The sequence below is a fragment of the Gopherus evgoodei genome, chromosome 2 (genome assembly GCF_007399415.2).
Source record: "Gopherus evgoodei ecotype Sinaloan lineage chromosome 2, rGopEvg1_v1.p, whole genome shotgun sequence".
In the NCBI taxonomy this organism is placed as follows: domain Eukaryota; kingdom Metazoa; phylum Chordata; order Testudines; family Testudinidae; genus Gopherus; species Gopherus evgoodei.
In genome coordinates, this window is record NC_044323.1 from 201923044 (window position 1) to 202211401 (window position 288358).

Consider the following 288358-nt stretch of genomic DNA (forward strand, 5'->3'; position numbering starts at 1 on the left):
ACTACACATATAGAAAACAAAGATGGTTTTGTCAATCTAGAAAACCTCATACAGTGGTGCTTTGCTGAAGGCCAAATTAAAATAATGTCCACTGTGGACAAAAATCCACTCATTAGGCAGTATAAAAGGATTTGGCCGAAGTGCAATCTTTCATCATTCTGTCACTATGAAATTGTTGCAGGTCCACAGCAGTCCAGAGACCACTGCTAAGTGAAAGGAGAGGGCAGGTGACAATTACAAAAAATGTCACTTCTTCTAGTACTGTTGTTACTAGTAATTTTGTTAGGAGAGAGCTGCCCACTCTCAACCTATGTTTCCATTTAAATAAAAAAAAAAAAAGAAAACTCCAAATGAAAACATCTTCCTTAATCTTTTACTGAGTGTCTCCTGACATTGAGCAAAACGAGAAATATGCTTTGGAAATCAGCCTTCTGCAAAAAGCCCCCAAGGAAATTGTAAGAGATAGAATGAGAGTGTTATCTTGGGGTATACATTTTACTCAGACTGAACAGTCTATGCAAATATCTGCTAGGAAAGCATAAGTAATGTCATCTTTTGTTTGCAATACTTTAAAGTCTACATTCAGTTAAGTATGTAGTACAACACATTCATAAATTTCATATTAATTGAGAATGGTTCTTTAGGTACATTGAATAATGTATAAACCCCAGTACTACAAGCACAGAGGTAACATGTCATAATTATATTGTCAGCTGTTAACACTATTAAGGTTGGTTGAAGTCACTATTCATCCTAAATATTAATTTCTTTCAGACTTTGTTTCCACATAACATCTACAGATTACATTTTGGCAGTGTGACCAGGATATTAAGTTGACACATAAGTAGTAAGGTATGTTCGTGGTCCATTTGTTCTGCTTTTCTGTCATGCATTCTAAATGCACTTTATGAGTAGACTGTGACATTATACTCCATATTCTTTATGAAAATGTGCTTGTGGTAGGAATATGACATAACTAAGATATGCTTCATACAAGAGAACTGTTGTAAGGTATCATTGGAAAGGTTATAAATTACTGAATAGATTAGCCTATTTGAATGCAAGTATCATTTCTGTATCTGAAGTTAGAAATATTGACTATGTATCTATATTTCAACTATGTTACTTTGGATGATGCCCCCTGCTAACACTTCAGGTACAACAATGAAAAAGCCCGACAGTGCTTATGGCCCATCAGCAAGAAAAATAGACTGTAAAAGAGCTTAGTCTTCCTGTGAGTGTTTGGGTCAGCCTGTGAAGAACGGTTACACGGGCCCTACGGAGGCATGTGACCATGTCACCTCATACTGGAACCCATCTTGAATTCTGTACTTTTCCACAAGAAGCTGAGGGGGGCCAAACTAGGAAAAAAAGGACTCCCGCCTTATGCAAATCCTATTTAAGGGTGGGGAGTGAAGTAATCCAGATCATCAGTTCTCCCCTGCTACTCCACACAAGATGACTGCTGGAAACAACTAAGACAGAACTGGGGGAAAGAACTAGGCCCAGTGAAGATGATTAGAACCATATTTAGGGTGAGAACGTACATGTAACCAGTTTCTTTAATGTATTAAGCTTAGTTTGCGTGCTCTATTTTATTTTCTTAGTAATCTGCCTTGTTCTGTTTGCTACCTCCTCAACTACTTAAAATACGCCTGTAATAGTTAATACATTTATTTCTGGTTTACAATATAACCCAGTTTATGTGATTTCTAACTGGGGGGAGGGGAGAGAGAGAAGTTGTGCACACCCTCCTCCATATTGAGGGAAGAGGTGAATTTCATATAATTTTGGGGTTGTACTCCAAGGAGGGTGAACATCTGGGTGTTGTGTCAAGTCCCCTTAAGCTGAGCCTTCCCAGAGCAGATCTCTGTCTCTTTGTGCAGCTGGGTGTGCCCCTGCCTGTGTGCTTGGCTGGAAAAGGCTGGGGAGCCTAGCCCAGCAAGACCAGGTAAAAGGGGGCCCAGGCTGGCAGAATAGTCTGACTCGGTGGTGTCCCAGCACACCAGGTGACATCCCAGGGATCCAGCCCATCACATACACAAATAGTTTTTAAAAAAGATTATTTTGCATTATCTCTTCAGTATACAAATGATATAACTATCAGTATCACCCTCTTCAGCACTGAGGACTCTGTTAATCTAATCAGATTCTATGTCTGCTGATAATCTTCAGAACTTCCCCTGTGGTCCCATAAAGCATGATTATTCCCCCCTCTCAACTTTCTTAAGCCACTTTACACTTCCCAGGCCAAAACAAAACAAACAAACAATAAAATAAGAATACTAACCCCTACATGGATTCAAGGGAATAACTCTTCTTCCTATTAGATAATCAGGAAAAGACCAACAAAATCAGGGAGCCCCACTATTTTGTTCTATTCACCTTTTTATACAGTGCCATGCTATCTAAATGCCCTCCACAGATAAACTAAAGAAAGTGACTAACATGTGTCATCTGTGGTTCCCTCTTCACGTCCCTCCATGAAGGGAATTTGCATGAATTCTTTCCATGAACTTCAGTGGGCTCAGGATCAGGCTCTTGGATTGGAAATTGTTGAGGTTTGTGATGCTTCTCAGTTCCGTCAAGAACAACTTCCATTAGTTATGCTTGGAACCCATGTTTTATCTTTTCATATTGAGGAGCCCTGTACTGTTGTCCGACAATGTGGGATAAAATACAATCTGGACTCATCTGCATGGGCTTCTCTCTCTCCCACTTCTCCTTTGGCAACTTTGTTTCTGTACATAGCTTATGAAAATTTAAATTAAATAAATCAAAAGCTTCTGGATAGCCAGCTGATTGTATTATCATTGTTTATGAAATGGGTATAGAAGGCAAACACAAACTTCAGAATTATTTTATGGTATAAGGAACAGAAGCATGTACCTATTAGAAACATATACAAAAGAGATTCATAAATCTGAAGGCCAGAAGGAATCACTACAATCATGTAGCCCTCCCAGGTAATGCAGGAAAGGTGGGAGGGGAAATAAAGGACTTTTTAGCCCTTATCCAGTGAATTTGATTTAAAATTTGGATGACACCACCAAATTACCACTTGTGGCTATAATCAAAATTTTTTAGCCAAGTCTCCAGAAATGAAAGGTTAATGGACTTGCTAACTTAACACACCATCTTGCTCCTTGTAAGGAGCAAATTTTAAATGAACCATTTGCAAGCTGTCTTAGAGTTTCAGTATATTCTAGACACCTGTGATACACAAAAGATCAGTCCAATGTCACTTTTAAAGATTAGCATTCTTCAGGGGCTTGAATTTTCATCAGTAAATACAGTATGAGATCAGCCTTCCTTAATGTCATACTTCTTCCCATGATAATAAGTGACATACACCAGGACACAGTGGTAGAAGAAAAAAATATATAAAATGGCTGTGCGCTTCCTATTCAAAGTGCCCTGGGAGTTTCAGTCTGTTTAGTTTGTGCTGCATTAAGATAATACTACTGTATAATGAGAACAATAGGGCATGACAGCACAGCACTGCTGTTGCCTGGTCCATCTGATGGTAGATCACCATCCTGTGCTTGTATGATAACAAATTGTAATGCATCACTGAATGAATCAGACAGCATAAGAGGGTGGATTACAGAGGGAGAAAACTCCAGTTTATACACAAATATCTCGATAATAAGTAGGGAGGAAAAGGTATATGGCAGTTTAATGGGATTTTGATAACACTGTATTTTCCTAAAGTTTACTTGTCAGTACTAGTGCGCATTATTCCAATTGGCTCCAATAGTTTTCAGTTTTGGAGTGAGTTTAGCAAAGCTCTGAGCAGGGAGGCTGGGTGACACAAAGTAATGAATGAATACTGCATACATGTTCCCCCAATTATTATTATATACTAGGTCAGTGGTTCCCAACCTCTAGAGGTCCGCAGACTATGTCTAAGATTTCCAACAGGGTCCTCACCTCCATTCCAAATTTTATAAGGGTCCACAAACTAAAAAAGGTTGAGAACCACTGCACTAGGTCATGGTTACCTCAAAGACCCAATGAGGATTGTTAGCCGCATCAAGCTGGGTGTTGTACAAACACAGATGGAAAAGGACCCTGCTTCAGAGAGTCTCATTAATGTTTGTAACATAAAGCTTTGGCTGTATTTACTCTGCTTGTGTGTTCACTATCCACAAGGGAGAAACAGTTACTGAATTTGAATGCTGAAGAATATTTACAGAAAGTGAACTTTGAACTTGTATAGCCGTACAGGGCAGGGACTGGGTTGTCTTTATATTATTTATATTGTACTATTTCAAAGAGTCCCAATTGAGATCAGGGCCTCATTGTGCTACGCACTGAACCAAGACGTAGGAAGAGACAGTCCTAGCCTCACAGAGGTCACAATCAAATGATCTTCTGTATTTGGAAAGCACCTAGCACACACCGGGTGCTACTCCATTATAAATGCAAATGATAAATAAATTAAAAACATTTGCCTGAGAGATTTGCTTCCAGGAGTTATGCAAACCCAATCAGGGAACAAAAACCGTCCAGGTGACTTTTGTGACTGATCAAAACAGCTCAGATATTAAATATAATGAACAACCTACGGATCAAGATTTATTACCTGAATATTTATTTAGCATAGAGTTTCAAGTGGCAAACACTTCTGAGGGTATGTCTACACTACAGGATTATTCCGATTTTACATAAACTGTTTTTTTAAAACAGATTGTATAAAGTGGAGTGCATGTGGCCACACTAAGCACATTATTTCGGTGATTTGCATCCATGTACCAAGACTAGTGTTGATTTCTGGAGCGTTGCACTGTGGGTAGCTATCCCGTAGCTATTCCATAGTTCCTGCAGTCTCCCCCGCCCATTGGAATTCTGGGTTGAGATCCCAATGCAAAAACAGTGTCGCAGGTGATTCTGGGTAAATGTCGTCACTCAACCTTTCCTCCATGAAAGCAATGGCAGACAAGCATTTTGCACCCTTTTTCTCTGGATTGCCCTGACAGATGCCATAGCATGGCAACCATGCAGCCTGTTTAACCTTTTGTCACTGTCAACGTATGTGTACTGGATGCTGCTGACAGATGCAGTTCTGCAGTGCTACACAGCAGCATTCATTTGCCTTTGCAAGGTAGCAGAGACGGTTATCAGCCCTATATCACTGTCTACAATTGGAAATTGGTGATGACGTTTATCAGTTATTTTGCATTGTTTGCAAATGGAAATTGGCAATGACAGTTATCAGTCCTTTTGTACTGTCTTATGCTGTCATGGGTGCTCCTGGCTGGCCTCACTGAGGTTGGCCGGGGGCGCAAGCACAAAAATGGGAATGACTCCCCAGGTCATTCCCTTCTTTATGTTTTGTCTAAAAATAGAGTCAGTCCTGCCTAGAATATAGGGCAAGTGTACTAGAGAACCAGAGAGCACAGCTGCTCCGGATCAGAGCCCCAGAGATCCTGCAGAAATGATGATGCCATTCTAGGGGGTGCCCCTGCAACAACCCCACCTGTTGCTTCCCTCCTCCCCACTGCTACCATGGCAGTGTCCCCCCATTTGTGTGATGAAGTAATAAAGAATGCAGGAATAAGAAACACTGACTTTTTAGTGAGATAAAATGAGGGGGAGGCAGCCTCCCACTGCTATGATAGTCCAGGCAGTACAGAATCTTCATTAGACATGAAACGGGGTGGGGGGCTGATGGAGCTCAGCCTCCAGCAGCTATGATGAGGACGGTTACCAAGCCTTTTGTACCGTCTGCCGGGAATGACTGGGAGTCATTCCCACTTTTGCCCAGGCGCCCCCGGCCAACCTCACCGAGGCCAGCCAAGAGCACTCATGGGATGATGATGATGACGATGGATATCAGTCATTTTGCACAGTCTGCCACCGGGGAGGGGAGGGGATGCTGCTGTTCAGCGCTGCAGCACCTCGTCTACCAGCAGCATGCAGTAGACATAGGGTGACATTAAAAAAGGCGAGAAACGATTTTTTCCCCTTTTCTTTCAGGGAGGGGAAGGGGGTAAATTGACGACATATGCCCTGAACCACTCGGGAAAATGTTTTTGACCGTTCAGGCACTGGGAGCTCAGCCAAGAATGTAAATGCTTTTCGGAGACTGCAGGGACTGTAGGATAGCTGGAGTCCTTAGTACCCCCTCCCTCCCTCCATGAGCATCCATTTGATTCTTTGGCTTTCCGTTACGCTTGTCACGCAGCACTGTGCTGAGTCCCTGCTGTGGCCTCTGTCTATCATAGCCTGGAGATTTTTTCAAATGCTTTGGCATTTTGTCTTCTGTAACGGAGCTCTGATAGAACAGATTTGTCTCCCCATACAGCAATCAGATCTGGTATCTCTCATATGGTCCATGCTGGAGCTCTTTTTGGATTTGGGACTGCATCGCCACCCATGCTGATCAGAGCTCCACGCTAGGCAAACAGAAAATGAAATTCAAAAGTTCTTGGGGCTTTTCCTGTCTACCTGGCCAGTGCATCCGAGTTCAGATTGCTTTCCAGAGTGGTCACAATGGTGCACTGTGGGATACCCCGGAGGCCAACACCGTTGAATTTGCGGCCACACTAATCCTAATCCAACATGGCAATATCGATTTCAGCACTACTCCCCTCATCGGGGAGGAGTACAGAAATCGGTTTAAAGAGCCCTTTATATTGCTATAAAGGGCTTCGTTGGGTGGACGGGTGCAGGGTTAAATCGGTTTAAAGCTGCTAAATTCGGTATAAACGCGTAGTGGAGACCAGGCCTGAGAAAATCATAATCCTTTTGTGGCTAATATATACACAGGAAAAGTTAACTTATGGAGAAAGGCAAATTTGAGAAAACATGGGTGATGCAGGGTCTTTTCTTTTAAAACTAGTATTAGTCATTTGCTAACACATTTAGACCCTGATTCAGAAACGCACTTAAGCACATTCTTAGTTATCAGCATGTGTTGAATTCACATTTGAAGTCTATGGGACTTAAGCAAGCACTTAACTGATGTGATGAATCAGGGCCTTGATCCCGTGACTACATTAAACTTTTATAAATACAAAATAATCATTGCATAGTTTTTGGATGCACCTTATTCTCAGGATGCCAAAGGTCATATTGTTAACTCTAAGTATTTAAAAGTCATAAATCAGGCACCAAAATGATAAAATTGGCTTAAAAATAATGAGATTTTTTTAATTTGGCATTATTTTATTTTCTTCAGGTAGGAGCACTTACAGTTCATATTTTCACTCTTTGCTCCACATCCATAAAGGTCAGAAACTTACTTTTTTAAAATAAATGAAAGCCAAGATTCTCAGCTAATAACCTAATTCCATCAGATGGGGCTTTAAGAAAAGCACCAGCTGTTGTGAGATAAAGATCACAAGAGTTGGCAACATTGTATACCACCAATACGGTTGAAATTTTACAGTTGCTATAGCACTGATTATTATAGGCTTTGACCTTTTGCAAGAATGAGGTTGTTTCTCTCTTGGAATTTCATAACCCATGGGAAAGGGCAAAGGAAACTATGAAGCTCTGATGAACCATTATTCACAGCCCTGATGATGTCACAAAGAGTTTCATGACTCTCCAGCCCTCTCCTAACAAGCTTGGATGTATGCATTGTGGAATGAGATTGAATTATTCCATCTTCCTTTTTAAAGTCTAAGTACATGTTAGCAAAATACAGTGGCTCTTCCTTCTGATGCAGAATAAAACATGGCATTTTAAGGGAATTACAAAAACAGTCTGGTTTCTAGGACACTGATAGCTGAAGTCAGAGAAAAGATGTGGTGGGTCTGTCACTCCCTGCGCTCTGCACAGCATCAGAGCATCTGTGCTGTCCTGATCAGTATTGCAGAGAAAGAGTCTCTAAATGTTGAAATTTGGGCCTTCTCAGTTGAATGGTGTTTAAGAAACTTTGTTGCTCCAGGTTATTTTCAATTCATGTTTCCTTGGATATGAGCTTCACATGGCATTTAATAGACTCGGTTCTAAATACAGAAGTCAGGTTACAGTTCAGCACCACATAGCCACTCTCTTGGAGGGATAGTTGCTGGAGAAGGACAGTGATCCCTATAGCACCAGAGGATGAAATGGAACTTCATTCTGTCCCTAATGCTGTTGTTTCAGTCAGAGCATTCAGAGTCTCGTACTAGGTTTATGTTCTCTGTGGCTGGAGGTCTTTTCATGCTATAAACTCCACATGACTGAAACCATTGTTCATTGATGCAATCATGAAGAAAAAAAGTCAAGTATAAACACCACAGAACATTGTTTCCAGCTCAGTGGATCAACATTGGTTAACTGAATATAACTTGACAAGTCACGTTTTCAACTCTCAAGCTAAAGGCTCCTACAGAAAATACAGTCAAGCACAAAGCACTCAAAAAGTGTGTGTGTGTGTCTCTCTCTCTGATACAGAATTTCCATCACCACCAAAACTGAGTATGCACATATTCAACATTGATAATAATTGGGGATGGCAAGCTTTGGTCAGTTCCTTATTGTCAAAAATCCTCCTTCCCTCTCCATGGAGAATATATCTGTATTTTTTCAGTTATATTATGATTCTGAAAAATACAAATGTCATGAGAAAGTTATGCTTCAGTGCAAAATCAGGTGTGCTGATAATCACTGCTGTTCACTTCACAAGTGTCTCCTAGAGTAATGCTATGGAGTACCATTGACACTAAGAGGACAGGTGTCTCAGATGTCTTTGCAGACTCAGGTGGAAAGTTATGTTTATGGCCTTGTAGTAGGGATTTAAAGATCTGAATGAAGAGAGAGTATTCCTCAGAATAAAAGGATGGGAAAACCTTTCAGCATATTGCTTAGATGACATTTCTAGTCAATTCCAGATGTGTTATTGGAGAACTCACATTGGTATGACATGAGGAAAAGGGACAAATAGTAAGAACAAAGAGAAATTCAGATTAATCATAGTTTTGTAATGTTCAAGTACTATATAGGCTTAGTCAAGCAACTATGTGGTTAAAAAAACCCTCTTTCTTTAGTTAATAGTCCAGTTAAAGCCCTAAGGGATACATGCATGGTTCCTGTCATTCATATGATTCTAAGACCCTGATGTAAGCCTGAAAGGGATCCATTTGGCAGTACATGGAGCTTCCAGTGGCACCAAAGGAGTTATTTAATGTTGATTTGCACTGAAAATCCTAGAGAGATCCTTATCACCTGTATACCAAAACCAGATTCATTCATCTCCCAATGGTATTATAATAAATAATGCACTGGAATAAATAAGGAATGCCCATAGTGTACATGATAGTATACTACTTTATTTTAATTGAATTAATTGGATAGTTTGTCATATTTCATTGTAAATCCATAAGGACATTAAGTATTTATGATTTCATGTATCTCCAAATGATACTAATTATCATTCTCCCCAAATAATTCAGCTGAGATTTTTTTATATTCATTGTAGCATGCACTAAATAATTTATTAAATTTCCAACCTCTCTGTCCATTTGCATGCATCTCCCATTAATGTTAGTGGAATTTTATGGATAGTAGGGTACCAGCATCAGACACTTAATATGTTATTAAACAATGTGAGATAACACTGTGAATTCTTTTGCTATACTGAATAATAACTACATATTGATAAGAGAAATAAACCGAGTTGTTAATCCATTCACACTAGTTCTTTTTTGCATGTCCACTGCCAAATCCTGTAAACTACTTAGGTAAAGTGATGAGATGGTCTTCGATGCTTAGACCATTTTTCTTTAAAATGCATGACACGCAAACTGCATAGTCAGAGAGTAACAAACTTATACAAATAAAAACAATGAGGAGCCCTTGTGGCACCTTAGAGACTAAGAAATGTGTTTGGGCATAAGCTTTCGTGGGCTAAAATGCACTTCATTAGTATGGAGAAATTAGTTTTTGTAATGACCCATCCACTCCCAGTCTTTATTCAGGCCTAATTTGATGCTGTCCAGTTCGCAAATTAATTCCAGCACATCTAGCAATGTGATATATGCCATCACATGCCAGCAATGCTCCTCTGCCGTGTACATTGGCCAAACCACACAGTCTCTATGCAAGAGAATAAATGGACACAAATCTGACCTCAGGAATTATAACATTCAAAAACCAGTAGGAGAGCACTTAAATCTCCTTGGTCACTCAATAACAGACTTAAAAGTGGCAATTCTTCAACAATAAAACTTCAAAACCAAACTCCAACAAGGAACTGCAGAACTGGAATTAATTTGCAAACTGGACACCATCAAATTAGGCCTGAATAAAGACTGGGAGTGAATGGGTCACAATAAAAACTAATTTCGCCTAAGTTACTCACACCTTCTTGTCAACTGTTTGAAATGGGCCACCCTCATTACAACTACAAAAGTGATTTTTCCTCCCTTGGTATTTTACTGTTGAGAATAGCCTAGTTTAATTGAATTGCCTCGTTAGCACTGACCCCCACTTGGTAAGGCAACTCCCATCTTTTCATGTACTGAAGCTGCTACTTGTGGTGCGGCTCGGCCACGGTTTGTCCCTCAGTGGGGCTGTGGGGTGTCCCGCTGCCTCGCTACAAATAGTCTTAAACCCGGCCCTAGATCAGGGCAGGCAACAAACGCTGAGTTAGTATGCTCAGGCCCTCAGGCCGGGTTGAGCAGCAATAGTCTTAACCCCAGCCCTAGTCAGGGTGGGGCAACAAACACTGAGTCTGTATGCTCAGGCCCTTAGGCAGGGCTGAGCAGCAATCGCAGGTTTTGGCCTTCTCAGGCGAGGGAAAGAGGGAGACTGCCACCCGTGAGTGGGGTGACAGGGGGGATGCAGGCCCACCCACTCCACTGCGTCCCAGCCCGGGGCCCTAGCAGCGGCAGAAACTCGCTGCTGTCAGTGGAGATCCTGACCACAACACACTGACATTGGTTTTGGCAGGGCTACAGCCAGACTGGGGTCGGCTGCTCCCGGGCTACTTCCACTCTCCCCCTCATCAGGTACCTGAGTTGTCGAGGCGTCACCAGCGGTCTCAAACACCATCGACTCCTCTGGGTAAGTGTTCAAGGGTGGGTTCAGTGGCTCCTCGGGGTGGCTCACAAGAGGCCAGCTAGGATTTTCCTCGGGGTAGCTGGCGCAGGGCAGGTTCGGCCTGTCCTCTTCAGGTTAACGAGCTAGGGGTAGGCTCGGCCAGGCCTCCCCGGGGTAGTGAGCGAGGAGTAGACTTGGCTGGCCTGGTGCGACATCAGGCCGGCTGTGGTCTTCTGCTGTCTCCCGAGAGGGAGCTCAGTCGCAGACATCCGGCCTCTCTGGTGGCTGGGTCTTAACTGAGCTCTGCTGGTGAGCTTTTATACTTCTGGGTCTGCGCCATGACCTCTGAGAGGCGGGCGCAGGACCCAGTGACTCTGCCCCATGCTGGTGTTAGGGGAGGTTTGTCCCTCAGCGGGGCTGTGGGGTGTCCCACTGCCTCGCTACACTACTGTGTTTTCTACTCCATGCATCTGATGAAGTGGGTTTTAGCCCATGAAAGCTTATGCCCAAATAAATTTGTTAGCCTCTAAGATGCTACGAAGACTCCTTGTTGTTTTTGCTGATACAAACTAACACAGCTACCATGCTGAAACCCTTTACAAATAAAACAAACATAGATATGGGAAACTGATATCACAGCTAAAATCCTAAAATTAATACTTGGGGCCATATAATCAACTGATGTAGGTACATTGAAGTCAATGGAGCCAAACCTACCAGACAACATCTGAGAATCTGTCCCATAGTTTGTTAGCAGCAGTCTCCTGAATGCCATTACTGCGGACTTATAGACTTAGGCTATGGCTGCACCGATGCAGCTGCATCACTGTAAGATCACTAGTGTAGCTGCTCTTAGCTCCAAGAGCTCTGCTGTTGACTTAATTAATCCACCCCAAACGAGTGGCTGTAGCTATGTCACCAGGAGAAGCTCTCCCGCCGTTACAGTGCTATCCACACAGGGTGCTTAGGTTGGTCTGATTTATGTCATCCAAAGAGGTGGCTTATTCACGCCCCTGAGTGACATGGCAACCATTAACTGTCCTGGACTATTTCAAGGAGACTAAGCTTATGTTTATACTACCACTTAAGTCACTATAACTTATAAGACTTTGTCTCAAGCAATGGCCCAGGTTGGTGATAGAAATAAATAAATTAATTAAAAATTAAGCCCTAAGCAGAAGCAGTAAGGTTATAAGATCCTTTCTTGCTGGCTATGAAAAACACATACAGTTTTATAATGGTTTATGCTTTTAATAATTGTTAAAGGACCTAAAGCAAGGAAATAAGTACTTTTTATAGACGATATATACATTCAAATAAATAATTATGTATTTAAATTAATCTCTAAAATCCAGATTCTACTATCCATACCCATGGGACAACTTGTGGAGTGACAAACTATTCACTGGGATAAAAGTGACAAAAATATGACCCTATATACACGTGCACAGAATAAGTTTTCCCAAAGAGTTAGCTTTATTAAGAGTTCATAAGATATTTTAGTTCAAAGTTTTTTCAGAATATAAAATGATTTCTTGATTATAGGACTGGATCCCGTTATGAAAGAAGAGTTAACCAAACACAATGATACACAGAGAACTATGGCAAGACAGGAGATTAGCATGTACTTTGAAAAGGGCAGCTCTGACTCTCAGGATAATGCGAAGAGATAAGTTGCCGACTTCCTATTGTCTGAAATGAGATTTCTGCAATTCTAGTGTTGCAACAACCAAGATAACTGGTTTCAAGGAAAATTTGCAATATTTATTCCAAATCATCAATACATTCTTTCCATCTCTAGTCACTAACAAGTAACTAGAAATGAAATGCAGGTTAGAAATTATACCTTCAGACTGGCTAGTTGAAAGTTTTGGAACTGCAGTTAGAATATGTCATAAGAATGCCAATGGTTAGGAGTTTAAAGCATCATAAAATTGATAGATATTGATGTGGCAGTAAGCTTAAACGTAAAAGGCTCTGCTCAATTAGGAGGCAGGTGTATATTTATTTTTATGTGATTTCTCTGTAGTGCCAGATGGGTGAATTGCTTGCACAGTATTCATTAAAAAGCAATGCAAAAATATAGGGCAGCAAACCAGTATCAGAACAGGAGGGTTCGACCACCTGTTTACTTATTTGTGGATTTCAGATGCAGAAGGAAATGCACGATCTTACTGCACAAGTATTACAATTAGCAATGGAAAAATCAGTTAGGATAAAATGGATTACATGTGTGAAATATTCATCATAAAAAGCAAAACTATTCAAACTTCTTGTTTTTTTCACATTTGATAATATCATTTTCCTGAAATTTTTCTATAAGGTTTACATTAAAAAAAAATTGAACATGGCCACATTCAAGTGAAAATTTGATTGAAAATTGAGAAAACTTAGCTTTACACTAAAAGGATGCAGAAATGCATGTTTTTAGATGTGAAAATATCACTACACTGAAATTTTGCATCTAGGGAACTTTGAGGGAAATGAAATCATGTAAAATAAAATAGCAAAATGTGTAACAGAAAAGGGCACAAAATTTTGCATTTTGCAGTCTAATAATAAGCATTTCCAGTCACTGACCACAATATAAGTAGGAGTGAAAGCAAACCATAATAGGGTTCAAGCTATATGATTAATTTTTCAAAGTTCTGGGGCTCAGTGCTGCAAGGGGCTCTGCACTATGGCCTGACGCAGCAAAACAGCTACACAGCTGCCTAACTTTAAGATGAGTAGTTTCTTTAAAGTCGTTAGAGAGAAAAAGAGGCACAAGGCTTGATCCTGCACCATTTAAGTCAATGGGAGTTTTGCCATTGAAGTGAATGGGAGTAGAATCAGACACACAGATAGCTGAAGTGACTTGGCCAAGTTCATACAATAGGTGTGTCCAATCCACCTGGCCATGCTGTTAAAACTGCTTATAAACAAGCTTTGGACTTTGAATCATTCACAGTAACTATACGGTGACAGGGAAAAAGTTCAGGAAAATTGCCATCTGTGTGTAGAAAATTCATCACCCTAAAAAGACAATGTTCAAATACATTATTCACTGACGGTTATCCACACAGTTCTAATCTGAATCCTGGAAAGGGGAGGTGGAGGGGAAATCAAGGCTAAGGGAAAAACCAGACACTGAGTCCAAGCAGCACTTTCTCAACAACAGAGACAGAACACAAGGCAGTAGTGAATGAGACAGATGATGCCATACTGGACATTTGTTACTTATCTTCTGGGGAGGGGAAGGGGAAGCCACATATTGGGACACTAAGGTATTAATTCTGTTTTCTAAAAAGGCAACTGGATAAAATATCTGTCCATTCACTGAAACATTACAGATACCATCACTTTCTTGTTTCAGATGAACTGGAGGAAAGTTTGAATGATATTTATGCTTTTAGATAAATTATATTAAAGGGCACTGCTGAATAAAATAATAGAATTGTAGACAGGAATGTACCTCAAGAGATCATCTGGTCCAGTCCCCTGCACTCCTGGCAGGACTAAGTATTATCTAGACCATCCCTGACAGGTGTTTATCCAACCTGCTCTTAAAAATCTCCATTGATGGAGATTCTACAACCTGCCTAGGCAATTTATTCCAGTGCTTAACCACCCTGACAGTTAGGAAGTTTTCCCTAATGTCCAACCTAAACTGCTCTTGCTCTAATTTAAGCCTATTGCTTATTGTCCTCTCCTAGGATGTTAAGGAGAATTTTTTTTCTCCCTCTTCCTTGTAACAACATTTTATGTACTTGAAAACTGTTATCATGTCCCCTCTCAGTCTTCTCCAGACTAAACAAATGCATTTTTTTTTAAAATCTTCCCTCATTGGTCATGTTTTCTAGACCTTTACTCATTTTTGTTGTTCTTCACTGGACTTTCTCCAATTTGTCCACATCTTTCCCAAAATATGATGTCCAGAACTGGACACAACACTCTAACTGAGGCCTAATCAGTGCAAAGTACAGCAGAATAATTACTTCTTGTGTCTTGCTTACAACACTCCTAATACATCGCAGAATGAGGTGGTTTTTTTTTTTCTGTTTTGTTTTTTTTTTGCAGGTGTTACACTGTTGACTCATATTTAGCTTGTGATCCACTATGACCCCAGATCCCTTTCTACACTACTCTTTCCTTGGCAGTCATTTTCTCTGTGTGAAACAGATTACTCCAATTAGGAAGGATCAGTTTGCATTTATCTTTATTGAATTTCATCCCATGAACTTCAGACCATTTCTCCAGTTTGTCCAGAGCATTTTGAATTTTAATCCTGTCCTCCAAAGTACTTACAATCCCTCCGAGCTTGGTATGGTCTGCAAACTTTGTAAGTGTACTCTCTATGCCCTAATCATTGATGAAAATATAGAACAGAACCAGACCCAGAACTGATCTCTGCGGGACCCCACTTGATATGCCCTTCCACCTTGACTGTGAACCACTAATAACTACTCTGAAGGAAAGGTTTTCCAATCAGCCATGCACACAGTTATAGGAGCTCCATCTAAGTTGCATTTCCCTCGTCTGTTTATGAGACGGTCATATGAGACAGTATCAGAAGCCTTATGGAAGTTAAGATATACCATGTCTACCGCTTCCCCCGCCATCCATGAGGCTTGTTACCCTGTTAAGGAAAACTATTAAGTTGCTTTGACATGATTTGTTTTTGACAAATCCATGCTGACTGTTACTTATCACCTTATTCTCTTCTAGGTGCTTGCAAATTGATTGCTTAATTATTTGTTCCATTATCTTTATGGTTACTGAAGTTAAGCTGGTTGGTCTATAATTCCCTAGGTTGTTCTTATTTTCCTTTTTATAGTTGGGCACTATATTTGCCCTTTTTCCAGTCTTCTGAAATCTCTCCCATCTTCCATGTCTTTTAAAAGATAATCACTAATGGCTCAGATAGCTCTTCAGTGAGCTCCTTGAGTATTTCATCAGAACCTAGTGACTTGACATCTAACTTGTCTAAGTAATTTTTAACTTTTTTTTTCCCAAATAGTTGAGGCTCCAACTATGACCCAAATGTAACATTTAAAATATTTTTGAATAAAGGCCACCATTACTGTGAAGCACATCCAAATAAGATCAAATTCTGCTCTAATGAATTGTCCCTACGTAACTCAGATGAGGTCAGAGCAGTTATGTAAAGCAAAACCAAACCCTAAACCCTGCAGAATTTGTAACGGATAGAATGTAATCTTAGGCTATGTCCTCACTATGAGCTAGGGGTATGACCTCACTGCTCATGTACAGACTTGAGCCAGCTCTCATCAAGCTAGTGAAAGTCTAGAAAGCAAGCAACTGTGATAGTGGAGGCATGACTCAGCCATGAGGCATGACTCAGCCATGTCTTTGCTGCCACTATTTGTGCTACTGGTATTTATATTTGCATTAGCTTGATGAAAGCTAGCACAAGCACACATACACGAACAGTGGGATCACACCCGTAGCTCGTAGCGAGGACATAGCTTAGTGGAAGGCTGATCAACAGTGAAATTTTGCAAGCTTGCATGATATGACCTTTTAGCTGTGTGTTGCATGACTCCAGGGTGGTACAATCGATGAATTCCAAAAAGATCTGAAAATGATATCACTGTAATAGAAATTTAGGACAAAATCCTGTTTGCTCTGCTCACACGAGTAGTCCCGCTGACTTTAGCAGAACTACTTGCATGAGTAAGGTTTACAGAATTTCTCCCTTTATGTGACTAAAGTGTAATTTGGGATATAGTTTTTTGCTTTGGATCCAGGTGTTGTAGCTATAGTAGGACCCTGCTCTTTGCTAAGGGTATGTCTACAGAGCCTGCTGGGCTGGGGGTGAGGGTGGGGGGAACTACTCTTGTCTCTCCTTTTTTCTGTAATGAAACATTACCTTTACGGAGTCTCCAGATTTTATATTAAGGAAATTAGGATGGCAAATGATTCAATGATATTTTCCATTTTGCATTGTCATGTTACTTTATAATTGTTTTTGGCTTCAGTTCAGATAGTATTTGAAAAAATCAATACATTTTATCAGTTTTTAGGGTTTAAAATATGATACATCAGTGGCTTTGCTCATTTGGATAAGATTTTATTATTTCCTTCCCCTTACCCCCATCTCAGTTATATCTTAGGACATTCCTAGCGATGTGACAGTTTATTAAATAAAACTCATCTACTTGGAAATCAGAGCCTAGACTTTTAAAACGATGCTTGCAAAAGTGCACGTGCATTTGCACCCAAACCCAAGCCTACCAAATACCCATATCCCACCATGAGTTGCTGTCATAGTATCTTTCCCCAATCTGAACCTTAGAGTCCAAAAGTTGGGGTACCGGCATGAATTCCTCTAAGCTCAATTACCAGCTTAGAACCTGTAGCGCTGCCACCAATCAGGAATTTCAGTACCTGATACACTCTGGTCCCCCCAAAACCTTTTCTGGGGACCCCCAAGACCCAGACCTCCTGGATCTTAATACAAGGAAAGTAAACTCTTTCCTTCACCAGTGCCTTTCCTAGGCTTCCCTCCCTGGGTTACCCTGGAAGATTAGTGTGATTCAAACCCCTTGAATCTTAAAACAGGGAGGAATGTTCTTTCCCCCCTCCCCTTCTCCCTCACCCAGAGGCAATACAGATTCAAGCTCGTGAACCTAAAACAAAGGGATATCACCCTTCTCCCCTCCCTTCCCTTTCTTCCTTGTTAAGTACAAACTCAATTCCCTTGAGCCTCAACAAGGGGAAAAAATCAGACAGGTCTTAAAAAGCAAAACTTTTAATAAAAAGAAAGAAAAAAAGTAGAAGTTGTCCCTATACTTTAGATGGTAAAAGTTACAGGGTCTGTCAGCTTTTAGACACTAGAAAGAAGCCTCCCCCCAGCAAAATACAATTTAAAATACTTCCAGCAAACTACACATTTGCAAATACAGAAACAATCAAAAGACTATAATCACCTTTCTTACTAAAATACTCACTATTCTGAATATATAAGAGACTGTAGCAGGGAGATTGGCAAGAAAACTGGTTGCCCATCTAGTCCCTTCCAGGACCCAGAGAGAACAACCCAAACCCAAAAAACACAAACAAAGGCTTCCCTCCACCGAGATTTGAAAGTATCTTGTCTCCTGATTGGTCCCCTGGTCAGGTGTTTGGTTCCCTGTTTGTTAACCCTTTACAGGTAAAAGAGACATTAACCCGTAACTGTCTGTTTATGACACGCCCCCCAAATTGCAGAGAGTGGGGAACCTCACTGGCGGTGATTTTTTCCTAGAACTTTAGAATAATTAATACAACACATGCACCTTTACATATACTACTAAGTATGTAAACTACAAGACTTTTTACATTTTAAGGACAAATTTTAACCAGTGGATTTTGGGAAATTTTCATGAGAGAGTGCATTAGCTACTTTGTTAGAAGCTTTTGAAATGTGTTGAATTTCAAAATCAAAATTTTGGAGAGCTAAACTTTATTGAAGCAGTTTTTTGCTGTTCCCCTTGGCAGTATGAAGCTACTTTAGCGCAGCATGGTCGGTTTGTAGCTGGAACCGCCGTCCCAAACGTATGGGCGTAGCTTTTTCAGGGCGTACACAATGACGTAGCATTCCTTTTCACTGACTGACCAGTGACTTTCCCTTTCAGACAGTTTTTTGCTGAGAAACACGACAGGATGGAAGTTGTGATCCGGTCCTTCCTTCATGAGAGCTGCTCCTATACCATGCTCAGGTGCATCTGTGGTTACTAGGAATGATTTGTCAATATCCGGGGCCCTTAGCACAGGGTCAGACATGAGCATCGCCTTGAGCTGTGTAAAGGCCTTTTGACACTCATTAGTTCACTTAACTGCATTCGGCTGGGTCTTTTCGGTCAGGTCGGTCAGTGGGGCAGTGATTTGGCTGTAGTGTGGTACAAATCGCCTGTAATACCCGGCCAAGCCTAAGAAGGATTGGACCTGTTTCTTGGACTTTGGGATAGGCCACTTTTGGATAGCATCCACCTTGGCCTGTAGGGGGTTTATGGTTCCTGGATCCACCTGGTGTCCCAGGTAAGTCACCCTGTTTTGGCCTATTTGACACTTTTTGGCCTTAACAGTTAGTCCTGCCTGCCTGATGTGCTCAAAGACTTTTTCCAGGTGTTTTAGGTGTTTGGGCCAGGAGTCAGAAAAAATGGCCACATCATCGAGGTAGGCAACTGCATATTCTCCCAATCCTGCTAGTAGACCATCTACCAGCCTTTGGAAGGTGGCGGGTGCATTTTGCAGCCCAAAAGGAAGCACATTAAATTCATACACTCCCGCATGGGTGACGAATGCTCACCTCTCCTTGGCAGGTTCATCTAGCGGTACTTGCCAGTACCTGTTTGTTAAGTTTATTGTAGATATGAATTGGGCACGTCCGAACTTCTCCAACAGCTCATCGGTGCGTGGCATTGGATAGTTGTCTGGATGAGTTACCACATTTAGCTTATGGTAGTCCACGCAAAAGCGTATTTCCCCATCTGGTTTGGGTACCAGAACCATTGGAGATGCCCATGCGCTGGTAGATGAGCGTATTATACCCATCTGTAGCATGTTCTGGATCTTCCTTTCTATAGCAGCTTGGGCGTGAGGAGACACTCGGTAGGGTGGGGTTCTAACTGGGTGAGCATTACCTGTGTCAATGGAGTGGTATGTCCATTCAGTCCGTCCTGGGATGTCTGAGAACCATGGGGCGAAGCTAGTGCACAGCTCCTTGATTTGTTGCCACTGCAGACGTTTCAGGGTGGTGGAGAGGTTCGCCTCTTCCACGCCACCATTACTTTTTTCTTCGTAGTAGACACCTTCAGGCCACTAAGCATCATCTCCTCCCTGGGCTGTAAACTGGCAAACCTGTCAGTCTCTGGAATAAAAGGGCTTGAGAGAATTAACATGGTAAACTCTGGGCTTTAGGGAGGAACTGGAAAATGCTATGAGGTAGTTAACAGCTCCCAGGCACTCTTGGACCGGAACTGGCCCTTCCCATGATGCTTCCATCTTATGGGCCTGTTGCGCCTTTAAGACCATAACCTGGTCTTCTACCTTGAAGGAACGCTCTCTGTTATGTCTATCATACCAGGTCTTTTGTTTTTTTTTTAGCATCCTTTAGGTTGTTTTTAGCAAGGGCTAAAGAGTGTCGGAGAGTGTTTTGTAGGTTGCTTACAAAGTCCAGAATGTTAGTTCCTGGAAAGGGTGTAAACCCCTCCCATTGCTGCTTCACCAACTGTAATGGCCCCTTAACCTCCTGGCCATACACAAGTTCAAATGGTGAAAGGTACAGCCTTTTAGGCAAAAGCAACTGTTGCAACACTAGGTCCCAGTCATTGGAGTGTTCATTGATGAATTTATGTATCATAGCCCCCAAAGTTCCATTAAACCTTTCTACCAGACCATTGTTTGATGGTGGTAAGGGGTGGCAACCAAGTGATTCACCCCATTAGTTTCCCACGGTTCTTTCATGGTTCCTGCCAGGAAATTAGATTCTGAATCTGTAAGGATGTCGGAGGGCCAAACTACCCTGGCAAAAATGTCTGTTAGGGCCTGGCACACAGCTTTAGCCCTGGTATTGCCTAGAGCTACTGCTTCCGGCCATCGGGTAGCGAAGTCCACGAAAGTCAATATGTACTGCTTTCCTCTGGGTGTCTTTTTTGGAAAAGGACCCAGAATAGCCACAGCTACTCACTGAAATGGGACCTCAGTTATGGGGAGTGGCTGGAGAGGGGCCTTGACCTGGTCTTGGGGCTTCCCCACTCTTTGGCACACCTCACAAGACCGGACATACTTGGCAACGTCCTTGCCCATCCCCTCCCAGTGGAAGGATTTCCCCCAACAGGTCTTTGGTTCTGTTCACCCCAGCATGGCCACTGGGATGATCATGGGCTAAGCTTAAGAGCTTTTCCCGGTACTTAGTTGGAACCACCAACTGTTTGTGCGGATGCCAGTCTTCCTGGTGTCCACCAGAAAGAGTCTCCTTGTATAAAAGTCCTTGTTCTACAACAAACCGGGATCGATTAGAAGAGCTGAGAGGCGGTGGGGTGCTTTGTGCCGCCGCCCAAGCTTTCTGAAGGCTGTCATCTGCTTCCTGATCAGTATGGAACTGTTCCCTTGAAGCTGGAGACACCAGTTCTTCCTTAGACTGTGGACTTGGGCTTGGTCCCTCTGGAAACGATGTAGGTGATGGAGTTGTTTTTGTTGCTGGTGAATCGCTCTCCGCTGGTGCACCAGGTGGTATTCCAGGCTCTGGCTGAGCCTCTTGGGTATGGTTGTCTGCTGCTTCTGCCAGTTCAGGCTCGTTGGCGCCCTCTGGCGTTGGGGTTGAAGATGGGTTTGCAAGCGCTGGCGTCAGTGCTGGCAACGGTTCTGGTGCTGGTTGCTTTTCCAGTTCCTGATCGGGGACTGGAGGCACTGTGGCTGTTTCAGTCGTTGGTAGGGGATCCGGGGCCACTACCTCTGTCTGGGTCTCTGGTAACACAGACAGGGCCTCTGTGGATGGCTCAGGAACAGGAATGAGTAGGGAAGCTTGCCTGGTTTGGCTGCATGTAACCATTCCCACTCTCTTGGCCCGCTTCACCTGGTTAGCCAAGTCTTCCCCCAGCAGCATGGGGATGGGATAATTGTCATAGACTGCAAAAGTCCACATTCCTGACCAGCCTTTGTACTGGACAGGTAGTTTAGCTGTAGGCAAGTCTACAGCTTGTGACATGAAGGGGTAAATTGTCACTTGGGCCTTTGGGTTGATGAATTTGGGATCCATGAAGGATTGGTGGATAGCTGACACTTGTGCCCCCGTGTCTCTCCACACAGTAACCTTCTTTCCGCCCACTCTCAAAATTTCCCTTTTCGCCAAGGGTATTTGAGAGGCATCTGGGCCTGGGGATCTTTGGTGTGATGGTGGTGTAACGAACTGCACTTGGTTGGGGTTCTTTGGGCAGTTGGCCTTTATATGTCCCAGTTCATTACATTTAAAGCATCGCCCAGCTGACTGGTCACTGGGCTGAGGTGGGTTACTGGAGACTGGTGAGGTGGGAGAATAGGGCGTCTGTGGCTTCCCTTGGGTTGTAGGTGGGGTCTTGGCTGCCCTCAGTTATAGGGTTTAATGTCGGTGTGCCCCCTGGGGTATTCGCTCCCCTTGACAGTAGCTTTTTTCTTTCTTGCCACTTCCATCCATTTGGCTCCACTCTTCCCCGCCTCGGTTACCATTTTGGGTTTCCCATCTAGGATGTACCTCTCTATTTCCTCAGGAACACCATCTAAGAACTGCTCCATTTGTATCAGGAGGTGCAGCTCGTCCATATTGTTAACCTTTGTTTATGATATCCAGGCCTCATAATTCTTTGCAATGTGGTAGGCGTGTTGGGGGAATGACACATCTGGTTTCGATTTTAGGGCTCTGAACCACCGATGGGCATGCTCAGGTGTTATCCCCATTCTGTATCTGGCCTTGGTTTGAAAAAATTTATAATCGTTCATGTTCTCCTTAGGCATTTCAGCCGCTACCTCTGCTAAGGGTCCACTGAGCTGTGGCCTCAGCTCTATCATGTACTGGTTTTCAGAGATGTTGTACCCAAGGCAGGCTCTTTCAAAATTTTCTAAGAAGGCTTCAGTGTCATCACCTGCCTTGTAGGTGGTAAATTTTTTGGGATGTGGAACAATAACTGGTGAAGGGTTGGTAGGATTGGCTGTGTGATTCTGTTTCGTTTTTGCTAATTCCAGGGCCTGCTGGTGGGCCTCCCTTTGGAGTTCCATCTGTCTTCGGTGGTCTGCATCTTTGGCTGCTTGTTCCTTTTTGTAGGCTTCCTCTCTGATTTTTTCTTCTCTTTCTCTCAGCTCCACCTCTTTTTCTTTTTGTTTTCTTTCCATGTCTCGCTTGTGGTCGGCGTCTCTGAGGTGTTCTTCTGCAACCAGTCTTGCCAGTTCCTGTTTCAGGTCCTTGGTAGTCATGGTTCCTGCTTTCTTGTGTTGGGGTGCCCTCTGGTGTTTACTGCCTGAACTGCTGCTTATTTGTTGCCTTCCTAGGGTTGCTTAGCAACAGTGCCTTTCTCGGTAAAGTAAAAAGAAATAAAACTCTTTCATCTGCAGATGTGCTTTGCTGGAGTCTGTTGCTGACCACTTAAGCCTGCTTTGTTTAACAAAAGACCCTTGTTAAACCTTAATGTATCTGCCTCGATTCAATCTCTGCACAACCAGAAAGGAGCAAGGAAAAAAAAATTTTCTGGCTGTAGTCTAAAAACCCTCTCTCCTGCTTGCAACCAGCTAGCAGAGAGAAAAGAAAAATAATAATCTTACTGGCTTTTGGATTCTCATCCCACCTCTACCACCATGTCATAGTATCTTTCCCCAATCTGAACCTTAGAGTCCAAAAGTTGGGGTACCAGCACGAATTCCTCTAAGTTCAATTACCAGCTTAGAACTTGTAGCGCTGCCACCAATCAGGAATTTCAGTGCCTGATACACTCTGGTTCCCCCAAAACGTTTCCTGGGGACCCCCAAGACCCAGACCCCCTGGATCTTAACACAAGGAAAGTAAACTCTTTCCTTCACCAGTGCCTTTCCTAGGCTTCCCTCCCTGGGTTACCCTGGAAGATTACTGTGATTCAAACCCCTTGAATCTTAAAACAGGGAGGAATGTTCCTTCCCCCCTCCCCTTCTCCCTCACCCAGAAGCAGTACAGATTCAAGCTCCGTGAACCTAAACCAAAGGGATTCCACCCCTCTCCCCTCCCTTCCCTTTCTTCCTTGTTAAGTACAAACTCAATTCCCTTGAGCCTCAACAAGGGGAAAAAATCAGACAGGTCTTAAAAAGCAAAACTTTTAATAAAAAGAAAGAAAAAAAGTAAAAGGTGTCTCTATACTTTAGATGGTAAAAGTTACAGGGTCTGTCAGCTTATAGACACTAGAAAGAAGCCTCCCCCAAGCAAAATACAATTTAAAATACTTCCAGCAAACTACACATTTGCAAATACAGAAACAATCAAAAGACTATAATCACCTTTCTTACTAAAATACTCACTATTCTGAATATATAAGAGACTGTAGCAGGGAGATTGCCAAGAAACCTGGCTGCAGGTCTAGTCCCTTCCAGGACCCAGAGAAAACAAAGCCAAACTCAAAAAACACAAACAAAGGCTTCCCTCCACCGAGATTTGAAAGTATCTTGTCTCCTGATTGGTCCCCTGGTCAGGTGTTTGGTTCCCTGTTTGTTAACCCTTTACAGGTAAAAGAGACATTAACCCTTAACTGTCTGTTTATGACAGTTGCACTCTAACGTTAGACATTTTGCATGTACAGTTTGAATATATGCAAATATCCACACACGTTGAAATTGCCATACTGGATCAGACTCATCTTCTTATTTTAATTTCATCTAGATCTTTCATGTCTGGAGAACAGAAAATGTTTTAGTTGGATTTTTATTTGATAAACAAACCAAAGGATTATCTCAGTGACGCATTGTTTAACAAGGGGTAATGTCACATGACTAATATACTTGGATAGCACTTTACAGGGCAGTGGATGGAACATGGTGAACTGAGATCTCGATTCTCTCACTCACTGTGTTGTAATTCCAGAATACCTCCACTGAAGTCTGTGGAAGTAATTGATGCAAAACTGGTGTAACTGAAAGGAGATTAAGCCATGGTCTACACTATGAGTTTAGGTTGAATTTAGCAGCATTACATCGATTTAACCCTGAACCCATCCGCCTGACAAAGCCTTTTTTTTTTACTTAAAGGGCTCTTAAAATCGATTTCTGTGCTCCTCTCTCAATAAGGGGATTAGTGCTGCAGTAGCATGGCTGCAATTCGATGGTGTTGGCCTCCGGGAGCTATCCCAGAGTGCTCCATTGTGACCGCTCTGGACAGCGCTCTCAACTCAGACGCACTGGCCAGGTAGACAGGAAAAGGCACACAAACTTTTGAATGTCATTTCTTGTTTGGCCAGCATGGCAATCTGTAGGTAAGTGCAGATCTCATCAGCAGAGATGACCATGTTGGAGACCCAGAATCGCAAAAGAGCGCCAGTATGGACCAAACAGGAGGTACGGAATCTGATCGCTGTATGGGGATATGAATCCATGCTATCAGAAGTCTGTTCCAAAAGATGAAATGCCTAAACATTTGAAAAAATCTCCAAGGACATGAAGGACAGAGGCTATAACAGGGACCCGTGGCAGTGCCGCATGAAACTTAAGGAGCTGAGGCAAGCCTACCAGAGAGGCAAATGGCTGCTCCAGGTCAGATCCCCAGACAGGCTGCTTCTATGATGAGCCACATGTCATTCTAAGAGATGGAGCCACCACTACCCCAACCCTATGCTTTGACTCCATCAATGGAGTAGCACACAACAGGGATGTGGGTTTTGGAGATGAAGAAGATGATGAGGAGGAGGTTGAAGATAGCTCACAGCAAGAAAGCAGAGATACCATTTTCCCTGACAGCCAGGAACTGTTTCTCACCCTGGACCTGGAACCAGTACCCCCCAAACCTACCCAAGGCTTCCTCTGGACCTGCCTCTGGTGAGTGTGCCTTTGTAAATATTATACATGGTTTAAAAGCAAGTGTGTTTAATGATTAATTTTCCCTGGCATTTGCAGCCAGTACAGCTACTGGAAAAGTCTGTTAACATGTCTAGGGATAGAGTGGAAATCCTCCAGGGACATCTCCATAAAGTTCTCCTGGATGTACTCCCAAAGCCTTTGCAAAAGGTTTCTGGGGAGAGCAACCTTATTCCATCCTCCATGGTAGGACACTTTATCAGGCCAGTAGCATATAGCCTGGAATCATTGCATAACACAGCTTATGGTCCCAGTGTTTGCTGGCATTCAAACAACATCCATTCTTTATCTCTCTGTGTTATCCTCAGGAAAGTGATATAATTCAGGGTCACGTGGCTGAAATACGTTGATTTTATTAAGGGGACATTCAGAGGTGCCCATTCCTGCTGGGCTGTTTGCCTGTGACTGAACAGAAATATTCCCCACTCTTAGCCATGTGGTGGGGGGAGGGGTGAAGCGATCATCTCAGAGAATTGGGGGCGTGGGGGGGGGTTAGTTGGGTTTGTGTTGCACGTTAACCTGAAAACCTCAGCCCCTCCTTTTAAATTGCCAACCCATTTTAAATGGCCAACCCAACGACTGTGTGGTATGGGAAATGAGGGCGCTGCTGTTTGAAACCATTCCCACATGTTATGAAGGTTAAAGAAGCCAAAAGACTGCGTCTTACCATGGCTGCCTGAAAGCCGAATTCTGTTGCCCAGCCCAGCCCTGCGTGAGTGATCTCTCACACCAAACCTGCATACCCTCAATAAGAGGCAAAATGCGACCTTGTACTGAAAGCACATATCTATGTAATGTTAACAGCAAGGTTTACCATGAAAGAGTCTACCCATTGTTCTCTAAAATGTGTCTTTTTAACTACCACTCTCTCTTTGTTTCCATCCACCGGCTGCAAATGTTTCAATGCTCACATTAACTTCTCATTCCTAGAGGCTAGCGAAGATTAGAAGGTGAAAAAAATGCATTCACGATTAAATGTTTCTGAGCTCATGCAGTCCTCCTACACTGAAAGAGCCCAGCAGAATATGTGGAGGCAGACAATGTCAGAGTCCAGGAAAGCACAAAATGAACACGAGGACAGGGGTGAAGATGATAGGTGGTGTCAGCTTGCTGACAGAAGGCAAGAGGCAAGGGTGAGGCTACTGGAGGAACAAACTGATATGCTCTGGCGTATGGTTGAGGTTCAGGAAAAGCAGCATGAGCATAGCCTGCCACTACAGCCCCTGTGTAGCCAACCGCCCTCCTCCCCAAGTTCCATAACCTCCTCATTCAGATGCCTAAGAACACGGTGGGAGGGCCTCGGGGCACCCAACCACTCCACCTCAGAGCACTGCCCAAGCAACAGAAAGCTGGCATTCAATAAGTTTTAAAGAGCAGTGTGGCCTTGTCCTTCCCTCGTCCCCCACCCGACCCGGTGCTGTCCTCCTCCATCACGCCTCCTGGGCTACCTTGGCAGTTATCCCCCTATTTGTGTGTCTATTGCCCCACCACAGTTAGGGAATCCCACTGTAGCAAAGCCATCCATTATGACCTGCACATTTTCCAGAGTCACTACCCTTGATATCAGCAGCTCTTTGATTGCACTGGCTACTTGCATCACAGGAGCCCCTACAGTAGGTTTGCCCACTCCAAATTGATGCCTGACTGACCGGTAGCTGTCTGGTGCTGCAAGCTTTCACAGGGCTATCACCACTCACTTGTGAACTGTAAGGGCTACTCTCATCTTGGTATTCTTGCACTTCAGGGCAGGGGAAAGCAAGTCACAAAGTTCCATGAAAGTGCCCTTACACATGAAAAAGTTTTGCAGCCACTGGGAATCGTCCCAGACATGCAACACTATGCAGTCCCACCAGCCTGTGCTTGTTTCCCGGGCCCAGAATCAGCATTCTACGGCATTAGCACCATGATGTTCACATTGCCAGGCCCTGTACTTTGAGAGAAGTCTGTGTCCATGTCTATATCCTCATCACTCTCGTCACTGCGCTGCTGTTGCCTCGTCGCCTGGTTTTGCTTTTGCAGGTTCTGGTTCTGCATATACTGCAGGACAATGCGCGTGGTGTTGTCAGTGCTCATAATTGCTACGGTGATCTCAATGGGCTCCATGCTTGCCATGCTATGGTGTTTGCGCTGAAAAAATGGCACGAAACAATTATCTGCTGTTGCTCTGACGGAGGGAGGGGTGACTGATGACATGGCTTACAGGGAATTAAAATTAACAAAGGGGGTAGGTTTGCATCAAGGAGAAACACACATATACACCGCACAGAATAGCCCCCTTCAAGGATTGAACTCAAAACCCTGGGTTTAGCAGGCCAATGCTCAAACCACTGAGCTAGCCTTCCCCCTACTATTCATGGAGGGAGGGAGGGAGAGTGGGGGAGCAAATGAATACAAAACAAATCTGGTCTCTTTCTTGTTTTGCTCCACTCCATCTCTCTTATACATCATAGGCTGGCAGCAGACGGTGCAGTACGACTGCTAGCCATTGTCATCTCCTGGCTGTTTGCCAGGAGATGGCACAGTACGACTGCAGGCAGGACTGAATCTCCATGAGATGAAACTTAAAAAGAGAACGACCTGGAGTCACTCCTATTTATGTCCAGACGCCCCGACAGACCTTAAGTCTGCCAGGAGCACCCATATCTGCCCAGGTGCCCCGACCGACCTCACCAAGGTTGGCTAAAAGAGCACCCAGGAGACGATGATGGCGGTTACCAACCATAATGCACCGTCTGCTGCCAAAAGGCAATGAGCTGCTGCTATGTAGCAATGCAGTACCACGTCTGCCAGCACCCAGGAGACGTATGGTGATGGTCAGCTGTGCAGGCCACATGCTTGCCGTGGTATGGTGTCTGCACAGGCAACCCAGGAAAGAAGGCTCAAAACGATTGTCTGCCATTGCTTTCATGGAGGGGGGAAGAAAGAGGGGAGCCTGATGACGTGTACTCAGAGCCACCCGCAACAATGTTTTTGCCCCATCAGACACTGGGATCTCAATCCAGAATGCCAGTGGGTGGCGGAGACTGCGGGAACTGTGGGATAGCTACCCACAGTGCAGTGCTCCGGAAGTCAATGCTAGCCTCAGTACTGTGGACGCATTCTGCTGAGTTAATAGTCTTAATGGTCTTAAGTGGGGACACACACAATTGACTGTATCAAATCGATTTCTAAAAAATCGACTTCTATAAATTTGACCTAATTTCATAGTGTAGGCATGCCCTAAGGAATGTGTCTATCAAAAACACCATGTCCACACAGGGCTAGATTAAGGGATAGGAATTATAAGTCTTTGCTTATGACCCCAGGTCCTGGAGCATAGGACTTTGCATGCTATGTAACCAGGAGCCCATCTGCCACTCTGAGTCAGCATCCAGTGCTCCTTGTGGGGTGGAGGAGCTCTGTGTTGCCCCCAATACAGGAATGCAGCATAAGTACCATAATCTAGCCCTTAACCTTTGCTTAACTTCCATTTCTGTAAAAAGTGAATTAAAAAAAGAAAAAAAACCTTACTTACCTCACAAGGGTCTTGTGAGGATTCAATATTTGTAAAGCACTTTGAAGATGAAAGAACTATATAAGTGCTAAGTAGGCTTCTAATTCCATTCTCTTCATGTTATCTACAAGGGATTTTTCTTTCAGGTTTATTTTCCTTTTTTCTTCTCTTAATTTTATTTCTCTTCTCTACATCTATTTTCCTCTTAGCTTCATTTATAGCCTTTAAAAAGTCTTTAATATTCTTTGAGTCAAACTTTTGAGCATGTTTATTGATGTTTGGTAGATCATTTTTTATTACTGATTCAGTTTTATGAGCTGCCCCACTTCTTTTGTTTCCCTGTTAAAGAGCTCCTCACACACAGCTGTGACATCAGTCGGAGAAAGGAGTACAGCAAAAGAGTGGGCTATAACATGCCATTGAAGTCCAAAAAGAATTTCTGCTTAAAAACAGACAGCATGCTATTGCCAGTTGTTTTGTTCCATGCTATTACTAAAGTAGTTTCTCCCAAAATACATCCTAACTCATTATGGTCCATGGAGTTAAGCAGTGCTTCTGAAACATTAAGAAACAGAATTAGAGAGGGAAGTTAGGCTAATTAAATTGGCCAGACCAGTTTAGGAAGGCATTTTGGGCCAATTTAATTGGCAGTGGCTGAGATAAGGTAATTCAGGAACAATTCTGTGAAATACTGTTTTAATTATATCTAAGGAGAAATGTTGCCCTTATTTTCAAATTTCTTAATTAGGAAAATGAAGAAACAGTATTAATAGCCTTTGTAGTCCACAGATATGATAATGTTGGATGAAGTTTGTTTCATCCACGTCTTGTGTTAATCAGTGAGCAGGAATGCCTGCATAAATGATTGTATACATTTCCCTTCCATGGAACTACATACCAACAGAGAAAGTGGTGTTAGGCAAAACAAGAAAGATAAGCATAAGAGGAAGAGATGCGTGAGCCAAATATTCCAAGAAACAAAAGTAGTGAGCGGATTTGGGATGAGATTGGCTTATAGTCTTCTATTTCTCTTTGTCATCCAAGTGACGAGTGTGTGTGTGTTTACACAACAAAAGATCAGATCATCAGCTAGTGTCAAATGATGCCGCTTCATTGGTGCTGTTATTTATACTTACTGACAAACTGGCCCATTATGGATGGATTTTTACAAGAGTGGGCTAAATTTTCACAGTTTATCACACTCACCATCCAAGATGGTCAAATAACAGAAAACTTATAAGACTGGAAGAAAACTAGAACAATTCTATACTGCAGGTTTCATGTACTATCAGCTCTGTCTGTACTACCCATGTCACACCAAACACTAACATAATGAAACTGTTACATTACAGAGAGTCAAAGGCTTAGTCTTTTGAGATTGCATTGCATCCATGCTGGCAAACAACCTATTGCTGACGTGTATCCATAACTGGTAAGCTGAACCAAATCTGAATATAGTTTACTTACAAGTGTAATCAAGGACAAAATACATTCAGCACAGTTTCTAAAACCATGTGGTTTTTAACATCTTTAATGATTATACTCAGTGGCTTCAAATGAATACTCAGGAAACTTACTTTGAAAGAATATCAGTGATATGGCAGAGAGCAAAGATAGAAGAATGTTATAGTTACTGAGAGAGCAAAAGAGGTCATATGTTCCCCCCAAAAGCTAAGGAAAACATGCAACATTATGTGACTGCTGTAATTAAGGGACACTACATTGTGGAAAAGGGCATTACGGATCATTCATTCTCTCACTTTTAACAAACAAAAATACATCCAGTTTATTCTAACAGAAAATTAGTCTATATAGACTCAAATGTGCACCATCAGCGCCAAATTCAAAACAGGGGCAGCTAACCAGTAGCTCACAAACCAGACTATATATGTCACATGACCACAGGCAATAATTTGAGTTGAACTTTTCAGTTAACCTAAATATTCATAAAATGCTATTCTTGTACAATACTGGTCAGATTTATTTAAACAAATCAGCTGCTTTGTTTCATAACTTTGTATAAAGCTAGACAAAGGAATGAATATGGAAGACTTGATTGTTAATGCAGTTACAAAACTTCATACTGTTGAATTCCACAAAGCACTCCTCATTTTTAAGGCCTGTTCCTCTGAAGTACTGAGTGGGTGTCATGGAGGAATGAGGCCATATTTCTGGAATGGCTTTGTATGTAGGGTACATATATCCAAGAAGTAAGTCTAAAACAATGGTAAAATGAGTGTTCTGTTAATGGGCGAAGTTAAAATGGGGGGTTAATTCCAAACTGCAGTATTGAGGGCACTTCATTGTTACCTCCACCTGACAGACCACCACCACCAGAGTATGGGAGTGTGTTAGTGGATGGAGACAATGAAATAACTGTACTGGAGGACTGAAACAAGACAGAGTGTGATAAGTGATTGTAAGAGGAGACAAGGAGGCCCTGGAAGGCGACTAAGGTCTTATGTTTTGCTAAATTGTATGTTAGTCAGAGACCCCCCATTAAAGAAGTTCAGTCTGAGTTGAGAGGTTAGTAACACAGAGCCATTCTCTGGCAAGTTGGAGAAAGAAATCACTCCCCCTCTATTCAGCACAGGAGTATTACATCCAGTTTTAGGGCCTCCACTACAGAAAGGATGTGGACAAATTGGAGAGAGTCCAGATGAGGGCAATAACAATTATTAGGGGGCTGGAGCACATGGCTTATGAGGAGAGGCTGATGGAACTGGGAGTTAAATTGGAGAGGCTGGGGATTAATGTGAGAACTGAAAGGTGGATAAGGTACTGGTTGAAAGGGAGACTACAATGGGTCATATTGACAGGTGAACTGTCAGGCTAGAGAGAGGTTTCTAGTAGAGTTCTTCAGTGATCAGTCTTGGGACCAATCTTCTTTAACATATTTATTACTGGCCTTGGCACAAAGAGTGGAAATGTGTTAATAAAATTTTCAGATGACACAAAGTTGGAAGGTATTGCCAATACAGAGGAGGACAAGAATATCATACAAGAAGATCTGGATGACCTTATATACTGGAGTAATAGAAATGGGATGATATTTAATAGTGCAAAGTCCAAAGTCATGCATTTAGGGATTAACAAAAAGAATTTTTGCTATATGCTGGGGACTTATCAGTTGGAAGTGACAGAGAAGAAGAAAGACCTGGGTGTATTTGTTGATCATAGGATGACTGTGAGCCATCAATGTGACATGGTCATGAAAAAGACTCACATGGTCCTGGAGTGCATCGGGTGAGGTATTTCCAGTAGACATAGGGAAGTGTTAGTACCATTATACAAGGCACTGGTGAGACCTCATTTGGAATACTGTGTGCAATTCTGGTCTCCCATGTTTAAGAAAGATGAATTCAAAGTAGAACAGGTGCAGAGAAAGGCTACTAGGATGATCAGAGGAATGGAAAATCTGCCTTATGAGAGGAGACTCAAAGAGCTTGGCTTGTTTAGCCTAACCAAAAGAAGGGTGAAGGGAGATATGATTGTTTTCTATAAATACATCAGAGGGATAAATACCAGGGAGGAAGAGGAGTTTTTTAAGTTAAGCACCAACATGGACCCCAGAACAAATTGATAGTCAAACTATGCCTATGAGTAGAGACCTTGAGGGAAGATAGGTGGTGGCAATCCACGTTGGCTAGAACAAGAAAGTGTCAATTAACCTTTCTGAGCAAATGCTGATGAATTTGGCCTGCAGATTGATGTGATCTATGGTCTATGTATATTTTGTGCATGTTACCAGATAGAATATTGCCTTTTATTTCTGTCCACTTCAAAAACTCACCTGAGAGAGAGAGATTAACTGAAGAAAAGCAATTGTCTGTCACCAGAATGTCAACCTAACAGCAGGAGGCCAGAGCCTGAATACAGTCTGATGTGTCCAGAATATAGTCTGATGTGTCCAAATTAATGTTTGTGCAAAAGAAACCAGTCTGGGCAAGGAAGTAGAGAAATGGAGAGAGAGATGAGGTTATTGTGACACTGACTCACCTGTACAATGCTTATACTTAAATCCATCAATATAGACCCTAGCAGATTACGCCCAAGATGGAAAATCTACAAGGGCAGGTAGATACAGCAGTAAACAATAGCTACAATCTTACTACACGGAGGGTTTATAGAGCAATTGTGCGGCCCAAATAAGTGGGCTGGACACAGGCATGGGATTTGAAATCCTAGATAATAAGGTAATGGGTCAAATCCCAAGATAAATATCCCCTGGCTGATCTGACAGCTGTTCCCTATGTCCCCAGCAGAAAAATCCGAGTGGGTCAGGCTGAAGGTGAAGTTTGGAGTTTAGCTGCAGCGTGTGGCAAACTAGATTACTAGTCCCATAGAACAAAGGTTGTGTCTGTGAAGCGTGGTAACAGGATAGGTTGACTGAATGGGGAAGTATTCTCTGTCTTCTGAACTCGGAGCATGAATTCTCAGAGCACTGGGTCCTAGCCTTCCTCCCTCAACTGCCATAGTTCTCCTCTCTCCATCCTACCCCCATTCTGGGGAGTATTCTTAGAGCACTGGGTTGATGCTGGGACCATGATAATGTTGAAACATTCCACTCAGCCAAATAACACATACAATGTTTGGGTTTAGCTCAGCAATCCCAAATGAGAACTGGTTCATATTTTTTTCTGCAGTGTTGGCTCAGCCCTGTGGATTATACACAGAACTATGGGTCCAACTCTTCAGTTTTCCCTTATTCTTAGTTGCTGCTGTTTATTTGGTTATAAATTATCCTGAGATTTACTTTGAAAATTTACTAAAGATTTATTGTTCCTTGAGAGGACTGGGCTAGGATCAGGGAGCTTAGTGCAAATATAGCAAACCACATAGAAACAAAACTAAAAGTAAGAAAATTAGCATAATTTTAAGGAGCTTATTTTCACTGCTGTCTATTTCACAGACACATTGGGAAGTTTTCAGATATGACTTATAGAGGCCAAATAACTGAAAGTTGTATGTCCGATGTATTGCAGTTTAAATTTGATAGTCTTAGGTAATGCTGGACTTAAATTACATACGGAGACCAAAATTTTAAAAAATGATTCAAGCCTTTGGGTGCATTTGTTTTTAAGTACTCAGTTTGAGACAACTTAAAAGGGCTTCATTTCTAGAAATGCTGAGCATGTGTCCTATTTAATTTTCTAGTTATATCTTTTAAGTAAAAGAAGAGAAAAGATAGGGAGAGGAGAACCTTAAATATTGAAGGGCATGTCTGTAGTTTTAAGGACTTAATGGAACCTTTTACCCAGAAACTACCTAATTAAAGTCTTCCTTAAATGCTTATGTGTGTTCTTAGTGGTAAAGTGGCTAAAGCAGATTAATGCAAAAGGCAGCCCATGGACTGAGCTGCCTAAAGACAGATCAGCATTTAAGGCCCTAAGCAGTTAAGGATGCTAAAGAGATTCACTGTTTGCCCAACATTCTAAAGCACTTTAAAGTCTCTGATGGAGGAGGGAGGAAAAAAGTTAATATTTTAATGCAAATGCAGAAATATTTCACTAATAAATATCACAAACCTGAAAACTTCTGAACTAATTTTCTGCAAATCTGGATATTTTCAATGAGGACCGTAAAGTAATCTAAACTTGGTATTTTCTGAGCTATGCGAGTATAAAATTTCAGTTAGAAGATATTGTATGTCCCCCAAAATGTATTTTCCACCAATTTAATTAATGCATGGATTCAGCTCATATTCCCCTTTAAAAAAAATCCTTTTGGACGGAGACAAATCGTGGAGAAATCTTCCCAAAAAGAATTTGAGAATGGTATAAGCAACTGAGATAGTCAGGGGGTTGGAATGAAAACTGAAAATCAGTCTTTAATATAGTATTGCTGTTCAATGCTGCTGTAACATTTATCCAGTTATCCTTCTCTCTCTCTATCAAACAAACCAAGCAACCCCACCTCTGATATTATATCTTGACTATATCATTGCATCTTTCATATAATGTAACCACTTTTGATTAGAGATAGCTATCATCTGCTGCACTTGTCATTACTTAGTTACCATATAATTCATTTCTTATTGTAATACAACTAGGGCTGTCAAGCGATTTAAAAAACTAATCGTGATTGATGACATGATTAATTGCACAGTTAATAATAGAATACCATTTATTTAAATATTTGTGAATGTTTTCTACATTTTCAAATATATTGATATCAGTTACAACACAGAATACAAATTGTACAGTGCTCACTCTATTTTTATTTTTGATTACAAGTATTTTCACTGTAAAAACCCAAAATAAATAGTATTTTTAAGTGAAATCTCTTTATCATGAAAATTAAACTTATAAATGTAGAATTATGTAGAAAAAAAATTGCATTAAAAAATAAAACAATGTAAAATTGTAGAGCCTGCAAGTCCGCTCAGTCCTACTTCTTCTTCAGCCAAACGCTCAGACAAACAAGTTTGTTTACATTTGCAGGAGATAATGCTGCCAGCTTCTTGTTTACAATGCCACCTGAAAGTGAGAACAGGCATTCGCATGGCACTGTTGTAGCCGGCGTCGCAAGATATTTATGTGCTAGATGCACTAAAGATTTGTATGTTCCTTCATGCCTTACCCACCATTCCAGAGTACATGTGTTCATGCTGATGACGGATTCTGCTCAATAACAATCCAAAGCAGTGCAGACCGATGTGTGTTCATTTTAATTAGCTAAGTCAAATGCCATAAGCAGAAGGTTGATTTTCTTTTTTGGTGGTTCAGGTTCTGTAGTTTCCACATTAGAGCGTTGCTCTTTTAAGACTTCTAAAAGCATACTCCACACCTTGTCCCTCTCAGATTTTGGAAGGTACTTCAGATTCTTAAACCTTGGGTCGAGTGCTGTAGCTATCTTTAGAAATCTCACATTGGTACCTTCTTTGTGTTTTGAGAAATCTGCAGTGAAAGTTTTCTTAAAGTGAATGTCATGTGCTAGGTCATCATCCGAGACTGATATAACATGAAATATATGGCAGAATGCTGGTGTCATGGCATAATTCCCCACTCTGAACCTTAGCGTCCAAGAGATGGGGTACCAGCATGAATTCCTCTACGCTCAATTACCACCTTAGAACCTGTAGCGCTGCCACCAACCAGGAATTTCAGTGTCTGGTACACTCTGGTCCCCCCAAAACCTTGCCCGGGGACCCCCAAGACCCAGACCCTCTGGATCTTAACATAAGGAAAGTAAACCCTTTCCCTCACCGTTGCCTCTCCCAGGCTTCCCCTCCCTGGGTTACCCTGGAAGATCACTGTGTGATTCAAACTCCTTGAATCACAAAACAGAGAGGACAATTCACCTTCCTCCCTCCTTCTCTTTCCCCCTCCGAGACTCTTCCTGAGAGAAAGTAATCCTGGCAGGGAGAGAAATCAGCCTCTCTCTCCCTCTTCCCTCCTTTCTCCCCACCAATTCCCTGGTGAATCCAGACCCAGTTCCCTGGGGTCTCACCAGAATAAAAAAACAATTAGGTTCTTAAACAAGAAAAGCTTTTAATTAAAGAGAAAAAAACAGTAAAAATTATCTTTGTAAATTTAAAATAGAATAAGTACAGGGTCTTTCAGCTATAGACACTGGGAATATTCTCCCAGCCTAAGTATTCAAGTACAAATTAAAATCCTTTCAGCAAAAATACAAATTTGAACTCCTTCCAGCCAAATACACAATTAACTCCTTCCAGCCAAATGCACAATTAAAACTCCTTCCAGCCAAATGCACATTTGCAAATAAAGAAAACAAACATAAGCCTAACTTGCTTTATCTATCTAGTACTCACTATTTGGAATCTATAAGAACCTGTATCAAGGAGATTGGAGAGAAACCTGGTTGCACATCTGGTCCCTCTGAGCCCCCAGAGTGAACAACAACCAAAACTAACAGCACAGCACAAAAACTTCCCTCCCTCAAGATTTGAAAGTATCCTGTCCTCTGATTGGTCCTCTGGTCAGGTGACAGCTAGGCTTACTGAACTTGTTAACCCTTTACAGTCAAAGAGATATAAAGTACTTCTGTGCTATTAACTTTTCTTATCTGTTTATGACAGCTGGTAAAACAGTAATGGACATACAGTTCTCCCCCAAGGAGTTCAGTCACAAATTTAATTAACACATTATTTTTTTAACAAGCGTCATCAGCATGGAAGCATGTCCCCTGGAATGGTGGCCAAAGCATGAAGGGGCATACCAACGTTTAGCATATCTGGCACATAAATACCTTGCAATGCCAGCTACAAAAGTGCCATGCAAATGTCTGTTCTCACTTTCTGGTGACATTGTAAATAAGAAGAGGGCGGTATTATCTTTTGTAAAAGTTAACAATCTTGTTTGTCTTAACAACTGGCTGAACAAGAAGTAGGACTGAGTGAACTTGTAGGCTCTGAAGTTTTGCATTTTTTTTTAATGCAGTTATGTAACAGAAAAAATCTACATTTGTAAGTTTCACTTTCATGGTAAAGAGATTGCACTTATATGAGGTGAGATGAAAAATGTACTTATATGAGGTGAGTTGAAAAATACTGTTTCTTTTGTTTATCATTTTTAAAGTGCAAATATTTGTAATAAAAATAATAATATAAAGTGAGCAATGCACACTTTGCATCGTGTGTTATAATTGAAATCAATATATTTGAAAATGTAGAAAAAAATCCAGAAATATTTAATAAATTTCAAATGGCATTCTATTGTTTAACAATGAAATTAAAACAGCAATTAATTGTGATTAAGTTTTTTAATCACGATTAATTTTGTTGAGTTAATCACATGAGTTAACTGTGATTAATTGACAGCCCTAATATTAAATGATTATTATATGGTATTTATTGAGGTTTAAGCATCACAATTACCAATGTATACTACAGAGAAAGATGCTTTTGTCCCAGCACTGAGAATATCAAGCTAGTATTGGTACCTGCTAGAATAACTTAGCTGTATACTAGTAATAAACACAGCATTCATCAACACTTTAATGTGTATTTCTACTCCAGTAGTGGTAAACCTGTGCCTCTCTACTTATACACTTATAATATGTAGTTATAGAATGATTTTGTCTTTACACCAGAATATGTCTGCTTCCTGGCAGGGGTCCTCTTTAAAAATTCGGAGAGATTTTCCCATCTGCACTTCAGAATGAAGTACTTGAAAACTATAAGACTTTGTTCTTTTTTCTGTATACTACTTTATTCCTACTGATAAGCTATCTAAAAGCAACTCAATTATTTCATACTTGCAGACTACTATAAATTTCCAAACAATATGTAAAACTTCAAGGTGATGTGCTTGTAATATATATGCTTATAAATCTCCCCATCCATAAGCATACATAACTCCCACTGACACTAATGGATACTCTATATGTACATTAGGAGGAGAACAAAGTCCTAAGTGCGATATTGAACCCTAACAAATGGTGATGTCTTGGGTCTTACACTAGGCTCAATATGCAAATCATATTCTTAGCAAATGGACATATTGAAACTGATTCTCATTTACACTAAAGCCATTTTGCACCATTCTGGCTCTGTAAAAATGTCTTAAAGTGAGATTAGGTTATATTTATATCCACTTTCAGTTTTCTAGAGCGATGTTAAATGGCGTTAGTGTAAATGCCTACAGTTTTATATGGCTATAGATCTGCATTCATGTATGTGTAATCAGCTCCCATTGAATTTGACCCACAGAGTATCGGGAATCAGTGACTTCAGAGAGTTGTGCTGAAATCAAGAGAATCATGGTGAAATGGCTGTTAGATACCACAAGTGAAATTAGCAAACAAGTAGCAAACAAGTAGCTATTTGGAAAATACGATATTCCACATACCACATTTAGTGGTCACCCTTAAAGAGCTGACATTTATCAACAGACTGCAACAGTTGTATTTGAGACATGGTAGCTGTTTCTTATTCTAAATATACATGTATCCTATTCTAAGCATGGTAATTGTGGTATTTTGCTATACTTGGAATAGTGGCTATCGTACAATGGACCCATCCCGAGATAGAATGATAATGGGTATGGTAGAAGAATCTGGATAGATGGAAGTATACTTGTATCAAAACTTGGACCTTTAACTTTCCTTTCATGGAAAACAATATAAATGTCAGTAGCTGGCTGTCATAAACAGATAATTAAGGGTTAATGTCTCTTTTACCTGTAAAGGGTTAAGAAGCTTAGTAAACCTGGCTGACACCCAACCAGAGGACCAATAGGGGGACAAGATTCTTTCAAATCTTGGTGGAGGGAAGTCTTTTGTTTGTGCTCTTTGTGTTGTTGTTCATTCGCTCTTGGGACTAAGAGGGACCAGATGTCCATCCAGGCTCTCCAAATCTTTCTGAATCAGTCTCTCATGTTTCAAACTTGTAAGTAATTAGCCAGACAAGGCGTGTTAGTCTTATTTTTCTTTCCTCAACTTGTAAATGTTTCTTTTTGCTGGAAGGATTTTACCTCTGTTTGCTGTAACTTTGAACCTAAAGCTAGGGGGTGCCCCTCTGGTCTATAGGAATCTGATTACCCTATAAAGCATTTTCCATCCTGATTTTACAGAGATAATTTTTACCTTTTCTTTCTTTAATTAAAAGCTTTCTTTTTAAGAATCTGATTAATTTTTCCTTGTTTTAAGATCCAAGGGGATTGGATCTGGACTCACCAGGGATTGGTGGGGGGAAAGGAGGGGGATGGTAAATTTCCCCTTGTTTTCAGATCCAAGGGATTTCTATCTGTGTTCACCAGGGAATTGGTGAAGTCCCTCAAGGCAACCCAGGGAGGGGACGAAGTTTTAGGGGAACAGAGAGTGCCCCAGACACTGGAATTCTGGTTGGTGGCAGCATACCAGAGCTAAGCTAGTAATTAGGCTTAGAAGTGTCCATGCAGGTCCTCACATCTGTACCCTAAAGTTCAGAGTGGGGAAAGAAACCTTGACACTGGCACAATCTGCATTGTCTGGCTGATATCAGGATTTGTCAGTTGAGACTCCCTGCCCCGAATGCTGTGAACTTCTTCAGATGGATCAAGCTGGACCCATAACCTGGACATTTAAAAAAAAAGAAACCTAATTAATTGGTTTACACAAGAAAAGAGATATTCTGTCTAATGGAATTTAATGGAACTCACTTGAGAGAGACTCACTTCTCTCAAAGAAAATAGCTTTCCTATATGAACATGTATAACTTTTGCAATTCTTAAAAAAAATCTATATAAATTCAATAAATTTGCTCTCAGATCCTGGTAATTTAAAAAAACACTTGTCTCCTAGGATTTAAAATCTTTCTAAAACTTCCTTCTGGAATCACATATGGATGACGCTGTACATTTTACATAAGAATGGCCATGTTTGGTCCATCTAGCCCAGTATCCTGTCTTCTGAAAGTTGTCAGTGTCAGAAGTTTCAGAGGGAATGAACAAAACAGAGCTATTTCAAGTGATCTATCTCTGTCATCCACTCCTAGCATCTGGCAGTCAGAGGTTTATGGACTCCTGGAGCATGGGGTTGCATCCCTGACCAGATTGGCCAATGGCCACTGTTGGACCTAACCTTCATGAAATTATCGAATTCTTTTTTGAACCTAGTTAGACTTTTGGGCTTTGCAACTTCTCATGGCAAGAAGTTCCACATGTTGACTGAGCGTTGTGTGAAGAAGTACTTTCTTTTGTTTGTTTTAAACCTGCTGCCTATTAATTCCATTGGGTGACCCTGATTCTTGTGTTATGTGAAGGGCTAAATAATACTTCCCTATTCTCTTTCTCTACACCATTCATGATTTGATAGACTTTTATCATATCCTCTCTTAATTATCTCCTCTTTTTTAAAAGATGAACAGTCCCAGTCTTGTTAATCTCTCCTCATATGGAAGCTGTTCCATACCCTTTTAATCATTTTTGTTGCCCTTCTCTGCACCTATTCAATTTTAATATATCTTTTCTGAGAGGGGGCAACTGTATGTAATATTCAAGGTGTGGGCATGCCATGAATTTATAGTAGCATTATGATATTTTTAGTCTTCTTTTCTATCCCTTTCTTAATGGTTCCTAATGTTCTGCTAGCTTTTTTAAGTGCCATTGCACATTGAGTGGATGTTTTCAGAGAACTATCCACAATAACCCCAAGACCTCTTTCTTGAGTGGTACCAGCTAATTTTGACCTCATCATTTTGTCTGTGTAGTTGGTATTATGTTTTCCAATTATTTTGACCAAGAAGGGAAACTTTTTTTATTAAAAATAAATAAATTAAAAACATGACTGGTACATTTTTCATTAGAAAAGTCCCTGCCCCTAAAATAATTGGTTTTGGTTCTCTAATTAAACACACACACACGTATATAGATATAGATATGTAACAGATCAAAAATTTAAAATGTTTCTAGAGACCAGATTATGGTTGGGCTTTTTGCAGATGCAAAATGGTGGAGGATGTTGCAAGGACTATACTCTTTGTGTGGATCAGGAAGAATAGCGTCTTCTGCATCCTAGAAATGCACTCTACTTCCCTATTGGTGCATAGTGCAAAGGGAACAGGAAGAGGACAGGCCATGACTGTGACGCACTCACTCTCATATACCAGCCACTCACCTTCATGCACCAGCCAACTTTACCCCACAATGTGGTGCAGAAGCAATCATGCACACCAAGCAACTCTAGCAGGGTTTCTGCCCCTTCCACATACAGTAGCTCATACTGCTCTCTTTGGGATGATGCAACTCCACATCACCATTTACTAAATGGCACAGCCTAATCCCAGATTAGGCATCATGACTATTTAATAGTCACAAATAAAACATACAAGCACAGTTTTTGCTGCACACAAAATCATTAGTTTTTTATGAACAATTTAACTGCACATTATATTCTTGCTGTGGAGAGAAGGCCTTTCAGGCTAAAAATTGCCCTTACTCTATTTTAAAAACCTATAATTTTTCAAAACCTATAAACTGTTCCCTAGTTGTTAAGTGTCACAGACCTAGGTGTTTGCACCATAACACAAATCCTGAGGGCAAGAGAGTGAGGCTGCAGTTGGCAATATGATATTCAACTGATATTGCCTTCTCTCAAAAGAAATTACATTTTTTTTGACTGGCTGAACTATGAACATTTTCACACAGAAAGGACAACTCTTCAGAACTGCTTATTCATAACTTGATTATATTTATGCTGCTTCACCACTCTTGCTCTTTTTTCTTTGTTCTTAGGGTTTCCTCCCTCTGCCCTTTTGCCAAAAATTTGTACTTTTAATGATAGTTAAAACATTTTGCACTATTGCATCTTTGTTTATTCACATTTATTATAAATAGAATAGTCCCTTCATCCCCAAATCACTGTCATTTTCTTATCTAACTGAAAGCCAAATTAAAAAAACTCTTGATCAAAAAATGTGTCCATTTACGTGAATATATATATCTATAAATCAGAAAAGTCTGGATATATTTCCCCCTGTTTTTCTCCATTTCTTTGTATCTCTGTATTTTTTAGTTCTGGCTGTCTTTTTAAAGTTTGCATTAGAGCTGGATCCAGGTTCAAGTTTTCCCAAGTGTCATAAACGGATGGTTAAGGGTTAATGCCTCTTTTACCTGTAAAGGGTTAAAAAGTTCACCTAGCCAAGCTAACACCTGACCAGAGGGACTAAGCCCAAGTCCATAGTCTAAGGAGGAACTGATGTCTCCAGCCTCAAGGGAACAGTTCCAAGCTGAGCAGGAAGCAGATGACAGCCTTCAGAAAGCTTGCGTGGTGGCACGGAGCACCCAACTACTTCTCAGCTCTTCTAACCGATCCCGGTTTGTTATAGAACAAGGACTTTTATACCAGGATACTCTTTCTGGTGGACACAAGGAAGATTGACATTCTCAAAGACAGTTGGTAGTTCCAACTAAGTACCGGGTAAAGCTCTTGAGCTTATCCCATGATCATTCCACTGGTCATTCCACGGTGAACAGAACCAAGAACCGGTTGGGGAAGTATTTCCACTGGGAGGGAATGGGCAAGGACGTTGCTAATTATATCCGGTCTTGTGAGGTGTGCCAATGAGTGGGAAAGCCCCAAGACCAGGTCAAAGCCCCTCTCCAGCCACTCCCCATAATTGAGGTCCCATTTCAGCGAGTAGCTGTGGATATTCTGGGTCCTTTCCCAAAAAAGACACCCAGAGGAAAGCAGTACATACTGACTTCCATGGATTTTGCTACCCGATTGTCGGAAGCAGTAGCTCTAAGCAACACCAGGGCTAAAACTGTGTGCCAGGCCTTAGCAGACTTTTTTGCCAGGGTAGGTTGGCCCTCCGACATCCTTACAGATTCAGGAACTAACTTCCTGGCAGGGCCCATGAAAAATCTGTGGGAAGCTCATGGGGTGAATCACTTGGTTGCCACCCCTTACCACCATCAAACCATGGCCTGGTGGAAAGGTTTAATGGAACTTTGGGGGCCATGATACGTAAATTCATCAATGAACACTCCAATGATTGGGACCATAGTGTTGCAGCAGTTGCTTTTTGCCTACAGAGCTGTACCACATCCCAGTTTAGGGTTTTCACCATTCGAACTTGTGTATGGCCATGAGGTTAAGGGGCCATTACAGTTGATGAAGTAGCAATGGGAGGGGTTTACGCCTTCTCCAGGAACTAACATTCTAGACTTTGTAAGCAACCTACAAAGCACCCTCCGACACTCTTTAGCCCTTGCTAAAGAAAACCTAAAGGATGCTCAGGAAGAGCAAAAGGCCTGGTATGATAAACATATCAGAAAGCGTTCCTTCGAAGTAGGAGACCAGGTTATGGTCTTGAAGGAGCAACAGGCCCATAAGATGGAAGCGTCATGGGAAGGGCCATTCACAGTCCAAGAGTGCCTGGGAGCTGTTAACTATCTCATAGCATTCCCCACCTCCACCCTAAAGCCTAAAGTGTACCATGTTAATTCTCACAAGCCCTTTTATTCCAGAGAATTAAAGGTTTGTCAGTTTACAGCCCAGGGAGGAGATGATGCTGAGTGGCCTGAAGGTGTCTACTATGAAGGAAAAAGTAATGGTGGCGTGGAAGCGGTGAACCTCTCCACAACCCTAGAATGTCTGCAGCGGCAACAGATCAAGGAGCTGTGCACTAGCTTCGCCCCAATGTTCTCAGCCACCCCAGGACAGACTGAACAGGCATATCACTCCATTGACACAGGTAATGTTCACCCAGTTAGAACCCCACCCTACCGGGTGTCTCCTCATGCCCAAGCTGCTATAGAATGGGAGATCCAAAGCATGCTACAGATGGGTATAATCCGCCCTTCTAACTGTGCATGGGCATCTCCCGTGGTTCTAGTTCCCAAACCAGATGGGGAAATATGCTTTTGCGTGGACTACCATAAGCTAAATGCTGTAACTCATCCTGACAACTATCCAATGCCACACACCGATGTGCTATTGGAGAAATTGGGACGTGCCCAATTCATCTCTACATTAGACTTAACCAAGGGTTACTGGCAAGTATCGCTAGATGAACCTGCCAAGGAAAGGTCAGCCTTCATCACCCATGCAGGGGTGTATGAATTTAATGTGCTTCCCTTTGGGCTGCGAAAGACTGGTAGATGGTCTCCTAGCAGTATTAGGAGAATCTACAGTTGCCTACCTCAATGATGTGGCCATTTTTTCTGATTCATGGGCAGAACACCTGGAGCACCTGGAAAATGTCTTCGAGTGCATCAGGCAGGCAGGACTAACTGTTAAGGCCAAAAAGTGTCAAATAGGCCAAAACAGAATGACTTACTGTCATAAACAGATATTTAAGGGTTAATGTCTCTTTTACCTGTAAAGGGTTAACAAGCTCAGTAAACTTGGCTGACACCTGACCAAAGGACCAATCGGGAGACAAGATACTTTCAAATCTTGGTGGAGGGAACTCTTTGTTTTGTGCTGTTTGCTCTGTTCTTTGTTCTCTCTTGGGATTAAGAGAAGCCAGACATGCAACCAGATTTCACCAATCTTACTGAAACCGTCTCTCAGGTTCAGGATAGTAAGTAATAGATAGAAAGCGGATTAGATTTATGTTTGTTTTCTTAATTTGCAAATATGTATTTTTCTGGAAGGATATTTCACCTCTGTCTGCTGTAACTTATACTTAGGCTGGGAGGGGGAGTCCCTCTGGTCTAGGTACAGCTGAGACCCTGTAAACATTTTTCCATCTTGATTTTACAGAGATAATTTTTACTTTTTTCTTTCTTTAATTAAAAGCTTTTCTTTTTAAGAACCTGATTGATTTTGTCCTTGAGTAAGACCCAAGGGGACTGGGTCTGAACTCACCAGGGATTGGTGGGGGAAAGGAGAGAAGGGGGAGGAAAAGCTTAATTCCTCTCTGTTTTAGGATCCAAGGAGTTTGGATCAATATACTTCTCAGGAAAAGTCTGGGAGGGGGTAGGGGGAGGGAAAGGTTAATTTCTGTCTGTTTTAGGATCCAAGGAGTTTGGATCAGTGTACTTCTCAGGAAAAGTCTGGGAGGGGGAAGGGGGGTAAAAAGTTATTTCCTCTCTGTTTTAGAATCCAAGGAGTTTGGATCAGGGTATATCTCAGGGTTCCCCAGGGAAGGTTTTTGGGGGACAGAAAGTGTATCAAACACTATATTTTGGTTGGTGGCAGCATTATCAGATCTAAGCTAGGAATTAAGCTTAGAAGGGACAGGCAGGTCCCCACTTTCTGGACGCTAAAGTTCAAAGTGGGAAAGAGACCCTGACACTTACTTTGGACACCAGGTGGGTCAAGGAATGATAAATCCCCTACAGGCCAAGGTGGATGCTATCCAAAAGTCAAAGAAACAGGTCCAATCCTTCTTAGTCTTGGCCAGATATTACAGGCGATTTGTACCACACTACAGTCAAATCGCTGCCCCACTAACAGACCTGACCAGAAAGACACAGCCAAATGCAGTTAAGTGGACTGATGAGTTCCAGAAAGCCTTTAACCAGCTTAAGGCAACACTCATGTCTGACCTGTGCTAAGGGCCCCAGACTTTGACAAACCATTCCTAGTAACCACAGATGCATCTGAGCGTGGTGTAGGAGCAGTTTTAATGCAGGAAGGACCGGATCAAGAATTTCATCCTGTCGTGTTTCTCAGCAAGAAACTGTCTGAGAGGGAAAGCCACTGGTCAATCAGTGAAAAAGAATGCTACGCCATTGTGTATGCCCTGGAAAAGCTATGCCCATACGTTTGGGGACGGCGTTTCCAGCTACAAACCAACCATGCTGCTCTAAAGTGGCTTCATACTGCCAAAGGAAGCAACAAAAAACTTCTTCGATGGAGTTTAGCTCTCCAAGATTTTGATTTTGAAATTCAACACATTTCAGGAGCTTCTAACAAAGTAGCTGATGCACTCGCCCATGAAAGTTTCCCAGAGTTAACTGGTTAAATTGTCCTTGGAATGTGAAAAATCTTGTAGTTTTACATAAGTAGTAGTATGTGTAAAGGTGCATGTGTTTTATTAATCTGTTTATTCTAGGAAGAAGTTCTAGGAAGAAATCACCGCCAGTGTGGTTCCTCACTGTCTGAGATTTGGGGGGCATGTCATAAACAGATGGTTAAGGGTTAATGCCTCTTTTACCTGTAACAGGTTAAAAAGTTCACCTAGCCTAGCTAACACCTGACCAGAGGGACCAATGGGGGAACAAGATGTTTCAAAAAGAAGGAGGGAAGTTTTTCCTTTGTTGGAGAGTTTCAGTTTCAGCCGGAGTGAAAAAGATCAAGGAACCAGCCTCTTATCAGAGTAGTAAATTTTAGAAAGGAATAAATAGATTTATGTTTATTTTCTTTGTAACTTGTTTTGGTACCATTAGGGAATTATCAAAATTGGGTATTTGGGTATTTTTTTTGTGTAACTAAATTTGTGCCCAAAGGAACATCCTCTGTGTTTTGAATCTGTTGTCTGTGAGAGTAGCTGGTATGTTAATCTCTCCCAGAAGGTTTTCTTTTACCTTTCTTTTCTTTACTTAGAAGCCTTTTTTCTTAGTACCTGATTGATTTTTCCTTGTTTTTAGATCCAAGGGGATTGGATCTGGACTCACCAGGGATTGGTGGGAGAAAGGAGGGGGGATGGTTAATTTCTCCTTGTTTTAAGATCCAAGGTATTGGATCTGGACTCACCAGGGAATGGGTGAAGGAGTCTCTCAAGGCTACCCAGGGAGGGGAAGGTTTTGGGGGGACAGGGAGTGATCCAGACACTGAAATTCTGGATGGTGGCAGTGGCACCAGATCTAAGCTAGTAATTAAGCTTAGAAGTGTTCATGCAGGTCCCCACATCTGTACCCTAAAGTTCAGAGTGGGGAAGGAACCTTGACACCAAGGTTAGGGGCTATATTGATCCTAGATTTTGCATAGAAATCATCTGTTAGAAATGTGCCTCATATTATACCCAGGGAGTGGGGAAAAATGAATAATATGTCAGTGTTCATCAAAGGGATGATTGATTGGTTCACTGATTAGGAAAAATATTAAGATCTTATTTTATATAATATTATCTTCATCCGAGCAATTTTATTTTCTTCTCTGTAACAAACCTGCTGTAGCTACTTCCTCAGAGTAGTATTTGCAACATCTTTAGCTGGTACTGCCTGTAGTGCTGTACTAGCAGGAGACCCTCACAGTTTCTAGATATCTTTCACACTGTTAATGTGTTAAATAGTCCCCTTCCTTTTTCCATATAGTTAATTACAAAGAGACACCACTTAGTGACCCAGCAAGAACAGACATATTTTGCCAGCCAGATCGCTGGAAACAAAAAAGATTAGAGTGGAATTTTTTTAAAAAAATGAAGATGCTACAGAAAGAAAATATTGCTCCTTTTTAGGAGCGGGTAGCTGCAGCTAATTACACATATTTTACTACTCCCTCTGAGTAGACACAGGAAGTGAATCAAAGATAGTGTAATCACTTGGGCTTGATTCTGCAACCCTTACTCAAACAGAGTATGTGTTAGGTGCAAGCATACAGATATGCAACACTCAGACTCTATTCTTTCCTCCACATAGACTCTACTTTCAGGAAGTGTCTGATGAGAGAGAAGAGTTCTCAACACTCCTATACCTAATCATAGTACGTAGAGCAGTTCTCAGGAAACCCAGGACTATGAGTGCCTCCAGCTTGCGGAAGACTCACTTGTGCTTATCTGTGTTTCAGCTCCTTGACACCAGCAGCGTTTCAGCCACCCAAGCACTCTTCTCTGAGTTATGACAGCCCAGTCTTCACTTTGTAGATTAACAATAGGTGCTCCCCAGTCATTATGTCCCTTTGAATTGTTCCCCTGTGACATCCAGCCTCTGACACCGGCTGCTCACAAAAAATCCAGACCCCTTTTGTATCCAAAGCTGCAATGCCCCCCAATTTACCAGTAAACCACACAGGACTTATGAGCACTTATTATAAGTCTTATTAGCCTTATAATAAAACAAAAGTAGCTTTATTTAAGAAAGAATAAATATTTAATCAGTAAGAGAGTGAAGTGAGAGAAAATGGTGAAAACAATTGGTTGCAACACAAAATAAAATCATAAAATGCAAACCTGGGTGTACACTTATCAATAGTTACCTTTCCTATCTAATAAAGTTCAGTCCATTGCAGAGCGCTCCTCTCTCCTCTGTGTTATACTGAAAACTACCTTTGGTTTCTATTCACAGAGAGGGCAAACTCCTGTCTTGTGATAAAGTTTCATTTTTACCTTTAAGTAGGTTAGATAGTTTCTCATTGCCTCTGATGGTTTCCCATTCAAAGTCTTAGTATTGCACAAGGTTCCTTGGATTGCATCACCAGCCAAACAGGGCAAGTCAACTCCTTCTTGCCCAGATGAGCCCCCACCAGCACACATATTATCTCCTGGTGACTCCAAGTCCATAAAGCATACTTGCAATATAAATACACTATTCCTTAAATATTACCCATACATGCATCTCGCGATGATTATGAATTTTGATAAGTTATGAACTTTCTGTAGATACCTCATATGTTACTCTTTGAGTATAAATATCCTGTAAGATGTGTTTGGTCTAATTTTTGTCAGGTCTGAGGAGAGCGTTGTCTGTAAAGAACAAGGGCCCCTTTGCCGAGAGGTTTCTGTGTCACTACTTAGCCCCATCAGAGTGGGACCTTACAATGGGACTATTCATTGAATAAGCTACTCCTCAGCATGAATAAGGGTGTCAGCCCAAAGCCATGTAAAAATTCTCCAAAGTCTGCCATAGACTCCATAAAGCCTAAGTAATGAGAGACATAGAAAAAACATGTTCAGTCACAAGCTCAGTTGCACCCCTATACAAAGAAGCAAAGTGGGGAGGGGAGTAAGAAGCTTCACTTGTGAGGCTGTTTTCCCCCTGAATAAAAATTGGAGAAGTACCTGAGGGTATGTCTACATCTACAATTTTGCAGCGCTGGTTGTTACAGCTGTATTAGTACAGCTGTATAGGGCCAGCGCTGCAGAGTGGCCACACTTACAGCAACCAGCGCTACAAGTGGTGTTAGATGTGGCCACACTGCAGCGCTGTTGGGCGGCTTAAAGGGGTTTCGGGGAACGCGAGAGCAAACCGCGGGGAAGCAGGTCTCCTTCCCCGGTTTGCTCCAGTGTTCCCCGAACCCCCCTGCAAGTAGATCTCCTTCCCCGCGGTTTGCTCCCGTGTTCCCCGAACCCCCTCCGTGCAAGCAGGTCTCCTTCCCCGCTGTGTGCTCTCACGTTCCCCGAACCCCCGAGCAAGCAGGTCTCCTTCCCCGCGGTTTGCTCTCGCGTTCCCCGAACCCCCCTGCAAACTGCGGGGAAGGAGACCTGCTTGCTCGGGGGTTCGGGGAACGCGAGAGCACACCGTGGGGAAGGAGACCTGCTTGCTCGGGGGTTCGGGGAACGCGAGAGCAAACCGCGGGGAAGGAGACCTACTTGATTACCAGAGAGGCTTCCTCAGGTATGCTGGGATACCTGCTTGTTCCACGGAAGTCAAGAAAAACGCTGGTAAGTGTCTACACTTGATTACCAGTGCTGGATCACCAGCGCTGGATCCTCTACACCCGAGACAAAACGGGAGTACGGCCAGCGCTGCAAACAGGGAGTTGCAGCGCTGGTGATGCCTGCAGATGTGTACACCTCCTAAGTTGCAGCGCTGTAACCCCCTCACCAGCGCTGCAACTTTGTGATGTAGACAAGCCCTGAGAAATTTAGCCAAACATCAAGGTGTTTTCCTGCTATTAACCCTAATGTTTCTTTTTCAGTTTAATTGTACTAAGCCCAGTTATACGTACTCTGAGCACTGTGTCCTTTCTTGAGGGTGACACCATTCAAATATTTGTAAACTAATATACTCTGCCTTCATTATATCTGAAATAACTGCACAGGCCAAAAAGTCTACAAGTGTACATAGCTCCATTGACTTCTGTTGAATCTATACCAAATTACAGAAGCAGAGAATTTGGCTTATATTTAGCTTTTAGTCTTTCCTTATAAATCAGTCCTTCTAGATCATCGTTAGTTTTGTGCTACTAAACACTGAGGCTTTGTCTATGCTTCAGACTTTACAGCATCTCAGTTGTATCACTGCAGTAGCACCACTGTAAGGTCTCCCATGTAGCCACTCTATGCCAGCAGGAGAGAGCTCTCCTGTTGGCATAATTAAACCATTCTTACTGAGCGGTGATAGGTATGTCAGCAGGAGACCATCTTCTGCCGACATAGCACTGTCTACAATGGCAGTTTTCTCAGTGATATTTTTGTCAGTTGGGGGTTGTGTGTGTTTTTCACTCCTCTGACCAACAAAAGTTTTACTGACAAAGTGCTAACAGAGACAAAGGCTGAATATCCTTTAATTTGTCAATATTTCTCAGTGATTCCTCCAGTACAGAATATTCCAAATTAATAGCACAGAATCTTTTACAGGAGCTCTTATCTCTTTGATCCATGACTTAATTCCTGTGCAGGAGGGAGGGATAGCTCAGAGTTTTGAACATTGGCCTGCTAAACCCAGGGTTGTGAGTTCAATCCTTGAGGGAGCCACTTAGGGATTGGAGCAAAATCAGTACTTGATCCAGCTAGTGAAGGCAGGGGACTGGACTCAATGACCTTTTGGGGTCCCTTCCAGTTCTATGCAATAGGTATATGTCCATATATTATATATTATGTGAAGCCCAAAGTTATATTGCCCTTTTATTGCAACCATATCACATTGCAGCCAATATCTAATTTGTTGATAAGCCCTTTCTATTATATCTCATCTTCATTGGTGTTGGTGACTTTTCCTAATTTAGTATCATTTGTGAATTTCATTAACATGCTGTTTACCTTTTCTTCCAGATTGCTAATGAAGATGTTAAATAGGAACAATCTTAAAACTGCACCCTTCATTACCCTACTAGGTATCTCTCTCCTAGTCACTATCATATTCCTTTGTTTATGGTCTTTTAGATGGTTTTAAAACCATATGTTCCTATAAAAACCTATTTGAATTCATTTTTCACGTATGATTACATGAGAGACTGTGTCTAAAATTTCACTAACATCCAAATACAACCTTGGTCATTTGAATGGCATAAGTCATTGAATAAGCTCAGGTAATTGAGGGTATCTTCGATGTAACAAACAGATGTCAAGGGACAGAACTTTTTTGGGATACGAGGTGGTTGTAGAAACCTGCCATTCAAGATTAGAATGCTTATTGCTCTTTCTGCCTTCACCTCTTTCACTCTTACTGTATTTCTTCAACTATGCAATCAAACAAGAAGCAATTACTACTTTCTTTTCCAATTATTGTGCTGTGAAATTTGCCTTCAGTACCTTAGATTTTTCTGTGTGTATTTGTATAATATAAAAAATATCTTCCCGTCACAAAAATTCAACCCATTGATTTCCTCACTCAGCTATATGGCTGTGAGGCTCAATGCACAAGAACTAACAGTGGAAGCCCAACCCAAATAACACCCCCAAAAAGTTCTTTTAACATTTGTGTGTAGTTCCACTCAATGAAAAGTGGAGGGGTAATTTTAACATGGAAGTGTCTGTCTATTGACCTGTGGTACATGACACTGGAAATAATAAAAATAAAAATCTTTGCTCAGCTCAATTCTTTTTTATAAACACACAGACGCATTGGCTTCCTCTGTTAGTTCTGATGCTTTGAGCCTTGCAGCCATGCAGCTGGGTGAGGCATATGGATGTACTGGGTTCTGAATTTTTGTGAAGGGAGGATTTTCACACTGACCTTCATTCACATCCCAGAATGAAGCAAACTTCACTCTGCCTACAAGTCCAGATTATCCCCTTGCTTAAACTGGTACAACTTCATTGATTTCAATGCCATGACACCAACATAGCAGAAAGGGGATTTGGATAACAAAGGACAAGTGTAGCATGTCTGGATGTGCACAGATCTTGAAAATACAGTCACTCATATTTATAAAACATGCAGTTATGACTTCTAAAAGATATATTTTTTTTGGTACAGTCCTTTTTGGTTATGCATGATTGCTTTTGTACCATTAGCAGTCAGTCTATTTGAATAAAAATAAAAAGTACCACTTAGAAATGCTCTTTGGCTCTTCAAAAGGCCATATATTAGAGAACTAATTGGTACAGCTTTTACAACTTTCCCATTGATTTTTTTCTCATTGATTTTTTCTTTCTTTCTGAATATAACAGAGTCCCCTCTATTTTCTTCCTGCCGCTGCCTTTATGATTTCAGCTCTTCAGATCATATGGAAACAATATTCCATACAAGACTGGGACTTGTGATTGAATGCAAGTTCCCTGAGGACTCTTATTATTCCTTTTAAGTAGCTTATCTTTGTGAAATGAGTGTGGTGTTTTTATTGTTGCTGTTTTCATAGAACTTGGAGTGTTAACTAAGAATTAGAAGAATGATAGTTTTGTGTTTAAAGCATTAGACTGGTGCTCAGGAGATCTGAGGTTAATTCCTAGTCATGCCACAGACTTCATTTGCGATCTCAGGCAAGTGACTTAATCTGTCCATGCTTTAGGTCTCCAATCCTGACCTCAGCGATGTCAAATAAGAGTCCTTCCTTTTGATTTTAAATGGGTTTTGGACTTGAACTTAATTCCTTTTTTGTGAAGTGAGGATAATACTACATACTTTTTCACGCCTCCTATCTGTCTTGTCTACCTAGACTGTAAGCTCTTTGAGGCAGGGACTGTGTCTTACAATGTGTCTATAACAGCAGTTCTCAAATTATGGGGCAGGCCTCCCAAGAGAGGTATGGGAATGTGTCAAGCTATGTGGGTTTTTTTTTTAATCACTCTGTCTGTCAGCCCCGGTGGCTGGGGCTTGTGCAGAAGGGCTGGGCACATGCAGGAGGTGGAGATAAAGGGGACAGACAGAGCCCCGCTTCACCAGAAATGACAGCTGGAGCCCCGCCACCTTCACCAGGAGGCAGCCCAGGCTCAGGCTCTCCTCCCTCCCTTTCATTTCCCACCTGTAGGCAGTGGGGCTCTGGCTGTCAGCCCCGGGGTGGCAGCAGCAGCAGAGCAGAAGTAAGAGACTCTAAGTAGTAAGTAAGCAGCAATGGGGCTCTAAGTCTGCTGTGAAAAGTGATATTGTCAAATATCACTTTTCACATTGCCACCTTCCTTCTGTGCTGCTGGTGGTGTGACTCTGCCTTCAGATCTGGGCGCCCAGCCTGCAGCTGCTGGTCTCCGCTCTGCCTTCAAAGCTGGGTGGTGGTATGTGTACTTGTGGGGGGGGGGGAGGGGAGGGGAGGGGCGGCATAAGCCACTACAGACACAAAGAAGGGGGCCCAATCAAATAGATTTGAGAACCACTGGTCTCTATTGTATTTTGCAAAATAGGGGCTTTGTTCTGGGTTGGGGCCTCTAAGTGCTACTATAATACAAATAATAGTAATATATCCATTACCCTCAGTATGCAGGGTTACGTGTAACATTTTCTCATTTCATCTGAGTTCATAATGTTTGAGTTTCCTTTTGTGTTTCAGCCCATAACCCCACACAGTACTACCCCTCATTGCAGGAGTAAAGGGTAAGAGAACCAGCCAGCTGTCGTAGACAACTCAGCAGGAGATGGGTTGTTCTGTGGATGTGGCCCATCTCCATTCTAGACCAGCTGCCTGGTGCCAGTGCTGGTGGAAGTGCACACTATAACAATCTTGGGGTTCATCACATAACCAAGCAATGAATAAGAAAGGAATAAAAGTTTAATAAAACAAACTGGAGAGCATCTCTCGTGAACTGATGCACACAGCCATGCAGCGTTCCCTTCCCCTGTCTCTACAATACATGACTGAATTTCCACACTCAGAACACAGTTCCTTATGAGGGAGAGTCTCCAAATCACAATCTTTCATAAATGTATCTCTACACACACTGCAGCCTTTCATTAGGTATAGAAATTGCCAACCTTGCATATGTTATATGCAGTGTAGTTTTAGCCATATCAGACTGAGGGTATTAGAGAGACAAGGTGGGTGAGATAATATATTTTATTAGACCAACTTCTGTTGATGAGAGAGACAAGCTTTTGAGCCACACAGAACTCCTCTTTAGGTCCGGGAAAGGTACTCCTGGCATCAAAGCGAAATGCAAGGCGGAACAGATTGTTTAGCATAAGTAGTAAGGGACCATTCAGGTTAGAATGGCCCATTAATACCTCTGTGGTGATAGGACAAAAGGAGAGGTAGTGGATTACACATTGTTGTAATAAGCCCTATGTCCAGTGTCTCTGCACAGTCCATGATTTTTAGGCCAGCTCTACACTGCAGGCTTATACCGATATAACTACATCACTCTTGGTGTGAAAAATCCACACCCCTGAGTGATGTAGTTATGCTAACTTAACCCCTGGTGTAGACAGTGCTATGTAAGCTGGAGAGCTTCTCCCGTCAACATAGCTACTGCCTAATCACAGAGGTGGATTAACTATACTGATAGAAGAAGCTGTCCTGATGGCATAGGAGCATCTTCAGTTAAGCACTACAGAAGTGCAGCTTCCTCAGTGCATCTGCACTGATACAACATTTTAAGTGCAGACCTTCCCTTAGTGTCTAGCAGAGCAATGAAGTTAAGTTTCCAGACTCATCTTTTGAAAGTGTTGTGCAGGTTTCCGATAGGTCAGATATAGAATGATCACTTTGTGAAGAGTGTTCACCCACAGTTGACAGAGTTTTTTTTCTGTTTTTTCATTTTTCTGTGTGAGTTCATTTGAGAGCTTATTGATTGTCTGGTTTCACTCACATAGTTGTTATTGGGACAGTTAGTGCACCGGATGGGCTATACCACATGTTGTGATAGGCATGGTGTCAATAAAGGAGGTTTGGAGCAAACTGATAAATTAAACAGTAATAAGTCACCACAACCAGATGGTATTCACCCAAGCGTTCTGAAGGAACTCAATTATGAAATCACAGAACTATTAACAGTCGTATGTAACCTGTCACTCTACCAGATGACTGGAGGATAGCTAATGTGACACCAATTTTTAAAAAAGGCTCCACAGGTAATCCTAGCAATTACAAGTCAGTAAGCCTAACTTCAGTACCAGGCAAATTGGTTGAAACTATAGTAAAGAATAAAGTTATCAGACACATAGATGAACTTGCTGTTGAAGAGTCAACAGAGCTTTTGTAAAAGGAAATCATGCTCACCAATCTATTAGAATTCTTTGAGGGAGTCAACAAACATATTGACAAGGATGATTCAGTGGATATAGCATACTTGGATTTTCAGTAAGTTTTTACAAGGTCCCTCACTAAAGACTCTTAAGCAAATGAAGCCATCATAGGATAAGAGGAAAGGTCCTTTGATTAAGGTGTTTTTTAAGTGTGGTAAGATGTATATCCGAGAGTTTCTCCTCAGAGAATATTCTGTGGTGTCTGAGTACATAGCTGTAGATAACAGATGTTTCTTAGACCTGAAGAGCAATGTGTGGCTTGAAAGCTTGTCTTTCACCAAGTGCAGACAGATTGCCTCTGGGAGTTGCCAGCGATGTAAGTCCCTTCTGCACCATCTCTTCTAATGTATCAGGGACTTTTAAAGCCCTAAGTGCAGAAAGAAATAAGGAGCTACATCAGGGGGAAATAGTAACTACAAGTCTCTGCTATGATTTCTCACCCTCTTTACCAAAAAAACCAAGTTTTTGGTTTTTTTAAAATATGCCCTGATATGAAGCTCAATTTATATGTAAGTGGTGCAACCTTGTAATAGACCTAGTAAAATATTGGGATATTATTAATTCTCAAGATATTATCCAGTTATAATGTGCCAGTATTTAATGAAGGTTTTAAAATAAATTATATCTGCAACACCTATTTAAATTCTTGGAAAATTGCAATATTTGAAACAAAACACAGGTTCAGTAATTTACAAGCAAGGCACCCACAAGAGCTACACCAGTAATCTTCAAGAAAATCAATTTTTTCCCACCTCCAGGGGAGGTGGCACAGGCCACTTCTCATTCCAGCCTTTCCCAGTTCCTCAATCATCTTCTCACCATCTTCCTTGCACGCAACATGTGACTCCACACAGCATTTATTCTCACACTACAGTGTCTTTCTCAGAAATACCCTGCCCTGCAAATGTTATTTGCAGCAATGGTGGCCATGCAGGCTGGTTAAGTGAGAGAGCTAACACCAGCTGGACCAGGAAAGGCCTTACACTGGAGGCAGGTAGTAATAAGGTGACTAAGTCCTGAGAAGTATTATAGGTAATAAAATGTAGCAGCATCACTTCCTCTGAATGAGATGAGTATGGGATATCTGAATTTTCACGTGGGTACTGTGATGGGGTGGATAAACACCATGTGAGGGAAATGGGATACAGGAATCGCTCTGGGCCCAAGAAGCCCCAGTGAGCTTGTTGGGCATGCTTCAGTTGGAGGAGGGGCTTAAAAGGGGGACACTTCAGCACAGCTAGGTGGTAGCTGGTGGAAGGAGGCAAATCTGGACTCATTGCTACAGAGGGACTACACCAAGAGGGTATACCTCTAGGAGGAGGACTGCTGCACGAAGCAGGGACTCCCTAGCTTACAGAAGCCTGTGGTTGGATTGCAAGGGACAACCACAAGCTGCGACACTCAGGTGGGACAGAGCTGCAGGGAGAGACCCAGAGAGGGTGTTAGCCAGACCACAGGTCACAAATACGATCCTTACAGTGTGCAATAATGCCTTGTGATTGGAACCTGGTGGAGTGGGAGGGCCCACATTCCCTTGCTCCTAACCACTGGGTGGAGATGCCACTGCAGACTGTAACCACTGGGCAGGGAGTTACCCGTTCACAACAACAGCTACATCATTTCTAGTGACAGGATTGGTAAGCAATTTCATCCTGGCTGAGCTTCGTGGAGAATCTATCTAGTATTTGTTATATATCCCTAGGCCAGAAGGCACCATTGTGATAATCTCTTATGTCCCTATGTTATAGGGGTCAGAGAACTTCCCCAAAATAACTCCTGTTTGAATTAGATCATCTTTTTAAAAAACATGCAACCTTGATTTAGAAATGGCCAGTGATGGAGAATCCACCATGACCTTAGATTCACTTTGTCTTGTGTGTTACTTAAGTACCATCCACATTCAAATAACTTCATTTATTGCCTCACCACAAATTTTACTCCATTACCACTAACTGTGCCTTGAGGGTTCCACATATAAATGCACAAAATATAAATATGCAAAGTTCCACATATAAATCCAAGATCATATGAAAGTATTTGCAGAATAATGCAGGCAGCAATGCTTCTGGTTGCTATTACATCCACTGCAAATAATATCAGCTTATCATTATGCCCCAGTGTATGCTGTCATATGTGGACAGAACTTTTAATATGTTGTTGCCTCTGTACTAAACAGCTTGAAAATTACCCTCCTGGAATGCTATCCAGAGAAATACCATCTTGGCTGCCTTCAATTAATTTCCCATCACCAGTTAGTAAAAGACTGTAGTTTGAAGGCAACAAATAACTTCTTTTAAAACCTGCCTCTTTAAAATTTCAGTGCCTATATTTTCCTTTGAAGGAAGAGGGCAAATGTACCAAAATACAACACAATCATCAGGGAAGGAAAAAACTTAAAATATGCAGCATGAAAACCAGAAGCTTCTTCCAGCAGAGCTAAAGGAAAGTTCGCTGAGCTGTGAGATATTAGAAGCCTGTATTGTTGCTGAGGCCAGTCACTAGTGCATAATGTGTAGAGCTATGCACATAACTGATTTTCAGTTTGTTAATAGTTCCGGGGGCTGGGGGGAATTAATTTCAGGTTGAACAAAACATTTAGTTCAACCTGAAACAAACACCTCGTTTCAGTTTCAAGCATTTTTGTAAAAAATATTTATTTATTTTTTAATAAAACTGAACATTTCAAAATGAAGAAAAAAAGAATAAGAAAAATGTTTCATTCTGAAAATGTTAAAGCAAAACATTATGATTTTTTAAAAATTTCTTCTTTTGATGCAATCTCTGACAGAAATTCACAAAATATTTTGTCAGTAAATCTGTGTTCTTTTTTCCACAGAAAAAAGATTTGTCCAAAAAATTTCACCCAGCTCTAGAGGCATGATGATATACGCTAGGCTAGAGGGTATTACAAAAGCATGCAAACATCAGTGCAGCTGTTGGCCTGTTTGCATCATGATCTTTAACTCACTGGATAATACAGATAATGTCTCTTAGGAAAATCTCTTATGTAGGGTTCCAATCTGCCTTTTTGCTAAGGAACATTCAAAGTATCCTGTGGGTGGTGCGTGTTTGTTTGCTACATAGTTCATAAATAAGGCATACAAATGGACTTTTGTGCCTATCGCCTTCACTGTTTCTGTAGTCGAAAAGAGATCTGGCATCTATCTGAAATTCTTACTCCAACCTTTCCATGAAAAACCAAATGATACTCTAAAAGGCCACACTCAAAATACAAGCTCCTCACTAGGGGTGGAGGGGGAAGGAACCCTTGCCATAGTTTTCTAACAATTATATCTGCACAGTTATAAACTTACTGTGTGTTTCGCTTTGGTCACTTCTCACTGAGCTGGGAAGACAAGTTTGCTTTGTGTGTTCATGCAAGATTAAAGGTGTGCAAGGAACTGAGATTAAAGAGAACTTCAACGATCGGTTTATCTCCTGATTTCTTTTGGAAAGCTCCAATTTGATTCCACTTGAGCTCAGGCAGTGGTCTAGGACTCCTGGTGGACAGTCATCCTATACTTCAGAAAGAGTCTAACATTTGTTCATATGATGCTTTTTATATTTACATTGTCAGAAACAAAGCCACAGACATTTCCTGCAGGCTACAATCACCCTGAATTGGAGCCATTTCTAATTTAGAATTAAAAGTATGTGCTGCAGTTTCTAGAAGATAAAAATGTGTAATATTTTTCTTCTTTGGTGGAAAAGTGTATTTCTCCCTCTGTTGTTGTTGTGTTTTAGAACAATGCTCCCTTTTTGCTGATATGCTTTAAATTGTGCAATGGATTTCAGATATTCTGAATCGGAGGTAAACTGAGTGATTTTTACATTTTACTATATAATAAGACATTTGCCTAGTAGGAAATGCAATGACTGATTGCTCTGTCTCCATTTATCCCACAATAATTGGATTTTACTAAATAAAATCCAGTTGAATATGTAATTTATCCATTTCCATCATAATTAAATGAAATTGAAACCAACCTCTACCTTAATTAGTTCAAACTAGTCTGTAACATAATTACTATCTGAGAAGGGAAAAACTCTGAAGTACAAAAAGAGTTTTGAGGAGTATTTATGGCACTTTAGATACTAACAAATTTATTTGGGCATAAGTTTTTGTGGTCTAAAACCCACTTCATCGGATGCATGCAGTGGAAAATACACGAGGAAGTGTGTGTGTATATATATACACACAGAACATGAAAAAATGGGTGTTGCCATACCAACTATAATGAGACTAATTAATTAAGGTGGGCTATTATCAGCAGGAGGAAAAACTTTTGTAGTGATAATCAGGATGGCCCATTTCCAACAGTTGATAAGAAGGTGTGAGCAACAATAGGGTAAAAAAAAAATAGCATGGTGAAATAGTTTTTTGTTTTTGTTTTCTTTTTTTGTAAATGTGCAGGATTTAGGTACATTGGGAATTGTATCTGGGCTAGCCATTATGACTAGTAAGTCATACTGTATTCCAATGATATGATCTAATAACTAGATGAACAATGTCTTAACAGGAACAGTTTCATTTCTGTTGCTCTTTGTAAAAGTATATAGGGCAACGGTTTGCAAGTTGAGTGCCTAAAGATAAGCAACTACACCAGAATTTTAGACTTTAACAAGACACTTGTGGGAGAAGTGCGTGCCCAGAATTTCTGAATGTCATGTCACTTTTATGTAGATATCTAAATCTAGATTTAGATAACTAACTTTAGGAACCCACTGTCAGAAACCATAAGAAGAATAGTCAGGCCTAATGGAGTCCAGAGCAGGGTTGGAACAAGGCCAGAGCAAGGCTGTAGCAGGACGAGGAACAGGCCAGACCCAAGACTGTGGCTGGAGCAGCTATGGCATGCTTTACGCTACAAAATTAACATGGCTTATGTCGACCTAAGTAAATTTAATAATGTACTTGTCTACACTACTGAGCCCAGTCCACTGACCTAAGTGGCCTATAAAGTACACTTCTGTACTCTACCTCTGCAAGAGGTATAGTGCTTGATTCGACATCCACGGGTCAACATGGGGATATTGTAGACACTGCGTTGCGTAAATTGAATGAATTGGCCTCCACAGTGCTCTACTGTGGCCACTCTTGAGAGCACTTTCAACTCCACTGCACTCAGCCAGGTACACAGGAAACAGCTGCTTCTCTGTGAAAACCCTGGGAACTTTTGAATTTTTTTTTCCTGTTTGCTCAGCATGGAGCACTTGGCAGCACAGCTGATCAAGGACACTTAAGGCTGCAAACGTGCTCCAGCATGTAGTACACAGGAGGTGGTGGATCTTCTTGCTGTGTGGGGAGAAGAGTTTGTGCAGACAGAGCTCTGATCAGTGGAAGAATGCTAACATCTAGCCAGAATAACACAGGACATGGGGGTGAAAGGCTGCACCAGGGACACACAGCAATGTCGTTTAAAAATAAAGGCGTTTCAGCAAGTGTACCAGAAGACAAGGGAGGCAAACAGTTGTTCTGGTTCTGCCCCACAAACATGCTGCTTTTATAAGGAGCTGCATGAAATTCTTGTCAGTGACCCCACCACTACCCCCAAAACTCTCCATGGAGACCTCCCAGGTGACCTCGAGCAACAATGAGGAGAATATTGTTGACAAGGAGGAGGTGGAGGAGAAAGTGAGGCAGGCAAGTGGAGGATCCATCCTCCACAACAGCCAAGAACTGTTTTTAACTTGAAGCCCTTCCCCTCACAGGACCAGTGGGTGCCGGAGCATGATCCAGAGTAAGGCACCTCTGGTGAGTTCACAAAGCCAATCAAACTGTAGGGGTTACATGCTATTTATTTTTTATATTTAATCTGAACAAAAATGTAGGTGTAGTGGGTATTGGTGGCCACTCCAGCTACTCAGAGGATGCTCTCCAAAAAAGACTATTTATGTGCATGGGAGTGGCCTGGGAATCCTCCATGGAGATCTCTAAGAATCTTTCATGGAAGTATTCTGTAATCCTTTGCAGAAGGTCTCTGGGAAGGGCTGCCTTATTTCACCCACCATGGTAGGACACTTTCCTGTCCCACTCCACTATTAACTCTGCTGGCAGCATTGCAGCACACAGCATTGTAGCATAAGGACCATGTCTGTACCTGGTCTTGCAGTATCTTGCTCCCTTGCCACCTCTGTTACCCTCAGGAGAGTGATATCACATATGGTCACCTAGGGGAAGATTTAGGAAGACATGTCAGTCTTGGAGGCACATATTAACTCATTGAACAAGATGGAGCTCAGAGCATGGAGGTTTACATTGTCTGAGAACCTGCACATGGACAGGAGAACATTCAGGGAACATGAGCGTGCCATACAGGAAGAATGCTGCGCATCATGAAGGAGCAATCAGACATGTTGAGGCATCTGGCTGAGGTTCAAGAAAGGCAGCTGGATGCTACAATCCCTCTCTGAACAATCATCCTATGAGGTGGCAGCAGGAGGGCAGTCTGGCATCACTTGCACTCAACACCTGAGGAGGGTACAAGGACCAGAAGGCACCCATTCCCACACCTTTGATTGTTGTTGCAGTGCATCTGTAAGCAAGTTGTCCTTATTTCTCCCCCCGCAGTGTTAATCTGCTATCTTACTTTTCTTTGCTGCCTCTGTATTTCTGTGCATAATACTTAACCAGCTGAGGCGAAAAGACTCTTTATTCATTCAACACACGATGGTTAGTGGGAATGGAGTTTACAAGGGAGAAAATGCAATGAAAGGGACCCTTTGGTAAGGAACAACATGGGTAAGTATCATATTACTATGGTTGAACTGGTTCTTACTGCTGACCAGGCTGCCTGTGTACAGCTTCATGAGCCATGGGTGCAAGGGGTAGGCTGGGTCTCCCAGGATCACAATTGGCATTTCAACATCACCAGTGGTTATTTTGCAGTCTGGAAAGAAAGTCCCTGCTTGCAGCTTTCTGAGCAGACCAGAATTCCTAAAGATAGGCGCGTCACGCACCTTTCCCAACCATCCCAGCTTGATGTTGGTGAAACGGCACGTGTGATCCACAGCACTTGCCACAACACTAAGAAGTACCCCTTTTGGTTTATGTACTCTTTGGCAAGGTGTTCTGGTACCAAGATAGAGATATGCATTCCATCTATAACCCCTCCACAGTTATGGAACCCCATTGTGGCAAAACCATCCATTATGTCCTGCACATTGCCCAGAGTCGCTACTAAATCTGACTGCCCTGCTAACTTGGATCGCAACAGATCCCACAGTAGATTTACCCCTCTGAATTGATTCTCCACTGACTAGTAGCCGTCTGGCATTGCAAACTTCCACAGAGCTATCGCCACCCACTTCTGCACTGTCAGAGCAGCTCTCATTTTAGTATTACTGCACTTCAAGGCTGGGGAAAGTTCTTCACACAGTTCCTGGAAAGTGGCCTTATGCATTCAAAAGTTCTGCAGCCACTGTTCATCATCCCATAGCTGCATAACGATGTAGTCCCACTAGTCAGTACTTGTTTCCCAGTCCCAGAAGCAGTGCTCAACCTTGTCAAGGTGATGTGTGACTGTCACTAGCAACTGCGAATTGCTCTGCTCTGTCTTCCAGGAGCGCTCCTTGCATGGCATCACATTGTTCCACACAGCAGCTCCTGTATTGGCTGTGTAAATATTGCGGATAAGGCACGAGGTGTTTGTAATGCTCACAACAACAGTGTACAGCTGAGCAGGGTCCATGCTTATCGTACTATGGCATCTGCATGGGTAACCCAGGCTTAAGAAAAAAGGCTTGGTTTGTTTACTGTTGATTTCAGTGAGGGAGTGATGTAAGTGAATCATGGGAGGCCATATTCCCATATTCCCATAATCACCTGTGCAAATGTTTTGATCCCAGAAGGCATTGCAAGCCCAACTCAAAATTCCACTCTGCTACATGCACTGTGGGATACCTGCAGTGCTCCATGCATCAATGCAAGCCCTGATAGTGAGGATGCACTCTGCTGACACAATGACAATAGTGGGGACGCACAAGATTGACTTGCTTAAATTGGAGGCTTGATGTTGACTTGACTTAATTTTGTAGTGTAGACATGGTCTCAGGCTTGTGGAGTCTGTTACTGTTAAGAGGCAGGGGAGAGTTCCAAGCCAGGAAGTGACATTGAGCACATGAAGCTGCTGTTTCTCCTGGGAGGCTTATATACCTTCTCTGAGAGTCACTGAATGAGCCTCTGGCTTGTGGATTGGCTGAAGTCTAACGCAAGAATGACTGATTAATGCATGTGGCTTAATCAGGCTCCAGGTCAGGGATTACTCCTTTTACACTTAAATGTGAATCAAATCGCCCTTTTGAATGTGGCCTTCAATCTTCTGTGTGGAGATGGTTAAATAAGCTGGGATAAAATAATAACACACCCAATCTTCACACACAACTCAAACTAAAGACACTTTTCCTAATCTTCATTAAAAAAAAATTTGGAAAACTCTTTTCCTATTATTCCTAAAATTCCCTCTTTACACTACCTTGCTCCTGCCATGACAATGGAATTAATTAAATACCATAAGAAGACTGTTGTTGCCAAGCTGAAATAAGAAATCCAATGCTTATTATGTTTACAGTCTAGTTCTGCGGGTTCTGAGTTTAAATAAGCATCCAGACTTCGGTGTGCTTAACGCAGCCTCCAGACCTCTTTCAGTTTGCTACTAGAACTTCCAGTATTTAAGCAGTACAGACATTACATCCAATATAGGACATTTATAGCCCACCCAGGACTTTACAATGTGTTGAAAAGTTTAGGACCGACAGACATAAGTCTGCAGAGTAGCAGTATTCCGCACCAAATAAAGAATAATTTTGGGAAACTGAAAATATGATTCTGAAATATCAGCTGAGTCATAAATAACACCTACATTCCTTAACCAGGAAGGTGTCTGTTATTTAGTCTGTCTATGGCATACCACATGTTTCTGAGGCAAGGCTGGATGTGAATAACTGAATGAAACAGACTTAACACAAGACATTAATCGTTTTTCAGACTTGTGTTATAAGTTAAGGATAGGATTTTCAAAGTGCTGAGTGTTGACCTAACTCTTTTCCCTGTGAAAGCAAAGGGAATTTTACCACCAACTTCAGCGGAAGCAGAATATTAGCTCCTAATATATGAAGTAGCTGGATATGGGTTATACGTGCCCCCTAAAAAGCAGACAACACTCCCTTCAGAATGTGGCATATAGGTTGGCACATTAAATAGTTCTCGCTCCCTGTGTTCTTTTCAGTGCTATGAAGAGATCCATGCCCCTCTGTGGTGGGATAAAGGGTTCCCCAACTCATTTCACTCTGTTGCTCAGAAGATGGAAACATTTTGTGATATATAGACTAGTATTTATTCATTCTGCTAAGAGTTAATTTGGCTGTCAGAGTGGAAAATGCCAGCATCCCAATTAAAAACAAATGGAACCTGGAAGAACACACAGCATCAGAGAAGAAAAAATTACCTGAATCATAATTTAGAAGTTTTATGGTCATGGTCAATAGCATCAAACAGGGCAGACTGCCGATGTATCTTTATTAATTTTACTGGATCAGAGTCCATCAAAAGGAGAAGATTTCAGCCTGCTGTGTGACAGAAGCTGTTTTAGTGCTAGGACAATGTGTGTACTCAGAATGGAATTTCTCACGGAGAAAAGTGAAAATGGTATTCATGCAATATAACAGTAATGGATTAATAAATATCCCCTCAGCTCTGCATTTCTTTAATTAGCTCAGAAATAAATGTTACACTTTATAGTATTTGAGTATCTCACAGGTAGCACTCAAAAATGTAGACCCTTCAAATTTGAGGGTATCTGTGTCCTAAAAGATAGTCCATATTGGCGTGTATCCACATCTTCAATTTTCTGTGAGCAACTAGACCACTTCTAGGAGAATGATTAGAAATTATAATTTAAATGTTGATTCACCAGTGTTTAAGGTAAAGGAATTGTCCATTCCTGGCCTGATACCATTCAAGACAAGTTATGATCGAGTGTACAAAGGAGAGGGTTTTGTTCCTGACTGTTTTTGCTGGTTATGGTGCTGACTGACTCTGTGAACTTAGGTAAGGTCAGCTAACTTCTTTGTGGCTCCATTTCCCATTTGTAACACGAGTCTAATAATTTTTTTTTATTCACAGCGTTGAAAGGCTTAATTAAAAATTGTAAAGTATTCTGTGATCCTCAGACCTAAACTGTCATATAATAGCAGGTGAGGAATGATAATGAGAGTAAATATCATATCAAATACCGGTGAATAAGTAAGTTAGACAGCTGTAGGCTGTTATTTTATATACTCAGTACCTATCTCCGCTACATATCTTTAAGGAACCTAAGACAGAAGTCTTGGTTATGATTCTTTTATTGTATCTCTATATTTCTCCAAAGTACAGACAGGCCGTTGTTTTAGTAGGGTAAGTGCATGTAATCATACATTTAAGGAATATGCTAGTCTTTAACTCCATCATCACTTGGATTGACATTCATGCCTAGTTCAGCATGTACTCTTTTCTGTTTAACTCACAAATCGTTTAATTTTATTAGATCTTTTTATGTTATGTAAAGTAATTCACTTCGCTGCTAAATACCATATGAGAGACTTTCACTGAGGCTAGATGTACTAAGAATGTATTAGCAGCACCTGTTAATTTGAATACCATTCCTTATTCTCACAGCTGTCAGAACACATGCATGTCCTAACAGCAGCATCAAAAGGTGCTACAATTTAATTGAATTAGAGTAAACTGGTTGAGATTCTACCCAAATTGGACTGAGATAATGCAGATAGAGACTGGAGGAAGAAGTGGTGACGGTTGTGGACCTGATTCTCTGCTAGTTTATTCTTCAATGGGTCTTTCACATTTTGTCAAAGAGGGTATAAAACACTGTTCTGATTTGGGCTCCATCTCACACAGTAAGACTACCCAAGGTGTCAGGCAGTAGGGAGTTGGGCCGTATATCTGCCTGTTGGACTGAGGGAGATTGTCCACCACTTGTTGTTCACTGTCTTATTAGTTGCCAGAGTGCTTCTTACTGTCCAAAAGACCGATTTTTAATCTGCTCCTGACTAGACAGCTGCAGGCTTCTCTTTCATATAGAGAACTTGCCAACAAGGTCTATGTTCAACCCAAGAATAGACTATTCTGAAGCATATAATAGCTGATTACCATTTTGAAACTCTGGCTACCCTCATGTTAAGTAATGATTCTCACTAGGAGCATGTCTGTGGCTCCATCAAGTGACTGACTTTCAGTTAGTTTTTGAGTAGGCTTTAACATGTTTTTTTGTTTGTTTATTTTTTTTGCACTCCAAAGTATTTTAGATAATGGCACCTTTAGAAACCTCATATCTCCTTGTGTTCAAACAGCAGCAGCATACACATAAGTATCTGGCTTAAATGGGAGAAACCCTTTAGAATCCTAATCCCTGCCTGTGAAACCCTACCCTTTTAAAGCCTGATCCTCGCCCAAGAAACCCTAACCCTAGCAGCCGTGCCCTTTAAAGCCCTAATCCTTGCCCAGAGAACTTAAACCTTTATGACCCTAACCCTCACCTGAAGAGCCCTATCCATTTAAAGTCTGACCCTTGCCTGAGGAGCCCTACCCTTTATGACCCTAACCCTTTCTGGAAGAGCCCTACCTATAGAAAGCCTAATACGAGCTGTGGTAGCCATGCCCATGGCTCTTCCTTTCTGGGCCGGGGATTCCAGCTAGTCATCATTGCTACAGCTCGAGGAGTGTGTGGCTGCTCTGCTGCTGCTGCTGCTGCAGGAGGAGACTACTGGAGCTCTTGGTAGTGTGACTGAGATTTTGCTGCTGTTACTGCTGCTGAGGAGGGAGAGAGTGGTGCAGAGCCCTCCCCCCAATCCACCCACTCCTGAAGACCACTTGTGGACTGCCTCCATTTGCTCGCAAGCTTGACTACATCCACCTTTTAGACTACAGCAAAGATTTCACCTCCCCCTGCTTGCCCACCAGCTCTCACCCCTTCCAGTTTGCCACCTTCCCTTTGTTGCCTGCCCTGCCCAGCCCCCTTGCAAGTTTGTTTGTATTCTGAGGGCAGAGGTAGTAGAGGAACAATAATCTGAGGTCAGGGACATTTATGCATAGGAACCTTAAACATAGCCCTAAGAACAGTATTGTTAGGACCCCTAACTCAACGAGGGTGAAGACCCTATACTTATGCTGGGGAGGCTTACACACAGGAATCTTAACCCTAGCCTCAAGATCCCTGTCCTTAGCAACCCTATCCCTAGAACAGAGACCCTTGCACATAGAAAACCTAAGAATAGGATGGTAATACTGAGCCATGGGAAACATAACCTAAGCCAGGGAACATTTAGGACCTTCACCCTACCGCAAAGAGCCATAATATTAGGAAAACTAACCCTACCACAATGAACCCTTGTCATAAACAGATAGTTAAGGGTTAATGTCTCTTTTACCTGTAAAAGGTTAACAAACAGTGAACCAGACGCCTGACCAGAGGACCAATCAGGAAACAAAATGCTTTCAAATCTCGGTGGAGGGAAGCCTTTCTTTGTGTTTTTTGGGTTTGGCTTTGTTCTCGCTCGGTCCTGGAAGGGACTAGACGTGAAACCAGTTTTCTTGCCAATCTCCCTGCTACAGTCTCTTATATATTCAGAATAGTGAGTATTTAGTAGAAAAGGTGGTTATAGTCTTTTGATTGTTTTCTGTATTTGCAAATGTGTAGTTTGCTGGAAGTATTTTAAATTGTATTTTTGCTGGGGGGAGGCTTCTTTCTAGTGTCTATAAGCTGAAAGACCCTGTAATTTTTACCATCTAAATTACAGAGACACCTTTTATTTTTTTCTTTCTTTTTATTAAAAGTTTTGCTGTTAAGACCTGTCTGATTTTTTCCCCTTGTTGAGGCTCAAGGGAATTGAGTCTGTACTTAACAGGGAAGGAGAAGGGAGGGGAGAAGGGTGGAATCCCTTTGTTTTAGATTCATGGAGCTAGAATCTGTCTATCTCTCCAGGAGCCCAGGGAGGGAACAACTTGAAGGGTCAGAGAAGGCGGGGGGGGGGGGGGAACAAACCTGATTTCTCTGTGCTGTGATTCAAGGAGTTTGAATCACTGTGATCTTTCAGGGTAACCCAGGGAGGGAAAGCCTAGGAGAGGCACTGGTGAGGGAAAGAGTTTACTTTCCTTCTTTCCTTGTGTTAAGATCCAGGGGGTCTGGGTCTTGGGGGTCCCCAGGGAAGGTTTTGGGGGGACCAGAGTGTATCAGGCACTCCAAGTCCTGATTGGTGGCAGCTATCAGATCTAAGCAGGTAATTAAGCTTAGTGGAATTCATGCTGGTACCCCAACTTTTGGACTCTAAGTTTCAGATTGGGGAAAGATACCATGACAACCCTACCATTACAAACACTCCCCGTATGAGGGACTATTTCCAATAGAAACTCTAATGCTATGGCAGGGTCCCATTCCCATAGTTAACCCTGAACCCAGCACTAAGAACTATACTTAGGAAGCCACACTCTAGAGTGTGGTATCCTAGAGTGGGGTACCCCATAGGAACTCTAACCCTAGCCTCAACTCCCCTACCCACAGAAAGTCCCCTATCTATAGGAGCCCTAACTCCAGCCTCAACTCCCCTACCCATATGAACCCTAACCCTAGGATGGACACCTATAAAAACCCTAACCCTAGCCTCAAGTCTCCTACCCATAGGAATCCTGAGCCTAAAATGGGGATGCTAAGCCTAGGCGGGGCCCCTAGCCATAGAAAACCTTACCCTACCCTCAAGTACCCTTACCCAGAGGAATCTTAATCATAGGAGGGTATCCCTACTCACAGCAACCCTAACCCTAGCCTCCGCTCCCCTACCCATGGGAACTGTAACCCTATCCTCAAGTACCCTACTCAGAGGAACCCTAACCCTAGGGCAGGGACTCCTATTCAGGTGAAACTTAACCCTAGGGCAGAGACCCCTTCTAATACGAACCCTAACCCTAGCCTCAAGTTCACTACCCATAGGAACCCTAACCCTAGCCTCAAGTCTCCTACCCATAGCAACCTTAACCCTAGGGCAGGAACCCCTACCCATACGAACCCTAACATAGGACGATGACGCAAAACCATAGGAATGCGAACCTGAGGGCAGTGACCCCTAAATATAGGAGCCCTACCCTACCCTCAAGTCCCCTACTCTTAGGAACCCTAACCCAAGGACAGTGATCCCAACCTGTAGGAACCCTACCCCTAATCAGGGGACTTCTAACCCTAGGACCCCTAATGCTAGCCCCAACTCTCCCACATATAGGAACCCTAACCTAGGGCAGGGACCCCTACCCATAAGAATCCTAAGTCTAGGGTAGGGACATGTAACTATAGGAACCCTAATTCTACAGCAGGGACCCCTACCTATAGGAACTCTAACAGCCTTCAGTTCCGTACCCAAAGGAACCCTACATTTAAGGTGGGGCCCCTACACATAGGAATTCTAACCCTATACTCAAGTCCCCTTCCCATAGGATCCCTAACCCCAGCACTGGGATCACTACCCATAGGAGCCCTAACATTAAGGCAGAGACCCCTACCCAAAGGGCTCTAACCTTAGGGTGGGGACCTCAGCCATAGGAACCCTAACCCTAGCCTCAAGTCCCCTACACATAGGAACCCTAACCATCCCCACAAGTCCCCTACCAATAGGAACCTGAACCCTAGTGTGGGGACCCCTACTCATAGGAACCTTTACTCTAGGGTGGGGTCCCCTACCTATAGCAACTCTAGCCCTAAGTACATGGAAGTCAGTGATGCATCTGTGCCATCTTGCGTTCCAGGGCCAGTACAAGAAGGAGCACATGTTGCAGCTGTTTAATGGGTGTAGCAGTTGTTGCTCTTGCATGCCCTCCCTCATTGTCCACGATTGTCCCTATCCACAGTCCCACAAAGTTACAGGACCTTCTCATAAACCCCCTTCTGGCACTAGCCATGATGGCCATCCACCGTAGCAGGAGGAGGAAGCTGGAGAGGGGATGGTGATCTGCAGCTGTGGGGCCTATTTCTGTTCCCTTTTGACATCACACCTCCAAGCACAGTTCCTCTGGGTGGCATTCTCTGGCTCCTGGACTCCTTTGAGGAGCAGTGAATGCTGTCCAGGGGTCTCCTCCTCTGGAATCTTGCTTATAAACCATTGCCATTCACTCCCATTCCTGTTTTTTTTTCTTCCTTTGCTCCCAGAATAAGTTGATCCCTGTGCTTTTCCTAGTCCTTCCCCAAGGCCCTTTTTAGTTTACTATGTGGATCCCCTTGGGGGATCTATCATGTACATAGGGACCAAATAGGCCTACCTATATAACCCTAACCCTTGCCCAAGGAGTTGTACCCTTTATGAATGCAATCTTCACCCAAGGCGTCTTACCCTTTAGAATCCTAACCTTCACCTGAGGAACCCTGAACATTATTACACTTACCCTCACCAGAGGAGTCTTGTCCTTTGAAACTCTTGCACTTGCCCAAGGAGCCCTATCCTTTATAACCCTAACCTCACCTGCAGAGTCTTACCCTTTATAGCCCTAGCTTTGTCTGAGGAGACCTACCCTTTATTTCTCTAGCCCTTACCCAAGTAGCCTGGGCCTTAGTGGCCCAAAGCCTTGCCTAGGAGACCTACCCTGTATAACCCTAACCCTCTCTCGAGGATCCTTTCCTTTGTAACCATAGACCTAGCCCAAGGAGACCTTCCCTTTAATACCTTAACCCTCCCCCAATGAGCCCTGTCTTTTGAACTCCGAACCATAACCCAGGGCACCTACCCTTTATAACCCTAACCCTTGACCTAGGAATCCTACCCCTTATCACCCTTACCCTCATACAAAGAGACATAAGTGTTATAATCCCAACTCTCACCCAAGGATTTCTACACTTTAGAGCCCTAACCCTCGCCCAAAGAGTCCTCCACCTTATGACTCTAACCCTCACCCTAGTAGCAGGGCATTTTCAGTGAAGAATCCTGCACTCCGAATTTACCGAATTTACTTTGTCTAACCTATCTGGGCTTCCTGACCCTCAGAGCATGCTGGAAACTTCCATGATAGTTGGATGGGAAAGCTGATTAGTCACAATAGGATATGGAGTGTGTCATTATGATTATTTAATACATGTAGTGCAGTAGCAACTAGATACTGACCACAAATTGGCCCCATTATGCTAGACACTGTTCAAACATTATATATCTGAATGTATATATATATATATATAAAAACCCCCTCTCACCCCTATGGGTGGTATGTGTCTTCCTCAAACTCGGGTCCTCTACCAGAGGCCTGGGAGTTTGAGGGTTCTGCGCAGTATCTTAGCTGTTCCTAGCACTGCACTCTTCTGGACAGAGAGCTCTGATGTTGTTCCTGGGATCTGTTGGAGCCACTCACCCAGCTTAGGAGTCACAGCCCTGAGTGCTCCTACCACCACTGGGACCACTTTGGCCTTCACTTTCCACATCCTCTCTAGTTCCTCTTTCAGGCCCTGGTACTTCTGCAGCTTCTCATACTCCTTCTTCCTGATGTTGCTGTCACTTGGCATTGCTATATCTATCACCATCGCTGTCTTCTGGTCCTTATCTATTACCACAATGTCTGGTTGATTGGCCAGTACCTGCTTGTCCGTCTGGATCTGGAAGTCCCACAGAATCTTAGCCCTGCTATTCTCCACAACCTTCTGTGGAATCTCCCATCTGGTCTTGGGAGGATCTAGCCCATACGCTGTGCAGATGTTCCTGTACACAATGCCAGCCACTTGGTTGTGCCGTTCAGTGTATGCTGTTCCTGCCTGCATCTTACATCCTGCCACTATGTGTTGGACTGTCTCTGAGGCCTCTCTGCACAGTCTGCACCTTGGGTCCTCTCTTATATGGTAGACCCCTGCTTCAATGGATCTGGTGCTCAGTGCCTGTTCATGTGCTGCTATGATCAGTGCCTCAGTGCTGTCTTTTAGTCCAGCCCTTTCCAGCCACTGGTAGGCTTTCCCAATGTCAGCCACCTCAGCTATCTGTCGATGGTACATCCCATGCAGGATCTTGTCTTGCCATGGCACTTCTTCTGCTTGGTCTTCCTCCCATGTCTGCTGCTGCCTCAGGCATTCTCTCAGCAGCTCATCTTTGGGGGCCATCTTACTGATGTACTCCTGGATGCTTCGGGTTTCGTCCAGGACAGTGGCTTTGACGCTCACCAAGCCCCGCCAGCCTTCTTTCCTGCTGGTATACAGTCTCTGGGTGTTGGACTTGGGGTGGAAACCTCCATGCATTGTGAGGAGCTTCCGGGTCTTCACATCGGCAGCCTCCATGTCCTCCTTTGGCCAGCTCACTATATTGGCAGTGTATCTGATAACCGGCAGGGCGTATCTGTTAATGGCGTGGATCTTGTTTTTCCCACTGAGCTGGCTCTTCAGGACCTGTCTTATCCTTTGATGATACTTGGATGTTGCTATCTTCCTTGCCTCCTCATCGTGGTTTCCATGTGACTGTGGGACGCCAAGGTACTTGTAGCTGGTCTGTATATCTGCTATGTGGCCCGCTGGTAGTTCCACCCCATCAGTCTTGACTACCTTCCCTCTCTTCACTACCATCCGGCCACACTTCTCCAGTCCGAATGACATCCCGATATCCTCACTATAAATCCACGTCAGATGGATTAGTGAGTTGATGTCTCGTTCATTCTTACCATACAGCTTGATGTCATCCATGTAGAGGAGGTGGCTGATGGTAGTTCCACTCCTAAACCCATACCCCTATCCAGTCCTTGTAATTATCTGGCTGAGGGGGTTTAGGCCTATGCAGAACAGCAGTGGAGACAGTGCATCACCTTGGTATATGCCGCACTTGATGGCCACTTGTGCAAGCTGCCTTGAGTTGATTTCCAGTGTCGTCTTCCATAGTCCCCTTGAGTAAGGTCCTTAGTATCCTATTGACTTTGTATAGCAGCAGACATTCACAGATCCACGTGTGCGGCATTGAGTTGTAGGCTTTCCTGTAGTCAATCCAGGCTGTGCTCAGATTGGTCTGTCTAGACCTTGAGTCACTGCTCTATCTGTGAGCAACTGGTGTTTTGAGCCTCTGGTGTTGTTCCCAATGCCCTTCTGAGCTGTGCTCATGTACTGGCCCATATGGTCCTGTAGCTTGGCAGCGATAATACCTGATAGGATTTTCCATGTTGTTGGCCGGTTCTATTCCCTTGCAGGGGTCCTTTCATGATCAGCACTGTCCTTCCTTGTGTTAAGCCAGTTTGGGTGAGAGCCTGCTGCCAGCAGCTGGTTCATCTGTGCTGCTAGGCGTTCATGCGCTGCTGTTAGTTTCTTTAGCCAGTAGGTGTGGATCATGTCTGGTCCAGGTCTTCATGTTCTTGACCCGCTGCTAGATGTCTTCTACTGTGATGGTAACTGATTTCTGTGCTCAGGTCCTGCAGGCACTTTGCACTGGTGTTATGAGTCTTCTCTTTCTCTCATATGTTCTGCCAGTACTGTTCAGTTTCTGCTGCTGGTGGCTCTGCTGTTATTGTACTGTAATTGGGAGTACACCTTCGATGGTTCTTTAGAGAACAGGGCATTTACTTTTTTGGCCTCTGCTTCTCTAGTATATCTCCTTAACCTGGTAGCCAGTGCTGTGAGCCTTTGTTTAGCAGTCTCTAGGGCTTCAGCTGGAGTCAGGCCCTTGTATTTTTTCAGTAGCCGACTCTTATCCTTAATCTCTACACCCTTCTGTAGTTCCACCAGCTGACTAACTTCTCTCCAAGTCGCCTTGGTCTTATCCTCCAACCTCATTTTCCAGGGTGGGTATGTACTGTTGTTCTTCTTGATCATACAGCCAAGCATCTCCAGGATTACAGAGGCTGTAGCGTATACCAGTTCATTGGTTTGAGTTATGGTGGTAGTAGGGATTGTCATGAGGGCCCTATTGGCATCTTCTAACATACTATCTGATGGTACTTCTCCACTGAGCCTTGGTAATTGGTCTCGAGGATTGACTGTAGCTAGTTTCTCCATGATCTTATGCCTCATATCAGCTGCTGTGCTCTGCAATGGAGGGGGTGGCAGTGAAGTTTCAGCTTCAGGAGTGGGCTGCACATCCACTTGTTCTTCTAGGCCTTCTTGAGTCTGGGATGTAATGTAGAGTTGGTCTTATCTCAAGCTGTGAGAGCAGCTTCCTCTTTACTATGTTGAAGCATTGGGTAACTAGCTGTTTCTCAGTAAGTGTGGATGTAGGTCTTTTGTCTATCCATAGCCCCCTCATACATTTCATATATCCCCTCTCCTTAGGTCTACTGTTATAGTGGCATTCCATCAGTTCCTCAACATCTGGCACAGACCTTGTTAATCCAGGCAACGTCCAAGCTGGTATGGCTCTCCTAGTTCATGTTGCTCTCATATTTGAGGTAGGCAGGTCACGCGTTAGGGGTACCAACCAGGATTTGAACCCCAGTCTCCTGTATCAAAGGGCAGCACTCTTAACCACTACACTATGTCACCTGCACATATATAAAACAAATAAGTGCAACAAACAAGTGCATTGAGGGTGAGGACTTTGAGCCACATCCCCAGCTAATATAACAGTGTAGATCCATTGAAATCAATAGAGCTATGCTGATTGATACCAGCTGGACATCTGGCCGTGGATTTGTGTGTTTCATTTAGAGCTCTGTTTAATATTGATCTAGTAGAAGTTATGTATTTTTACAATGACTGATGGACCTAGAATTTAAGATGAGCCCTTAAGATAAATCATAATACATGACATAAATGAATATTCTTCTTTAACAATAAGGGGATCTGTCTTGGCCTCAAGACAAAGCTCTACAAAAGGGAGTTTTCACTTTATTTGTAACTTGTAGACTGTACCATAATTTCCTGCAAACAGCAATCTGACACTATATAAGTCTACTCTGGTGATGGAATTCCTCCTGTGTTAAGTCACCAGGTAGCTTTGTCAATAACAGTTCAGCACAAATACTGTTTCCTGACTGAGAAGCTGGACTCAGATAAAATAGAAAGTCTGAAAGAACCCTTTAGATCCCTTTCATAGGGAACACCAAGCGGTAAGTATTTTGCAGAATGGAGAGTTTTCAGCTGGAAAAGTACCTACCAGACCAAAATTGCCTTTATGTTAAAAATAAAAATCAGCCACTTCTCAGCAAACTGTTCGTTATTGCACTACACAGGGCAGCTTGGATTTCCCATTTGCAGGGTGTACATTGCTTCTCAAAGTGCATGGATTCATGTGAATAACTCCTATTAACACTAATGGCAACTAAACTCACCAATCCTAGAACTTTACTATTAAAATACACCTCCTCATTTGTACCATATATATGGTTAGTAATTTTATGTGTCAATAATCATTGGTCACTTTCTCTTAAATATAATTCTTGGGAAATATAGAGTTTTAATTACACAGCAAGGGTTATAAAACAGAGCTAGCCCTGAAGATGCCAGAGCTCTTCAAAACATGAGGTACTATCACTCTGATAACTAGATACATTAGTATCCCCATCAGGATACTCAAAAGCCTGCTTAAGCTGGTTAGGCATCCACCTTCAGACAATATGGTATTGTAGGAAAATATAATGTCTCCTCATGACTATTAATAATGGGTGAGTCTTCTAAAAACAGGAATGAGCCACTAGGGTGCAAAGTTTGCATCTGGATCCAAATCTACCCAAAGTTTGTGAGTGTTCTAATCCCAAGTTTTGGTGTGGACTCTTTTCAGCCCACAAGGAGATTCCGCTGAAATAAGCATCTAAAAATTCAGATGCTTATCTGAAGGCCATCCAAATTTATATGCAATTTGATCAAGTACCAAGGCTAGAAATCTTGTGAAAAAGGTTTTGTCATGAAATATCCAGTACTGCTAAAATAGTCTTTTATTTTTCTTTGTTACTTACATACCCACCACATTTACTCGTTTGTCTATCCACCTGTTCTGTCATTTAGATCATCAGCTTTTGAGGTCATGGGCTGTAATTTGTTATATTTGGTATTGTGTCTAGCACAATGGGGCCTTGATTATGTTGAGTTTTCTACCCACTACTAGTTAACTACTGCTACTATTACCACTAGTAGTAATAAAATAATAATAATAAATCTAATATTAAAAATAATTACTTCTTGGATTCAGCTGTGTATCAAATACCATAACAACTTTTTTTGAAGAATGTTAATATTTCTTTTTCTGTCCACAGCCAGAACGTAGATGTGACTATATTTTAAAATAATCCAAAATATTAAAGGATGAGGCTTACTGAAAGTTTCTGATCAAAGACTTGGGCTGGTTCTGTGGCTCAAATAGTGATATAACAATCTAAGAAACGTTAGCTATCACATAAGCAGAATTTTAAAATATTGAATTAAGAATCTTTATAAAAAAATGAACAATTTGGGTCTGGTTCTTCTTTCACATCAGTTGTATACTGGTGTAATTGCATTGGGGTATAATTCAATTGTCTTTAGTGATTTCAATGAAGTTACTACTGATTTAGACAAATGTAAGTGAGAATCAGACCCTTCGTCTCTAAAACTGAACCTGAACTAAATAGTATGTAGGCATAACATATTAGCTCCCATTTGCTTAGTTTACCTTTAATCATTGAGTTTACCTCATGGGTTAAAACAATAGGCAGGAAAATATATAAAGAATGAGAGTGAGTAAATGCTCTTTGTTTACGAGATCACACTTTGGCTTCTCTGACATGGGAGTGCTTTGGGGCACAGGATATCGAAAGGCTTTTCCCTCAGCTATGTCCATCTGTGCAGAGGACAGTAAGGAACCCACACTTCATGCTTCCTAAACACTGGGTGGCAGAACAGAAGAAATGTATTAGTGTTGCCAGTGATACATACACCATAAAGGTACACGGAGGGCAGTGATGCATCTGAGCCATCTTGCATTCCAGGGCCAGTGCAAGAAGGAGCACGTGCTGCATCTGTTTAATGGGTGTAGCAGTTGTTGCTCTTGCATGCCCTCCCTCATTGTCCATGATGGACTGCTTCCTGACCTTATTCTTAGCCAGCAGAATGTCTCCAAGCACGTCTGTCAGTGTCTATCCTCTCCACAACCACACAGCCCATAAATAAAGGAGGAGCTTGCACAGCCACAGTATCATTTCCAGCAGCGGCTTGCGCTCTTTACTTAGCCCGTCTCCATGCAATGATGTATGCACCTGCCACACAAAATGACAGCAAAAATTGATAAACCTTTCACATTAATTATTAGCTAAATAGCTGTTTGAGGTTGCACATTTATAAATTAGTATTATTTTGCTACCTAATTGCATCATGCTATGAAAAATACACATTGGCAAACTTCGACTTCCTTTATCAGGCTAAAGAAGCCTTAAAACTAATGCTCATGTGACTTTGCTTTGTCGAAGGGTTATTTTTCTCGTAAGTTATCTTCAGTTCCAGTGTGCAAGTCTCCTGCTTCTTTACAAAGTGAAGTGTGTACTTGCATCAGCCTCACAGTGATATTGTAAAGCACATTTTCCAAAAAGGAAACAGAAATAGAAAAACAGGCTTTTTTTCTTTTTTTAATAAAAAGTATTAGGAGCTGGTAGGGAAAACATTCTGTTTTTTTAAGTCCTAGCCCAGAGACAAATTGAATTATTCTATCTGAGTGCTCTCTCTTTTTCCTTCTCTTTCTTCCTCCTCCTCTCAACTTTCTGCAATCACCAATAAAATCATTAAAAATACATGTTAATGTGACACTGCACCCTATGTTCTTCATAGTGATATTTGTATGATATACTTATATCATAATTATGATGAATTTTAGGAAAGATAACGCATGTGAGGTGTCATTGGAAAGGTTATGACATGCTGAATATGATTATCCTATTGCATGCATTTATCCTTTTTGTATCCAAAGTTATGAATATTGACTACGTATCTATTTCACATGTAGCTATTCCTGGGTAATGCCCACTAAGCAAAATGCTCTCAGTCCCCGGTGGCTGACTAGGAAGGGCTGGTTCAGATTAATGAGCCATTAGGAAGAAACAATAGACATTAGGAAAAGGTTATCTTCCACCTGGTGAGCCTTTCCGTGAATGCTCCAAACAGCCCATGGGGGGATGGCTGCTGTGATTCTACAGGAACACGTGACTAGGTCACCTGGTGTTGGACTTTCTTGGGAAGTCAGTATTTTTCCACTGACTAGCGTGGGAACCAAGCTTTGAAACAAAGGGTTCCTGCCATGTGCAAAAGCTATATAAGGCAGAGGAGTGATATTATGTTGGTTCTTCACTGATTCCCCACCCAGGAAGACTCCTGTGTTGTGGAAAATCGACCACACAGTTGATTTTAGATCAGACATCCTGGGGCACCTTTATTTCATACAAGCATATATGCAGGGAGAGACAGCATAGACCCCACGCAAGAGGCTGGCTACTCTCTATATTACAAATTTTTCCAAGCTTATAAAGGTTAAAACCGCAAAACATCACACAGCGATACATCCTTATTTGGTAAATACATTGCTAACACTGCAAACATAATTGATAATTTTCCTTATATGGCATATATATTGCAACTTTAGCAGCATTCTGTCACAATCATCCTGTTACTGTACTGACTGTTCTGTTTTTCCTACTTGCAGTTAATTTAGGCAAGCAACTTATTGCTATACTATAACCACACGGAGCTGCAGTGGCACCCAGGGCCCCCCTTGTCCCAAGACCAGTTCCCTATTTCGGACAGTAAGTCTTCGTAAACAAGTTTTAGGGAAGTTAAAGTAGTTCATCTAAGGGCTTGGGCCTGCAAAACCCTGATGACAGAAGAGCCCCGATATATGGAGGGGATTTTATTTTCCCTAACACCTGGAAACATCTGAGGAACAGACTGACCTGGGGGAAGTGCTGGACTCAGGTTAAAGGGATTTTTAGCGTGTGAATGGAACACCTGGGGATTCCAAGCTGTAAGCAAGTGCAGCTTGCCCCTTAAGAATCTGAAGGTTGCTTGTATCATCACTTAGGATGAGAATCTGCTATACATATCCAATCTACTTAGTATACTAAGCTTAGTTTGTGTTTTTTGTTTATTTGCTAGACAATCTGCTTTGATCTGCTTGCTATCACTTATAATCATTTCAAATCTATCTTTTGTAGCTAATAAACTTATTTTTGCTCTATCTAAAACAGTGTGTGGGAATCATAACTTAGGGCAAAAGGCTGTTGCATATTCCTCTCCACATTGAGAGAGGGAGTGGATTTTATGAGCTTATGCTGCACAGTTCCCTGTGCAACGCAAGACGGTATAATTTTGGGTTTATACTCCAGAGGGGATGCATGCCTGACAAGCCAGGAAATGCCCTAGCTGAAGCCTTCCTGGTCAAAGAGCGTGCCTGCATGTAACTGCAGCTGGGTGTGTCCCTTCTTGTATGTATGCTGGTGAAAGTGCAGGCTGAAGCCTGGAGGGCTTGGCAGCTTGTTACAGCAGTACAGTATAAGAGAGAGCCCAAGCTGGCAGGTCAGGGGGCTCAGTGGTACCCCAGTTCCAGGTGGCACCCTGGGGGCAACTTGTCACAATAGGAATCTTAAAAAAAAATAGTTGGGTAAAGCTACAAGAAGGTTTAATCAAAATGTTACTGCTTTTTCTTCCTTTTTTTTTACCTTCCAGAAAGGGATGCACATTCAGTAACAGAATTTGGGAACAGACTACAAAACCTATCCAAACAGAAGGGAAAGTAATGATGTAGAGTCCAATGTTTATGATGCCCCTCAGTTAGAGAGCAAAGGAAATGCTAATTCTATAGCAGAGAGAATTACATGGCAGGAAACTATCAGATAGTGATAGACCTGCAGCAGAATGTGATATATGCATTCCCTTGCTGGCAATAAATATTTAAAGATTTTATTTAAAAGAAAAGCAATAAGAAGCAGAGTCTAAGTTACCACCATTTATTTTTAAGAAGCTTAAATTATGAATGGTTAATTTGAAAACAAAAGCATTGAAGGATTTTTTGTCCATTTGTTTTTTAAGTTTTACTATCTGACAATATCCCTTAGTCCTCCAGGTTTCTGTAAACTAAGATATATATATCCCAATTGCTATTGAGAAAATATCCAAATCCAAGTTGAGAGCAACAGATAAGAGTCAATGCATTGTGTAAATCAGTGTATCTTTATTGACTTCCACAGAAATATATGAGCTTACACCTACTGTGAATCTCGCCCTATCATTTTAAGAATATGAGGTTCAGAGCACAACTATGAACTATGAAAAGCTTAATTTGTATTGGGATGCAGCCTCCCTAACAATCACCACCATTACAAATGGAAATTAACCCTCCAAACAATAATGTTTGTTTATACACTACAGGTGGGTAGAACCCATCCATCTTAAGAGGAAGAATGGTCCAGTGGTAAGGCCATTAACCTAGTGCTTGCACGGCCTGGGCTCAAGTCCCTGCTTTGCTACAGACTTCCTGGGTGACTTTGGGCAAGTTGCTCAGTCTCTCTGTGCCTCAGTTTCCTATTTTTAAAAGAAGGATAATATTATTCCCCTGTTTTGCAGGGATAGTTAAGATAAATACATTAAAGATCATGAAATGGTCAGATACTACAGTGATGTAGCCCATGATGTACCCAAGATAGATAAAACCAAAGCCATGGCTTTGAAGAATATCAAGTTTGGGAAGGCTGAGACAGAGAGAGGTAAAGTGGTTTGCCCAAAAATTAAGCAACAAGACAGTCAGAGCTGAACAAGAATGCCACTCTCTTCAGTACTAATCGTAACCACTGGCTCATTCGGCCTGAAGATATTAAATCTAGCCTCACCTGATATCTCCCATATCACATACAAGTTCTGATCCTATTTATTTAAAGGGTGTTTTAGACTCTGTATACAAAGAATAATCATGAGACTCAATGCTACCTATTGCCAGTATGATTCTTTTGACCATTCTTTGCATTGTCATCCACTGCTATTACCTGTTTAAAAACTTCACATTTTTGCACACATATTTTAAATGAGCCTTAATCAGCCTAAGTGACAAGATTGAGAAGCTTTTGATCAAACATTCAGTGTTTGAGTTGCAAAGATGACAGTAGAGTCCTTTCTTCAAAGCCTTCCTCTGATATATAAACAGTTACCACACAGAAATAAGCAATTAAAATGAAGGCGGATACTTTGAATAGTGGGAGGAGGAAAATCAAACCACCACCTGAATTTTACTGTTGTCTTGTACAATGAATACGAAGAGGCTGCTGGTTTGCTTACCTGGTTTTTTTGATGTGAAGTGTCTTTTTTATTAAAGAGACAGTATGTTATCCTCATCTTTGTCCAGATAGCTAAGTACTCCACTAAAAACCCACTTTACTTTTCTTATGTGCAGTGATGATTATATGAATAAATCTAGTTGTGAGGTTAATAAGCATTGGCAGGGAAAAAGCTAAAAGGAAACTGAGCGATGGAGCAAGGGGAAAAAAATACCCAAATTAATTTACAAAGTCTTCAGTAGCATCTGAATCTGGAAAAGGAAAGTTTGTGAGTTAATTTCACAAGGAAGTAACTTTCCCTTAGGGTAAACAGCTACAGATGGGACATGACAAAAAACATACTGGGCAATCAACAGAACATTTTAGGTGTTTTATCAAAACTCTAATAAGATGACTTTTCATTTTAGCTGAAGCGTGTAACCCAGCTTTGCTTGATTTAGTCAAAGTAAGTCAGATCATTCAGGAATAGATACCATGGAACTGTGATTATCAGAGCAGTCGGAACCAACATGTCCATCCCTAATTATTATTTTAGGTGGATGTTAGTAAGAGGAAGACTTGACCTATTCATAATACCCTTATTTCTAGAATATTAATATTCAGCTCCCAACTGAATATCGCTTTGTTGCAACTAAAGACTGAAAAAGTCACTGCATTTAATAAGTGCATGGCAATGACACGTAATTCTCAGAGAAGAAATAATACCCAGAAAAAGCTCTTTGAGAGTACACCATGGTTATAATACATTTTTATATATATAGATTAATCTTATTTATTGTTTCCTGGTTGGATTTATAATAAGGAGATATTACTGAAGGAAAATTACATGGTGTTACTGACAGTCTGCAATTAGACGCAATCATATTTACAGGAGTTTGGAAATAGAAACTATAATTTACCAATAGCAATTTTGAGGGCTCTTTGCATGGAAATGTTTCTCCTGGCCACTGTACACAATCTTTGTCAAGTGAGACCTGGATGAAAAATACATATTCAGTTAGAGAAATAAATAAAATAAATGGCATATTCTGTGTGTCCACAGCCCATTTGATATGTAATGGGACTTGGTTTTGAATCCTGTGCTTGCAACAGTCTCCTTGAACTTCGTTGTCATGTTTTTCATTTTGAACTTTTGAGAGTGGGAAAACCATTAACTTTCTAAAAGGCTTCTAAGTAGAGACAATTGATATTCATAATGACCTGAGATTTGATTTCGAGAAATATCCTAAAGTTTTCAAAATCTGTCAGATTTTAGATTTATTCTGACATCTGGAAATTGGGCTGTAATTTTGTTATGATTTTCTAACACAATTTCCAGTATTTTCTTCTCTCAGTTATTATCATTGTATCTGAACATCTTCTGGATTTTGATATTTTTATCCTCACAACATAGCTGTAAGGTAGGGAAGCACTATTACCCTTTCTGTACAGATAGGAAACCATGGAATAGAGACTTCATGACTTGCCCAAGGTCACACAGGAAGTCCACAGTGCAGTTGGGAAATGAACCTGGTTTTCCTTATTCAACAGCTAGCAGCCATACTTCCTTCTTCAAAGTAAGCCCCCTGCATTGTGGCAAGATTAGGAGGTAGAAGACTTTTCTCTTGCCCCTCCCCCAGAACACAGGGGGACACAGCTCTATGGAAGAGGATCCTAGACCATCTGCAAGTCTTTGGCGCATGAACATGAGAATTTTCCCCAATATATAATTCGAAAATGCTCACAGCTTTAACCTGTGCCCTTTACAATCTGCATGCTCATCTGTTTTAAACTTTAATCATATACGCTTTTTAAGCTCATGTCTCTTTCTCCATTCCTCCTATGGTTCTGATGCTCTGGAAGAGAATTCAATGAGGTGAAGTAAGGGCTGGATTTGGCAAAGCCAACCAATATTTTGTCATGTACCAGGCAGATATTTGACTGATACTTTGGTGGAACTCATGGATACAGTGTATTTTGTTTTCCTAATTGCAATAATTTTCACAAGTAAAATATGTAACTTCTCTATCCTAGTCAACAAATCACATTGCCAACAATAAAAAATGACATTAGTATATTGGCCTAATCAATGTCCAATGCAGGATACAAGCAAGAATTCTTTTTACAAGCACACATGCACACTCAGAAAACATAATTCTTTGCTCCTTCCAAATCTATTATATCTTGTGAGGTCTAATTTCCATTTACACTGAAATCACTTTGCACTGTTCTGGCAGGGTGAAGTGGCCTTAAAGTAGTTGTAAATCACATACAGCATAAGGCGCCTTTGTGTAAATCAGAATAAAGTCCATGTTGTGCTACTAGAACTTTATTGTTAGTGGTCAAAATGAGCATTGTAAATATATTTTACTAAAAGAACATTTATGTAAACTAATATTTATTGTAAAATTGTTTAAAATATTACTTAGATGGAGATTTTTTTCATGATGGTTAGGACCCCATATTCTCCTTACAAAACATAATATAGATACAGACCTAAGAAGTAATGAGCCCCTAGTGAAATCAATGGGGCTTCTGATACCTTACGGACGTTGACCCCAAGTATCATGTCTGATATGCATGTTCTTATACCCCTGGCTTCCTTATAATCATACATCATGCTCTTGTTCTTATATTTAACAGTTCATATACACCTCTGCTGAACAATTCATAAGTGATCAATACAGGAATCCAAATTTTATGCTTTCATTTACACCATGCACCTAATTTCAATGGGGCAGCGGGGTGTAAATGATAACAGAGTTTTACCTGGGACTTTAACGTACCAGTGGATTACACAGTTCTCTGTAATGCTGTTCCTATTATGTTTGCTATGCACACACAATAAAAAGACAGAGAAGGCTGCTAGTGTTTGGAATCTTTGTCCCGAACAGAATAACAACAAAATCATCATGTTACAGTCTTCTGACTCTCAGACACTCATTTGATCCAAATCTGAGGTTCTGCCATGTGCTTGCAAAAACACTGTTTGTTGTATTACTAGCTGTCATTTTATATTGGCAAAACCAAGTAACAAGAATTTCCTATCAATATGATAAAATGGAAAAATCACAAAATTATAAAAGAATTCATATATCATAATCTGATGTAGATTCTGTCCCTGACTTTTTGTCTGACCTTCACCTCCCCATGCCTCAGTTACTTAATGCATGAATATGAGGATGATATTGCTTACCTTCCTTTCCCCTTTAAGATCTATAGAGGAAAAGTTTTGTATATGTGCGAAGTCTGGTTGTCATGTGAAAATACTAAAATGCATCCCCATTTATTTTTGTCATTTTTCATCCTGAAAAAACATCAAATACTTGACATCCTGCATGTTACTTTAAAAAATACCTTCTGTGCTTCCACAACTGAAGCTATAAACCCTGATAGATTCCTGGTCCCTATCACTTCAGGTCGAATGGGTGTTGTAAACAATAAGACTGTATTGTAACAGCAATCAATATAGTTTGAGGCAGAACTTTATAACCAATCCCACTGGCTGATGGTATACATTCATGAGTAACAAATACTTTCTCTCCACTGTATGCTAATAGGTATACTTTCTCTCAAAGTGGCAAAAAATAAGTGATACACAGACTTTTATATCAAAAAGGTTGGCATTCTGGTTGGCTAAGAGCGCTTATATAGCATCTGTATGAGACGCAAAATGCTTCTTGTAGCTCACTTAGCTTGTTTATTATTCTGCATACAAACTGACAGTGGTTTTGCAAGTTTCTGTAAAAACAACAATGAAACAAAGTCTGAGTGTGAGCTGTGCCACCCTTAAAAAATAAACCAGTTTGAAAATAAAATACATTAGGCTTACTGCAGAGTATGATAAGTATACTGAAGCAACAAGACTAGGCTTAAAGAATTACTCTATGACATGAAAAACCTGAATTGCGGTTTAAAGAATCTGGTAAATATAATTATAAGATGTTAATCTTTTAAATCTATTTTAGCATGACCTTTTTCCCACGGACAAGCAAAATTGTGTTTGCATTAATTGAGTCTCAATCAGGCATGACGTTCTTCCTGTTTAAAAGGTCTAAACTGTACCATCTAAAGCATAGTTATTAGTTTTGAAACAAGACAACGTCGAAGAAATTCGGCTCACCTCCATAAAATGAGAAATAGAGTTAAAAGATCAGAAATGTAATGGTAAGCCTTTCAAAGGATGCAGATGCCAGGCTGTATATACTGGTAGCTTACTAGAAGCTCTATTTCCCCTCCTTTCCTCAGTCTCTCTTTGATCTCAAGCTAAACATCAGAACCCAGTTTTTAAAAAGACTTGAAGTGCCTTTCATTTTCCTTCAGCTGCCTCAGGAGCAACAAACGCCCCCATCTTACATGAAAGAATGTATTTCTCCCTAAAAATAAAGTTTCAAATGCCTCCTGCAAAGCGGTTGAAATAATTCATCCACAGTTCTGTGAAGACAAAAGAAGGTAATTGCCTGGGTAAGCCATTACCTACAACAGGGAAAAAAGGCAGAGGAGTCATTATTGATCTAGCAGAGGCAATAATAGGGTATTTCCTGCTTGTTACTTTTCAGGAAAAGAGTTCAGTTTATATGTGGTACCCTTTGGGCAACTCACACGTGGATTATTAACACTAGCCACACTGGCTAACTTTTTTCTGGATCAAGTATCAGAGAGGTAGCCGTGTTAGTCTGGATCTGTAAAAGCAGCAAAGAATCCTGTGGCACCTTATAGACTAACAAACAGACATTTTGGAGCATGAGCTTTCGTGGGTAAATACCCACTTCGTCAGATGCATGTAGTGGAAATTTCCAGGGGCAGGTATATATATGCAGGCAAGCTAGAGATAATGAGCTAGTTCAATCAGGGACGATGAGGCCCTGTTCTAACAGTTGAGATGTGAAAACTAAGGGAGGAGAAACTGGTTTTGTAATTGGCAAACCATTCACAGTCTTTGTTTAATCCTGAGCTGATGGTGTCAAATTTGCAGATGAACTGAAGCTCAGCAGTTTCTCTTTGAAATCTGGTCCTGAAGTTCTTTTGCAGCAGGATGGCCACCTTAAGGTCTGCTATAATGTGACCAGGGAGGTTGAAGTGTTCTCCTTCAGGTTTTTGTATATTGCCATTCCTAATATCTGATTTGTGTCCATTTATCCTTTTTCGTAGCAACTGTCCAGTTTGGCCAATGTACATAGCAGAGGGGCATTGCTGACATATGATGGCGTATATTACATTGGTGAATGAACCGGTGATGGTGTGGCTGATCTGGTTAGGTCCTGTGATGGTGTCGCTGGTGTAGATATGTGGGCAGAGTTGGCATCGAGGTTTGTTGCATGGATTCGTTCCTGAACTAAAGTTACTATGGTGCGGTGTGCAGTTACTGGTGAGAATATGTTTCAGGTTGGCAGGTTGCCTGTGGGCAAGGACTGGCCTGCCACCCAAGGTCTGTGAAAGTGTGGGATCATTGTTCAGGACGGGTTGTAGATCCCTGATGATGCGTTGGAGAGGTTTTAGCTGGGGACTGTATGAGATGGCCAGTGGAGTCCTGATGGTTTCTTTCTTGGGTTTGTCTTGCAGTAGGAGGCTTCTGGGTACACGTCTGGCTCTGTTGATCTGTTTCCTTATTTCCTCGTGCGGGTATTGTAGTTTTGAGAATGTGTGGTGGAGATTTTGTAGGTGTTGGTCTCTGTCTGAGGGGTTAGAGCAGATGCGGTTGTACCTCAGTGCTTGGCTGTAGACAATGGATCTTGTGATGTGCCCGGGATGGAAGCTGGAGGCATGAAGGTAGGCATAGCGGTCGGTAGGTTTTCAGTATAGGGTGGTGTTAATGTTACCATCACTTATTTGCACCGTGGTGTCTAGGAAGTGGACCTCCCGTGTAGATTGGTCCAGGCTGAGGTTGATGGTGGGGTGGAAGCTGTTGAAATCGTGGTGGAAATCTTCCTTTCCAAATGCAAATGGATGGACATCATACCAAATGGACTAAAGGTAAAAAATCCACTGCTATCTACATACTACACAGACCACAGTGAGAGATTATGCCATACTCTATCAAAGAAACTGAGGAATCACCTGATCAGCATCCTATACAGCAAACAGGAAAACATCAAAAAAGAGCTCTCCATCCTGAAGACTCTCATTAATAACCAAACTTCCATACAAACGGACTTCACTAAAATAAGACAGATCTACATTACTCACTTCACCTCTCTACAAAGGAAAAAGGAATGTAAGCTGTCTAAACTCCTACCTGCCTCATGGGGCCACAATCGTGGTACCTCCAACCCACCCAGCAATATCGTCAATCTATCCAACTACACACTCAGCCCAGAAGAAAAGTCTGTCCTATCTCAGGGACTCTCTTTCTGCCCTGCCGCCTCCACCAACAGGATACAGTTCTGCAGCAATCTGGAAGCCTACTTTTGCCGTCTCCAACTCAAAGAACACTTTCAGGACAACATTGAACAGCACACTGATAAACAGGTACCCTCCCACCAACAGCACAAGAAGAACTCCACATGGACTCCTCCTGAGGGTTGAAATGACAGTCTGGACACCTACATTGAATGCTTCCGCCGAAATGCACAGGCAGAAATTGTGGAAAAACAACATTGCTTGCCTCATAACCTAAGTCGTGCAGAACGCAATGCCATCCACAGCCTCAGAAACCACCCAGACATTATCTTCAAAGAGGCTGATAAAGGAGGTGCTGTTGTCATCATGAACAGGTCTGACTACCAAAAGGAGGCTGCCAGACAACTCTCCAACACCAAATTCTACAGGCCACTTCCCTCAGATCCCACTGAGGAATACACCTAGAAACTGCAACATCTACTCAGGACACTTCCTATACTAACACCGGAACAAATCAACATACCCTTAGAGCCCCGACCAGGGTTATTCTATCTACTACCCAACATCCACAAACCCGGAAATCCTGGACCCCCCATCATCTTGGGCATCGGCACTCTCACTGAAGGACTATCTGGATATGTGGACTCTCTACTCAGACCCTATGCCACTAGCACTCCCAGCTATCTCTGTGACACCACTGATTTCCTGAGGAAACTACAATGCATTGGTGACCTTCCAGAAAACACCATCCTAGCCACCATAGATGTAGAGGCTCTCTACACGAACATCCCACACACAGATGGAATACAAGCTGTCAGGAACAGTATCCCTGATGATGGCACAGCACAACTGGCTGCTGAGCTCTGTGCCTTTATCCTCACACACAACTATTTCAAATTTGATGACAATATATATCTCCAGATCAGTGGCATCGCTATGGGCACCTGCATGGCCCCACAGTATGCCAATATTTTTATGGCCAACCTGGAACAACGCTTCCTCAGCTCTCGTCTACTCATGCCCCTTCTCTACCTACGCTACATTGATGACATCTTCATCATCTGGACCGATGGGAAGGAGACTCTGGAAAAATTCCACCACGATTTCAACAGCTTCCACCCCACCATCAACCTCAGCCTGGACCAATCTACACGGGAGGTCCACTTCCTAAGACACCACGGTGCAAATAAGTGATGGTCGCATTAACACCACCCTATACCAAAAACCCACCAACTGCTATGCCTACCTTCATTCCTCCAGCTTCCATCCCGGGCACATCACAAGATCCATTGTCTACAGCCAAGCTCTAACCCCTCAGACAGAGACCAACACCTACAAAATCTCCACCACACATTCTCAAAACTACAATACCCGCACGAGGAAATAAGGAAACAGATCAACAGAGCCAGACGTGTACCCAGAAGCCTCCTACTGCAAGAGAAACCCAAGAAAGAAACCATCAGGACTCCACTGGCCATCTCATACAGTCCCCAGCTAAAACCTCTCCAACGCATCATCAGGGATCTACAACCCGTCCTGGACAATGATCCCACACTTTCACAGACCTTGGGTGGCAGGCCAGTCCTCGCCCACAGGCAACCTGCCAACCTGAAACATATTCTCACCAGTAACTGCACACCACACCATAGTAACTCTAGCTCAGGAACCAATCCATGCAACAAACCTCGATGCCAACTCTGCCCACATATCTACACCAGCGACACCATCACAGGACCTAACCAGATCAGCCACCGGTTCATTCACCAATGTAATATACGCCATCATATGCCAGCAATGCCCCTCTGCTATGTACATTGGCCAAACTGGACAGTTGCTACGGAAAAGGATAAACGGACACAAATCAGATATTAGGAATGGCAATATACAAAAACCTGTAGGAGAACATTTCAACCTCCCTGGCCACACTATAGCAGACTTTAAGGTGGCCATCCTGCAGCAAAAAAACTTCAGGACCAGACTTCAAGGAGAAACTGCTGAGCTTCAATTCATCTGCAAATTTGACACCATCAGCTCAGGATTAAACAAAGACTGTGAATGGCTTGCCAATTACAAAGCTAGTTTCTCCTCCCTTGGTTTTCACACCTCAACAGCTAGAATAGGGCCTCATCCTCCCTGATTGATCTACCTCATTATCTCTAGCTTGCCTGCATATATATACCTGCCCCTGGAAATTTCTACTACATGCATCTGATGAAGTGGGTATTTACCCACAAAAGCTCATGCTCCAAAACATCTGTTAGTCTATAAGGTGCCACAGGATTCTTTGCTGGTTTTACTGGATATTTTCTAGCGATTCTCATCTCTGAGATAATTTTCTTCTTCCTTTCTGTAAATGCTGGGAGCGCTAGCAGACTTTTCTCATCTGAACAATTAATTTTCTTTGCTCCTCAGCTAATATCACACTTTGTCAACGTCCTGTGCACAATGTAGAAGGGAAGCTTCTGCTTTCAATATGGTTAATTTCAGTAAAAGGCACACTTCTGGAGACTGGGACATATTGCCACTGCACACAGAGACACTCTCTCACTTTCAAAACTGTACTGGTAACTAGTAACTAATAAATAGTGATGAAAAAACTTCATTATTGAAGTGCAGTTAAATAAAATATCCATGGACTGATATAAATTAGAATAGCTTCATTGATGACAAGGATGGAGGATCTGATAGATGTTTTTATAAGACTTTTAAGAATCTCATCAGAATAGGCTTTCTCATAAGAGCTTCCACTTCTGGCTAGATAAACCAAGAGGACTTCCTCTCATGATATTTAAATTTTACATGCTATAGAGGTGGCTTGAGTTGTATTAACAGCAGAGTTGCTGCCCTATAAAAAAAATGTGCTCCACAGAACAATGGAGCTTTAAATTATAGTGTTCATTGTCTCATAATTGAACTATGAGTAATATCATTTTGCTCAATTTAAAGCCACCAAGTTACAAAGAACTACTCAGGTGAGTAAAGCTATTCTCAGATGTTGAAATGGTTGCATGATCAGACCCTTAGACTTCTTGTTTGTTAGCAGTGTAGCAGCTGGGTAGGACTATTAATTATGCATATGAAATATTTTCAATTATGTGATATGCCCAGGTATTGTGGTGATGGATGCTACGAATATGAACAAGGACAAAATATTGTGATGCGTCTAACTCTAGGTCCAGTAACACATAGCGCAAACTTTCTCTCAGGTAAGTATTTTGTCACTTATGCATCTATTCCTAGCCAGAAACAAGATGTACCATTCTGAGGATTTTAGCATTTCTAAAAAAGTTTGTTTCAAGTTGTTTCTGAAGAGAGTCAAGATATTTGTAGGAGAGGGATTCTAAAGACAATTTGGGCTAGATTCACAAAAGGAACATAGACTCAGTGTTGCAATGCTTTAGGCATCCTGCTGTTGGACCAATCTGGAGGAACATCCCGCTACCCACATCTGTCATTGGGGTTTGTTGTTAGCCCCTTAAAAATGGTAAACCAAAAAGGATGTGTGGGTGTAAACAACCAAGATATTTATTAAACCATCAACAGTTCTAAAAATGGTAAACCAGGGGTAAACCAAATGAATAGGCACACAGGTAAAGCAAGGACTCCCACAACAGGTGATATAAAGGTAAGTTAAGGACCACTAATATACTGACTGTAACTGAGGATAAGTTCCCTCCCCTAGGACGGGACCTAGGTAAGAGGATGGAGGATCAATGGACCACTACCATGTCTTGCAATCTGAGGACCCTTGCAATGACAGGACAGCTCCGGACTCTGTCCAGGTAGGTAGAACCCACAGGTAATGAGTGGACCTCAGGATCAGGCGATGACAGTTCTTCCTCAGAGATGACTTGGCTTGTACCCCCATACACATGCCTCACAACGTCATGGGTATGTGTTTGTCTTCAGTGAAAGAGTGGCAGTTGGTGACACACTGTCTGTATGCAAGTGAGAATTACCCTCCCACAACCAGATGAATGAGCGTGGTGTTCAGCATACTCCTCTGAGGCAATTTAGAGAGCTGAGGTATCTGCTGTGCTTTCCAACAGTTGCAGCAGCAGCACCTCCAGACTCTGCCACTCAGAAGGGCAGCCACTTCCTTCTGATGTGCTAGCCCTTATATACTTTGCTCTTACTGGGCAGATTACAGATCTTCGTTTCCCGCCTTTCGGTAAAAAGGGTGGGAAACTACACCCGAGGAAGGGGAAGAAGGGCAGCCAAGATGGATTCCTAGTTGTTGTTTGGGCATTTCAAGATGGCACACCTATGATGTTAAGCACCAAAGTTTTTCCACTATATTGCTGTCTAATGGAATCCTTAGCCACAAGTTAAATGCCCAGGCTCCTGATACAAAGCATGGGGAGAGTTAGGTACCAACAATGAAATTCACAAAAGCCAGCAAGCTGAGCGGGAAGCCACCCAAGCTAGCTACCTAAGCTAGCCAATGGGAAATGCTGAGAATGGGGGTGTGGCCTAAACTGGAGTCTCCCACATCCAAGGGAAGTGCCCAAACCACTGGACTAAGTATAGAGTGACTGTCATTCTTTCTTTTGCCCAATGACTATTTAATTATGTATACAAAATGGAACTCTTTCAATAGCAAAGATTGAGAGAACTCCATCCCAGACTAGGGGATATTTGAACTAGGGTCTCCCATAGCCTGAGTGAGTCTGGAAAACCACATGGATGCAGGGTTCTGCACCCATTGAGTTCATTGCTGAACCAAGGCCTTAACTGCTATTTGTTTCAATGTTTCCTTTTTGTAAAATTGAGATAATTATATTAAGTTGAGTGTTTTGAAAGCCTTGGATCACAGGTGATAAATAAATGCTAACTGATATCATTATTCTGTGTTATACAAAGATTTTCCTAGTTTTCTTTGCAACACTATATATAGAGGATATAGAGGAAACTAATATACAAATATAATTCAGCATAACTAGGTTATTATTAACACATATAACTTCCACCTACAACAAAATTTAATACCATTCTCACTTATTTTTGCATTTATGATGAGAAATTTTGGTCATGCAGTTCTAAAAATACCAGCTCCGCATCATGAAAAGGTATAATTTTTGTATATTTCAAATTTACAGAGAGCTACTCTAAAATAAGTATTTCCAAAGCACATTTGTTACAATCATTGTATTTATTTCTCTAATTCTCTCTCTCAGTATCTGACCATTAAAAACCAGTTATTCTTAAACACAAGCATTCTTTCATACATTGCAATTATTCCAAAATCATATTCCAGCAGAGATTATGAAGTATCTTCATTCATTATATATGATATGTTGGGCATCTTTATGAGGAGTGTGACCTGTTATGGACATGTTTACTGTGGCAAATCTTCCTGATAAAGACAATGCTTTAATGATCACTTTGTAAATATTAATAAACTCATTAGTGTGCTTCAGCAATATATATTTTTTCACATCTTAACCCACTTCCCCTTCTCCCTTCCCCCTTCCTGCTTTTATATATAAAAAAGAAGATATTTGAAATGTCAGTCTAGATGTATTAATGCATCACCCACTAATGCTCACAAAGAAATTCTTCGTCCAGGAGAGTCCTAGGGACAGATTGGGGCCCGGGCAAAAGCCAGCATACTATTATTCTGGTCAAATGAGTTGTGCTGATTTACATCAGAAGTGAATTTGTCCCTTCAAGTCCCATTTTCTGGATTTTCAAGAAGAAAGAACTGCTCATGCAAAATAATTCTTCAATTCAGGCCAAATCTTGGTACTGTGAAAAATCCATTTCCTCAGACTGTGTGCTGGGGTTCTCTGTGAGGGGTAAAAAAGAGGGGAAGAAATCCTTCCCACCATAGGCCTCAGAATGGAGGGGAAAAAAATGTTGCTTTGCAGCTTCTAATCTGGATTTAAGGATGCAAGAGCCTCAGCACATAGCATGCTCTACTGCTTCTGGGTAGACTGGCAGGTTGATGTGTATATTCACAGACTGTTTGTCTGCTCCCACATCAATATGCTTGAGTGCTGGACTGGTCTTTTCAAAAGGATCCTACAGCCCCTGCGCTGGGTCGCCAGCCCCGTTCACCTTTCAGCAGAACTGCCCTTGAAGGCTAATAGAATCTGGTAATTTCTAGCGTATTCTGGGAAAGAATATTGTTCCCCAGCACAATCTGATATTGATGGTTTGGAAGGACTGGATAACGATGGCTTGTCTTCAACACTTGGTATGTGACCATTAGGCACCCTCTCCTCCAACTTTTCCTCACAGGTCACCATGATGTATGGATGATTTGTGACAATAAGACCGTTAAATCACCAGTGGCAGTAGTCAAATCAGAATGATTGCATCATAAATAGTTTTTATAATCTTATGCCCTGTCTACTTACATGGAAGCTTTTTTGCCTCCAGGATAGCATCCATTAAGTTTCAGAAAGTGGCTTTGCTCTGAGTAATGGGCAAGTTGGTTAGTTCTGTCTTTGCTTAGTGGCTAATAAAGGAAATTTCATGTTACTTTGCAGAGGAGAGGAACTGGACTCTGTCTGGAGTGTCAGTTTCTGTGGGTACAGAGCAGCTTCTTAAAGGTGCAAGGGCTGAGTCTTTTCTGGTTAAGATCAGTCAGGCCAATAACATTTGTTGCACAACTAGAGAGACAGGGAATTGCTCGTGCCACAACCTGACTGGTGAACAATTAGGGTTTTTTTTTTTTTTTTTGTTTTTGTTGGAAGAGATTGTCAACCAATGCCTTTTGTGCAGGGGAAGCAGGGCCTTTAATGGTGTTCAAGTCCCCTGTGCCTGGCTACCCTCTAGATCAAAGGTGTGTCAGGGTGGTATGGCTCTGCAAGGGAGGTGCCCCCACCTGAGATTAATCAGCTGCCTCCCAGCTGGTGAGATAAAAGGCCAACAAGGCTGACAGTTGCTGCAGACTAGGGAGGTTTTTGTAGGTGATCCTCTGTTAGGGGAAAAAGGCTTATTGTAAGAGCTAGTTAAAATACCTGGCTGGGGATACCTGCTATGTAGGCAGCAGCAGAGACCATCTGAAGCAGAGGGCACTGAAAAGGGGAAGATGGAAGGACCTTGTTTGCCTGTTTTGGTTGATATTTAACTGGGTTGGTGTTTGAACTATATATGTATCCCTGAGGAAAGGAAGGACAGACTGATACAGATGGAAGCTTCATACAGATGGCTGGTGAATTGGCCTTCTGGGTTATGAGTGGAGAAACTGAGGCAGAGGTTTGAGAAAACCCTGTTACAGTGGGATTGCCACAAGGTCTGCTGGGAAAGGAAGCAGCAATAAATGCCAAGCTACTTTTTTCAATATAAATGCATAACTAAAGATAGTACCAACTTGTTGGTGGGCTTGAGTGACAAGATAAAAAAGTTAGAGGCAGTGCCTCAGTTGGTGGAAATGGATGGGAAAGCAGTACAAGTAGGGCAGGAAGCAGCTGTGGGACTATGGAAGAAAAGTGAATCAGACTGGTGAAAACAGAGTGGCTAACTTTTCCACTGTATAGGCCTGCAGTTGGAGACACATACAGGTGATGAGCAGAGATCCCTGCAAAATGACTGATTGGAGCCTTGCAATAAGGGGTGATATGGCTTGTTTTTGCTTCTTTAAGCTGTTTCATATTGGCAGGGGAAGACTTATTGTGACTGGGGGCCCAAATGCAACATAATACAAACTTGCTAAGCAACTGATTACCTGGAATGTGGAGAGACTGAGGCGGTGGCTGTACCCGATGAGAGACTTGGGTAAGTGGACTAGCCAAAGCCTTCCTTGGGGAGGGCAGGAGGAAGGGTTTACAAAGGAAGCTGTGGTACAGCCATTTCTCAGAAATGTTGTTTGCTGACAGTCTAACCAGCTATTGTCTTACTGTCGGTGTTCTTATTGAGAAGGCTATGGCAAGGCAACTCTCACAGAATTTTACATGCATAAGAAAATAGTTGCTGGGTAATGATGCGGTGAGGTTAGTTACTGTTTTTCTCTGGTGTTTCAGCGTTATTTCCATTGATCTGGAGTAACGGAGGGTCTGCTTATTAATTAGTTTCTAAAAGCTTGTCCAGGGTGCCCAGAGATTTGAGGTGTGCTCTTACTGTAGAATATTCAATCCCAATATCTAAATTAAAATAGATGCTTCTGAACATTTTGACCCTTGTCAGAATGGGATACTGCACAGACTGCAGTAATAGCTTTGACAGATGTTTGCCTGGTAATGGATAAAGATCAGATGTCAATGTGGATAGCATTATAGCTGCTGCCTTTAATCATGAGATGGTAGTAACTCACCAGAGAATACTAATGGAAGTAGCTATGGCTCCTGTTCAGTGGGTTTCATTCCTATTTTTTTGAGAGTCCCCAGCTGACAGCTTTCAGAAATTGCTCTTCTTTTTCCATGGTTCTATCATGTGGATTTCTGCCGTACTCTGTCTTGTTCCTCCTCTTGATCAATGTGTTGCAGACCATCAGAGTTGGTAAAGAAGCATGGATTGTGGCCTAGTCAGTACGCTGTCCAGATCTCTTTTTCAACAGATTCAGACAGTGCTATTAAATACTAGTGTGGTATCGGGGCCGACTGAAGTATAGGGAGGCCCAGTCCTCATAAGATAGAGCTGATGCTGGTAGCAACTAGAGAACATGGTAAGAATATCTGCTATCCTAAGTGAGGATGTATGACCACTCCTTGTCTCATTATCTGGGGGTATTCTCACATCCCAAATTTGCTGTTAGTCATATAGTAGTATAGACTAAGACAGCTTTCCCCTACTCTCTCTGTTTGTCCAGGATGTCCAGCTGTCTACTTTGGATGATGAGGTAGCTACCATGCCTCAGAATGACAGCAATGCACTCTGCATGGAACTACACCTTAAATCATCCCAAAACAGGAGCTAGTGCAGACCACAGCAACAACATTAAGTGGAGTTTCTCACCAATCTGATCTGTACTGCTTGACTGTTAGCTACTGGGTGGAGTTTTAAGGTGACTGATCTTTAAACAGCCTTAAATTGGTTTGGAAGTTCTGTATCTGAAAGAGATGCACCCATCCCTCCCTTATTATAATATTGTTGTTCTGATCAGCAGAACCCCCTCTGTTTAGGAGAGGCTGCTACCAGCAGTGCATTCTATATCAGAGACCTCAAATGTTGGCATTCACTGCCCATCCTTTTCCCCCCAGTCCAAATAGTTCTAATTGGTTTACCTTCAGAGCTCATTGCAAAACCTCCCTCTTTCCTCTGGTGTTTGGGGAAGGAATGGAACAGTGAGGATAAGATTTGTTCATGGCAGGCTTCATTTGTAGCTGGAGTGTGTTTTCTTTTCCTGTTCTTGAGGATACTGCCTGTCTGTAGAACCCATCTGCTTTTTAAAAATATTAATGGAAAAATGGGAAGCAACTCAAATGTCCATATTTTTTTTCTCCCACCCCTAACCAATTCATCATGTCTGCTAGTTCAATTATATTATAATAGCTGGCAAAGGTCCTAGATCCTTGGATAAGGCACTATTCTACTTCTGTAAATACTATCCAGCATATGGTATAATATCAATAGACTGTGGCATTACAAACTTACATTTTTTAGCTATCCAAATGTTACGTTGTATATGTATAAATGTGTGTGATAGAAAAGTGCATATGTGAAACTGACCATTGTGAAAGATACAGTGGCTTCAGAAGTAGCATTGTATGACATTAAGACAATTGGTAACTGAAATTTAGTCCATCTCTGTAATTTTGGAGTTAACTGATTTAGATCACTTTCTTTATTTAATTCCAGTCACTGGTTTGTGATGATAATGACAAGTGCGTATGTAAACTCACAAACTAGTCAGACATCCTAGTGCAAATCCCATGAAAGATATGTCATTTAAAAAAGAGAAAAGAGATGAGATGAATTACTAGGAGAAATGTGAAGACAGACAGAACAAAGTGGTATCTAGTCACTCTTCAGACAACTCCCACTAGAAATACCTCTCAACTTCTGCATTCAGGGCTATATCTATGTTTTAAGATGCAGTATGAAGTATTTAGTACATATACTCATAAGTAACCAATATTTGGTCTCAATTGAACTTTACATTCTATGGCTATATTAAAATAATTATCTCCTATACCTATGTCCATGCATCTGAAGAAGTGGGTTTTTTACTCACGAAAGCTTATGCCCAAATAAATCTGTTAGTCTTTAAGGTGCCACCGGACTCCTCGTTGTTTTTGTGGATACAGACTAACACGGTTACCCCTTAATACTATCTCCTATACTTTTCCTTTAGATACAGTGAGTAAATGTGAGTTCATTTGGTGGTTTCTGACTTCAAAAAAACTATTTTTGGCTACCCTGCTTTACTATAAAGTGGATTATCAAAACCTAACACATACACCAGTGACCACTATTCCTGTTATATAGGGTAACCTAGCTAGCATGAGGGCTTAAGCATCTAGGAATCTGAGTTTAACTGACACTTTCAAAACAATCTTGTTTCTCCTTACTTTGTCCAGACTGTTCCCTGACTAACAAGCCTGAACAGATGACAAGTCAGATCTCAATGTCCTTCATAAGGTCAATATTGAGCAATATAACACTGTCACATTTCCTTGACTCGCACCTACAACGTTCAGAACCACCTTCTTGAATACCACCTTATCCTTGGGATCAAGGACCTTTATAAGACTTAAACCTACATCTCCCACTTAGTAGCACAGAACTATACAACTAGGGTCTTCGAACTGGATGACTGACATTTACAAGTGTTTAAGAAATGCTATTGCAATTTTTGTAAATATACTCTTAACATTTAGATGCTTTGATGGTCAAATTAGAGGTAAACTTTTGTAGTTGCACAGAAGGAAGAAATAGCATTCCCCCGAATGCCTTTGTCCTACTCTCATTCTTTTTACTTCATAGTTATATGTGCAACACTCAAACTAGATCAAGACCTTCATGTGTATCTAACTACTTGAATTCAAGAGAATTGTGCTAATTGTTTTCACAGCTCATGGCATTTGTGACTGATATTTCTTGATCTGTACAGTGGGAGATCCATAGAACATGATCCTTCCAAACAGTATCAGAGTATGGCTCTTTGATCACCCAATGAATTGCAAAAGGTTCATTCACACTATAGCTTACAGTAACTTCTATGAATTCTTACTGACGAATAATGAAATGCATATTTCACATCACAACATAAAATGTGTAGGCTCCTATTGAAATAGTAGTCTGAACTGGCTCTTTCACACCTTAGCATAAATCCCAGACACTTTTACTGGCATCTCAACATATCTCCTACGGGCTTCTATTGACACCATAAAGTAAATGGCCTGTCACATCATACTCTTCAGACTTCTCTGCATATGCAGTGGCTGATGTCAGGTTAATCATTGCAATTAATTCCACTTCAGCTTTTTATTTAAAAATGAGAAGATGGCTACCCTTCAAACCTATCTGGCATACTTCATTCATCTGATGTATGTCACTTTCTTAAGTGGGCTTCCAATTTAAAGCCTTTCTAGGTTTTGCACTCTTGAAAAAAATCTTTCATTATGGAAACTGTCCAAGAGCACAAGCCTAAATACAAATTGCAAGCAGGTCTACATGCAATCTTGAAAATAAATATGCACTTCAAGGATTGGGGGTGAAGGGGCAGAATCTCTGTACTAGAATGACACTACCACTGCCACTCCCAGTTCCTAAATCAACACACACCTGAACTTTGAGAGTTCATGTATGAACTCTTTGGTTCAGACTCCTTCCTTGCAGAAATGAACAGGGTGATGTATTGGAAAATATTCAATACATTACCCAGTGGAAATTTCCAAACTATGTTTAGTAGGCAAGTGAGATTTAAAATTTTTATTGAAGTAAATGTTTGAAATGAAATATACACAGGTTGAGAGGGAAGGTACTGTACATCTGGGGCCAGGCTTGGGTTATAGGGGGTTACAGATACCGTTTGCAAGGATGAAAAGATACATACATATCGCATAACCGGCATAGACCCAGATTGGGGTGCAAGGGTTTTTTAAGTGTCAGTAAATAAGTGGGCTCAGGTTCGCTACCCATGGAATGAATAAGGAGTCCAAGTCAGTATCAGTGGAGCAGATAGGTACATGGGTGGGGTGTGTCCCATGGTCACTCAGGGAAGGCAATGGGTTATTTCCCTAGTCGGCTGTCTCAATTACTCAGTATGGTATTGGTGGTGTCCAGTGATGTGTTCGGTATAAATGTCTCTGAATCACCTGATGGTGTCGGACACCATGAGCTGTCTCATGAGCGGGGCGTAGCATCGACCGACCCCACATGTTCTCAGAACCGGCTCATTGCAGCGGTCCCATGAGCCCAGGGCTCCCAGGATCTGGGCGTGTACCTGGACTTCATAGCCCTGGGCTCTCAGGGTCTCAGCCAGTGAGGCATACTTCGACTCCTTCCGTGCTCGGGCCTTGTGGAAAGCAGGTGACTGGATTTCGAAAGGCACCTTTACGTCTACCTGGAGGACCTTCTTCTTTTCTGCATCCGTCACGACGATGTCGGGTCGCAGTTGCCTGTCTGTCTCAGGGATGGCGGAGTCGATGGTGATCTTCCCCAGGGACGGTGGGATGGCTTTCATTAGTCTGTTCTGGATGGCATTGTGGCGGTGCCGCCAGGCTCCGGAGTGCTGCTTGCATCCACAAAGGACGTGTGGCAGGGTCTCGTTCATGCAGCCGCACTTCCTGCAGCACTTGTCCTGGCTGCCATGGCGGATGGCTCCGTTGAGGGGAAAGCAGTTGAGTTGGGCCCTGTGGATGAACCGCCAGTCGGCCAACCAGGTGAAGCTGCCCCGGGGAGGAAGTGGTTACTGGCGTCCCACTTGCTGGACACCTCGAACACCTTTCCCTGGTCCGGTTTCTGCTTGAGGTTCTCTGCTTAGTGGTAGAGGATGGCGTCTTTCAGGGACCTTTCTAGCATGGCTCTGGTGGTCGGGGTGACGATGGTGTAGTCTGAGGTCTTTACGCATGGCACTAGTATTCCCAGCTCCTGGCGTTCCTCGCACCACTTCCAACAGCAGCTGATCCTCTTTCCCAGGTGTTTTGAGGTGTTGTGGGCATGGGACCAGAGAGAGGATAGGTCTCCCTCCTCTCTCCCGAACTCAGCCTCCAGGGAGCTGCTGAGGTAAGTGGCAATGTCCCGCTCGGAGGGGGCCCTGGTGGTGCATTTCCTGACCAAGCTTCCTCCTCCCAAAACTATTCCAAGGTATAGTTTGTTTTCCAAAAAACTGTGTGACAAACATTTTGGTCTTTTTAAAAGTACCCATTTGAAGTCATATCACTATTGTAAAATGGTAGGCATGGCACTTGAAATCAGAGTGTGCAGTGGGAGGAACCTTAGCGTACTGAGTTTTTGCTTTTGGATGAGTATCCAAAAGCTGTTCTTGTTGGAGCTATCTAATCCTTTGGAATGTGCAAAATTGGGTTGGAAATATAATCAGAACAGGTTTTTTATACCGTTCTTGGGCTTCTTGGAAACAGAAAGAGCTATAAGAATGGCCTCTGTTGCAATATATTGCAAGTTTCTGCTTGTGGTCCTGCCCAAAATCCACCTCCATAATAATAATAATAATAAACAAAAAAAGATATTCAGGTATTAACTCTATTCTTAGACTCTTAAATGAGGAGCAATTCCCCAAGCATAGGGGAAGAAATTTGTCATATCAACTTCAAGAGAGCTTGAGAAGTGTTTCTAATGTAAATTTTCAAGAGAAACGACAATGCATCTTGTAAATATTTCTCTAGTGTGTTTGTGTAACTCCTACTTACACAAGCTTTCACATTGGTCCAGGAGAGTGCATTATTACTAAACAAAAAAATCTGTAGAAATTATGATACTTCACAAAATAAGGAGAGGTGTTGGGGTAAGCTACTGACTATGCTACAATGAATACAATAGCAGCCTGTTTATATTTATTTACCTATGTAGAGATCATTGTTGGGTGACAGCTTTGCTAATAGGGCATTTCTAGGTAGAGGCATGGTCCTCTAACGGAGCTATTATGAAAACAAATGATTCTCTTTATCCCCTTTCCACTGAAATAAGGGTTATAAAGGTGCATTATGTGATAGTCTTCAATGGTACATACAGCCCCCTTCTTGATTTGTCTTGAAGACAAACCACTATGAAAATTTCCATTTTAAAAATAATGAAGATCATGCTCAGCTTATATCTAGGATAGGCTATGTTAACCATTTTCATGAGAAAGGCAATAACCAATAATAAGAAAAGCTCTTTTCATTTATTATGATTGAGCAGATTAAGGTGGACTAATCTTTCTTAAAAAAAAGTTCGAGCTCCTCAAGGTTCTCTGAGTCTTAGAAACTTTTTCCTTCTCCCCTGATATAGGAGCTACAGAAGCTAATATCTCAAAGCTAAGAGCCAAGCTCCATCATCACCAGATTTAGTTCTGGTAATATTTATTTACAATTTTCACTAATGCTGCACTTTTAATGAAAACTTTCCAATTAGAGCTGCAATCAGAAAAAGCAAAGGTTTACTACTCCAGTGCCCACATAGATTTTCCACACTCTGAAAGGCATATAGTCAGAGGGTTTGACTACACTTGCAAGTGTGCAGCACTGGGAGTTACAGCTGTCTTCGTACAGCTGTGTAGTGAAAGCGCTGCAGTGTGGCCACACTGACAGCTACCAGCGCTGGAGTGTGGCCACATCCGCAGCATTTGCAGTGGTGTTGGGAGTGGTGCATTGTGGGCAGCTATCCCAGCGTTCAAGTGGCTGCAACATGCTTTTCAAAAGAGGCAGGTGGGGTGGAGTGTGACAGGGAGCGTGGCGGAGACAGAGTGGATTTTTAGAGCTGACACTGTGTCAGCTCCCTGCCTTGCAAGTTCTAAGGACTTGAAGATACACAGCACCAATCTTCAATCATTTTAAAAGTTTCGACCTCTTCCCCCACCCCTCTCTCATTCACTAAATGCAAATAGCCTCCAGACCAGATAAGCAGCTGCTCCAAAACGGACCTCCCCGCCTTTCCCCTCCCGGGCGGCTTCTCTCCTCAAGCAAACACTAGCTGTGGACATTCATTCCCCTGTCTGCCTCATTCACAGCAAACAGTAGCTGTGTTTGTTTTTTAGATAAGCAGCTCCGGGAGGCCCGAGTTCACAACAAAACAAAGAGGCATCACTACAAAACAAAGAGTGTTCTCTTTACTTAAAAAGAATTATGGGAAGGTTCCGGAGGTCAGTTACAGCGTAGTAAGATTAATCACTGTTTACACTGGCAGCACTGTTCTCTTTATTCCTCTCGTCGAGGTGGAGTACAGCCAGCACTGTAGCCAGGGAGATACAGTGCTGTATGTGCCTTGCAAGTGTGGACAGGGAGTAAGTTACAGCACTGAAAAGCCACCACCAGCGCTGTAACTCTCAAGTGTAGCCAAGCCCAGAGGAGAAATCTGGTCAGACTAGCCAGAGACAAATGACTTGCCTACAACAGATGGCAAGACTAGGCTTTCTGTAAAGATCCCTCAATGATTACCACAACATTGGCTAGGCAGTGCCAGCATTCAAAACTTTTAGGGTATGGCTACACTTGAAATTTCAAAGCGCTGCCGCTGCAGCGCTTTGAAGTGTGAGTGTGGTCGGAGCACCAGCGCTAGGAGAGAGCTCTCCCAGCGCTGCACGTAAACCACATCCCTTATGGGTGTAGCTTGCAGCGCTGGGAGCCGAGCTCCCAGCACTGCGGCACTGATTACACTGAGGCTTTACAGTGCTATATCTTGCAGCCCTCAGGGGGGTGTTTTTTCACACCCCTGAGCGCGAAAGTTGCAGCGCTGTAAAGTGCCAGTGTAGCCAAGCCCTTAGTACTGTCCTTAAGACATCCTTGGGTGGGGATGTTGCTGCAAATGTCTCCCTAGGTTATCAAATACGCATTTCTCCTCTTTCATCACAAGAGGAACGCAAAGAGAGAAAGTTGAATCCTTCTGCATTTTACCAATTCGTCTCCTGAGGACTACGGAGGCCACCTGTTTGGCCCCATATTTGCACCTGGCTAATGTCAGTTAATACTTCCCCTTTTTGCCTTAACTTAAATGCAAGATGTTCTTGTGCCAAAAGTAGAATGTAATTAATACATTTATTGCAGGATGTGACATGGGCTCAAAGAAGTGTAAATAACACTGCAGCTACACCCACCCCAGTACTAAGTTATTTTGTTGGAATATTCTGTTTCCTTGCCATATGAAAAGGACCATGCCTATAGAACTATACATATGTGAGTGTGGTTTTTGTAATCTGATGGATCTCAAATAAATCTACTCCAACTAGATTTAAGCTTGGAGTGGACATCTGACAGAAGGGATTAGCTCAGTGTGTCACCTTTAACACAAGAGATTTTTAACGTGCCTTAAAAGGAAAAACAAAATCTCACGCACCAGTTCTGGAACCAGTCTCTTGGGACAAGCAGCAGGGAGAAATCTCTACATGTTCAAATGCAGCCGCTTTTGCTTGAGCTGTGAACAGAGAGCTACAGCTGTGAATCTTTTTCTGCTTTTTCTATCAGTCCTTGTTCAAGGGACAAGATCAGTGGTTTGAGCATTGGCTTGCTAAACCCAGGGTTGTGAGTTCAATCCTTGAGGGGGCCATTTAGGAATCTGAGCAAAATTGGGGGGATTGGTCCTGCTTTGAGCAGGGGGTTGGACTAGATGACCTTCTCAGGTACCTTCCAACCCTGATATTCTAGGATTCTGAATAAAATAGACTAACAATACAAAATTGTATTAATGGAAATACTAATTTATGTCCCACTAGAGAAATAACCGATGCCTACAGCTCACTTGGAAACTATGGCTATGCCTTTTGGGGGGGGCCCAGTAGACAGCCCTCTAAAACAATAATAGCTCTAAAGAAAGCCTATTCAGTTATTCAATATTAAGAGCTCTTTAAGGGTTTATAGGTGCCCCCTTTAGAGTTAGCAAAAACTCCTTCTTCATTCTTTCTTAGGGCCAGATTAGCTACCTAACTACTGATAGCTGGAACCACTATTTATAAAGAGGGCAAAATATGGAATTTTGGGAGGGGCGAGGCATCAAAATGGAGCTCAGTTGGAGCCTACCTGAAAATTGTACCATTAAAAGGTCTGTCTTAAAACATCTTGGCCCATTGAAGAAAATGCCATTGAAAATAATTGTAGGAGAAATTAACATGCAATATAGTTTTGCAAAAGCTTTATTTGTAACAGATGAGAAGGAAAAATGGAGAGGATATGGTCATAGACTATTGAGCTTTTTATCACTTCCCACCTCTTTAAACACAGCCCCCTGTACTGTAGGTCAGCAGTAACTGGCTGCTCAGGCGCTTTTGTGTAATGAGATAGTAGTTTCTATCCAGCTTCTTAAAGACAAGTTTTAGTATCACCAGAAAACATCAGCAATTAGCACAGGCTTGTCAATTTGGCGACTAATCAACTGAAGAAGACAGTGATTGAAGGAGCATGGAAACGGAACTATCCCTTTGCAAACTAATAGCCATGACCATTATTTCATTGTTCTTGCTGCTGGGTTGGAAGCCAGAGTTTACCTCAATGAGCCAAAATGTCAAAACTGCATCCTGCATTGCTATGCTAGGATTTTAACATGACAGCTAGGAAGCATTAAAAACACCTTCTTAAAGAGTGAAGGCAGAGACAATATCTGTGAACCACATTTCTTGCTCAGATGTGAAGATAGGTCTTCTATTGAATTCTGTGGGAGTGTAGCTGTATGAAAAGGCAAAAATTGACCCCATTCTTAAGTTGTCATATTGATTCACAGAGAATAATGCACACGTGTTCTCTTGAACGGGATTTGCTGTAATAATCTATTTAATACATTCATTATCAGTGGGGTGACCATATTTCCCTATGCTGAATACAGGACACCTGGTAAAATTAGTTGTATTCAAGTGAGTTCAATGGCAATCAATGCAGTACAAACATTCAAATTAATATCAAGTTGACTGAGCCCCTGTTAAAAAGAAATACTGTGTAGTGGGATTTTTTTTTACTTACCTTCTTAGCTTTAGGAGTCCCACAGGGAGGGGTGACACACACACCTCTAGCCCCCCCACCCCACCCACACACACGGGAGAGGTGACACACATGCACTCCTGTATTCTGGTCTCGGATGGGGAGGTCTGTGACTGACCACCCCTGACCCTCCCATCTCAGTGCTATCTGCCCTCCATGCCAGGCTGGGCTCCCAGGATGGACGTGCCTCTCCTGGTACCTGGCGTCGTGTCTTCCCAGATCAGCACAGGGGAGCATACAGGATCACATGCCTCCCCTCCCCAGATTTCTGCCAGGGTTCACACCAGAATGTGGCCTGCAGCAGCCTTTTGGCACTTTGCAGGAGCGAAGGGATAGGAGCTGCTTCCAGCTGCAGTGGGGGAGAGATGACCTGGCCCATGTCTTTGCAGAGTTCATCTCTTCTCATTTCCCCATGCCCCTACCCCATGTGGCTGGAAACAGCTTGTCCCTTCCTGCCCACACAGTGTGGAAAGGCAGCTAACACCTCCAGGCCGCTGCTGGCCACCAACATAACCCAAGTATTAGAGGGGTAGCTGTGTTAGTCTGGATCTGTAAAAGCAGCAAAGAATCCTGTGGCACCTTATAGACTAACAGAGGTTTTGGAGCATGAGCTCTCGTGGGTAAATACCCACTTCGTCAGATGCATGTAGTGGAAATTTCCAGGGGCAGGTATATATATGCAAGCAAGCTAGAGATAATGAGGTTAGTTCAATCAGGGAGGATGAGGCTCTGTTCTAGCAGTTCAGGTGTGAAAACCAAGGGAGGACAAACTGGTTTTGTAGTTGGCAAGCCATTCACAGTCTTGTTTATCCTGAGCTGATGGTGTCAAATTTGCAGATGAACTGAAGCTCAGCAGTTTCTCTTTGAAGTCTGGTCCTGAAGTCTTTTTGCTGCAGGATGGCCACCTTAAGGTATGCTATAGTGTGGCCAGGGAGGCTGAAGTGTTCTCCTACAGGTTTTTGTACATTACCATTCCTAATATCTGATTTGTGTCCATTTATCCTTTTCTGTAGAGACCGTCCAGTTTGGCCGATGTACATAGCAGAGGGGCATTGCTGGCATATGATGGCGTATATTACATTGGTGGACTTGCAGGTGAATGAACTGGTATGGTGTGGCTGATCTGGTTAGGTCCTGTGATGGTGTTGCTGGTGTAGATATGTGGGCAGAGTTGGCATCGAGGTTTGTTGCATGGATTGGTTCCTGAGTTAGAGTTACTATGGTGCAGTGTGCAGTTACTGGTGAGAATATGTTTCAGGTTGTCTGAGCTCTGTGCCTTTATCCTCACACACAACTATTTCAAATTTGATAACAATATATATCTCCAGATCAGTGGCACCACTATGGGCACCCGCATGGTCCCACAATATTTCTATTGCCTTGTTTCCATCCTCATTCTTAGTAAAACAGTTGAGAAAGTTGTGACAATGAACCACATGTGTCATCTGCTAATATTCTGGATGTTTCACAATCAGGCTTCAGACCTAGTCTTCATAGCACTAAAAGACAATATCCTTATAACAATAGATAGAAGCCACACCTCAATACAGACAGTTCCCAACCACTCTGCAGCTCTTGACCCAATCAACAAGTGTCTTCCTAACCCTACCTACACAAAATGTAGTTTGAGGATTACAGGGCACACTGCTAGATGAAGTACAGTACTACAGTGGCTTCAATATTTCTTCTTCAGCAGGAACCAGGAAATAAGTAATAGGTCCTATTTATTCCTTAGAAGCCCTCTCCTCAAAGAGGGAGGGACCTTTCTCTTTCACTTCAATGCCTATGAGACCATTTGGAGAGGTGATGCATCACAGGATCTGACGTCTAGCTGTACATTATCTTCACAGATGCAAAGCACTGTGCCTAAATAAAGGCTAGTGGTTTGTATCAAACCATCTGAATCATCTACTGAATAGCTAAATATATGAAGTATCTGTATTTGGTGATTAGATATGGGGGCAATTTGCTAAGTTCTGGTCTGAATCTAAATTTATCCAAAGTTCAGAGGTGTTCAAATTAGTGGTTCTAGTTTGGTCCCTTATAAATATAGGCTCAAGGCACAAATCTGTTTCCAAATGTACCTGCAGTTTCAGGGGATTAGCTCTAATTCATATAACAGAAGTCTTAACAAGGAACACGAGCTGAATGTTGTGAGATGCTGAGAATATTCATATATGGATCCACATCAGAGTGGGCAAAGTGTCCTCTTTACTGTGTAGTGTATAGATAGCAGTGAGCACTATCTCCATTTGCACAGCCAAAAACTAATAGACAAGTAAATTCATTAGAAAAAGAACATAGAACAGAAATTAAAAATGCACAGAAATACCTCTTTAATTTAAAATACTAATCAACCTAAACCATTTCAGTGCTGAACATAAATGGTGAAATCGGTTCAGAATCACAGAGAACTCAATCAGTGTTTATTTGCAGATTTATCATATTAGTATAACTCTCTGAATTACAGCCACAATACATACAGCTTGGAGAAATGTAGATTAATTCATATGGGGGCCATTTCTGTGTTTTTTTTTTAAGCTTATTGTGTTTGTAGAATCTAAGGGGTGAGGGAAACTCCCAATACTGATGCACATTTAAAATGTCCTTAGTTGATAAAATCTAATGCTCTGGGCTATAAACACTGGCTTCAGGATAATAAAGAAGATTAGCTATTGAAATGCGAGAAGGTGTAGAAATTTTTCCTCATAGTAAACTGCATTTTACTGAAATGACTGTATTGGTAGGATTTTTGATATTGAAGGAAAACCGCATAATTACAGTAAGTTATTTATGTGTTTTCAGATGACAAACCTAACTGAAAAGTTGAATGCTCTTCTTTTATCAAGTCTTTATTTCCTCCTCTTATCCCACCCCCATTTAAAATATAACTTCATTCTAGGACTATGGACAAAATAAACAGATTTAATATAATGTTAAAGAAAATAATGGTTTGTTGGCCTGAGGGTAGGATGGAATGAATTCTAAATAATAAAAAGAAACTTTTTTCTGTTTTTTTTTTTATTATTATTATTACTATTTTCCTTGCCATATATCACTATAACAATAAAAACATTATGTGCTGTAGTTCCCAGTTCTGCGGGGCTGAAATTCAGAATGGAAGCTGTTTTAACCTTTTAGAAAGGTTCTCCACTGGAAAAAAAAAAATCTTAACTTTTGATCTGCGTTATTCAAGACCATCAACTGTAGTAGCAGCCCAGCAAAATCCTTGCTTCTGATTTGCAAAATTTCCTTTTCCACTTCAGCATGGCAAGACTATCAACATCAATCAAATTGTAGAATAGAGTTTAGAAAAAGCAGGTTTCATTTGCTCAAGTTAAAATATCCGTTTAACTTGAAATCAATGAATCAAGGTAATTCAAGAATATCATGAATAAAATAATGAAAGAAATCAAACAGCCATGTCACGAAATGTAAATATGTCATCAGTTCAAATACTGTTCTTATAATATTTCATAACAAAGCATACTTGGTTATTTTCCATTACAAGGAACTGTTGCTGCTGATAAGCCTCTGTCTAATTTAAATATAATAGTTGCTTTGGCTTCATAACATTTAACTTATTCAAAACATACGAAGTTAATGTCCTACTGTATTTATCCAAGTTGTGTTATCACAAGCAGTGAAGCTTTACAGATTTTAACACTAGGATGGTTAATACAATTGGAACCAGGTGTTAGATGGGAGAATTTGGGACTCCCTTTACAGGTGGCTTATTTGTAGGAGGGGAAATGAGATCCTTATATTGCATCAGCAATGAAGGACTGGTACACTATTCTGATGTGGTTGATGATAGAATATTCATGCATAATTCCTAAAGGGTATGGCTTTAGGTATTTAGGCACCTATCTCCTCTTGGGATCAATGAGAGTTAAGCACTTCTGAGGCTCTGTGCCTTAACGTTTTGTGCCATCTGCTATAAAATCTACCTAACAGGACTGTTATGCAAATTACTATTTGTGGAGCATCTTGAGATGTTATGAGAGATATGTTATCACAACACCTAAAATGGGGGAATAATACTTTAAAAATAATGTAATAGTAGATGAAGTTGACTGTGCTTCTAGGAGACGTAAAAGCAGCCCAAACCAGGAAGTGAAACTGGTAGATTAAATTTTGGACATGTTTGCAGTATGAGCTGTGAGATCTGTGATAAAATTTGTCTATTGCATCCTCCTGTTTTTTTCCCCCTCTGTGCTTGCTGCCTCTGTGTTTAGATAGAGCTGGTCAAAACATGCTAAAAACAAGGTCCCCTCCTCCTATTTCACAGGGTTCAAACACAGAACATACTCATTTAATCAAACGCTTCTTGTGATTTTTTTTTTGCTTGTTGCCACTGAGTGCAATAAGATGAATTATGTGCAATTTTTTTTATTATTTTGCTATTCTTCAAAATGTAGACATATTTAGCCCAGTTGGTGGCAATAGGAAAAATAAGAAAACTGTAATGTGCGTATAAAACCCCTAGACTTCATTAAACTATTTTTATTCAACGAGAGAAAAAAACCCTGAAATTTTAAAAAAGGTAACCTAAAATTTTAGGTTTCAGTGAAAAAACAGAAGTTCAAAAGCTTTTCACAAGTTGTTGTTGTTTGTTTCAATAAAAGGCAACATCACTATAGTAAAAAGGATACTGATGCTTGTTTATCTGAGCTTACAAGCACTTTAAGATCTGAAGATGAAAGATTAAGGACTAAGTATTCAGTGACACTGTGTTAGGGGGTGATACTTTCAAAAGCATGTAGTTAGGTACTTAAATCATTAAGCATCCTTGAAACCCATACCCATTGTTTTTTATAAAAGGTAAATAATATCATTGGCCTATTTCTCAAGTCCTTATTAAGGTAAATCTTCCTTTAGTTTTAATTAGCTTTTTGTAAGGCTTGAAGATTGGACTCTGCGACAGCACTTAAAATAAGCTTTAATTCCACCACTGTCCTAATCCTGTTTTCATCCCAGAACAGAGATGTGTTATGAAGCAAGAACACTGTAATATATCAGAAGTTTCTTTCCCTCAGTGCCGGAGAGACTTAGAAGGCAGCAAAACCTGATGCGTGTGCATCTCTAATTGGTAAAGGAGCAGTTGTCCTTGGTCTCCAGTCCAAAGGCCTAGGAAAGAGCCAGGCATGAGCCAAAAGAAAAGCCAGATAGCTGGGTAGAGGAGGTGGTGTTACTTTGGTTATAAAGAGAGATGTAGCCAAGTCCTGAGAGGGAAGCTGAGATTGTTGTCAAGTGAACAAAACAAGGCTGGGAACAGACAGGCAAAGAGAGTTTAGTCTAGTCTGGTACCTTCTTCAGTATCTAGGGCTTAATGCAGTTGCTCTCAGAAGAGGGAGGGCTTTGAGGAACTTTAGCCAGGGTGATGCTGTTAGAGGACTCACACACTCCTTCAAACGGACTTGTGACCTAGGGGAAGAGAAACTGGGTGATGAATAGTTTGACTTCTATTGTTTTGACCTTTCATTTCCTGTGAAGGGAGGAGATTTGGCAATTAAACTGGAGAGCTAAGCAAATTTATCAAGGAAAATGAGAAAATGGCCACATTGCCATGACAACAAGGTAAGGCCCAGCAATAGTCCCACAGATTGAAATTAACCCTTGTGTGCAAGGCTCTCTGAAATTGCTGTTAATCAGCCTCTGGCAGTGGGGTGAATGTTACATAGCAATTTAAAGAGGAAACTCCAACTTCTAGGAATAGCTATGAAGAGGCATGGGAGACAGGCAGCAGTGATCAAAAGACTTTGAGTGAAAACTCTGAACATACTGTAGGTTTGGTTGTTTTTTTGGGGAGTGGGAGGGTGGGTTAAATGCAACTATAAGCAGAAAATAACATTTTCTCACTCTGTAAAGTAACACCTCTTCGTCAATGGACTAGTTGATGATCAGTGAAAATAAAACAACATATAAATTGAGCTTTCCATCTGGCCACTGTGACACACAGTAATTCAAGCCAAATAACTTGTTTTTGTTGAAGAAATCTTTCTATCAAGCATAAGCATACACCAAAACTTCTCTTTTCACTCTAGCTCAGTTTAAAACACAAGCCAATGAGAAGTTTCATGGAACAAAGCTTAAAATGACCTCTTGCCATCATTAGATATCCTCAATGAAGGCAATGCTAATAGGGTTCTCCTGACCTGTTGAAGTTGTCTCTGAAGGCACACTAAACAAAAAGCCAAGGAGGTAACACCGTGACCTCATGTTCGGCAATTATCTTTGTCATCCATTATTATTATTAATTTTTATAGCCTATTCAGCAGCATTTTGCATTCCCTCCTTTCTCCTTTTGTAAGAAACTACAGTTTCACAGAATTTGGCAAATTCCACGTGACCTTTGCTGTACATGTAAGTGTCATTCTTACCTCAAAAGTCGGTGAAATTTTTCTTTAAGCATATTTTGATGGACAAGGAAATCCATTTTGTTGTCTAGCCCTTATATCAAAGTGACAGAAGATTCAGTAGTTTAACACCTAAAGACATTTTCATTACTTGTATGAGATTTAGATAACTCTTCTATTAACAATACTTAATATCAGTACTTCCAAACATACTTCTAAAATGAAGCTTATTTCAGATTTCATTTTTTAAACAAAAATAATAAACATTCAAATGGCACATTTTATTCTTCTGAAACAAAAGATCACTTTTTTTGAAAACAGCACTTCAGGTATATAAACAAAGCAGTTAATGATGCAGCAATAATTATTTTCAGCAATGCCTATTAAACTGGACATATTACTTTCTTTGTTAATAAAGTGGCTTTACATCTGAGCAAGAAACGCTTTGAGGGTAAAATCTCTGTTTAGTGCTGAAATAAGTATATTGTTGTCTTTTAATGCAGAAATAGTTTTTATTAGGTGAAACTGCAGAAATGGTCTGTTTAATGCTTTCTATCTCACACAGTGAGCGATTAGGGACATATTGCAACTAAAAAAAAATTGAACAGAATTTAAAGTAGAATATATTTTATGGAAAAGTCATAGAAAAATTAATAGGGATGAAACCACTAGGGCACACTAGAAATGGATACTGGAGCAATGACCTAGTATACACAATTTAATAAGAGAATGTTATCCTTTTTATAGAAGTCTGAAAATTCTATAGGGCTCATTCTGTTCTTATTCACCATCATCAATCCATCATAACTTTATTAACTTCCAGGGGCTTGCTCTGGTGTAACTGAAAGCAGCGGTAGGTCTACACAGTAACCTTCCTCTACTATGTTCTGTAAAAGTCTTGAATAAGGGTTGTGTATACAAAACCAAGCCCTGCGGTAAAGAGCAATAGTGACCATGATAATGGGAAATAAATTACTGTAGTTGCATAGAAGAATGACTTCAATTCATGAAGAGTAAATATAAAAGAGGTGTAACTTTACAACCGACTTTACACAATTAGGAACAGCAGCCAGGGTGTCGTGGAATAGCCAGCAAGACCGTAGGGTAATAATCCTACATTCTATTAAGCTAAAGAAGCCAATTTTTTGCTACATTTTTTCTTTAAGAAAAATAACAAATATGTTTGGACATTATCGACTTTATTATATCTGTTCTATTCTTCATAAAAGCCCCCTGAAACAGAGTTGCCAAACTTACAGGGTTGGGGCTAGGGGAACTTATACAGTTACCACAGGTGCTGGTGTACTTGTCATTTTTGGCAAGATTTATTTATACCCAGGGTAAATACTGCATCAGGTATGGAACTGATGCAAATCAGTGTAGATCTGATACAATCATTGTTTAGAATGTGAAATAATTAGGTGCTCCACTGTTCCCTGTGAACAAGTGTCCAAATGACAAGACCACCCTCACAGTTGGTATTAATAGTCACTCTGGGTTTCGGTCTCAGCAAAAGGATGAATTAGATAGGACATGAAAACTAAACTACTGTCTCCCCTAGAATTCAGAGGAGAAGCTTATTGATACACCTGGGAGGCTGGTATAATAGACCAGAGAAGGCTAAGTCTCCCCAAATGCTTGCTGACTGCTGCCTTTGAGATGCCTGGGCTGTGGCCCCTGTGACAGGTTTAATCACAGAAACCCCGTTGGGACTGTCACCTGATGTGCTGAGACTACCTCTGAGCCCATTTTCTCTGCCAGTTTGGGCCTCCAGAACCCTATCTTGTTGAGCCAGACATGCCAGTCTGCTCCAACACAGACCCAGGGTCTGAACCACATGCCCCAAAGCTTCAGACTTAATTGAAAACAGCTTAAGACGTGCTCCTGTCTCCAGCATCCAGCTCCCAATGGGATCCAAACCTCAAATTAATCTGTTTTATACAGGGTAAACTCATAAATTGTCCACCTTCTATAAAACTGATAGAGAGATATGCACAGCTGTTTGCTCCCCTAGGTATTAATTACTTACTCTGGGTTAATTAATAAGCAAAAGTGATTTTATTAAGTATAAAAAGTAGGATTTAAGTGGTTCCAAGTAATAACAGACAGAACAAAGTGAGTTACCAAGTAAAATAAAACAAAATATGCAAGTCTAAGCCTAATACATTAAGAATCTGATTACAGATAAAATCTCACCCTCACAGATGTTTCAATAAGCTTCTTTAACAGACTGGACTGCTTCTTGGTCTGGGCTCAATCCTTTTCCCTGGTATAGTTCTTGTTAGCTCCAGCTCAGGTGGTAACTAGGGGATATCTCATGACTGGAACCTCCTTGTTCTGTTCCACCCCTTTATATAGCTTTGGCACAAGGTAGGAATTTTTTGTCTCTCTTGCTCCCCATTCCTCTAAATGGAAACGCAACAGGTTTAAGATGGATTCCAGTACCAGGTGACATGGTCACATGTCCTGTGAGACCCCAAGCCTTCATTCTTCCTGGCCTGACTCACAGGAAGGTTTGCAAGTAAACAAAGCCATTTACAACCAGTTCTCTTAGTTGATGGGAGCCATCAAGATTCCAAACCACCATTAATGGCCCACATTTTGCATAATTACAATAGGATCTCAGAGTTATATTTCACATTTCTAGTTTCAGATACAAGAGTGATACATTTATACAAATAGGATGATCACACTCAGTAGATTATAAGTTTTGTAATGATACCTTACAAGAGACCTTTTGTATTAAGCATATTCCAGTTACATTATATTCACACTTATTAGCATATTTTTATAAAATCATATGGAGTGCAACATCATAGCCCCACCTGTGCTCCACCCCAAGGCCCCACTCCCGCTCTTTCCCAGTGACCCCAGCCACGCAGCTCATCTTCCTGCCTCTGCACCACCTCTTCCTCCCCGACCCACTGCATGGCTCCTCTCCTCCAACCTCCCCTCCCACAAGACCCCCACCACCTGCCACCCACCTCTGTGGTGGAGGTCAGAAGCAAGCGGAGGGCAGGGGGAGGGCCAAGGGGGAGTGGGACCTGGGGTGGAGCAGGAGGCATGGCCGTAGTCTGGGCACCAGGGGAGATTCTGGCACTCATGCCAGAGTCCCCAAATGATGGAGGATGTGCGTATGGGGTTGCCAAGTCCCCCCCATCCCTCCCCCCATCTCCCAGAGGCTCCTGAAGATTGGTCACTAAAAGTCCAGCAGTGCAGCTGGGCTAAGGCAGGGTCCCTGCCTGCCTTGGCCCCAGGCTTCTTCCAAAACCAGCCAGCATGTCCCTCCCTGTGGCCCCGAGGAGGGGAGGGGTAGGGAGTCTCCACCCACTGCCCCCCGCCCTGTTCAATGACTCCCGCTGGCCAATGGGAACTGTGGGGGTAGTGCTTTCAGGCAGAGGCTGTGTGCGGAGCCATCTGGCCTCTCATCTAGGGGCTGCAGGGGTGGGATGGCTGTTTCCAATAATGGCCATGGAGCCAGGGCAGGGAGGGAGCTTCCCAAGATGAGCGCCGCCTGGCCAAAGCCTGCATGCCAACTATGTCTGGCACCCCAACTCCCTACATCAGCCCTGAGCTGCACCCAAACTCCGTCTGAGTCCATATACTTCAGCCCAAACCCCTGCCGCAGCCCTGAGCCCCCTCCCACATTCAGCTCCCTGCCCCAGCCCTGAGCCCCCTCCTGCACCCAAACTCCCTCCCAGAGCCTACATCTCCTCCTTCATCTCTGCCTCTCCCAGATTCTGCACCTCCACCCCCTCCTGCACCCCCTGCCCCTGCCTCAGCCCTGAACCCCCTGCCACACCCAAACTCCCTCCCAAGGCCCATACCCCCTCCTGCACTCTAACCTCCTGCTCCAGGCTTAGTCCAGAGCCCCCTCCACACTCCAAACCATTTGGCCCCAGCCCAGAGCCTGCACCCCCTCACACCCCAACCTTCTGCTCTATCCTGGTGAAAGTGAGTGAGGGTGGAGGAGAGTAAGCGATGGAGGGAGAGGGGATAGAGTGAGTGGAAGTGGGGCCTCGGAGAAGGGGTGGTGAAGGGGCAAGGTGGAGAGAGGGACAAGGGTGTTTGTTTTGTGTGATTAGATAGTTGGCAACCCTATGGACCACCCATGTTGATAGGATGGTGTTGGCAATCTTGCACTGCCTTTCCCTGGGCAGTACTTGCTTTGTGCAAAGAAGGCTTCATTTTTGAGAAATATGAATCCAATGGCTCAACATTTGTTCTGAATATTTATCTTTGAAACAAAAACTGGATACAGAAAGATGCATCATGAGTTGCTGTCGGAGATCTATGAGATTTCATTTTATGATGGAAATGGATGGTAAAGTCGCGAGCTCTCTCTCCTAACTGAAGGCAAACTCTGTGTTATTACAGGAACTCAGGAAGCGTTTAAAATAAAACATGGACTAGAGATTGGAATTAACTCATTTTGCTAATTATGGTGGTGCTGTGAATTATTCTTTGAGCTATCAAAGCACATTGCAGGTAACATATATGTGGACAGTTAGGAATATTTCAGTAGAGGTATCACCTACTTACACAGAAATGGTAGGTTCTATTCAAGGGCACCTCCCCACTGACATTTTATAAAATGAATTAACAGTGTTTTTCAAGATTAAGAATTCCTTTTCTTTAAAAAAAAAAGCACACTTTCCTACAATGGATAATTATGAGGTACAACGCAAAAACAGACAGTCACCTTTTAATTTTTTAGTAGTTTATTGGCTTACAACTAAGTAGGTTATGTATTACAACGTAGAAAGAAACTAATGTGTCCTTGGAATCCTTTGAGCATTTTGTTGTAGAAGTGCAAGATAAAATAATACCGCTGTGAAGCCCCAAGCACGCTATATCACAAGTCTGACATCGCTTAAATAATGTATTACACAAACATAGTTTTGGACTACGAGGATCAATGGGGGCATTTTATTAAGTGAGAAAAGAAGAGTTATAGCTGAATCACTAGGAAAAGAAGAGTTACAGTGAATCATATATTTTCTAACTTAAGAGTTATCCCAAACAATATTTTTTCTTAGGTTTGTCAACATCTGTAATCAATTTATTTTGTTAGACTACTTACACACTAGATCATCAAAAATCACTCTATAAATTCAGTTGGATACCTTTGGCCAAAATCAGAAAATTTCTGGAGTAAGTAGAAGCACTACCAGGTAGTATTTTTGTTTTATGTTCCACTATGGATATACAAGTAATGCTTCTGTAAGAACCAAGGATCTGAGCACTCAGAAATCTGTGGTGAGCATGATATAAATTGTGATTGCAGGACAAGTCACTTAGTCATCATAGTAAAGGGCAAGTTTCAAACCTTTGAGATGCAGTGTGATTTGGTGTCAGATTCAGACTGCAACACCATGTCTAATACTGTGCCCATGGGCTTACCCAAATTATACAAACCACTTGAGGCTGTAACCAGTAATGGAAATCTCATGAGAAAACACTATCTTCATGAGCCTTCTGGAATTTTGTCTGCCTGTTGTGTTGGAAATACTCCAGAACCAGCTTCTCCCATGGTATTTTGTTACCTCCGCTTCAGACATCAGCTAGATCCTGGAAGTGCATAAATATGTGAAAATGAAAAACATTCTTTGAGGAAAAGCTAACACAATGCAATATCTACACTGCTGGATAGGTTGTTAGTAGCAGGGATCAAACCTGAGACCTCTTGATTTTAATGCATGAGCTGCTACTGCCTGATCTAAAAGGCATGTTGCTAGTAACCAACAAGCTCGTCAATTTGCAGCAGGTCTAGCAACCATTAGAGAGGACAGAGTACCACAAGAAATACAAAAACTTTCTCGAACATCTAACATTTGGTTGGGGTTCTTCTAAAATTTTGCTTTGATTGTTACTTTATTTGACCTACTCTGCCCACCTCTACCTGCAGCCAGACTGACCATAGATATCAAAAACCCATCATTCTTCTGCTAAAACTGGCTGTGACTTAAAAGAGGACAACATAAATCACCACTTCTACTCAGATCACAACGCTCAAAGAGTATTTTTCTCAGCTTTGGCCCTCTTGAGTGAAATATCAATTCCTTTATTCTTGCTAGCCCTCTCAAGATTCAGTCCTCTGTGGTTACACTGGCCCCTACTTATTCATTCTTTCACTATAATATGGCTTGAAAGTAGCCAGAAGCTTTATAATTCCCTTATTAATCCATCTACCCTCTCAGCTGAAAGATAATATCCTATATCCTAACGTAGTTCTAATATGTTTTCCTGAAGTCTTCAACAAACAAACTCTGTTCTAAGGTTGTCTAAGCTGCTACATGTTAAGAGCCTACTCCTGTAAAAATGTATTCCCAGAATAACTTTAATCATGTGAATAGTCCCACTGGAGTTAGAAGCACAAAACATTTTTTCCCTTTATGTATTTCCTACACCATTTTGACTTCTAACAGAAATTATGGATTTTTTTATTTTCGACAATTTAGTGAAAATCCAATATTAATATACTCTTAAAGTTTGGAAGAAGTTGGATTTCTTCCCTTCCTGTAGATGCCATAGTTTTTTTCAAACGCATTTTTAGAGAGAGAAAATAATTAATATGATAAGAGTCAGACTCTGTTAATGGAATGGGGAAGGGGTATATTAAAAAAAAACAACCTTTAAAATGGCTTTGGTTAGATTACTACATGCTTTTGCTGTGTACTACTTTGACGGCACTAAAAAAACCTATTTAATGTGTTGAAATGTGATAGCAAGTGGAGCTTAGCAGTCTTATTATTTACATTTATGAAACTCCTTTACACATGTACGCATACATATAGAAATACAATGTAGCTGTATCAAAATCAAAGGGCAGAACCTGAGCTGGTGTCATAGCTCTATGCTATGACAATTTGCATCAGCTGAGGCTCTGTCCCGAAAAGAGATAAGTTCCATCTCTGCAACCCGAATACACCTAGTACACGTATCAGTTGGAGGTGCACTCGCAGCTTCTCTGCTAGATGGTGGTAAGGGACAATACTAATGTCAGATAGTGTTTGGAGATTATCACTAGCAGGTAATATAGTTTTTATGGATTGGGTTGTTTTCAACCTTTTTTAAAAAATGGTTTGATCAAAAACTGACAGTATCTTAACCAGTCAAGAAAAGTATTAGTAATGTGGGGCAGAATGATGTGAACCTGCATTACCTTGTATGTTAATCATGTTCAGCACTATTTAACAGAAGAAATGCCATTTATACTTCATCCATGTATCACTATACTGTCTTGCTGTAATATATTATATAATTAAAAAGTTGGATCCGAATAAATAAAATGGGTTTTGTTGGCTCTTTTAAAAGGTTGGCCAAACATACTCTTTATAAAATACTCACGCTTTGAAGATGTTGCAAACTCAAAACAGGTATCTTGTTGGTCCAGCAATATCATTCCACAAAAACACTGTAAAGTATTACTTAACACTTCATTAGTTTGCTTCATTAGCTTACTAGAAATCACTTAGCAACAGATACTCCCAAAACACACATATGTCATTAAATAAAGAGAAATAGCTCTGGGCTCTGAGAAGGTCATCAAAAAATGTAATTAAAGTAAAATGCATTAGTATATTGAGCTCATTTGTGATTAAAAAACAGATTTATGAACGATGTGGTTATTCATCTCTAACATATTTATTTTCTTACCCTCTCTTCCCATTTTTGAAGGTACCAAACAAGATCTGGAAACAAAGAACCAATAGAGAAGCTGAGCTAATACATGGCAAATTGGAGTTAGAGTTGTTAAGACAAAGAGCTAACAGAAAGATCTTCTGTTGGCATCGAACACACATACTACAAGCTAATAAGTATGATTCAGATAGATCATTAGGATGAAAAGGAACCTTTGTAGATCTGGTTTGCTTGGCATCCAAAAGTTTGGATAATTATTCAGTGCTCATTTGAACTATCCAAACTATTTACATGTACAAAATAAGATGAAAAACTTACAAAAATCTTATTTTCTTGCTAGAGTGTAGTAGTTGTATCACCAGGCTGGCTGAAAATATGGCATGAATACCAGCGTAACAGATTCTAAAAGTGGACGGGGCACAAGGCCCTGCTCCCTCCAGAGCCCAGCCTCTACCCCTCCTCTTTCCCCTGAGGCCATGCCTCTTGGCCAAGCCAGAGCTGGACAGGAGAGACCAGGCCCCTTCACCTGCCTGGGGTGAGGAGGTCTGAGAGCTGCCTCTGCCCATGTCTCTGCCTCCTGGGCCTGCCGCCCAGGGTGGATGGAGGATCTGTGGCTCCCCACAGCTCCCCACGCATCTTTTTACTCTGATCCGGCTCTGCTTCCAGCCTGGCCTGGGAGCAGGGCCATGGGGGATGAAGAGCTGCAGCTGGACCATGGTAAGAGCCACTGAGGAGCTGTGAGAAGCTGCAGACCCTCTACCTGCCCTGTGCGGGGGCCCTGGGAGATGGGGACATGGACTAGGGGCTGCTCTCAGGGGTCCCCCACCCCAAACAGGTGGAGGTTTCGTGGCTCCCCATGGCTCTCTGGGATCCCCAGGCCACTCTTACCCAGGCCAGGCTCCAGCTTCCAGCCTGGCCAGGGCCTCGGGGGAAAGAGGAGGGAGCGGGCTTGTGGCAAAAAGTGGAAGGGCCATGTCCCCTTGACCTCTGCCCCCCCATTCCACAGTCCTGCATGAATACCCTTTCCTTACTATCTTTTAGTACTTTTACTTCTGTGCTCCAAGTCACATAAGTGTGTAGTCCTGTTGACTTACCAGGGAAGCAATCCTGAATGAGTAGGTGAAAATGTTTCCTCTGAGCTGTTAGAAAAACATTGGAAAAGTGTGAATTACTTTTTGGTTCCCTTTTCAGCTTTGTTGTCTGATGAAGGAGTTGTGTTTGGAGCCTGATAACCCTATTCCCATTGAATTCAGTAGCAGTTTTGTCACTGACTTTGCAGAGAGCTGAATTAGGGCCTTTATTATCCCTTGGTTTTTTACTTTATATAAATTGTTTTTGTTTCAATTTTGTTGTTACTTATTTGTGTAAAATTGCCTGTGGGCCTTCAGGTTCCTTAAATGAAAATTAACTACTTATGATGATATTATTATTATTATTATTTATTTATTGTAAATATTAATCTTAATTATACTGTACGCACAATGGACAAAATTCTGCTGACTTGTGTTAGTAAAAATTCTCACCAACTTCAATGGGAGTTTTGCCTGATTAAAGACTGGAGGATATGATTTAATATGCATGTAGTGCCCACATCAGGAAAGCACTAAAGCATGTTCATAAGTCCCAGTAGGATTAAGGCATATTCTTAGCCCCTTCTGAATAAGGATGCTTTCTGAATTGGGGCCATAATATGGTTTAGAATTTAAATGACTTTTCTATAGCTGTGAAACCACATGCCTGACAGAATGGACATAACTATATATAATAACTTCAGAGCTTCATCTTGTTCTTGTTTATCTGAAACTCTCATTCTAAAAATAAAACTGCCCAGCCATGCCTCATTTGTATCAGCCTATTGTTGAGTGAGTGTGACTTAGTAATTGGAAACTCTGATCCTTAATGATTTTTTTAATGCATTTCTATGCCTTGTGTAGCCTTTCTGAGTTCCTCAGCAGTATAGAAAACATTAAGTATAAACAGCAGACCTATTCTAAAGGAATTGGTTTGCAACATTGGTTTTGTAAAGGGCAAGCATTTTTGCTTAAACAAGACAGTCTTGAATTAATGCAGCAGCCACATTAATTTAGACTTGACAAGCATTTTGCATTTTAGAATTGGTCACATAATACAGCTAGTGAAATCGATCATCTGGTTATTATAAAAAAATTCAGCGTAAGTAATGTCTGATTTCATAACTTCTATAATGCAGAACAAGTGGTAACAAAGAGACTCAACCAAAGCTCTTGGAAAAAATTACTGTTGCCTTCAATGGGCTTTGTATCAGATACAAAGTCTGCAATCTATAGTGCTGTGACATTTATCTATGGATTCATGTTTCAGCTTGCTTTTGATTACATAACACATTTTAAAAATAGGCATCCCCTGCAACTCTCGGAAATTAAATTATGGAGTCGTTTCCAAGGTAAGTGATGGAAACTCGACTGTTTGAGTCATTTAAAATGGGTGTAAACATGGAGAAAAAATAGATGTAGGAAACAACTTAGCACTGATGGTTGGTTCTCAATGTGGTCTACTGGAATCATGATCACATTTGTATTGGTAAATTCTTATAACTCTAGCATTTGCTCCAATTCCCATAAAGGCTTCTAGAGTGTCAAGATGCATAGAATTTCATTATTAGAACCACTGATTGCCATTTTCTTCCAGATAAAGTAGTGGTGGGGTAGAGAGGGCTGAGACAAATAACTTCCATTTATTCGGGTACTCTGTCTTCCAGCTTTACTGGCAAGGGTATTTCTTTGTAGTTTGGCCAGGCCTTCTAAACAGCCCAAACTTCAACTGGGATCAAAATATTCAAGCCACCCAGCTCTATGTGGATTTCCCACATGTCTCTTTATACATGAGGATGGCGAACTATACAATAAGAACTGTAATAATGGGATAAATGGCCTTTGCCACTGATTCAGCTCATTTACTCAATGATATATGAAAGTTTTAAAAGAAAAAGAAGACCATGCCTTGGTCTTGAGTTTCTTAGGAAAATGTAGGTTGAAAAATGTGGACTGTCTCTCATTCTCAACTGGAGAGTTTAATATATTAAGATCATGTAAACCTGTTCTGTGAATGAAAAAGTAGAGTTTATTTTTTTAAAGAGTTTGGCCCTTGCATAAATTAGGTCTGGTCTGAAATTAAAAATTTGATTGATCTGTGAAAAACGTTGTCCTCAGAGCACCAGAGTGAGATCTACCTAACCCCCACTGTAGATGCACCTACCTACAGCCTCTTAGAGAAGTAGATTAACTATATTGATGAAAAACCCCTTCCATCGATTTTTTTAGAAAGTATCTACACTGCATCAACATAACTATAACACCCAGGGGTGGCTCTAGCCATTTTGCTGCCCCAAGCACAGCAGCACGCCGCGGGGGATGCTCTGCCAGTCGCCAGTCCCACGGCTCCGGTGGACCTCCCGCAGACGTGCCTGCAGAGGGTCCACCGGAGCCACCTACCACCCTCCTGGCGACTGGCAGAGCGCCCCCCTCGGCATGCCACCCCAAGCACGGGCTTGGGGTGCTCGGGCCTGGAGCCGTCCCTGATAGCACCTATTGTGTAGACATAGTATAACAGCAGCCTTGAGGATATTCTAGCTGATACCACGTAGTAATGGCCCCCTAGAGACCATTTCATGCCAGAGTTGCAGGAGTAATGCAGCACTTTGACCTCATCCCCTGCCATCCTCAACAAGTACTCTACACCAAGGGCTCCATGGGTTACTGGGTCTACTCCTTATGGTAACTCCCCTACAGTTGCCCTGTTAGAGGCTGAGGATATGATTCCTGAAGTCCAATGTTTCATGACCTTTAAGAAGTCTTTACAATACTATTATTTTCTGTGTGGAAATCTAATGGATTATATTCATTAAAGTTGCATAGATCATGCTACCTAGTGCCAGCAAGTCTCCTTAAACTCCAGGAGGAATTTGGCAAGGACAGGTCAAATGTTTTCCATTTAAACTATTTTCCAACAGAAAATTGTTTGACCGAATGATGTTTTAATCAAACTAAATGCACAAAAATAAAAATTGACCTGAAAACCTGAAAAAAAATCATTCATTCCTTCTGGGAACTGTAGTTTGGGTGGTTCATGATTCCATTCCTTCTATGAGCTGGATTCTCCAGACATCCTGCATCTCCCATGATGCACCATGGCAGTTGAGCATGAGGGGAAATAATGGTGGATCATGGGAGATGTTGTGCATCCAGGAACACCGATTAATAGAAGAGAATGAGAAACAAGACACCAAACAACAACTCCCATGAGGCATTGTGGCAGCTTTTCAATTTTTTTGGTTTTCCACTTTAAGCTGAGAAGTTGAAATTTTCCAAGAGAAAAAATAACTTTCTGCTCAGCTTTAAATTCAAGCCATCCCCATAGAAATGCAGGCAGTTTTTCCACTGTTGCCCTCCCTTAGGTCTTCTGCCTAAGACGGTAGCTTTATTTATTTTTATTTTTTTTGATGGTGTGGGGAGGGCTATGAACACATAATGCATTTACACAAAGATGGATTTATACAAACATGGATTAAATCACATTGCCTATTCTGAATAGCCCACAATCTTTTCATCGTGTACCCTTTCTAAAAGCACATTCTCATGTCTAAAGCTATATTTTGAGGTTTGATGCCCTTATAGTATCTACCTACAAAGATTCAGGGCCTTTTATGATTTCCTCCATGCTTTGAATCTAAAACCAAAACTGGATGACTGATATATAAGGAAAACTAAAACTAAACTCCAAAACATAGTTGCATTGGCCCATTTTTGTATAAAATAAAAACTACACTAGAGATCTGATTTCATTTTAAGGAACACCTTTAAATGGTTTTGATGTCAGTCAGTCATGCTCTAGTTTATGCCTTATTGATATATATTCCAGGCTAAAACTGAAAACTGTGGAATTAGTAACAAGATTGGACAATCTGAAGTGAAAATAATTGATGAAAAATGTCTGATAAATAAACTTGATGCCAGGCACTGTGCCTGACTGTGATTGATCTGAAGCTGCAAGTCTGGTAAGAAGCACAGAGATCATTTAATGAATGATGTGTGGAGGTTGTGAATAACTTACATAGGAAATAAAAATGCTTCAAACAGAGCTGAACAAAAAAGATTGGCCACTGAATTTGTGTTCTCATTATTGAGTACTTGTCATAAACAAATAGCTAAGGGTTAATGTCTCTGACACCTGGAAAGAAGTATCTGAAACACCTGACCAGAGGACCAATCAGGAAACCAGACTTTTTCAGATCTGGGTGGAGGGAACTTTGTGTGGGAGTCCTTTGTTCTTGGGTCTTCTGCCTGTACTCTCTCGACTATGAGGAGTGAATTTTTCTATTTCCTGCTTTCTAATCTCCTGTTTCCAAGTTGTGAGTACAAAGATGGTTTGTTGTTTTGTATTTACATGTCTATAGTTGCTGGAGTGCTTTGAATTGTATTCTTTTTGAATAAGGCTGTTTATTCAATATTCTTTTAAGCAAATGACCCTGTATTTGTCACCTTGATACAGAGAGACCATTTTTATGTATTTTTCTTTCTTTTTTATATAAAGCTTTCTTTTAAGACCTGTTGGAGTTTTTCTTTAGTGGGAAACTCCAGGGAATTGAGTCTGCAGCTCACCAGGGAATTGGTGGGAGGAAAAAGTCAGGGGGAAATCTGTGTGTGTTAGATTTACTAGCCTGACTTTGCATTCCCTCTGGGTGAAGGGGGAAGTGCTTGTGTTTCCAGGACTGGAAATAAAGAGGGTGGAATCCCTCTGTTTAGATTCACGGAGTTTGCTTCTGTGTCTCTCTCCAGGAACACCTGGAGGGGGGAAGGGAAAAGGTTTATTTCCCTTTGTTGTGAGACTCAAGGGATTTGGGTCTTGGGGTCCCCAGGGAAGGTTTTTGGGGGGACCAGAGTGCCCCAAAACACTCTAATTTTTTGGGTGGTGGCAGCTTTACCAGGTCCAAGCTGGTAACTAAGCTTGGAGGTTTTCATGCTAACCCCCATATTTTGGACGCTAAGGTCCAAATCTGGGACTAGGTTTATGATATTGTGTGCAGCGTTGTGGGAAAGATACAATCCGGAAGCCAGTAGGAATATTATATTTTTATTTTCTCTGCTAGGGGATTTTTAGCAGAGAGAAACAGTTTGGTTTTAGAAGGGAACCAGAGAGAATTTTTTTTTCTGCTCTCTCTGGCAGTTGTGGCTTGCATATTAAGCAAGAAACCATTAAGAGACTATTAAAGGTCTTTTGTCACACAATAGAACTCCCATTAAGAGGCAGATACCAGCACTATACTCATGCAAATAAAGTGTTTTTTCTGGTTTACTTTACATTGAAAAAATTAGCTAGAGGAAGAAAGGGAAAAAGGCACTGTTGCTAGGCAGACCCCAGGAGGCAACAGAGAACCTGCAGTTCAGAAAATAAACACCAGAGGGCACGCCAACACAAGAAAATAGGAACCATGCCTAACAAGACAAAAATGAAGGCCGAAGGACAAATCAAAGACGCCGAGCACAGGCGAGAGATGGAAAAAAACAAACAGGAACTAGAAATAAAACAAAAAGAAATGGAGATGAAAGAAAAGGAAGAAAGCATCAAACTGGCAGCCTACAAAGAGAACAAGCAGCCAAAGAGGCAGCCCACAAAAGAAAACTAGAAGAAGAAGACATGGCCCACCGCTGAGAAATGGAAAAATAACAAAAAGAAAGTGAAGAGAAGGAAAAACAGAGAAAACGTGAACTGGACTTAGCGCAAGCTGGGCTGCATGCGCCAGCCAATTCTAACAACCCTTCGCCAATTATGGTTCCACATCACAGAAAATTTCCCACCTACAAGGCAGGTGATGATACCGAGGCCTTCTTGGAAAATTTTGAAAGAGCCTGTCTTGGGTACCGCATCTCTGAAGACCAGTACATGGTAGAATTGAGGCCACAGCTCAGTGGACCTTTAGCAGAGGTGGCAGCTGAAATGCCTAAGGAGAACATGAACGACTATAAACTTTTTCAAACCAAGGCCAGATACTGAATGGGGATAACCCCGGATCGTGCCCGTCGCCGTTTCAGAACCCAAAAGTGGAAACCCGATGTGTCATTTCCCAAACACGCCTACTACGTTGGGAAAAATTACGAGGCCTGGATATCAGGACACAATGTTAAATTCTTGGAAGAACTGCACCTCCTCATACAAATGGAGCAGTTCTTGGATGGTGTTCCTGAGGACATAACACGGTACATACAAGATGGAAAACCCAAAAATCTCGCTGAGGCGGGGGAGATTGGAGCCAGATGGATGGAAGTGGCAGAAAGCAAGAAAGCTACGGTCAAGGGGAACGAATACCCCAGGGGGCACACCGACCATAAACCCTACAACCGAGGACAGCCAAAGACCCCACATACAACCCAAGTAAAGCCACAGACACCCTACCCTTCCACCTCACCAGTCTCCAGTAACTCACCTCGGCCCAGTGACCCATCAGATGGAAGATGCTTTAAGTGTAATGAACTGGGACATATCAAGGCCAACTGTCCAAAGAATGCCATCCGAGTGCAGTTCATTACACCACCATCACACCAAAGATCCCCAGGCCCAGATGCCTCTCAAATACCCTTGGAGCGAAGGGAAAATTTGAGAGTGGGCGGAAAGAAGGTTACTGCGTGGAGAGACACGGGGGCACAAGTGTCAGCTATCCACCAATCCTTCGTAGACCCCAAATTCATCAACCCAAAGGCCAAAGTGACAATTTACCCCTTCATGTCACAAGCTGTAGACTTGCCTACAGCTGAACTGCCTGTCCAGTACAAAGGCTGATCAGGAATGTGGACTTTTGCAGTTTATGACAACTATCCCATCCCCATGCTACTGGGGAAAGACTTGGCCAACCAGGTGAAGCGGGCCAAGAGAGTGGGAATGGTTACACGCAGCCAAACCAGGCAAGCTTCCAAACCCATTCCTGTTCCTGAGCCGTCCACAGACACCCTGTCTGTGTTACCAGAGACCCAGACAGAGGTAGTGGACCCGGATTCCATGCCAACCACTAAAACAGCCACAGCACCTCCAGTCCCAGGCCCGGAACTGGAACAGCAACCAGCACCAGCAAGTGCAACCACATCTTCAAACTCAATGCCAGAGGGCGCCAGCGAGCCAGAACTGGCAGAAGCAACAGACAGCCATACCCAAAAGGCTCAGCCAGAGCCTGAAATACCCTCAAGTGCACCAGCGGAGAGCGGTTCACCAGCAACGGAAACAACCCCATCCCCTACATCGCTTCCAGAGGGACCAAGCCCAAGTCCACAGTCTGAGGAAGAACTGGTGACCCCAGCCTCAAGGGAACAGTTCCAGACTGAGCAGAAAGCAGATGACAGCCTTCAGAAAGCTTGGGCGGCGGCACGAAGCACCCCACCGCCTCTCAGCTCTTCTAATCGATCCCGGTTTGTTATAGACCAAGGACTTTTATACAAGGAGATTCTTTCTGGTGGACACCGGGAAGAATGGCAGCCACAAAAACAGTTGGTGGTTCCAAGTAAGTACCGGGGGAAGCTCTTAAGCTTAGCCCATGATCATCCCAGTGGCCATGCTGGGGTGAACAGAGCCAAGGACCGGTTGGGGAAGTCCTTCCACTGGGAGGGGATGGGCAAGGATGTTGCCAAGTATGTCCGGTCTTGTGAGGTATGCCAAAGAGTGGGAAAACCCCAAGACCAGGTCAAGGCCCCTCTCCAGCCACTCCCCATAATTGAGGTCCCATTTCAGCGAGTAGCTGTGGATATTCTGGGTCCTTTCCCAAAAAAGACACCCAGAGGAAAGCAGTACGTACTGACTTTAGTGGACTTTGCTACCCGATGGCCGGAAGCAGTAGCTCTAGGCAACACCAGGGCTAACACTGTGTGCCTGGCCCTAACAGACATTTTTGCCAGGCTAGGTTGGCCCTCCGACATCCTTACAGATTCAGGATCTAATTTCCTGGCAGGGACCATGCAAAAACTGTGGGACACGCATGGGGTGAACCACTTGGTTGCCACCCCGTACCACCATCAAACCAATGGCCTGGTGGAAAGGTTTAATGGAACTTTGGGGGCCATGATATGTAAATTCGTCAACGAATACTCCAATAATTGGGACCTAGTGTTGCAGCAGTTGCTGTTTGCCTACAGGGCTGTACCACATCCCAGTTTAGGGTTTTCACCGTTTGAACTTGTCTATGGTCACGAGGTTAAGGGACCATTACAGTTGGTGAAGCAGCAATGGGAGGGGTTTACGCCTTCTCCAGGAACTAACATTCTGGACTTTGTAAGCAACCTACAAAGCACCCTCCTACACTCTTTTGCCCTTGCTAGAGAAAACCTAAAGGATGCTCAGGAAGAGCAAAAGACCTGGTATTACAGACATGCCAGAGAACGTTCCTTCAAGGTAGGAGACCAGGTTATGGTCTTGAAGGTGCAACAGGCCCATAAGATGGAAGCATCATGGGAAGGGCCATTCATGGTCCAAGAGTGCCTGGGAACTGTGAACTACCTCATAGCATTTTCCAATTCCTCAATAAAGCCCAGAGTGTACCATGTTAATTCTCTCAAGCCTTTCTATTCCAGAGACTTACAGGTTTGTTAGTTTACAGTCCAGGGAGATGATGCTGAGTGGCCTGACGGTGTCTACTATGACGGGAAAAAAGACGGTGGTGTGGAAGAGGTGAACCTCTCAACCTCCCTGGAATGTCTGCAGCGGCAACAAATCAAGGAGCTGTGCACTAGCTTCGCCCCATTGTTCTCAGCCACCCCAGGACGGACTGAACGGGCATACCACTCCATTGACACAGGTAATGCTCACCCCATTAGAACCCCACCCTACCGGGTGTCTCCTCATGCCCAAGTTGCTGTAGAATGGGAGATCCAGAACATGCTACAGATGGGTATAATCTGCTCATCTACCAGTGCATGGGCATCTCCAGTGGTTCTGGTACAAAAACCAGATGGGGAAATACGCTTTTGCGTGGACTACCGTAAGCTAAATGCGGTAACTCGTCCAGACAACTATCCAATGCAACGCACCGATGAGCTATTGGAGAAGTTGGGACGTGCCCAGTTCATCTCTACAATAGACTTAACCAAGGGGTACTGGCAAGTTCCGCTAGATGAACCTGCCAAGGAGAGGTCAGCATTCGTCACCCATGCGGGGGTGTATGAATTTAATGTCCTTCCTTTCGGCCTTCGAAATGCACCCGCCACCTTCCAGAGGCTGGTAGATGGTCTACTAGCAGGACTGGGAGAATTTGCAGTTGCCTATCTCGATGATGTGGCCATTTTTTTAGACTCCTGGCCTGAACACCTACTACACCTGAAAAGGTCTTTAAGCGCATCAGGCAGGCCGGACTAACTGTTAAGGCCAAAAAGTGTCAAATAGGCCAAAACAGAGTGACTTACCTGGGGCACCAGGTGGGTCGAGGAACCATAAACCCCCTACAGGCCAAGGTGGATGCTATCCAACAGTGGCCTGTCCCACGGTCCAAGAAGCAAGTCCAATCCTTCTTAGGCTTGGCCAGATACTACAGGCGATTTGTACCACACTACAGCCAAATCGCTGCCCCACTGACCGACCTAACCAAAAAGACCAAGCCAAATGCAGTTAAGTGGACTGATGAGTGTCAAAAGGCCTTTACCCAACTTAAGGCAACGCTCATGTCTGACCCTGTGTTCAGGGCCCGGACTTTGACAAGCCATTCCTAGTAACCACAGATGCATCTGAGCATGGTATTGGAGCAGTGCTCATGCAGGAAGCAACAGATCACAACTTCCATCCTGTCGTGTTTCTCAGCAAGAAACTGTCTGAGAGGGAAAGTCACTGGTCAGTCAGTGAAAAGGAATGCTATGCCATTGTGTACGCCCTGGAAAAGCTACGCCCATATGTTTGGGGACAGCGGTTCCAGCTACAAACTGACCATGCTGCACTACAGTGGCTTCATACTGCCAAGGGGAACAACAAGAAACTTCTTCGTTGGAGTTTAGCTCTCCAAGATTTTGATTTTAAAATTCAGCACATCTCAGGAACTTCTAACAAAGTAGCTGATGCACTCTCCTGTGAGAGTTTCCCAGAATCCAGTAGTTAAAAAGTGTTCTTAAAATGTAGAAGTCTGTTAGTTATATCCTTAGTGGTATATGTAAAGGTGCATGTGTTCTATTAATCTGTTTATTTTAAAGTTCTAGGAGGAAATCGCTGTCAGTGACGTTCCCCACTGTCTGCAATCTGGGGGGCGTGTCATAAACAGATAGCTAAGGGTTAATGTCTCTTACACCTGGAAAGAAGTATCTGAAACACCTGACCAGAGGACCAATCAGGAAACCAGACTTTTTCAGATCTGGGTGGAGGGAACTTTGTGTGGGAGTCCTTTGTTCTTGGGTCTTCTGCCTGTACTCTCTCGGCTATGAGGAGTGAATTTTTCTATTTCCTGCTTTCTAATCTCCTGTTTCCAAGTTATGAGTACAAAGATGGTTTGTTGTTTTGTATTTACATGTCTATAGTTGCTGGAGTGCTTTGAATTGTATTCTTTTTGAATAAGGCTGTTTATTCAATATTCTTTTAAGCAAATGACCCTGTATTTGTCACCTTGATACAGAGAGACCATTTTTATGTATTTTTCTTTCTTTTTTATATAAAGCTTTCTTTTAAGACCTGTTGGAGTTTTTCTTTAGTGGGAAACTCCAGGGAATTGAGTCTGCAGCTCACCAGGGAATTGGTGGGAGGAAAAAGTCAGGGGGAAATCTGTGTGTGTTAGATTTACTAGCCTGACTTTGCATTCCCTCTGGGTGAAGGGGGAAGTGCTTGTGTTTCCAGGACTGGAAATAAAGAGGGTGGAATCCCTCTGTTTAGATTCACGGAGTTTGCTTCTGTGTCTCTCTCCAGGAACACCTGGAGGGGGGGAAGAGAAAAGGTTTATTTCCCTTTGTTGTGAGACTCAAGGGATTTGGGTCTTGGGGTCCCCAGGGAAGGTTTTTGGGGGGACCAGAGTGCCCCAAAACACTCTAATTTTTTGGGTGGTGGCAGCTTTACCAGGTCCAAGCTGGTAACTAAGCTTGGAGGTTTTCATGCTAACCCCCATATTTTGGACGCTACGGTCCAAATCTGGGACTAGGTTTATGATAGCACTGGTGCACCTGTAGATAGAATTCGTTCAGCAATGGATGACTTCTGGATGAGAACAAAAGTGTTTAGAGATATGGTAATTGATAAAAGAGTGTTTAGGGTTACTCCTATAGGACTGTGACCTCCCTTTCTTTGTCTACTGTCCCTTTGCTCATTCATTGCCCACCTTCCAACTGGTGCAACACATGGGTCAGGGGTTCCCCCAGACAACAGCCTCCTTTACTACACAGTCCTGATTCTCCCCCAGAGCAGGTTCATCTTGTGTACTCAATTAGGTACAGATCCTGTGGAGAAAATAGTATAGAATCCTATGATTAAATACTTTAATTCAGCCCCCTTGTGCATACGGATTATGCCAAAGTCTCACAGACAGCCTTAATTCTGGCATTTCCTTACTTTTGAGTGCTCAATTTTGCAACCTTAATGTTCTTTTAATGTATTTTTACACAAACTATTTTTTTAAAATTGTCCTTAATGTGTTTCCCAGTTAGAAAGAAAAGTACCAGATAATTTTGTGGTTTGTAATTTTCTTTTCAAGTAAGCATCTTTCTGGCTAGTTAGAAAATGTTTGAGAAATATGTGATTACTTGCAGCTTGCTATGTTTCTTGACCCTTCCTCTGTTCTTATATTCAGCATGCATCTTACATAATAAAACATCATGTGTCAGAATCAAGGAGTAGTTGTAACAACTCTTATCCCTTAACATGTGATGTGCAATACATACAGAGTGCTGAGAGAGGAGACATGCTGAATGACAATTTCAAAATACATTTTTTTAACTTGGCCATAATGCCCAAATTCACTCATGATGCAGTGCATTTAAAAAGTAACCATCAATCACTTTTTTAAAAAAATCTGGGTGTTTTTTTTAATGAACAGAAATGATTAATAATGGCATTGGAAGAGATTTTTGACTGTTTATTCTTGAGATACTGGCATTTTCAAGACTGGTAGACAAATAGTGCTTATGTTCTGAGATGAGTGCAAATCAAAACTGCTCCAGAACTTCCCAGGACAGTGGACCCCAGAAGCCATGGGGTCTCCTGGGACATTCTGCCTATCATGTTGCTCTAGGACTATAGTGCCTAGAAGTCCAAGCTCCCAAACTGACTGACAGACAAGCTGCCGAGGAGCTTAGTGGGAGAGCTGGCAGGAAATCTACCCATGGAAACCTGCCTGAGCTCTGTTAATACTTTAGTGAAACTGAACCATCTTCACAGAATGTTTCTTTTTTGTCAAATCTGCAAATTCCATCAAAACACTCTTTCTTCTGATTTTTTCCACCCATCTCTGATGGTAGTATTATGATAGCACCTTAGTGACCCCAAATAAGATTGCAGCCATATTGTGTTAGATGCTGTACAAACACATAGTAAGACACAATCCTTTGCCCGAAGAACTTACACTCTAAGGCCTCTCTCAGGCAGGGTGCTGTTGAGCTCTCTGGCTGTGATACAGCAAAGCACTTAAGCACATGAGTAGTTTCACTGAACTGGGACTTTCGTGTTTAAAGTTAAGCACGTATTTAAGTGCTTTGCTGAATCAGGGCCAGAGTGATCAGCACCTTGCAAAACTGAACCACATATAAAACAAGAATGTGTATGTACCATGTGCTGGATAATATCATTGAGAGGATTTCATGTTCTAAAACTAACCTGGCTGTTTATTAAGAGATTTATATACAAATATGCTGCAACTGCAGTTAGCATTCTAGTCGCATACAGACTAGTTTCCTGGTATCTCTTCCAAAATCTATTTCCTTCTGCAAGCTGTCCTTCTCTCACCAAGTTCCATGCAGATTGCAACAAAGAAGACAGAGGGTAGGGAAAAAGAAGGAGTAGTATTACAGGTGGTCAAAAAGTGTGTGTGTGTGTGTGTGTGTGTGTGTGTGTGTGTGTGTGTGTGTGTGTGTGTGTGTGTGTGTGTGTGTGTGTGTGTGTGTGTGAGAGAGAGAGAGAGAGAGAGAGCATGGGTACGTACTAGGGTGGGTGTCCCACAGAAATTTTTATTCTCCCCCTCTTCCCATGGAAATTTGAGAACTGAAATATTTCAGCCAAAACCCAAAGCATTTCAGTTGGCAACCAGAATTTTTTGATTTGTGAATGGTTCCATGATGCCTCGTGTTTCCGGTCTCCTGTATATTCCAGGCTGCCTGGTGAGACTACATATCATGGCAGATAGTCTCTCTTGTTGGAGATGTGTGGAGGTGTATCATGAGAGTCCCTGTTTCTGGCGCATCATGGAAGATGTAGTCCATCCTGGGAAACTGGCCCACGGAGCTGCATGGGGACATGAGACAACTAAATTACAACTCCCCTACGGCACCATGAGAGCATTTCCAGATGAGTTTTGTTTTGTTTTTTATTGAGTTTTTGGCTGAACTTTTTCAGTTTTTGAGCATTCAGGTTTTGATAAGAAATGAAAATTCTCTACCTAAAGACACTTTTCATGAAAAAAAATTGTTTTGCAAAACTCAGTTTTCCCTAAAGTGTGCACAGAGATTGTGACTTGCCCGATGTTACACACAAAATCTATGGCAAAGTCAAGAATTGAACCCATATCTCCTGAGTCCCAGTCCAGTGCCTAACCAATTTGTCATTACATTAACACAATCATGGCTGAATAAACTACAATAATAGAGGACCTTGGAGATGTCAGTCCCATGCTTCATAATGTTCAGGCTGCCAGCCCTGCCATGTTTCCTGCATTGGTCATGTAATGTATGTGGTTTGTGTGCACCATGCAGTTTTAATAGTCTTTGCTTCTGTTGGTAATATTTCTTCCAGCACTTGCAATGGAGGTCAGCACAGTGATAAGCATAATAATGGAAAATATGCACATAAGTGGACTAAAACATTTTCAAGGATCCCTTAAGCATGAAAAATGTTCAACAGAAGAAAAGCCACATTTCTTCAGGGGATACATCCCTACTAAAGAAGGGATTGTCACTTCACAAGGTAAAGTTGATCAATATTGTTTGTCTGAAAATGTTTAAAAGTAAAGCACAACTACTGCACCACAGTCTCCCATCCAATCTTTCCTCTTTTGTGCCACTAGGAGTAGAGCCACCAGACTGCATCTGCCCTACAAAGTGGTCATGTTAGCAGCTGACCAGTTATGCTCACTCAGATTTTAGATTCTACCCTGTTCGCACCAGACTACTCAAGTGATGGATTTTGTTTGTGGATAGGATGCCAGTTAAGGGCAACACCTGAGTTAACTTAAAGTGAAGACAGGACTTCAAAGCATAAAAGTGTTGGATTCTGACCATAAATGGCCCATAGAGAAATCTCTTTGTGGAGAGGAACTATCCTTTGAAGTAAACATGGTAGAGGTTGTCTCCACCTTGGTGACAGGAGTCCTGAGCCAGTACTAAATATTGCCTAGCCTGGAGCATAAGCAGGTATTATTGTAGGGGAGAGAAGTATGGGGACAATTTTGGGGAAGGTTGATTTCAAATTTTTAATATTGATGGGCATTAGAAGCTGCTCAAGGATTCTGAATCTTAGACTAAGCACTGAGTGAGAGATTGGTTAAGGAGCAGAAAGCAAAGATCAACAGAGAATAATACAGTCATGCATCATGTGGTTCTGCAATTTGTCACTTGGCTATCATCTCCACATATGGAGTGAGTAAGTTTGTGTATGTACACACACACACACACACACACACACACACACACACACACACACACATGCATGCACAAACAAAATGATTTGTTTATATGAAACATTTCCCTGCTTCAAGTCATTACTTTTAAAATGTTAGCATTAACAGCAAAAATGCCACCCTTTATGTATAATGCTTCTTTCCAGGTGCAAGAAAATTTCTTTAAATTGTGTTAACCTCAATTTATTTTGTTTTTCATAAATGAGATCAATGTTTGATGAAATTTACAGCCTGAATGGGAAATACATATGCCATCACTATGTTTAGAGAGGTCTTTGATTTTACCAGAATCCTATGTGCGGTAACACAAGTAGGATGTCTGCCTGCTATTCATCATATCTGAGAATGAGAGAGGCCCTGGTGTATTCTGAGGGTTGATAATAGAAGATATAGCTTTTCAGCACCAGGTAACAGGTTAAAATCCAGCCCGTGTTACTAGTGACAGGGGCCCTGATTCATAAAGCAACTTGGACATTGTGATGCCTAACAATTGGCCACCTAGAAAATCACTGGAACAAAACTGTGATTAACAAAGCCAGAGTTATTCTCCTAGGTTCCCTATACAATGAATGAGAAGAGATAGGCATCTTAGAATGTAATCTTCAAAAGCCAGCAGTTAGTTGGGGAGCTGCTAAACTAGTCAAAGGGAGATGCTAATAAGAGGTCTGGACTAGATGATCTCTCAAAGTCCCTTCCAGTCCTATAATTCTATGATAAGAGAGGTGTGTGCTAAGCCCTTCCCCTCACATGAAGATAGGCAGCTATCTGCTTCCAGTCCATAGCTGAGTACCCCTCTCCTGGAGTCAGGTGGATTAAGCACTTATGTGATGGTTTTGTTTGTTTTTGTTTGTTTGTTTAGAATGAGTTGGTGCCTGTCTCACTCAACACAAAGCAGGAGGGGAAGGTGCCCACCTCATAACCTTTAGCCCAATGGTTAGAACCCTCACCTGGAATGTGAGAGACAGAGGTTTGATTCCCCTCTGCTTGAAGGGGTGAAAGGATTTGCACAAAGGTGTCTCAGAAGAGTGCTTTAACTACAGAGTTGTGGGATATACTGATGTGATTCTGAAATTGTTCCAATATGGATAAATAATTGGAGTCACTGGGTAAGAGAGAGTGTGAGAATGACTCTGTAGCCTGGTGGTTAGGGCCTGAGTGGATGAAAACCCACGGTCTGGTTCCCCTGCTCCAATGACTCTTTAATTAGTTATCTCCAGTGGAAGAGCTTCAGCAGGAGAGACTGAGAGAGCCCTATATCAGAGTATTTCACAGCTCAGCGCTTAGCACACTCTATTGTTCAAATCCTTTCTCTCCCTCAGGCAGAGAGGAATTGAAACTGAATCAACTCTTCTGACCTCTGAGCTAAAGATTATAAAGGTGCCACCGCTCCTCCTCCTGAAAGATTTTGACTGGGATGTGATCCTATAGTGGCCTCTGAGCTTAGAGGTGGGGCAGCATTGTGCATGTCCATAGGTAGAAACTTAGTTGCCTAGGGAGCTTTTACGGCAGAAACTTTGTCACCAAGTGAGTTTAGGTGCTTACAGAGTTAGGTATCAGCCAAGTGGGTTTTGCACATGACAGCGGAGCCTGAAACTGGGACTTTGGTCCAGGTCCACAAAGGTACTCAGGTGCCTAAGTCTTTATTGTTTGACAAATGTTCAATGATTTGAAATTATCTGATGAATTCAGTCTTGAGTTTCGTAGATAAGTATCACAATTTAAATGTAGCCTAAAATGCAAAATTCTGATCTGGATCCAGATTTCAATTTAGTATTGATATTAACGATTTTGGTTTATCCTATCTGGGAAATTTAGATCTATAGCTGGGTTCTGATTCTAAACTCCCTTTCCTTAGAAAGTTGTTGCAGTGTTTGGGGCTGAGTTCTTAATTTAGGCCCATCTGGCAGTCTCTCTGTAAAGGATAAACACTGAACAGGTATGAAAATTTAACTGATTTCTCCTTCCTAGAAGCATTCCTTCCTGGTCAAGACGGATGCGTATTGGTATGTCAGTGTGAGCTACTGTGTGATTAGGGGGAGGATCTCAGTCTCTGCTACCAACAAGCTAACACCTTTCACAAGCACTAACTTCAGTGTAAAGTATCAACATTTCAGATATTGGCAGAATAACGTAATAGCTCACGCTAAAGAGAGATGGGGTAAAACCCTGGTCCTGATGAAATCAATGGCAAAGATTCCATTACTTCAGTATTTTGACCCATGGAGTATTTTGAATCATTAGTTATGTTGGAAGATGGATATGCTACTATACAAGATGCCCCAATTCCACTTTAAGATATGCACACACATTTCTCACTGGCTTAGGAATTGCATGGAAGTGTAAGAGGTCATTGTATGGGTGTAAGCTGTAGGGCTAAGGTTACTTCCTGGTGCCCCTGAGTTTTCTTGGAAGGCTTCCCATTCGTGCACTGATCAGACCTATCCCACTGAATTGTGAGATCTAACAAACTCCTAGACAGTAGAGGTACAGTGTGTATTACACAATTTTTGTGTAAGATAATTCCAGATTATTATTGGCCTGAGAAACTGGTGGCTGGCAGCCTGGATAGAGCACTGTCTAAGAGAGACAATCATGGGCTCCAAATATTCAGGGAGGTTTCTCTTTTTGAAACATTGATTGTTAAATGGATAATTACCTAGTCACTGGGAGATGTGGTAAGAGTTAACTACAACTAATATATATTTTAAGAAGGTTAATACTTTAATACATAGGTATTTTCCTTTAATTCATGTAAATAATCAGCAGGCAAATTTGAAAGTGCTTTCTTTTATATACATTGTTATGTATGATATGTCACTTTTGTTGCCAATTATTTTTGTTGCCAATTTGTTGAAATTATTCAAACATTTTCTTATTAGAGTTATGTGGCTGCTTAATATGTCAATGAGAGAGCAACTTCATTTTCATGACTTGCTATCTGAAAGTAATATAAACATGAAACCTTGGACTGTACCCTAGTCTAAAAGAGACAATAACAAAGAAATTAACTTTTTTCTAATTCCAAATGTCTGAGATTTTTAAGTATAATAATGTACAGTACACATAGTAGTGCAGATGGTCCCAAAATATCTAATTCTGAAAAAGCAAACACATTTAACAAACTCTAGCTGTAAATTTGGTTTGAGACATGAAAAAGTAAGATTGAAATTAAAGCCAAAAAATCAAAATATACTTTCCCTCTAGCTGGTTGTACTGTTCTTTGTGTCTTTGACATTCCCTCTGCAGAGCCCCCATCATTTGGGCCCAATAGACTAAGTCCAATACAAAACCTGCATTGAAAATGGAAAATGGGATATTCTCATTGAGCAGAGTGAAAGCTGATGCCCCCAGACTGAGCACAGAAGATAAAAAGGGAGCCAGGGTATGAGAAAATGCTGTGGTGTTTCATGTCTTAAATCCAACATACATTAGAAAAGTGTGAAATCAAAAGTAAAGATGCTTCAGGTAATTTTAAATGATACATTTTAACAAAAGCTCACTCCAGTATGATAGGTTTCAGAGTTGTAGCCATGTTAGTCTGTATCAGCAAAAAGAACAGGAGTATTTGTGGCATCTTAGAGACTAACAAATTTATTTGGGCATAAGCTTTTGTGGGCTAAAACCCACTTCATCAGATGCATGCATGGAAAATACAGTAGGAAGATAAGTATCTGTATTTTCCACTGCATGCATCAGATGAAGTGGGCTTTCGTCCAATATGATAATGATCAAAGGCAGTTCGTGGGAGTATGTAAGGAGCGAATGGTGCAGTGCCATTGTCCATCCGCTATGAGGTGGCTAGGAGCACTAAAAGTATTGCAAATCCTTCCATTCTAAAAGCATCAGCTGAGCATATCTATTACAGTATTAACAAGGAATGTCAGGGCTTTAAAACATAGACACAGTAATTTTTTATTGTTCATGTATGCCCTTGACATACGAAATATGACACTTCATCTTTGCATACAAAACAAAACAGGTTCTTAGGATTGCATTGAACAATTCTGTATTGGCAGGGAGATGGACTTGTTGACATAACAGACTGTTTCAAGCTCTAGATTCTGTATTTTAAAAAATAAAAGTCTTTAGGTGGGATCAGATCTGCAGAGGGCTGGGCACACAGCATTTCCCATTGATTCAGAGTGCAGAATAAGCATTCATCTCAATTTATGAAGGCTTCTAGAGAGAGATTTTAGGAGCCTAACTTTATTTTTGAACATGTTGATTGGTTGTTCTAAATCTCCAAGCTACCTTTGTGTGTTGCATGGGACCCACAACATCCCAAATTCCACCTAACATTTAAACTCATTCTCACCCAATTTTTCTCTGTCCATAGAATGCCTGGAAGCAACTTCACAGCAAAGACAATCTCTGTTCCCATCATTATCTTCCTTTTGCTCTACATAGTCAAATGACATTCTAGATAAGGACAATGATACATATTTTTTGTTCAGATTGATTTTAGTAACAAATATGTAATATAGATAATACATTTAATGCATATGACACTTTGAAAACTGTTTGTGCGTTATTTACCATTTTCCAAAAATAACTTTAAAAAGAGAGTACAAGCCAATATGTCAATATGCCCTGTAACTCTAAATTTTGAATACTTGGGATTCCCAGTCTCTTTTTCAACCTGGGATATATGTTCCTCATTTACACTGAAAAAAGTCAGGCTAATATCCTGCTTGGTTGAAGAACTAAGGAATGGTATACTTGCTTGGTATCACATTGCAGAGGTTTATGTGTTGTATACCATTTCTCCTTCTCTCTAGTAATTCAGTCCCATAGCAATTTATGAGGAGCAATGCCTCAAAGACAATTGTTTTTACTTTATTTTTTCTAAGGCCAGCAGTTACGATTTCTGTTAAGTCTCTGATGATAATAAATATGATGTATACTTTTTCTTTCTACAGCAGACAGTGTTCTGAAGCACTGCAATCTGTCTGATTTCTTTTTAGTCTTTTCACCTCCTGGTGTAATTTTATTTTCCCAAAGAGAGGAAAATGCTATTCAAAATGTAAACCTGTTTCTAGGGATGCTATGTGTTTATATGTAAAAAGCAGTCCAACTAATAATTCTAAACTTTGTCCACACTTCCCCTTTATACAATTTTGCTTTATCCCTGAAGATTTTTTCTATAAAAATGCAGATATCATCATGACAGGCACTTGTATGATGCCAATAACATTAAATTTTTTTTCTAACTTCTTTCTATATTTGGTTGCCATCATATTTTGGATCATAGCCTTTTGCGTCCTTTGCTGTTCACAAATGTGAAGACAAATCTGAGTTTCAATCAGTCTTACAACTTTTTAATTTAGCTTATGATAAAGTCTATTATTTTTTTCCAGTGGAAATGACTCCAAGTTCTTCAGGTTTTTTTTAATCTTTACCCCTTCAAACCTGGTATTCTTTTGTTTGTTCTGAATGACACTGTCTCAAAAGCAATTATCATCTTCCAAAGAAAGCACAAATTCGTGATCATCTATATTTCTACTCAAGTTCTCAGGGGACCTCAAAACTCTACAATATGGTGGCAGGGCACATTCTCTCTTTTATATATGGCAGTGTGTTAAGCCGTTTTTGGTCTGTTCTCATACAGAAGTCTTTCTCTAGCGTCTCTACAAGGTGTTACAGAAGCATTAAAACCGTGATTTTGGAGATCAAAATTTTTTAACTTGTCAACATTTAGAAAATAATTTCAGTGTGTTTGGAGGAAAAAAACAGCATGATCTGCAAGAAATGGCTTTCAAAGTCCATGAAATTCTTTATATAGCTTAAAGACCTCCTAATGTTGATGTTTTGTGAACTACTAAACAGACTATTTTCAACCAGCTCGTTGTTTTTAGCTGGCAAAGGCACATAGGATATTAAAAACTAATAGCAGCCTTTCCAGAAGTATGTACTGTACATGGCAATGCTACTTTACATTTTCTACATGTAGATTGGGTATCAGCAGTGGCTTTTAAGTAAGGGTGAAGTACATATAGAAGCATCAGGAATCACAGAAAAAACTGTTTTGTATATGCCTAAAAATAAAAGCTTTTTCTGTTAAGCAAACTGCTATACACATGTATCCTTTTTTCACTTTAGCAATACCAATTTCTTACTTGCATTGCTTTCTTTTTTAATATGATCCTCCGACAGCAACATATTTGACTTTTCAAAGTGCTCTCTTTGTCTAAATCTTCTCTTAATCTCAGCTAAACACCTCGACAGATCTTCAGATGCTGTCAATCAGTGCAGTTCCACTGAAGTGGGTGGAGCTACACCTATTTATACCAGCTGAGGTTCTGATCCAGTATTATCTGTTCCAATATTTTCCCTGCAATATAAAGTACTCTTAATCCTTTTTCTATAAGAAGTTTCACTTTTGCAATGTAATTTTAGCACGTTCCCTCCATAATATTCTGCTCATATCTTTCAGTCTATTTTATATTCCTTCGTAGTCTGCCATTTTAAAGTCCAATATTTTTTGTATTACTATTTTGTGAATAGTCTCTTGAGCGCCTAAAATTTGATGCTATTACTTTATAATCACAAGAATTAAATATTCACCAACTTTTCACTCCTTTATCATGTATATTTTATTTTCTTGGGGATAGATCCGAAGTCATCTCTGCCATTCTTGACTGCTCAGCAAATTTAGAAGGAAATAGCTCTATTTTGCCTCCAGAAATAACCTTCCATAGTCATGTCATGATTCTTATTCTAGTCTATGTCAGGGTAATTGAAGTCTCTATGATTAATGATCTGCCTTTTTACAAGCCATTTATGCATCTAAGCACTTCCTGACCTGTCTTTTTTGCACTGCTTTGGTCGTTTGTATACATTTCTTTATAATATAATTTGTAATGTAGTTTCTGTCATTCACTTCCATCCAAACTACCGGTACTTTTGTTGTGGTAAGCCACTCTGCACACAGAATATAATTCCTTTTGTTTTAAATATATATGTTTCTCTTCAAACATTGCTTCGCCTTTCACTCTGGTGCTTTTGTATCCTATTCAGATTCCCGAGCTAAGTCTTGGCTAATCCACAGTAATTAAGTTATTTTTGCCTGAACACACATGGTTGCAGTTCTACTGTTTTCTGTCTCCAAATACCCTGCTCAATCTGTATAAAAACAATTGAACTTACAGTTAGAGCAGGGCATAAGTTTTCAGCTGTAACTTTTCACCAAAAAAATGCAGATTCAGTTTAACTAAAATATTTCACAAACTGTGTCAATTTCATAGAATTGTTTCAGTAAAAACACACACACAAAACAAAAAAAAATCCTACACAACTCTAAAAAGGAATTTGAGATGTCAAAATGGTTTATTTCAACATTTTCAAAATTAAACATTTTGATTTTTTTTCAAGATAGATTCAGAAGGATACTTAGGCACCATTCACAAAACAGAGGAGAAAAAGGTATGTCCCCTTATCCCACGGAGCCCAGTGATTAGGGCACTCACCTGAGTTGTAGGCCCAGGTTTGAATCTTTGCTGTGGAGGATTCCCATGTTGCAGGTGAGTGCTAGGCTATGAGGTATGTGAGGTGAATTTCTCCCCCCATGAAGCTGTGCCAGTTTTTTAAATAATTTAAATATTCATTGGGCCAAATTGAGTGAGAATGACTCTCTGGTCTGCAGGAAGGGACACCTGGGTTCCAGTCCCTCCTTAAGAATGAGATATCAAACATACGTGTCCCACATTCCAGATGAGTGCCCTAACTACTGGGCTATTGAGTATAAAAGGCACCACTACTTCTTCAGTTTTGTGAATGATGTCTAAGTACCCTTGCAAATCTAGTGCTCTTTTTAAAAAATTTCTTTTGCTTTTATTTTAAAAATGCTTCAAATCTAAACAAAATGTTTTATTTCAAGACAGAGAAGTTATTTTGTTTGATCCAAACTGATTTTTTATTTGCCAAAAATTCTGAAAATTTGGGTTTGAATTGACCTGAAACTTTTTTACAGACGTATTAGCAAACTGGAAGATTGGTTAGTTATTTGCAGAGCTCTGTTTAGAATACCTTTCTCAGTCTATTTCTTTATGAATGGCCTTTCCTTTGCCATTCATTATTATTCTCATGATTTCTTTCTAGTGCAGCACTATGTACTTTATCACATTCACTGTGATATTCTGATGTCCTCTGTATTCCTTCCATTCTGATAGTGACTGTCTAAGCTTTCTCTCACTAGTCCTGCAATGACAACTTTGCATTCAACTAGTTCTCAGAGGGCCCACCAGCATGAAGCTTATGGCAATATTACAGCATAAGTATATAGGGCCAAATACTCAAATCTAATGTAAAGTTTTCATTGTCCAGCAACCTGGGGAGGGTGGGGGGGGGAAGAATGCCTCTAGTTTAGTATTTTATAGCATGAATTCTAACCCTTGTGGATAAATTAGAGCTATTGTCAAATATTTCCTTTTATGGGGTTTGAGTTTTATTTTACTCTTTTTATCATTTAGAATACCATTTTACAAACCAGCCCTGCAACAGAGTTGATGGGAGTCTTTCATGATCTGGGCCAGTAGGGTAAACAAAACAAAAGCTTAAAATTAAAATTTTATTTTTGGGGAAGTGAAAGAGAGGTGTTTTTCCACTTGGCAACTTTGGCAGAACTTCCAGGACTCCCTCTCTTTATTTTTTATGGGGCAAAACCCCCAAATGGCTCTGTTTCATTTCTTTTTCTTCTTTCATTGCCCATGATGTCTTCCAAAGTGATCAGAAAACTTTGGGAAGAAGGCTGTTGTTCTATATGTAAAAAATATTGTGAAGTGATACAAAAATTGTTGTGATGAGCAGGTGATGGAGAAGGGTAATTGGTGGCTAGATGTTTAAAACAAATATTTATACTCCACAGGAAATCATGAAAGTTTAGACCTGAATTACATGGCAGAGCTCTTTGAATAATCAATCACTTGCTTACAAAATTCTGCTATTTCATCACAGTGCCCTGTCTTTAACTTGTGATTAACCTCAGAGTATCATCATTCTCATTCCCTTTTCTTCAATGTCTGTAGAAGATATCAGCAAAATCATCTTTCAAACCACTAGCCTTTTTCCTGTGTCATATATAAGTCCTTCTAAAGGCACAAACTCTTGCCTTCTATTTTAAATAAATCTATACACCCTTTCCTTGAATGCTTTTAACCTTAGCCCCAAAAAGATAAATCACTGTCCTATTGCCTGTGTCCTTTCAGCAGAACGTACTGTCTATTAAGATGAACTATTCATTTATCACTGAATTGGCCATATTCACCAGTCCATGAATTTGTAATTTACCCTGTTTACCGCGGTCCTGGAATGTGTACCACTTTAAATATTCACCAGGGACTTTGTCATTTAGTTGTGTCATGCTATATTGTGTAATGAAATGTAAGCTCATAAAGCATGTAAGTAACAAAGTGTCAGCTCTCGGCCCAAATGGAAAGGTAATATAAAATGCAACTTCTACCACATCATTACAAGTAAAATAGCATAGCAACCCTCTGAAAAACCGAAAAAATCTGCCTTGGCAAAATTCTTCCTACTCTTTCAGTTAAATATGAATGAGAGGAACAGCCATCTACCCATACAACAGCCACCAACTCCTATTATTTAGCATGATTTCTAATTCATATTTTTTAAACATGCCCTCTAGCTACTTAAATCCACTGTACTGCATATTTTTCTATGTCTCACTTTTCATGGCTCCCTATTTTATTGCCTCATCCACTGCAGTTGTCCTCTTTCTGTCCTCCTCTACTGCAGTCTTGACCATGAATATTTTTTCTCTCTTCTTTTTCTGTTGGCTCACCCTTCGTATCTAGAACTAGCTAACCTGAAGGACACATTCCGCCTCCAGATGCATGTACGCAATGCCAACTGATTTCCAAAGGCAAAATTCTAATTCTTTCACATACATTTATAACCACTGGTTTGCTACTTGACTGATTCGCCCATGCAACAATTTAGAATGTCTCCATTGTTCCTAAATGTACAGATGCTGCCTTATAGACACTAACCTAATTTTAAAACACTGCTTCACAGGAAAGACCCAAAAAGATTAACAGAGAAAAAGATCAATCACATAATCTGTAAGATAAACACCCTTACAACTCAACACAGGAAAGCAGAGCAAAGTGTAATTATGGTTGAAAGAGCACACTGAAAGGGAAGAGTGCATACATTCTGAGGGAAATTAGGCATAAAACATGGTCTTACGAGTAGACATTCCAAATAAAACCAGAGCGGGCTGCATTGCCTGTTATGGCTTAAATGAAGAGTAAAGAGAGAGAATATAGACCAACTTTTTATTAGCAAGATTTATGGGGGGAAATATAGAGCTTTCCTTGGACAATACTTCCTCTTTTCCATCTCTGTCTCCTAATCAGCTCTTAAAGTAGAGCGGAGTGGATACACAAATATTGTCCAAATATTCCCTCACATTTAAAAATGAATTTGTTTCCATGGTGGTCATTCTTTTTGTATTCTGTGAAAGTTTTTGATCAAGTTTCGCTCTCGTGAATGCTCACCAAAAACAAATTTTGATCTTGCACACTCAAGTATCCACAGCAAAAGCGGAATATATTGTTAAGTAGTATCCATTCCTTACACACTGGGGAACAGATTTTCCAAACCACCTCACTTAGAACAGGAAAAGTCAGACAAGATCTGAGTATCAGAGTGGTAACCTTGTTAGTCTGGATCTGTAAAAGCAGCAAAGAGTCCTGTGGCACCTTATAGACTAACAGACGTATTGGAGAATGAGCTTTCGTGGGTGAATACCCACTTCGTCGGATGCATGTCTGACTGCATCTTCATAACAAAAATCTGACTGCACCTTCACAATTAGGCCTCTCATGCAACTGTTGAGAGGAAATTAAATTCAAACTCTACACTCAGGCAATAAATCTTATGTTAACCCAATTGTTTTGGAAATGATGCCTTGAGCAACACTCACGTGACCCAGACAGGAAAAGTTTTAGAATGTTCTAATGTTCGCTAATCCTGCTTCTCCATGCACTCCTCTCGATCATGAGACTTCTATGCTCTTCCAGTCAGGTAACAAAATGAATACCATCTAAGTTAGCTGGCAAATCACAGCTAACCAATAGAGCTCCAAATTTGAAGATTAGATATGGAATATTAACAACAAACTCCTCCTATAATCATACAGGGTTTTAAAAAAACCTCTCAAAAATCTGTGTAAACTCAAGGATCTGCTCACAAACAATTTATGAGCAGAAAGAGGCTAAACTTATTGCTTATTTGCTATGAATAATTCACTCAGCTCTTGGTACAAGGAATACAGATCTCCAATAATTTCCATATCTTTTCCAAGAACCATAGATTATATCACCATCACCCCCAGCAGCTGAGTAGCTCCTAGTTTGGGCGACTTTTAAACTTGCTCATTGTTTTCTAGCCTGCACTGACCTGAAAACAGGGGGGGAAATCTAGTCAATAAGAAGCATTCCCAGACGTTTTAGAGGACTGGGAGAGATGGTAGCATTGTGTTCAATGTGCAATAGGATTGGACACATTAACCCACTATTTAGTAGCGCTAAGTCTCTCTCTGCTCTGGCTACCAGAGAGCTCTTCTGCTCTCCAAGAGCTCTTACTGAACTGACTGATGAAATTAGTGACTCAGTAGATCATCCAGCCAACAGTCATTATATTTAAGCTGTTATTTAGGCTGATTTCAAGCAGTTCATTTGGCAACCCTCTATCAGTGCAAAGGAAAGAACTATGGCAGTCAAAGTAGCAGGCAGCACCACCTACCACCACCTACCTGAGCTAGTAACATTTTCAAAATAAAGAATGACAAAGAGAATAAAAGTGATAGGGATATGGAATCAGATTCAGTCCTAAAGTAAGATGAGGAAGCCACATAAGTCAATGGAGCTGTATAGCATTTACATCAGGGCTGATTGTGACCATTTTGGATTTGTGTTTTTATCTGTTCTTGATAATTTAGCTAGTCATTTACTGTGAACAATTTATCTACTGAATTTAGCCTTTTCTTGTTTGTGAATTGGCTGTGAACAGACTGATTTTCATGTCATATTTTGAAACTGCTTGAGTGATACTTTGAACAATCCATGTGCTGAAATATTTACACAAACTGTTTGCTATGAGTATGAATTGAAGAGATTCCAGTTGTGTGATTGGTCACCTAAGCACATGGTTATCTTCCTGTTCCCTGCCTGGGTGACCTAACTTCTATAAACAGCAATGCTTGAAGAAGACTGGAACTCTAATTTTATCATGGAAAGATGAAAGGAGAAGGAACATTTCAAGGAGAGAGAGAGAGAGAGAGAGAGAGAGAGAGAGAGAGAGAGAGAGCTAAACGAGCCAGAAGAATTTTAGAATATCCAAATCCTTTCCTGCCTTCAACAAGAAATAACTTTCTCTTTGGCTATGTAATTGTTACTGTCCACATATTGTAATGAGGGAGCAATTGAAAGCACATAGGGCATTGGCTACCTCAAGCTCTCCTGGAACAGCAGCAATTCCAGGAGCTCCTAGTTAAGACGCTTGCTAGTCCTACTCAAACAGCAGCACCAGTTGTAGGTCCCAACCCAGAAATATTCAAGTTGGGCCCTGCGATCAAACCAGAAGCATGTCCTCATTCTGTTTCAACAGGTTGCTAATGCCGGTCAGCAGGTTAAAGACATAAGAAACATGCAAGTAGCATATTATTGACAGGAACCACAGCTGACATCTACTTTGTCCTAGATGACAGGTAATTCTGGGATTATAACTGTTTTTAAAATCCGATAGTGGATCATCTATGGATCTCTCTTGAGAGTTACTGATGTAAATTCTGGATGGAACCTTTCTATCTCAGAAACAATGTTATGTCTTGGACTGGCAATGACTTTTTTTTAGACCAACTACAATAGGGGCTAGTGGATTCCATCATTTTGGAACTGTGGCCATTCTGGACAAATTGAGGACCCTCTACTGCCAGTGGTGAAAGGTTTCAAAGGATAAGAGATCGAAGGGAGAAAAAAAAATTCTTGTAGACTCTCAGATTCCACTGAGGGAAAGCCTGTGAAATTGGGTTTGGCTACAATATGCCCCCTGTTAAGATGGGGAAGGACAGGATGTGAAGGGGCTCATTGAACACTATTAGTAAACATGCATAATGAAGAACAAGGAAGCACTATTGCAAGTCATTGTCAGAAATTCCCTGTCACTTTAAAATCTTTTGTGTTTTTTCTTGTTGCATTCAGTTGAGCCCACATTAGTATTTATCTATGTCTTTATTGTGGAACATTTGCAATTACAGCTGCTCCATAAATAGTTTTTCAGCTGATTTTCCATTAAACATGTTCCTTCTTACCCTTTCAACTCATTCCACTATTTGCAAATTAAACCCAACTCTCCTCTTAGAATAAAGTTTCTGGTGCAAATGCTTGTTCTTATGAATTTAAAATTATTTCCAAATATTCTTTAATATAATGTGACTAAAATTATATTTTTCAGTGAACATTGGTACCAGTAAACCCAATTGCTTATGCATTCGCTGAAAATGAATGCAAAAGGGGTATGGACATACTTGAAATAATTAGTTTAGAGACAAATGTGTGTTCACACAAAAAGAATTCAGGTCTCTCTCTTGTTCATTTTAAGGGACTGGTGCAGAGTTATGATATTTAATTTGAAGCCTAAAAAACCACAATGTTCTTGCAAGGAACTAATATTTGATAGACTGAAGTCTTGTAAGTTCATTGTAAATGAAGCTTCAAAAGCATGTTGTCAAAAATACTGTTTAAATTACAGTGCTGACAAATGTAATCTAAAATAAAGTCTGATTACCTGTGCCACTTCACTTCAAACTGTCACAGTACTATGTTCTGAAATCAATACTATTGACTTCAAGGTGATTCTCAGACATATAAGGGCTAGTTAAAGAAAAGTTAGAGGAAAAAACCCTCTGCAGTTTTCAAGCTGAATTTTATAAAAGTGAGTTTATATTTTAAAAATGTGTCAAGCTATCAATTAATAAGTAACCACTATGAATACAGAGTATTGTTCATTAGTTGAAAGGAAGGGACTAAAAATAGTTTTATATCAAATAAAGTTTTTTCTAAAACCTTTTTAGAATATGAGCAACGTTAATGTTTTAGAATATTTCTCAGGGATATAAAATGATTGTATTGCACAAAACTTAGATGCATAAGTCCTCTCAGTCTCTGATAGAGAAGGATCTGGATGAATACTTTCAATCCGTGAAATATATTGTTTGAATTGGGCTCATGACAAAGTATGAGAATGTTTTACTTTTTCTAAGGCCAGGTCTGCACTACAAACTTATATTGGCATAACTACATCACTCAAGGGTGTGAAAAATCCACACTCCGAGTGATGTAGTTATGTTGAACTAAGAACATAAGAACGGCCATACTGGGTGAGACCAAAGGTCCATCTAGCTCAGTATCTGTCTACCGACAATGGCCAATGCCAGGTACCCCAGAGGGAGTGAAGCTAACAGGCAATGATCAAGTGATCTCTCTCCTGCCATCCATCTCCATCCTCTGATGAACAGAGGCTACGGACACCATTCTTTACCCTTCTTGGCTGATAGCCATTTATGGACTTAGCCACCATGAATTTATCCAGTTCCCTTTTAAACATTGTTATAGTCCCAGCCTTCACTACCTCCTCAGGTAAGGAGTTCCACAAGTTGACTGTGCGTTGTGTGAAGAAGAACTTCCTTTTATTTGTTTTAAACCTGCTACCTATTAATTTCATTTGGTGACCCCTAGTTCTTATATTATGGGAATAAGTAAATAACTTTTCCTTATCCACTTTCTCCATATCACTCATGATTTTATATACTTCTATCATATCCTCCCTTAGTCTCCTCTTTTCCAAGCTGAAGAGGCCTAGCCTCTTTAATCTTTCCTCTTATGGGACCCTCTACAAACCCCTAATCATTTTAGTTGCCCTTTTCTGAACCTTTTCTAGTGCTAGAATATCTTTTTTGAGGTGAGGAGACCAGATCTGTACACAGTATTCGAGATGTGGGCATACCATGGATTTATATAAGGGCAATAATATATTCTCAGTCTTATTCTCTATTCCCTTTTTAATGATTCCTAACATCCTGTTTGCTTTTTTGACCGCCTCTGCGCACTGCATGGACATCTTCAGAGAACTATCCACGATGACGCCAAGATCTTTTTCCTGACTCGTTGTAGCTAAATTAGCCCCCATCATATTGTATGTATAGTTGGGGTTATTTTTTCCAATGTGCATTACTTTACATTTATCCACATTAAATTTCATTTGCTATTTTGTTGCCCAATCACTTAGTTTTGTGAGATCGTTTTGAAGTTCTTCTCAATCTGCTTTGGTCTTAACTATCTTGAGTAGTTTAGTATCATCTACAAATTTTGCCACCTCACTGTTTGCCCCTTTCTCCAGATCATTTATAAATAAATTGAATAGGATTGGTTCTAGGACTGACCCTTGGGGAACACCACTAGTTACCCCTCTCCATTATGAGAATTTACCATTAATTCCTACCCTTTGTTCCCTGTCTTTTAACCAGTTCTCAGTCCATGAAATGACCTTCCCTTTTATCCCATGACAGCTTAATTTACGTAAGAGCCTTTGGTGAGGGACCTTGTCAAAGGCTTTCTGGAAATCTAAGTACACTATGCCCACTGGATCCCCTTGTCCACCTGTTTGTTGACCCCTTCAAAGAACTCTTATAGATTATTAAGACACGATTTCCCTTTACAGAAACCATGTTGACTATTGCTCAACAGTTTATGTTTTTTGACGTGTCTGAGAATTTTATTCTTAACTATTGTTTCGACTAATTTGCCCGGTACTGACATTAGACTTACTGGTCTGTAGTTGCCGGGATCACCTCTAGAGCCCTTTTTAAATATTGGCGTTACATTAGCTAACTTCCAGTCATTGGGTGCCAAAGCAGATTTAAAGGACAGGTTACAAACCTTACTTAATAGTTCCGCAACTTCACATTTGAGTTCTTTAACCCCCAGTGTAGACAGAGCTATGTTGGCAGGAGAACTTCTCCCACTGACATAGCTACCGCCTTTTGTGGAGGTGGATTAATTATGTCGACAGGAGAGCTGTCTCCCATCAGCATAGGAGCATCTTCACTTAAGCATTACAGCAGGACAGGATCCCTGGAGTACAACTTGGAATTATGGGACTGCTGAGCCCCCTTAACTCTCCAGCCTTGCCTGTCTCTCACAGTGCTTTGCTAGTGACAAGCAACAAACCCCTCCAAGTGCTGTTGTCACTCAATCACCAGCATGCAGAGACACACCCTGCTAAGTTGCATGAATGCTCTCTAAACCACCCATGAACTATACAGGGGGAGACATCAGCTAATCCCCCCAGCCGCCAAGCTTTTAAGTGATTATAAGTGGTAGGCATAAAAGTCAGAGATAGTTATCCAAGAAAATTAAAAGTAATTACACATTCTAACTCCTATACTTTCAGACTAAGCAAGATTTGAATCAAAGGCTTTTCTCATCACACTGAATGTTGCAGGTAGGTTACAGTTCTTAAAATTTCCTTCTCAGCCTGGGTCTAGTCGCCTCATTTCAAAGTCTTTGTCTTCCCAGCATTCTTGTTGCTTTCAGCTTAGGTGGGAGAGGAGAGAGGTGATCTCCTGGTGCAGTTGTCTCTTATTTTATACATTCAGTTCATGTCCCAGGGAAGACACTGGCCCAGGCATGTCCTTATGGGCCTTCTTGAGTAACACAGTTGAGCAATCTTCATTGTGAGGTTCTTGCACAACTGTTTCTTACAGAATTGTAAATTTCTTGTTTACTATTCCCTTGCTGGTCTATGGCTTGTGATGGTCACTTAATGCCCTTTTGGGTCTGGATCACCACTTTGGTTGTCACTGAAGAGCTAGCAGTGTGCGTCTTCCAAACTCACAACATATTTCAATAACAGCCATGTAGCAAAATTTCATATCTTCATTCACAATAATGATATATGTATTTTGACAGAACAATGAGTTTTAGGAAAGCATGACCTTTCATATGGCACCTTACAAGGCATGCTTTGTATGAAATATCACAACCCCACATATAAATTATGAATATGGGGGTTACAGGGAGCTACTTTGTTTAAACAAGGTTATGATGCACTGTGCCTCATTCTCATAGAAGTACTTTTTTTTACCTCAGGGCTTGATTTCAAAGCTTTTACTGAGTAGCACAATAGAATAAGATCCTTCCCCCACCTCTTTTGCCCCACTGGGTCCGTTGTCCCCACTTGCATGGAATAGGAGGGAACAGCACAGGTGACAGGAAGGAAGAGTTTAGAGGAAGCACCAGGAAGTGAGTCTGGATTGGTACTGATTAAGAATTTTCTGACTAAACAGTTTCACAGGAACATTATGATAACCAAAATGTTTTGCAAAACATTGTGGAAACTTCTGGTTTGATAAACTTTTGCTGAATCGTGAAGGGTTCAGGCAGAAATCTGTCTGGTTTCCTGGCTGATAGAGACCTCAGGCGTACTAGATTCCGAGGTCCAGGACAGCCCTGCTATGCAGACTTTAGCAGAGATGGCTGGGGAATGGGAGGTGCTCTCGCCCCATCCTCCTCTAGCCCACTCATTGGCCAGTGCTTAGCTGACTGGGCATACAAGGGGGATGAAAGTTGCTCCAGGGGAAGTATTGTAACTGAGTCACAAGTCATTTCCTAGTCAGCTCCTCAGAGCTATGTGCAACCACTTACTCCAGGCAGACTGTAAATCAACTTAGTTTTAAAGAATTTTTTAATTGGGATGTTACAAACTTTTGTTTGGTGTTTTTTCCTGAACCAATATTATTGTCCCTAATGCAAGGAAAATTCAACACTCCATTCAGACTTCAGTATTCTGCAGAACAGGGCCTCCCAGAGGATTCAGGGAGCCTGGGGCAAAGCAATTTTGGGAACTACTTCCGTAAAAAAGAGTTGAAATACTATAGAATACTATATTCTCGTGGGGGCCCCTGCAGGGCCCGGGGCCTGGGGCAAATTGCCCCACTTGCCCCCCTCTCTGGGCTGCCCTGCCACAGAAAGAGTCCACAGACTAAAACAGAAAGATTTTAATCACAGTATCCACGTAAAGGTTAAGTTGTTGGTTGGATTGAAATCTAAGAATCTTGAAAAGGTTAAAATTAAGACATTTTCTCATAAAATGGGCTGAGAAGATGCCTAAAACCAGTTTTACAACTAAAATACATGTAAAAAGATTGAATCCTCACAGGTAACTATGAAAACAATTCTATTTCTATATCAAGTCTCTGAGGATTTTTCCCCTCCTCATCAGATCATTTGTTAGAAACATGGCAATTAATTGCTGTGGAAATGATTATGTTGTCACAAATAGAGAATTAGAACTTCATATGAGGAAAAATCATCAAGAGCAGATGAACACTTGAGAAATAAAGATCTGGGTCACATGCAAATTCTTAGTAATGGGAAAAAAACCTGTGGCAGCAGAAAGAAAAAAATATTAGAAATAAGTGGAATCTAGGAATGAGACTGTTTGCACTTTATTCCACAGTGGATACAATAATCTGTCTGGTGCATATTTCAGCATAACTGTCTTTATGCAATATTCATCTGTTTCTAGAAAGGCAATATAAAAAGACTCTTGTTTGCTCCCATTTGAATAAAACTATAACACTGTCAGCCATTTGAAGATAAATAGTCAATACTTACTGGAATGTTCAACAGCAGCCACTAAGCTATATCTAAAGCTAGAAAATGACATTTGAAGCCATCTGAAGATATTGGCAATCAGAGATTTTAGGATTAGAAATTATTGGCACTGGTGTTTTAAAATATCAATTTTCTTTTGCAAAACAGTGTGATCGCCTTGAATTGTTGGTTGTTTAGATCTTAAAATGAAGTTAACTTTCTTAATCATCATGTAATGCATTTTTTCAAAATAAAATATACATTTTTTTTTCATTTTATAAAATTTTGTGAAAGAACTAATTCTCCTGGAAGCGTGAGACTAATAGCACTGGTTAGAGCCAGGTATAGTACAGGAAGATATTATGATGTAATATCTTTCCTCTTTCCTGCCTTGATGATGCACCATAAACCTTATATGCAGCATATCCTGAACCTTCTTTGGACAAAGACTTTTAATCATGCTGTATTGTGCTAAAATAAAATCCAAGTTTTGCAAAGACTTAAGCTTCTACATAACATTTAGGTACTTGGGTTGTCCCACTGAAGTCATTTCCATAACACATTATTACTAAGGATTTCAAAATGCTTTACAGACATAATTAATATGTTAATTCCACATGTGTGAGGAAACCAAGGGATATATAGGATGCTCTCCCTCAACCCTACCCAGCTGAATCTGAGAGTAAAATGTGACATATAATAGCCAACATTAGACAAGAGTTTAGGACAAAAAGTAAAGAATTCTCTATCTAACTCAGCAATTCATAGAATCATAGACTTTAAGGTCAGAAGAGACCATTATGATAATCTAGTCTGACCTTCTGCACAATGCAGGCCCAGAATCTCACCGACCCACTCCTGTATCAAATCTGTGTCTGAGCCATTGAAGTCCTCAAATTATGGTTTAAAGACATCAAGGTGCAGAGACTCTTCCAGCAAGTGACCTGTGCCCCACTTTGCAGAGGAAGGTGAAACCCACCCCAGGGCTTCTGCCAATCTGCCCTGGAGGAAAATTCCTTCCCGATCCCAAATAGGGCCATCAGCTAAACCCTGAGCATGTGGGCAAGACTCACCAGCCAGCACCCAGGAAAGAGTTCTCTGCAGTAACTCAGATCCCACCCCATCTAACATCCTATCAAAAGACATTGGGCATATTTACCGCTAGTAGTCAAAACCAATTAATTGCCAAAATTAGGCTATCCCGTTATACCATCCCCTCCATAAAATTATCAAGCTTAGTCTTGAAGCCAGATATGTCTTTTTCCCCCAGGTGTCCCCTTCGATGTCTGTTCCAGAACATCACTCCTCTGATGGTTAGAAACCTTTGTCTAATTTCAAGTCTAAACTTCCTGATAGCCAGTTTATATCCATTTGTTCTTGTGTCCACATTGGTACTGAGCTTAAATAATTCCTCTCCCTCCCTGGTATTTATTCCTGTGATATATTTATAAAGAGCAATCATATCTCCCCTCAGCCTTCTTTTGGTTAGGCTAAACAAACCGAGCTCTTTGAGTCTACTTTCATATTACAGATTTTCCATTCCTTGGATTATCCTACTAGTGCTTTTCTGTGCCTGTTCCAGTCTGAATTCATCCTTCTTAAACATGGAAAACCAGAACTGCACACAGTATTCCAGATGAGGTCTCACCAGTGCCTTGTATAATTTTACTAACACCTCCTTATCACTACTGGAAATACCTTACCTGATGCATCCCACGACCACATTAGCTTTTTTCACGACCATATCACATTGGCAGCTCATAGTCATCTTGTGATCAACCAATACTCGGAAGTCCTTCTCCTCCTCTGTTACTTCCAACTGATGCTTCCTCAGCTTATAACAATAGTTCTTGTTATTAATCGCTATATGAATGACCTTGCACTTTTCACTATTAAATGTCACCCTATTACTATTACTCCAGTTTACAAGGTTATCCACATCTTCCTGTATGATATCCCAGTCCTTCTCTGTATTGGCAGTACCTCCCAGCTTTGTGTCATCTGAAAACTTTATTAGCACATTCCCACTTTTTGTGCCAAGGTCAGTAATAAAAAGATTAAATAAGATTGGTCCCAAAACCGATCACTGAGGAACTCCACTAGTAACCTCCCTCCACCTTTCAGTATGACCCGTTGTAGTCTCCTCTTTAACCAGATCCTTATCCACCTTTCAATTTTCATATTGATCCCCATCTTTTCTAATTTAGCTAATAATTCCCCATGTGGAACCGTATCAAATGCCTTACTGAAATTAAGGTAAATTAGATCCACTGCATTTCCTTTGTTTAAAAAATCTGTTACCATCTCAAAGAAGGAGATCAGGTTGGTTTGGCCTTTTGTAAAACCATGTTGTATTTTGTCCCAATTACCATTGACCTCAATGTCCTTGACTACTTTTTCATTCACATTTTTTTCCAAGACCTTGCATACTACAGCCCATAGCCTGCATGCAGGCCAATTAGTATACAGCCCAATTCAAGCTGTGACCCAGTTGTGTGCTAAAGATCCAGCAAGGCCTGGCCCCACTTGATGGGGGTCCAGGGCTTCTGGCAGGCCTTGGGGTCTAGGGTTTGCATCAGCACTCCCAGCCAGCCTGTTGGGGTCTGGGCTGCCGCCCTGCTGTCTTACCACCCAGCACCACGCAGCTGGGTCCAGGTCAAGGCTGCTGCTCAGCCCTACCCACAAGGTCCCTGCCACCAGGCCCCCACCCAGGGCTCTGCCCCTGGCCCCACTCTGTGGAGGGGTCTCTGGACTGGAAGCACTGGGCATAGGGGTCTGTGGAAGGGTTCGTGGTGAGGGGGCTGTGGTTCTCAACCTGTGGCCCAGATAACATATTGTAGTCCGCATACGTGGCCCACAATGATAAATAGGTTGAGAGCCACTGATCTAACTGAATCTTCAGAATAAATTAGGTTAAACTATGTAATTCTATACCTGATTTGGAATTTGACCCGGATATTGGGGTTAACAACTCCACTATTGCTTATCACAATCTTTATTTTTCAGTCTCTTATCTAAAAGTCAATAGCTACTAACACTACATTGGGTATCTGGTTCAGCACTGAACAAAAGGGAATTGGCTTAGCTGCGCTGAAGTTAGGCTGACCAGACAGCAGGTGTGAAAATTCAGGACAGGGTCTGGGGTGAGGGTGGGGGGAGTAATAAGTGCTTGTATAAGACAAGGTCCAAAATATCGGGACTGTCCTTATAAAAACAGGACATCTGGTCACCCTAACTGAAGTCAGCCAGCTAGGCAGACTTACACAAGCTGAGGATTTGGCCTACTATCATTTGCATCACCAACACCACTTCAAGCAGTACTTTAGGTTTCCTTAGAGGTTGCCAATCAAGTACTGTACCTGCCTACTATTGCCTGTAAAATCAAGCGAGATCAGAGCACAAGATGGTATTGCTGCAGGCTATAAACAGTTACATTTTTGTCATACCTTTGAAAGTTTTCTCTGAACATAGCTTTGTCATGTGCATCATCCATCAATTTTTATATTGGTTGGAAAAGATAAATTGATTATCAGAGCTGGTCTGTCAGAATATGCAGTTCCATCAAAACCAAAACACCTCATGAAATCGAGTCACTCATGGAATTGCATGTTGGAGGAAAAAACAGGAAGAGTTCCAACAATGTCAGAATGTTCCATTTTGTCATTTTCAGAATGAAACATTTTGATTTTTCACTTTGCATTTTAATTTTTTTTTAATTTTGTGTTATATGTTATAATATAAAATAAAAAGGCAACATCAAAACAAAATATTTCATATAACTCAAAATGAGGAGGTTTTTTTAATTTTTATTTTCCTTTGGAGAAAAATTTGAAACTTTTGGTTTTCACTTTCTTTTGGTATAAAGCCAGATTCTGAAATCTTGAAATCCTTCACAAAACAGAACCTTTGTCCCCTCTGCACAGTTCTACTGACAATATAATAACAGAAGCAAAAGACTATCTGCTTTATTATTCTTTAAACTTTTATAAGTTAGAAGTGTGTAAATAGTATATAAAGGTAGTAGGCCCAAAATTTTAACCTCTTTTTATCATCTTCTATCTCCCTGTAAATTTTACATAATATTAATTTTTAAATGCGGAAAAAAAGTTCAAATATATAAAAAACAATACTAGCAGCCTAGTAGAAACTACAATGTTTGTTTGGAGAAAAAATATATTCAGTAAAGAAACAGATTTAAGTTTCCTCTGGTTTAATGCACAGAAAGAAAGAACTGGTTTTATAAATGATGAAAATTAACCTTAGTATATATTTCATATTTACTGGCTTCCAGTTGATGCCGACCACATCAGGAGATGAAGGAACTTGGCACTGTATTAGGGCTTTCTTTCTTTGGCATTTTCAGGTTAGCTCTTACTGTACATTTCACCATCTTTTTTCCACTTATTAAAATGGATTAGGGCAAGCACTGTACCGATTTATATAACTCAAGCTGTCAATGGGGAGGTGGGGAAACTTTCCTTATTTCTTTGTTTCTTGAATAAATCTCTTTTCTGCCTTCTAACTTTGTGTGGAACCTAATGACTGATAGATCGCAAAATAGTCATGTTACATATCTCCATGCACATTAAGGACAAATACTTTAACTCTAAGAATATTATTTTAAATTACTCTTGTTTTGATGATGTCTTAAAGTTTTCCTTGAGAGAGAATACAGCGGGCCTGATTCACATTTTATTCTTAGGCCCCTTTAACCTGCCTCTGTATAAATGACAATAAGGTTCAATGTGTTTGTGTTTTGTCACTCTGTACTGAACTGAATACAGAAAGGCTGCCAGTCTCAAAAGGCTATGATTCAATCTTTATACATATGAAGTTGTAGTACACAGAAACGTAATTGCTACATATCTCCCATCCCATGCTTTAGATCAGCGGTGGGCAACCTGTGGCTCGTGGGCCACATGTGGCCCATCAGGATAATCCACTGGCAGGCCGCCAGACAGTTTGCTTACATTTGCATAGCCGCCCATAGCTCCCAGTGGCCGTGGTTCACCGTTCCTGACCAATGGGAGCTGTGGGAAGTGGTGGTCAGCACGTCTCTGCAGCCAGCGCCCCTTCCCGCAGCTCCCATTCGCTGTGCAGATTGACATGCATATAAAATAATTGTACATTCTTATAATTAAATACATAGGCAACCTCCACACTTACTCTTCCTCCTGAGACTAACAGGCGAACAGCAGGGTCTATGCTTTTCCAAGTGAGTGCAAGGTTTAAATATCCACCTGCACTACCAGATTGCTGCACCTCTAGTGTTTTGAGATTTTTCAGCTCTGACTAGCAGTAATTTATAGCAGCTCACTCTATAACCGCTTTCTTTCCTAGCTCCTTTCTAAAGAGTCCTCCTGCTTCTTTACCTCTATTCTCCTTGCCCACGGTAGCATGAAAGATTTTTAAGATGATGAAGTGGGCTGTTTGATCTTTTTGTAGTGTTTCTGTCTTGATAAGGTACATTATCTCACGTACCACTAGATAATACCTGGAAAAATACCTGAAAATATAAAAATAATAATATGAAAAGGATTTCATTTTGCTTCAGCATTTTTAAGCAAACTTAAAGAGCCGCTGACAGCTCGTGGAAACTTTGAGAAATGTTCTATTTAGAAATCATTCTTTTTTTGCATATTTCTCTCCTCTTGTTCTTTACCACTGAAGATATTTGCATGAGAACAGGATCTTTGTTTCCTAGCAGTTCATCTGCTCCAGCTGCATATTCTGGAGGATTTGGATTGTACTGCTTGGACAGGGATTTGTTTTGTTTGGTTTCGTTGTCTTTATGCATTTCAATCTCACTCAACACTTTAGAAGCTCACAATAATCAAGAGTGGTTGAATGTCTCATTCTTGTAAGGGGAGTGAAGGAATAGAACTCTTTCTTCATCACTTATTCCAAAGGAGAATTATAAATTGGACCAGAAGATCTGGGTTCTTCATGTTTTGGATAGGAACTGGCTCCTTTTTATATGTTTTGCTTTCAGGGTGTAAGTTTGGAACCTCGAACCTGCAAGTCGTTGGCTCCTCACTCTGGCCCAATCCATCAAACTCTAAGTCTGTAAGTAAACAGTTTTTCGATTGGGGCCAGAGTCCACAGCGCCTTGCAGGATTGAGAGCATGGTGAGTTAATAATACAATAGGACACCTGAGTCAGTCAAGGTAAAATGAGAATCAAGTAATGTGCAGAGTCTTTTGCTCAAAGTGAGACCCTAAACTTCACTCATCACTCATGCCAAGCCTTGAAATGTTTTCAAAATTTGAAAAAGCTTGATTGCTTTTCACTCTGCCATCTCTGTATCAGAACCAAAGGGGGTAAGAAGACTTATGAAGGCAGTTTCCTTGTGTTTCTTCTATCCAGGCCAAAAACTGGAAATAGTAGAAGCATTTGTGAAATTGTGATATTGTAGGTTCCCAGTCCAAGGTGCCAATCCTGAAAGGAGCATTGCATGTTAGGGAGATCATAGAAGTGAGTGTGCCTCAGCAACAGGCAAAGGGATCTACTTACTTAGAGTTCCTGGCAGGGCTCAGGATAAGGTGGTCCAAACCTTAGGGTGGCTACCCAAACTGAACTGAACCTCTGAACCTCATTAGTTCTCAATCACATCCAGGGTAGAAGTGTGAGTTTAATAGATAACGGTCCTGTTCTGAAAAGGACCAGGTTCACTGTAGAAACAAACAAACTAAAAGGCAGTAGAATGCTCTGGAATCTGACCACCAGTCTAATGTTCCCAAATACACATAATGATTAGATTTAATAAACTTGTTTTTATATGTGTACACTAATTCATTATTTCTTTCTACATACGGTGGATACCAAGACAGGAGGGATTGCAAATACTTTAGGGGAGAGGATTAAAATTCAAAATCATCTGGACAAACTGGAGAAATGGTCTGAAGTAGATAGGAAGAAATTCAGTAAGGACAAATGCAAAGTACTCCACTTAGGAAGCACCACATCAGTTGCACACATACAAAATGTGAAATGACTACCTAAGAAGAAGTAATGAGGAAAGGTATCTTAGATGCCTATATACAAATGCAAGAAGTATGGGTAATAAGCAGGAAGAACTGGAAGTGCTAATAAATAAATATGACTATGACATCATTGGCATTACTGAAACTTGGTGGGATAATACACATGACTGGAATGTTGGTGTGGATGGGTATAGTTTGCTCAGGAAGGATAGACAGGGGAAAAAGGGAGGAGGTGTTGCCTTATATATTAAAAATGCACACACTTGGACTGAGGTGGAGATGGACATAGGAGACGGAAGTGTTGAGAGTCTCTGGGTTAGGCTAAAAGGGGTAAAAAACACAGGTGATGTCGTGCTGGGAGTCTACTACAGGCCACCTAATCAGGTGGAAGAGGTGGATGAGGCTTTTTTCAAACAACTAACAAAATCATCCAAAGCCCAAGATTTGGTGGTGATGGGGGACTTCAACTATCCAGATATATGTTGGGAAAATAACACCGCGGGGCACAGACTATCCAATAAGTTCCTGGACTGCATTGCAGACAACTTTTTGTTTCAGAAAGTTGAAAAAGCTACTAGGGGGGAAGCTGTTCTAGACTTGATTTTAACAAATAGGGAGGAACTCGTTGAGAATTTGAAAGTAGAAGGAAGCTTGGGTGAAACTGATCATGAAATCATAGAATTTGCAATTCTAAGGAAGGGTAGAAGGGAGTACAGCAAAATAGAGACAATGGATTTCAGGAAGGTGGATTTTGGTAAGCTCAGAGAGCTGATAGGTAAGGTCCCATGGGAATTAAGACTGAGGGGAAAAACAACTGAGGAAAGTTGGCAGTTTTTCAAAGGGACGCTATTAAGGGCCCAAAAGCAAGTTATTTCAATGGTTAGGAAAGATAGAAAATGTGGCAAAAGACCACCTTGGCTTACCCTTGAGATCTTGCGTGACCTACAAAATAAAAAGGTGTCATATAAAAAATGGAAACTAGGTCAGATCACGAAGGATGAATATAGGCAAATAACACAGGAATGCAGAGGCAAGATTAGAAAGGCAAAGGCACAAAATGAGCTCAAACTAGCTATGGGAATAAAGGGAAACAAGAAGACTTTTTATCAATACATTAGAAGCAAGAGGAAGACTAAGGACAGGGTAGGCCCACTGCTCAATGAGGAGGGGGAAACAGTAACGGGAGACTTGGAAATGGCAGAGATGCTTAATGACTTCTTTGTTTCAGTGTTCACTGAGAAGTCTGAAGGAATGTCTAGTATAGTGAATGCTTACGGGAAGAGGGTAGGTTTAGAAGAGAAAATAAAAAAAGAGCAAGTAAAAAATCACTTAGAAAAGTTAGATGCCTGCAAGTCACCAGGGCCTGATGAAATGCATCCTAGAATACTCAAGGAGTTAATAGAAGATGTATCTGAGCCTCTAGCTATTATCTTTGGGAAATCATGGGAGACGGGGGAGATTCCAGAAGACTGGAAGGGGGCAAATATAGTGCCCATCTATAAAAAGGGAAATAAAAACAACCCAGGAAATGACAGACCAGTTAGTTTAACTTCTGTGCCAGGGAAGATAATGGAGCAGGTAATCAAAGAAATCATCTGCAAACACTTGGAAGGTGGTAAGGTGATAGGGAATAGCCAGCATGGATTTGTAAAGAACAAATCGTGTCAAAGTAATCTGATAGCGTTTTTTGATAGGATAACGAGCCTTGTGGATAAGGGAGAAGCGGTGGATGTGATATACCTAGACTTTAGTAAGGCATTTGATACAGTCTCGCATGATATTCTTATAGATAAACTAGGAAAGTACAATTTAGATGGGGCTACTATAAGGTGGGTGCATAACTGGCTGGATAACCATACTCAGAGAGTAGTTGTTAATGGCTCTCAATCCTACTGGAAAGGTATAACAAGTGGGGTTCTGCAGGGGTCTGTTTTGGGACCGGTTCTGTTCAATATCTTCATCAACGATTTAGATGTTGGCATAGAAAGTACGCTTATTAAGTTTGCGGACGATACCAAACTGGGAGGGATTGCAACTGCTTTGGAGGACAGGGTCAAAATTCAAAATGATCTGGACAAATTGGAGAAATGGTCTGAGTTAAACAGGATGAAGTTCAATAAAGATAAATGCAAAGTGCTCCACCTAGGAAGGAACAATCAGTTTCACACATACAGAATGGGAAGAGATTGTCTAGGAAGGAGTATGGCAGAAAGAGATCTAGGGGTCATAGTAGACCACAAGCTTAATATGAATCAACAGTGTGATACTGTTGCAAAAAAAGCAAACATGATTCTGGGATGCATTAACAGGTGTGTTGTAAACAAGACACAAGAAGTCATTCTTCCGCTTTACTCTGCACTGGTTAGGCCTCAACTGGAGTATTGTGTCCAGTTCTGGGCACCGCATTTCAAGAAAGATGTGGAGAAATTGGAGAGGGTCCAGAGAAGAGCAACAAGAATGATTAAAGGTCTTGAGAACATGACCTATGAAGGAAGGCTGAAGGAATTGGGTTTGTTTAGTTTGGAAAAGAGAAGACTGAGAGGGGACATGATAGCAGTTTTCAGGTATCTAAAAGGGTGTCATCAGGAGGAAGGAGAAAACTTGTTCACCTTAGCCTCCAATGATAGAACAAGAAGCAATGGGCTTAAACTGCAGCAAGGGAGATTTAGGTTGGACATTAGGAAAAAGTTCCTAACTGTCAGGGTAGTTAAACACTGGAATAAATTGCCTAGGGAGGTTGTGGAATCTCCATCTCTGGAGATATTTAAGAGTAGGTTAGATAAATGTCTGTTAGGGATGGTCTAGACAGTATTTGGTGCTGCCATGAGGGCCGGGGACTGGACTCGATGACCTCTCGAGGTCCCTTCCAGTCCTAGAGTCTGTGAATCTATGAGTCTATGAGGGTCATAGTGGATCACAAGCTAAATGTCAGTCAACAGTGTAACACTGTTACAAAAAAAGCAAACATCATTCTGGGATGTATTAGCAGGAGTATTGTAAGTGAGACACGAGAAGTAATTTTTCCGCTCTACTCTGCGTTAATTAGGCCTCAACTGGAGTATTGTATCCAGTTCTGGGTGCCACATTACAGAAAGGATGTGGACAAATTGGAGAAAATGCACAGAAGAGCAACAGAAAGGATTAAAGGTGTAGAAAAAGTGACCTAATAGGGAAGATTGAAAAAATTGGGTTTGTGTAGTCTGGAGAACAGAAGACTGAGAGGGGACATGATAACAGTTTTCAAATATGTAAAAGGTTGTTACAAGGTGGAGGGAGAAAAATTGTTCTTCTTAACCTCTGAGGATAGGACAAGAAGCAATAGCCTTAAATTGCAGCAAGGGTGGTTTAGGTTGGACATTAGGAAAAACTTCCTAACTGTCAGAGTGGTTAAGCACCAGAATAAATTGCCTTGGAAGGTTGTGGAATCTCCATCATTGGAGATTTTTAAGAGCAGGTTTGACAAACACCTGTCAGGGATGGTCTAGATAATACTTAGTCCTGCCATGAGTTCAGAGGACTGGACTAGATGACCTCTCGATTTCCCTTCCAGTTCTATGCTTCTATGATTATGAATTAAGGGACTGGAAGCTGAGGACTTCAGGATCTAGTAATGACTTAGGGGTCTTTCAGATGCAGATCACTGACTGAAATTCAACTTGGGTCAGTAGTAACACTAATTGTCATATTCTAAAGTTGTCCAGTGGCCTATATGAAATTAGAGGATTGACATGTCTACAGATCACAAATGCAACTGCCGTTAACAAAGCATCTAAGAGAGACCAGAGATTGCATGGCCATGGAGAATGAACTGACAATTCATCTTCAAATCTTATGGTAATTATTACCATTCATTATTTGTTGTGTACTGTATTACAGTATCACCTAGAGGCCACACTCACAGACCATCCAGTTTATATACAGGTAACAACAAGACAGTACCTGCATCAAAGAGTTTAGTCTTAAGCCCCAATCCTTTAAGATGCTATGACCATCCTACAGGATCGGGTCTGTATAATGTGACAATAGACAACAGGTGGATAGAATAAATTGGATATATATAGGATGCAAGTGAAATGACTGCTGGGATAACAATTAGTGGTGTCCAGTTGAAGACCACTACAACTGGAAAAAGAAATCTGCTACCTTTCCTGAATACTAACATATTTGTAGGTAAAAATGTAAAAGGTGGCATATATTATAGCTTCCATTTTATTCTGTGTAATGACTATGATGGGTTTTGTAAATTAATTTTCAGACTTCCCAGTTTAATTTTAATAAGCAGGCTGTTCACTATTGGAAGTAGTGAAATCTGGAAAAAAAATTACAAGCTCAATCTGATGAATATATATGATCACATCTGGCAACTATTAAGATATATACACAGATATAAGTTCTCAACATTTAATTTAGGTTATATCAGACATTCATATTTCAATAATACAGTAAATGTTCTGTTTTTAATCTGGGTTAGAAGCCAGGCAGTGATTCATTTTATTCTTCACTGGTATCACTTTCTCCTTCTTTTTCCTATTTCTTCTTCTTTTTGATCTGTTTTGGTTTGTTGGTTATTTTTTACCTCCCCCATAGATTTCTTTGTATTTACAAAAAACCACACAGACATTACAAAAAGATCTGTTTGACAAACTTATTTATAGATTTACTGATTTATTTGTGAAAGCGATCTCATATTTACATAATTTTTCATTACAAAGGATCCCAGCATGATTTAGAAACGTAATAAAATGTTCACTGGGATTGTTTCATCCACTGAAATGCAGCTATAGCTGTGGCTGGAGTGAAAAAAAGCAGCAGATGAACATCCTGGAGTTTACAATAAGGCTATTTCTACACTACACAGCTGCGTCACTAAAAGGCATGCAGTGCTGCCACTGTTTGTCGGCAGGAGAGAGCTCCAGGGGGCTGGAACGATTTGTATAGTGGGGGTGCTGAGAGCCATTAAACCAGACTGTAAACCCTGTAGATAATGGAAACCACTTCAAGCCAGGGGGTACAACAGAAGTCCAGCCCCCTAGTTCCAGCACCTATGGAGAGCTCTCCTTCCAACAGAAAACTTCTACCCACAATGTGCAGCATTTGCTTTATTGGCAGGAGAGTGTTCCTGCTGACAAAGCCCTGTTCACATCAGTGCTTGTCATTGGCAAAACGTTTATCTTTCGAGGGGCTGGTTTTTTAACACCTCCGAAAAACAAAAGTTTTATTGTTCAGTTGCCAGTGTAGACAAAAGCCTAAGATAGTAAGCTCCTCGGGGCAAGGCAGGGCCTGTGTCTTTTGTATGTTTGTGCAACACATAATACAATGGAGCTTTGACCTGATTGAGGCCCCAGGGCATTGCTGCAATATAAATATTTAAAAACTTGGAAAATACCTTGTATAAATGAAACTGCCAGGGGAATTTAAGTAGGTGCAATGCAATCACCCAAATTGGAATTTGGCAAGAATCTGAGAGTTACTACTCCTATTCTTTAAAAAGTGACAGAAGATCTTTAATCAATATGAGTAGCCAGCACCTTTAGTTTTACATTTTACTTGAAAGATATAACATATGGTAGCACAGGGATCTCTAAAATATTGCTAAGGCATTGGTGCAGCACTGATTTTGAAGAAAGGATAGCATCTACCAAATCACCAATGCCTTAGTGTGTTCTTTAGAGGTGTCCCATCAAAGTAATAGAATCCAGCCCTGTTTAACTTACAGGATCACAGTGCCAAGTGGTATGGTGACAGGCATCTAACGTTTACCCCTGTTTAAAATATGTTTTGCTTTTTATTAACAATATTGTCCAATTTAATAGATGCATGATCTGCACACAAATTCTGACTTCAGCTGTTAACGTATTTTCTGACCACTCAACAGTCTATTCCAAGATAGATAATAAGACTCAGACCTTCTGCAGCATATGTTGGCTGTCCTTTTGGTTTATGCCTTCAGTTTCAGTCTACCCTGCCACATGTTGTTCTCTCTGACCTACATTGTGTAGCCTGCTGTAGAATTGTTCTTCAGTGGAGATGGAGAACAACTCATAGACTCATAGACTTTAGGGTCAGAAGGGACCAATATGATCATCTAGTCTGACCTCCTGCTCAAAGCAGGCCACAGAACCCTACCCATCCACTTCTATAACAAACCCCTAACCTATGTCTGAGTTACTGAAGTCTTCAAATTGTGGTTTGAAGACCTCAAGCTGCAGAGAATCCACCAGCAAGTGACCCATGCCCCACGCTGCAGAGGAAGGCGAAAAACCTCCAGGGCCTCTGCCAATCTGCTCTGGAGGAAAATTCCCTCCCGACCCCAAATATGGTGATCAGCTAAACCCTGAGCATGTGGGCAAGACTCACCAGCCAGCACTCAGGAAAGAATTCTCTGCAGTAACTCAGATCCCATCCCATCCCACATCCCATCACCGACCACTGGGCATACTTATCTGCTGGTAATCAAAGATCAATTGCCAAAATTAAGCTATCCAATCATACCACCCCTTCCATAAACTTATCAAGCTTAGTCTTAAAGCCAGATATGTCTTTTGCCCCCACTACTCCCCTTGGAAGGCTGTTCCAGAACTTCACTCCTCTAATGGTTAGAAACCTTCATCTAATTTCAGATCTAAACTTCCTAGTGTCCAGCTTATACCCATTCGTTCTTGTGTCTACATTGGTACTAATCTTAAATAATTCCTCTCCTTCCCTAATATTAATCCCTCTGATATATTTATAAAGAACAAGCATACCCGCCCTCAGCCTTCTTTTGGCTAGATTAAACAAGCCAAGCTCTTTGAGTCTCCTTTCATATGACAAGTTTTTCATTCCTCGGATCATCCTAGTAGCCCGTCTCTGAACCTGTTCCAGTTTGAATTCATCCTTCTTAAATATGGGAGACCAGAACTTCACACAATATTCCAGGTGAGGTCTCACCAGTGCCTTATATAACGGTACTAACACCTCCTTACCTTTGCTGGAAATACCTCATCTGATGCATCCTAAAACCGCATTAGCTTTTTTAACTGCCATATCACATTGGCAGCTCATAGTCATCCTGTGATCAACCAATGCTCCAAGGTCCTTCTCCTCCTCTGTTGCTTCCAACTGATGTGTCCCCAATGTATATCTAAAATTCTTATTATTAATCCCTAAGTGCATGACCTTGCACTTTTCACTATTAAATTTCATCCTATTACTATGACTCCAGTTTACAAGGTTATCCAGATCTTCCTGTATGATATCCCAGTCCTTCTCCATGTTAGCAATACCCCCCAGCTTTGTGTCATCTGCAAACTTTATTAGCACATTCCCGCTTTTTGTGCCAAGATCAATAATAAAAAGGTTAAATAAAATTGGTCCCGAAACTGTCCTTGAGGAACTCCACTAGTAACCTCCTTCCAGCCTGACAGTTCACCCTTCAGTACAACCCGTTGTAGTCTCCCCTTTAACCAGTTCCTTATCCACCTTTCAATTTTCATACTGATCCCCATCTTTTCCAATTTGACTAATAATTCCCCATGTGGAACCGTGTCAAATGCCTTACTGAAATCGAGGTAAATTAGGTCTACTGCATTTCCTTTGTCTAAATAATCTGTCACCTTCTCAAAGAAGGAGATCAGGTTGGTTTGGCATGATCTACCTTTAGTTAAACCATGTTGTAATTTGTCCCAATTACCATTGACCTCAATGTCCTTAACTACTTTCTCCTTCAAAATTTTTTCCAAGACCTTACATACTACAGATGTCAAACTAACAGGCCTATAGTTACTCGGATCACTTTTTTTCCCTTTCTTAAAGATAGGAACTACGTTAGCAATTCTCCAGTCGTACGGTACAACCCCTGAGTTTACCGATTCATTAAAAATTCTTGCTAATGGGCTTGCAATTTCATGCGCCTTTAATATTCTCGGATGAAGATTATCTGGGCCCTCCGATTTTGTCCCATTAAGCTGTTCAAGTTTGGCTTCTACCTCAGATGTGGTAATATCCACCTCCATATCCTCATTTCTGTTTGTCATCCTTCCATTATCCCTAAGCTCCTCATTAGCCTTATTAAAGACTGAGGCAAAGTACTTATTTAGATATTCGGCCATGCCTAGGTTAACCTCCTTTCCAACCTCAGTGTTTAGCGGTCCCACTTCTTCTTTCTTGTTTTCTTCTTATTTATATGGCTATAGAACCTTTTACTATTGGTTTTAATTCCCTTTGCAAGGTCCAACTCTACTTGGCTTTTAGCCTTTCTCACTTTATCCTTACATGTTCTGACCTCTTTAAGGTAGCTTTCCTTGCTAATCCCACCCTTCTTCCACTCCTTGTAGGCTTTCTGCTTTTTCTTAATCACCTATCTCAGATGCTTGCTCATCCAGCTTGGTCTACAACTCCTGCTTGTGTTTTTTTTCCCCTTTCTTGGGATGCAGGCTTCCGATAGTTTCTGCAGCTGCGACTTAAAGTAATTCCAGGCCTCCTCCGCATTTAGATCCACAAGTTCTTCAGTCCAATCACCATCCTCTTTGTAACAGCCCTTAAAATATTTGAAGACTATTATCAGATCCTCCCTCAGTCTTCTTAAGACTAAACATGCCCAGTTTTGTTAACCTTTCCTCATAGATCACGGTTACTGCACTTTTTATCGTTTTTGTTACTCTCCTCTAGATTCTCTCCAATTTGTCCAGTCTGAACTGGACCCCACACTCCAGCTGAGCCCTCACCAGTGCCAAGGACAATTATGTCCAGTGTCTTACACACAAAATTCCTGTTTCTATGCACCTTACCCCTTTTTTGCAACTACATCACATTGTCGACGAATCTTAAAATTATGATCCACTATTACCCCCAGATCCTTTTCAGCAGTACCATCTAGCCAAGTATTCCCCATTTTGTAGCTATACATTTGATTTCTTTTCCTTCCAAAATGAAGTATTTTGCATTTACATTTATTAAATTATTTCTCTTGTTGAATTCAGAAAAAAATCTCTAATTTTTCAAGATCCTTTTGCATTCTAATCCTGTGCTCCAAAGTGCTTGCAACCCTTCCCAGCTTGATGTCATCATGCAGTATTCAAGATGTGGGCATACCACGGATTTATATAGAGGCAATATGATATTTTATGTTTTATTATCATAGACTCATAGACTTTAAGGTCAGAAGGGACCATTATGATCATCTAGTCTGACCTCCTGCACAATGCAGGCCACAGAATCTCACCCTTCCACTTCTATAACAAACCCCTAACCTATGTCTGAGTATTGAAGTCATCAAATCCTTCCCTTAGAATCATGAAATGTATATTTTTTGATTGATTTCACCTAATTGCCTTTAACCTTCAAATTCACTCCCAATTCCTCCCTCCCTGTTGGTTAGAATCAAGTCTAAAATTACTGTGCCCCTGGTTAGTTCCTCCACTTTCTGAAACAAAAAGTTATTCCCAATACATTCCAATAATTTCTTGGAAAACTTCTGTTTTGCCCTAATACTTTTCCAACAGATGTCTATGTAGCTGGTCCCCCATTACTACCAGGTCTTGTGTTTTGGACATTTTTATGATTTGTTCTAGAAATAATTTCTCCACCTCCCTTTCCTCATTTGATGGTATGTAATAGACCCCTAGCATGACTTCACCACTGCTTTTTTTTGTTACCCCTTTTATCTTTACCCAGAGACTTTCAAGTGGTCTGCCTCTCATCTCTGTCCAGACCTCATAACACCTCCTCTCTTTTTTTTATCATGCCAGTCCCTCCTGAACAAGCTATACCAACCCCTCGATACCAATATTCCAGTCATGAAACTTATCACAGAAACTTGGTGGGATGCCAGATAAGTCAACTTTTCGCACATGGACTAATACTTCCAGTTCTTCCTGTTTATTTACACATTCTCCACTTGTTCCTCTGAAGAGTTGCTGAACATTTTAAGCTTTTACTGGGAGTTCAGCACCTCAGAAGATCAGAGGCTTTTGTCTTGTCCTGGTCAAAATCTCTTTACCTGAAAATGGCCTGTTTTAGAAGTGAAAATTTTCTGCTAAAATTCTTTTTTCTACGTTGTTCCAGCTGTTCTATTAAAAATTAACTCAAAAACTGAATTTTTGTCAATTTTTAAAAACCAGAAAAACTGAAAATTTTTGAAAGCCAAACATTTTCAGTTTATTATTTTTCATAATAAAAACACAACCTGAAAACCTCTGAACAATTTTTTTCTTTGTGGGGGGGAGATGACTTTTTTCCTCTTTCAATTTTGTGTGTATGTGTGTGTGTGCGCGCGCATGGAAAATACTCTATCACTGCCATTGTACTATGTCTTACAATATCTGAAACACCTGAGCTGATTACTCAAAATGTCTCTAGTATTTACTGTAAAGATGCTACAATAAATTGTAAATTTCATCGTAGGTGCTGACCATGTTTTTTCCAAGGCTGGAGCACCCACAAAAAAAATTAGTGGGTGCTTAGCACCCACTGGCATCCAAGCTTCTCTTCCTCTTCCCTTCCCCCAGTAATCCCCCCCCCACTGATCAACTCCTCCCCCTCCCTCCCAGCACCTGCTGCGTGCTTGAACAGCTGTTCTGTGGCATGCAGGAGGCACTGGGAGGGAGGGGGAGGAGTGGGGTGGGGGCACACTTGAGGGATGGGCAGGAAGAGGCGGTGTGGGGCTTTGGGAGAAGTGGTTGAGTGGGGATGGGGTGAGGCAGGGGAAGGTTGGGAAGAGGTGGGGTGGGAGTGGGGGCTAGGGGTAAAGGGTGGAGCGGGAGCATGGCCTGGGGCAGATGGGGCATCGAGCGTCCCTGGGTAAAGAGGAAGTTGGCACCTTTAAATTATATCCTTTGTAATGATTCAGGTAGGTACTTAGGCATTTATCCCATAGGACTAGTCTTGTACTTAAAGTTGGGAATGTGCCCAGATTTTTGCTGAATCAAAGCCATTGCTTTCTATGAAATTCATTTAGTTAGATCTCAGTGTTCTTTACAAATTTCCATAAGAAATAAACAAGGGTTTTTTTGTTTAGAATAGCGTGCAACATGCTTTCACATACTAGAATATGCCTCATTTATGGATCCATTTCTTGTCTCCAACAGGTTCTTAAAGAAAGTAATAGTATTTCAGCAATGCAACTTTCATAGAAGGCTGTCTGTGGTACTCAGTTTTCATGCCCAGGCTTCTAATTCTACTAAAGTTTATTTAAAGAGTCCCTTTTACAGAACACACTTTTCTGTAGTTGTATCGTAATTTTATTGAAGACAAAAATATATGCCAATAACAAAAGTCTTTATGACTGCACTGAAAAACAAATATTTAAATCTAACATTTATCCTTTCCATTTTTTATTTACTTTTCTCTTTAGATTCTTGTTACCAAGAACAGCACTTGCTATGTTCCTCTTTGACAGGTAAGTATCAGTGAGTAGCCATGTTAGTCTGTATTCACAAACACAACAAAGAGTCCGGTGGCATTTTAAAGACTGACAGTTTTATTTGGGCATAAGCTTTTGTGGGTAAAAAGCCACTTCTTCAGATGCATGGAGTGAAAGTTACAGATGCAGGCATTGTATAATGACACATGAAGAGAAGGAAGTTACCTCACAAGTGGAGAACCTGTGTTGACAGGGTCAATTTGATCAGGGTGGATGTAGTCCACTCCCAATAATAGATGAGTAGGTGTCAGTTCTGGGAGAGGCAAAACTGCTTTTATAATGAGCCAGCCACTCCTAGTCCCTATCGAAGCCCAAGTTAATGGTGTTAAATTTGCAAATAAATTTTAGTTCTGCTGTTTCTCTTTGAAATCTGTTTCTGAAGTTTTTTTATTCAGGTATACAGTAGCTACTTTTGAATCTGTTATAGAATGTCCAGGAAGTGTTCCCTTAGTGGCTTTTGTATGTTACCATTCCTGATGTCCGATTTGTGTCCATTTAGTCTTTTACATAGGACTGTTCAGTTTGGCCAATGTACATGACAGAGGGGCATTGCTGCACATGATGGCATATATAACATTAGTAGACATGCAGGTGAATGAGCCCCTGATGGTGTGGCTGATGTGGTTGGGTCCTCTGATCGAATTAGCCCTATCAACACTGGTTCTCCGTTTGTAAGGTAACTCCTTTCTCTTCATGTGTCATTATATAATGTCTGCATCTGTAATTTTCACTCCATGCATCTGAAGAAGTGTTATCTTTTTACCCAGGAAAGCTTATGCCCAAATAAATCTGTTAGTCTTTAAGGTACCACCAAACTCCTTGTTGTTTTTTGACAGGTAAAAAAATGTATAATAAAACTGGAAATTTCAGGTTTGATTTTATTATACCCTCACAGTTTAGACCCTATGCCATATAAAAGGCTGCAATTTTCCACTTGCTTGATAAAAGAAATGTATTTGCTTTGACATGTGTTCTTGTATTTTACATTTGCTGGCTCATAAGCCGCCAGAAATTTCTGAAGATGAAAACATAAATTGAAGTACTGAACAAGGTCATTCTGCTGGCAGACCAACCTAATCCAAATTATGGGACTAAGTTATGACAGTATCAGCATTGTTTTTCAACAAGGTATGTTTTGTAGTTATTTTCTTAGTAATGTTTCCTGTATTTTGTTTTACTGCAATAAAGAGAAATGAACAAAAATAAGAATCAACAAGAAGTGAATTTCAAGCGAAAACTCTGATGTAATGCTGCTGAGGTTTATATAGATAATTACCACACTTCAGATTCCACTACTCTCTGGGCTTTGCTGATATCCCATGATGAATTTAGATCTGTGAGAATTGATATAATGTTGTAAAACGAATATTTATAAACTTTTTTGTTCTGAACAACTGCTCAGTTTGATCATATTTATTCCACTTATCAGTTATTCCCATAGTTGTATAAACAGGGTTTTGTTCACAGAAATGTTTGATGGACTAGCTAACAGTGTAGGGAGGGGTATGCTAGGGCATGCACTGGGGCAGGAAGAGGCACATTTTAGGACGCCCTGGAACTGCCCTTATTTGCCTGGCACCCTTCTGCTCAAATTCAGGACTTGGAAAGGCACCTATGTAGGGATATAAAGAAGGTACTAACAGTGATTCCCCCAAGTGACAGTGACCCCCCAGTTTCATCAAGTACAAAAATCTTTTAGTTCTTCTGTTAAAACTTGTAATCTCCTGTCTGGAGAAACCATTGATGGTATCTGTCTTGTGAAAGATACTCTATTACAATGTAAAACTTACAAACAAGTTAATTGACTTTGTTCTTGAAGTAAACACTATGTTACCTGTAATTGATACAATGTAAACAAATGCTATAAGCCGTTAAGTGACTTTCACTTCCTTGTAACAGCAACAGCTCCTAGGCACACACCCCGAAAGTGGTGGAGACAGTAAATTAAAATATGGTTAAGATATGGAATGTATGTTGATGAATGCTTGATGTACATGAATGGTTAGGGAGGTGCCAGCCTAGAAAGAGAGTATCCATCCGCCAAAGAATGTGTCAAGTGGACCACCAGACAACCCCAGGAGGGTAAACTGGGATCCACCCCAACACCTGGAAGGATGAGAAACACAAACTTTGGACAGTGTGGAGCCACTAGGAATGTGCCACTTTAGACAGTGTGGAGCCACCAGGAATGTGCCTCTGCTGATTAAGTCAGCAACAGCAGGATGAAACAGCTCCCATAGACTAACATAGGAATTAATTCCTATAAGAATGAACTCCAAAGACTGAGGACTTTGACTCTCTGGTTCTGCTGCCAACCTCCAGGAGCATCCGGTGCATCTGACACAGACTCGGATCCATCCTCATGACCAAGATACCTGGCTAGTAACTTGGCACGAGCAACTTCTAGGCTGGTAACTATAACACCTATACAGAACTTGAATGAATGATTATGTGAATGAATATATATATATGTGTGTATGTATATAAGGAATAAGTAGTAATAGGAATAAGTAGTCAAACAACATTATTTACTTTTATCTTTTGCTTTATTATTATATTTACAATAAATGTGGCATCTTTGCCTTATCCCTTTTAATAAGATCCTGCTGGTTTTTATTATATTGGCATAACATTTTGGTGGAGAATTGCAAAAGGGGGAATATTGATAAAGAAGCCTCATGTATTGTAAATATTGGTGGCACATAGCTGGCTCTATAGAAAGCGCTTCTATTTTTGGTTAACCAAAGCCTGCTGACCTCCGGAGGTTGGAGGCTTCATAAAAGAGCTCATAGAAACTTTAAGCTACAATTAATCATATCCAAAGTGTTCACTGAGAAATCAGGGGTAACAAGAACCTATAGGGCCAGGTAAGCTGCTTGCTGAACGAGATCAGGGGTAGCAGGATATGATAATTTAGGCTGTGTCACTCGCTGCAAGGGTTCAGGAGTGACAAAGGAAACTATACACGTTAAAAATGTTTAAGAAAAGACAAGGGAAAACAGTCTCAGAGGGAGGAATGAAGTGTGAAGGAGCTCCAACCTCACCTTTTGTAAAAGAAATAACACCCTTTAAACAAATCCTTCAGAGGTATGGGCACAGTCCTTGGACTCAACAAGCCCTTGCAGATGCTTGCTCTATTTCGGATCTAGAGGATAGACTGGCCCAATATATCCTCATACGTAAACCTCCAAATGCAGCAAAAAGAGACGCTGCAGGGATCTGGCTGCTGTGGGAGGCTTGTAATGACAGCTACCTCCGCCTAACAGCCTGTAAAGAGGAGAACTTAGTGTTTCTTGCTCTAATCCTGAGAATGATTTTTATAGTTGGTGTATAAATCCTCGGTAGTAGTAGGCCGAGTGATACAGAGGGAGGCTTATTGTCTCTCCCTCTGGTCCGGAGAGGGTTAACTTGCTCCTTCAGGAGTTAAAAAGGTAAAGTTGCTCTTCCAGAAGTTAAAAAGGGAAACTGCTCTTTCAGAAGTTGTAAGCTGCTCTTTTAGCAATTAGGGGTTATAGTGCTTAATATTTATCAGTTTGGTTTTGTTGTGGTTGGTTGTTGCTATATCCTTAAAAAAAACCAAAACAACACATTGGCTACGTACTTATTAATATATAAACCCTCAACTCCAATGAAAAAGGAAGCAGCCGCAGTTTGGCTTCTATGGAAAACCTGTAATAAGGTATTCCTTCAATTGGCTAAATGCAAAAATGAAAAACTGCACCAAGATTTACAACCATCTGCTGCAAAAGCAGAGAAATAAAAATGTATGTAGTACCCAAACCCAGTTAACTGCCCTTAAGGATGGGTACAGAGAGTTAAAACAGCACTCTCAAATCTTACAGCAGCAGTAACATCAGAAAAACAAACATTTGAAACCCCAGACGGGACAGACTTTTGGGACCCCTCTGGAGATTGGGAAGGGGGATATTTGGGTAGATTCCTCCTCCCAGGGCCAGAATGCCATTGCAACAGTAACAACAGTGCCTGCCTCTGCCTCAGACCTCCAGGCCATGGCAAAGTGGCTGGGGATTTTAAAATGAAAAAAAAAAAAAAAACCTCAAAGAAATTCACCACTTAATTAGCATTTATGCAGTCCCAAGTACCAAACACACTGTGGCAGAAACTAAGCAGGGTCTGCCATGTGGGAGCACTGTGCTAATTTGTTTCTAAGCTTCTATCTTTCAGGCTCTGAACCAGAACATCAGGAGAGCTGGTACCAACTGAAGAGTTATAAAATACCATGGTTATAGTGTGGTGACAAAGTCTGTGTTCAGTGTTCTGTGTTGCATGTTCTGTGTCTGTCTCTAGTGGTGTCCTGTGCTAGTACTGGATCCAGAAAAAAAGGAATACTACACTAGACAGGGCAAATGTCTTTTCCTCTCTCTACTTCCTCCATGTCCATCCAACTTATCAATCACCACTTGTGACCAAAAGACTTTGGTCCCCAGTGCATCAGGTTTATTTTTTGTTAGGTTCTCTAATAGTCATTTTGTTGTTAATTTTTGTTATTAATACATTTGCTTATATTGTTAATTCCACACTTTCCTCTATGCACTCTGGTTCTACTTCCCCAAGCCCTGAAGGGTAGTTCTTGGGCCCCCATAACCTGTAAGACCTGCTCCCCATTATGTTCCTGTGCCAAGCTCAGTTTGGCTGGAATGGAGAATGGGGACATGGTGATGGTCCGGTGATTAGGACACTTGCGTAGGACTTGGGAAACCTGGGTGTAAATTCGTGATCTACCACAAACTTCTTGTATGATCCTGGCCAAGTCACTTAGTACATCTGTGTCTCAGGTCCCCATCTGTAAAATGGGCATAATAGCATTCCCCTCCTTCACAAGTGTTGTCAAGATGAATACATTAAAGATGCTGAGGCATTTTGATAGCATGGTGATGATTGCCATATAAGTAACATAGACAGTTTTTTAAGAGGCTTGCAATAGCAGTGTAAAAAGAACATGTTGCAAAATGAGGATATAGAGACAAACTGGGAAAACACAGGCCTCTAAAGAGACAGATTCCTGCATCACTGAGATGAAATCTCTCTAAAAGAAGAAAATTGATTTGAAATAATGATTTTGCTGAGCTTATTTCCTTCCTGGGAGGCTGTTGTCAGTTGTGCAAGCCTCACATTGAGCATGTGATAGTGAAACCACTCCACAGTTCAGATTAGAAATAATTAAAAGTAAGCATAATAAAATGCAAAAATCAAGAACAATAATTGCTAATAAGCAGCCTCTATGTTCGTTCTTACAAAAATTGCCCTCTGTTGTAATATTCTAATTCTAAAACTTAATTAGGACTAGTTCCAAAGTATTCATCAGTTCTGTAACTAAGGAAACTAAGCCCTTCTCCTGCTCTCTTTCTTTCTTTCTTTTTTTTTATTATTAACATGCAGAGGCTCCAATTTTGAAGAAAGGTATTGTAAATTAATTCAGCGATGTCACCAGACATGTAATTCCCAGTGTTTAAGAAAGTATACAGCAAGCTCAAACCCAGGTATTGTCATATTGTGTGGATCAAAGATAATGTGCAAATAACACAGAGGGCCTTTCATCCAAGGATCTTGAGGCAATTACAAAAGTAAGTATGTAGTAACACCATCACTATTTTACAGATGGAGAACCTAAGCCTAGAGAGATGTGACTTTTCCACACTCATATAGGGAGTTAGTGGCAGACATGCAGGATGGTGTTCCATCCAGTGCATGGGGTGCACCTGTCCATGGAACCAGAGGTAACTACCACCAATTTATTTTAATTCCTTCAGCTCTCTTAGATGACTCTTTCCTCCTCCTCCTCTCTCAAGATCCAAGTATAGATTTGGAGGAGAAGATTGTTCAAGTTATTTCTGGAATAATAATGTTCTCAGCTATTTCAAACAATCCAAGAGCTTCCAGGGGTCTAAGCATTCCTGGACCCCTGCTGAAAGTTGTCCCCGTTCTCACCACCACACCAATGGAAATGGTGCCACTGCACAAAATTGTGCAAAGTGAGAGAGTGAGTTCAGGGCACCCACTGAACTGAGAGGATACATCTGTCCTGGGATGAGACCCTTAATGCCCATTCTTGCAAGAAGGGGTGCAACCAGAATTTTCCTAAGGAGAGGGCCCAGTGCTCTTCCCATGCAGTCCTGCACCCAGCCCCACATACTCCCCTACCCCAGCCTCACACTTAGCCCTGAGCTCTCTACTGCTCCCCCATGCCCAGTCCTGAGCTCTCATTCCTACATGATGGGACCCTTTGCTGTGCAGGGGAAGCCATAGCTAGCAAATATTTTCATTTGCCCAATCGATGTGAAAAGCTGACACATTAGCTTTATGGGAAAAATTTATCCATTTGAGGCTGTGACCTTGCTAACAGCTACGCACATGTGCTGCCTGCCTTCTTGGCTGACATACCAAGGACTGAATGGAGGTCCTGTAGAGTTAAAAGCATGAGCTGCTCCAGCTTGTGCTAAACAACTGAGGCTGTCTAATGGGTGCGATGACAGACTCGTATCCTCTGTAGACCAGGCACAGAGTGTGGAGCAGTAACAGGGGTATGCTGATGCTTAATATTACTGATTTGAGCAGTCCAGCTACTCATTTCAGGGGTTCAGCACATGTATAAGGGTCTTCAGAGTGAGAGCTAAAGGAGGAAAGTTAAAAATGGCAATAAAAGAGAAGAGAAAGCCTCAGTACAGCTCTAAAAGAACTACAGGCTGGTTAAAACTGCTGCTTTCTCTAGTCCTCGAGGGCTTGCCAAGCCTTTTAGCCTTAGAACGGGGACTCAAGAGAAAATTTTAAAATGTTTTTTGATTAGAGGGAGCCCTCATTTTTGAAAGACAGAGAAAAAGGCTGCTGCACCTGTAAAAATGACGAGCCTATGGAAAAGTAGAAAGAAAGAAAGAAAAGTCCCATGAGAGGGACAGAACAGTGCACTTAGAAAAGGAACAGGATTGTTGCTCCAGGGAAGATTTTTTATAGTTTCAGGAGGGTAAGTGCAAGATAGAATAGATCATTGTAGAATCAGGAAAAGTTAATAGAAAACTTTCTCTTTGTTCTCTTATTAAAAGTTAAGATGGAAAAAATGTGTGAAGAATAAGGTATAGAATACAATGGTAACCATATCAAACTTTCCCACCAATTTGTTTGATTCCTGCTGCTTAGCCAAAGAACAGACTCAACACTACTTCTTTTATTAACTGAAAGTGTGGTAGGCACTGAACAGATGTATATGAAGACACGAGCCTTCTGCTCCACTGCCGTGCACTTTTTGCAGCCATTTACACATTTGCAAAGTGCATGTTAGATGCTAGGGAATCACAATGGGATCACAAACACATTTTGGAATTGTTGGATGAAATTTACCCCATGTAAATCCCATGAACCACTTTAATCCATGTAAAGCCTCCAAATTCCTGGGATTAGACTAAATGTCTATAATCCTATATTTAATTATTTAAACATCCTATGGTATGTCTACTCTTAGCATTTTTCTATTGAATGTGAACAAATGATGCTGGGATTTTCCAGGGAGCCTAAGGGAGTTGGGCCTCTTCCTCTTTTGAAAATTCAAGCAGTAGGTAGCTGTGCCAACATGGTTTATTTACTCTCAGTAAATAATTATCTTCCATCTTTTGAAATATTTTGTGTCTGATGTAATATTAGGTTCTGCATTTTGTGGGTTTCATTTTTATAAAAGAAAATATCTAATAAACTGGCACCCAGTTTAAGAAGGTCTCTTAAGCACAATGTCCCAACTGGACTTAGTAGAGGGAAAGATATTACAATCTTTAGAAAAGGGGAAAGAGAGAGAGCAGGTTCAGCTCCCCTGGAGCTTTCCCCTGCCCCCCACATGGTAGTATCATGCCTTGGTAGGCTGGGGTAGGGGAGAAGGTGAGGTTTCTTCATATGCCCCTGTCACTCATTTGGCTGGCCTGTGAGGAAAAAGAGAATTGATTAGCTCTTGCAGCCCTCCCCACCCACTGCTGTATATGAAGCCCTCACAGATATGCAAATCCATTCTTGTGGCTGTGTTCTATTCTGCTAGTGTGTCATGATAAATGAACATGAATATTTCTGGTCCAAAAATGATGGCTTCATTTTCCCAGTTAGCTTAATCAGAAGTTTCACCCTACCTTGTTAAAACATATCATATCATGACAATTCAAATCAGTCTCTCTTTACAGAAGGAGACTATTATCCCCCTTTCTTTACTCACCCTTCAAAAACATTAACATTTTCCTCCCTGTTTAAAAACAAATATTCTCACTGAATTCTCATAGGCTGCAGATAATCCAGGTAACTCATCACCCTGCTGTCATACGAAAAATTATCCCAGGCTTAGTCTGCACTAAAGAAGGTTTGCCAGTATAACTTATACCAGCAAACCCTTCTGCTGTAGCTACATCTTATACTGGCAAAAGAGTGCTTTTTCCTGACATAGCTTATACAAGCTAAATAAGTTATACCAGCAAACAAGAGCAGAATAAGCTGCATCTACACTGGGGCTTTTGCCAGTAAAGACATCTGTAAAAATTAAATACAAATCTTATCTATAAATGACATTAATATACCATGGAAAAGATTCTAATAGCCTGGCCTCAGTAAGCCATATTGTTTTATTTAACCAGCCACAAGCAAACAAAATACCTGCAACAAAATATCCACTCAGTCAGTCAACTACATTTCCCAGAGGACCATGGAGTTTAGGGTCAAAGTTCACGATTCAGTCTCATATATAAAAGGCCCCAGCTTCTTACTGTGCTCCATTACAAACAGGTCTAAACTATAAGGAGGATATCAACACTTTGCAAATGTTCTTTGTCTGCAATGGTGTATAAGCAACTCTGCAATCCAATTTGTGAACAGTACAAGGTACTGTCAAGTATTATTCCCAAATCTGGACCTTAGCGTCCAGGATATGGGTACTAGCATAAAGTCCTCTAAACTTAATTACCAGCTTAGATTCTGTAGCACTGCCACCAATCAGGAATTTTTTGGGCCTGATACCCTCTGGTCCCCCCAAAACCTTCCCAGGGGACCCCAAGACCCAGATTCCTTGAGTCTCACAACAAAGGGAAATAAACCATTCCCTTCCCCCTCCCTTCTTCCTCCCAGCTCCTTCCTGCCCTGGGAACACTAGGATATTGCCTGATTCAACTTCTTGAATCACCACACCGAGAGGAGTGTTACCTTCCCCCTCACCCAGAGGCAATACAAGCTGCGTGAATATAACACAAAGAGAAAATTTATCCTTCCCTTCTCCCCACCAATTCCTTTGAACCTTAACTAGGAGAAAAAAATCACACAGGTCTTAAAAGCAAAACTTTTAATAAAAAAGAAAGAAAAAAGTAAAAGGTTTAGGTTTATCTCTGCACTTTAGACGGTAAAAAGTTACAGGGTCTTTCAACTATAAACAATAGAAAGAAACTTTATCCAGCAGAAACACAATTTAAGCTACTTCCAGCAACTACACATATGTAAATGAAAAAAAAAACAAATTAAAAGACTATGACCTCCTTTTTTCTTACTCACAATTCTGAATAGATAAGAGACTGTAGCAGGGAGATTGGCAGAAACCTGTTTGCACCTCTAGCCCCATCCAGGACCCAGAGAGAACAAAGCCAAGCCCAAAACCCACAAACAAAGGCTTCCCTCCACAAGATTTGAAAGTATCTTGTCTTCTGATTGGTCCTCTGGTCAGGTGTTTGCAGGTCACTGTTTGTTAACCTTTTATAGGTGAAAGAGACATTAACCCTTAGCTATCTGTTTATGACAGGTACCTTTAAGTAATACCTAAAACAATACATTTTACCCTTGCCCTCTGGTTTGCATATCTCTTAATTACTTTTTTCTGAGAAACCAAACTCATTTAAAATACTGAAGTCCTCTTAAAGAAAAAGCTTTAGGTCTTTTATCATGGTATTTAGTTATAATAATCCCAGTGAAATATCAATGTTTCTAAATTATTTTAAAATATAATAGGAAGTCTGCTAGCTCTAAAAAAAACCACTCCCATTCATTTACATAACACTCCCTCCCTGCCCCCCACACACACATAAACGTATATACTGGTAGTGATCAGTTTCCTGTCATATGCGGATTACCTCCCATCCAGGTAGTTACTGACTCACAATATTTTAAGGAAAATTTGGACCAAAAATAAGTAATAGTAGTTCCATTTCCTTATAGTAAAGAAAATGCAAAATTCTATAAAGAAAATTTGGCTTAAGGAAGGGGCAATGTGTGATATCACTAAGAAGCCAAACCATAGCTAGTAAAGCTTTATAATTGTTGCTGAGTCAAGTGTAGCGGACCAAATGTATGTATGTTAGCTAAGTGAATTACTTCATCAATTTTGATGGCTATATGAATTGTCCTACACTGGGCTATGTGGAAACTTTAAAACCCAGAAGTAAGGTTCTTATGAAACTGGTAAGTGTAGGATAGGAACAGATCAGATACCAAAAGTAGGGTAAGTAGTGCTGATCACGGGGAGTGATGTAGCTAATTTTGTGATGGAAAATTGGTATTAAAAGGGTTACAAATGCACACAGTTTTGTCGAGTGATTCAGTGATGTTTAACAGTTTGTCAAAGCTGAAAGGCTTTGGCTGAAATAAAGAGTGAGATGTGTAGAGAAAATACTGAGGGTGTGGTAGCAAGGGAGAAAGATGTAATCAATAGTGATCAGCTTTATGACTGAAGAATATACCTCAGAATCACTGGCAACAGCTGTTTCCTGTGTCTGTAAACATTTTAGTGTTGATGGCGAGCCCTGTGAATTGTGCTAAACAGTCCGTGACAAATATAAACCTGTCTTCATGTGACACTAATCTCACCAAGGGCTTGTCTACATCACAAAGTTGCAGCGCTGGTGAGGGGGTTACAGCGCTGCAACTTAGGAGGTGTACACATCTGCAGGGCATCACCAGCACTGCAACTCCCTGTTTGCAGCGCTGGCCGTACTCCCGTTTTGTCTCGGGTGTAGAGGATCCAGCGCTGGTGATCCAGCGCTGGTAATCAAGTGTAGACACTTACCAGCGCTTTTCTTGACCTCCGTGGAATAAGCAGGTATCCCAGCATACCTGAGGAAGCCTCTGGTAATCAAGCTGGTCTCCTTCCCCGGTTTGCTCTCGCGTTCCCCGAACCCCGAGCAAGCAGGTCTCCTTCCCTGCGGTTTGCAGGGGGGTTCGGGGAACGCGAGAGCAAACCGCGGCGAAGCTGGTCTCCTTCCCCGGTTTGCTCTCGCGTTCCCCGAACCTCCGTGCAAGCAGGTCTCCTTCCCTGCGGTTTGTAGGGGGGTTCGGGGAACGTGAGAGCAAACCGTGGCGAAGCTGGTCTCCTTCCCCGGTTTGCTCTCGCGTTCCCCGAACCCCCTTGAAGCCGCCCAACAGCGCTGCAGTATGGCCACATCTAACACCACTTGCAGCGCTGGTTGCTGTAAGTGTGGCCACTCTGCAGCACTGGCCCTATACAGCTGTACTAATACAGCTGTAACAACCAGCGCTGCAAAATTTTAGATGTAAACATACCCCTAGTCTATGTCCCTCACTGACCAAACATATATCTAGACACAGACTAAAAAAAGTTATACACGTTTACTATCAAATTTGTATCAAGTTTCTTTATATCAACTTAATCAAAATCTCTTTAAAAAGTGAAAGTTTTCTAATATTTCCCACTTTATCCTTGTCTGAGTGTTTCCTCTTCCAAAATGAGCTTGGTAGTGTCTCTATTCCTAATACAGTAGAACTTCAGCATTTTGGACACTTCAAGAATGGAGGTTGTTTGTAACTCTGAAGTCCATAACCTCTTGTTCAGTGATGGGGTGGGGCTGCAGCTGTGGGGTCAGTTCAGGGCTTCAGCCTGTGGCTCTGCTCCAGGTTTCAACCTTGCAGAGAGCACCAGGGTCAGGGCTTCAGCCCCATGGCTCCATTCCCAGTTTCCGCTCGACGGAGGACACTGGGGCTCGGCTTCTCATGACTCCACTCCAGGTTTCAGCAGTGGGCAAGCCAGGGATCAGGGCTTTATTTACAGGGGAAGCACTGAGGCTGAAACCAGCACTCCCCCAGTAGCTAAAGCCCCAAGCCCCAGTGCCCTCTGTGAGGCTAAAGCCTGGAACAGAACTGCAGGGCTGAAGCATTGAGCCCTAGAACTCCCCCCCGGGTCTAAAGCCCTGACCCCGTCACCCTGTGGCTGCAGTCCCACGCCCCTCATGCTTGAAGTCTGGAGCCCACCAGGACTAAGGCTCTGAGGCCCTTCCGCCTGCTGGTCCCTGGAGTTTTTATAGTATGTTAAAGAGGGGCTTCCGAAAGAGAGAGATTGAGAACCCCTGCGGTATGGTATTTGCTTTGGGGTTTTCTCTGCTGCTGCCTGATGACTTCCACATGGTGTCCGGTTGACCGGTCAGTCTATAACTCTGGCGTTTATATCTTTGAGGTTCTACTATAAAAAGAAGGATCTTCCAGCACTCAATCTTTCCCTTCAGAGAGAGAAAGTGCATGCATGAGTGATTTTTGATTTTTGAATGGCCCAATTTATTGCATTCTATGCTACAGACACTTCTTTTTAAGTTGTGCTTGGTGCAACCATATGTCTGTGTATTCAAAAGAATGGACTGATATTAGAACATGAAAGTACCACTCACCTGATTATCTGGATAAAAACAGGTCCATCATATGGATTATTTAAACAAATGCTTCCACTGTATCATGTCTTTCCACTTGTGGCACTGCAGTATTGGTGCCATAAAAAGTATTGTATTTTTCCTTCTCAGAAAGGTGGTTGCAGAAAGAAAATGTTTATCATCACTCATGTTTGCATAGCATGTATTCAAAGTACCTGGTGAGAGGTAAATAAGCAAAAATGTCATTGCATTTAGTTGAACAAGCTCTGGGAAATTAGTAAGGGTTGAGAGAAATTTAGGAAGGGACATCCATTGTGCATTCACCTTTTTAAAAAAATTAAGACTGAAAAATAGTTTCTTTTCAATATATATGGAGTACAAAATTATGCTGTGTCTGCCTTCTCAATACCTTTGTAAGTTTTTTAACTTTATTTTTCCACCCCATTGATTCCTGTTATCTGGTCAGTTTGCTATTTGTTCTGCTGTTGTTGTTTGATCTTGCCTACTGCCTCCTTGGTAGTCACTAGAAAGATGTTTTGTTTTTGCTAATCTCTTGTCCACTGGTCAATCAGTTGACACTGTTCAGCTTTGTTTGTCCCTTGTCAGCTTGGGCATTGTTGGCAGAATGTTGGGAGTACGTTTTGTGTCTCTGAATAATCCTACCTAACACTTGCAGTTTCCTTCACAGGTTACTATTCCTGCCATGTTAATATGGGAAATTTCATTGCAATATTGAGGTCTTAGTTTAAAAAAATGTTGAAACAGCAGTTCTTTTAGGGTACATGTAAACACTTGAAGGATGATACAATATGCTGTAATATTGAATTGGTTACTGATACAACTTGTGTTGCTTCCTATTTTCACTTGATGTTAAGGAATGTTTTCCTGAATGAACTGTGACCAGAATTGTGGAAGATATTGAGTTTTATCAGCAAAATTACTGAGCACAGAGGCTTGCTTTCAAGTATTCCACACAGCATACTAGAAATAAAAAGCAACTGGCCCAGTTATGTCAGCTACTCTCACAGCTCCCCCTCTGCAGAGAGGAGGCAGAAAGCCTTTGCACCAAGGAAGATAAATTGAGCATAAACAGACCTTGGTTCTCAATTGCTGCTTATTGACCAATTTTCTACTGGAACCTTGAAGACTAGTGATTCTTGGGTATTTTTAAATCCATGTTTACTTTTTGCCACCAGTGTCAGTCCAAAGAGCTGAAGAAAAAATATTTTAGTTTGTGAGGGCAGTTTAAAGGGTAACAAGAATATGACAGAAATTAGCAACCTACCATTTTCTGGACCAACTTTTCTCCCTCCCAGGGCCACTCAGGGTAGGGACAAATGGGGCAATTTGCCGCAGGCCCTGGGCCCTGCAGGAGCCCCCACAAGAGTATTTCGGGGGCCCTGGAGTGGGGTCCTTCACTCCCTCTGGGGGCCCCAGAAAACTCTTGCAGAGCCCAGGCCCCTGGAGCTTCTTCTACTCCGGGTCTTCAGTGGCAGGGGGCCCCCACCGCAGGTCTTCGAGGCACTTCGGCAGCGGGTCCTGAAGTGGAAGGACCCCCTGCAGCCGAATTACCGCTGAAGCGGGGACCCCCTGCCACCGAAGACCCCAGGCTCCCTGAATCCTCTGGGTAGCCCTGCTCCTTCCTTTATTTTACCATTAGAAGAGTTAAAAGCATTGCTTCTATTTTTGCTGACTGCTTCACAGTTTTGTTAACCACAGGTTTTCCAAATAATGCTCTTACTGATACGAGCTGCCTATTTCAGGACTTAGATTAAGATTCACCCAGAGTACAGCTAATTCACTTAGTAATTTATTAAGTTTAATTCAGCAGATTTTTTTCATTTTACTGCAGGACAACATTCCTTAAATACAACAAAATATAGAAAATTAGTAATCTTAGTGTGAAACTGAAGAGGGCAACAGCTGGAATATAGAATGATGGGACCTTTAGGTAAAGTGAATTATAAAATAGTAAACCATGTGATTTCACAAGTATCAAATTGAGTACATATGGCCCTGATCCTACAAACACTTACACATCTGAATACTCTGATTGAATTCAAGTGTTTGGAATGTTGGGGACTCTGGTTAGAAGTTGGGCTGCCGAAGTAATTTGTGGACTCTAGAGAAATTAGTATATCTGGGCTATTTTATGCAAGCCTGTCATCATATGCCAGACTACCATCTCCATACAAGTGGTGACCAGAGGAATCTTCAAAATACAATCTGCATTTTAACTATTTAAATAGGAAAGTTCTGAGCTAACTGTATTTCACTCAATGGGAATAGTTGTGGTATAGTCTATGATTGACAATAAATATCCTACCAAAAATAGTTTTGCAAGTGAGATGGCATTTTCCAGTGAATTTCTGTTTCCCAAAGTAAAACTTTTCTATTAAAACTTTGAGAATTTTATTTCTGTCAGACATGACATTCTTAACTGCATTTGGCCTCTTGACAATATAACATGGACCTGGGATTCATTCCTATCTTAACAGCCTTTGTGGAAGTCACTTTTCTATATCAGTTTGTCATAAACAGATAGCTAAGGGTTAATGTCTCTTTCACCTGAAACACCTGACCAGAGAACCAATCAGGAAACCGGATTTTTTCAACTTTGGGTGGAGGGAAGTGGGTGTCTGAGTCTTTTGTCTGTCTGCCTGTTTCCTCTGAGCTTTGGAGAAGTACTCTCTACTTTCTAGTCTTCTGTTTCTAAGTGTAAGGACAAAGAGATCAGATAGTAAGTTCTATGGTTTCTTTTCTTTGGTATTTGCATGAATATAAGTGCTGGAATGCTTTGATTTGTATTCTTTTTGAATAAGGCTGTTTATTCAATATTCTTTTAAGCAATTGACCCTGTGTTGTATCATCTTAATACAGAGAAAACATTTGTATTTTTTCTTTCTTTTTTATATAAAGTTTTCTTTTAAGACCTGTTGGAGTTTTTCTTTACTTCAGGGAAATTAAGTCTGTACTCACCAGGGAATTGGTGGGAGGAAGAAATCAAGGGGAGAGCTGTGTGTTGGATTGCTAGCCTGATTTGGCATTTCCTCTGGGTGAAGAGGAAAGTGCTTTTGTTCCAGGATTGGGAACGGGGAGGGGGAATCACTCTGCGTAGTTTCACAGAGCTTGTGTCTGGGTATCTCTCCAGGAGCATCTGGAGGGGGGAAGGGAAAAAGGATTATTTCCCTTTGTTGTGAGACTCAAGGGATTTGGGTCTTGGGTCCCCAGGGAAGGTTTTTCAGTGGGACCAGAGTGCCCCAGAACACTCTAATTTTTTGGGTGGTGGCAGCAGTACCAGGTCCAAGCTGGTAACTAAGCTTGGAGGTTTTCATGCTAACCCCCATATTTTGGACGCTAAGGTCCAGAATCTGGGAATAAGGTTATAACATGGTGGCAGTGGTGGGATATAGACAGAATCCAGAAGCCAGTAGGAATATTATATTTTTCTTTTCTCTGCTAAGGGCTTTTTAGCAGGGAGAAACAGTTTGGTTTTAAAAGGGAACCAGAGAGAATTTTTTTTTTCTGCTCTCTAGCAGTTTGTGGTTTGCATATTAAGCGAGAAGACTGTTAAGGGTCTTTTGTCATGCAATAGCCCTCCCATTAGGAGGCAAGTACCAGCACTTATATGCATGCAGATAAAGTGGTTTTTCTGGTTTCCCTTAATTGAACATTAGCTAGAGAGAGAAAAGGAAAAAAGCACTGTTGCTAGGCAGACTTCAGGAGGCAACAGAGAGCCTGCAGTTCAGAAGATAAACATCGGAGGGCACTCCAACACAAGAAAACAGGAACCATGACTTCTAAGGCAAGGATTGACGCCGAAGAACAAATCAAAGACGCTGAACACAGGCGACAGATGGAGATGAAAGAAAAGGAAGAAAGCCTCAAACTGGCAGCCTTCCAAAGAGAACAGGCAGCCCAAGAGGCAGCACACAAAAGAAAACTAGAAGAAGAAGAGGTGGCCTACCGAAGGAAACAAGCAGAAGATGAGGCAGCCCACCGCCGAGAAATGGAAAAGCACCAAAAAGAAATGGAAAAGCACCAAAAAGAAATGGAAAAACAACAAAAAGAAATGGAAAAACAACAAAAAGAGAATGAAGAGAAGGAAAAACAGAGAAAACATGAACTGGAGATGGCAAAAGCTGGGCTGCATGTGCCAGCCAACCCTAACAACCCGGCGCCAATTATTGCTCCCCAGCACAGGAAATTTCCCACCTACAGGGCAGGTGATGACACCGAGGCCTTCTTGGAAAATTTTGAAAGAGCCTGTCTTGGGTACAGCATCCCCGAAGACCAGTACATGGTAGAATTAAGGCCACACCTCAGTGGACCTTTAGCAGAGGTGGCAGCTAAAATGCCCAAGCCGCAAATGAATGACTATAAACTTTTTCAAACCAAGGCCAGATACAGGATGGGGATAACCCCAGATCATGCCCGTCGGCGCTTCAGAACCCAAAAATGGAAACCAGAGGTGTCATTTCCCAAACACGCCTACTACATTGCAAAAAACTATGAGGCCTGGTTAACAGGAAACAACATTCAAACCTTGGAAGAAGTGAACCTCCTCATACAAATGAAGCAGTTCTTGGATGGTGTTCCTAAAGACATCACACGGTACATACAAGATAGAAATCCCAAAACTATCGCTGAGGCGGGGGAGATTGGAGCCAAATGGATGGAACTGGCAGAAAGCAAAAAAGCTACTGTCAAGGGGAACGATTACCCCAGGGGGCACACAGACCATAAACCCTACAACCGAGGACAGCCAAAAACCCTCCATACCACCCAAGTAAAGCCACAGATACCCTACTCTTCAACCGCACCAGTCTCCAGTAACTCACCTCGGCCCAGTGACCCATCAGATGGAAGATGCTTTAAGTGTAATGAACTGGGACATATCAAGGCCAACTGTCCCAAGAACACCATGCGAGTGCAATTCATTACACCACCATCACCCCAAAGATCCCCAGGCCCAGATGCCTCTCAAATACCCTTGGAGCGAAGGGAAAATTTGAGAGTGGGCGGAAAGAAGGTTACTGCGTGGAGAGACACGGGGGCACAAGTGTCAGCTATCCACCAATCCTTCGTTGACCCCAAATTCATCAACCCAAAGGCCAAAGTTACCATTTACCCCTTCATGTCACAAGCTGTAGACTTGCCTACAGCTGAACTGCCTGTCCAGTACAAAGGCTGGTCAGGAATGTGGACTTTTGCAGTCTATGACAATTATCCTATCCCCATGCTACTGGGGGAAGACTTGGCCAACCAAGTAAAGCGGGCCAAGAGAGTGGGAATGGTTACCCGTAGCCAAACCAGGCAAGCTTCCAGACCCATTCCTGTTCCTGAGCCGTCCACAGACGCCCCGTCTGTGTTACCAGAGACCCAGACAGAGGTAGTGGACCCGGATTCCATGCCTACCACTGAAACAGCCACAGCATCTCCAGTACCAGGCCCGGAACTGGAACAGCAACCAGCACCAGCAAGTGCAACCACATCTTCAAACTCAACGCCAGAGGGCGCCAGCGAGCCAAAACTGGCAGAAGCACACGACAGCCATACCCAAAAGGCTCAGCCAGAGCCTGAAATACCCTCAGGTGCACCAGCGGAGAGCGGTTCACCAGCAACGGAAACAACCCCATCACCTACATCGCTTCCAGAGGGACCAAGCCCAAGTCCACAGTCTGAGGAGGAACTGGTGACCCCAGCCTCAAGGGAACAGTTCCAGGCTGAGCAGGAAGCAGATGACAGCCTTCAGAAAGCGTGGGCGGCGGCACGGAGCACCCCACCGCCTCTCAGCTCTTCTAATCGATCCCGGTTTGTTATAGACCAAGGACTTTTATACAAGGAAATTCTTTCTGGTGGACACCGGGAAGAATGGCAGCCGCAAAAACAGTTGGTGGTCCCAACTAAGTACCGGGAGAAGCTCTTAAGCTTAGCCCATGATCATCCCAGTGGCCATGCTGGGGTGAACAGAACCAAGGACTGGTTGGGGAAGTCCTTCCACTGGGAGGGGATGGGCAAGGATGTTGCCAAGTATGTCCGGTCTTGTGAGGTATGCCAAAGAGTAGGTAAGCCTCAAGACCAGGTCAAGGCCCCTCTCCAGCCACTCCCCATAATTGAGGTCCCATTTCAGCGAGTAGCTGTGGATATTCTGGGCCCTTTCCCAAAAAGACGCCCAGAGGAAAGCAGTACGTACTGACTTTAGTGGACTTTGCTACCCGATGGCCAGAAGCAGTAGCTCTAGGCAACACCAGGGCTAACACTGTGTGCCTGGCCCTAACAGACATCTTTGCCAGGGTAGGTTGGCCCTCTGACATCCTTACAGATTCAGGGTCTAATTTCCTGGCAGGGACCATGGAAAAACTGTGGGAAACTCATGGGGTGAATCACTTGGTTGCCACCCCGTACCACCATCAAACCAATGGCCTGGTGGAAAGGTTCAATGGAACTTTGGGGGCCATGATAAGAAAATTCATCAACGAATTCTCCAATAATTGGGACCTAGTGTTGCAGCAGTTGCTGTTTGCCTACAGGGCTGTACCACATCCCAGTTTAGGGTTTTCACCATTTGAACTTGTGTATGGTCACGAGGTTAAGGGGCCATTACAGTTGGTGAAGCAGCAATGGGAGGGGTTTACGCCTTCTCCAGGAACTAACATTCTGGACTTTGTAAGCAACCTACAAAGCACCCTCCGACACTCTTTAGCCCTTGCTAAAGAGAACCTAAAGGATGCTCAAGAAGAGCAAAAGGCCTGGTATGACAAACATGCCAGAGAACGTTCCTTCAAGGTAGGAGACCAGGTTATGGTCTTGAAGGCGCAACAGGCCCATAAGATGGAAGCATCATGGGAAGGGCCATTCACGGTCCAAGAGCGCCTGGGAGCTGTAAACTACCTCATAGCATTTCCCAATTCCTCACTAAAGCCTAAAGTGTACCATGTTAATTCTCTCAAGCCTTTCTATTCCAGAGACTTACAGGTTTGTCAGTTTACAGTCCAGGGAGATGATGCTGAGTGGCCTGACGGTGTCTACTACGACGGAAAAAAAGACGGTGGCGTGGAAGAGGTAAACCTCTCAACCACCCTGGAACGTCTACAGCGGCAACAAATCAAGGAGCTGTGCACTAGCTTCGCCCCATTGTTCTCAGCCACCCCAGGACGGACTGAACGGGCATACCACTCCATTGATACAGGTAATGCTCACCCAATCAGAACCCCACCCTACCGGGTGTCTCCTCATGCCCAAGCTGCTATAGAACGGGAGATCCAAAACATGCTACAGATGGGTATAATCCGCCCATCTACCAGTGCATGGGCATCTCCAGTGGTTCTGGTACCCAAACCAGATGGGGAAATACGCTTTTGCATGGACTACCGTAAGCTAAATGCTGTAACTCGTCCGGACAACTATCCGATGCCACGTACTGATGAGCTATTGGAAAAGTTGGGACGTGCCCAGTTCATCTCTACAATAGATTTAACCAAGGGGTACTGGCAAGTACCGCTAGATGAACCTGCCAAGGAGAGGTCAGCATTCGTCACCCATGCGGGGGTGTATGAATTCAATGTCCTTCCTTTCGGCCTTCGAAATGCACCCGCCACCTTCCAGAGGCTGGTAGATGGTCTACTAGCTGGACTGGGAGAATTTGCAGTTGCCTACCTCGATGATGTGGCCATTTTTTCAGACTCCTGGCCCGAACACCTACTCCACCTGGAAAAGGTCTTTGAGCGCATCAGGCAGGCAGGACTAACTGTTAAGGCCAAAAAGTGTCAAATAGGCCAAAACAGAGTAACTTACCTGGGGCACCAGGTGGGTCGAGGAACCATAAACCCCCTACAGGCCAAGGTGGATGCTATCCAAAAGTGGCCTGTCCCAAGGTCAAAAAAACAGGTCCAATCCTTCTTAGGCTTGGCCGGATACTACAGGCGATTTGTACCACACTACAGCCAAATCGCTGCCCCATTAACCGACCTAACCAAAAAGACCCAGCCAAATGCCGTTAAGTGGACTAATGAGTGTCAAGAGGCCTTTACCCAGCTTAAGGCGATGCTCATGTCTGACCCTGTGCTCAGGGCCCCGGACTTTAACAAGCCATTCCTAGTAACCACAGATGCATCTGAGCGTGGTATAGGAGCAGTGCTCATGCAGGAAGCAACAGATCACAACTTCCATCCTGTCGTGTTTCTCAGCAAGAAACTGTCTGAGAGGGAAAGTCACTGGTCAGTCAGTGAAAAGGAATGCTATGCCATTGTGTACGCCCTGGAAAAGCTACGCCCATATGTTTGGGGACGGCGGTTCCAACTACAAACTGACCATGCTGCACTAAAGTGGCTTCATACTGCCAAGGGGAACAACAAGAAACTTCTTCGGTGGAGTTTAGCTCTCCAAGATTTTGATTTTGAAATTCAACACATCACAGGAGCTTCTAACAAAGTTGCTGATGCACTCTCCCGTGAGAGTTTCCCAGAATCCAGTAGTTAAAAAGTGTTCTTAAAATGTAAAAGTCTGTTAGTTATATACTTAGTAGTATATGTAAAGGTGCATGTGTTGTATTAATCTGTTTATTTTCAAGTTCTAGAAGGAAATTGCCGCCAGTCAGCTTCCCCACTGTCTGCAATTTGGGGGGCGTGTCATAAACAGATAGCTAAGGGTTAATGTCTCTTTCACCTGAAACACCTGACCAGAGAACCAATCAGGAAACCGGATTTTTTCAACTTTGGGTGGAGGGAAGTGGGTGTCTGAGTCTTTTGTCTGTCTGCCTGTTTCCTCTGAGCTTTGGAGAAGTACTCTCTACTTTCTAGTCTTCTGTTTCTAAGTGTAAGGACAAAGAGATCAGATAGTAAGTTCTATGGTTTCTTTTCTTTGGTATTTGCATGAATATAAGTGCTGGAATGCTTTGATTTGTATTCTTTTTGAATAAGGCTGTTTATTCAATATTCTTTTAAGCAATTGACCCTGTGTTGTATCATCTTAATACAGAGAAAACATTTGTATTTTTTCTTTCTTTTTTATATAAAGTTTTCTTTTAAGACCTGTTGGAGTTTTTCTTTACTTCAGGGAAATTAAGTCTGTACTCACCAGGGAATTGGTGGGAGGAAGAAATCAAGGGGAGAGCTGTGTGTTGGATTGCTAGCCTGATTTGGCATTTCCTCTGGGTGAAGAGGAAAGTGCTTTTGTTCCAGGATTGGGAACGGGGAGGGGGAATCACTCTGCGTAGTTTCACAGAGCTTGTGTCTGGGTATCTCTCCAGGAGCATCTGGAGGGGGGAAGGGAAAAAGGATTATTTCCCTTTGTTGTGAGACTCAAGGGATTTCGGTCTTGGGTCCCCAGGGAAGGTTTTTCAGTGGGACCAGAGTGCCCCAGAACACTCTAATTTTTTGGGTGGTGGCAGCAGTACCAGGTCCAAGCTGGTAACTAAGCTTGGAGGTTTTCATGCTAACCCCCATATTTTGGACGCTAAGGTCCAGAATCTGGGAATAAGGTTATAACACAGTTACATATTTGTATGACCTAAATGCATCAGATATAGAATTCCAAGAAATTATGCCAATATTCTGAGAAGCTCAGAGAAAGGGACAGTTTTAGACTGTTAAATTTTATTTATAGATCATAAGTGAAGCCTTCCTCTTCCTTAGTCCTGAGTTGAAATTTTAATGAGTTACAAAGTCAAGCTCTGATCTGCACGCTGTTCCATGTGGTCGAATACTGGCATTAGGGTCCACCTGCATGGATCAGCTGGTGGGTCTGGGGCCTAAAATAACTTTCTTGTCCTATGTGGCTGGATGCTCTGATCTGTTCCAGCCTATCTGACTTTCTGGATGCAAGAGATGCAGTCAAGTTATCCATATGGTGGCTTCTTCAGTGCTAAATTCTGGTCTCACAGCATAGTCACTTATTGCTGCCATGGGCAGTGGTATGGCCATCTTTGTATAATCAATCACCAAGATGTGCATACGGAAAGAATTCCATGATAATCTTTGCAGCATCTAAAGCAAAGCGATTTCTAATTATGAGACAATACACATGTTACCCTCTTTAAAGCACTGGCCTGGGGCATACAAGAAAAAAAATCTATTTTCTAGTACTGCTATGTCTCACCTTTATGGGCACACATCAAAGAGGAATAGAAAATAAATAGCACATCATTTTGCATTTTTATAATAAGTTTGAAACTAAACACTAGGAAACCTTGTCAGCCCCTGCTAAGCTGATTCCAATTAAAGCTTCTGGCAGAGTTCCAGCTGTTTTACTACCTCAAATAGCACTGAACATAACAAGGTTTATGAAGCATTCAAAAGTCAAATACCCTATTACCATAAACATGTAGGGAAATCAACTCTTCTACCAATTTTCGACTTGCTTTCTTTCTTTCATTTACATTGAGCTAATCTAAGATGATGTCTATTTCTTTTGGTTTGTCCTTTTTTATGCTTGCATAGAAAGCAAAACAAGAATTAGTGTATGAACAGCACATGATTTACCCTGCACACCTACTTCCTGGGGCAATTTTATTATGATACTTTCTATCCCATTCTATTTTTGATATAAACATTTTGGGACTCTCTTTCCTATTGTAGTACTGATTCTGCAGCAGAAGGCAGTGTGTATTTACATTAATCTATCCTGAACAACTTGGGAAGCAATCTGCAAACCTGGGCTGCTAATGCCCAGGTTTTGAGTAGAGTTTGCGGGTGATTCAGCATACTAGTAATTCAAACACAAATGGAACTAAAGGAAAAAAATAACTGTGAATATCAGAGAGCCAGTATTTTTTTTTCCCAGGACCATTTTGGCCTATACAAATCTTTAATCTGTTGTCGTTCCTATTTAAACTGAGGGCTTAGCTGCACTGGAGAGTTGCAGTGCTGGTGGTGGCTTTACAGCGCTGCAACTCACTCACCGTCCACACTTGCAAGGCACATACAGCGCTGTATCTCTCTGGCTACAGCGCTGCATGTACTCCACCTCAGCCTGGGGAATAATGACTGCAGCGCTGGTGATGCAGCGCTGCTTCGCCAGTGTGGCCACTAAAAGCGCTGTTATTGGCCTCCAGAGGTATTCAGAGGTATCCCAGAATGCCTGTTCAGCCACTCTGCTCATCAGTTCGAACTGTACTACCCTGGCCTCAGGTGACCCGCCCTTTAAATGCCCCAGGAATTTTAAAAATCCCCTTCCTGTTTGCTCAGCCAGCTGTGGAGTGCAATCAGTGAATCTTTCCAGGTGACCATGCCTCCACGTGCCAAATGAGCCCCAGCATAGAGCAATGACGAGTTGCTGGACCTCATCAGTGTTTGGGGGGAGGAAGCTGTGCAGTCCCAGCTGCGCTCAAGCCATAGGAATTACGATACCTTTGGGCAGGTATCAAAGGCCATGCTGGAAAGGGGCCATGACCGGGATGCGGTGCAGTGCAGGGTTAAAGTGATGGAGCTGCAGAGTGCCTATTGCAAAGTCCACGAGGGAAACTGCCACTCCGGCGCTGCCCCCATGACCTGCCGTTTTTACAAAGAGCTGGACGCGATACTTGGGGGTGACCCCACCGCCAATCTGAGGACCAAGATGGACACATCAGAGCGGGGGGAGGGGGGAAGGAGAAGGGGGAAGGAGTAAACGGAGAGTGAGGGTACTGGGGTGGGGGGAGACACCCTGGAGTCCCTGGAGGCATGCAGCCAGGAGCTCTTCTCAAGCCAGGAGGAAGGTAGCCAGTCGCAGCAGCCGGTACTTGGTGGAGGACAAGCAAAGGAGCGGGTTCCCAGTAAGCGACTTTTATTTTCAGGATGAAAATTTTTCGGGAGAGAAGGGAGGGTTCTGCATGCATGCCTGCCTAGATGTGGAATAGCACATTGATGTGGTCTATCACATCGTGGTAATAGGCCTCGGTAATCTCTTCAGAAGTTTCAGCCAGAGCGTGGGCAATGCGCTTGTGCAAGTTTACTGGGAGAGCCACCATGGTCCTTGTCCCAGTCAGACTAACGCATCCTTGCCACTGTGCCGCGAGGAGTGGGGGGACCATTGCTGCACACAGGCAAGCTGCATAGGGACCAGGGCAGAATCTGCATTGCTGTAGAAGACCCTCCCACTCTTCCCAGGTGACCCGCAGCAGCGAGATATCTTCCAGGATCAACTCCTGTGGAAAATGTTGGGAGAGTGTTCAGTGTAGGTGCCCCCTTGAAGCTCTTTGCTTTCCCCAATGCACAGAAATTCCGAGGACAGTACAGCCCTGAAGAAGTCAGTCCCCCTTGCTCACCATTTCAGGGCTCCTGTGGGTTATGTGCTCTCCCTTTGGTATGAAAAAATTATGCTGTTGTGAAGAATGTTACTCCTTCTTTGTGTGGAAATAACTGTCTGAGATATAAACAATGCTGCCTCTGTTAAGTGTTGCCTTTTTTGCCTTTCCACAAGCAACCTTGAGTTCTCTGTTGCCCGTGTTATCAACAGCTCAAAGACTCCAAAACCTCCGGAAGAAGCCACGAAAAAGCAAAGAAGACATGCTGCAAGCAGTTATGGATCACTCTGCCAGAGAGAATCAAAAAGTGCGGGACTGGAGGGAAAGGGAAAGCAGGATCTGCCAGAAAAACGCAGCGACCAGGAAGAAAAGCACAAAGCAGCTAATAAGCATCCTGGCGCACCAAGCGGACTCTATCCAGGCACTCGTAGCCATGCAGGCAGAGCACTACTGCACCAGCCCCCGTCCCAAACCTCTTTCCCTTGTGCCCCAATGTCAGCACAAAACCCCCTTCCCCAGCATCCAGGTTCTTACCACCACCAGCTGCCTCCAACACCTGTATGTTCACCAACCAGCCCTGAGAACTACGACCCTTACCCTCTGCACTCAACCCCCATCACCATGCAGTATAGGCATCCTGAAGTGCAGCAGTCTTTGCAAAGCACTCCAGACAGGACATATTCAAACCTGTGACTGTACAGTTCCCCACCCCACCCTCCTGCCCTTTTAGGTTCCCAAAATGTTGTGTGTCTGTCAATAAAGTTATTTTCTTTTCAATAAATGAATTCTTGGCTTTGAAAAAGTCTTTATTATTGCAGAAAGTGAAAGATACCTTAGCCCAGGAAAGAAACAGGCACTGAAAATCATTTCAGGAAAAACAGATTCCTACTAACATTGTAACCGCTGCACTTCACTCCCGTGCAAGGCACCAAACATTACTGTTGGTTTTCAGCCTCAAATTCCTCCCTCAAGGCATCCCTAATCCTTGAAGCCCTGTGCTGGGTCTCTCTAGTAGCCCTGCTCTCTGGTTGTGCAAATTCAGCCTCCAGGCGTTGAACCTCAGAGGTCCATGCCTGACTGAATCTTTCACCTTTCCCTTCACAAATATTATGGAGGGTACAGCACGCAGATATAACCGCGGGGATGCTGCTTTCCCCCAAGTCTAGCTTCCCATTCAGAGATCACCAGCGCCCCTTTAAGCGGCCAAAAGCACACTCCACAGTCATTCAGCACTGGCTCACCTGTAGTTGAACCAGTCCTTGCTCCTGTCAAGCTTCCCTGTATATGGTTTCGTGAGCCAAGGCATTAACAGCTAAGCGGGGTCTCCAAGGATCACAATGGGCTTTTCAACGTCCCCTACTGTGATCTTGCAGTCTGGGAAAAAAGTCCCTGCCTGCAGCTTCCTGAACAGGCCAGTGTTCCGAAAGATGCATGCATCATGCACCTTTCCAGGCTAGCTTGTGTTAATGTCAATGAAGTGCCCACAGTGATCCACAAGCATCTGGAGAACCATAGAGAAATACCCCCTCCGATTAACATACTCGGACGCTAGGTGGGGTGGTGCCAGAATAGGAATATGCGTCCCATCTATCACCCCTCCACAGTTAGGGAAACCCATTTGTGCAAAGCCATCCACAATGTCCTGCATGTTCCCCAGAGTCATGGTTCGTCTTAGCAGGATGCGATTAATGGCCCTGCAAACTTGCGTCAACACGATTCCAATGGTCAACTTTCCCACTCCAAACTGGTTCCCGACCGATTGGTAGCTGTATGGAGTTGCCAGCTTCCAGACTGCAATAGCCACCCGCTTCTCCACCGTCAGAGCAGCTCTCAATCTCGTGTCCTTGCGCCGCAGGGTGGGGGTGAGCTCAGCACACAGTCCCATGAAAGTAGCTTTTCTCATCCTAAAGTTCTGCAGCCACTGCTCATCATCCCAGACTTTCATGACGATGTGATCCCACCATTCGGTGCTTGTTTCCCAAGCCCAAAAGCGGCGTTCCACAGTGTTGAGGATTTCCGTGAATGCCAGAAGCAATTTAGTGTCATACGCGTCCAGCGACTCGCTATCATTGTCAGACTCCTCATCACTACTTTGTATCTTAAGGAATAGCTCAACTGCCAAACGTGATGTGCTGACAAGACTCGTCAGCATACTCCTCAGCAGTTCGGGCTCCATTTCCTACAGAAATCGTGCTGCACACAAACCGTTGAGAGAGTCAAGATGGCACCAAACGTGGACGGAAAAACAGGGATTGCTGGAATGTGAAGCGATGCATCATGGGGCGTTGGGACAGGAAGCAGAATGACCCGCACCCTCCGCCCCCTTCCCACAACCCACAGCGCCAAAATGGCACCAAAATGGGACGAGGTGCTCTGTGGGATAGCTGCCCATAATGCACCACTCCCAGCAGCGCTGCAAATGCTGCAAATGTGGCCACACTGCAGCGCTGGTAGCTGTCAGTGTGGTCACACTCCAGCTCTTTCCCTACATAGCTGAACGAAGACAGCTTTAATTCCCAGCGCTGCACACCTGCAAGTGTAGCCAAACCCTTAGAAACGATCATGATGCTCTTTGATAGGGGTCAGGCCTTGTGTTTGGTGGAGCTGCTGCTCTGAGAGAGGAAATCTGGTAGTGCAGAGGGTGCTTGTTCCTCTTTAAAGTCTCCCTGTCCTCAGCCTCACAGCAGCACGGCAGGCACAGCGGCTCCCGAGCAGCCAGAGGAGGCAGCAAGCTCCGCAGTTCCCAGGTTGCTGTTGCTGATGCTCCGTCAGACTGCCAGACTAGCAGGGTGCAGCAGTGCTCTGGCAAACTGTTACTGTCACAGTGAGGGATGGCGCTCTTTAGAGAGCTACAGCAGCAGGAAATGGATACATTTCTTTTTTTAAATCTTAATTTTGATTAAAAAAATACATATCTATCCCATCCGCCCAGGCCCTTTTAAATCACCAGGAGCCTGGGTAATTGACCCCTGTGCCCCCTCCCTGTCCCCATTGGCAGGCTAGTAAGGGGTTTGCTTTCTAAAATCCTGATCTTTCAAATATAAGTGATTTAATTACTATCTTTTTAAGGATTAAAATAAATATAAAACTTGTTCAAATGAAACCTTGCATAAATACTGTTGTATTTTATCTTAATCTTTCTGAACAGAGGAAATAACGGTAGTGTTAGTGAATTGCAGTGTGTTAAAAGTTTGTGATGGGAACCTGATTTCATTTATATGGGGTCTAGTACAGATATTTACATGATGATTCCTTTGTACTCTGGTTCTTTCTTTCTTTCTTTCTTTCTTTCTTTCTTTCTTTCTTTTTGGCTGATGGCAACCTTTGCAAAGTTGATATTTGATGCAAAGAGCTCTATTTAGTTTGTATTTATGGTCTGAAAAGGAAATTATGGTCAATAAGGAAACTCCATAGTAGAACTCCTGATTATTTTATCCAAGTTAGCGCAGAACTGCATAGCTTTACAAAATATCTTACTAGTTTCTTTTCTTTGTTAAGCCTTCCTGGATTTTGTGATTTGCACAAATAATAAACAGTAAAGTTTACTTCAGTGAGCTCCTTAAACAGTAAAATCTACCTAAATAATTTAACGGTAATACATTTAGATGGATATGTCAATTACCAACGTATACAAAAGCTTGATAATTTAGCTGGAATGTACTCTGTGTGTCATTATTTCTTTTCAAACCTCCACTGTTTAAATTTAGGTTTAAAATGTCTTTTCTTCAGAATGTTTTGGAACCCTTTAGGAATTTACAGTGTTTTGTAAATAACTGACTCTCTATTTTATTTGCGCCTTTGTTCTGACCAGATTGCATATTCTCTGTTAACTGAGTCTTGAATTGACTAGTGTGCCATTGTAGATTTGCTCCATGCCTCCTGCACACTGAATTTATTATGGATTTCATTCACATCTGCTCAGTTGTTCAGTCTGCTAAACCCAATGCTTCCCAAACAGACACAAAGGCAGATAGAAAGAGAGGGGGAGAGGAGACACTGAGCATTTGTGTAAATTCAAGTTATATATATGATAGTTGATTTACCATGACTAGCTTTCTGTTAAATGTCCTTTGTTTATGGTGAGATGCTAATCTAAACAGCATAATATAGACAATCTTATTTTGTTTGGCAAAAAGCATCTGATCAAACAAAAACACAATCAGGTGACTTTGTTTTTGCTTTCTCTTTTTAAGTAGTAATAAAAACAGCCATGCAACATGTCATTTTAAGATTAATAGAGACAGGATGCAAGAGATGCAACATTCAGAGAATGAAGAATCATCAACTTGCAACAGCGTCTGAGGGATGTTCTTACGTTTCAAATGCTTCATTGCTTCATTGAGTAGTGAACACAGCAACTCACTCAGAGGCAGATGTTGTGCTTGCACGTATTGCAAATGCAAACAATTATCTCCAAAGTATGCAGAGAGAAACAGAAGAAACTGTAAAATATTCTGGAGGGAAAAAATTAGAATTTGAAAATTAGATACCACAGGTATGTGACAATAAGAATAGGGGACTTTGAAAATAGATTTGGACTATGATAATAAAAGGGTTGAAAACAAGGTATTTGAAGTCAGCCTTTGTGTTTTGGACAAACAGAGAGCTTATGAGCTGAACGATTTGGAAGGGATATGAATCTTCCTGCTTGGGATGTAAACCAACTTTTAATGAGGTCTAGTGGGTAAATTATTCCCTGTGGGTAATTTATTCAATAACTGCCTATGGGAGGCCATCTTGAACCACACTCTGAGCCAGCTGATACCAGCTACTGTATAAGACAGCATACAGGACTAGATGGACTGCTGGTCTGAGCTGATATGGAAGTCCATGTTTAAGGACATCATAATGTTCACTTCAAAAAATTGCAGGACTAGTGGTTCTTAGAAACTAAAAAAAAATGCATAAACAAAATAAAGGACCCTGGGGCTGAGTCCTTTTCAGGACAGGGGCCATCATTTAATTCTGTTAGAACAATGACTATCATAATAGGGTCTTGGTCTATGATTAGGAATCCTGGGTGCTGCTGCAGTACAACTGCATCATAATAAAACAAACGGAGTTGACATAAGGAGAATTTTATTTTGTTGCCATATTTCTTACCCATACAAGGAACTGTACTCACAATGTTATCCATCTGTTCTTCAGAGTGTGCATATGGAATGCTTCAGTGAACATCAGATATGGAAAAAAATTAGGGAAATTAGTTTAAGCCTATAGTGTTATTTTAGAGTGTGCTCTAATGATAAAGCTAAGATAATGTTGTCTGTAAGCATTTTAAATTTGTAATGATACAGTATCTTTATGTTAAGGAAAAAGCCCACCATGAAAATAGAATAAAAAAGGAAAACAAAAATTGGGGAAAATGTTTTGACTGGTTTACAGCAGGGCTTGTCTCTTGATGCTTCAGTATCAAAGAATTATACAATGACTATTGGGGGGTCACCTCTTGTGTCTTTTGCTCTTTACACAACAGCAATGTGAAGCAATCTCACAGGCATAGCTGGATCCCATATAACCATGCTTACTAAGTGCAGATAGACAGGCAAGGTCTAGCTAAGTATCTGCTACGTACTACAGTTCTAGCTGGTTTCTAAAACATAGAACACACTGAACACACTAGAAGCCTTACAATTGTTTAAAGGGATATTACCCAATTGCTATATCTCTTTAAGTAGAAGCATCAGCCCATGGAATCCTTTTTGTTAATAGATTCCAAACTCAGAAGGGGTTATTGTAATAATCTAGTCTGATTTATATAACACAGGCCATAGAATGTCCCCGGAAAAATTCCTAGAACATCTTTTTTAGGAAAACATCCAATCTTGATTTTAAAATTGCGAATGATGAAAAATTCACCATGACTCCTCCCTGGCAAAAATTTACTCCTTATTTCCAGTCTGAACTCATCTAAGCTTCAAGTTCTACCATTGGATTATGTTACAACTTTTTCTGCTAGGTTGACGAGTCCATTATTAAATATTTGCTCCCCATTTAAGTACTCAGTGACTGTAATCACATCAACCCAACCTTCTCTTTGAGCTCCTTGAGTATATCAATCTATTATTTTATTTCTATAAGGCATATTTTCTAAACTTTTAATCATTCTTATGACTCTTGTCTGAACCGTCTCCAATTTATTAACATGCTTTTTGAAGTGTTGACCCTGGAACTGGACACAGTATTCCATCAGCAGTCTCATCAGTGCCCAATAGAGAGGTAAAATACTTTCTACTCCTTATGCATGTACCTACTCAGGCCTGGTCTACACTATGCATTTATACCGAATTTAGCAGCGTTAAACCTATTTAACCTGCACCCATCCACACAACAAGGCCCTTTATATCGATATAAAGGGCTCTTTAAACCAGTTTCTGTACTCCTCCCCGATGAGAGGAGTAGCGCTGAAATCGGTATTGCCATGTCGGATTAGGATTAGTGTGGCCGCATATCGACAGTATTGGCCTCCAGGCGGTATCCCACAGTGCACCATTGTGACCGCTCTGGAAAACAATCTGAACTCGGATGAGCTGGCCAGGTAGACAGGAAAAGCCCAGCGAACTTTTGAATTTCATTTCTTGTTTGCTCAGCGTGGAGCTCTGATCAGCACGGGTGGCGATGCAGTCCCAAATCCAAAAAGAGCTCCAGTATGGCCCATACGGGAGATACTGGATCTGATTGCTGTATGAGGAGACAAATCTATTCTATCAGAGCTCCGTTACAGAAGACGAAATGACAAAGCATATGAAAAAAATCTCCAAGCTATGATAGACAGAGGCCACAGCACAGTGCTGTGTGACAAGCGTAATGGAAAGCCAAAGAATCAAATGGACACTCATGAAGGGAGGGAGGGAGAACTGAGGACTCCAGCTATCCCACAGTCCCCGCAGTCTCCTAAAATCATTTGCATTCTTGGCTGAGCTCCCAATGCCTGTAGGGTCAAACACATTGTCCGGGGTGGTTCAGGATATATCTCGTCAATTTGCCCCCCTTCCCGCCCCGTGAAAGAAACAGGAAAAAAATCTTTTCTTGCCATTTTTCAATGTCACCGTATGTCTCCTGCATGCTGCTGGTAGACGCGGTGCTGCGGCTCTGAACAGCAGCATCCCTTCCCCTTCCTTTCCTGATGGCAGATGGTACAAAATGGTGGAAAACCATCATCATCCCGTGAGTGCTCCTGGCTGGCCTCGGTGAGGTCGGCCGGGGGGGCCTGGGTAAAATTGGGAATGACTCCCTGTCATTCCTGGCAGATGGTGCAAAATGCTGGGTTAACGTCCTCATCATAGCAACTGGAGCCTGAGCTCCATCGGCCCCTCCACCCCTCTTGTGTCTAAAGAAAAGATTCTATACTCCCTGGACTATCATAGAAGCTGGAGGCTGCCTCCCCCTCATTTTATATCGCTAAAAAGTCAGTGTTTCCTGCATTCTTTATTACTTCATTACACAAATGGAGGGACACTGCCACGGTAGCCCAAGAGGGGGGTGGGAGGAGGGAAGCAACAGGTGGGGTTGTTGCAGGGGCACCTCCTAGAATGGCATGCAGCTCATTATTTCTGCGGGATCTCTGGGGCTCTGACTCGGAGCAGCTGTGCTCTCTGGCTCTCTAGTACACTTGTCCCATATTCTAGGCAGGACTGACTCTATTTTTAGACAAAACATTTTTGTCCATGCGCCACGGGCCGACCTCAGCAAGGCCAGCCAGGAGCACCCATGACAGCAGCAGACAGTACAAAATGATTGATAACCATCATTGCCACTTTCCAATTGCAAACGGTACAAAATGATTGATAACCGTCATCTCATCGCCAATTCACAATGGCAGATGGTGCAATAGGGATGGTAACCATTTCTGCTACCTTGCAAAGGCAAATGAATGCTGCTGTGTAGCACTGCAGTACCACCTCTGTCAGCAGCATCCAGTACACAGATGGTGACAGTGACAAAAGGCAAAACAGGCTCCATGGTTGCCATGCTATGGCGTCTGCCAGGGCAATCCAGGGAAAAAGGGCGTGAAATGATTGTCTGCCGTTGCTTTCGTGGACGAAGGAATGAGTGATGACATTTACCCAGAATCACCTGCGACACTGTTTTTGCACCATCATGCATTGGGATCTCAACCCAGAATTCCAGTGGGTGGGGGAGACTGCAGGAATTATGGGATAGCTACGGATAGCTACCCACAGTGCAACGCTCCAGAAATTGATCCTAGCCTTGGTACATGGAAGCACACCACCGAATTAATGTGCTTAGTGTGGCCGAGTGCACTTGACTTTATACAATCTTTTTTACAAAACCGGTTTATGTAAAATACGACTAATCCCGTAGTGTAGACATACCCTCATAAATTGAGGAAATGAAGCAGAGCATTCCAAGGTCACCAAGGCAGTGGCAGTTGATCTGTGCAGAAGACACATTTGTCTATCAATGCCTCAAAACTCCTTGCACCATCATCACCTCATCCTTGCACTCCTGTACAGGAGCACGCACAGTCTTGCTCATATTATTGATCAAAGAAGCTTCAAAAGCTCCAGTTTAAGGTAGTATAACTTGGAGATTTGTAACAGACAAGCGTAATTATTTATTGGTGGGCAGAATGCATCAGATGAATTTTGAATACTTCTGAGCCTCGTGATTTTTTCAAAAGCATGCAAGAATAGTAGAATGCTTTTACTATCCATGTACCATCTAGCCACAACCATCAATGAGCTATTTAGTGTGATTTTCTTTCTAAACAGAATATAAACAAACATACATTAAACAGGAAAAGAAAGGAAACTTAGCCTTGATTCCCTTCTCACTGTAACTCCTTTTACACTAGTGTAATTCCATTGACTTCAGTTTTTCTTGATGTATATTAGCATAAGTGACATGAGAATCATGACCACTGAATTTAATTTGCTTGCCTTCCTCTGGATCATTGAGTTGTGATCATAGAATCATAGGACTGCAAGGGACCTTGAGAGGTCATCTAGTCCAGGCCTCTGCACTCATGGCAGGACTAGGTATTGTCTAGGCCATCCCTTACAGGTATTTGTCTAACCTGCTCTTAAAAATCGCCAATGATGGAGATTCTACAACCTCCCTAGGCAATTTATTCCAGTGCTTAACCACCCTGACAGGAAGTTTTTCCTAATGTCCAACCTAAACCTCCCCTGCTGCAGTTTAAGCCCATTGCTTCTTGTCCTATCCTCAGAGGTTAAGAACAACAATTTTTCTCCCTACCTCCTTGTAACAACCTTTAGAACCATCCATTAGAACCAGGTGGCCATATACCACAAAATCAATTTCCTCAACCACAACGAATGATTCTTCAAGTGGTAGCCCTTAGGGGTAATCCACTAGGGGTATACATGAGTTCTGTGTGCCTGAGACTGGAAAATTTTAGCAATGTGTGTTGTTCCATTCATGCATCCTGTGCATCCTCATGTTCTGAACTGTGGGCATAAGGGGAGGTGCAGAACCACCACTTCTCCAGTTCCTTTCTACTGCTCAGGGTCTGAGATGGAATTCCCAGTGTTCACAGCTTTGCAAGTGTTCCACTTTGAATTAACCCTTTTCTATAACTAGTTTATCTTTTAGGTAGTTAGGTTTTGGCAGTTACTACTCCTCCATTTCCCCTACACACACCCTTTGGGGTTCTTTTTATGCTAAAATCTTCAGCTTCAAATCCTGCATGGCCTGCCCCCAGGCAGAGCCGGCTCCAGGCACCAGCCAGCAAAGCATGTGCTTCGGGCGGCACTTTGGGGCAGGGAGGCGCTTGGTGTTTTTTTTGTTTCTTTGTTTGGGATTTTTGGTCCGGCCAGGTGGCGCTCGGAGGGCAGGGGTGTTTTGACGATGTGGCTCTCGGGGGGGGCAGGGGCTTTGGGCGGCGCAGCGCTCGGGGCGGGTTTCAGGTGGCGTGGTGTGGCACTTGGGGTTTTCGGCGGTGCGGCGCTAAGGGTGTTTTGGCGGAGTGGTGCTCTGGGGCAGGGGTTTCTGCAAGGCGCTGGGGGGGTTGGTAGCGTGGTGCTAGCAGGGGGTGTTACGGTATGGCGACGCTCTTTTTTTTTGCTTGGGGTGGCAAAAAAGCTAGAGCCAGTCCTGCCCCCAGGTCTTCCCAGTGAGCGACCCTCACTCAACTCATGCATATATTGCCTTGAAGGATCCCTCATTCCCTCCAAGTGTAATATTTGTCATTCTTTTCCACCCCAAACCGGTAATCTCATGAATTCCAGCTTTGAAGACCCCTACTGGAGAGGGCAATCCAGTCTGAGACCTGGATAGTCTAACTCCTCTTTCTCCCCCTCCTCCCCCAGTCCACTGGCAGGTAGTTAAAGATTATCTTTTTGACCTTTCCTTTCTATGACACTGGTGAAAATCAAATTCGCTACTGCGAGAGAAATGTAATGGTAATAATGCACTGTGTCACCAGGGGGCACTGCAGAGGTGAGGACCCCCATATCGCACTGCTAGTGAAAACTTTCTGATCTCAGGCACATGGAGAACATGTATACCTAGTGTAGAGTACTCATAGAGACCATTCATCTCAATGAACTCCAGTTACTGTTAGATGAGTAACCTTCCATTTCTTTCCTTTCTGAGCTTCTGTATTTCATTGTAGGTGACAAATAAAGGTGGCTGAGAAGCGCCTTTACTAAAGGTTAACAATTCTTTCTGCCTCATTCCCCTGTTATCTCATAAACTGAATGGCTTTGATTGGGGGCACTGGTCAAAATTGTTTAGATTTTTACACTTCCTCTAAAAAAATAAAAATTTTAAACCAATAAGCAATTATCTTAATGTTGATGGCTAGGGAAAAGGTAGGTAGTTAAAGATTATCTTGTTGACCTTTCCTGTCTATGACACTGGTGAAAATCAAATTCACTACTGTGAGAGAAATTAGTAGGCAGGTTGTTTTAGTTTTGTTTTTAAAGATCTTCAAATTCTTCTGCATAACTAGCAATCTTTTTGCTCAGGGGAAGCAAATGAATGAGTTCAAGAAACTAAGTACTATTTGCCCATACATGAGACAATGCCTATAAATCAGAGGTCACTGATAAGGCAACATGAGGATGCATCTTTCAGTGTGTCTGTCTAGTGGATTAAAGAGGATTATAGAAGCCTGCTTCTCAGTTTCAATCCTTTGACATATCCCAAAACTTCACTTTAACATTGCTCAATTATTTTACCTTTATAAAAGCAGTTTCTGTCAACACAGTCATCGAAAATCACAGATATACTCAGTTAACCCAACATCAGCATTCACAACCCCCATTCACTTGCCACTGGTGACAATGAGGGAGGGATGGTATAGTGGGCAGCTGTGGAAAGGGAAGAACAGTGGAGAATGGCATCGTGAGAAACATTGCTGGTATGGGACATTGGTAGGCAGAGAACCCTGCTGGGTGGATGTACATTCTGGGGTGCAATGAATTTTCTCAGAGTAGTGAGCTCTGCATTGTCCAGTCCTTTCCTGGCCTATTCAGAGGAATAATAAGCTTTGTTTGCTCCTTAAAAGAGACAATGCCTAACAGCTTGTCACATGAACTGGAATTAATAATCACTTCAATTTAAATACTGCAGTGGGTTGGTTACGTCAAAATGAAACAAGTTTATTAACAGCACATAGGTTAAGTGATGCCAAGTAAAAGAAATAAAGGTAGAGATAGTTACAGCAAATAAAAGTGAAAATTTTTCATTTAAACGTCCAAAACTTAATCTTGCTAGCCTGTATTTAAGGTGATTTCTCACTAATCACTCTTTGTCCAGCATGGTCTGACTGTCTCTCAGTCAGGACGGTCCACAGAAGTACAGGGAGTTGGTTCCCTTGTCTTCCTAGATGAAAGATCTAACTGAGAGACAGTCTGCCATGCTGGACAAAGAGTCTCTTAAAGGTGAAAATGAGCCTTATTATTCCTCTGAACAGTCCAGAAAAGGGTTGGACATTGCAGAGTACATGGTGTGGGGAAAAAACACAACTGGGAGTGTGTTGGAGTCATTTGACTAGAGATACGAGTGGGTGGCTGGAGTGTTGCAAGCAAGCTGCTGAAATCCGAGTGTTGAGCCAGATCTTCTGAATGCAGAGATACTCAGTGTGTGTTTGTACATTGGTTGTAAGTGTCCAGGCTGTGAGCTACAGCAGCAGAGCATTTAAGGCACCCAGGATTACAGGGAAGGTGGTGACACAACTGTCCATTGGTCTGGATTGCATCCCAGAATATGCTATTGGTGTAGTCATGTCAGGATTTACAAACAGGATGCTGTTTTAACTAACATTTACACTTTAAGCACTGGTGAAATAGTTTTAAGAGATTTTTAAGTGAAAAGAGTGAGAACAGTCAGAGAAAAAACAGCTCGATGTTTTCTGTTTGCTGATTTCGGGTGAGAGAGACAGAAGCAAAGATGGCAAGATGAGCAAACAAACGTACACCAAATGCACCAAAAACCAGGAGACTTGTACTCAGATTGCTACATAGTCTATGCTGGAAAAAAAAGCCAGACCTTAATAAACCTCCTAATGGAATGTGGCAACCCAGGGAGGAAGGTGGCTTCCTGAGATCCATCTGAAGTCCTAGAATCTATAGCACTGGGACAGATCCTCCAGCTTACAAGTGAACGTAAAATGGATGCAGCTGGAGAGCAGGAGAAAATGCAGCTGGAAACCAACATGAAAAGGGCAGTGGATGACACAGCCCCTCACTGGTCTGTACTGCATCCCAGAATGTGATAGGAGGTTGTGCAGAAGGAACAAGAGTAAGGAAGAAATAGATGTATAGAAGAGCAGCACCCAGAAAAACTTCCTATGGCTCACCGGCAAAAGCTCCACTTTAATGGACTACTGGTGATTCATTTGACCACAGCTCTGGCAGCACTTCTCTTCTTGGGTCAGTAGGAGCCATGAGGCAGCCGGGTATGAAAAAGGAGATATGGAGTCTGGCTAGTTGGCTGAGCAGAGAGAATTTGCAACAGGGTTAGGAACTGAGAAGCAGGGACCAGAGACTCAGCAGGGTGCTTCATTGCTTTGCCTTGATTTCTAGTTCTGCTCCCTAGCAGCCAACCTCTGTATATTAGTATTAGATATACCCAAACTCTCTCTGGCCTAACATCTAGAAGCCCTCTTCTGCTTTTAAGCTTTAGGAGGTGAGTCCAAGTCCGGCACACTTCTCAGATCCATCAGACTGAGGCTTCCAACAGGTGAACCATTTGCCAGAGGGAGAAGCTGTCGACCTTTGTTGTTTCCTGGTCCAGGCCCAAGTGGGGTTCATTATTCAGCCTGTTTACTGATAAGGCCCTGGCCTGGGCTTTTCCTCTCTTGGAGACTTCTAGCCCCTTGCTGAGGTGGCTTAAGGAGTTCATCTATGCCATGGCAATTGCTTCCAGTGACCTGAATGGTACCAGCTCTGCTGAAAGCATACTTCAGAGCCTACGCCAGGGGAATACACCAGTTGCCAGGTTTACCCAGCACTCAGCTGCCAGCACTAGATGGAATGAAGCAGCATAGTGCTTCCATTTCAGACACAGCTAGAATGAAGAAATCAAGAATAAGCTGGCACGGGAAGATCTGCTATCCAACCTAGATGCTCTGGTCAGGCTGTGCATCAGCATCAATGGACATCTGGCCAAATGCCAACTAGAAAGGGACTCCATAGGCCAACCAGGTTCTACCCTTCCTTGCTAATGCAGAAAGGAGCCAGCGATGAGCCTTAGGCTTATATTGTGGGGAACCTGGGTGCTACTTCCAAGGATGCCCAAGTAACACTCATGTCCTGCACCAGTCAGGAAAGCCTCTTCTGTCACCTGATACCCTGGTCGTGTCAGTCAGCAAGACACCACCCTCCAACTTTTTCTTTGGTTATGACAAAAGTTAAGCTGAGGTCACTGGTCTACTTGCGCCTCTTCCAATTTCATAATTTTGCTGAAACCCATAACATTTGTAATGGGCATAAGAGCATCGCTGATTCAATGAAATTTATTCATAGGTTCCCCCCCTCTTCTCTTTCCCAGTTATTCACCAAATGACCCTGCTGTCTGTGACCACACTGCAGGGCCATTGGGAGGTTCTGCAATTTGCTCTGATGCATTGCCCTCACTCCCCAATCATTTTTGGCATTTCTCGGCTGGTCATCCACTACCTACACCTCTAGTGAGGATCAGGCATGGTGCTCTGTACATGAAGATTCTGCCACCAGTCACGTCTCCCAAGGTCGGTTGTCAGGCTGGCATCACCTCGAAATGCTGCAGCTGAAGGGGGGATTTTGAAGGGGTCCTCTGCCCTCTCAATTTTCCTTCATCCACTTCAGGCATTCTGGAGAAATATCAACACTATGCTGATGTCTTTGACAAAAAGAGGGCAGATGTCTTGCAACCTCATCTCACAATTGCCTGATCAGAGGCAAGAGCTGACATTCCATTCAGTTGTATTTACTCATTCTCAGAACCAGAACTCCAGCATTCTAAGAATACCTCTATGAGAATTTAGAGAAGGGGTTTATTCATCTTCCACCTCTCTGGCAGGAGTTCCACTCTTTTTAGTGACAAAAAAAAACTGCACCCATCTGTTGATTGCCAAGTTCTAAATAGAGCAACAGTTCAAAATCACTAACCTTTGCTACTTATTAATGAACTTTTTGAAAACCTTCACTAAGCCAGGGATTTTCTAAACTGGACCTTCATGGACCCTACAGTCTGGCTCATATCAGAGAAAGAGATGAATGGAAGATGGCATTCCACACTTGATATGGGCATTTTGCATATTTGGTTAAGCCAGTTATTTAGTGCTGCGACTACACTTCAGCATTTTGTGAATGACATTTTCCAGATTTGTTGTTATTTATTTAGATGATATTCTTGTCTTCTCCAAAAACCAGAAGCCACATGAGTAACAAAGTCACCTTGTCCTTGATGGACTCTGCCAGAATCACCATTATGCAAGACCAGAGAAATACAAATCCTATAAGGACATGATCGGGGTCCTCGGTTAGATCATATCCCCTAGGGGCCTAATAATTGACCCTCAGAAATCTGTGTTGCCATCACTGGGTGGAGTACCTCAAAGGACATAAAGAGGATTCAGTAGTTTCTTGGATTTGCCAATTTTTAATAGTGCTTCATTCTCCCAACTGGTAGCACTAATAACCATGATCCTTCAAAAACAGGCTCACTTTGCCTGATCGGTGGAGATACAGGATGCCTTCGAACAGCTAAAGAAAGCCTTCACTACAGCTCCTGTTCCTGTGCATGCAGACACCACCAAAACATGGCATATTTTCTCAAAATGCAGGCCTCTGTAATCAATTCCATCCTTGTGTGTATTATTAACCCTGTAGAAAACAACTACGATATCTGGAACAAGGAGGTACTCACAATTAAAAGAGCATTTGAAGAATGAAGGTATCTTTTGGAGAGGATTCAGTTCCCAGTCCATGACCTCAACAATCATAAGAATTTAAAATATCTTCAAACAGGCTATAATTGTAATCAGCATTAGATCTGTTGGTCACTTTTTTTTGCCAGGTTTGATTTCATCATTACCTACCACCTGGGTCATGAAACAGGAAAGCAGGCATCCTTTCCTGCAAGGACAAATACACTGCACTGGACTTGGCTCTCCAAAGTACTGTGCTTTGATCATCTAATTTCATTTATGAACCACAGCCTAGTATTTGATGTCCCTTATTCAGATTCTATTCCCAAAAGACCCGCAAGCAGCCAAAATGTGTATGACCCTTGATACTTCCAATGCCCTGTTCAGGTCATGTTTCCATGTGCATGATGGTCTACTACTATGGATAATGGATAATGACTTTACATTCCAGAAGTTCAGCCCAGACTTGAAGTGTTAAGAATGTGTGCCATGACATGCCAGTTGCTGGCCATTTGGGTCACCGTAAGACTCGGGACTTGGTGGTACAAAGTTTTTGGTAGCCTGAGGTGAAGAATGATGTGCAAAACTACGTCAACTCCTGTGAGCTGTGCTGTCTCTGCAAGTGCACACACCATAGCCTCTGCCTGCCCCACTCCAACCCTGGCCCATGGTCTTATTGAACTTCATTATAGTGCAATGTTGAAAGTGAGGTTGCGCTATCATCTTGATAGCCAATGACCTTTTCACTAAGATAGCAAATTTTTATTTGTTTGCTCTCTCCACACTATTTAGGAAACAGCCTGCCTTTTCCTAAACCATGTTTTTTAGCTCCATACATTGCCAACTGAAATAGTGTCTGCTCAGGGCCCACAAGTCACTGTAAGCGCCTAGGAATTGAACTCTTTGTGTTCTCACTCTACCACCCAGTGATTCTTCAGACATATACTTCTGTGTTCATACTGCTTATTAAGTTCGCCCTCAGTCAGATCTTGCTGAAAGGAAACAAAAACCATGGGCCAAAATTCATCCCTGGACTAAGTCCACTAAACTAGGGATGAATGTAGCCTAGGCCTAACGTATATCCCCCCTCCTCCCCTTTTCAAAGACCCATCAATGTGCATACCTGAGGAGAATTACATTGTGCAAACACCATATATTGTAAATATTAACTTCAGGCCTTATTCCTTGGATTATTTTGCTGTGATGGGATTTGTCTTGTTTACCCCTACTACCTTAAACGTTCTCATTTTAGAGGCCGTTGAAATGCAAGGCAGAACCTTAAGGCCTCAGAAGGAATAATTTATTAAGAGTTCATCCTTGTAAGGTGTGGTTTTAGTGCAGGATAAAAGAGCACAACTGTTGTGTAAATATATGCTTCAGGAAAATTTGAAGGCCAGAAATGCTGTTAGTTGAAGGGCTTATAAGTCTCAAGTAGTCCATGTAAAGGTCAATTAATATAGGAAGAAGGAATAATAAAGAAGATATGAAGCATAAGAAACTTAGCAATTGAGCTGGGAATATGTATGCTAATTGCCTTGTCCCTATCCTAGCTCAAAAATGAGCTTATTCATAATGCAGAGCAGGTTGATTGATGTCAGAATGTCTCAGTAAAACGTCTTTGCCTTCTACAAGAGTATATAATTCTGTTTCCCTAGTGTATTTCTTCATTTATAGGCTGTCTGAATTGAAAAGGCAGCTGTTTTATTTTAGGAATTGAATGCAAGGGCGATTGCTTTCAGGTGAAACACTTAATAAATTAAAATTTAGGGATCAAGATAACTCTACTTAGGGAGAAGAGCTCTAATGAGTAAATTCAAAAGGAAAAAATTCAGTCTGGTGGTTCATACTACAGTTCTGTGTGTAATTGGATTATTAGAGGGTGGGAGGTGAGAGGGTCTAGTATTGATTAGCTCTCTCAAAAACATCCTTACTGAAAAGGAGAACTCAAAACAGAAGCCCAAAACATTTTGCTGTGCAATCTAGAGTGGTCACCTTCAGATGCTTTACAACTGCCTTAGATTACTAAACAATGTTACCTTTAAATTTGCAGTTTTCTCCAGGGAATAGTGCAAATACAGAGGTAACATTATTTAGTTATCCAAGGCCAAATTGACAAGTTTTTTCTGGGTGATCATGCTGAAGTGGTAGTCAGCAGATGCTCCTATTTACCCTTTCTCATAACACTACCTCAGGGGGCCATGCAGTGAAGCTGAAAGGCAGCAAAGCAAAAACTGACAACAGGGGGAGAACCTTTTTACAAAACAATTAATTAATCCCTAGATCTCATTGCCCTAATCCATTGAGTCCAGTAGGATTCAGAAAAGAAGTAGCCAGCTATGGGCTTGATTTTTAGATGTATTGCTCACTGACAGATCCTGTGGATGTCAAATGTGGATGTGGATGTTAAGTACTTTTGAAAACCAGGCCATGAACCAATATTCATATATACATTAGCTAGAATAAACATTTATAAGGGATGGAAACCACCATTTCAGGACACAAAACAATCCCTAACTGCCTGGGCTTAGGGGGAAAAAATCCCCACTTGGGCATGCCACTGCCTAAATGTGCCTCAGGGGGATGCGAGGTTATTATATGAGGGGTCGCAAGCTGTCAGCCTCTAACCTAAACACCACTTTGCCTCCAGCATTTATAATGGTGTTAAATATATAAAAAAGTGTTTTTAATTTATGAGGGTCGCACTCAGAGGCTTGCTATGTGAAAGGGGTTGCCAGTACAAAAGTTTGAGAACCACTGCTTTAAAGCATCTGGTATAGATAATTGATGGAAAAAATATGCTAGAATAAATGAACCATAGATCTGATCCAGTGTGGCAAAATCAAATGTTCCTATGTTCATCTACTTACAAATAGTATACAGTGGTATCTTAGCATTAAGGAAGGTGTTTCTAGGAAAGCCTAGAAATATTATATGATGTGTAATATGACAACACCTGTGGACTGCACTTCAGTCAGGATCTTGTTGCAAACATGGCACCAAATGACATAGAAAAGAAAAAACATTGCCTACTTTAACAATGGGGGGAGGGGCAAGAGGTTATTTCAAGTAGTCTTCCTGTATCCATATACAAGAAAACTTTGGGAAGATATAATGGAAGAAATCTGCAATTACCTCATCTCCTACCAACACTTTATTTTTGGGATGTTGAAGTATTTTTGAAAGAGTTCTTAGATTGAGGCAGGAACCAAATATCTACATGTGTTTGCTTAGGGCCTTGCCCAATGGGCCTATGTCCCTGGGCCCCTGAGCATTACTATAATAAAAAATATTTCATGATGATGAAGAACAGGATTAAATTTGTAAAACAGCATAATCTTACATCCCTAAATTACCTTGAACCACGCTGAAGTGGAAGGCATGGGAACCAAGCTTAGAGTATGCAGATAGTTTAATCCAAAGTTGACTGCGTAGAGTTACAAGGGATCTCACAAAACTGAGTGACTGGGCAACAAAATGGCAAATTAAATTCAGTGCTGACAAGTACAAAGTAATGCACATTGGAAAACATAATCCCAATTTTGCAGACGATATGATGGGATGTAAATTAGCTGTTACCACTCAAGAAAGAGATCTTGGAGTCATTGCGGATAGTACTCTGTAAACATCTGCTCAATGTTCAGTGGCAGTCAAAAAAAGCTCTAGAATATTAGAAACCATTAGGAAAGGGGTAGATAATAAAACAGAAAATATCATAATGCCACTATGTAAATCCATCCAATAGTCACGTCATGAATACTGTGTGCAGTTCTGGTTAACCTGTCTCAAAAAATATGTCAGAATTAGAAAAAGTACAGAGGAAGGCAACAAAAACAGTTAGGTATATGGGAGAGATTAAGACTGAGACTGCTCATTTTAGAAAACAAATGAATAAGGGCAGGTCTACACTCCTATAGCACTTCAGGGAAGAGGCTACTAATCCAGCAGTAATGCTTCTCCCATTAGCGTAGTTAAAAAGAGGAGGCCCAGAGCCTAGTATTAAGAAGGATGCACTTCCAAAGAGACTGCATAGTAAAGGTTGGAGGCATGATACACTGTGGAACTGTGACAACTCTATGTACGTTTTCTTATTTTCTTCCATATCCTCTCCTGTTAAGATCTTAGAACATGCAGTGTATGATAACCTTCCCTGCATCCAAAGATCTACAAATCACAATGGGCTGTTAAGTGATGGATTGTGACCACCCCAAGAGTGAGTTAACTCACCCCACCCATAGGGGCAGTTCCTATGCCAGAGAAGGGCAAACTACAGCCCGCAGATCACATCTGGCCCACGGGACCCTCCTGCCTGGCTCCTGAGCTCCTTGCCCGGGAAGCTAGCCCCTGGCTGCGCCCCTACTGTTCCTCCTCCCCTGCAGCCTCAGCTCACTGTGCCGAAGGCACAATCCTCTGGGTGGCAGGGCTGCAAGCTCCTGCCAGGCAGCACAGTTGCAGAGCTGTGGCCTGACCCGGGGCTCTACACGGTGGCACAGCTGGCTCCAGCCGGGCAGCAGGGCTGCCTGTCCTGGTGCTCTGAGCGTCGCAGCTGTAGCGCCGTCAGCCACTGGTGCTCCAGGCAGTGCGGTAAGGGGGCAGGGAGCAGGGGGATTGGATAGAAGGCAGGGGAGTTCAGGGTGGTGGTCAGGGCACAGGGATGTGGATGGGGTTGGGTCAGTCAGAGGGTGGGGAATAGGGGAGTTGAATGGGAGCAGAGGGCATGGAGGGCCGTCAGGAAGGAGGGGGGATGGATGGGACAGCAGGGAGCAGTCAGAGGCAGAGGTTCCGGGGGTGGTCAGGGGACAGGGAGTGGGTGAGGGAGGGTGAATGGGGCAAGGGACATTGGGGGGCACTCAGGGGACTGGGAACAGGGGGGTGAATGGGGCAGGAGTCCCAGGGGGGCCGTCAGGGGGTGAGAAGTGGGGAGGGGTCAGATGGGGGCAGGGGCCGGGCCACACCTGGGTGTTTGGGGAGGCACAGCCTCCCCTAACTGGCCCTCCATACAATATCAGAAACCTGATGTGTCCCTCAGGCCAAAAAGTTTGCCTGCCACTGCCCTATCCTGTCCTGTGCACAGGAAATCCTCCCAGCAAGTGTCCTATTGGGAAATACTTGAAGAAGATCCATGAAGAAGACCACATCATCATCAAAAAATTGCATATCAGCTGTGGGTCCCAGTAGCTCTAAGAAGCATTGCACTTTCCCTGGGGCTGAATCTAATTGTATTACCAATCACATTAAAGAAATACCACAAAATAGTTACCAGTGAATTTTGTGTGGACTGAGTAGAGTATATTTCACAATTCTTTCTCAGGTGTATTACCTTGCTCTGTTAACTTTTTCCATTCTCACCCTAATCCCCCAAGAAAACCAGCTTGTCTTTGAATTTTCTTATGTCCAGGATTAGTATAATAATAAACTGAAGACAGTTTATGGAATATATTTCCTCTACATATACTGTAGCATTTGTACCAAGCCTGGGACCTTCTGTTCTTGGTTCTAAATTGAAAAGATCTTACCTCCATTTCACATTTCTTTCTTCCTGCTTCACTAACTTTGTCTACAAGCCTTAAAAATGATCTAGTACTTGGTGCTATAAATTACTTTCCTTAAAAAAACAGAAGACCAAAAATTCAATTATTACAGCTGAATGAATACTGCAAATAATTTTCATTGGATACTCATTCGATTTTTAAAATAAATGTGATTATCCGTGTGCCTCCTTTTTTTTTTTCCCCATTTGCTTTCCTCAAATTTTCTAGTGCATGAGTTTACTGGGAGGAATGTTCATGGAAACCACTCATTTTAAGCAAATACCATAGAATGGATTTTGAATTTGTAAAAGTGAATATTTCACACTGGACACCCAATTCTAAGCTTTATGTTCAAGTAGTCATGAACAGGAGGTTACTGGTTGAACTGTGTCCAGTCAAAAAACACCCAGATACCAAATGTCAGGCCTGGTCTACACTACGCGTTTAAACCAATTTTAGCAGCGTTAAACTGATTTAACGTTGTACCCGTCCACACAACAAGGCCCTTTATATCGATATAAAGGGCTCTTTAAATCGGTTTGTGTACTCCTCCCCAATGAGAGGAGTAGCGAAAATCAGTATTACCATATCAGATTAGGGTTAGTTTGGCCGCAAATCGACGGTATTAGCCTCCGGGCGGTATCCCACAGTGCTCCACTTTGACCGCTCTGGACAGCAATCTGAACTCGGATGCAGTGGCCAGGTAGACAGGAAAAGCCCCGTGAACTTTTGAATTTCATTTCCTGTTTACCCAGTGTGGAGCTCTGATCAGCACGGGTGGTGATGCAGTCCCAAATCCAAAAAGAGCTCCAGCATGGACTGTACGGGAGATACTGGATCTGACCACGTATGGGGAGACAAATCTATTCTATCAGAGCTCCGTTACAGAAGACGAAATGCCAAAGCATTTTAAAAAAAATCTCCAGGCTATGATACAGAGTCCACAGCACAGTGCTGCTTGACGTGAGTAACAGAAAGCCAAAGAATCAAATGGACGCTCATGGAGGGAGGGAGGGGGTACTGAGGACTCCAGCTATCCCACAGTCCCCGCAGTCTCTAAAAATCATTTGCATTCTTGGCTGAGCTCCCAATGCCTGTAGGGTCAAACACATTGTCCGGGGTGGTTCAGGGTCTATCTTGTCAATTTACCCCCGCTTATCCTCCGTGATAGAAAAGGGGAAAAAATCATTTCTTGACTTTTTTATATGTCACTCTATGTATACTGCATGCTGCTGGTAGACATGGTGCTGCAGCAGTAAACAGTAGCATCCTCTCTCCTCCCCTCCCTGGTGGCAGACGGTACAGTGCAGTAGGACTGATAGCCATCCTCGTCATGAGCCTGTGAGTGCTCCTGGCTAGCCTCAGGTGAGGCCGGCCGGGGGTGCATGGGTAAAAATAGGAATGATTCCCGGTCATTCCCAGTAGATGGTACAGAACGGCTGGTAACCGTCCTCATCATAGCAATTGGGGGCTGAGCTCCATCAGCCCCCTCCCTTTCATGTGTAAAGAAAAGATTCTGTACTGCCTGGACTGTCATAGCAGCTGGAGGCTGCCTCCCCCTCATTTTATCTCACTAACAAGTCAGTGTTTCTTATTCCTGCATTCTTTATTACTTCATCACACAAATGGGGGGGACACTGCCACGGTAGCCCAGGAATGTTGGGGGAGGAGGGAAGCAATGGGTGGGGTTGTTGCAGGGGCACCCCCCGTGAATGGTATGCAGCTCTTTATTTCTGCGGAATCTGACATGGAGCGGCTGTGTTCTCTGGTACACTGGTTCTCTAGTACACTTGCCCCATATTCTAGGCAGGACTGACTCTATTTTTAGATACTATAAAGGAGGGATTGACTTGGGGAGTCATTCCCATTTTTGTCTTTGCGCCCCCAGCTGACTTCAGCCAGGGGCACTCATGACAGCAGCAGACGGTACAGAAAGACAGATAACTGTCATCTCATTGCCAATTTACAATGGCACAGGAGACAGCACAGAACGACTGATAACCGTCTCTGCTATCATGCAAAGGCAAATGAATGCTGCTGTGTAGCGCTGCAGTACCGCGTCTGTTAGCAACATCCAGTAGATATACGGTGACAGTAAAAAAAAAAGTTGAACGGGCTCCATAGTTGCCGTGCTATGGCGTCTGTCAGGGCAATCCAGGGAAAAAGGGCGCCAAACGATTGTCTGCCATTGCTTTCCTGTAGGAAGGAATTACTGACGACATTTACCCAGAACCACCTGCGACAATGATTTTTGCCCCATCAGGCACTGGGATCTCAACCCAGAATTCCAAGGGGTGGGGGAGACTGCGGGAACTATGGGATAGCTATGAAATAGCTACCCACAGTGCAACACTCCAGAAATCGACGCTAGCCTTGGACCATGGACGCACACAGCCAAATTAATGTGCTTAGTGTGGCTGCGTGCACTCGACTTTATACAATCTGTTTTACAAAACCGGTTTATATAAAATTGGATTAATCCCATAGTATAGATTTACCCTCAGATACACCTCTACCAGGATATAACGCTGTCCTCGGGAGCCAAAAATTCTTGCCACGTTATAGGTGAAACCGCATTATATTGAACTTGCTTTGATCCATCGGAGCAGGCAGCCCCTGCCCCAAGTGCTGTGTTACAGTATTATATCCAAATTTGTGTTATATCTGGTAGTGTTATATCGGGGTAGAGGTGTACTAAATACCTTTCACAAACTAGATGTAATCTAACTATTGACAACCTATTATTTACAGCTATAATATCAAAAAACAAACTGCAATCTACTCATGGACAATTCTTCAATATATAAAGATAATATTAATCTAGTATATATTTGTTATGAATTAATTCTCCATCTAATAACGGTAACCTAAAATTGTTCAGTCCTCACTCTTGGTTACCCAAAATGTACCATTAATTTTCAAATGAAGGCTTCTTCTAGGATGAATGGTTGTATCATAATCTCATAAAACTGGAGATTTATTTTAATTCCATTGACATTAGACTCTTTTTGAAGTTCAGAGTTCTTTCACTTACATGATACCCAAAATTATAAATGTCTGCAAATTTAGTTAGGATTATATTTCCAGGCGACAAACTGAATTAGGTCTGAACATATTAACAGAGTGGATGAAACTGGTGATATCAGTTTGCACACACATTCTAAATCAACATATAATTCTTTTGAAAATCTCTTAAAATAGGAATTTGTAACCCAAACACCAAGATCTGCATTTGGATAATGGGAAGTTCCTAAAGGAAATGATGGGTACAGTGCTTTAAAACAGGGGTTCTCCAACTTTTGTATTGATGACCCGTTTCACACAGCAAACCTATGAGTGTGACCCCCCCCCATAAATTAAAAGCATATTTTTTTTATATTAACCCTATTATAAATGCTGGAGGCGAAGTAGGGCTTGGGGTTGGAGGCTGACAGATCACGACCCTCACATAACGACATTGCAACTGTCTGAGAGGTCAAAACTTCCAGTTTGAGAACCCCTTCTTTAAAATAACTAGCTCTTGCACTTCAGTATCACAAATATTTTGAATACCAGTGAAATTTGCTAGAGTTTTCTTTGTGCACCAGATCCTGCAATCCCTTGTTCATACAACTTGAGTAAGGGCTGTGGAGTTGAGCCTTAGTCATGTGTTAAACTCTTTGCTTGGGGTCTTTCACATTATTTTTACCAGAGATTATTCTGAATACAGAATTTTTGCAAACTCTGTAGTAAAATCCTGCTAAAAATGATTTGACATCCTCCTAATTACTGCTCTAAAAGTTGTTTTAGTTATGGCTTAGCTAAAGCCTGCTTATTGTAGGGAAGCATCATACCATTCATTGGCATCCTTTTAGGCTCAGTCTCTCCACACAAAGAGAGATGCAATTAAACCTTCCCTCACTACACACAAACTGTAAAGTCTGGAATATTTAATTATATTCTTGTGTTCTCTTGCTTTTATTTACTTCTATTTGGAAGTTGCTTTTTATTTCTATATTAGCTTATTGTGCTTCTATATACTGTATATATTTTATTATCTTATATTTGACTATAAAATGTTTTACTTTCATTTCACATTATACATACTTACTGGATGTTAATTCTCCTTGTGGCTGTAATTTGTTGGCATTGCATTATAAATGGAAATGAAAAGACTGAACACACACACAAACCAAGGCCTTTGAAAAACAAATTAAGCGCTGAGAACTCAGGTTCTCTTCAAGAACACATGGCTTCCATTCAAGGGAGGGAGGCAATATGAAGCATTCTATTAAGAGAACATTTTCTTTTCAGATCTATATGGCTGATCTTGACTCTCACACTCTACTTTCCATACACATGCAGAACTCTGTGCATGAATTATACAGAAAGCAGACAATAGGAGAGGCGATCTGCTGGGAGGAATCTGAAAGGAGAACTTTGCTTTAAATTAGCTGTATCCAAAGCTTCAAGATCTTGATGTAAAATCAGACTCCATTTAAACCATGCTGGGATACCATGCCCTGATTATGGCTTAGCAGAATCAACCATTGCCACATTCGCTGATCTTCCAGAAAGGGAGCAAAAATTTTCTACGGAGAGCACTGGATCATTCTCTTTTTGTCACAGGAAAGCGGCCTAGCTAAAGAATTTTTTTCAAATGAAATGAACTCAACTTTTTCACTTTAGCCTCTCGACAAAGATGTCACTGAAGTGCAAAGCATACCTAAGTAAAGGTTACTGTACAGCTTATCAATGACTCTATCCTGCTGACCAGGTATTTGGATGATTATCATGGGTCAGCACAGCAGTTTCACTATTCAAAATGCAGGTCTGCCCACAGTAATAGTAATACTCAGCATTTTGACAGCGCACGTCATCTAAAGAGTTCTTTGTATTTTATGAGCAAACATCGTCATCATATTTTCCAGCTGGAGAAACAGGAAGAAAAAGAGGGTAAATTATTTACCCAAGATAACATATTGCATCTATGTCAACACCTGGAATTGTGTCCATGTCTCTAACAGCTGGCTTGGTGCCTGTTACTATCCTACATATCTCTGATCTATAACATATAGTGCATTAGGGAATTGTGTAGCTCGCCATTATTTTTCTCCCATTCTTGAGTCATGTGGTCTTTGTAACTAGAGAAATTGGCAAACATTCAAGTTTTAATGAAAAGCTAAACATTTCCAATTTTAACACTTAGTGTTCACAGTAGTGAAAGTGGTCTTTACCTGCCAGATGCAAAATTTGAAGTTGCGCCTGTGCTGGAGATGCCTGATGTTGGTCCTGCCTTATATTTTTAGATTCCCTATTGTGCAATCATTTCATGTACCAATGAATTCTAACTATGATTATATCATTTCATTCCTCTATCTAATAGAAACATCAAAATAAAATCTGTTTTTCTTGTGTAGAACTTTGGGTTTTTTAGTCTGGGAAGACTGGTCATTAATGAAATTGTGACTTATACATGAAAAGTTGAGGAGGAGGCTTGATACATAGAACATACCCGTGCTGCAAAACAAAAACATTCTGTCAGGATGTGTTGGTGTGTGTGAAGCTGCATAAGTTTACATGCTGGAATGAGCATGTAATGGTGCATCTGACACATTTGAATTATGGGCTAGGCATGATGAAACACATGTTTAACCATTTGCTAACAGATGGGTTGTTTACATCTTAACATTTGAAGAATACCACCATGGTACCTTCTGTGCTATCAGAAATTAAGGATATTTTAAAAATTCTTCTGCAGAATTATTAGTGAATTAATCCTCTATATGCATCCATATTTGGTCTGTGGTTCCCCAGCCACATTTCGCCAAGTATTTATGCACACAAATTTGAAAATTGTGGACTTTAAGTTAGGTACCTAAATATAAGTGGCCTGAGTTTCACAAATGCTGAGACTCTGCAGTTCATTACATTAACTTCGGTGGGAGCTGTGGGTGCTCAATACCTTTTAAAAAAGCCACTTTTGTGTCTGTGACTAGCTCTGGATTTAGATTCCTCACTTCAGGGACCCGAGTTTGAAATCCAGAGACTGAAGTTTTTGTTCAGTGATAAGCTAGATGTGAGGGCAATTCATAGTTTAGCCACAATATTGTATGCAATGTTCAGTTAGTAAACATTTAACATGGAGAGCTGTTTCTCTCCCTCTCCTCCCACTCCTCTGTACAGCTGGGCTGAATAATAGTAAATGTATTTCTTTCATCCTGACATATCACCAGTCACTTCACAAATGATACACATCCAATATCACTAAAACATAAACATCTCTGAAGTAGAGAGTGGCAGCAGTCAGGTGGACAATTAAGCCAGGTGGACATATCAGTTGTGGTGAACGTAAGGAATTTTGACCAATGACTATGGGAGAAACCTTGATTTTAATAAAAAATGGCCTGGAACGCATAATGGTCTCTCAGAGCCAGCAGAACCTCCTTTATTTTAAATTCTTATCTTGGCAGAGTTAACTGCTTGGTCTTCATTTTTCCCACTAGAGAATGAAGCCCGTTTTTCCAGGAACCTAGGTATATCAGACCTGACACTCTAACTAAGCCAGCCCCATCCAATGATACTGAAACTAACCAGCATATTTTACCAATTGAGGTAACACCATCTAATATACTTTATATAGAGATATATATGAACCAGTAAATAAATTGCTATAGCAGACGAATATTGTTATTTATACAGTTTAATTATTGCAACTTCAGTTGTCCACCCGTCACATGGGTAGACCAGGGTCAGAGGGAAGGAGCAAGTACTATCTCCATGCAACAATATAAAAAAGCTCATATACAGTTCTAGAAGTTAAGTTTTTTCTTGTTTGCTTTAGTTATCAGAATTCACAAAGTATTCATGAACTAATTGTTTAAACCAAGAAAATTGAACATAAGCCATTACATTCTTAAATTAATGTCTTGAAATACATTATTTTTAGACTGACACTCATGAACATAAAATGTTTACATTTATATATGGAGTGCAGAGCATCAGCAATGCAGAGAGCCAACAACTGCATCTGTTGCAAATTTATGAAGTGCCTTACCATGAAAGCCTATCAATACACTTTACACTCTGAAAGGAATTATATGTCAGCTCAGTTAAAAGCCATATTGAAAAAAATCTTTAATCATACTTTGAAAACATTTAGCCAGAGAGTGGAATAAATGATTTGTGTTACAAGCAGACTTTAAGTCTAGCATAAATTTGCAATGTGAATTCATAACTCTCAATTTGATTGGATTCAGTAGCCAACACCTGTATCATGTTTGCTTGAGATCTCTGTTGGAATGTTATGATTTAGTCTCTTTTCCTTTTATTGATTTTACATTTAGTTTAGTGCTAGCAAAAGTTGCCAGACAGACAATCCTGTGCATATTAAAGTCCCTTTTAGTTCTTTACAGAATAGATACAGTTTTGTTAGCAACAGTCCTAGCGTCCTCATGCTTAGGGTTGCCAACTGTGGTTGGACATATTCCTGGAGGTTTCATCAGATGACAACCTTTAATTAAAGATTAATCTTTAATTCCTGGAGACTCCTAGAAATCCTGGAGGGTTGGTAAGCCTACCCATGCTGCCCCCACCTAATTCAAAACAAGCCACCTGTCTTGAAGACGCAGTAGGTAATTATGTCATTGTTTTCCATTGAGTCCCACACTCAATAGCCTGGCAGGGCAATGGCCTGGGATGGTGGAGACCCATGTTTAAGTCCTTGCTCTGTCTGAGTAAGAGCAGAGTTTTTCATCCCAGATCACTCCGAATCAAGCCGAGCAGGGACTTAAATCTGGATCTCTTACATCCCAGGCCAATGCCCTTCCCACCAGACTATAGAGCATGAGTCTGTAAGTGAAGAGAGAGCCCTGGACCCAGAAAACTTTCCCAAACCAAAAAGTTCAGGTTTCAGTGAAAAAACAGATATTTTGACACCCATCTATTTTTGTAAAAATGTTCTAAAAAGTTTTGTTTTCTTTCCAATGTGGACCAACACCAAATTTCAAATCTCAAAAGTTGCAGTGAACTGGAATGGTCATTCTCCAGACAGCTCTGAGAGTGAGAACAGGGCATCAACTGTACTGTTGGTTTTTATGATATAAATACCTGTCCACTGGGAATGGGACTGAGAGCTCTGAGTGAAATTCTGGCTTCAATGGAGCCAGACTTTCACATCCTTGTCTTTTCATACCAATTACCATTCTTACATTACAAAACCAATTGTTTTAGTATTAAGAGCCTGTGCATCTTGTAATACACAGTCTTTGTCTTGCCCATCTAAAACTTACCATACCATCGTGTTCTTACTCTTTGCCTTCCTCCGTACATACCCATTACCTAACATACAGTTAACACCTTTCATTGTGAAGTATAAATATCAATAACAAGATCCCCTTTTCAAAATTACTAAATGGATTGTTCCTTACTGAGACTTCTGAAATATCTAGGATTTTGATGTTCCTCTCTAGCCATTTTTCCAGTGGCTCCAGTCCTAAAAAAAAAAAAGTATGATACTAATTATAGAATCATTGGTCAGATTTCTCTGCCCAAGGTCAAGTGTTCTAGAAAGACCTAACCTTATTTTCTACCCTGGTCCTCAATCCCCCATTTACACTCTGAATTCAAATGAGACTGAATTTGAATGAGTCAATGGACTGAGCACCTGATCCTTGGCCCTCTTTCATTTAGCCTGTTATTTGTTCAGACTTATCTGATCCTGAGGCAACTGTGCTCTGGTCCAGTCCCCAGACAGTTGTGTTAGCTGCTAATAGCCATGGGGTCTGTTTATGGCAATTGGGTATTGATGGGACACACCATACTCCAGCTGTAAGGTTGGTGTAGTTTCATCTATGCCAGGTCTGTGCCACCAAAGGATAGCTCATTTGTGGTGAACCTTCTCTGGCCAGCGAGGTGGCTTTAGGGTCACTTTGCACTACAGGAAGGGAGCAAAGCTTCCCTAGTGCAGAGGTGAATGAGTGCATCTATCTGCTAAACAAGACTGGAACGGTGTAACTCCGCATGTATACTCTTTCTGCAACTATGACTTACTCCTTTAACAGAACGTTTTCTCTGTACACACACATCTCATGTACCCATCACCTTAATATCTGGACACTATAATAATATCTCTCTGTAGAAGTGACTACTTCCTAAATATGCAGAAAAAATATATCTTGTAGCTCACTGAGTGGTAACGCTCCTAAGATCGCAGCACTCTTTCAGTCATGTCAGAGTTGCGAGCCATATTTTAGAGTTTTCTGTTTAAGATTAATTTCTTCCATCTTTGTCTCATATTCTTCTTGGTTTATTTTATGTTTGGGGTTTTTTTTAACCTGCCATGTCTCTTTCACATTAAACACTTTTTTGCTTTTCTGTTTCAAATCTTTCTGTTTCTGCACATTTTGCAGCTCTTGTTGTCGTTGTCAGTCTCTGTAGAGTTGCTGATGCCTGACTTTTCCCTTAATTTGAGATGAATAGAGGAAAATGAATTTATGTTCGATGTCGAGCATATGTACACAATAAACACCCGGCTTTTAAAAGATGTCATGGAAGCATCTGCTGTGTTATATTTTTATGACTGGTATGAAACTGAAATAATTGGTATTTACTTTTTTATTTTCAACTTCGGATGTCATTTCTGCCCAGTGCTTCTATATGCACTTTTTTTTAAAATGTAGCACTCCATTAAAGTTAAATCTATAGACCAAAAAAGTCAATTTAAATGTATTTTTGAACTTCTGAAATTAAAACATTCCCAGAGTAAAAATAATCTTAACTACTGTAAAGTTTTATGCTGTAACTTGCATCCTATACTCATTACTGCTGCAGTTTAAAATCCATGCTCATTATGGCTGCTATAGTGTACATGAAAGTGAAAGGCATTTGTGTCTGATTGCTTAAACTAAACCAACATACTTCATAAAAAAGCATTGAAAACTCAGGAAAGGGATTTTTGCACCCTGGGAAGCAAGTGGGATCATAACATAATTAAAATACATAGTAGGAAACTGAGTCAGCAGTGCTGTTACAGTAGTTGGTAACTGTCACTTTGATTACTCTTGAAAGTTGATACAAAGCAGAAATAGTGATTGCCCACAGCAGGTATAAGGTATCCTTGCTGCTTTAGAAACATAATCACTGATTTGCAGGAGGTCTAATCAACAACTACCTATAATCTCAGTGACAGCTGGAAAAATGCATTCATGAAATATTCATGCAGGTAGATGTCATGGGCATAAAACACTGTAACCTATTCCTTTTTATTAATAAATACTTTATTAGGGCATCCTGTTACAACCTATATTGGTATACAAGTAATGTAGGTTTATCTGCCTGCTTCTTGCTAGCTAGTGGGGATGGGCTCTGAGAAAGTGTCAACAAATAAAGAATGCAGTGTTATTGTAGCTATGTTGGTCCCAGGACATTAGAGAGACAAGGTGAGTGAGAGAATATCTTTTATGGTGAGAGAGACAAGCTTACAGAGCTCTTCTTCAGTTCTGGGAAAAGTAGAGTGTCATAGCTAAATACAAGGTGGAACAGATTGTTTAGCATAAGTAATTAACACATATTTCAAGGGACCATTGAAGGTGAAGTGGCCCATTAACACGTCTCTAGTCACAGGAGGAGGGAAAAAAAGCGGAGGGGTGGGGAGTGGAGTGGGTTACAGATTGCTATTTTGGGGCCTGCTAGGAATTAACAAGTAAGTGGGTGCTTTCAGAACTGCTTGGCACACTGTAGCATATGTTGTGAACTAATAAAAATGAATTATTTTCCAAGTAATAGAATTTTATCCAGGAACAAAACCAGTGCAAAGAAAAATTGGTGCAATTTAAAAGCAAATGAATTAAAAACTTAATAAATTAATGGAACAGAACTCAATGAGGGGAAAGAACATTCACGTCCATTTTACTTATACATACAGCCATCGTGGGTTTCACAGGTCAGTGTATGCAAAGCTGTGTTTGTCCTTAATGTTCCCTGGGGCGAAGTGGTAGGGGAAGTGATGTGGCCTCTGTCACCTGAAATGTTGAAGGGGGGATGGAGAGGTGCTGTAATGGAGTTCTCCATGGACTTCAAAGGGAGGCGAGCCCAAGATTCTTGAATCTGTAGGTCCACAAGAGTCTACAGCATCTGTTTGCTGCCCAAGAAGTCCCGTTATTGTCTGGTCAATCTCCCTCTCCTTTTCCTGCTGGGACTCAGAGACCTCTCTCAAGTCTGCTCCTTTCTTCTGTACACTCCAGGCCCTTTGCTTGTGGTCTGATGCAGCACTGGCTTGCAGAATTCATTGAACATGTCATCCCAAGTCCTCTTCTTTTTCTTCCCTATCTGGCTTAGGCCTTTTGCCAGAGGTGCCAGAACATGGGGAGCCCGGGGCCACACCCCCCCACACACACACTTTGTACTTGCAGTAAGGGTGAGCGAAGAGTAGAGGGGGCAGAGAAGAGTAAACGGGAGGTGGGATCTTGGGGCGGAAAAGGTGGCGCAGAGGGTCAGGATAACGGTTCAGGCACCAGTGGCCCCTCCACTTTTAGGAAGCTTCTGCCAACCCTCTCTTCTGCAGGTTTGGAGGGGTAAACCTTCAGGTCTGCAACAGTAGCAACTGCAGATAAAACACACAGATGTACCATTGTCAAAATGGTAAGCAAAAGCTAAGATTCAGAGCTCCTTTCCCTTGCTCCCCTAGTGTTTTAAAGACATTCTTATTTACAGTTCTGCTTTGGAGTCCTTGTGCACAGTGCCACTCTCAGCACCAGTATGGCCTGCCAGGAGCAAGGGAAATGGACAGTGATGCTGGTTATAGTCTCTGGAGGGAAGGCAAAAGTGCAGACATTTGCCAATTTAGGTTGTCTGGCTTGCTAGGGAACTCAGTGAAGACAGGGAACTGTGCAGCCTGGATAAACCTCTGTCAGGAGAGAGGGAGATCGGGTCTCCATTCAAGAAAGGTGACAGCTGAGGAGCTGGGAGCTAGAGAGGGTGCCTACGAGGGACCACAAGGGGGAAATACAGGAGCAGTTGCCCTGAACTGTGACAGTGTGCTGTGTCTATACAGCAACTAGAACAATGTGGCTTTGATCTCAGTTAAGATCTCTAGGTGCTACTATAATAATAATAATTTAATAATTCTTCATTTTTACTAGCCTATATGGTGGTGGCCATCATACCCCGCTTGAAGATGTGGGGTATGAAAGCTGGTGATCCATAGAGACCCTCTAGTCTTTGTTTAGGACACAGATTCCTTGGACCTCTAGACCCTGGTATGTTTTAAAATTACTATGAAGGACTCAGGCTATGTATTTGCACCATAAATACAGCATATTGTCAGTTTAATTGGAGTGAAAACCATTTCATTTAAAAGGGACAAATTGAAACCTTTGCATATACATAAGCTTGGAAGGATTAGATTTTTATGAGTAAATTTTAATTTTTACCAGACATACACAAACCCAAACAAAATATTTCCATTGGTGATGACTGAAAAATGCAAAGAGGTGTACTATGAAAAATACTGCTTGAGAACTTACTAGAGTTTGATTTAAGCCTATTTACTTTGTGTATTTTGACATGTGATGTTTTCAGTTTGTGTTTTAAAAGTTATGAAGCTTTCTCTTTTCAAACCTGTCATTAAATAATTATCTGATTCCTCCTCCCCTCATTGCGTGACACTTCCCCTCCCCCATAATTTCCTGCAATGGTGAACATTTTAATTAATTAAAATTTTAAAAAATGCTTAAAGCCCAAAATGTTGTGCAACTGGAAAAATGTCAACCAATAACATTCAAAATAAATGTTTAAAAATAAACATTGATATCTGACAAACTGATAAAAATATGCCAAGTATTTGCAGTATGAACTTCAGTGTCTGTCTTGCTGTTAGCATATTAAACTCTTTATCTTCAAGGCCTGAAATTATTGAATCCTTGATAATGATCAGGTTCATGCTCAGCTTCTTTTTTAATTCCTTTTGGCAATTCAACACTATAAAACTTAGTGAATTGACCAAGGCAATCTGAGAAATGCTTATAAAGTCAAGGAAACCACTAGATGAAATGCCAGTGTTAGGGTCTACACTGACAGAGTTACAGCGTCGGCAGTTACAGCGCCGCTCAGAGAGCGCCGAAGGGAAACCACTGTTGTTTCCCTGCCTGCATAATAGCGTGTTCAAATTTGCGGCTCTTGCAGCGATGTGCAGAGCGGTGCACTCTAGGCAGCTATCCCACAGAGCATTTCTTCCTCTTCTGCCATTAAGAGTTGTGGGAAGGCAGATGGGGTTGCAGGGCATCCTGGGTCTTGTCCCAATGCCCCGTGATGTGTTGCTTCACATCCCACCAATCCCTGTGCTTCCGTCGCATTTGACGCCCTCTTTCAACAGTTTGTGTACTGTGTGCTCTGCCTTTCCCAGCTGCAGGAATGTATCCCACACCACTGACCAGTATGCTGCTCGCTCTGACCAACACGTCATGAGCGGCCATGGAGTTATTCCTTAAACTGCAAAGGCAAGAGGAGTGTGTCATAGATCTCACCATGTGTAGTAGCTACGACATGAGATTGCTTGTGGCATTCACAGAGGTTCTGACCACAATGGAACACCACTTGTAGGCTCAGGAAACAAGCATTGAGTGGTGGGATCACATCTGGGATGATGAGCAATAGCTGCAGAACTCTTAGATGAGGAAAGCCACATTCAAGAGTCTGTGTGATGAGCTCGCCCTAGCCCTACAGCACAAGGACACAAGAATGAGAGCTGCCCTGCTGTTGGAGAAGTGCGTGGTGATTGCACTGTGGAGTCTTGCTACTCCAGACTGCTACAGATCGGTCACTAACCAGTTCGGAGTGGGAAAGTCAACCTTTGGACTCCTGTTGTCAGAAGTGTGCAGGGCCATTAATCACTTTCTATTCCAAAAGACCATGACTCTGGGCAACATGCATGACATTGTGGATGGCTTTGCACAAATGGGCTTCCCTAACTGTGGAGGGGCAATAGATGGCATGCATATTTCAATTCTGGCACCATACCACAAAGCCACAAGTACATTAATCCCAAGGGGTATTTCTTAATGGTCCTCCAGGCGCTTGTGGATCATCATGGGCATTTCACAAACATTAACCCAGGCTGGTCTGGAAAGGTGCATGACACACGCATCTTTCAGAACACTGCCCTGTTCAAGAAGTTCCAAGCAGGGACTTTCTTCCTGGACCAGAAGATCACTGTAGGAGAAGTTGAAATGCCCATTGTGATCCTGGGAGACCCTTAATGCCGTAGCTTCAGAAGTCATACACGTGCAACTTGACAGCAGCCAGGAGTGGTTCAATGACAGGCTGAGCAAGTGCAGAATGACTGTTGAGTGTGCTTCTGGCCATTTAAAGGCCCGCTGGTGCTGCCTTTTTGGGAGGCTGAACCTGGCCGATGACAATATTCCTATACTTAGAGCCACGTGCTGTACACTCCATAATATTTGTGAAGGGAAGGGTGAAAGCGTCACTCAGGGCTGGATCGCTGAGGCTCAGTACCTGGAGGCTGAATTTGAACAGCCAGAGACTGGGGCTATTAGAGGGGTGCAGCATGGGGCCATAAGGATCAGGGATGCTTTGAGGCAGCAGTTTGAAGCTGAAAGCCACTAATATTTGTTGCTATGCAGGAGTGCAGTGCTTGTAATGCTGGGAGGTGATTGTGATTGGTGCAGATGATGCATTGTGAATGTTTAAGAAAATTGCCTGTTGCTTTGCAGGGCTCCGTTTGCTTTCAATTAATAGAATAAAGATTGCTTTCAAACCAAAACAACTGTTTTATTAAAAAACAACTGGAGGAGAGAAACAAACAAAAGGGCACATCAGCACTGAGGGGGATGGGAGAAGGGAAGGTCCCAGGAGAAGCTGGGGTGCCGGGATGGTTAAGATTTGTATATGTCCAGGTATCGTATCCAACCTTCTCCTTTGGATTACAGTGCATTGAGTACTATGCTTCAGCAGGGTTAAACTGCAGAGGGATGGGTGTTGAGTGCAGTGGGTACTGGGAGTCCGCAGTGCTAGACTGTGAGGAGGGAGGAGTGGAATGCTGTGGGTATGGACTGGATCCAGGAGGCTGATAAGAGTTGAGGGGGGGCGCATGGGAAAGAGTTTGCGACAGCTGCTGCAGAGGAGGGTGGGCATGGTTTGCAGTGCTAGTAGTGCCGGGAGCGGTCCGCTTGGCACTCCATGACATCTAAGAATCACTCTGTGGCTTCATTCGGCCACGGGGTGCATCATGACCTCATGCAGAAAGTCCTCTTTAGTTCTTCATGGGCGCTTTCTAAATCTGCACAGCCATTCACCTGGTGATAACAAAGAGAGAGGGTGGGCTCCCAAGGTCATATGTGTGAAGCCAAGATGAAACATTTTACAGAAGCGGTATTGTTTGCAACATACAGACACTGATTCAGTGATTTTAAAACAGCCACTATTCACATACCTATCAGTAACTGGCTGATCCCAGGCAAACACACATGAGCCACAAAACCCCCAACATGGTGAGTAACTGCAGGGGCAGTGCAAATCAGTGTTCCAGGACCGTACTGTACACTGGGCACATGGCTCTTGGGAAGAGCCAGCACTGTAGGGGGGCCTTATATTAATTCCTGTCCCCACATTTTCCACAGGTTGTGTTCAATACGGAAGATATCTCGCTGCTGAGGGTAAGCAGGGAATCAAGGGAGAGTCTTCTCCAAGACTGCAGCTTCTGCCCTGGCCCTTATGTGGCTCACCTGTGTGCAGTAGTGGTTCTCCCCCCGCCAGTGATGGTAGAGTGGCATGGGAAAGTTACCCTTAGTGGGGCAAGAAACAAAGCAGCTCTGCCAAAGAACATGCGGCAGCAGATTTCCCAGTATCTCATGAGAATTTTCTGGAGATCTGAGGCAGATTCCCATGAGGGGAGGGAGTCAATCACCATCCTGTTCCACCGCTCAGGCTAGGCATGTGCTGGTACGTTCATCATACAGACAAAAGCCTGCTTTTTGCAACCCTCCTGCCCCCAACAGCTTGCTTCAGTGATTCCCAAAATCAAAGCCACTTACCAGGGGCCTGCTCTCCTGTTTGCGCTTCACCAAGCTCCAACAGCTGTGACTGACTAGCCTCCTCCGGGGTAGAGAAGAGCTCCTGGCTGCATGCATCTCTGACCTCCGAGTCATAATCTGCCTCTGGGTCTCCCTCCTCTTCCACATCCTTATCCAAGATTTCCTCCTCGTGACTCAGTCCACTCTCGACTGGCATGTGAGACACTGAAGTATCCACAGTGGACTTCGCAGTGGAGGTGGGGTTGCCACCAAGTATCGTGTCCAGCTCCTTGTAGAACAGGCAACTTGGGGGCGCAGCAGCAAAGTGGCAGTTTGCCTCCCGTGTCTTGAGGTAGGTGTCCTGCAGCTCCTTCACTTTTACACTGCAGTGTGTCCCGGCCATAACCCTTTTCTGTCATGCATCGTGAAATCTGTCCATAGGTATCATAATTCCTATGGCTGGAGCGCAGCTGGGACTGGACAGTCTCCTCTCCCCTAATGCTGATGAGGTCCAGCAGCTCATCATTGCTCCGAGCAGGGGATTGCCTGGTGCGTGGAGCTGGCATGGCCACCTGGAAAGATGCACTGAGACCACTGCACGCATCACCGAGAAAACAGGAAGGGGACTTTCAAAATTCCCAAGGAATGTAAGGGATGGGGATGACTATGATGGTTGGTCACCTGAGGGCTGGGCAGTAGAGTTCAAGCCAATGACCAGAGAGGCGAGAATAGGCATTGTGGGACACCTCCCGGAGGCTAATCATAGTGCTGTAATTGACCAAGGTGTACTGGCACCACGGCACTGTACCCCAGCACAGAAAGCTCTACACCTCTCATTGGGGTTTTTTTACAGTGCTGCAACTGTGCAGTTTCTGCACATTAAGTGACTTGGCAGTGTGTACTCCTCAGGAATTACAACACAGAAAGCTGCTTTACTGTGCAGAAACTTGCCACTGTAGACAAAGCCACAGTATCAAGTCTCAGTCTAAATAAACCTCTGACTTACAATTAACACACCTAGAATTCTACTGTAACTCCTTTAGGTCTCACTGCTTGAATGCGTTTACAGAAGCAGTAATACACAACAGGATTCATATGTGTTAATCCAGGCACACTTCCTAGCTCTGCATAAGATTTTATTTAGTAGCATATTGATTGGATAGGTGAGAAGGATTTGTTCCTTACAGGTATATACTCTGGGAGACAATTGTGCTCATTAAAAGACTCTTTGACCATCCAGATCATTTAAAAAAATACAGTAAATTCCTCAGAGGGAATTTTACTCAAGTAAAGACCACATTATTTGCCCTACCATTAACATTGTTATGAGTTTAACTGCCACTCTTCATTCAAGATAGTGGTAAGAGCAGTGGTGGGCAACCTGTGGCCCATCAGAGTAATCTGATAGTGGGCCACAAGACATTTTGCAGACATTGACCGTCCACAGGCACAGCGCCCTGCAGCTCCCAGTGGCCACAATTCACCGTTCCTGGCAAATGGGAGGTGTGGGAAGCAGCAGCCTGTCTTTTGCCATGCTGTCAGTATTGTTGGCCCAACAAGTTTTTTGTTCGTGGTTCAATGCAGCACTGGATTACAGGATCTCGCAGAACTAGTCCTCCTTTCCTCCTTAGTCCTCTTCTTTTTCCTCCTCACCAGGGTCCAGGATACTGTGGGTGTGGAGGGGGACGCCTCAAGGCCACAATGGCAGAAGTTGTCGCTAAAAGCAAACAGATGCGAAAACAGAAATATAAGCTTCAAAGCTCCCTTCCCTTCCATATTTTCTATAAGATACACTTATGACACATCAGCTTCGGAGCACCTTGATACAACACAGCTCTCCAGTTCCAACCCTGGTGCTTATGGCCTGACCAAGGGTTGGCAGGAGGGGGATTTTCTGCTGCACAAAGCTATAAAATTTCAGTCCCTATTTCAGGGTATAGGTATAGGGAAATGGCAGTGAATCTTGGCACTATTTTCCACAGATGTTGGTGCTGGTTTTGGCTGATATCTCACTTCAGAGGCTATCAGAGGCCCAGAGAACACAACTATTGGTGTCCCAAAGCTGCCTGGGCTTATATGCTGCTAGCCTGCAAATGTATTGCAGATTGGGGTAGGAAAGTGTCCTACCATGGAGAAAGAAATAAGGCAGCCATCCCTAGAAACCTTGGGGAGAGGATAGAGCTTCTTCATGACAAGTTTCATCAAGGTATCTTAGAAGGATAAAAGTGATGTCTCTGTGGACATAAACAAAGTGCTCTGCATGGATTCCCCAACCTAACCTTACAGGAGAATGAAAAGCAGATACCAATGCTACCTCTGTTTCTTGTACCTCTACCTTTTCTCATACAAGTAAAATAATGAAAAGCAATACCTTTTTCTTGTTTACCTGGTGATGGGCTTGGCATCATCCTGAGATTTAACATTGTAAGGAAAAAGGTATATTTTACCTGAGCCACTTTCCCCTTCATCAGCAGGCTCATCTGCTCTTACCTGGTAGAAGTAGCTAGAAGCCTGCTGAGTTTCAAACAGATCCTGTCTCATCACATGTTTGGAGTCCCCTGCCACATCTCCCACTTATTTCTCCTCCTTGCAGTTCACAGCAGGAGTCTTCATCTTGACATGAAATTTGTTGTAAAAGCTTCAGGTCTGCAGGGCAGCAGCTTGTGTTATCTCTGGAAAAGTTCCTTTGTTTTCACACGGCTCTGCTGCTGATCCCTGTCAGACCCCTTTGCTTGCATGCCTTGCTCAGAGATGTCCATGTTTCCATGGCAAGTCCATTGCTGCACTTACACAGCCTCTTCTTCCCACAGGCCCAGGAGATCCAATACTTCCTGTTTACTCCAGGCAGGAACATGTTTACTCATGTGCATGGAGCCAGAATGGTCATTTGGGCATGTGACGGGGTACACCAGCACTCTTGAGGCCCCCTGCTGGAAGTAGAGTATCAGATAGCAAGTGTGAAAAATCAGGACAGAGGGTGGGGAGTAATAGGAGCCTATATAAGAAAAAGCCCCAAATATCTGGACTGTCCCTATAAAATCGGGACATCTGGTCCGTAGCTGGAGGCCTTATGGTCCTATCACACCTTACCCCAGGAAAGGAGCAGTGAAGGTGGATCCTTCAGGCCTGACTAGATAGGCTGAAGGGAAGCAGCCAATGAGAGCACAGCAGGCTCAATTAAATGGATCAGCTGAATAGCTCAGTTCCTGGCTGGGGCCAGAGGAGCATGGGTGGTTGCTCTTTGCTGATCATTGGAGCTCAAGGGAGAACCAGCACTGGTGGCACTGGCATTTAGTGAAGAAGAAGAGGATTTGAGAGCTTTATCCCTGAGGTCATGGTGAAGAGAACTGGGCTATGTGGGAAAAGGCTCAGGAAATAGCAGCCATGAACTGAATGAAGCTGTACAGGGCTGCTGTGTGTAGGGTCCCTGGGCTGGGGCCCGGAGTAGTGTGTGGGCCTGCTTTCCCCCCCGCCCCCACTAACCACTGGTGAAGTGGCCTAAGCCCTGAGAAGGTGACAAGGCTCTAATGGGAAGCCCAAGGGAAGGGCAGGATTTAAAGGGGCCCGAAGATGATTCCAGTTGGACTCTACTAAATGCCTGAGAAAGGGGCTAGATTTAAAGGACCCAGAGACAGCGTAGAAGACCCTAGTAAGGACAGACCATATTTTGAACTTTTGTTACTCTGGAAGGAATTCATTCATAATTTTGATTGTGACTTAGCCAGAGGGCTGAGCCACTGAAGACCCATCCAGCGAGGGCAATAACCTACAAGGGGTGCCAGAACCAAGGAAGATTGTAACACCATACCCAGCCAATGGGAGACACTCAGGAGGTGCATGTCTCCCATCATAGGGAAGTTATATACAACAATGGTGAGCTGCCAGTTGTGCTTGGCAAGGTGGGCAATCGGGCGGCATTTTAAAAGCTTGGTAGTGATAAAATGGGGAAAAATAAATAAGTTCAAAGAATGAAGGGATTACAATGATAAATAGCACTTAATTATGCTCTAAGCAAAGCACTTTACAGACATCAACTGATTAGTGTTAATTAAGTCATTCTTTCCTCGCTTGTTTCTAGAGATGTGACTTGGTAGTGATAAAATGGGGAAAAATAAATAAGTTCAAAGAGTTAAGGGATTTCAATAAAACATCAAATACTGAAGTTAGCATTAGCAGGTTAATATTTTGCATAGGCATTATACAGCTGCAAAGCCATAAGGACCTAGGAATGTCAGGAATGAAGAGGCAGTATTTTTATTGGTTTCACAATCATTCTGCTTAGTGTGTCTGCTCAGGATTTTGAAAACATCCAATTCATAGTGTCAAGTATCGGGGGTAGTCATGTTAGTCTGTATCCACAGAAACAATAAGGCACCTTAAAGACTAACATTTATTTGGGCATAAGCTTTGGTGCATCTGAAGAAGTGAGGTTTTTTACCCACGAAAGCTTATGCCCAAATAAATCTGTTAATCTTTAAGGTGCCACCGGACTCCTTGATGTTTTTATCCATTCATAGTAAGTCAACTCAGAGGCTTAACATTAACCCTTAGTTCAGTGTGTGCTGCATGTACCTATCTGTGCTCAATCCACAGAGGCTGTGAGTCTCTTACAACTCTTAGCTAGAAAGCCTGACTTTTTACCTCAAGCTGCAGAGACCCATGCTTTCAGCTGGACGTCCCTGGTTCAATCCCTGGTGTCAGTCAAAATGGCAGTTGTCACATTAACCACAGCCATTAGAATAACCACTCTATGTACTAGTAAATTGATATGATGTCAGGGTCTGCATCTCCCCTGCCTTGCATCTTGAGCAGTCATTTACACCTGTGCAAAGTAGGTGCAAAATGTTGCCAGTCTGATTTGGTTATATTTTTACACCTATTTCCCACTCTCTTCGTGCGGATATATATTATCACATAAGTGACAAGGTGAAGTAGCAGGAGATCTCCTACTCTAACAGTCTCAAACAAATTTTTAAATATAATTAAGAAAATATTTGAAATTAAAAATACGTGTAAATATTAAAGTAGATGAGGAGCTAGATATTTCCTGTAAAAGCAGCAAAGAACCCTGTGGCACCTTATAGACTAACAAACGTTTTGGAGCATGAGCTTTCATGGGTGAATACCCACTTTGTCAGATGCATCTGACGAAGTGAGTATTCACCCACAAAAGCTCATGCTCCAAAACGTCTGTTAGTCTATAAGGTGCCACAGGATTCTTTGCTGCTTTTACAGATCCAAACTAACACGGCTACCCCTCTGATACTAGATATTTCCTGTCTTCTGCATCTATTTGGGAATGCACAATGAACTTCTAAAATTATTAATTTAAAAATACAGTAACTCCTTGCTTAACATTGTTCTTATGTTCCTGAAAAATGGTACTTTAAGTGAAACAACGTTAAGTGAATCCAATTTCCCAATAAGAATTAATGTAAATGGGGAAAGGGGGGCTAGGTTCCAGGGAACGTTTTTCTGGCTGACAAAAGACATTATATACATATCCAGTATAAGTTTTAAATAATTTTGAACAAACAATTTAATACTGTACTCACCAATGATGATTGTGAACCTTGGTGGAGACAGGGGCATAGCGGGATTGGGGTGTGTGGGCTAGCCCTGCTCCGCCCACCTGGCACTCCTGCCAGGGAGCGGAGTTGGGGGCTTGCCTGTTCCCCGGCTGGAATGAAGCGTGGGAAGAGTGGGACGAGCCAAAAGCCTTATAATGGAACATTGCCTGACTTTAAATGAATATATTCTCTAATAGATCAGCAACCTAATAAGGAAACACTGTTAACCAGGTCGATTTTAACTGACAAGTTACTGTATGTGTATATGGTCCAGTGCTGGACTCAGAAGTCTGTGGATGCATCATGGTTCACTAGAACTCTGAAACTGTGGAAGTTATACTGTATTCAAGGCGGCAGAGCCTGATGAAATTCATCATAGGGTAATAAAGGAACTAGGTGAAGCAATTGTCTTCGAGAGCAGGTGAGGTCCCAGAGGACAGGAGAAAGTACTGTTTGCCAATCTTTTGAAAAGGGGTAACAAAGAGGCCCCGAGGAATTATAGACCAGTTAGCCTAACTTTTCTACCTGGAAAGATACTGGGACAAATTATTAAACAATCAGTTATAAGCATGTAGCGGATAATAGGGTAATAAAGAATAGCCAAAATGAGTTTGTCAAGAACAAATCATGCCAAACCAACCTAATTTCCTTCTTTGGCAGGGTTACTGGGCTAGTGAATATATCTTGATTTTAGTAAGGCTTTTAACACAGTACCATATGACATTCTCACAAGCAAATATAAGGTGGGTGCACAACTGTTTGAAAGACCGTGCTCAAAGAGTAGTTATCAATGGTTCACTGTCAAACTGGGAGGGCATATCTAGTGGGATCCACAGGAGTCAGTCCTCGGTCCGCTACTAGTCAGTACTCTCATAAATGACTTGGTTAATGGAGCGGAGAGTGTGCTAATAACATTTGCAGATGACACGAAGTTGGAAGTGGTTGCAAGCACTTAGAAGGACAAGATTAGAATTCAAAAGGATCTTAACAAATTGGAGAACTGGTCTGATTTCAACAAGGTGAAATTCAATAAAGATAAGTGCAAAGTACTTCACTTAAGAAGGAAAAATCAAATGCACAATTACAAAATGGGGAATAACTGCTTAGTACTGATGACAATGATCTGGGGGCTACAGTGGATCAGAAGATAAATGAGTCAACAATGTGATGCAGCTGCAAACAAACAAGCAAAAAAACCAAGGCTAACATTCTGGAATGTATTAACATTAGTGTTGTAGGTAAGCACAGGAGGTAGTTGTCTTACTCTGCTCAGCACTGTGGAGGCCTCAGCTGAAGTGCTGTGTCCACTTCTAGGTTCCATGCTTAAGGAAAGATGTGGATAAGCTGGAGAGAGTCCAAAAGAGAGCAACAAAAATGATGAAAGGTGTAGAAGCCCTGACCTATGAGGAAAGGTTATAAAAACCTGGCATGTTTACTCTTGAGAAAAGAAGACTGAGGGGGGGCCAGATAACAGCCTTTAAATACATTAAACTCTGTTTTAAAGAGGACTGATCAATTGTTCTTCACGTCCACTGAAAGCAGGACAAGAAGTAATGGGCTTAATCTGCAACAAGGGACATTTAGGTTAGATATTAGTAATAACCTTTTAACTATAAGGTAGTTAAGCTCTGGAATAGGCTTCCAAGGGAAGCTGTGAAATCCCCTTACTGGAGTATTTTAAGAACAGGTTGAACAAACACCTATCAGGGATTGTATTGGTTTACTTGGTCCTGCCTCCATGCCGGGGGCTAGGCTTGATGACATCTTGTGGTCTCTTCCAGCCCTACATTTCTCTGTTTTAAACAATAAAAGCTATTAAGATGTGTTGATGCCTAAACAAGGTAGCCATGTGATCTTGTTGCTACAACCTCATCCTTTCTCTAAGAGTCATGTCTAAAATTAGATCATAAGTTCCTCAGGCAAGGGACCATATTTTTCTTTCTTTTTTTCTCTATAAAACTGTCATGCACAATTTAGAGCATTGTTACAAGAGTAGACAGAGTTACTACAGACTTAGGGATGTAACTACTCCCCTTCCTTGTGCAGCCTAAGGGCATGGCTACTTGCAGATGTAGAGCACTGAGAGTTAAACCAGCCCTCGGAGAGCGCAGTAGGGAAAGCGCTGCAGTCTGTCCACACTGACAGCAATAAGCGCACTGGCGTGGCCACATTTGCGGCACTTGCAGTGGCATTGGGAACGGTGCATTATGGGCAGCTTTCCCACAGAGCACCTCTTCCCATTCTGGCACTGTGGCTTGTGGGAAAGGGGTGGAGGGTATGGAGCATTCTGAGTCCTGTCCCAATACCCCGTGATGCATCAGTTCACATCCCAGCAATCCCTGTGCTTCCGTCCACACCTTGTGCCATCTTTCAACATTTTTTGTACTGCTCACTCTGTCTTCCCTTTTGGTCTGCAGGAATGGAGCCCGAACTGCTGATGAATATGCTAACAAGTCTCATCAGCACATCACGTTTGGCAGTCGAGTTATTCCTTAAGATCCAAACTGACAGTGAGGACTCAAATGATGATATCGACTCGAGTAACGCATGCAACACAAGATTGCTTGTGGCATGCTCACTACCGTGGAACGCCGCTTTTGGGCTCAGGAAACAAGCACCAAGTGGTGGGATCACATCATCTTGCAAGTCTGGGATGACGAGCGGTGGTTGCAGAACCTTTGGATGAGAAAAGCAACTTTCATGGGACTGTATGAGGAGCTCGCCCCCATCCTGCAGCACAAGGACATGATATTGAGAGCTGCCCTGATGGTGGAGAAGTGGGTGGCTGTTGCAATCTGGAAGCTGGCAACTCAAGACAGCTACCGATCGGTCACTAATCAGATTGGGGTGAGAAAATCTACTGTTGGAATCATGTTGATGCAAGTTTGCAGGGCCATTAATCTCATCCTTCTCAGAAGAACCATGACTGTGGGTAATGTACATGACATTGTGGCTGGCTTTATACAAATGGGTTTCCCTAACTGCAGAGGGGCAATGCAGACGGGATGCATATTATAATTCTTACACCAGCCCACCTAGCCTCCAAGTACATTAATCAGAAGTGGTATTTCTCTATGGTTCTCCAGGCGCTTGTGGATCACTGTGGGTGTTTCATTGACATTAATGCAGGCTGGCCTGGAAAAGTACACGATGCACGCACCTTTCAGAACACTGGCCTGTTCAGGAAGCTGAAAGCTGGGACTTATTTCCAAGACCAGAAAATCACTGTAGGGGAAGTAAAAATGCCTATGGTGATCCTTGGAGACCCTGCTTACCCTTTAATGCCATGGCTCATGCAACTCTACACAGGGAGCCTTGACAGCAGCAAGGAGCAGTTCAACAACAGGCTGAGCCAGTGCAGAATGACTATGGAGTGTGCTTTTGGCTGTTTAAAGGGCCGCTGGCGCTCTCTATATGGGAAGTTGGACCTGGCCCATGACAGTATCCCTGCCGTTATATCCATGTGCTGTACCCTCCATAACATTTGTGAAGGAAAGGGTGAAAGATTCACTCAGGTGTGGGACTTGGAGGTTCAACTCCTGGAGGCTGAATTTGAGCAGCCAGAGAGCAGGTCTATTAGAGGGGCTCAGTGCGGGTCTGCAAGGACTAGGATGCCTTGAGGGAGCAATCTGAGGCTGAAAGCCACCGGTAATGTTTGGTGCCCTGCACAGGAGTGAAGTGCAGTGGTTCCAATGTTAGTAGGAATCTGTATTTGCTACAGTAACTTGCAGTGCCTGTTGCTTTCCTGGGCTAAGGTATCTTTTACTTTATGCAATAAATAATAAAGAATGTTTTCAAAGCCAAAAAATCCACATATTGAAAATAAAATTCATTTATTGAAAAGAAATGCAACTGCTTAGGAAACAGAAAGGGCAAGCGGGTGGGGTGGGGAATGGTACACTCACAGATTTGCATATGTTCTGTTATCATACTCAGCCTTCCTGTCTGGAGTGCTGTGCTATGAGACTGGCTAAGATGCATGGTGTTGGGGGTTGAGTGCAGCGAGTAAGGGTCGTAGTTTTCAGGGCTGGGTGGTGAAGCTGTGGGTGTTGGAGGCAGCTGGTGGCAATAAGAACCCGGATGTTGAGGATAGTGGATTGGAGGTGACATGGACGCACAAGGGAAAGAGTTTTGGGACAAGGGCTGCCTGGGGGGGAGGGAGTGGAGTGGTAGTGATCCGCTTGCATGGCTACAAACGCCTGGATTGAGTCCTTTTGGTGCTCCATGATGCTTATCAGCTGCTCCGTGCTTTGCTGCTGGAGCGCCATGCTTTTGTGCTGACTCTTCTCATTCTGCTGGCGGATCCTCCTTTCACTCTCCCTCCACTCCTGCAATTTTTGATTCTAGTTAAGGGACTGATGCATGACTTCATGTAGCATGTCTTCTTTGCTTTTACATGGCCTCTTCCTAATTTGTTCAAGTTTTTCGGCTGGTGATAACACAGATGGGTGAAATCTCAAGCTTGCATCTATAAAGGCAAAATGCAACACTTGAGAGACAGTATTGTTCACACCAGACAGAGCAATGATTCCCCCATACTTAAGGGCAAGCACAGTTTACCAATAGCATAATTTGCCCATCCCAAAGCAAGCACACATAAACCATGGGAGCCCCAAAATAGTGAGTAAGCACTGGGTCAAAGGGGATTGATTGTTTCACAGCCGTACTGTCTTCTAGATTTCTGTGCCTTGGGGAGAGCCAACAGCTGCAGGAGGCCCCTATACTGAGCACTCTTCTCATATTTTCCACATGAGTTCATCCTGGAAGATATCTCACTGCTGAGGGTGACCTGGGAAGCAAAGGAGGGTCTTCTGCTACAATGCGGTTTCCGTCCTGGCCCATATGCAGCTTGCCTGTGTGCAGCAATGGTTCCCCTGCCCCTCATGGCACAGTGACGCAGACATGTTAGCCTGACTGGAACAAGGACCACAGTAGCACTTCCAAAAAACCTGCGTGAGCAGCTTGCCCAACTTCTGGATGAGACCTTTGAAGAGATCACTAAGGCCGATTACCGCGATGTGAGAGAGTCCCTCTTCTGCATCTAAGCATGCATGCAGCCCTAACCCTCCTCACCCCAAGAGCCTGCACCAAATAACTTCCTTATCAAAATAAAAGTCACTTACCGGGAACCTACTGTGGGGTTTGTCCTTCCCCAAGCACCAGTCGCTGCGACTGGCTACCTTCCTCCTGGCTCGAGAACAGTTCCTGGCTGCATGCATCTAGGGATGCCGGGGTATCTTCCTCCTACTCAGCACTCTCGCTCCCACTTTGCTCCTCCTCCTCCTGCGTTGTTGGACTGGGCTCTGAAGTGTCCATGGTGGGGTACCCCCCAGTATTGCATCCAGCTCTTTGTAGAAACAGCAGGTCGCAGGGGCAGCACCAGAGTGGCTGTTTGCCTCACAGCCTTTGTGGTAGGCATTCCGCAGCGGCTTCACTTTAACCCTGCACTGCAGAGAATCCCAGTCGTGGTCCCTTTCCATCATGTCCCTTGATATCTGTCCAAAGGTATCGTAATTCCTACGGCAGGAATGCAGCTGGTACTGGACAGCTTCCTCCCCCTAAACACTGATGAGGTCCAGCACCTCGCCACTGTTCCATACTGGGGCTCGCTTGGTGTTTGAATTCATGGTCACCTGGAAAGATTCGCTGAGAGCACTCCACATCTTGCTGAGCAAACAGGAAGGGGATTTTCAAAATTCCCAGAGAATTTAAAGGGTAGGTTTGATGGGCAGGGCAGTAGAGTTCAAAGTGATGACCAGAGCGGCTAGAACAGACATTGTGGAACACTTCTGGAGGCCTATCAGAGTGCATTAACAGGCCAGGGCAACCACAGTGGTGCTGTGGTGCTCCAGCGGTGGCACATCAAACCTTATTCCACTCCCTGAGGTGGATTGCCAGGAGCGCTCTAGCCGCGGAGTCAGTGCGCTCTACGTGCCTTGCCAATGTGAACGGGTCATGAGGCAGGGCGCTCATGGCTGCTTTAATGCACCCTAACTCGCAAGTGTAGCCATGCCCTATGTAATGGGAGAGAAAGCATCAGGGATATAAAGCTGCATGAGGTTGGAGATTCCCCCACCCTCTAGCAACTTTGCAATTCCATCACAGATTATGGGTGCATTTTCCATCCTCTCTCTACTACCTCAAGCTAGTCTTTACCCAGGAAAACCAATAGCCCACCATTAGGACTGGGGCCTCAGCTTTGAAACCAAGTTAATAAAAACTGTATCAATAAGAAATAAAAAACACACAGGAAAAACAATGTGTCTCTCTCATCATCTCTTCCCATTCAGCTAGTGTAGATAGTTCTCTGAGGTTGGAAGGAAGGAGTTTCATTTTAATTAGTCATAACTCATCCCTTGTTTTCCAATTTAAGGGAGCAGCTTTAGCATTTTCATGTCCCTAGTCAAAGGTAAAGCACAATAATGGTGACCAGTAAATAAAGGGAACTAGGAAAAGGTAATGCTGAATAACAGGTTGAAAAATATTTGTAATTTGGTGGGCAGAGGGAGAGACAGCCACCTCAGATTCTTCTCACTTAAAATGGTATCTAGGGCCCTATGAATTTTCTGCCAGTGGCCAGTATGTTCTTTCTCAGGAGAGATCAGTTTAATGAAAAATGGTGTGTGTGTCTACTGTACTCATTCTGCTTGTAGAAATTGTGTTTTCAAAGGTCTCTGTCGTCTCACTCTCCTTGTCATTCAGTTTTCTCTACTAATGTCCTCAGTGATGGTAGTGAAATAAACCCAAAGTGACAGCTTGAAACTGGAGAGAAAGCTGGTGCATGCACATAAAAACAATTTATAGTTTGGTTGAACTTATCCTGAGGTACTTTTTTGTGTGTTTTTGAAAATCTCTGTTGTTTCTGCTTCAGTTCTTTTTGCTGTACCAATGCCAAGTACTTTTAAAATGTAAAATGCCAACAACACAGGAAAAGTAAATTATTAAGATGTCAGAGATTTCCATTCATCCAAAACTTATCACAATTGCTAATATCACTTTGGCTACTAACTTGATTAAGTTCAGCTGACACAAAAGATATTGGCATAATAGTTCCAAAACTATATTCTCTGGTTTATGCTCAACAATCAGGCGTCTTTAAGGATCACTGGATTTTACTGTTTCATTTTTTTTCTATGGAAGATGAACTTTGGTTCTTAGTATTTTGTTTACTCCCCATTCACTAAACAGTCCTATGAATAGTGGATTGTTATTGGAGAAGGTTTCCTATCTACTGGTAAATATGGTTGGGTTGAGCCTAGTATGCTCCATATATGGTTACATCCAGCATGCTACCGTGTCTTACTGAGTAGCTGGTTTTAGTGAAATTTAGGGCTACATTAGTATTGCAACAAGAGAGTTTGCGGAGTCACTCAGTTCTCTCCCGTGATGCAACATTCTATTTCCTATCCATTTACAATTGACTCAGGCAGTGAAACAGCTAATTGAAGTTGGGGTTGTTTAAAAAATTTGAATTATATTTGTTAATGGGGAAAGAAAAGCTTTCTTCTAAATGTGCTCTTCTGATGAGAATACAGGATACATTTGGTTGAGACTAGTGTAAATATAGCCTCTGATAGCTGTTTATTATTATAAACATGGTTTCTCTTTTGTGCTTTGCTTAAAAGTTTGTGTAACTTCTTAAGAATGGTTTAAAAAACATTTTCTGTACATTTTATGTAGAAAATGAAGTAGAAACTCAGCAAGAAGGATAGAAAAACTGAGGCAATCACTTAACAGCTAATCAGAAATACTGGTTGAAATCCTTACATTTGCATTTAGAACATATAGAACAGCCACAGACTATGGCTGAAAATTTTGGTTGGATGTATTCCTAGAGGTTTCATCACATGACAATCTTTAATTAAAGATTAATCTTTAATTCCTGGAGACTCCAGGATAATCCTGGAGGGTTGGCAGCCATACCACAGACCTGAGGAAGAAATGAAAGGTTATGGGCACAGATAGATGAAGCCAGATAGAGGTGCAACTGGAACTGAGGAAACTCTTAGGAAATTGGAACAATATAGTCTCATTTGGCTTCAGGCAATTAAGAGTATCTGTTCCCTTCTGAAACTCAATTGTGTGTATCAAGATGATTTACCATTACAGTCTTCTAACCATGGCAATATTCATATGTGAACAAAATAGTGTATATTTCTAGGTTAAAGAGGTTGCAATTAATTTAATTTGGAGCTTTATAATTGCAACTTATTGTCCTTATTTTTAATTGTTATCACTGTTGAAGTTCAGATTTGAAGTGCTTCATTCATTGTGTAAAAACAACAAGGAGTTCAGTGGCACCTTAAAGAATAACAGATGCCGTGCATCTGAAGAAGTGAGGTTTTTACCCACGAAAGCTTATGCCCAAATAAATCTGTTAGTCTTTAAGGTGCCACCAGACTCCTTGCTGTTTCTGTGGATTCCTTGTGTAGACATTTTTGCTATTATTTAACAAGGGATAAGTGTACACTGTCAAACTAAATTCTGATCACAAATAGGTTGCAGAAATAATGAACTCAGGCATGATATGAATACATTAAACTAAAGAGCACTAAGTACATAAAGTAATTCAAAGTGTACTTAATGAAAACTGAAGAACTTGTATTGGAATGATACATACACACACACACAGTGTTTTTGGTACATGGGCTCAGTTAAAAATACAAGCCAAGGACCCAATCTTGAAAATAGTTCTGTGTGCAGGAATCCTTGCAACTGCATAGAACCCCAGAGTTAACTTCAGTGAATCTTTGCTTGGGCACAGGAGTCCATCTAAATTAATACAATTGCATGATCAGAACCTATGTGCTTATCCACTTACTTAGTAATGAGGAGATCAAGAGAAAACAAAGATAACACCATCTGGTGAAAAGACTCATGTCATTCACAGTGTGTGTTTGGGAAAAGACCATCTTTTTGTTTTCTCTTTGTAAAACACCTAGCATGATGGGGTCTTGGTGTATGACTGGGGCTCTGACACGCTACTTCAATACAAACAACAAATAGTCCTAATAAGGAATGACTCTGGTTACTTGTTAAAAAAGCAGGTAAACCAATAAAAATTACCTGGTCAATGTTTAACTGGAAGGAGAAAGCTTGTGCCACGTACACAGATAACACAACATCTAGGCCTTGAAATATGACCTACTGAAAGCCATGTTAAAAAGCAAAAGTGAATACTATTGAAAAAAGGAAACTCGTTTAGTTATAGTTCACATTCCCTGATCTTCAGTCTCACCTGTGAGCCCTAGGGAAATGTTTTCTTTCCATTATAATGTCATTTGCAAAAATGTAAGATGATGACATGTCCAAATCTTTTAATTAGGATTTTTATAAAGTGGTCCTCTAATAAGACTTTGAGTCTGGTGCATTCAGATACCCATACTCAGACAGGATATGTCTACACTGCAATCAGAGGTGTGATTACAGCCATGTATAGGAATACCCAAACGAGCTTTGATCTAGCTGGTGTGAGCACCAACAGCAGTGAAGCCATAGTAGTGTGGACTTGCAGCATGGGCAAGCCCCCTGAGTAAGTACCCTGAGTTAGTGGTGGGTTTGTACATCCTGCACTGAAGCTCATGCTGCCCTGGCTTCGCTGTCATTGGTATTGACTTCAGCTAGATTATAGCAACCTCAGGTAAGTCTACACCTGCTGCCATCACATCGCCGATTGCAGTAGATGTACCCTTACAGTCATAAAATGCAACACCACTAACCTGACTAATCAAAGCAGAATCCAATTTGTGAAAATACAGGGAAAATACATTCCTTGTTTGTGGTTTTAGTTTGTTTAATAGAGGTGGGTGAACATATTAGCCACTGTCGGAAGAAAAATGCCTAGGTTATTGGTACACTGACAGGTGCCAATGTAAGTACTTGTTAAAAACTGAAAAAGTGGTTGGAACTATGGGTAGTTCTACTTCAGTACAATCTACTAAAGCTGTCACTTAGAGCTGGCTGACTTAAAAAAAAAAACACTGAAGATTTGAATTTTTTTTTTCCACAAAAAGCTTTCAGCATTTTTTCAACTAACTCTGCTATCACCAATTTGAATAATACAGCAGAGAACAAAAAAAGACAAAGCTGCTTTCCAGTGTGACAAAGTGAGCAACAGTCTAAACAAAATGTTGGCTACAGTTTGTTTCTAACAATAAAAGAATTAATTGAGCTTGATCTGAATTTCTGGCAATTTCTTCCCTATCCGTTCTCCAATCAGGTAGAATCCAATGGAATTAAATGTGCCAGTGTGCCCACCTCTGCGCAAAAAAAAAAAAAAAAGTCACATCTATTGCATAGTTCTAAGAAAAACACTAACATTTATACATTCTGTTCTTTCTTAAACATTGCCCTACTTTGATCCTTCTGAATGTATGGGTCTTTTCCTTTAGCAACAATGTATAGTATCCAGGGTATGTGACAATATTATAATCTAAGATGAGGAAATCGTTTGTTTGAGTACTGTAACTCACCAGTCTGCATCTGTTACTCATGTAGCTATTCATTAGTAAAATCTTGAGTGAAGAAGTTACATTAACCTAGCATTAGACAAGATGCTCTGAAATGGACTTTGCAAATCACGCTCCATTAGAGCAAAGGTGATAAAGTGTGATAAAGAATGTAGCCAATGAGTTTTTAAATCTTTCTTTTCTGTTGTAGAAATAATTCACAATTGAATCCTGTTTACCTAGGAGATTAAAGTGGAATAGCAGATTGCAGTTATAACTTGAGAGTCCATTGAGTTCCCATTTCCAAAAGGAGCCTTATATTCTACTGAATTTTTGATCATTTGAATGTGAGCAGCATTCATTTAGTAACAAAAGAGGAGGAGGAGTGGGAGGCTAAGATGACAAGTTGATACATAGTTAAGTGATCTTGTGGGCCTAGACACATGATATGATAACTAGCTTTGCTCTTGATGGAGTGTATAGCTCCCATTTACTTGGATAGGAAGAAATGCAAGCATCTGAGGACAAATTAGGTCTTAAATGAGTTTTGAGAGATTTCAAGGAGTATGATGGTTGGTTTCATTTAATTGTGTAATTTATAGGGCCTGATCCAAAGCACATTAAGTCAAAGGGAGCTCTTTTCATTGATTTCAATTGGCTTTGGATCACCTCACTATTGACAGGGAAAAGCGACTGAAACTTATAAACCTATTCATCCATTTGTGTAAATATAGTGGACATATTCATGAGTATAGCTGAGAGTGGAATTTTTCCCTACATATTAATGTGAAGAGGACTTAAATAAATGTTTCCCATTTCAATGTTCCTGAAATACAAATATGCAAAAAAAAAATCAGCATCAGTTTAAGATAGTTTGACTACAACTCATGTGTAACTTTCATGTCAGTATCTAGCCATTAATTTTTAAATAGGGATAGAAGGAAGAGAGGAAACTAGTTTTTTCAGTTGTGGTAACCAGGGTTCAAATACTCCATAAATGGATAAAATGGAGGTGATCTCATCCTCCTTGCCATTTGCAAGCATCACAAAAGCAATTACACATCTCTGGATGATTAGTTTTAGAAGGGTCCAGAACTGTAATAACAGTGTTGTAGCAGTCAGTATGTAGCTGCATGGGGTTGCATTGTTTGGGGAAGCTTGTGTAGTACTTGCTACACACTAAGCTTGGCTCCAGCTCATGTTGTTACTGGTTCACTTTTATAAGAACTAAATTCACTTAGAAAGAGTAGGGAAAGAAGTGTGCATTTAGGAAGAAAGTATCTGAATAGAAATGAGGCTTCCTCCTCCTATCTATGAAAAAGAAGCCTGAACATATTTCACTAAAGCAGCAAGAAAAGATTTCTCAACCTTATTTCATATGAATTCTTGTCATGGTCACAGAAACCGAGCAAGTTGGATTTCTACATTTCAGACCATTTTTGGTCTTCTCTAAGGCAGATGGAGTTTGCCTTTCACACAATGCCCTCAGGGTGAAGGTTCAGTAAGGATGAACTTTGCAATCTGCTTCACTATAACACACGACATACTGTTGATCAAAGAGGAACGTGTTAGGTACCAGATGTTGCAGGCAGTAATACATGTCCCAAGCTTTGCTTTCCCCTAATGCATGACATGCTGAGGCTAAAAACACTTGTAAGACGAGATCAAGAGGGAAAATATTAGCAAGCATCACAGAATATCAGAACAAGCAGAGGGAATATACCAACTGTAATATTTCATTTTGCTTCCTCGTTGCTAGTCCTAAAAAGTATCGAGGGGCTTTATTTTGTGGGGGAAGTGTCCATTAATTACTATGTCATTTACCCATTGTTTTAATTTTCTTCAGTACCTTTTCCTGCCTGGGGTAGTTTGCCTGATGTTGGATGGATAGTTACTTGTAATTTTTTAAGTGTACTTATAGAGCAGGGGCCTGATTCTCCCCTACAAGATACAAGTCTACTGGAGTTACTTGAATCCAGGAGGGAGAGACTCATGCTTGAAAAAAAGTCTCTCCCTATGTCTCGCTATGGTGGTTGGAACGAAGAGATCCACTGCTTCGTAGGTTGTGGAGTGGTAGGTTAGTGAGTGGAGCTCGAGGGCCGACTTAAAATGGCTGGTGAGCCAGATCTGGCCTGAGGGCCATAATTTGCCCACCCATGGGTTATAGGATACTAAGAATAAGTGAGCCAGGGTTAAATAAAAAGCATAGAACAATTTAAGTTATATAACTATTGTTCTATTACTATTATACACTTAATACATACTGATATATGTATGATGCGTATAATATATGTTAGTAATGTGATATATGCCAGCCCAGCATATATTAGTGAACAGAGGTTATGATGAGGGTTTAAATCAGGATGGAAGATAGGAGAGGGGATGGGGACTCAGGTGAGTGTCAAGGAAGGCCTTGGATAGTGGCAGGAAGGACTGAGAGAATAGGAGCCATGTCACCAGTCAACCCTACATTCTCTCATCCTCTGTGTGTGCCCAGATCTGGGAGTTTCTTGCTCATCTTCAGGGATTGGACCACCGCTAAGCCTATCCCACATGTTAGCTGGGATCAGAGGGGGCTTGCCCTTTTGAGAGGGTTTGAGGCCCCCTTCCCTGCAGCATATGTGAGCCAGGATCTGGGGAAGTCCTACTTCTTTGGATGGGGAACTGAAAACCTGTATAGTTCATGCATATCAGAGGCTCTAAAGTACTCATGAGGGATAGGACCACTGCTGAGATTAATGGAGCTGTTCACAAGTCTCAGGGCTGCTATTTCAGATTGTATTCATCTCTGTGGGGCATTCTCATTCATCTGAAAACATCACACTCACATGAATGGGCCTCTTTATGCCTTTCAGAGCCCCCTGTGCTGCAGATGGATGTGTAGAAGAGCCCTTTCTTACATCTCTCTGTCCTTCCTGTTAAAGGACGACAGACGACACTTCTAGTGCTCTAAAACCCACATGCTGGCATGGATTTTCTTAAAATTTCCTATATTTTGTGGGAATGCAGAGTAAGGTTAGACCTGATCTACACCTAAAACATAGGCTGATCTAGCCATGTCACTCAGGATGTGTGAAAAAGAGGACAGATGTAAGCAAGCTAACCAAGCTCTTGGGTAGACACTGCTAGCTCAACCCACTACCTTCTCTTTAGGCAGGTGATTTACTATAGTGACAATGTCATAGTATCTTTCCCCAATCTGAACCTTAGAGTCCAAAAGTTGGGGTACTAGCATGAATTCCTCTAAGCTTAATTACCTGCTTAGATCTGATAAGCTGCCACCAATCAGGAATTCCAGTGCCTGATACACTCTGGTCCCCCCAAAACCTTCCCTGGGGACCCTAAGACCCAAATTCCTTGAGTCTTACAACACAGGGGAATAAACCATTTCCCTCCCCTTCTCCTCCCCTCCAGGTGTTCCCTCCCTGGACTCCTGGAGAGATATACAGATTCGAGCTCCGTGAATCTAAAACAAAGGGATTCCACCCTTCTCCCTCCCTGTTAAGTACAGACTCAATTCCCTTGAGCCTCAACAAGGGGAAAAAATCAGACAGGTCTTAAAAGCAAAACTTTTAATAAAAGAAAAAAAGAATAAAGAAAACCACTGTAAATTCAAGATGGAATATTACAGGGTCTGTCAGCTTCTAGAAACTGGAGAAAAAGCCTCCTCCAGCAGAAATACAATTTAAAATACTTCCAGCCAAATACACATTAGACCTCTACCAGCCAGATACACATTTGCAAATAAAGAAAACCAATTAAAAAGACTAAACCGCCTTTCTACTTGAATAGAAAATTAGAGACTGTGGTACGTCCGTCACTCTCAGATCCCAGAGAGAACAAAGCAAAACCCCAAAAACACAAACAAAGGCTTCCCTCCACCGAGATTTGAAAGTATCTTGTCTCCTGATTGGCCCCCTGGTCAGGTGTTTGGTTCCCTGTTTGTTAACCCTTTACAGGTAAAAGAGACATTAATCCTTAACTATCTGTTTATGACAGACAGAAAAAGCCATTCCGTCACTATAGTGAGTGTCTGCAGCACAACTTCAGAACAGCAGCTCTGCCTCAGCAGCACTTGTAGTATAGACATACCCTTTGTGATCCACAATTAGGGTCTTTTGAGCCAGGGGTTCCAGAGACCTATCCCTGAAATCAGTAAATATTCTTCAAAGTTACTAGGTGGGTTTTTTTTTCCCCACAGAGATAGAGGTCAAACTATTGCTGTGAGGAGGGTCAAAATGATCTTGTGTGGTCTATTTTTACATAAGGTAGTGCATGGCATCCACTAAATCTTTGGGGAAGCCAAACTGTGAGGGCTATTTAAGAGTGTGTTCACGTCTTTGTGTACAAATGGAGTCTGGAAGGATTATTGTATGTATGCACTAATTTAAAAAAACAACATAAGGTTTGTATGAAGCAGCTTTAGGCTTGTCTGGGTAGTTCAAGGAAACATGCCAATGCCCCCGTGAGCATGCTACCATTGTTGTTTCTAGTCTGAACCTTTGTACACCTGCTCAATAAAGATTTAAGAACTCATGTTGCTTGCCACAAGTTGTCTGTGTTTATAATATAACATGATTTTATTTTATGGGGAGGTTTACTGTGAACACAGCAGAATAGTTAGCAGTCAGTCAAACCAATTTTTTTTTAATTTTGGGTATGGAGGAGCCAGAGACATAAGACATGGTGGAGGTAGGGGATGGGGAACCAGGACAGAAGGGGGGAGTGTTGGGCAATGAGGATGGATGGGAGGCAAGAATTGGACTGGTTGTTTGAGAAAATCTGTATTTCACTAGCCCCCTGGGGAAGGAGTGGGGGTAAGTGGTTACTTCATCATCTTGGGGCAAATTAATGTGGTGTTTCCAAAGACATACAGCGTAGATGTTTGGAACTGGCTGCACAAGTATCTTGATTGCTGAGGAAAAAGAAATATGTGCACTGCCTGGGTTGCCAAAGTGTGGATTCTGGGAGATTCCTGAATCGCAAGGTTGAAAAAATTTTCAGGAGAGCAGTGATTTGGCTCTGTATGCAAATTTCAGGTAATAATATGTACAAATGCCTAATAAATGACTACTAACTCCTACCAACAACTTATCTTTTTCTATTCAAAATTTAGGAAATTCAATGGCAACAAGTTAATTAATGCAAAGTTAAGGTCATCCCCATGCATAATGTCAAGTGGAGCAAAACTCAAATTTTCCCAAACCAGAAAATGCACAATTAAGGTTGCCTGTGCAACCTTAACTCTTTCCTCTTTCAACAATGCCACACTGTGGCCCATTAACATGCACACCTTTACTCTATCAGCCTCACAGTTGCTGAAATGTTCAGGCTCTTACCTCCTTTTACAACCCATTCATCTCACCCACAGGATTACATATAACACTATTCAAGTACAAAAGGAAAAAGGTTGCCCGCACCACTTTCCCTCTGCTCTCTTTGAGCAATGTCTCAATAGTACACTCACACAATTGAGCCACCTACCCAGAAGGAATACCACACATGTAAAATTTAAGTACCACTTCAAAACTTTTATAATTCCCTTACACTTACCATCTCAATCTACACTTTCACTTAACCATATTAAGTCACTGGAATCCTTTCATATTCCACCTCACTGCAGACAATGTCCTTTGTAATAAAAGCTCTATGCCCTGCTACTGACATAACCTACACAACTGAGCATTAAAATGCTGCACACCGGATCCACACATGCAACTCTTCCCTTTGCTCACAAACTTGGATTCAGCACATAGATCGCCTCATATCACAATCATAACTCTGTCAGGCCCCTCCAAGAAACCTACACATGTTCATATCATAAATATATCTTTAGCAACCAGGTCTAACTACTGCCTCTATCCATTTAGTGTAGGTACACCTAACACACCCACCATATCTACAGTGTAAGCAAATAATTCCCACTGGCTGATTCCAGCTCCAGGAGAGCAAACGGAAGGTGGTATGGGCAATATTTTTTTGTACTTTAAGTGCATTAGATGGAATCCTGTGGATGACAGTTAATGGTTGTAAAAGAAGGTGAAGAGCTTGTATATTACATCAGTTGTGGGACTGGCAGAGCAAATGTATGTGTATTAAAGGCCTTTGGGGCATTGTTGAACGAGGGCAGAGTTAAAGTTGCAAGGGCAAACATAACTGTGCATTTCCTGCTTTCAGATATTTGACTTTTGCTCAACTCAGCATTCTGCCAGGGGACAACATACCACCAAGCAACCTTAACGCTGCATTAATATAGTTTTTTGCCACTGAATAGTGAGAAATATTACAATATGGGTTTGCTGGTGCTTTGATTTAATTGGCATCAAACCATCATCCCACCTTTTTGGCTCGTATCCTTTAGCAAAGTGTGCCCATCTTATCTTGTTAGGTCGACAGGATGGCTGTGGGTTCTTCTTCTGTTCTTCTCTGGTTCTTCCCAAAATGGCTGAAACAGGAGTATTTCTGGGGCTGCAAGATAGAATTTTGGTTGGCTCTCCAATTTGAACAGACTGTTTACAAACTTCATTTGCAATTGAACCAATTGATCACAATCTTTAGTGTGGTTTTTTTCCCCACCAGGCTGATGTTCTGCCTTCATAACCACTGTCCTCCTTGACATTAGGACTGCAGCCTCTAAGGGTATGGCTACACTTACAGTTGTACAGCGCTGGGAGTTACAGCTGTCTTCGTACAGCTGTGTAGAGAGAGCGCTGCAGTGTGGCCACACTGACAGCTACCAGCGCTGCAGTGTGGCCACATTTGCAGCATTTGCAGCTCTGTTGGGAGTGGTGCATTGTGGGCAGCTATCCCAGCATTCAAGTGGCTGCAACGTGTTTTTCAAAACACGGGGGTGGGCTGGAGTGTGACAGGGAGAGTGGGGGAGACAGAGAGAGTGGATTTTTGGAGCTGACACTGTTCTCAGCTCCCTGCCTTGAAAGTTCTAAGGACTGGAAGATACACAGAACGTACCTTCAATCATTTTAAAAGTTTTGACCCCTTCCCCCACCGCTCTCTTATTCACTAAATGCAAATTATGCACTCCTAAATAGCCTTCAGACCACATAAGCAGCTGCTCAACACGGACTCCCCCCTCCCCTCTCTCCTCAAGCAAACAGCTGTGAACATTCCAAAGCAATTCCCCTGCCTCCGCTCGTCACTCGCTGGAGCAAAGAGCAGCTGTGTTTGTTTTTTAGATAAGTAGCTCCAGGGAGCCCATGAGTTCAGCCATTCTTCCGGTTTGTTGTGGACAGGAATTCTGGGATACCTCCTAATACCCTGGAGGCCAATAACAGCGCTTTTGGTGGCCACACTTGACGAGCAGCACTGCATCACCAGCGCTGCAATCGTTACACCCCAAGCAGACCAGGTGTACAGCCAGCGCTGCAGCCAGGGAGTTGCAGCGCTGGATGTGCCTTGCAGGTGTGGACAGTTACTAAGTTGCAGCGCTGTAAACCCACCACCAGCGCTGCAACTCTCCAGTGTAGCCAAGCCCTATGTTTTTCCTAATGTGGAACATTCCACATTTTTCAGATGGTGTGAACATCTCAGAAGGGCAGTTGTAAATTCTGTAATAAGTGAACTTTCAGCTTATTCTAGTATATTTGAAAGGGCATGTATGGAGACCACTAGTGTCCTAGAAGCAGGAACAGAGGAAATATTCTGGCAATTAATTCTTGCACTGTGAAACGCAGTTGAAATATCTCTTGCACTGTGATTGGCAGTGGGAAAGAGGAGTAGAATCCTCAGTACATCTGCATCTCTTACCCCGGTAGCTCCGGGGACATTTGCCTTTCAGTGCTGAGTAATCTATTACCAACACTAGTTAAACTCAGTCTCAGTAGGGGCTGCTGGTTGCAAACTGCTTCCGAGACTTTAAGCACGCAGATAACATGTTAATGAGCATGGTATAAATAGATAAATAGATTTGACTGTGGAGTGACTTTCTAATTTGTCAGTGAAAAGTAATAATGTTCAGAAGCATTCTCAGTTAATGAAACAAATTGTAGGTGCTTAATATAAAACTAAAGAGATTTTATGTTAAAATCAACTCATTAAAAATCATATTTGATTAAGAAATATGTAAAAGAAACAGTACATGTTTATTCTCTCATCTCAATAGGGAAGGGCTTTTGTGGCACAAATTACATTGAATAACAATTAGCCCTCACTTCTTACTGTACTAATACATGGCTAGATTGTGCCTTTTAGGCACAGGCCTAATGAAAGAATGGGGTATAAGCTGCATCATCCCAAGAATATTGAATCTCAGAGAGAGAAACTTCTTTAGCGCAATTTCTTTCCTGCTTCCCTCTTATTCCAGTGAGGTAGTAATTTTCTGTTGGCGTATGTCAGCACCAAATTGTGACATCCACTGCTCTAGCTCAGCTGTACTTGCTGATAGATTGTGGGGATAAAGCATATTGCCCTGCCTAAAGGCTGTTCAGTGGTCTGGGGAGGAGCGAGTGTTCCCACTTCTTCCTGCACACCTGGTTTGAAGGTCTGGGTAGCCCAGTGGTTCTCAAACTTTTGCACTGGTGATCCCTTTCACTTAGCAAGTCTCTGAGTGCGACCCCTCCTTCTAAATTAAAAACACTTTTTTATATATATAACACCATTATAAATGCTGGAGGCAAAATGGGGTTTGGGATGGAGGCTGACAGGTCGCAACCCTCCATATAATAACCTCGTCACCCCCTGAGGGGTCTGACCCCCAGGTTGAGAACCCCTGGGATAGCCCATGCAGGTGTATGAGGTTTCCTACTCCCCTATGGAGCTGTCTAGGGTAGTGTTTTCCATATTTTTTAAAGTATGCACAAATATTGACTGACACTGTCAGCACTGTTGAGAGGTAAGTAGGTTTTAGCCCCATTTTACAGATGGTGAAACTGGACCAATGAGTTTGTGACTTACATAGTGACATACAGCACATCAGCTGGATTGCCAGAATTAGGACTCAGGAGTCCCTTGCCCTAATGCTTAGTCCACTAAGCCACCCTTGCTCTTGTTTAGCATTACAGTTGGATGTAGAGCTGGTTAAAAAAATTTCCATTAAAATAAAATTTCAGCAAAAAAGGGGAAAACAATCATGAATTTTTGCAAATGCTTTTTCCAGCTTCCCAATCACACTCAGCCTGTATGGCTAGATTTTACCTGAAAGGCCTATGAAAATGTTTAATATCTAGTTGACATTAAACAATGTGCAAAAATATCCTAATTATCTAACAGCATTTAATTGATTTTTTTATTAAAATCTAATTAATGTTCCCACATTCATACTTAGGACATACTCTGAACTCAGTGCCATTCAAATCCCGTTAATACTAATATGCTAAAGCCAAACAAGCTGAGAATATAAAGCACTTTACATTTACATTTAATAAGACATTAATCATACGTTAAATACAAAAGTATTATTATAAACATATTCAGTGAAGATTAACCACTATTATTACAATGAATGTTTTAATAATCAGTTAATATTTATTTAGCTTTTTGTACTGAATGTGTAATTATTACACAATTATAATTGTATAGTGACACAGTAAATCTACAGCAATAGGACGTCTATCAAGAAACAATAATTTAAAACATTACTAAATATTTTATTATTTAGGACCATGGCACTATTTTCAATAAAGAGGAAGATGGCTAGCGAAAGGCTTTTGGGGCAGAGACCAATTTAATTTAGATGGAGCAGGACAGACAAGACACACCAGATGCCAGAAGCAGGTCATCAACTAGTGCATGAAAAGAGGATGCTTTGGCCATAAAAGGGGTAGGAGAAGGCCCTATGAAAAATTGAAAAATTTTCCCATGACGGATTCATGTAATGGGGGGGAGGAGAATAGCTCACCGGTTTGAGCATTGGCCTGCTAAACCCAGGACTGTGAGTTCTGTCCTTGAGGGGGACCATTTAGGGATCTGGGACAAAAATCTGTCTGAGGATTGGTCCTGCTTTGAGCAGGGGGTTGGACTAGATAATCTCCTGAGGTCCCTTCCAACCCTGATATTCTGTGATTCACTAATGGGGCACTGGCCCCTTAAGGTGAGAGTAGAAAGTTACTCCATTACATGTGCCCACGAAGGCCCTGAATTAGTCATTTGGAGACAGGAAATTGGTCCCAGGGAATAGTCAGTGTGTGAAAAAGAAAAGGTGTTGGGGGAAAAAACACAGATTACTGTTTCTTTAAGAGACCTTGTGGAGTGGGCAGGCCAAGGCTCTTCTCTCAGCCGAGTGTTGTCAGAGGTGTTGTCAGATGCTACCGGTGTGGTGCTCTGCTCTCTCCTTGTTGGTATCACTCGACTGCGTGCGTCTGCTCGCCCCGTGTGCTGTCCCAGCTCTGCAGATAGCTGATGCAGCAGACCCGACGACAACCCCCAATGACCACAGAGTCTAGTAAGGTGCAAGGCATGTCAGCCAGCTTTATTGCCTTATGGACACAATTGCAGTTCCCCATAGATTACTTAGTCTACCGGGCATACTACGAGAAAGTGCCTCTTGACAATGGACTCGGCTCAGTCAGTGGCGGGACTTTCCACTGCCCCCTAGGCCAGACAAAGACACTGCCCCAAGGATGCATTCTTATACACAGGTACAAACAAGTTACACATCATTCCTGACGTATAGAGGTGCAACCCCTCTACGTAGCAAGATACAACCTCTCTACGTAGTAAGGTGCCGCCTCTCACCTTGTACATGTTGGTCTGAACAAAACAACTCTATCCATCACATTACCCTTTTGCCCCTGTCATTGGGATGGGTCAGTCTGTTCCTTGTTATCTGTGTGGAATGTGCAAGTATGTGAATGTTCTGATATCTAGTGTTCAGTACCTTTTAGGTAAGTATCTTCTTGCATCAGCCCTTTCCTTGCCAGCTTCTGTGAGCAGGGCCTACCTCTGGCTCACAGCTTAACTTTGCTTTCTGTTAGCAAAGTCTTGACCATTACTTTAGTTCAGGCCTCAGGCCTAATACCGGGCCTCTGATACCAAGGTTTATATCTTAGGGTCTCCTCTTACTACACCAAGTACAGACAGATGTTTGACATTATTATACCCATCTAGGAAGGCTTAGGAAACCAATTAGATGACTGAGTAGGGAGTCAAAGGGAGTCTCCGAGGCAGTCGGGAGATTAGCCAAAGGAGAGCTGCTGAAGTGTGCTACACGGCCCTAGGAAGGAGGTCTATGCAACCCATAAACTCAAAGGGTGAGTCTTTGGACTAGGGAGGTCAGGAATTGAAGGACACAGTCCTTAAAGGAAGGCTGTGAAACCCTGAATTTAAGGAGCAGGAAAAGGAATAAAGTGGCTCTTTTGGGAGCTGGATGGTGGTTAATAAATTAGACCCCACAAGAGGGAAACTGTTAGTTTAGGCTCTGGGAGTGCAAGTTATTTTTTTTGGTGGTGGTGGGGAAATGGGGGGAAATTTAGGAAGGTTGCCTGCAGTGCACAAGGGGGCATTTTGGGATGACACCTGTCTGAGCTTGGGCAGACTGTAGGTAGTCAGATAGCAAATAGGAGTATATGAAAACTAAACTTCAGGTGGGACAGAGTTTGCACAGCCCTCAAGGTGAGGATGGAAATCTTGAACTTGATGTGTAAGACACAGCAGCTAGTGGTAGGATTCAGAGTGGGGAGAGATGATCAGAGCAGGAGGAGGGGACAGTGATTATAGGCTATACAAACTGGTGAATAGTAGCTTGTCTGTCTGATCTCCAGCTCTCTAGCCCTCCTCCTGAATCTTTCCCCACATTGGTCACTCATTTTAGTTCCCTCACCACTGTACCCCAAAAGCCCTGCATCATAGCAACTATCTTTTGGATTGAGAAGGGATGCCATCAGAGTTCAACAGCACACTGTGTTATTCACCAGGAGAGCAACCTGACGTGACTGAACATTTGCTCATTCAATAAACAACTGCAGTAGTTGCTGTGATCAAAGAGGTTAATGAATTAACTAATCAAAACCAGTTATATGTATTTCTTGGCATTCCATCCTGTTCCAAGCCAGTCAGATATTCGATTAGAGAAAGTCAAAAGGCTAAATTTACCCATACCTCTGCAGACTTCCACTGGTTTAAACCAAGGCACAGGCCTTCAGTGGTAGAAGAATTATGTCTGCAAAAAAAAGCATCTACTGGTTAGGACTGATATGTACTAGGTAGAGGTATTTTGGGGAATCCTGAACATGATCCAAAGTCCACCTAAGTCAATGGAAATCTTTCCATAGACTTCAATCAGGCCTATGCTGCTTTATGCTGGACTATCATCCCTTTTTTTAATGAGCTGCAAGATTTGTATTCAAAACAAAATTAGAACAAAGTGTTAGCCTTTACTCTGAAACGCTTTAGTGTTGCTTGTTACTGTCCAAACATTCAAGTTAGTTTAAAATATTTTAATTATATTGCACACAAATAGGGCTTTGAAATACATGCTAATGAGAGTTTTTTCTATTCACCCACTTTATCTTGTAAACTTATGTGATTTAGCTATTTAGGGTGGAAAAATAACCTTTAAAACTTTAAAATTCAGTCTTTCCTTTTACTTATACACACACACACATATAGAATCATAGAATCATAGAATATCAGGGTTGGAAGGGACCTCAGGAGGTCATCTAGTCCAACCCCCTGCTCAAAGTAGGACCAATTCCCTATTAAATCATCCCAGCCAGGGCTTTGTCAAGCCTGACCTTAAAAGCCTCTTTGGAAGGAGAGTCCACCACCTCCCTAGATAACCCATTCCAGTACTTCACCACCCTCCTAGTGAAAAAGTTTTTCCTAACAGCCAACCTAAACCTCCCCCACTGCAACTTGGATTATCTATTTTAAAGCTTTAAAGGTTATTTTTCCACCCAAAATCATCAGTCTACAAGATAAAGTCTTGTGAATCATCAGTCTACAAGATAAAGTGGGTGAATAGAAAAAACTCTCATTAGCATGTATTTCAAAGAGGCCGAATTATCGCTGAAGCAGGACCCTCCACCGAAGACCCCAGGCCACCTGAATCCAGTGCTTCACCACCCTCCTAGTGAAAAAGTTTTTCCTAATATCCAGCCTAAACCTCCCACACACACACACACCTTCCATACACACACACACACACACACAATTCTAGGCAGTTTCCCAAAGGAACTTTAATTAAAAAACACATCCCCTTATTTACAATCCAGAGATTATACAGGGATCTCAAATCACTGAACGTGATCTCATTTTCATCCTAGTATTTGAATATTATTTCATCTTCATAATATTCATTTTGTATTCATTCACAATAAATATATTGAGATTGTTTTGTTCTCTTCTGTAGAAACCCTTATCATATGCTGCAGTAATGCTGCTGCTTCTTTCTTTCGTGGCACTATCTTCCTCTCTGTGGTACCCAGACCTTCATGGAGCTTCTTAGACAATTAACCATAAAAGTCATCCTGTCTCAGATTTTGACTTGATTTGCAGTTGTTGCTCTATCAAATATACAACGCAGCTGAATGCTAAATTTAAAAGGAAGGGCCCAGTTTATAATAAGATGTGTGCCTAATGTGAGTTCTCCATGGATCTTTTACATCTGAGTCAGTGTACTGTACACAATTCAAAAAGAAAAAAAGAGTACTTATACAGATAAATATCCTCTTTAAGTGTGGGTGCAGAGGAGGGGAGAAAGTGAAGAAAGGACAAGCTGTTGTAAGACTCCAAAAAAATAATACTATAAAGCACCTACTCCTTTATTAAACAATGATCCAAGACTTGTACGTATACTCCACATTTCTTCTGTTAAAAAAGTCAGCAAATGGCAGGGGGAAGGAGAGGAAAAGTAGTTCCAGGAGATCATACTATGTCACTAGGTAGCCACAACCTGGGGTATGGGCCAAAACTGCTACATGTCTAAACTGCTACTTGATCTAATGCCTACTGAAATCAATGAGACCCCCTTTCACAAATGTCAGTGGGTTTCAATCAGGCCCTTGGTGACTATATACTTCTAACAACACACGGGGATCATCCTAGCACTGAGAGTTCAACAATCAGTCATTTATCTTTTAGCACAAGGCATTAATAGGGTATATCTGCCACCATCATCCATGTTACCTGGTAAATCCAAGGTGCCTGACAAAGAGGAGCACCATTTGGTGCACTGGGCACTACACCCATGGGGCAATTCATGTTGCAGAGGCAGGATTTAAATGCAGAACTGTGGGCTTCCCTGCAAGTGTTCAAAGCTGCAGAACTGGGAGTAGAACCTTTTTTGGGGAGCAGTTGCTAGGAGTGGGGTCCATTAGAAAATATATTACTAGCAGAACAGGCTAGTATCATGGTGCCTTCAGAGAAATATCTTGAGTAAATAATTACCTTCTGAGAACAAAGAGTTTACATTTAACAAGCATTTACTCTGGTCTTTACATTGTTGTAAGCTTTGCATTGACATATCAGCTGCTGCTGAAACTCCCTATGCTTTTTTTCACAGACCATTAACTGATTTTGAAAGCTTGCGTTGCACATTCTTCTTAAACCCTCTGAAGAAATCCAAGTTAATTTAGTGGATTCTTTTTAGGTATCCAACTAAGGTTCTTGCACTCGACTATTTGTTCTCTTGCTTAGCAGCATTGGATTCATCAAGCAAGTGTGAGGTTTACAGGATCATTTGCCCAGTTATGACTCTGTAAATGTTTTGTGACTCTGTAATGCTCAAACACATTGCATAATGAAGTGTCATCCCAATATATCATAAAATACTAATGTCTGAGAATGGCCAAATAAAACCTATTGTCTCATGGGTAAGAGATGGACTCACAACTTACCTGCTAATAAGAAGTCCGATACAGTACACTTTTTATAAACTGCTTTTCATATAGTGGCTTAATCTTCTATTTGTATACAAAACTCTGAATTGTTGTTATAATTTAAATATGTAAACATGTGAAGCCATAGGTAGGCATGATACTTTATACTGCAGGGAAACATTAAGAATTGTTTCAAGAAATTGACAATCTAGGGCCCCAACCCTGAAATCATCAAGAAGATCTGTATGCCCATGCAGAGCCACATTGACTGCAGTGGATACAATTTCCAAAGGGACCCAAGTGACTCACTTTTGAAAATGGGATTTAGGCACTTTTGAAAACTTTAGCCAGTGAGATTCCTAGGTACTGCTGTGCCCATCTAGATCCAGCTGCAGGTTAGATATGATGTACTGTGTCTCAGGTAGAGATGTTTTCAAGTAAGGGGAGTCTTAGAAGGTCATGAGGTTTTTCTTGAGGTGTGCATTATGTGATTTCCTCTTTTTACTGTAATACATTTTTGCTTTCCTTTTTTTTGCATGGGTGGAGCTAATAAAGACCCCTACATTTAAGTTGCCTACCACTTTCCATTATAAAAGATTATTTTGTTTGGCCTATTCTTTACATACCTTTGGTATTTGGTGGAGAGAACACCTTCTAGCTTTTCATTGTCCCAAAATATCACAGTCAGCTTTTGCTCAGATAGAAACCATTACAAACGACCATTTTTCCTTCTCTCACTTATACTTTCAGGAAAATGTTGGCAGCGTGTCAAAATAACAGTCATACACACACTTGTTCTATGACTAGGGTCATGCCACCGCCAAAGCAGCAGCAGCCGGCAATGTACTGAGAACATCTTGGAGCTGCCAGAGCAGCTGTAGCAGTGGGAGTGGGAGGCTGGCGCTGCCCCACCTCACAAAGGCCGGAGAAGGGAAGCAAAAAAGTGAGTCAGGTCAGCCCCCTCCTAGCATTAGCATTAGCCCAACCACCTTGTGTGGGTGGGGTCAACACATGGGGCAGGAGTTCCCCCAATTTCTTGGGGAGAGTAAAGAGAGTTGCTGTTTGATATGAATGTTCTGCTTTGGGTGGTGACTGTGATCTATTAGAAGAAACTGTTCTGTGTAAATCTGCCTTTCATAATGACTTGCTAGTAGCAATAGTCTTTTTTGCAATGTGCCAAGTGCAAGCTTTCCCCTTTTTATAGTGTGTTGTCCCATCTTATATTTGGCCGTAGTATTATATGTGGGTCTGACTGGGAAACAAGAATGTTTGGAAGGAAAAAAAGGGGAGTTGAAACTAGACCTTTCCATTTTTTTTTCATAAAAAGCTATAATGATGGCCACCTCCAGGAAGCCAAAATCCTACTGGCTGGGGCACTCGTGGGATGCATGAGACCCAGGTTCAAGTCCCTACTCTGCCTGATTCAGAGCAGGAACTTAAACTTGGGTCTCCCACGTGAATGTCCTAATCACCAGGCTATTGACTACTCTAAGGTGGGCCTCCCTCTCTCTCTTCCATGCCTTCTGCCCCACTGCCTGAACCTGAGAGATCTTCCTGGTGAAACTGATACATTTCCATGAAAAGTTTCAAATTTGACAAATTGGCATTTTCCTTTGAAAAATCACTTCACTGAAAATGTCTCAGCCAGCTCTACTTACCTGTCAGTCTACTAAATGTTCTTCCAGATATCTATGCCACACAGAAGCTGTCAGTTTTGCACTGTATTTGTGGGTAACCATGAAAGGCTAAGTATCAGTAAAATTTTTGCCAGCTACTAACTAAGAAGGCATGCTGTGACCAAGCGTAATAAAATAATCACAGACAAAGAAAAACAGGTTGTTGGAGTAAAGCGCACACAAATCCTGAATACAATTAAGGAAGCTTTCCATTCCTACATGCCAAGAAGCTAATTAGAAAAGAAATTGCAGGCCAACAGTGGAATTGCTATGAATAGAAAATAAGTGTGACTTCATAGAGAAGATTATCATCAAGTTTTCTAGACTATATTATAGCTGAGGGAGCAACCTTAGTTGCATATGTTTCTAGCAATAGGGGGGATCTCCATTTTGAAGCTTTTTTTCTTTTCTGGAAAATCCCACTAAAATTTAATAGGGATTAGCTCAGTAGGGTTTTATAGAAATTCTAGGAAACTATTCAGATTCTAAAGAATGATAGACAAGTGTCCATGGTGTAGGCTATATGAAAAATATTAATGTTATAAGTCTCTAATAAATGTTATAGGACTTCCTAAAGTGTTTCAACAAGGTGGCCAGCTTCTTCTGATGACCCATCATTGGAAAATGTTAGAATCATAGAATGATATGGGTAAAAGGGACTGCAAGGTTCATCTAGTATAATCCCCTACCAAGATGTAGGATTTGTTATGTTTAAACCAAGACAGATGGCTATTCAGCCTCCTTTTGAAGATCTCCAGTGAAGGAGCTTCCATAACCTCACTAGACAATCTGTTCCATTGTTCTGTATTTAATTTTTCCTGAGATTTAATCTAAATTTGCTATGCTGTAGTTTGAACCCATGCCTCTTGTCCTTCCCTCTGTGGCAAAAGAGAACAACTTTTCTCCATCTTTCTTATGTCAGCCTTTCAAGTATTTAAAGACTGATATACCCTCCCCCTTAATCTCCTCTTTTCCAGACTAAACATATCCAGTTCCTTCAGCCTATGCTCATATGGCTTGTGTTCCATCCCTTTGATAAACTTTGTTGCTCACCTCAAGACCCTTTCCAGTTCTCTACATCCTTTCTATAAACTGGTGATGAAAATTGGACACAGTACTCTATCTGAGGCCTAACCAGTGCAGAGTAGAGATGTACTATCACCTCCCATGACCTGCATACTATGCTTCTGTTAATGCAACCTAAAATTTCATTTTGCTTTTTTTTTTTTTGCAACAGCATCGCATTGCTGACTCATATTGAGGTTGTGATTCACCACAACTCCCAGATCCTTCTCAGCAGTCAAGCTGCCAAGCCAGTTATCCCCCATTCTGTAGTTGTGCATTTGTTTTTTCTTCCCTACATTGAGCACCTTACACTTGTCTTTGCTGAATTTCATTTTGTTGTCTATAGCTCCAATCTCCAATTTATCAAGATCCCTCTGAATTTTAGCTCTATCTTCTTCCAAAGTGTTGGCAACCTCCTGCCCCAGCTTTGTCATCATCAAATTTGATCAGTATGCTCTCTATTCCTACATCCAGGTCATTAATAAAGATGTTAAACACCACCAGACCCGGAACAGGTCCCTGTGGAACCCCACTTGAGATCTCTCTCCAATATGGCATCATTCCATTAATAGTTATTCTTTGTTTGAGGTTATTTAACCAATCATGCATCCATTTTATGGTAGTTCTGCGAAGCCTGCTTTTCTCCAACTTACTTAACAGTCATGTGGGATTGTCAAAAGCCTTGCTGAAGTCCAGGTATATTATGTCCACCATATTCCCCCTATCTACCAAACCAATTATCCTGTCAAAGAAGGGAATCGAGCTGGCTCACCATGATTTGTTCTTAGTAAATCCATGCTGGCTATTAGTGATTACTCCTTCATCTTCTAGAAATTCACAATTTGAATGTTTTATACATTGCTCTAGTAGCTTCCTAGGTATCAAAGTCCGGCTCACTGGTCTACAGTTCTCCGGCTCCTCCCTTCTCCCTTTTTAAAGATGGACACTATGTTAGCCCTTTTCCAGTCTACTGGGACCGCTCCTGTCATCCATGAGTTTGCAAATATTATTGCCAGTGTGGCTCAAAGATTTCTTCACTAATTCCTTCAGTATCCTGAGATGAATAACCTCAGGCCCTGCTGACTTGAATTCATTCAAATTGGTCAGAAGATATCTGACGTGTTGTTTGCTTATCCTGATCTGCATCCCTCCCTCTTTATTGTCTATGGTAACTTTCTAGTTGTCTGGTCACATGTTATTTTTTCTGAGAAGACTGAAGCAAAGTAGGCATCGTGCATCTCTGCCTTCTTATCACCATCTGTCACCAGCTCACCTTTTCCACGACACAGTAGACCCACACCACCCTGATCTTTCTTTTTTGTCTGATCTATTTGAAGAACCCCTTCCTGTGGTCTCTAACGTTCTTTTCCAGCTGTATCTCATTCTTTGCCTTGACTTTCCTGATTTTCTCCCTAAATGCTCGTGCTATTCCCATGTATACTTCCTGGATGACATGCCCCTCCTTCCATTTCCTATATGTATCCCTTTTGGTTTTTAGATAGTTAAAAACCTCTTTGTGCAGCCACATTGGCCTCCTGTGGCTCTTCGGATCTTTCCTCTTCATTGGAATACCTTGATGTTGAATCTCTAGTATTACATCTTTTAGGAACTGCTAGCCACTTTCAACTTCTTTTCTTCCCAACTGATCTTTCCACAGGACCTTGCCTACTATTTCTCTGAATTGATTGAAATCTGCCTTTCTGGAGTCCAGTGTCCTTGTTTTGCTGTTCTCATGTCCTCCTTTCCTTAAGATCTTGAATTCTATCAGATCGTGATGACTTCCTCCCAAGTTCCTGAGCACTTTCACATTCGCAACTAATTCATCCCTGTTGGTCCGAAGCAGATCCAAAATGAATGGCCCCCCTACTTGGTCCACAACTTTCTGAATCAGAATGTTGTCTCCTATACATGCTAAGAACTTTCAGGACATGTTAAGTTTTGCTGTATATCAGCAAAGTTAAAATCCCCCATTAATAGTAGCTCATGTGTGTTAGTTAATCCTCTTCCTCTTCCTGATGTGGTGATCTGTAATAGACCCCCACCATAACATTGCTACTATTCTTTGCCCTTTTTAATCCTCTCCCAGAGACTCTCAGTAGGTCTGTCTCTCACTTCCTCTTGGACCTTGGAGCAAGTGTATACATTCTTGACGTACAGCCCAACACCACTTCCTTTTCCCCATACCTATCCTTCTGGAACAAGCTATATCCCTCAGTTCTGGTACTCCAATCATGGAAGTTATCCCACCAGTTCTCTCTAATGCCAATTAAGTCATAATTTTCTTCATATATCATGACTTCCAGTTTATCCTGCTTGTTCCCCATACTCCTTGCATTTGTATACAGGCATTGAATATGTCCTGCTTAAAGCTTCTGGCTGATTTTTGTTGATTCATTGTGGAAAGTGAGCTCATTAATTCCAACCTGGATGTAAAGGATGTGGGAATGACTCACTGGACAGGGAAGTAGGATCTGGGTCAGAGAGGTCCTACACGGCAAGCCATGTAATCAGCCAATGGGAGAATGCTTAGTTTGACTTGCACTGTGGTGGTGTTTACCTTGTTAATTAAGCCACACTTCAAGAATGAGGTGAGTTTGTTTGTGCACTGAGTGTAATCTTTAGCTGGAGCACTGTGGGAATCCTCCTGTTAACAAAGGGTTATTCAGGTGGACAAGCAACAATGGAATGTTTCTGTGGCTATCTGGACCAAATGAATCTTCTGAAACCTAGAATGTTTACCATATCTTCACAAATCCAAACTCCTGCCACATGGCAGCAAGTCCTTCTTGCCACATGTAACCTATGTTTTAAACTCTCTTTTTAAAAACTCAATTTTCCAAAATGACTGATTTCTGGGTGCCCAACTTGAGACTTTTTTATGGGGGCGTAATTTTCAGAGGATACTCAGCCTTTGACCCAGCTACTATCTTGCTGAATAAATTGACATTGTTTGTAATACAGCTGGAAGAGGGCAGGTGACTATGATTTACCATCAGAAATAGTAAAACATTTTTCTCCCACCCTCCTTTAGTACAGCTTAAACAGGGGATAGAGCTTTAGCATTTTAAAAAATCAATGCATGGAATTGAAAGAAACCCTGACACTTGTTTTCCCCTACTGCCCTTGTTGCTGGAGGCTGGGCAATGCCAATTTCTATTTAAGATATAGTGAGCACTCATGGGTCTCACCATGTGAAACTTCAGAATGCTGTGTTGAAACAAATGGGTGAAGCTATTGCTGTCTTTCTCTTATTTTATAGTACACTGCATGTGCTGAGAGAAAATTTAAAAAGCAAGTTTCCTTCCTACTATCTGATATCATAGCAATGCCTGCTATGCTCTTTTCCATTAGGCATCTGTTGGTGTTTTCATTTTAAACCCATATTTTCAAGAATTTAGAGTCTGGCATAAAATGTTGTTTAAGACTGTCATAAACAGATAGCTAAGGGTTAATGTCTCTTTCACCTGAAGCACCTGACCAGAGGACCAATCAGGAAACCGGATTTTTTCAACTTTGGGTGGAGGGAATTTTGTGTCTGAGGTCTTTGTTTTCTGTCTGCCAGCTTTCTCTGAGCTTTGGAGAAGTAGTTTCTACTTTTAATCTTCTGTTTCTAAGTGTAAGGACAAAGAGATCAGATAGTAAGTTATATGGTTTCTTTTCTTTGGTATTTGCATGAATATAAGTGCTGGAGTGCTTTGATTTGTATTCTTTTTGAATAAGGCTGTTTATTCAATATTCTTTTACGCAATTGACCCTGTATTTCGTCACCTTAATACAGAGAGACCATTTGTATGTATTTTTCTTTCTTTTTATATAAAGCTTTCTTTTAAGACCTGTTGGAGTTTTTCTTTACTTCAGGGAAATTGAGTCTGTACTCACCAGGGAATTGGTGGGAGGAAGAAATCAGGGGAGATCTGTGTGTGTTGAATTTGCTAGCCTGATTTTGCATTTCCTCTGGGTAAAGAGGAAAGTGCTTTTTGTTTCCAGGACTGGGAACGGAGAGGGGGAGTCACTCTGTTTGGATTCACAGAGCTTGTGTCTGTGTATCTCTCCAGGAGCACCTGGAGGGGGGAAGGGAAAAAGAATTATTTCCCTTTGTTGTGAGACTCAAGGGATTTGGGTCTTGGGGTCCCCAGGGAAGGTTTTCAGGGGGACCAGAGTGCCCCAAAACACTCTAATTTTTTGGGTGGTGGCAGCAAGTACCAGGTCCAAGCTGGTAACTAAGCTTGGAGGTTTTCATGCTAACCCCCATATTTTGGACGCTAAGGTCCAAATCTGGGACTAAGGTTATGACATGAGTAGCAGCGGTTGGGATATAGACAGAATCCAGAAGCCAGTAGGAATATTATATTTTTCTTTTCTCTGCTAAGGGCTTTTTAGCAGAGAGAAACAGTTGGTTTTAAAAGGGAACCAGAGAGAATTTTTTTTTCCTGCTCTCTCTGGCAGTTTGTAGCTTGCATCTTAAGCAAGAAACCATTAAGGTGCTATTAAGAGTCTTTTGTCACACAATAGCACTCCCATTGAGAGTCATACCAGCACTATATACATGCAAATAAAGTGGTTTTTCAGGTTTACTTAACATTGAAGATTAGCTAAAGGCACTGTTGCTAGGCAGACTTCAGGAGGCAACAGAGAATCTGCAGTTCAGAAGATAAACACCGGAGGGCACCCCAACACAAGAAAACAGGAATCATGACTTCTAAGGCAAAAATTGAGGCCGAAGAGCAATTCAAAGAAGCTGAACACAGGCGACAACTGGAGCTGAAAGAAAAGGAAGAAAGCATCAAACTGGCAGCCTACCAAAGAGAACAGGCAGCCAAAGAGACAGCACACAAAAGAAAACTAGAAGAAGAAGAGGTGGCCTACCAAAGGAAACAAGCAGAAGAAGAGTTGGCCCACCGCCAAGACATGGAAAAACACCAAAAAGAAATGGAAAAACACCAAAAAGAAATGGAAAAACAACAAAAAGAGAATGAAGAGAAGGAAAAACAGAGAAAACATGAACTGGAGTTGGCAAAAGCTGGGCTGCCTGTGCCAGCCAACCCTAACAACCCGGCGCCAATTATTGCTCCACAGCACAGGAAATTTCCCACCTACAAGGCAGGGGATGACACCGAGGCCTTCTTGGAAAATTTTGAAAGAGCCTGTCTTGGGTACAACATCCCCGAAGACCAGTACATGGTAGAATTGAGGTCACAGCTCAGTGGACCTTTAGCAGAGGTGGCAGCTGAAATGCCTAAGCAGCAAATGAATGACTATAAACTTTTTCAAACCAAGGCCAGATACAGAATGGGGATAACCCCAGATCATGCCCGTCGGCGCTTCAGAACCCAAAAGTGGAAACCAGAGGTGTCATTTCCCAAACACGCCTACTACATTGCAAAAAACTATGAGGCCTGGATAACAGGAAACAACGTTCAAACCTTGGAAGAACTGCACCTCCTCATACAAATGGAGCAGTTCTTGGATGGTGTTCCTGAAGACATCACACGGTACATACAAGATGGAAAACCCAAAGATCTCACTGAGGCGGGGGAGATTGGAGCCAAATGGATGGAACTGGCAGAAAGCAAGAAAGCTACTGTCAAGGGGAACGATTACCCCAGGGGGCACACCAACCATAAACCCTACAACCGAGGACAGCCAAAGACCCCACATACAACCCAAGTCAAGCCACAGACGCCCTACTCTTCCACCTCACCAGTCTCCAGTAACTCACCTCGGCCCACTGACCCATCAGATGGAAGATGTTTTAAGTGTAATGAACTGGGACATATCAAGGCCAACTGTCCAAAGAACACCATGCGAGTGCAATTCATTACACCACCATCACACCAAAGATCCCCAGGCCCGGATGCCTCTCAAATACCCTTGGAGCGAAGGGAAAATTTGAGAGTGGGCGGAAAGAAGGTTACTGCATGGAGAGACACGGGGGCACAAGTGTCAGCTATCCACCAATCCTTCGTTGACCCCAAATTCATCAACCCAAAGGCCAAAGTTACAATTTACCCCTTCATGTCACATGCTGTAGACTTGCCTACAGCTCAACTGCCTGTCCAGTACAAAGGCTGGTCAGGAATGTGGACTTTTGCAGTCTATGACAATTATCCTATCCCCATGCTACTGGGGGAAGACTTGGCCAACCAGGTGAGGCGGGCCAAGAGAGTGGGAATGGTTACACGTAGCCAAACCAGGCAAGCTTCCAGACCCATTCCTGTTCCTGAGCCGTCCACAGAGGCCCCGTCTGTGTTACCAGTGACCCAGACAGAGGTAGTGGACCCGGATTCCATGCCTACCACTGAAACAGCCACAGCATCTCCAGTCCCAGGCCCGGAACTGGAACAGCACCCAGCACCAGCGATTGCAACCCCATCTTCAAACTCAACGCCAGAGGGCGCCAGCGAGCCAGAACTGGCAGAAGCACACGACAGCCATACCCAAAAGGCTCAGCCAGAGCCTGAAATACCCTCAGGTGCACCAGCGGAGAGCGGTTCACCAGCAACGGAAACAACCCCATCACCTACATCGCTTCCAGAGGGACCAAGCCCAAGTCCACAGTCTGAGGAAGAACTGGTGACCCCAGCCTCAAGGGAACAGTTCCAGGCTGAGCAGGAAGCGGATGACAGCCTTCAGAAAGCTTGGGCGGCGGCACGGAGCACCCCACCGCCTCTCAGCTCTTCTAATCGATCCCGGTTTGTTATAGATCAAGGACTTTTATACAAGGAAATTCTTTCTGGTGGACACCGGGAAGAATGGCAGCCGCAAAAACAGTTGGTGGTTCCAACTAAGTACCGGGGGAAGCTCTTAAGCTTAGCCCATGATCATCCCAGTGGCCATGCTGGGGTGAACAGAACCAAGGACCGGTTGGGGAAGTCCTTCCACTGGGAGGGGATGGGCAAGGATGTTGCCAAGTATGTCCGGTCTTGTGAGGTATGCCAAAGAGTGGGAAAGCCTCAAGACTAGGTCAAGGCCCCTCTCCAGCCACTCCCCATAATTGAGGTCCCATTTCAGCGAGTAGCTGTGGATATTCTGGGCCCTTTCCCAAAAAAGACGCCCAGAGGAAAGCAGTACGTACTGACTTTAGTGGACTTTGCTACCCGATGGCCAGAAGCAGTAGCTCTAGGCAACACCAGGGCTAACACTGTGTGCCTGGCCCTAACAGACATCTTTGCCAGGGTAGGTTGGCCCTCCGACATCCTTACAGATTCAGGGTCTAATTTCCTGGCAGGGACCATGGAAAAACTGTGGGAAACTCATGGGGTGAATCACTTGGTTGCCACCCCGTACCACCATCAAACCAATGGCCTGGTGGAAAGGTTCAATGGAACTTTGGGGGCCATGATACAAAAATTAATCAACGAATTCTCCAATAATTGGGACCTAGTGTTGCAGCAGTTGCTGTTTGCCTACAGGGCTGTACCACATCCCAGTTTAGGGTTTTCACCATTTGAACTTGTGTATGGTCACGAGGTTAAGGGGCCATTACAGTTGGTGAAGCAGCAATGGGAGGGGTTTACGCCTTCTCCAGGAACTAACATTCTGGACTTTGTAAGCAACTTACAAAGCACCCTCCGACACTCTTTAGCCCTTGCTAGAGAGAACCTAAAGGATGCTCAAGAAGAGCAAAAGGCCTGGTATGACAGACATGCCAGAGAACGTTCCTTCAAGGTAGGAGACCAGGTTATGGTCTTGAAGGCGCAACAGGCCCATAAGATGGAAGCATCATGGGAAGGGCCATTCACGGTCCAAGAGCACCTAGGAACTGTGAATTACCTCATAGCATTTCCCAATTCCTCACTAAAACTTAGAGTTTACCATGTTAATTCTCTCAAGCCTTTTTATTCCAGAGACTTACAGGTTTGTCAGTTTACAGTCCAGGGAGATGAGGCTGAGTGGCCTGACGGTGTCTACTACGACGGGAAAAAAGACGGTGGCATGGAAGAGGTGAACCTCTCGACCACCCTGGAACGTCTGCAGCGGCGACAAATCAAGGAGCTGTGCACTAGCTTCGCCCCATTGTTCTCAGCCACCCCAGGACGGACTGAGCGGGCATACCACTCCATTGATACAGGTAATGCTCACCCAATCAGAACCCCACCCTACCGGGTGTCTCCTCATGCCCAAGCTGCTATAGAACGGGAGATCCAGAACATGCTACAGATGGGTATAATCCGCTCATCTACCAGTGCATGGGCATCTCCAGTGGTTCTGGTACCCAAACCAGATGGGGAAATACGCTTTTGCGTGGACTACCGTAAGCTAAATGCTGTAACTCGTCCGGACAACTATCCAATGCCACGCACCGATGAGCTATTGGAGAAGTTGGGATGTGCCCAGTTCATCTCTACAATAGACTTAACCAAGGGGTACTGGCAAGTACCGCTAGATAAGCCTGCCAAGGAGAGGTCAGCATTCGTCACCCATGCGGGGGTGTATGAATTCAATGTCCTTCCTTTCGGCCTTCGAAATGCACCCGCCACCTTCCAGAGGCTGGTAGATGGTCTACTAGCTGGACTGGGAGAATTTGCAGTTGCCTACCTCGATGATGTGGCCATTTTTTCAGACTCCTGGCCCGAACACCTACTACACCTGGAAAAGGTCTTTGAGCACATCAGGCAGGCCGGACTAACTGTTAAGGCCAAAAAGTGTCAAATAGGCCAAAACAGAGTGACTTACCTGGGGCACCAGGTGGGTCGAGGAACCATAAACCCCCTACAGGCCAAAGTGGATGCTATCCAAAAGCGGCCTGTCCCAAGGTCAAAGAAACAGGTCCAATCCTTCTTAGGCTTGGCTGGATACTACCGGCGATTTGTACCACACTACAGCCAAATCGCTGCCCCATTGACCGATCTGACCAAAAAGACCCAGCCAAATGCAGTTAAGTGGACTGATGAGTGTCAAAAGGCCTTTACCCAACTTAAGGCAACGCTCATGTCTGACCCTGTGCTCAGGGCCCCGGATTTTGACAAGCCATTCCTAGTAACCATGGATGCATCTGAGCGTGGTATAGGAGCAGTGCTCATGCAGGAAGCAACAGATCACAACTTCCATCCTGTCGTGTTTCTCAGCAAGAAACTGTCTGAGAGGGAAAGTCACTGGTCAGTCAGTGAAAAGGAATGCTATGCCATTGTGTACGCCCTGGAAAAGCTACGCCCATATGTTTGGGGATGGCGGTTCCAACTACAAACTGACCATGCTGCACTAAAGTGGCTTCATACTGCCAAGGGGAACAACAAGAAACTTCTTCGTTGGCGTTTAGCTCTCCAAGATTTTGATTTTGAAATTCAACACATCACAGGAGTTTATAACAAAGTTGCTGATGCACTCTCCCGTGAGAGTTTCCCAGAATCCAGTAGTTAAAAAGTGTTCTTAAAATGTAAAAGTCTGTTAGTTATATACTTAGTAGTATATGTAAAGGTGCATGTGTTGTAGTAATCTGTTTATTTTAAAGTTCTAGAAGGAAATCGCCGCCAGTGAGCTTCCCCACTGTCTGCAATTTGGGGGGCGTGTCATAAACAGATAGCTAAGGGTTAATGTCTCTTTCACCTGAAGCACCTGACCAGAGGACCAATCAGGAAACCGGATTTTTTCAACTTTAGGTGGAGGGAATTTTGTGTCTGAGGTCTTTGTTTTCTGTCTGCCTGCTTTCTCTGAGCTTTGGAGAAGTAGTTTCTACTTTTAATCTTCTGTTTCTAAGTGTAAGGACAAAGAGATCAGATAGTAAGTTATATGGTTTCTTTTCTTTGGTATTTGCATGAATATAAGTGCTGGAGTGCTTTGATTTGTATTCTTTTTGAATAAGGCTGTTTATTCAATATTCTTTTACGCAATTGACCCTGTATTTCGTCACCTTAATACAGAGAGACCATTTGTATGTATTTTTCTTTCTTTTTATATAAAGTTTTCTTTTAAGACCTGTTGGAGTTTTTCTTTACTTCAGGGAAATTGAGTCTGTACTCACCAGGGAATTGGTGGGAGGAAGAAATCAGGGGAGATCTGTGTGTGTTGAATTTGCTAACCTGATTTTGCATTTCCTCTGGGTAAAGAGGAAAGTGCTTTTTGTTTCCAGGACTGGGAACGGAGAGGGGGAGTCACTCTGTTTGGATTCACAGAGCTTGTGTCTGTGTATCTTTCCAGGAGCACCTGGAGGGGGGGAAGGGAAAAAGAATTATTTCCCTTTGTTGTGAGACTCAAGGGATTTGGGTCTTGGGGTCCCCAGGGAAGGTTTTCAGGGGGACCAGAGTGCCCCAAAACACTCTAATTTTTTGGGTGGTGGCAGCAAGTACCAGGTCCAAGCTGGTAACTAAGCTTGGAGGTTTTCATGCTAACCCCCATATTTTGGACGCTAAGGTCCAAATCTGGGACTAAGGTTATGACAAAGACTTTAACTTTTTGTAATGAATTATATTAGTTAGGAAAGGAAAAGAGCTGGTTCTGTCCCCCTTTCCCTCCCCGGGATTATAAATCATCAAAACTCACTCAAATATAATGCAAACAACAATACAAATAAAAGGTTTTAATGCATATACAAGAATGTTTTTTGGTCCCAAAGGGCTTCTGAAAGTGACATACTCACAATGCATTTATCTTTATTAGATGTTGCCATGGCAGTTACCTTAATTCCATCTTCCACAGTCCTGAGATCTGAAAAAGGGAAAACAAAAATGTGTAATTGAGTGAAGAGGATATTACGGCAAAGCTACCTCACACCTGATTATTATCTGAGCTTCAGCATCCACTCATCACATCAGGACTCCCCCCTCTGCATCACACAAATTGCAGCACAAAATTGCAGCCAGTTGGAGAAAGGGAACTGTGTTTGTATAGACTGCAGCAGGGTACTGTGGGGTTGGAGGCCCAAAGAGGAGGAGGAGGTTAGAGTAATCAAAAAGGGCCTGAACAAGAGTTTGAGTAGAGTAGAGAGACAGAGTGAGAGAAAATATCAACTCTTAGACATATTATGGCAGAAGAAGTAGTGAGATGTATCAATCCTGGATGTGTGGGGTAAGACAGAGAGAAAAGCCAAAGATGTCCCCAGAGATAGGAAGGGATGGCATTGTCAACAGGGAGAGAGAATGGCGGATGTAGATAGGTTTGTAAAATGGAAGATCAGGAACTTCATTTTGGCCATGTTAAGTTAAAGTTAACCATGAACCATCCAGGAGAGCTAAAATAGGACATTGGCTGGAAGAAGGTCAGGAGTCAAACAGGTTGGGAGTTTTCCCACAGAATAATTTTCAAAATAATGCAGAGCTCCTCATGCAGGCAGTCAGCAAACCAAAAAAAAACTCTCCACGTTTGTTATCCTGAAACTGAATGTTTTAATGAAATCCTTCTTACAAAAAAAAATTATGTTTTTGACTATACATCCTGAATGGAGACAATTTTTTCCCCTCAAACATGACATTTTGCTCAGGAAGAGATTGCCATTGTTCAAGTACCTGTAGTCATGACTAGTGAGATAGATCATAAGTCCTTACCAGACAGTCGGTACTGTAATAGAAACCTGATAGATCCTTTTTGCTGTGCACCATGGATCTCAAGAATTAAGCTTTGGGGAGGGGGATTTTCCAAAGTTACTCACCACTAGTCTAATCCTGCTTCTATAGAAGTCAATGAGAGTTTTACTTCGATAACTGTAGAGTTAGGAAAACGCTTTAAAAAAATCCCATCCACACTGGCTAAAAATTTTGTTGCTGCTGCTTCAGGACTATATGGCTTTTCCAGTTGCTGCCAATTTTATTTTCCTTGTCTCATACTGCATGGAACTGACAGATTCTAACATTAACAATTTTGACCATGAATAACTTGTTGATTAGGAATATGAAGTGTGTCAGACCAAATTGAGGCACAAATGTTCATTGCGGACTAGTGTAGTAGAGAATCTTAAACTTTTTACAGCAAAATGTTTGGAATTATGAAGTAGGGAAAAGTTTAAATCTTTGAAAAAGATGCAAAAATATATATTTTTAGAGTCCTTTAAGTCTGAAATGGCTGGTAAATACTCTTGGAAATGTTACTGTATGTCAGCAAAATTTTCAGGTCCGTAACAGGAGTGCTGAGACAGCTGATGTCAAAAGTTGGTCATGTAAATTGGTCTTGCCTCTTTCAGTGTAAAGTCACTTCCAAGTGACTCCTGAAATCCTTCAAGATCTCGGAACAAGTTTACAAATCAGTTCCTTCCAGCAAATCAACACTCTAATAGTTAATTCATGCTGCCATAGCTGTTTCATTAGCATTCCGAAGGAACTTACAATCTCCTTGAAATTTCCTTCAGCATAGTTCAAGCATAATTGAATGTTAAGAGATTCAAAATTAAATTTTTGTATTTCTTAACCAAATCTATTCAAACATGCCCTATGCAATAGCTCTCTCAAAGGATTAGATGCAGGACAGGTTGACATTTTACAGCTAACCATTTCTGAGTTACATATACGCAAAAAAGCTTAGAGCATTTTTTTCCAAAACAGTGAAGCCAGCAATTTTTCTAAGTCCTATAATCCCAACATTATGTTTGTCTGATTGACTTAGAATTTTCTAGGGGGAAAAGGGCTCTTGTGGATTGAGACAAAAGTCTAATCATCAAAAATTTCAGACCAACATTTTTTTAAGAAATACGGAAGGGGTAAAATTGTTTCATTCACAGTCATAATCTTTCACTCTTAACTTTGATGCAGTCTGGAAACCAAAATACCTATGATGAAAGCTTAAAATAGTGACCTAATACTTTCCCCTGCATAATTAAGGGCTAGAATAGCACTAATACTAGCACTAATAATAATAGTACATAGTTCTTATGTTGTGCTTTTCCTCAGTAGATCTCAAAGTGCTTTGCAAAAGAAACAGTATCATTATCCCCATTTTACAGATGGAGAAACTGATGTGACTTGGCTAAGGTCACCCAGCAGGATAATGATAGAACCATTACATCTCCTAAGTCCCAGGCTAGTACTATATCTACCAGACTGTGCTGCCTCTCAGTGGTATAATCCTTATTAAATGTACTAGTGATAGCCAAACAATTAAAATACCATTCATCTAAATAGTTTCATTGTAGTTATCTACACATAGTGTAACTTTCTTTTCAGACAATAAAAATTAGTTCATGAACAAGGAGAAAGATTCATATGCTGTCTGGATGTACATTTATAGCATACTATATAGGGATCAAATCCTTTAGTTAAACATTCTCATCTAAAACCAATTTGCATAAATAAGGGCCCATTTCACAAGGAGCCTGCTCACTGGAAGAAATTATAATTGACTGGGAAATGTGCACTACATGTTACATTTCTCTTAATGTTCTCACTCGATACAAAACAGATAATTTCCTAATGGGTCTTAGAGAAGTGGTTCTCTCACAATCCAATCCAAATTTCAACCATAAGTCCACTTCTGAGAATTCCTTGCCTAATTTCAAATCAAGCCTTCCTGGATGTCAGGGTGGAAACTCCACCCCCTCTGTGTCCTGGCTACTAGAAACATGGCAGTTTGAACTTCTGGGAATGGGGAAGCCACTGTCTTTTCCTGACCTTCCTCCCAGCTTCTCAGTCATGTTGGGGAGTGCCAATAAAACATTTTGTACCGCATCACCATAAGTATATGTGACCCATAGGTTAGAGAGAAACTATTTTATGAATGTTTTGAGGGTTTTTTAAATTGTATTGCTTCTGTTATTTTAAACCCTCAGCCTATAGAGTTTACCTTGTCACATTCTGTCCCTTAGTCATCCCCTCCCCATGACAATCTTCCCTTGGCCCAAAGATGGTTGCTGGGGCAGGAGTGTGGACTAATTCAACTGCCTCCCTCCTCACCACTCAGCCAATGAGCATGAGGAACAGCCTCACACATTGATCCTGCCCACTAAAAAGTTAATGTAGCTTAAGCTCTCAGTAAAAAGAGAGTCCTGAGGACAGCTACAGGCAGGAAGTCCCAAGAGTTGCAGCTCTAATTGAGAAGCAGGGGATAATTTCACATATGGAGGTGCAATACAAGTGGAGCTGGTTGTGCCCGCTAAATTTAAGGTTGCCCCATACTTCCCATTATAAAACCCTATTTTCAGTTGCTTATAATTGCCAGACTTCAACTGTTTGGGCTGAAACTTCTCCATGCCAGGTGTCTGCCTCAGGCTGAATTCTTTAGCTCAAATTTTCTCAAAAATTGATTCAGCTGTTTCTGAGAATGAGATTTAAAAAAAATTGTCCATGTTGGGGGAAAAAAATCTTATAACTGTTTTGTTGAAAAGCTTTAGTGCTTCCATGTTTTAGAGAAAGGACTTGAAATTTGTCAGGGGGAAAGCCCTGGCATCGCAGGTGTGCCTTTTTACTATAACTCTGAAAATTCACCCAAATTTTGCCAAGTACTAAGCCTACAAAAAGTCTCATAGGATTACATTTCCCTGCAATTGCTCATCTGGGCTGGTGTGGCATCAGACAATGGGACTGAGAGATGGGAGACTCTTTCCAATGCTCTCGTAGCTCCCACTGCTGGCATTAATTCTGACATGTCCCAATTTTTCAGTGCTTGATTTTGAAACCTTAGTGTTCTTTTAACATGTTTTTACGTAATGTGTGTGAATAATATATATTAAAACATGACACGTAAAATCAATTACTTTCCAAACATTACAAGATTGTCCAAGTTTAGGAAGATAGGTCCAAAAAACTTATCATAGATACAACCTAGTTCCTCACTGACAGTGAAACCCATGTTAAGTGAAATCTTAGGACCCCACAGCATCTGACTTCCTTCTTAGATCACCATTCTATTGTTACATTGTTGGGCATGTAAACTGTTGGGTGTGAGCTGTACCTAGTTAAGGGACAGCTAAGCAGCCCCCATCTTAGACAAATGGGATCTGCAAACCTGTCCAGAAATTTGGACTATGTAGGCCGAGGACTCCAATGATATTGTCTTTGGGTAAGGGTGTGTGTATGCATGAGAGAGACACAAACAGCCTGAGAAGGGGCAAAAGAGATGCACAGATAAAAGAGGCTTGTGGCTACAAGCAAAGAAACTATTTCCAGTTATTTTGGTTCTTTCTGTGTTTGGGGAAACAGGACATTTGTACATTCCTTGTAAATAAATGAGATTGCATCAAAGATATCAGACTCCATCAATTTCTTCTCCCAATTGGAAACACTTGCATGATCCTGAATTTTGGCTGAATCGGGTCAAAAGGGGTCATATATATTCACTGGTGAGCACCAGATGTATTTGCTTTTCATGATAAATATGAACAGTATCCCTGATGATGCCATAGCACAACTGGCTGCTGAGCTCTGTGCCTTTATCCTCACACACAACTATTTCAAATTTGATGACAATATATATCTCCAGATCAGTGGCACCGCTATGGGCACCTGCATGGCCCCACAGTATGCCAATATTTTTATGGCCAACCTGGAACAACGCTTCCTCAGCTCTCGTCTACTCATGCCCCTTCTCTACCTACGCTACATTGATGACATCTTCATCATCTGGACCCATGGGAAGGAGACTCTGGAAAAATTCCACCATGATTTCAACAACTTTCACCCCACCATCAACCTCAGCCTGGACCAATCTACACGGGAGGTCCACTTCCTAGACTCCACGGTGCAAATAAGTGATGGTCACATTAACACCACCCTATACCGAAAGCCTATCAACCGCTATGCCTACCTTCATGCCTCCAGCTTCCATCCTGGGCACATAACACAATCCATTGCCTGTCTACAGGCAAGCACTGAGGTATAACCGCATCTGCTCTAACCCCTCAGACAGAGATCAACACCTACAAAATCTCCACCAAGCATTCTCAAAACTAAAATACCTACACGAGGAAATAAGGATACAGATCAACAGAGCCAGACGTGTACCCAGAAGCCTCCTACTGCAAGACAAACCCAAGAAAGAAACCAACAGGACTCCGCTGGCCATCACATTCAGTCCCCAGCTAAAACCCCTCCAACGCATCATCAGGGATCTACAACCTATCCTGGACAATGATCCCACACTTTCACAGGCCTTGGGTGGCAGGCCAGTCCTCGCCCACAGACAACCTGCCAACCTGAAACATATTCTCACCAGTAACTGCACACCACACCATAGTAACTCTAGCTCAGGAACCAATCCATGCAACTAACCAAATCAGCCACACCATCACCGGTTCATTCACCTGCACGTCCACCACTGTAATATACGCCATCATATGCCAGCAATGCCCCTCTGCTATGTACATCGGCCAAACTGGACAGTCTCTACGAAAAAGGATAAATGGACACAAATCAGATATTAGGAATGGCAATATACAAAAACCTGTGGGAGAACACTTCAACCTCCCTGGCCACACTAGAGCAGATTTTAAGATGGCCATCCTGCAGCAAAAAAATCTTCCAGACCAGACTTCAAAGAGAAACTGCTGAGCTTCAGTTCATCTGCAAATTTGACACCATTAGGTCAGGATTAAACAAAGACTGTGAATGGCTTGCCAGCTACAAAACCAGTTTCTCCTCCCTTGGTTTTCACACTTCAACTGCTAGAACAGGGCCTCATCATCCCTGACTGAACTAACCTCGTTATCTTTAGCTTGCTTAGATATATAAACCTGCCCCTGGAAATTTCCACTACATGTATCTGACGAAGTGGGTATTCACTCACGAAAGCTCATGCTCCAAAAAGTCTGTTAGTCTATAAGGTGCCACAGGATTCTTTGCTGCTTTTACAGATCCGGACTAACACAGCTACCCCTCTGATACATGATAAATATGTAATCATCCATTCGTTATGAAAAAATAAAACGAGTCATGTCTTGTGAGAGACTTGATCTCTAAGTATCCAACTACAATATGTTTACAATATTGTATTATACATTGTGCCTGCATCGGATTTGAAATACTTGATTTTCAATGACTTTCACTAAATGCAATTCATTTCATGCTTCCTCTTAACTAATTTGCTTTCTCCTGTTTACTAACTGAATAATTGTTAGAGTGTAATTAACACAGATGTCGCATGTGCAATACTTTTCAGGTTCAGGTTCAGGTTAAATTTATTCTACTGCATATGGAAGTGTCTAATTAGATTGCCATCTAAAATGGTAAAGCAGTTTGGGTTTTTAAATGAGTATGGATTTTTTAAAGACTTGCATCTTATTTAGTAGTACAGTAATTTTATTAGTTGTCAGTTTGTAAAATGAGGATCTCTTATTATGCACATCAGTTTTGGATCATGGTTATCAAGAGGGAAATGTATGTAAATTCAAGAAGAGGTCCCTGCCAAAACCCCAGACTCTAATGGGCTCTGATTTTCATGACTGGTCCTGATTGTATAACAGACAAATCAAAACCCTGGAACTAAACACTCCCAAATGTTAGGGGAGGGTTGAAATCCAGATCCAAACTTTTTGGCTTTGTCTATCTCACATGTAAACATCTATTTCTCAAGTATCAGAGGGGTAGCCGTGTTAGTCTGGATCTGTAACAGCAGCAAAGAATCCTGTGGCACCTTATAGACTAACAGACGTTTTGGAGCATGAGCTTTCGTGGGTGAATACCCACTTCGTCTGATGCATGACGAAGTGGGTATTCACCCATGAAAGCTCATGCTCCAAAACGTCTGTTAGTCTATAAGGTGCCACAGGATTCTTTGCTGCTTTTATCTATTTCTCAGTGACTCCCTGAATTATTTTTTTAATGTATATGGGAGTTTGGAACAGCAGAAATGCAGATCTTGGCTGGCAATAACTCATGAAAGTTTTATGCATCTCTCTACTTTATTATAGTAAAAGACAAGACCTGTACTAAGTCTGACTTGGATACTTCATTTACAAAGCAGTTATGGGAAGCGGTTACTATTATAACAATAATATTTGATTTATTGTGAGACTTCATGTTAAAACCAACAATGTAAATGTATTATGTGGGATGGAGAATATAAAAACTTATTTTAATCATACATCTATATATTTAATTTATAGTGCATGGAAAGCTTTATTTTCCAGGTTCTTTCATAATAAGTGACCTTAAATATTTAGAATAAAAGTAAATCAATACATTGTATCATGTAAATTAACAAAAGGTAATCTATTTATTTGAATAGAAAATAAGTTAGTGGGTCAATGTAGTTACATTCCTGATTTTGCTTAATATGGATTATAACATATCCTCTCTTTTTTTCATATGCTTCTTATTATGGAGTAATTCTGATAAATGATCCATGTACTGGTTATAATCTGTAGAATTTAATCCATAGTACTGAATGTGAGTCTAAGAGCAATTCAAAGATGTGCAAAAATATTAAGTATATTGATTATATACATTATACATTTTGAATAAATAACCAAATGAAAAAATGGATTAAGTAGTATAGATTGGTATTTGAACAAAAAGCAAACAATTTTGTTAAGAACCAAAAAGAATAGTACTTTACCTTATATTCCACTTGAATATTCAAATTCCAGTGTCTTTAGATACCAAATTTTCCTCACAGCATAAGCTGACTATCAAATAAGTATTTTTATGGCTCCATCCTGAAGTCTTTATTCTGGGAAAACTCCCACTAAAATCAATGGCAGGTTTTCCTGAGTAATTGTCCAGGGCATGTGGTATGCCTCTGTGCATACTTCCTTGAGAAATAACTAATTGACCTCATCCCAAAAATATCCTCCAGGTTCCTCCAACTATAAAATTAGTACTGGAGTAAATAATTGTTTACCACAAAAACAAATGGTTTGTGGGAGAATTTTTTTCTAAGAATTGCCTCAGTCCTTAAAATTCCCTAAAGTGCATGTTTACTTTATCAGAGTGTGAATTTCACACATGGGAACTATATCATTAATCTGATGGGGTTTAGCAGTTGATGAAAGGATTTCCTGTGTCAGTCAAGAGGAGTGGTTTTTAAATGTAACAATCTTTCAGAATTTAGAATTTCTTTTAAAACCAGCTGAAAGAAAAGGAAAAGAAAATGATGGGGGGGAAGGGAGGAGGAGGAATCCACAAAACGAAAGCCATTTAGTGAACATGAGGGCATCTGTTCTGTGAATATGCTTTGTTTTTCCTTTTCATTATGTTCTGTAGTAGTTCTGGATTCTTCTTTTATAATGCTTTGATTGTACTCACTTGTTTTGTGTAGTAATGTTTCTTATCTTGCTGAGGAGGAATCTTTTAAAAACCAGACAATTTTTTTTCTTTCTTTCTTTCCCTTTTTTAAATAGAAAAACTACTGCAAGACTTCTGCCTTGTTTTATTGGCCGGTTAGGTGAGCTAATCTGGCTGGACTTTTCTTTTGAGGCTTTGTGTCCGAAGACTCTGATATATTAATTTATTTAAGCCTCATTGACATCCTTTTGAGATAGACAAACAGTATCTACCCACATTTTACAGATAACCTCTCTAAGCATGATTCATTTGCCCAAGATTATGCAGGAAGTGTGTGGCAGAAATAGGAATTGGTTGGTATGTAGCTGTTTAATGTCATCATGACTTTCTGTTCACCACACTTTTAAACTTCTAAGGACTCTTTCTATCTTGAAGGGTGGCTGCTATTTTGTGGGATTGAGTTAATTTAACATGCTAGACAAGACAGTCATGGCAATGTTCTCAGCTCATGTAAATCTGCATAACTCCACTGATGTCAACGGAATAATACCAATATAGAACTTGGTCATTTAACTAAACTGACTTTGGAAGCACGTCTATACAGAAAGACATGCAGAGGGGTTACCTTAAAAGTACCCCACTGCCAGATGACATGGAGCTTTTGAGTATGTAGCAGTGAGTCTCAGCTGACCTGACCGGCTCAGTGCACCTCACAGACTGTTGTCATGATATTTATCCAAAAGGAGGCAAGTAATATATCATTGGAAAATTAATAACTCACTTATCATTAATATTATTGTGTGATGTTTGTGCGGTTAACCTACAAATAATTATATAGAGATGCTGGAAATGTGTAACTAAAGTATGTTTACCAATTTCCCCTGATATGTCTAGTTTAAACAGGTTTTTCCAGACAAAGGAAAGGGGACAACATCCCAGGCACTGTGTGGCCAAGGACAATGGGCTATTCATTTGTATCAGAGATTGTGGGAAGAACATTGGCATTGTAA

At 41.9% G+C, this 288358-nt stretch overlaps 1 long non-coding RNA gene across 1 annotated transcript; it reads right to left on the minus strand.

The window, feature by feature from the left end:
• Nucleotides 1-73863: 73863 nt before the first annotated feature.
• Nucleotides 73864-88850, minus strand: LOC115645166. Its single transcript, XR_003998670.1, has 3 exons — nt 88841-88850; nt 79661-79673; nt 73864-73977 (listed from the first exon to the last, which is right to left on the minus strand). It is a non-coding gene; the product is annotated as an uncharacterized LOC115645166 (long non-coding RNA).
• Nucleotides 88851-288358: the final 199508 nt, after the last annotated feature.